This window comes from Schistocerca cancellata, chromosome 9, assembly GCF_023864275.1.
Source record: "Schistocerca cancellata isolate TAMUIC-IGC-003103 chromosome 9, iqSchCanc2.1, whole genome shotgun sequence".
NCBI lineage: Eukaryota > Metazoa > Arthropoda > Insecta > Orthoptera > Acrididae > Schistocerca > Schistocerca cancellata.
In genome coordinates, this window is record NC_064634.1 from 494,543,538 (window position 1) to 494,831,895 (window position 288,358).

The window sequence follows — 288,358 nt, forward strand, 5'->3', positions numbered from 1 at the left end:
CAGCTGTGGGAGATGGATGGAGGGCGTGATTTGAGTGGATGGTGTTGTCAATAGGTTTGACAGGAACTGTCAACTCTGGTTTGGGAGGTGGAGGTTTAGTCTTGCACTTGGAAGACTAGGTTAGGTGGAGCAGATTAGAGACATTATATGAGGGAGGGGAAGCAAGGTTAGGATATTATTTGAGGAAATGGTCGGATTCACAATGGGGACAGGTGGGAGGGTTTTTGCAATGAGTGGTTAGGTGGTCATTATACATTAGGTATTGTTGGCAGTGGTAGGATTGAGGAATGGATTTGGATGGCTCAGTAGTGTGTCGTCGTTTCTATATCAGGACTCTTAAGATCGAGATAGTGGTAAATGGTGGATGGTGATTCAGGGAAGATGCGACTTTTGAAGATTGAGCCAGAATCATCAAAGGTACAGAGTGCTTACTGAACTTTGGGAATGCGCTCGGACTACACCTCATCCATTGTGGTCTCTGGGTCGACCCTTTGATCATGATGGTAAGGATAAGGGGATGGCGAGGAGGTTGTGGTTGCTTGGTTCAGGCTATTATGGGAAAGGGTGTGAAATTTGCATAGGGACAGAAGGTGATACAGGGGATCTTCTGGAGAAGTTTAGTGTGGAATTCGGGATCAGAGGATTTGACGCGGATGGAGTCATTTCTAGGGATTATCTGAGTGATGGGTGAGAAAGGGATGTATTTTCTGATTTCTAAGAGGAGGGTCTTCGATTTGAGGAAGTTGGAATCAGGACGGGAGAGGAGGAAAAGTGTGAAGTTCTGTAGTCAGATGAGATGGCCTGGCAATCCATGAAGTCTCGACTTTCCATTTGTTTTGGTCATTTTTCTTTTGGGATCAGGCGTCTGTGCTGTGGTGTTTGGAAGTTTTCCTGAGGGGTGTCAGTGAGGAGGGAGTGGTGGATACAACTGGGAGCACAGGTGATATGATTCTAGAATGAGATTTTCACTCTGCAGCGGAGTGTGCGCTGATATGAAACTTCCTGGAAACTTCCTGGATCGAGAGTCGAACTCGGGACCCGAGTTCGAGTCTCGGTCCGGCACACAGTTTTAATCTGCCAGGAAGTGTCAGATGATATGATTGTTTTGATGGGGGTTTGGGTGAAGAAGGTACCACAATCCAAGAACCTGTTGATGAAACATCCAGCTGAATCGATGATAATGGCACATGTGGGTCGATGTATGGTGGTGTTGCTGTATTTAATGACGCTGGTCCTTGTGCAGGATCTGAAGAAAGTGTTGCAGAGGGTGGCATGCCTGGAGAGGAGGAGACTGGCAGAGGGAGGGAGGTCTGACGAAAGGTGTAAGTGATGGTTGTGGGGGCTGGGAGCGGCAGACATAAACAATTGTGGTGGTTGGAGAAGGCATGGTGGTGGTGAAGTTACCAGTTGATGGATGAGTGACCAAGTCGGGGTGACGACGCCGCAGCCGCCGGCGTCGGTGGAGGAAGAGCAGCGACGAAACGGTAGCAAGACGAAGGCGGCTGCAGTGACAATGACGCTCAACACAGAGTTACGATGAACAGGCACACACACAGAAGTCTCTGAGGCGGAATAAAATGACGATGAACAAGCACACACGTGGAAGAAGTCCCAAATGTATGGTAAAATAAACAGATGTACAGACGCAAAGCATAGGGGAGTTGTCTCTACCAGTCAGTGGTTTAAGGGGAATAGCAGCAAGTGAACTAGAAGTACTATGTACACTAGGCGATAGGTACTAACCGAAGGACGACGCCAGTAATGGCAGAGCACAGCCTTTTAAATAAGCACAAAGTTTTGTTTGAACAAGCGGGAATACTTGCTCATGCATTGAATTATTGCGACTCTGTGATCAGAGAGGCAGCTAAAATTGAGGGTTTTCAGAAAACAACTTCAACAGAGACAATTAGCAATTCATGGAAGTATGTAGTTGACAAGGAAAAAACCTAGAGGAATACTTCTCGTAATTTACGGCCTGATGCGATGAAAGGCGCCGCAAGCAACACTGGACAGAGAGCAGCAAATTTAGGTTGTCACCCCTCTACACGGCATCATCTTGTAATCCAGCTTGGAATTTTATCTGAATTTGACGCGGCAAGTGAACTCAGAACTTTTCATGCAAGTACTCCGACACGAAATATTTCATAGCCACGTTCATAATAGATCATTTATTTCATCTGTTCCATATCTACCAATAACTGAATAACCTCTCTTGTGCGTTCCAACTTTGGCATTAGTATCACCAATTACTAATTTTTGAAAACTCTCTCTCCCATTTTCATTTTTTTTTCAGACGGTTATTGATGGACTCCATTTCACTTGGTCTTCTCATCCTAGTGATTAGAAGTGGGTCCATATGCTTCAACTATTTGGAATTTATACCTTTCTAGTAGTCTTAGGGCGAAACGTGCAATTCTGCTTGAAGTTCCTTCCAGCACTGCTATTTTGTCTGCTATGATTTTGTTCACAAAAAATCCGACTCCATATAGTTTTCCATTCGTTTCACCACAGTGGTAGAAGAGAATTCCTGAAATGAGTCGACGGCGGTTTTCAGCTCTACAACGTAATTCACGCAAGGCAGTAATGTTCCAGTTAAATTTACTTACTTCCTCTTCTACTTCTGTAAATCTGCCGTCTCCCACTAGCGAACGGCAATTGTATGTGTATATTTAAAAGCACTGCGTCCCTTGTTTTTAGACTTAGTATTTTGAGACACTAAAGCAGCCTCACTTCGAGATCCAAATGTGGGGTTGATTTAACTCCAGAACATTTTACCTTACTGTCGTACATCATGACTCACAGGTTTGAACCATAATCTCTATGCTTGCTTTTGAACGAAATGGCGGTCTGATTTTCAGGGCAGCGCCTGATGAGGAGTGCAAACAGCTTTGAGTGGCCACTCCTCTGGAGAACAGGCGCCGCCTGTGTTGCTAGCTTTGGTCCCCCCTGGGAATTTCACTTTCCCAGAGCCACTCATCTCCGGAAGACTTCCACCAATCCAGCACCTATGGAGGCGCCTGATAGGGCACTAGAAGCCCCACATGGGATTAAAATTACTAGAGGCAAGTTCCGGAAACTGGACTCTACCCCTGAAGTAAACCCTCCCGTCTCTCATCTCTGCATTCTCCTGAACACTAGTGGGCCAAGTGTAGAGAGCAGTTCACAGTTCTACCACTCTGTAGTGGAGCGCACACGTTGGCTGCTTCACTTGTTGCTTACCATTTCGCCACTACATGTTTTGACAATAGAAAATGTTTTTACATTGTGCTACATTTTTCGTTACTTTTGCTAGATACCGGCAAGAAAGCTTTTCAACTGTAGTATTGACTGGGGTCATAGAAAAAAAATGGGTAGAAACGACTGAGCCACGTCTACTTTAAAACACTGCATATTTATTAATATTTTACAGTTTCAGCGAGTTTAAACTTGTTATCTGCGCAATAATTCTTAAAATTGTGACACAACCAAAACAGTTACTAAATTAATAAAACTGAACCATGATAATTATAAAGTACACGAATCCAGAAATAACCAATCTTGCAATATTGCTCAAATAACCAAACCTGACAATTACTTACTCTGGAACCTAACATATCTACAGAAATTTAAATTTACTTAAATTACCACAACGGACAAAAAAAATATTCGTCTTACTGTGTACAAACCCGAAACCGGAATGAAAGAAATTTAGAAAAGAATTGCCTAATACTACAAATTCACATACATTTTCCAGACAATTATGCAAGATTGTACTCTCAACTGAAACTAGGATTAAAATAAATAGGATTAAATAAATAAAAAATAAATAAAACAGGATTAAAATAAGTTGTGCAGATCTCTACAGAATTTACTCCTTCGTATGACAAGCTATACTAACCAGAATTGGATAGACGTGGGAGATACTGGCTGATTGACCGTGGGTGTCTGCAGTGTGTCACCGAAAACTACAGAAAGAAAATGGTGGTGGACGAGCAATGAAGACAACTTGACAGAATGATAAGTCTGGAGAGTGAACCAGATCGAGAGCCTAGATGTAGCAATATCAGGAACAAAGCAATGTGCTGAGTACAATAAACAATACCAGAGCACAGTTGGAACACAAGTGACGTCTGGGCCCCTGCACTGCTAGCTTTACAGTGCAGCTGCAGGCGCCTATAGGTTGGCACAGGGGACATGGTCCATGCCTAGCACTGAGGCAGTGACAACAGCACTTGCAAATATAAGGGGCGCTGACAAGTGGCTGTCCTCTAGGTCCATGCATTTTGGCAGGATTTGGAATTTGTCCAGGTCGGATACATGTGGTAGGTTCTTCATTGAAACTACAAAGAGAAGTGTAAATGCACAGTTGAAGGAACATAAAAGTCTTTGCCAACTAGGGAAAACAGGCAAGTCAGCCGTAGCGGAACCTGCTCTTCAGTCGCGTGATCATATAGTGAAATTTTCGGAAACTGAAGTTTTATGTACTATGACGAACTATTATCCACAGCTATATAGAGAAGCCATCGAAATATATAAACATGGGGATAATTTTAACAGAAAAAAAAGAAGCTATGAAACTCATCGGTATATGTACAGTGGCGCTACAGGATCAATGAGAAGTTTTTATCTTTGATGTACTATGATCGATAGATATATTTTATCCTTGACAAGGTTTATCTCTGCTATCACGTGAAATACAGACCACACCCACTTTCCACGGTATCTAGGCCGTTCTTCGACGTCCGACTCGTCAGACGGCAAGACTCAGCACAACCAGGAGCACCTCTGAAGATGTCCAACATAGCTTTGGACGAAACGTCAGGGATAGATGTTCCATGGACCACAGCCATACAACTCAGAAGAATTCTCTGCAGGTGAAACATCTGGCCGTGAAAGCGTTCATTGTATGGACCCCAGATTCCTCCCCCACAAAATGGGCGTGTAGAGCCTGAGGTGCCCTGCTTGGTTTTCCAGAAGGTGAAGAACTAGTGACATGCTTGGTGTCTCAGGGGAGGACCCCACCAGCTGGGAGAAGAAACACGGGTCATCTAGCACTGACAATGCACAGAGGAATAGAATGTGGGAGATGCCTGTTGAGCAGATGGATGCTGAGGTCAGGCCTCAACTTCCACACACATGTTGTTGAGGGATTTCGAAGGGTGGCTGCTCCATCTCTGACCAACCCACTGATGGTGGTGCAATCAGTATGCAGTGACAAAGTTGGTTGGTGTGCCGATTCTCCAAACCCTTTGGAGTATCAACTGTCGCAAGGTGCTGCCCATGCATGGCCACCACCATAGCCAGCATCCACGAAGATTTTGCTCCATATGAACGTGCCCAGACCGCTGAACCTGAGGGTTATCATCCAGCATGTCAGATCCAGTGTACTGGGGGCTGTAGGTGCAGGACGTGGAGGAGAGTACTGGCTGTCACCCATGAAGGAGCTCTGCCAGTGTGTGGTCATGGACAGTGGTGGTCCTGTAGTTCAGGAACATTGTGACTGCCGTTGAAGTGGTGGTGGTGGATGTGTCCACTGCTTTCAACAATTTTATAAACATTTGCACCATCTGCTCCACTTCACCGTTGGAGGATGGGTGAAGAGCGTACTAAACAGGTGTTTAATGCCACTGGCATTGCAGAACTGTTCAAAGTTCATTGCTTTGAATTGGGAACAATGTTGGGCATAAGGATCTGGGGAAGCCCTTTGAAGGGAAGAATCTGGACTGCATTGAGTGTGGTGGCTATAATGGTGAACGTCATGGGTGGTAGGAAAAAGCATCAACGAGGATGAGCCACATAGAGCCCAGAGAGGGACCAGGAAAGTCCAGATGAATGTAGCCCCAGTGGCAATGAGTAGAGGGCCAGTGGGCAAAAGACTGATGTGGAGCAGACTGATGTTAGTCACAAGCAAAACAGCTGTGCACCATGCCCTCCATGTCTTTATTCAGTCCTGACCAGTAGGCAAGACGCTTGACAAGGCCTTTCATCCTAATACCAACGATGGAAGAGTTCCAAGATGTGAAGGGGTAAGGTAGTCAGGATGACAACACAGTTGGTATCCTCCTTCGCATCCAGCAGGAGAACATTGGAGACAACAGACAAATGATGAGAAAGGTGAGCCCATACCTGGAATTCTGGTTCAGCAGATTTTGAAAAATAAATTGGCAACATATGTAGCACATAGTGCAAAAAAGGCCATAAAAAGGGTCATGGTGCATGTCTGCAGCGATTTGAGTAGCAGTAACGGGAAATCCACCGAAAAGTGCATTTTCTTCTATGACAATGTGGAAACAGGAGATCTTCTGTTTGTCAAATGCTGGGTCTGGTCCTAAGGGTAGACAAAAGAGGACATCCAAGTTTGTGCTTTGCACACTAGTCTTGCACCTGATGGTGAAAGTGTAAGAACTGAGCTGTCCGCCATGGAAGCCAAGAGTGTAGCCCAAAGAGGATCAGTAATGACAGTAAACTTTTTCCCAAAGAGGTACATATGGAATTTCGTAATGGCAAAGATGATCACCAACGCCTATTTCTTGATCTGTAGGTAGTTTCTTTGAGCAGGTGTCAGTTTCTTCAAACCATAGGGCCATACATGATGGGTTGCTCAGCACCATTATCATTATAGTGTGCTAGCACTGCACCAATGACATAGGTGGAAGCTTCATCAGCCAAAACAAGGGGATGGAATGGAGAAAAGGGAGTAAGACAGAGAACTGAGCATAAAACGTGCTTTAGTTGGGTGAAAACATACTCATAAGCAACCAACCACCAGTAGTGAACGCTCCTCTTCCACAACTTGTTGAGTGAGCGCATAATGTGTGCTGCTTGTGGGAAGAACTTAGAACAATAATTCACTTTATCCAAAAACGCCTTCAGATCCTGTAGGTTTTGGGCATGTCAGAGAGAATCAACTGCTACAATGCTGCAGTCAGTGGACTGAAGTCTGCCTTTGATGAGCAAGTATCCAAGACATACCACTTCCACCTGAAAGAACAGGCATTTGTGTGGGCAGCACTTGAGCCCTTCATCACGCGGTGTGGTAAAGAGAGTGCAGAGGTTGCACAGGTGGTCTTGGCATGTAGCATCCACAACTGTCATGTGATATGGGTAATTGGTACAAACTGGAATGGACATGGTTAACTGTTATGGGTATCTCCAAAAGGTTGCCAGAGCAGAAGATCCGAAAGGACAAACGTTTGTATTTGTACAAGTCAAAGGGTTCACTGATGACCATAATGTGTTGCAATTCCTCATGCAGTGGGATCCTTAAATAAGCACTGGACAGGTCTATCTCTGAAAAATATTCACTTCCAACAAGCTCTGTGTGAAGGTTCTCTGCACATGTTATGGGGTAGGTTTCCAAGTGTGCTTTGGCATTGACTGTTGACCCAAAAGATCCACTGAGTCGGATGGAGTCATTTCGTTTCCTAACCACTACTAGGGGTATGGCCCAAACAGTAGTTTTGACAGTTTCAGTTAGCCAGGCTTCGTGAAGAAGATCGGCTCTCAGCTTAACCGCCATCCATAGGGAGACCAGAAGACGATATGCCCAACATAAAAGGGACACAGCATCTGGATGTAGAGAAATATGCACCACGGAATTGGTGGTGCACCACAAGACAGATTCGAACAGAGACGCAAACAAGGCACAAAGGTCGTTAAGTTCCTGGAAGGGAACCATGTATGATGTAACTTCGTCTGTGATGGAGCATCCAAAAAGTGAGAAGGCATTCAGGACGAAAATGTTGCCAGCCAAATGACTACTAACGACAAGTAGCTTTATCGGTCATGTAACCTTCTCATATCTTGCTGTTGTGAACTGACCTCTGAAGGGGACTGAGGTGTCACCATATGCAACCAACCTGCAGGAGAGTGGGGCCAGTGCTGTGTGACTAAGACGAGCTTATATTTGGAGGTTCAGCAGGGAAACCACCACTCCTGTGTCCACTTTGAAACTAATGTCCTCATGTGCAATCGTGCGATCAATAAACAACTTGATGGTGGACGGATTGTCCTGGGGAACAATGGCCTGGACTCTGTGCACCATCCCTGGATGCAATTGGGGAGTGGGGTTCAACTGTCTCACTGTTTGGTGGCAGACAGTTCGGAGATTCCCGTACTTTCCACATTGGATGCAGTGAGCCCACTGATCTGGACCGTCTGCACTATGGTGCACTGTGAAACATTCAAGACATGGTGGTTCACCCTGCTGCTTACAACTACGCGGTGTGACTGGTTGCTCGGAGGCCACTGACGCGTCCGAAAGTAATGAATCACAATGTCACTGTCGGGAAAAGGACTTGAAAACTTTTCGATCCCTTGGTGGTGGTTGAGCCGCTGCTACCTAGGAACGAGGTACAAGACGTTCATTTGCCGCCTACGCTATCTCGAAAGAGCGTGCGATTTTCAAAATATTGTCCAAAGAAGGATTGTCCAGCTTGAGAACTGCAGTAATGGATCAGAGGGCCCATTGGACCACCACATCTCGAATCAAGGAATCGTATATGACGTTTTGCAAAATGGGTTTGCACAAGTGAAAAAAAAACAACGTCGATCCAGTCGATGCAAATCCGTCACCCACGAGTGATGTGACTGACCTGGTTGCTCATGGTGGAACTCAAGGCACGATGCGACCCACATGGAATCGTTGTGAATAATAGTTCGACAGCAATGGTCCACCTCCTTGAATGTGAGTGCAACTAGATTTGAGAGGGAAGCCAATTTCTTTACTAAGAAAAATGTATTTGAGGAAGCCCAAGAAAGGAAGAGTGACCACTTGTTAGCGTCACCAGAAACCTGAAAAGCGGTAAAGTGCTGTTTCAGCCACTGCAAGTATGTAACCCAGTCTTCCTTTGTGGGGATAAACGACGTGAACGTGGACGGGCAGGACTCTGTCTGGGATGTGATCACAGCCTGAACAGGTTGTGAATCCTGAACCTGCAAGTGTTCTGATGAAAGTTCAAATTCTGACATAACAGATCGGTTCGTTGCTGCAACTGCTGTTGGAACTCCTGAAGTGTTGGCAGAAGAGCCAGCACTGTGTTGCTAGAGGAGGCCGAAATGCTCGCGTTTAATTACACGCTGACTGGCGTGAGGTCTGGAACAGTTAAGGGAATTAATGGTAGCAAATAAAGTACGTAGTTGATATAATACTTAACTTTAATCCACAATTGGTGAACATCGCTCTTGACGGTACATGTTATAATCTCAATATCAAATGCTATGGCGCCTTGTTAGGTCGTAGCAAATGACGTAGCTGAAGGCTATACTAACTATCGTCTCGGCAAATGAGAGCGTATTTGTCAATGTAGCTTCGCTAGCAAGTCGGCTGTACAACTGGGACGAGCGCTGGTACGTGTCTCTAGACACGCCGTGTGGCGGCACTCGGTCTGCAATCACTGACAGTGGCGATACGCGGGTCCGTCGTATACTAGCGGACCGCGGCCGATTTAAAAGCTACCACCTAGCAAGTGTGTTGTCTGGCGGTGACACCACAACTTCTGTTGCAATTGCTGCTGCAGTAGCAGCGTTTGCTGTTGCTGTTCCACGAGTTCTGCATCCATAATACACTGTTAACCTTTTTCCTCGTCGCCAGTTATAGTAACAGGAAATAGATACAACCAGGAGACAATGGTGGAGTGGCCGAGGGTGTCGATAGTGAGTTGCTGAAAACTACAGAAAGACAACAACAGTGATGGACAAACGATGAAGACGACTGAGAGTCAGGCCGTTTTTCTTCCTTTATTGTTATTTCATGCCCCTGTCCCAAGTGGGCAGGGGAGGACTGGCGGCAGCACAATTCGCTGCTCTTCATCCAAGTGACTGTAAAAAAATAAAACGTGAAATACGTAAGATATGGGGATAAAAGGTGAAATTTACACATGATAAGGGAAAAAAATGGAAGTTAAAATATACAAAATAGGGGTATGTTCATGAGGCAGATTTACATACAATTCACATATAATTAAAATGACACTCGATGAAGACGTAGCACATAAACACTGGCGGCACAAAGAGCACAATTAAAAATGGCGTTCACAGTAACGAGAGCCACAAGGGACAACAACACTGAACACACTCTGCATTTATGGTACTTACGTGCCGGGCACCAAAACACGAGAAAGTAACTCGATTAAAATTGAAAGTACCTGCCAAGGAAGGGGAGGTCAGAGAGGAGAGAGAGGAAAAAGTGAAGGGAGGTCAGAGGAAGAGGGGGGGGGCAGGAAGCGCCGGAAGGGGTGAGCTGGTAGTACACTAAGGGGCAGGAGACAGGGAGGGTGGGAAGGGAGTGCGCCAGGAAGGAGTACAAGGACTGGGAAAGGAGAAGGACAGAGGGATAGGAGGGAGGAAACAGCAGAGTGGGAGCCCTAGGGTGGTGGGGAGGGTAAGGGGGAGGTCAGAGTTGGAAGAAAGGATGAATATCGGGGCAAAGCACATCATCTGAAAAGGGGAGATGCTGGAAGCTTCTTTGAGAGAGGAGGTGGAGGGTGTGAATGTGGAGATGGAGAGAGGGTGCCATGCATCGGTAGAGGTGCAGCAGCAGGCTGCGAGTGGAGGGGAAAGGGGACACCAGGGGGCAGATAGTGTAGAGGATATGGACGTGTTCAAGGAAAAGGAGGATATGTGTTAATGGGATGAGACCATAGGGGACCCTAGTGGGGGATGGGAGATGAATACGAAAAGTGAGGTGGAGTGGATGGCCTTCAAGGACTTGGAGGGCTTTATAGAATTTAGGAGGAGTGGAGATCCAGCCGACACTAGTGTAACAAAGGATGGGACGGATCAAGGATTTGTATTTTTGTAAATTTTTGTGGTAAGGTTTTATGGTACCAAACTGCTGAGGTCATCGGTCCCTAAGCCTACTGAGCCTACACACTACTTAATCTAACTTGCGCTATGGACAACACACACACCCATACCCGAGGGAGGACTCGAACCTCAGATGGGGGAGGCGCATGGGCCGTGCAAGGCGCCCCAGACCGCGCGGCTATCCCGCGCAGCCCAAGGATTTGTAGATATGACGGATGGTGAAGAGACGCAATACCAATGTCCGACCAGACAAGAGTTTCAGAAGTGGAACCTGTTGTGAACTTTGTGTTGGTAGTAAGGAGATGGGGAGTCCAGGATGAGGAAAAGGTATTTCAAGGTGGGAGTAAGTTGGATAGGACTGTCATAGATAGTGAGATAGAAAGGTCTGGCTCCTGTGCCGCTAACTTTCTAACTGGCGAACTTTCTAACTCTTCAGGCTGGGATAACACGTAGAATACAATATCTCATAGTGTATATGAAACAGGCCAGTGTTAGAAACAAGCACTACACAAGTTTCACTGATGCATGCTCCCTGCACTAGCTAAAATGGTTCAAATGGCTCTGAGCACTATGGGACTTAACATCGATGGTCATCAGTCCCCTAGAACTTAGAACTACTTAAACCTAACTAACCTAAGGCCAGCACACAACACCCAGCCATCACACGGCAGAGAAAATCCCTGACCCCGCGGGGAATCGAACCCGGGAACCCGGACGTGGGAAGCGATAACGCTACCGCACGACCACGAGATGCGGGCCTGCACTAGCATGTTATGAACTAAGATATAAGGAAGCATACACTGTACACGTTTTAATGAAATATCTATGATACCACATTAAAAGGTGGATGTCACTGAACAGTTTAAATCGGATAAATGTCTCTGTAATAAAGTACGTACATGTGTCCCATACAACATAACAAACAGTTACGCGAGCAAATAACGGTACACCATAAGAAAGGAAAATCATGAAATGGCGACACATTGACTGAAGGAACTGACGACACGCAATTTCTGTGAGTCCGGCATATTCACATTCCGTAAGTGCTCAGTGCGTTAGTGGCTAGCATACACAATGACAGTTCTCTGTGGGACAGACCATGGTCCCTTCCGATCAGGCACAGCCAAGTAAACATACTGTCTACCCGCGTCTAGCGCTCTTCCGCGCTCAGTGACAATTTCCTGTTTACTCGCAGTCCTCATTCCAACTCCCCGTCGCTGCCATCACCCTCTCCGCACTGCGCTAGCACAGGTAAGTCCTTCTGTCACAGAGGTCGCAAGCAGCAGTGATATTGAATCTGACCAACCTAGAATATCAGTTTGGGTGTTGCCAACCTAGCCCTCACTGTCGAACACGACACGCAACTTATTTGTTTGGACGTTTCGTTAAAAAAATTTCAGTTTAATCAAATGTCTACAGTAGCGTAAAATGGATTCCCTTCAGTTGCTTAAAATTGACCCCTTGCTTTTTCGTGTTCAGTGTCTGCCTGTATTAAATACACATTCTCATTCTGTTGCAGTTGCCTTGCAGGTTCTAAGAGAACAAAGGGGAAGGTTGATGACTAAAGCTATTATTAATACAGTTAGAAAAAAGAAGACTGGTTGGAAGAATGTCAGTATACAGTTTAATTTTCCAAAAACAAAATGTACAGGGTTGTCCAACATGACGTACAGTACACTTGAGGAAGCACCAAAAACAGAAAGAGGTCCACCTATAATTTTGGGGGAAGGTCTTGAAAAAGAGCTTGTTTACTATCGTCTTACTATGGAAGCTTCTTTCTTGGGCGTACTTGTAACTTTCAAAAAAAAAATGGTTCAAATGGCTCTGAGCACTGTGGGACTCAACATCTGAGGTCATAAGTCCCCTCGAACTTAGAACTACTTAAACGTAACTAACCTAAGGACACCACACACATCCATGCCCGAGGCAGGATTCGAACCTGCGACCGGAGCGGTCGCGCGGTTCCGGACTGCAGCGCCTAGAACCGCTCGGCAACACCGGCCGGCTTGTAACTTTCATGCAGTGCTTATGTACAACAACTCATACTGATAATTAGACAATATCAGAGCCCAACGTTGCAATTTTTGCTGTGTGGGACAGGTTTGGGAGGACTGAACAAGGCCGTTAGAGCCCTATGACCTGAAAGCAAATAGAACTTGTGGTACTGCTCCAGGTGATGACCAAATCCGACTCATGCTGCGGAACTTGAAACCAGTGTCCAAGGAAATTCTCTTACAATGTTTTAATCTCTATGGGAGGCAGGCAACTTTCCCAACCGTGGAGGAAGGCAATTTTAATCCCTCTTCTCAAACCGGAAAAGGACCCAACGTGTCCCAATAGTAAGCGGAGCGTCGCCTTAATGAGCTGTGTAGGGAAGACCTTGGAGCGAGTGGTTAATAGTCGTTTGGTCTGGGTGTTGGAGACCAGCCAGCTCCCAAGTAGCTCTCAGTGTAGGTTCAGGAGACTTCGATCCACTGTCGACAATGTGATCGTATTAGAGGCACCTGTTCAGTAGTTTTTCCTACATAAACAGCATTTTGTGGGTATATTTTTTGATGTAGGCGAGGCGTTCGATACTATTTGGAGAGACGTTGTTCTAGGGCACTCCACCAATGGGGCATCCATGGTCATCTTCCCATCTTTATTCGGTCGTTTCTAACAAAGTACTTTTTTTGGTACCGAGTTGGTGACGTGCAGTCACATAGTTTTGAGTAGGAGAATGGTGTTCCTCAAGGAAGTGTTTTAAACGTTACCCTCTTTGCCAAAGCTATAAACAGTGTCACGTCTATGGTAAGGAGTCCTTATTTGTGGACGATTTTGCAGTTTTCTGTTCGTCTTCCAGTACTGCAACTTCAATTTAAGAGGTTGGAGGAGTGGGTTGCAAAAACTGGTTTTACCTCTTCTGCGGAGAAGTGTGAGTCTGTTAATTTTAGCCGGCCGCGGTGGTCTCGCGGTTCTAGGCGCGCAGTCCGGAACCGCGCGACTGCTACGGTCGCAGGTTCGAATTCTGCCTCGGGGCATGGATGTGTGTGATGTCTTTAGGTTAGTTAGGTTTAAGTAGTTCTAAGTTGTAGGGGACTGATGACCTCAGATGTTAAGTCCCATAGTTCTCAGAGCCATTTGAACCATTTTTTTGTTAATTTTAATTGTTCTCGTCGTATTTTTATTTTACCTGAATTGCATATGTGGCTCAGCGTTCTTCCTTTTAAAGACTCTCTGCGGTCCAACGTGTCGTGGTTACGATACCCATAGTACATGAAGGCAAGCGACCAGAAGGCACTGAAAATTTTGAAGTGTCTCAGCCACATGTCTTGGTGAGCGAACAGGGCACGTCTGGTGCTGTTTTATACGGCTTTCCTTTGACCGCGGCTGAACTGTAGGTCCACAGTGTACAGGTCTGCAAGGCCTTCGTATCTGAAAATTATTGATGCTACCTTAAGAACATCCGCACTTGGCTTGGTGTATCCAGTGGCAGAATACTGTGCCCCAGTGTGGCTCAACAGCAAACACACACACATGGTAGATAGGCAACTTAATGCAACAATGCGTATTATATCAGGCACAATCAGGCCAACTCCTACAGTGTGGCTGCCTGTTCTCAGTAACATAGCCCCTCCTAACCTGCGCCGTGAACACGCTCTGGTTAGAGAATTTCAAAAAATCATGGCCAACCCTCAATTACAAATCCATGAAGATACACACGACATCCAAGGAAACCGACTCCGGTCTAGGCATCCTCCACTAAAGACCGCACAGGCTCTGCACCAAACCAACTTTAAAATAAATGACCGATGGAAAGAGGAATGGGAGAGCAGAACAGCAGTAAACTGCCACAGTATGCCATGCATCTTTAGTAAACCAAAAGGATTTGATTGCCCTCGCAAAGTTTGGTCGACTCTTAATCGCATCAGAACCAACTGTGGGAGATGCGCCGACTCCTTACACAGATGGGGTAAACTTCCTTCGGCCGCTTGCGACTGTGGCGCTGAGAGACAGACGGTCAAACACATCGTGCAGGAATGCCCACTAAGGGCATACGAGGGTGACCCGCAGGATTTCCTAATGGCGACCCAAGAGGCAATCGACTATTTACTATCTAAGCTGGACGTCTGCTTGTGATTGCTCTTCTGTGAGTGTAAATTTACAATTGGCGGTGTCCTTATATACAAACTGTTATTTATTGCTCTGTTTATACATATGTGATTTTTTTTAATCGTGTTGTTTCTGTAATTTTTACTGTGATGTTATGAGCCAAGCGCTAAATAATAAAAATAATAATTGATGCTGTACGCCATGAGGGGATGGAGTTGTCCACGGGCGCTTACGGGACCAGTCCCGCAGTGAGTGCTTGTGCTGAGACTGGGGAAATGACACCACCCGACAACGGCTCTGACTGTGCCTCGGGCGTGCCACCTCCTCATCACTCCCACTTCCCCAGGACGCCATACCACTGCTCGTTCAGGTATGGAACGCCTCTTTATGATTTGTTCACAGGCAATGAGGCCGTTTGGGATCCATGCAAAATGTGTGCTGGAGTCCTTTGGTGTGCAGTACGTACAGGCTCAAATCCAGGGTTTTAACGGAGTGACACCCGGGATAATTATAGCTTTAGTGCAGCAGAGCAGAGGTTGCACTCCTGCATCTGTGTTTAATATGGCAGTTTCAGACATTATAAATCAGCACCACTACTATGTTGTTGTCTTCACAGTCAGCTCTAAACATAAGGACTTTGTTGGTTGCTCTGTTATTTTCCCAGATCACGTCCTCGAGATTCGGATGCCTCTTGAATTCACCGTATTTGATGGCGAACCATCCGCGACCTTGAGGGCGCTGGAGCAGATGAGATTTGCTATACTTCTCCATTCCTCGTCTGTTCAGCCTCTCTTACTGCATTTCATCTCTGCAACGCTTGTATCCACCTGCTAATGTAATTCAGGATATCCAGGACGTCCTCCTCCAACTACAACGGCTGGGGAAGGAGGTGTCTTCCTGCTGGTGCCAGGGCAGATGGGTATTGCGGGGAATTAAAGGTAAGATGTAGTAGCCAAGGAGGGGAGCCGCGATCTTCAGTTAGTTTGGCGTGCCATCCAATGGTTCAAATGGCTCTGAGCACTATGGGACTTAACATCTGAGGTCATCAGTCCCCAAGACTTAGAACTACTTAAACCTAACTAACCTAAGGACATCACACACATCCATGCCTGAGGCAGGATTCGAACCTGCGACCATAGCAGCAGCGCGGTTCCGGACGGAAATGCCTAGAACCGCTCGGCCACAACGGCCGGCTGGCGTGCCATTCCCCCGAATGCTATCGCCTCGCTGATGAGATACAGTCTTGAGTCGACAGGAGGATGAGTGGTTGGAAGTAACAGATAATTGGCTGTGCCTAGTAAGGGCCACTAAGCGGCCTTGGCGTGTGTGGATGGATGGATATGGTGTTATGGGCGCTCAACAGTGTAGTCTTTAGCGCCCGAACGGAAACAACAACGGACGAGTGTCACTAAAATGCAGCAAGTGCAAAAATAGGAGTAAAATTATAGGTGAAAGTCTACAGAGGTAGTTGGCTCGTCAACAGTAGCAAAAGGAAAGCAGCACATAATGAGGAGAACTGCAAGAGAACGGAGGGGAAGGGGTTAAAATGAAACACATAGCACATGTTTGGAACTGGCCTATTACAAGAATAAAAAGGAGTGGTAAGCCACTCGGCAACACACTAAAAATTCCAACCTAAAATTTTTGGCTGTAGCCCAGAAACATCACAGTACCTTAAAACTTTCATGACACTCGCCTCGTCATTGGCTAAAATAGAGGGCAGATCCCCACTAATATTAACTTCCGCCCTGACAAAACGATATAAATCACACTCAACTAAAATGTGGCGTACAGTGATTCGTACGCCACAGGCATCACACAGAAGGGGTTCCTCTCGCCGTAGTAAGAAGGCATGCGTAAGAGGACAGTGCCCTATGCGAAGACGTGTAAGGGTCACTTCGTCACGCCTAGGTGACCGGCAGGAGGAACACCACGGCTGGGTGGTGGGTTTCACCCACCGCAGCTTATTTTCCCTCACCGCCAGCCATTCCTCCTCCCACAATTGCATATACTTCCGCCGCAGCACAGAAACGACACCTTGCAAAGGAATAGAACATTGTGTCACCTCCGGTAACCGGCAGGCGTCCTTGGCAGCTCTGTCAGCTTGTTCATTTCCCCGTATGCCCACATGCCCTGGCACCCAGCAAAAGGACACTTGCTTGCCCCGTCGTTGGAGGATGTACAGTTGGTCGTAAATCAGCTGTTCCAACTTCTCCGCTGGGTACAGGTTCTGCAGTGACTGTAATGCGCTCAGTGAGTCAGAGCAAATTAGGAAGTGTTTGCCCTGAGTAAACCGTATCTGCTCCAATGCCTTCAGGATCGCACGAAGTTCTGCGGAAAAAACAGCGTATTCCTGGGGAAGGCGAATCCTGATGACACGGTCGGGGAACACGACTGAGCAGCCAAGAAAATCCCCCTGTTGGGATCCATCACTGTAGACTACTGTAAAATCATGATGCCTGTCTAAAATGTTAAAAAACAAAGACTTGAAAGTAAAATCTGATGTACTGTCTTTCTTAAAATTCGCCAAATCTAAAATCAGTGTGGGTCTCTGGAGGAGCCAAGGTGGATATCTGCTCCAACCTCGACGTGAAACATTAAAACCGGCCACACCCATCTCTAAAAGGCAATCCTTTGCACGAAGCCCATAGGGCCTTGTTGCTCGTTGCCGGTTGCGAAAAAGCCTTTCCAGTGGAGGCCGAGCAACAGTGTGGTATGCAGGTGTGTATGGTGTGGATAATGTTTGATAGGCCTGGCGCACCATTAGTAGACGCCGCCGGAGGTGAAGTGGCGGTTCACCTGCCTCTGCACAGAGGCTCGGTATGGGGCTGGTTCTAAACGCCCCAGTGGCCAACCGAATCCCCTCATGGTGCATCACATCCAACAGCTTCAAATAAGTGGGTCTTGCAGACCCATACAACGTGCATCCACAATCAAGCCGGGACCGCACGAAGGCTCTGTAAAACCGGAGCAGACAAGTCCTGTCTGCTCCCCATGTGTGGTGACTAAGACATTTTAAAATAGACAGCGCCTTAAGAGACCGTTTTTTCAGTTCTTTAATGTGTGGCAGCCACGTAAGCTTAGAATCAAAAGTGAAGCCCAGAAACTTCACCGTGTCTTTAAAATTCAGAACGGTGTCCCTCATCCTCAACTGAGGCAAGTCAAAAATGGAACGAGAACGGTTAAAAAGAACACACACCGACTTATCAGTTGAAAACTTAATACCACTCTTCTGTGCCCATTCATCCAAACGTCGCAGAGTGAGTTGCAACTGACGAGTCGTCGTTGCAAGGCTTGAAGAAGAGCAAAATACAGAGAAATCGTCCACAAACAAGGAACACTGCACAGGACTTTTCACAACAGCCGTAATACTGTTAATAGCAATAGCAAAGACCGTCACACTTAAAACACTACCTTGAGGGACACCGTTCTCTTGTTCAAAGCGACTAGACAGTACGTCTCCGACTCGGTACCGAAAATAACGTGGCGACAGGAAGGACCGAATAAAATTGGGAAGACATCCACGAAAACCCCATTCGTGGAGCTGCCTGATGATAAGATGCCTCCAAGTAGTGTCGTATGCCTTGTCAATGTCAAAAAATATTCCCAACAGGTGATGCTGGCGCAGGAAAGCCTGTTGTATAGCCGCCTCCAGGAGGGCCAGGTTATCGAAGGTGGAGCGATACCTCCTGAACCCACACTGAAAGCGACTAAGGAGTTGTCTGGATTCTAACATCCAGACAAGGCGGCGGTTGACCATCCGCTCCAAGGTCTTTCCCACGCAGCTAGTGAGGGCAACACTACGGTAACTACCCGGGCACGTGCGGTCTTTCCCAGGTTTAAAAAGAGGAATTAAAATTGCTTCACGCCACGACGGCCTTGGCGTACCATCTTCCAGCCACGTCAACGGGGCGAGGTCCTCCTTATTCGTGTTCGTATAGACCACAGCCCTATGACGCGTGGCTTCCTGCTCCGACGAGACGATCCTCCAATGTGCGTCGCTTGTGGCGTACAGATCAATGTGCGCCACATTTTATTACACTGTGTTTTATTTTTCAACCAGCGAGCAGCAGCAGATTTGGCGGCGGACCTGCCCTCTATTTTACGTAACGTTCAAATGAATGTGATCCGAATTTTAAAGTTTTGTAATTTGTCCAGCAAGGTTGGTACACTACAGCTGAACCACAAGTAAACACGTCTCTTCCAGAAGTGACGGCGAATGAGGGATGGTAGCACAGACATGCCCAGAAGGGATTCCATACACCACCCTCATCGGCCCGTTTATTTACGTCTGAGCTCGGTACTACTGGGCCCTAGTCAGTAATCATAGCCGGAGACGACAGCATTGTCTCTCTACCGAACCATCAGCACGATAATTGTGTTAGACACAACTCGGCAAAAAAAATTATAGTCCATTGTACTCTGTGAGAAGAGACTAGTAGCTTGTTCTGTACCAAGTGATACGTCAATGTACAGTGAGGTTAATAAATTCTCGTGGCGTTCTTGTGGACTAAACGACTGCTCAGTTTGTTGTGCAGAAATCTATGAGACTGGAGACATACCATCAGACTTTCGGAAAATATCACCTACACAACCCCAAGATAGCGACGGCAGCTTAGCAGCTCATGCACCGAAGTTGCTGACAAAAATGATTTACAGAAGGATGGAAAAGAAACCTGAGAATCTGTTAAATGACGACCCGTTTGGCTTTAGGAAAGGTGAAGGCACCAGGCAGTCAGTTGTGACGTTGCGCTTGATAATGGAAGCTAATGCTGACCTAGGAAAAAGAGTTCGACAGTGTAAAATGTTGCAAGATGTTCTACATTCTGAGAGTAATAGCAGTAAGCTGTAGGAAAGACGTGTAATATACAATATGTACACAATGCAGGGCGAGAACATTAACAATGGAAGACGAAGAACGAAATGCTCGGATTGAAAATGGTGTGAAACAGTGATACAATATTTCACCTCTACTGTTCAGTCTGTCCGTCGAAGAAGTAATGAGAGAACTAAAAGAGAGGATCAAGATTAGGATTAAAATGCAAGATGAAAATATGTCGGTAATACGATTCGATTACTATCTTATTGAAAATGAAGAAGAATCGCAGGAATGGAATGAGCAGTCTAATGAGCACAGGATGTGGGTTGAGAGTAAACCGAAGAAACACGTTAAGAAATGGGAAGTGGCGGAAGCGAGATTACTGATAAACTTCATATCAGAATTGGTGATCACGAAGTACGCAAAGTGAAGGGATTCTGCTATCTTGAAAGCAACATAGCGTGCTGAGTGATTCAGGAGGAATGTCACATAATTTATGAGGTGATTCTACGTGTGAAAGTAAACCAAAAAAGCTCTACGAACGTGTATCCGATTTTCGATCGTTACGTAGCTGTAGCTAGGTTGTACATTGCACACATCCATTAATGGATATGGAGACGAGTGGGACTATTACTTACCGAAATGCTGTGTAGGTGCTGTAGTGGACAGATGGTGGGGCAGATGACCGATCAACCTGAGGAAAGCAGAAATTGGAATATATCCATCATATAACTGTGGAAGTGGTACTCTGAGATGAAGAGGCTGCCACGAGAGTAGAATTGATGGTGACTGCACCAAACCAATCACAAGACTGGTGACGCGAAGACAGAAGTAATTGCCGCGCGAGAAAACGAGACGGAAGCAGTTTCTCTTTTCAGGCGTCGAACACGGCAAGGGAACAGCTTGCTCCGAGAGTAAATAGGTTTGTTTGGTGTGGAGTTAGAGAGACCGCGCAACGCGCCCCAACGGGAATGCAAATCGCGGCTCCCTCTACGTTGCCCCTCCCCCCCCCCCCCACACCCCCCCGCTCACTTCCTGACGACCCCTGCTGACACGGTCGCCGCCTGCCTGACCCCTGGAGACGCCAACAGCAATATTAAACAGCCGCCCCGCTCTAACAGGTGAATCTGTGAATACGCTGGCGAGGTCGTCTGCGCTCTCCAGACTCTGCTCTCTAACCCCCTTACTCACGACTGTATAGACGAAACTTCTTCTAAGGGCAAGGCCTCAGACACGGCCAACCGGTTCGGCTCACATTTGGCCTCTCGCCTGTGTAAAATATAGGATGGAAGACCAAGATATTTTGACTCACCACAGTCGAAAAAGTTTATCTTGGATTACTAGGAAAGTATGCATTTGCGGACCTCATATACAGGGTTATTACAAATGATTGAAGCGATTTCACAGCTCTACAATAACTTTATTATTTGAGATATTTTCACAATGCTTTTCACACACATACAAAAACTCAAAAAGTTTTTTTAGGCATCCACAAATGTTCGATATGTGCCCCTTTAGTGATTCGGCAGACATCAAGTCGATAATCAAGTTCCTCCCACACTCGGCGCAGCATTTCCCCATCAATGAGTTCGAAAGCTTTGTTGATGCGAGCTCGCAGTTCTGGCACGTTTCTTGGTAGAGGAGGTTTAAACACTGAATCTTTCACATAACCCCACAGAAAGCAATCGCAGGGGGTTATGTCGGGAGAGCGTGGAGGCCATGACATGAATTGCTGATCGTGATCTCCACCACGACCGATCCATCGGTTTTCCAATCTCCTGTTTAAGAAATGCCGAACATCGTGATGGAAGTGCGGTGGAGCACCATCCTGTTGAAAGATGAAGTCGGCGCTGTCAGTCTCCAGTTGTGGCATGAGCCAATATTCCAGCATGTCCAGATACACGCGTGAAACTTGCCCGCACGCGTTCAACCGTTTCTTCGCTCACTGCAGGCCGACCCGTTGATTCCCCCTTACAGAGGCATCCAGAAGCCTTAAACTGCGCATACCATCGCCGAATGGAGTTAGCAGTTGGTGGATCTTTGTTGAACTTCGTCCTGAAGTGTCGTTGCACTGTTATGACTGACTGATGTGAGTGCATTTCAAGCACGACATACGCTTTCTCGGTTCCTGTCGCCATTTTGTCTCACTGCGCTCTCGAGCGCTCTGGTGGCAGAAACCTTAAGTGCGGCTTCAGCCGAACACAACTTTATGAGTTTTTCTACGTATCTGTAGTGTGTCGTGACCATATGTCAATGAATGGAGCTACAGTGAATTTATGAAATCGCTTCAATCATTTGTAATAGCCCTGTACAGGGTGATCCAAGCGTCCATTAAGGGAGAACGACAGAGTGACGGTCGAAAACACTCGAAATTTTTTTTGTTACGGAATTTGAATGTATACACGTTGAAGAATTATTCCCCAAAAATATTATGCGCGACCTGCAAAAAGTATCCATTCTTTGAGCGCTTGAAGTCGAGCGTTAGAGAACCGGTTCCGCGCTTACGCTATCTATTTATACCGATGTGACTAAACCTGATTTGCTGGAGGGTTGTCTGGGCCGCTTTACTCAAAATGTGAACGAAAGTTTCAATTGTCTCATTTGTAGATATGCTCCAAAACTAACGTCCAGCCCAAGCGAAATTGTCAACTTTGCTTCAAATTTGGCAGTATGTCTGTTCAGTGTAGTCCATATTGCATTAATGCACTTCATATCAAAATCGGCGATGAAATGCGCCGGCTCTGTGAAGATAGAGGCGTCAGCGGCGATGCGTCCAGCGACGAAAAGGGCTTTGAGGACGAAAATGTGGTCTTATCAGAACAACAACCTGGAGAGTGTTATTCGGGAACATTTTAGTGGCCTTCCTTTAGACTTCATTGTTACCTAACGAAAAACGGTTGCACAAAGAAGCAGTCCAGGCGATACGGTGAACTAACTAAACAATATGCCCTCACTCTGTATTTCTATCCCCTAGGGCATGTAGAACTGTACACTCTGTGTTTCCTTTGCCCCACCCCAGTATTCTTCGCAGTTGGCTGTCACCAGTATATTTTGAACCAGGGTATCTACAACAGATTTTCAAGTATCTAAAACATAACACCAGTGACAAAAGATATCTTAAACTGCGCACTTATTTTTTTACAGAATGTCTGTTAGGAAGCAACTTGTATGGAACAGCAAAAAAGTGTATGCAGGCTATGTTGATTTGGGCAACATTGTGAATATAGATGCAGAAGAACTGGTAACTGAAGCTTTAATTTTTCAGATAGTATCATGTACTGTAAAGCTTTACCGTCCAACTGCATACTTTTGTGAATAAATTGTCATTAGATCCAATCACTGAAATGGTGAGAGTTTGTACACTTGAAACTGTTTTCCTGTCAGGTCAGTGACGTGTGATTGCGCTGTTGTCAACATTCAGACACTGAAGAATGTTGAGTGCTCACTGAATCCCGAAAATTTTGCCCTGCTCTAGTGAGGTTTATTTCAATTCAATCCATTTTTGTGACAGGATTATTAATTCTGTTTGTTGTTTCTTTGGTGCGCAAGCCAATGTAGTCGGCAAAGCATATAATCTAACTAGTCTCTGCCACTGATTGTGAAGGAATGCATGCATGATACAACCTATTGCTACTGTGTACCTTCAGATCAGATTAAAGGCACACACGAAAAAAGCAACAGCTGCTGCACATGGTAACTGTTCTGGCACGAGGCGGAGGTTGGAGAAGCTAATTACATTTGCCAATGTATGTCATGTGAATATATATTGAATTAAGCAAAACAATACATAAAAATTAAAATGTGATGTTTACATGTTACTAATTTGACCACCTCCTTCCTTTAGCAAAAGTCTTACCTGTAAATTGTTAACATAACGACCTGTAAAGTGATTCACGTTAACATTAAAGACTTTTTCCCCTCTTAGTAGCTGAAATTTGCAACAAAGCGCCGGCCGAAGTGGCCGAGCAGTTCTAGGCGCTTCAGTCTGGAACCGCGCGACTGCGACGGTCGCAGGTTCGAATCCTGCCTCGGGCATGGATGTGTGTGATGTCCTTAGGTTAGTTAGTTTTAAGTAGTTCTACGTTCTAGGGGACTGATGACCTCAGAAGTTAAGACCCATATTGCTCAGAGCCATTTGAACTAGTTACTTTGAAGCTCATGATTTAACACTACTCAGTGATTACCAGGAGATTATTATTTATTATTCAACGCCAAAGAAACTGGTATAGATATGCGTATTCAAATACAGAAATACGAAAACAGTCAGAATACGGCGCTGGGGGCGGCAACGTCTGTATAAGACAAGTGTCTGGCGCAGTTGTTAGATCGGCTACGGCTGTTACAATGACAGGTTATCAAGATTTAAGTGAGTTTGAACGTGGTGTTATAGTCGGTACTCGAGCGATGGGACACAGCATCTCCGAGGTAGCGATGAAGCGGGGACTTTCCCGTATGACCATTTCACGAGTGTACCGTGAATATCAGGAATCTGGTAAAACATTAAGTCTCCGACATCTCTGCGGCCGGAAAAAGATTCTGTAAGAACGAGACAACGACAACTGAAGAGAATCGTTCAACGTTACAGATGTGCAAGCCTGTCACAAATTTCTGCAGATTTCAGTGCTAGCCTATCAACAAGTATGAGCGTGCGAATCATTCAACGAAACATCATCGATATGGACTTTCGGAACCACATGCCCACTCGCGTAGCCTTCATGACTGCACGACACAAAGCTTTACGCCTCGCCTGGACCTGTCAACACCGACGTTTGACAGTTGATGACTGGAAACATGCTGCCTTGTCGGACGAGTCTCCGTTTCAGATCGTATCGAGCGGGTGGACATGTACGGGTATGGAGACAACCTCATTCATCCATGGCCCTTGTATGTCAGCAGGGAACTGTTCAAGCTGGAGGAGGCACTGTAATGGCGCGGAGCGTGTGCAGTTTTGAGTGATATGGGACCCCTCATACGTCTAGTTACGAGTCTGACAGATGACACGTACGTAAGCATCCTGTCTGATCACCTTGTGCATTTCGGCGGACTTGGACGATTCCAGCAGGACAATGCGACACCCCACAAGTCCAGAATTGCTACAGAGTGGCTCCAGGATCACTCTTCTGAATTTGAACAATTCCGCTGGCCACCAAACTCCCCAGACATATTGAGCATATCTGGAAGCCTTGCAATATCTGGAATGCCTTGCAACGTGCTGTTCAGAAGAGATATCCACCTCCCTCGTACTCTTGCGGATTTATGGACAGGTCTGCAGGATTCATGGTGTCAATTCCCTCCAGCACTACTTTAGACGTTAGACGAGTCGATGCTACGTCATGTTGCGGAACGTCTGCGTGCTCGCAGGGGCCATACACGATCTTAGGCAGGTGTCCCACTTTCTTTGGCCCTTCAGTGTGCATCAGGATATGTTGTGACAAAGATTAAGCAAATTTTAAGATGTGCTGAGTGCAAAGAACTAATTGCTGTTCCCTACATGTGCTCAAATGATCACACTTACTGCAAGACTCCTGTAACAAATCCAGTCACCTTTACTATGAAGGTTGACAGACGTGGTTTGCTTCACCCATCAGTGTTTAAAGTAGTGCAGCATACAGAAAAATGCTTTCGTTCTGCTCTAGTGAGATTTATTTAAACTCAATCCATTTTTGTGACAGGATTTTAATTCTGTTTGTTGTTTCTTTGGTGAGCAAGCCAATGTAGTTGGCAAAGTATATACTCTAACTGGTCTCTGCCACTGACTGTGAAGACATGCATGAGTCACAGATGATACAACGTATTGCTACTGTGTACCTTCAGATCAGATTAAAGGCACACACGAAAAAAGCAACAGCTGCTGCACATGGTAATTGTTCTGGCACGAGGTGCAGGTTGGAGAAGCTAATTACATTTGCCAGACTCGTATGACATGTGAATACATATCGAATTAAGCAAAACAATAAATTAAAATTAAAATTTGATGTTTACATGTTACTAATTTGGCCACCTCCTTCCTTTAGCAAAAGTCTTACCTGTAAATTGTTAGCATAACGACCTGTAAAGTGATTCATGTTAACATTAAAGATTTTTTTCCTCTCTTAGTAGCTGAAATTAGCAACAAAGCAATGGTTTAGCAGTTTTGTTGCCTAATGATGTGTACAGAACTTTTCTCATTAGGTGTAGAAAGAGACGCACTTTGCACCAAATGTGTTATTGAGTGCTAATTCACTACGCATCTGACGAGGTAATTATAATAAGATATTTTTCATATCAACGTTTTGGTCCTTTTTTTTTGTCGCTATATAATTCAAGAAATAAAATTCGAAAAGAGAAAGCAAAAAAATTTGTCGCGCAGAGGTAAGATTTTTGAGAAGCATAATTTCTCAGCAGCCTTAGCGACAGTACGGAAATTACATATGCAAACACAGTAGAATAAGTGCGAAATTAATTTTGCAGGGAAGTGTTAGAAGGTGCAAGGCAATAGCTAATAGTGAATCAAACACACACACAGCCTCATATAGTGTATATAAATGGTAGTTATATTTTTCTATGTAGCAGAACAATTTTTTGACACCTTGCCCCAGTTTAACACGCCAAGTGTGACGCCACGCATTGCGGCTTTGCTTCGTAGCGAGCTCACTGCCTGTCAGTAACACGTCCATAAACATCAACTTGGCACTATAGCAACCGACAAATCGATAATCTCGTTCCTGCGCGGTGAAGCTAAACGTTGCAAGTTGTGTTGGCAATGCCCCCCACCCCCCACCCCACCCCCCCAAATTCTATAAGTCCCTCCAGATCCTCGAGCGCCATGCACTCCACCTCACATTCCATATATGTCTCCTGTCCCCCACGCGGAACCTCTATGACCTGATTCCTTTCTCCCATCTGCTCCTTTTCCTCAAACATTCACATCCTCTACACCTCCCACTGATTTTATCCACCTCATCCTCTGGTTGCTCCTCTCAACCCCTGCCCTCTGCTGCGCCTTCACTGTTTGTGTCCCCCTTACCCTCCACCTCTACACACTTCATCTCCTTTCCCAAAGTGGCTTCCATCAACTCCACATCCCAGATGATGACCTCTCTCCCTCCGTTTATCCATCTCTCGGTCCTTTTCCCAGGCTCTCTCTCTGCCCCCTTCCATCCTGTTTTTTCCCCACCTACCCTCTCTCTGATTCCCTTCTCTCCTCCTTTTGCTTTCCCTCCACTGCCTTCCCCACTCCTTCTCACATCTGCCCTGCGCCCCTTTTTTCTATGTCCTCTCCCTCCATTGGCTGCCCCTCTTTTTTCTTTTACTTGCCTCCCCCCCCCCTTTTGTCCTCCTTATCGGTCCGGGTCTTCCCCCACCCCCATCTGCCGCCGTGTCACCTCTAGAGTGCTGTTTAAAGTGAATGTTCTGTGTTGTGCCATCCCTGTCAGTGTTGCGAACAGCTACAGATGCCATACAACACAAATGTGCCAGAAAAATTTTTAGCTGAGTCCAGTGACTTGTCCTTGACGTTTTCCACAAATAAATTAGCAACCAGAGAGGAGAGAGGGCTGCCAGTAGCACTACATCAATTTGCTCATAATGACGACAAAAATGTCAGATCTTCTGGGCTCGAAATTCTTGTAAATGGCTCGTTATCAAAGAGATGATTTTTAAATGAGAGACAAACGCTCTGTGGCTCAAATGGCTCTCTGATTTAAGAAATTCATCGTACATTCTCGCACACAGTTCAACTTGCGCAAAGGAAATTTACTTTGAAAGTAACACTTCAAACCACCATTTGCAATTTTTCCCGCGACCTGTTAGAAATAGGTTCGTTTCAGTAGTTGCCAGAGAGCGTCAGATAGCAGGCGCTACCGCGCTTGCGCAGCTTCGATGAAACAGGAAGCCGGTATGTTCGTACGTGTAAAACATTAAAAGATCTTACATTAAGTCACAAAAGAAACAAGACATCAGAGGGTACTCCAGGAGCATCGTAATTTCGTGAAACATATTAAAATGTGCACATTTAAAGTGCATACTTAAAGTGCACATTCGTGTGTCCAGATTGCCAATGAAGTAGGCCTCGACTTTATATTAAGATTTTAAGTGTGGTTTTCGGGATGTAAATTTTCATGGAGTATCGGTACTGTATTATCTCATGTTTGGTTCTTTATTATGGCATAATGCCATACATGCTAGAAGATAAAAACGTGCACATGAAATGCAGCGACCAGTTGAAACTCGCCAATAGTGTGGAATTAAACACTTCGTTTCAAGTACATTGACTAACTCAGGGGAAAGGTTAATAACAGCCAAATTTCTTTAGCAAACCGACAAAAATAGCTTCATTGTTCTGCAACGCGATTAATGCTTGGCTGTCAGAAAGGTGGAAATTAAATAAAATCTGAAACTAATAACATACTTTGGCCTTCCGTAATTTTCCGTAATTATTTAAATGTATTTTAATTCATTTGATAGCTCCCGGTCACAGAAATCCATTTTGTTTTCATCTGATGTGAGAGCAGTAAACGAAGAGGAAACAGCAAAATCACTAAATATAAACACGGGTCACGTGGGGACTACCACACTTCCCCACTATAACTCGGACTGCTCTTTGTGCATCTGCCCCGGATCTGTCGATATTTCCGAACCGGGGGAACACTAGATAGTGGCATCCCCCCTAACCCTCGAGCGGTTGAGTGAAGACGTCAAAAATTTAAAAAAAAATCTATTAGGTAATAAATTGCTGTTTTGTGTGACATAAAATTAAATATAAGATACATAAAACCAGTAAAGACAAGAGACAAGTAAGACAGCACACATTTCTTCAATCCTTAGCTCCTCTGTAATCTTCTCAGTAATCTTGCTACAGCTTTACATGGCGTGCTTTCCTTTCTGCTAAAGAATCTATTACCTCAATAATGTTCGTCAAACGTTTAGCTACATCAAAACCGCAATGTCGTCGTCTAATACCGCAAAAGTTGTTAATACAAATAGTACCGAAGACTGGTGTGGTTTCTCGATCTGATTATGTCTATTTTGTCACTGTCTGCCACATAAAACAAAATAGGCCTTTCTAATATTGCAGCAATTGTAACACACGTCAAATAAATTAGACTGTTTTGGCACAAATGGTCATTTTTATAAAACGACAGAATATACAGGGTGTCGGAAAAGTCCCTGATTACATAAATTGATAACTCAGGCTAGTAGTAAGATACAAATATGAAACTTGTGTCGAATTGTTTACGACTATCAAAGTTTTTTTTCTGTTTTAGACTCGCAGTACGTAAGTATTGGATGAGGTGCAGTGCCCAAGAAGCCATGTTAACCAATCAGGAGAAGGCACAGTGTGTCCTGTGGTACCATGAGACACGATCACCAACCACAGTGCATAGACACTTCCAGACAACATTTGGAAGAAATCCACCTGATGTCAAGTCGACCAAGAACGTCAGCAGACAGTGTGGAAACTGTAAGGCAGTCTTTTCTGCGAAGTCCGAAGAAATCGTTGCGCAGGGCCTCACGTGAATTACAGATGCCAAAAAGCTCTATCCATGACATTTTACGCAAACGTTTATTGTTTCGTGCATACAAAGTGCAAATCGTTCAGGCCTTGTTGCCCAAAGTACACGTCGATATGACTTTGCGGTCGAAATGCTATCACGTATTGAGGACGATGATGATTGTCTCAGTCGCATTGCCTTTTCCGACGAAGCGACCTTTATTGTCAGTGGAGTAGTAATTCGTCATAATGTGCGCATTTGGGGTTCACAGCCACCTGGCAAGGGCATGGAGTACACCAGAGGCAGTCCAAAGGTGAATGTTTGGTGCGCGCTATTGTACGATCGAATTTTCAGGCTATTCTTCTTCGCTGAAGCTACCATCACATCTGCAGTGTATCTGGACATGTTGCAACTTTATGCAACATGTATCACCCCGATGTCTTGTTTCAGCAAGACACTGCACCGCCTCACTGGGGTTTGGACGTCCGTGCCTATCTCGATATGACCTTTCCTGGGCGATGGATTGGTCGTGATGGGCCAACGGTTTGGCCTCCACGCTCTCCTGACATAACCCCATTAGACTTCCTTTTATGGGGTTATGTCAAGGACGAGGTCTACCGAACACGTGTACCAGATCTTGAAACCCTGCGGCAACGGATAACCACAGACGTTGAATCGATCCCTCCAGTGATGTTGGCTAATTTGTGGACGGAAATTGAATATCGCCTAGATGTCCTACGTGCTACCAAGGGTGCTCATGCGGAAGTTTAATTATGTGTGAAAAAACTTTGATAGTTTGTAAACAATTAGACACCAGTTTCATATTTGTATCTTACTTCTAGCCTGAGTTATCAATTTATGTAATCAGGGAAAGATTTTTCGGACACCCTGTAATTCACGAAGTACCAATATCAAATGTCTATTAGGCCTACTACAAGAAAAAAGCTTTATGTTAGGAAATAGTTTCACATTTCATTCATATGCTCCAGTTTCTCAAGCACGAGATCAAAAAGTAATAGTACAAAATTTTTATATAAATTTGGAATCGTCATATTCTTTCATAATTTGTATGATGTTAGCTATCCCGCGATTATTCTCCGATTAGGCGTTGTTACATGTTCGTACCACGCGTTTTCCGCGCTACTTCCAGAATAGAACTTATGCGGCTCCTAGCCGGGTACTGAACAACTTGTAATATTATTGGTTTTCAGGTAATTTGCAAATGAGATATTTGCCATAATAGAAAGCAACAGCCATCGGGCTGTAGTTCGTAAAAATATTAAGCATCACAACGCATGTGTAAAGAGACGAAATACTTTATAATGTACGGCTAACCTAGACGCGCGTCCAGTGTTAAAATATTTCAAATAAACACTATGACCCGCTGGGCACAGATATTTAAATCATTGCCACAGCGCTCGAAAGCAACAAGCTGCGAAACATTTGAAAGAACAGTCCATCATTTGTTAAGAAATGTTCTAGAGACTTCCTTATCTTTTTACGTTTGGTCTCCGACTTGTTAAGACGTGTTGTGTAGCACCGCTACAAGTTGTATTTTATTTAGTGTCAAAAAACATGTAAATCACCAAGCAAAACGCTTCGGTAAACCGTGTGACGCTAAAAAGTACTTACGCGGACGCCAGGACATTTAATTTTTAAGAAATCTCGGACAGACAAAAGCAGCCATTGGTGGACTGCTCCATGTATGAGAGAAACATAAAAATGTAAGTTTTGTATTCATTGTATATTTGTTAAAGTCTATTAGTGTAACGCCTTTGTTCTATGAGAATATATTGATGTTTCACTTTACAGAAAATCTCTGCTTATTCTTTCAATTAAACTCACCATGATTTTTCAATGTATGTAAGCTTTGTTACGGGTTCATCTTCATCGTGGTATCTCGATTGTATTCGGAAAGAAATTAATGTGTTCAATTTCCAATCTGATAACTTTTTTCAAAATTTCACTGTTTTCCATTCATTTCCATTTTTTTATTATTCAAATAGGTCCCTTAGGTATTTTCATCGATGATTCTGATTGCGTGAAGGTAATCCGCGTCAAAGGTCAGTCACGAAACCATCTTCGCGTAGTCAAACTTTACGTCTCCTGAACACAATCGAGAACTGACACATCGGCGATCATAGATTAATTTTTCTCTTTTTCAAAGTCCTACCAAAAACGGGAAAGCAGAACTGCTGTGAGTACGCAATATAGTGTTATAGGTTGCATTCTTTATCTTGTCGGCAAACACTGGCAGACATTATCATCATTACTGTTATATCTGATTTAATGTGTGTGAATAGCAACATCTATAATGCCAGATGTGGCGCCCGAAAAGGGACTTGACTAAAAACTAATCTGTTCTTTTTATTTTTCACGCAAACAACTGGGGGAGTTTTGAAAGCGAGACGCAGAAAAATCAATAAATGAAAAAAAAAATTCGCAGTACGAAACCACAACAGCCGTAAATTGCTGCGCTCAAGACAACGAAATTGAGTACGACTTTTCATTCCGATTAAAGGTTTTGTGTACCAAGTATTCAATCGGCTAATGAGAATTCATTCTCTACGCTTTATTCCTTTTCCTGTCCCTCTCTAAATTCCAAATTTCCGTTTCCTTTTTCCAGTTAGAACAGTCTCTTTCATACCATTTCGCTTAAAATAGTTAGAAATAATTTTGTAAAAATTTTCATTGTTGTAAACTTTGGTGAATCATAATAGATGCTATCTGCACCAGTTTCAGTAATGAATAAGTGCTATTCATTTATTTTGTCTCTCCGGTTGCCATATTGGCATAATCGTGTGTTACAGGTTCAACTGTTCACTACGTGGAAGCAACATCTTAGAAATCAGGACGCAAAAATAATTGCGCGCCTGACAATTGAAAATCATAATCATAAAATATCTTCTCTGTCTCGTGTGGTGTAACTACGCTAAATCTAAGATGGCAGATGAGTAACACAGACAACTTAGATCGCACACAGGTGTAAACAAACCTGAAACTCGTAGTGAACGACTATTAGACGATGAAGTGGTACGCGATGTGTTGGCGCCATATTCCTCGTCACAATCGCGTGAATGCTTGCTAACAGATGTGCTACAATTGTTCCCTGACATGAAAACGAGTCTAGAAACACACATATCTTGACACTCGAATGGTACAGATAGAGAATAAAAGTGGCAATCTTGAGGCTTACATGGGCAATCTTGGAGTTCAAATAGCGGATGTCGATGCCAGGTTGCAGGAGCAGAACAGAACAGTTGACACCAAATGAAACAATTTAGAATTGAGAACAGAAGATACTCAGTGCGCATGACTATCATAAATTTCGTTGTCACCGACATCCAAGCCCAACTCAAAAGTTCGAATGACACCTTGGAAGAGAAAATTAAAGCCATTACCACTGCGTACGCGAGCGAGCTAAGCCCAAGCGTAAATGCCAAAATTGACAATTTTCTCTCCATGGTGGAATCCGCCGATGCCAATATTGGTAGAAATTTTACGGATTTGCCGGCCCAAGTAGAAGTATGTAAATCAACTGCGAGTGATTCTTTGAAGAATTACACTACTGTTTCAAAGGGAGTAAGTCAATTGATGGAACGTGTCAATAACATTGGCGAACGAGTTGAAAACCTTGACCAGTGTATATTAGAGGTCAATATTGACAAAAGGATCAAAGATGTCACCGCAGGCATAAGCACTAAACTTAATAAGGAATTTGAAGACTGGATACAATCTAAAGAACAGTACAGAGAGAGTAAGGTACAATCCGAAATGGAAGGGGCAGTTAAATCTGCCATAATAGAAATTTTGGCTGCTCCCGGAACTTTTGGTGAAACTCTAACCACTGAACTAGGCGAAATCAGACGAGCATTTAGCCATGATCTTCCGGAATGGAAGAAACGGCTGACCAATGACATCGATCAGCTTAAGAAACAAGTTAACGAATTGCAAGGCGATAATCAAAGCGACTATTCGCTCCCACCAATACCAGATTCTCGGCAATATCCGGAATATCATGTGCAATTCTCACCAACAGCAAATAATATGTTTGAAAAAACTTCAGCGTCACGTAGTCACACTGATCACCTGTCACCTGACACTTGTCGAACTAATGCGATATGAGAGTGTTTTGAAACATAGAATTTTCCAGCCATTTATATCTGATAAACGGAATATACATCCAATGGTATTTCTAAAATCATTCTCAGGTGCCTTTACCGAGAGCGAATACAGTTCACATTATGGTATGTACTCGGAGAAGGATCAATCTGGGGTACAGAAATAATAGACAAATGTCGCAGCAATGCAGATTTCGGAAGATATTTTTTGAATAAATTCTGGAGTTTAGGTACTCAACAAAGACTTCGAAACCTTTCAACGCCAAAGGAGGAGGTCTGAGGCGTTATTTCGAAAAATATCTGCGTGAAATTCAGTATTGGGACACGCCCATTTCAACCAAAGATGTCATATGATCTTAAAGTCATAACTTCCAGTGTCAATATGGAAAAAAATAGTCATTGTAAGCGAAGATGACCAAGAACCTTTCCTTTCCGTTCTTGACAGCTTCGATATGATATATGAGGACGTGTGTGCGAGTGCACGGAATAACTACAATAATGGGCCGCCCACTCCGCGAGTGATTTCCCTAAATCGCTCCAGGCAAATGCTGGGATGGTTCCTTTGAAACGGCACGTCCGACTTCCTTCCCCATCCTTCCCTAATCCGATGAGAGCGATGACCTCGCTGTTTGGTCTCTTCCCCAAACAACCCAACCCGCTCCGCGACAGCACGTAGTAAACAGCGTCAACGGAATGTCATACCAGTATAACATAGGACCACAAAACCTGCAGCCTTACAGTAATCATAACACTTTCAATCGCCGCAACGAGAAACCATATGGCAAATACACAGATCAAAATAGATATAACAAGATTTATCAAAACACACAGCGACAGTACGGTAATTCACCATTAAATCACAACGGTAATTACCAGAATCTGAACAACAGGAAACACAATGGCAATCGCCACGTGTGGAGAAAACGGAACAATTATAACAGGCAACAACAGTTTAATCAGCAAAGTAACTTCACTCCCTCACACCAAATGAATTTTTCACAACCTCAGAATGCGACAATTCCGCACCAACCTAATCAACAGATGAGGAACAATAATCAAAACAATCCGTCACGTGCTTTTCCGAATACCGCCAGTTACAATAACCAAGGAAACCCGACCATTTTCTACACACAGGCAAATCAAGCAACAAACGCGATGCCCAATGACCCGCAAGTAAGTGATTCACAGTTCGTATGGAATACGAACGCAAATTTCCAGCCAAATATGACACAGAACACTAATCAGTTAAAAATAACTGGAAGTTCATTTCCACCCAAGATGGAAAACCAGTAGCACCTGCTTTCTTTGGAATTATAATTATTACATTCTGCTTGAAACTGTGATGTAACAAAATAAAAGTGATGTTGTTATTCAATGGAAAAGTTGGAAATTGAGATTTCGTTTACTGTTTTATCAGTCACAATTGGCGTAAGAATCATGGATTGACCATTGTCACAAAATATTGCATTATGAAGTGTGAATAGTTTTTACTTGCAGTTTCGCATGGCTTGAGGCGGTCGCAACTAGCATGCTATTGATTAAGAAATTGCGTTATCGTCTTTCTAATTACTTCATGATCGTAGATACGATCATACCCGGTCGTGAAGTTATTGTTATGAGAAAACAATTTCGTAAGGGACCAGAAAGTTCTTAAGGGCGCAAAAACAACTGTCACATCACACAAAAGGGAAATTCAATATTAAAGCTGATGCAAGAAGACGATAAAACAGTTTTCTTTAAGTCAATGTAACACGCACATTGGACTACTGATCTTGGTGTCTGTAATTTTAGCAAAATGCATAATTAAAATGAAAATAATACTGAAGAGATGATAGGAATGAGCACTGCTAAATGATTCAGTATTCCCAGAACAAATATTTATTATAACTAAAACATATATCGTACCTTAAGCTTAGTACTACAATGACGGTAGATTTTTATGTCCGTTTCATGTCCATTGAGCGCTCTTTTATATAGCCATTGTCCTCTTTGAGTCGCTCGTGCGTCGTCACGGTAAGTTATAACAGTACTTCTTTTTACACTTCACTCAAACTTAGACATAACACATTTTTATACATTTTGTAAAAATTAGATCACACTGCCACAAATCTGCATCCATCTTACTTAAGGGGCTCCGGAACACCCTATACTTGCAATGTTAAAATAACGCTTATAAATTACATCTTTCCTCACAAAGTATTTGAGGTAGGAAGTTGAACTTTTTACAGATTATTTATTGGAATATGGGCTACAACTTAACACAGGGATTTTACAAAATTTTAGTTCAGTTATTAAAGATGATTTTTTTTCAATTGTAATGAAAATTCACAACATTTTTTTGCAATTTTTTATTTATATATTCAAAAATAGACAGTTTTTTGGAAAAAAGGCTGTGTTAAATTATGCAGAAGGTACTGTGTAACATTTACTGAAAGTTTGAAACAAATATGTTTGGAAGATCCTTAGAAAACATGTAATTAGTATGAGAAAATAAAAGTTTTGGGAATCGAGCGACAAAGATTGGATTAACTTTTTAGTGCATTCCGGGTCCATAGGGTGGATTATCTTCATCCTCTGCAAACTCCTCCTCCAGCTTCCTCTTGTTCCTCCTCCTGTTTACTCTTGCTTGTATTTCTAGACTCTTTACCGCCCTGTCTGCAGCCCGAAGGCGTTCCTTGTCTAAAGCAAGCATTGCTCGTACCATGTTAGAACCTATCTTCATTCCCATATTTCTAAATACCTTGCACCTTACAATGTTGCCATCATTGAAAGTCGCAACAGCATCATACACACCAAAGTGAAGTGTTTCTATTCCAACAAATACAGTCTTGGGGATTCTCGACCATATAACACTATTTACACTTTCATTGGGGTTTTGAGTTTTTCCGTGAATACACTTTTTCAACAGTTCAGGTGCTGCTAAGTCTCTGAAAATAGGTTTTATCACCTCTATTATTGCATGAGGCAGACTATGCTTATGATTGTACACTTCACCAGTTAGCAATCCTTTGTTATATTTACACCAACTGTCTTCTTCTTTGGGACACAAGCTATGTTGGGGATTTTCATCGGTTGAAGAAGTACGAAAAAATAGAGCCCAAACAGCCTTCTTCATTTCGTCGACACTTTGTGTATTTTGCCTAATAGCCATTCCACAATAGTTCTGTATTTTGTCAATTACACTGTTATTTAACCTTCCCTTCCCATCAAACCCTTTACCATCACTGAGTTTTTGTTTTTTGTACGAAGCTTTCAGTCTCCGAAGTCTTGTTCCCATTCGCTTCTGTACGTGTCCAATACACTCAAATTTCTGCACTACAACATCATCACCATAGGGCTTCAGTCCTTGAACATGTTTGAAACTTTTAGAATCACCGTCACCAAGGTAATTAACATATCGCACTTTATCACACGCCTCAGAATGCTGGAATATACTAGCAATACCAGCCACTTCCATTCCTCCACTACTGCCACTATAGTTAGCTTTGTAATTATTTTCATGTGTACCTTTATATTTTTGTGGACATCTACAATACTTTGATATTACTGCTACATCTAAAACTTTCCCTGTATACATACTGGTGGCAGATACTACACCATGAAGAGATGTGTGTCCCCGTTTATGCCAGGTACCATCGAACGCTGCAGTCAAATCTCTGTTACCATTATTTTCCATTACTGCCTCTTCCACAGCGTTCTTCATAGATTCTATACAGACATCTTCTACTTTAGACCCTATTAATTTATTATAGGTCGTAAACTTGGTTGGGGGATTTGGAAGATTCATGATGCCACAGAAAATTGCACCTGCAGTAGCACCCTTACCAACTGAACGCAAGGAATAAACAAATCTAATGTTGTGTTCGTAGATTTTGCTACCATTTTCTTCAGTTGCAGTTACTGCAACACTGTTCCAAAAGGTGGTCATGTATGAACACTTATCACATTTCAGTTGTATTTCACTAGCAAGTCCTATGTGCTTTATTATGGAGAGTTCCAGACCAACTTCACTACAATGAATACATCTTACACAGTTTGAAAAAATTCCTTTGAGAACCGACATATCAAATATTTCATTCACACCCGATTCGCCCATAAAACATTCATAGTTTTCACTCATTGAACCAAGCTTCTTCTGTGAAGTATTTTCTTTCCCACTTTGACTGCTATGGGCAGGTGTACTTGAGAGGTTAGGTTCACTCACTTGGTTATCATCTTTATTTTTTACATTAATAACACATACCTTTGGCTTTCCAACATTTCTCCTTTTCTTAAAAGCCTTCAGAGGATTTCTAATAACTTTACTTTTACTCATTATTATACTTCAACAAAACTGAGACTCAAGAAACAGAATTAATTATGAATATTTTCGAGATAACGACAGAGTAAATAAACATGAAACAATCGACAATCACACCAGCGATATATATTGAACCATCACAGGTTAGCCACAACACATACTTTATCTCACATCACTAAAATGTACCTGATGAACACAGACGTTAATAATAACACCATTTGACAGCAGTTTAACAGCGCCACAGTGGGTCACGCCCATGTAGAACACATTTCAAAAAAAATTTAAAAATAGGTGTAGTCTTCGGAATTCAATAAATTATATATCTATTAAAAGGTAATAGTCTGCAGATTCAGAAAACGCAAAAAAGTAAAAATTGAACTTTTCATGATTTTGAGCCTTTCTGGAGCCCCTTAAGAAAAACAGTGCAAGTGTTTAGCGCTCAAGGCTTCATTTGTTCTCCAGCGAACAAAATAGTGAAGGATCGCATATCTATCCGTATTCTTCTGTTTATGTTGCAGCCCAAAGACAACGAATTACTTTACTTAGGAAATTCCACCGTCGCTATGCGACGCCTTCTTATACATCAATCATTCTTTATAAGCAAGTATTTCCCTTCTGGCTGAAAGTGTTAACTATTTGCTGTGTTCAATGAAGCCAAAAATAGCGAATATCACAAAACCTGAGGGTATTTCACTTGTCTCGTAATTCTTGCACACCAGATGGAATAGTTTTTTCGTGCCTAGCTCTCACAAGGCTATCAGTAGTTCTGATGGAATGTGTAATCCAGGGACCGTGTTTGGACTCACATCTTTCAGTGCTTTGTCAAGTTCTTCTTGCAATATCATATCTCCCATCTCATTTTCGTCTACACCCTCTTCCACTTTTATAATACCACCTTGAAGTTCATCTCCATTGTACAGACCCTCTATATACTGCTTCCACCTTCTCCTTCTTTGCTTAGGACTAGTTTTCTGTCTGAGCTCTTGATATTCATAGTTGCTTCTCTTTTCTCCAAAGGCCTCTTTAATTATCCTGTAGGCAGCATAATCTTTCCCCTAGTGAAATAGGCTTCTAAATGCTTACATTTGCACTCAAGCCATTTGTGCTTAGCCATTTTGCACTTCCTACCAATCTCATTTTTTAGAAGTTTGTTTTCCCTTTCATCTGCTTCATTTGCTGTATCTTTATATTTTCTCGGCGGCAGTGTGGCCGTGCGGTTCTAGGCGCTTCAGTCTGGAACCGAACGACCGCTACAGTCGTAGGTTCGAATCCTGCTTCGGGCATGGATGTGTGTGGCGTCCTTAGGTTAGTTACGTTTAAGTAGTTCTAAGTTCTAGGGGACTGATGACCTCAGAAGTTAAGTCCCATGGTGCTCAGAGCCATTATATTTTCTACATCCACTAATTAAATTCAGGACCTCCTGTGTCATCCAAGGATTTCTACCAGCCCTGGTCTTTTTACCTATTTGATCCTCTACTGCCTTCACTATTTCATCTTTCAAAGCTACCCGTTCTTCTTCTACTGTATATATCTTCTGTTACCCAAGGATTTCTACCAGCCCTTGTCTTTTTACCTATATGATCCTCTGCTGCCTTCTCTAATTCAGCTCTCAAAGCTACCCATTTGTCTTCTTCTGTATTCCTCTCCCCTGTTCTTGTCAATTGTTGTCTAATGCTTCCTCTGGAACAGAGGTTCTGGTTCTTTGGTTTTATCCACATCCCATCTCCTCAGTTTCCTGCCTTTTTGGCAGTTTCAGTGGTTTTAATCTACAGTTGATAACCAATAAACTATGGGCTGAGTCCACTTCTGCCCGTCTTATACGTGGGTCGTCCACACAGTAAGCTGCGTTTCTCTTTCTGTCCGCGGCAGCGCTACGATTGCAATTCCGAGCATGCGCGGTAGTTGTTCCGACTCAACGAGAAGACATGTACGCCATTTTCAGATCGCTGCTGCCAACGTGTGCTTTGTAGTGCTTCTTTATAATGTCAACCGTAATTGAAAATGCCGCCACGATGAAATCAGATCTGTGATTCGTTTTCTAAATGCAAAGAAAGTTAAACCAAAGGAAATTCATCAGCAAATCTGCGAAGTTTACGGCCAAAACGTTATGAGTGATTCAATGGTTAGATGATGGGTCAGACTGTTCAAATGAAGGACGTGATCAAGTGCACGATGAAGAACGAAGTGGATGCCCGTCTGTGGTTACTGATGAACTGGTTCAAACAACTGAGGAGAAGATTAAGCACAACCATACATTTACATTTAGTGCCCTTGCTATGGAAGTTCCGCAAATCTCACGATCACTAATTCATGAAATTGTTAGCGGAAAACTGAAATTTCGAAAACTTTGCTCACGTTGGATATCCACAATTATTACTGAACAACACAAAAAACAACGGATGAGTAGTGCAATTCAGTTTTTGACACGCTACAATGAAGAAGGCGATGGTTTTCTTTCTCGTATAGACACGGGGGATGAAACTTGGGTTTGGTACGACACACCTGAAACAAAACGGAAATCAATGGGGCCCACTTCATCCCCAACGAAGGTTAAGCCTAAGCAAATCTCGACACCTTGAAAAGTCATATGCTCCGTTTTTTGGGACACAAAAGGCATTCTTACCACGAGGCCAAACAACCAATACGCATGGTTACTGTGAGACCATTAAGAAATTGCGATGCGCGGCGGCATTTTCAATTACGGCTGACACTATAAAGAAGCACTATGAAGCACACGTCGGCAGCAGCGATCGGAAAATGGCGTTCATGTCATCTCCTTGAGTCAAAGTAACTGCCGCGCAAGCTCGGAACTGCGATCGTAGCACTGCCGCAGATAGAAATAGGAACGGAACTTACTTTGTGGACGATCCCCATAGTTTAAAATCTGGTTCGGAAACCTTCATCTAACCATTACATAATCAGTCTGAAACCTTCCAGTGCTTCCAGGCCTCTGCCATATATACAATCATCTTCCATGTTGGTGATGACTGAATTAGGCTCTGTGCAAAATTTTACCAGGCGGCTTCATCTTTCATTCCTTTTCCCCCAACTTCATATTCACGCACTACTTTCCCGTCTCTTCCGTTTTCTACCACCACATTCCAGCACAATTAAAGTTTCGTTTCCCTTAATTATCTAAATAATTTCATGTATTTCATCGTGCATTTTTTCAATCTCTTCATCATCTGCGTAGCTAGTTGGCATATAAACTTGTACTGTGTGTTGGAAGTCAGTTTAGTGTGTATCTTGGGTGTTCCCAAGATACACACTATGCGTTCACTATGCTGTTCATAGTAGCTTACCCTCATTCCTATTTCTTATTCATTATTGAACATAGTCCTGCATTACGCCATTTTTATTTTGTATTTATGGCGAAATTCCCTCAGACTTCAAGAAGAATATAATAATTCCAATCCCAAAGAAAGCAGGTGTTGACAGATGTGAAAATTACCGAACTATCAGTTTAATAAGTCACAGCTGTAAAATACTAACAGGGATTCTTTACAGACGAATGGAAAAACTGGTAGAAGCCGGCCTCGGGTAAGATCAGTTTGGATCCCGCAGAAATGTTGGAACACGTGAGGCAATACTGACCCAACGACTTATCTTAGAAGAAAGATTAAGGAAAGGCAAACCTATGTTTCTAGAATTTGTAGACTCAGAGAAAGCTTTTGACAATGTTGACTGGAATAATCTCTTTCAAATTCTGAACGTGGCAGGGGTAAAATACAGGGAGCGAAAGGCTATTTACAATTTGTACAGAAACCAGATGGCAGTCATAAGAGTTGAGGGGCATGAAAGGGAAGCAGCGGTTGCCAAGGGAGTGAGACAGGGTTGTAGCCTGTCCCCAATGTTATTCAACCTGTTGAGTGGTACTTAAGTAAATAAATTAGTGAAATCAAAGTGAACTAGAAATTAGAATATAAATGGAAAACTTGGTTTAGTTTGGAGAGTTACATACTGGCACACAGCGGGCCGAACAGCAGAGACAATGACCGTGAAGTCAGCAAGTTCCACATAAGCGGGCGCTGTCGATTCAGCCGTCAGGGCATCGCCCGACCGGCTCACGTGTTTCTCAGTGGTCGCATGTGAGCAAAGGCCCTCGCCTACATCCCAAGAGCCAATGACCGACGTTAAGAAGATTCTTCAACGTGACAGAAGACGCAATGACCGGCTCACGTGTTTCTCAGTTGTCGTGTGTGAGCAAAGGCCCTCGCCTACATTCCAAGAGCCAATGACCGACGTTAAGAAGATTCTTCAACGTGACAGAAGAGGCAATGACCGGCTCACGTGTTTCTCAGTTGTCGTGTGTGAGCAAAGGCCCTCGCCTACATTCCAAGAGCCAATGACCGACGTTAAGAAGAATCTTCGAGAATCTTTTCAACGTGACAGAAGAGGCAATGGCCGTGAAGTCGTTCACCTCCAGTAAACTGAAGTGAATAAATACGCGAGACGCAGTGGGCCCGACAGATGAAGACGAGAGGAAGACGAAGGCGAAGACGGAGACGAAGACGGAGACGAGCGACGAAGAAGACGAAGAAGAAGCGTAGCAGTTGTTTTAAGTTAGTTTCGATGCTGAAGATCGTCAGGCAAGGAGAGACTACATCATGCACAGACGCACCGAGTCCGCCGCTGTAATAGAATAGCAAGCAGCAGCCTCAGTGCCAGAAGAAGAAGTTAAAAGGTATTTTGAAGTCTGATTTTACATACCCGGGTGACTCGTGAGGACGGGAAGGAGACGGCCTCACTTCAGCAGTCACCTGTGAGCTGGGATAAAGACCTGACAGCCGAAGACTGGCAAGCGGGAGTCCGTGGTTCGAGTCCGGGACACTGGCCTTCCCCCGCCGCGCCGCTCTGCTGGACGACGCACAACACACGCGGCCGCTTAGAGAAGAGAAACACTGGGACGCCACATTCAAGGTATCACCACCCGATGCACGACGTCGCTCGCAATAATTAAACAGGCCACCTCGCGCTGCGCGTCTCCGGTCAGCTGGGCGAGACGGCGACACGAGATACACACCGCTACGCGTAATCAGACGCCGCCGCCGCCGCCGCCGCCGCCGCCGCTGCCGCAGCAGAAGGCTACGCAAACGACACGGCTGCCGCTCTCCGAACCAGAACGTCCAGTAAGATAACAGTTGTACGAAACTTTCAATAAAAGTTATCTTATGTGAAAATGATGTTTCATTCGACCTCATACCCGAGCCAAGGAAGAACCCACCCTGCCCACATTTTGTAGGAGAGAAAAGTTTATTTATTTAATATTTTCACCCTGACAGAATCCTTGAGAATGCTCATCCTGACAATTGACAGTATCAAGGAGAAAACCCAGTTACATTGAGTGACAGAAGTGTCACATTTAGTAACACAACTGTTACATTTGATGTCAGAAGCCGTAGTAGTTGTTACATTTGGTGTCAGAGAAAAACCCTTGGCTCAATATGAGGTGTGAATGACAGTCACTAAAGATCCACAGTTAGTATTGTTTAATGTGTGAAAGGATAGAGGTTTGCATAGCAGTCGTAATATTTTTTTTCTTTAGAAGTGTATATTCTCTCATGATTTTAAGAGTTTTTCGAAAATTTTTAAACATCTTTTTAATTCAGTGTGGTAAGATTGTGTAACTAACAGTTTATAAAATGATGACACGAAATCGTACAAAGTCAGAGTCAGCACCACAAGGGGTTTCTACTGATGAAGCTATTCAGAGCTTAGTTAATCAAATAGCACAGCTTAAAAATGATAATAATGCATTATTTAAACAGTTGTGTGAGGTTAGGCAAACCAGTTCAGTCCCTCCTACCCTAGATTCCTCAGCAGCAGCCTTGGTAACTCCTTTTTCAGGTAGACCTGGCGAAGACATAACAGCCTTTTTTGATGATTTTGTAGCAGCTGCAAAGTTAGGATCATGGTCAGATGAACAGCTCTTACAAATGACAAAGTTAAGATTGCTAGGAGAGGCTAAAGCACACGTCTTATACCATGAAGAATTACGGAATGCTCCAACATTTGAGGAATTGAAGAAAGGATTACTTAAACGTTTTCAAAAACAGAACAGCTGTAGATTTTATAGGGAACAGTTAAACACTATCACTCAGAGGCAAAACGAGTCGTTAGAAAGCTTTGTAGATAGGATTAGAAAAGTTAATATTAACACCTATCAGTTGACAACTAGTGATGAAGCAAATAGAGTTATTTTACAAGAGGCAGAAAATAGAGCTCTGGATACATTTTTACGTGGGTTACCTCCTGAAACGTCCCGTCGTGTCAGGGCAGAGTTTCCTAAGAATTTAGCAGTAGCTGTATCTGTGGCTACAGCTTTTGAAGAAATTGACATTGCCACCAGATACAAGGAGAAGCGAAATGTATTTTCAGCAGGAGTACGATGTTTTAGGTGCGATCGACAAGGCCATATAGCAAAAAACTGCAGACAACCTCAATGCACTAATTGTCAAAGAATAGGTCACACATTCAAGGAATGCAGTTCTAAGAAAGTTTTTGGAAATAGAAATCAGTTAAACTCAAACGGGAATGTCGGAACCGCCGCCAGGCGTTCCCAATAAAATTTCATGCCATTAAGGCGAATGTGAAGGCGGAATGCTGGTTATCTGCTACCATACGGGATAAAGAGGCAAGGATACTGGTGGATACAGGCGCAAACGTATCAATAGTGAGTAATGAATGTATTGGAGAAAAGAAAATGACCCTCCAAGGTATAGATTGAGTGGAGTAGAAGGAGGTACAGTGAAGTCATTAGGATGTACATCATTGATCTTCTATATTCACGGTGTACAATTTCAAGAAGATGTAGAAGTGGTAACAAAGGTAACAGACGGTTACGACGCGATCCTAGGGTTGGATTTCCTGAATAAACATCACGCTAAAATTGACCTCAGACAGCAAACTGTAGAACTTAGCGGAATAGTGTTTCAGCTAGGTGACACCGCTGCAAAGGGCCCTCTGCCGCAAGATTTCCCTAACCGGAAGGCGAAATCAACTACACTGCGTGCAACGTCCTTGAAGGTTGATTCGCGGGATCAGATACCATCTGGCTCAGGAAAACTTCTCTGGATGACCGTTGACCCCGAGGTACCTACAGATACAATATGTCTAGTAGAGCCACTAGAGGAAAATGAGGAATTAGATGTATCACATTGTTTTGTACGTAGAAGTGTTGTACGGGTTCAAGACGTTGAGGGAGAAAGAAAAGTACCGGTACATATTGACAATTTCGGAGTGGAGGACAAAGAGTTGCATAAGGGAATATTAGTAGCTACAGTCAGTACTTTTGAAGAAGAAGATTTTATTTGGTCAAATATTAATGATGGTCAGAAACCAGACGCCTATAAAACCGCATTACGCCAGAAGATTGAGCATTTGCAAGGAAAGGATAGAGACACGATAGAAGCAGTTTTAGTTGAGTTCCAAGATTTATTTAATGCAGAAGGTCCACTGCCAGCAACAGATATCACACAGCATAGGATCCCAACAGGAAATAGCCCCCCAGTTTATAGAAAGCCTTATAGAGTTGCGCATCACTTACAGCCAGTACTGGATGAATTTTTAGAACAGCACCTAAAAGATGGAATCATAGAATATTCTGATTCGCCTTATAATTCAAATATTGTAATTATTCCAAAGAAGTCTCCCGACGGTACGAAACGATATAGATTTTGTTGTGACTACAGACACCTTAACAAACAAACTATCTCAGATGTTTATCCTCTTCCAAACATTACAGATATCATTGACAGTTTAGGTAACAGTAAATACTTTTCAACAATCGATTTACGTAGCGGATATCATCAATTGGAAGTTGCACCTGAAGATAGGCATAAAACAGCATTTTCTACCCCTGGAGGCCACTGGCAATTTAAAAGAATGCCTTTCGGTTTGAAAAATGCACCAGCAACTTTTCAAAGACTACTCGATGGAGTATTGCGAGGACTAAAAACTCAGCAATGTTGTGTATATCTAGACGATATTATTGTATTCTCCAAAGACATTAATGAACATGCTGTGCGTCTGCGTAATGTTTTTCAGACACTTAGAAAAGCTAAATTAACATTAAATATGGAAAAATGTAGTTTTGCATTGACAGAGGTTACATACCTAGGGCATGTCATTAGTGAAAAAGGAATTAGAACAGATCCTCAATTAATTTCGGCAGTTAAGGACTTCCCAACACCACAACGCGTTAAGGAGGTACAAAGTTTCATTGGTCTCGCATCGTATTACCGAAAATATGTTCAAAATTTTGCTGAAATTGCCCGACCCTTAACCCAATTATTGAAAAAGGGTGCCAAATTTCATTGGTCTGAAGATTGTGAATCAGCATTTCAAACCCTTAAAGATAAGTTAACACACAGTCCAGTATTAGCCTACCCAGATTATAATAAAGAATTTATTTTATCCTGTGACGCAAGTGGTCATTCAGTAGGAGTTGTTTTGAGTCAGAATATTAATGGCGCGGAACACCCCATAGCCTACGCTTCGAGACAACTAACAACAGCAGAAAGAAATTATTCCACAACAGAGAAAGAATTGTTAAGTGTTATTTATGGTATCAAATACTTTAAATGCTACTTGTATGGTAGGAAATTCAAGGTCATTACAGACCACGCAGCTTTAAAATGGTTGCTTGGGTTAAAGGATCCATCTAGTCGTCTCACGCGTTGGGCCCTATGTCTTTCCGAAATGGATTTCGAAGTTATCCATAAACCAGGCAAAAAACACACGAATGCAGATTGTCTAAGTCGGAAAATAGCACTTTTGGAAGCAACAGGCCGAGATACTGAGGACTGGAGAAAGGCACAAAATGAGGATACAGAATGCAAAAAATACGCATCTCAAAAACAATTTTGCTTTGAAGATGGTGTATTATGCCGTAAAACAAAACTTGGACCGCGAATTGTTGTTCCCCAACACCTTAGACAAGAAATAATGGCAGAGGCCCACGATCATATCCTTGCAGGACACGGTGGACAACGGACAACCGAAAGACGTGTAGCAGAGCGATTTTGGTGGCAAACCAGAAAGCAGGATGTTGCGCAGTACGTTCGTAATTGCATTGCGTGCGCACAACGAGCTGAACTTTCTCGTTCAAAAATACCCTTACAGAGGCTCCCCGAGGCTTCATGTCCATTTCAAATCTGTGGACTGGATCTCTACGGGCCTTTTCATAAAACACCTGCTGGTAATAAATATGTTCTTACGATTATAGATCACTTTTCACGCTATCTAGCTATGGTGAGTCTCCCAGATCAGCAAGCAAATACAGTTGCCCAAGCTTTAGTTAACAACTGGATACTTAAATTTGGCGTACCTGAAGCTATTATCACAGATCAGGGATCTAATTTTATGTCTGAACTAATGAAACAGCTATGCCACTTACTAAAAATACGCAAATTACGCACAACTCCGTTACACCCTCAGTGCAACGGACGCACAGAAAGAGTTCATCGGACAATTGGCAAGATGCTTAGTTATTATATTAACGAACAACATTCTAATTGGGATACGTATTTACCAATAATCGTGTCGGTATACAACGCCAAAACGCATGAAGCAACTGGCATGTCACCTTATGAAGTGGTTTATGGGAGAAAAATGCCGTCCCCTTTTGATGTAATCAGGCAGAAAAACGGAAAAGTCGGAGAAACAGTAAGAGATTTCAGTCGAATGATGAAAGATGTATGGAAAAAGGTTCAAAAATCTAATACAAAGGCTTTGGAACGACAGGAAAGATTAGGTAATACCCAAGCTAAATATCCAAATTACAAAATCGGTCAGTGGGTTATGCTTTTAACTCCATACGTTGCGAAAGGAAAAACAAAGAAATTTGTAACAAACTACAGAGGTCCTTATCAAATTATTGAGATCACGTCACCAGTCAACGTTAAATTGCAACTGCCCACCAGAACTACTGTTGTGCATGTCAGTCGTTTAAAACCTTTTAAGGGCGCTCCAGATGTAATTCCTTCAACAATAGTGTCTGCTTTTCCGAAGGGTGGAGGAAGTTCACGAAGAGGAAAAAGAGTGGCCACGCCAGCACAACATACAGACATGACACCATACAAGTACAATCTTCGACCAAGACTGCGAATGTCCTAGTGGAATCTCAGTAGACTGTGGATAGTATACATATGTAAATAATTAATAAATGATAATGGTTTATTTTTTAAGAAAAAAAAAGTTGAACGTAGAAACACGTAGATCTTGTAGTTAACAGTGTATTCCTTCTTTTTCTTGTTTTTGTTTTTACTAGGTTGGTAGGCCCATAACCATGTTGTTTGCTTTTTTCAGAAAACGCCATGCAAAGCATTTCCTACACAAAACCTATCCTACCTCAATGACTCCCTTGACAGTTCCCTTCTGAAGTCATTAGATACGTTCATAAACTCACAGAAAGGCAAAATTTATGCCAATGTTATGATGCAACATGTCTTAAAATTAAAAGGTGAACACAAAACTAAAATTATAATGCTAGGAACGGGTATATCTGGAACCTTTGTGTTAGTGTGTCTGCTTTGTACAGTTCTCTTTTATTTAAGACGAAAAAATAAGCCAAATAATAATATACCACTTCATCAAATCCCTGTTAACTGGATACCACACTCTTAACTGGTGTACTTCAGTAGTTACTTTTGAGCATTAGTGTATTAATTTTGTTTATTGTACTTCACTCTTCCAAACAGTCTTATGTTAAAGTAAACAATACTGTAGAATAGATATTCTTGCATTAGTATAGGGTAGATTAAATAGCTGTTGCTATGTAATTTTCTAAGTGAAAACTCTATTTCTGTTTATTCATTCTCATTATAACCATTTATGTGTGAACTATGTGATTCATGAGCGCACAGTGCTTTGGTAAAGTGATAAAGTATTTTCAACATACTTAATGTGAAGCGTGTGTAATCTTCTAAGTCGAGAGTTTTCATTACTTGTGTTAGTGCTTTTGCCGTGTGAAGATTGGAGGAATGTTGAGTGGTAAATTCGAGGGCGAATTTCTCCGAAGGGTGGAGGAATGTTGAGTGGTACTTAAGTAAATAAATTAGTGAAATCAAAGTGAACTAGAAATTAGAATATAAATGGAAAACTTGGTTTAGTTTGGAGAGTTACATACTGGCACACAGCGGGCCGAACAGCAGAGACAATGACCGTGAAGTCAGCAAGTTCCACATAAGCGGGCGCTATCGATTCAGCCGTCAGGGCATCGCCCGACCGGCTCACGTGTTTCTCAGTGGTCGCATGTGAGCAAAGGCCCTCGCCTACATCCCAAGAGCCAATGACCGACGTTAAGAAGATTCTTCAACGTGACGGAAGAGGCAATGACCGGCTCACGTGTTTCTCAGTTGTCGTATGTGAGCAAAGGCCTACATTCCAAGAGCCAATGACCGACGTTAAGAAGAATCTTCGAGAATCTTTTCAACGTGACAGAAGAGGCAATGGCCGTGAAGTCGTTCACCTCCAGTAAACTGAAGTGAATAAATACGCGAGACGCAGTGGGCCCGACAGATGAAGACGAGAGGAAGACGAAGGCGAAGACGGAGACGAAGACGGAGACGAGCGACGAAGAAGACGAAGAAGAAGCGTAGCAGTTGTTTTAAGTTAGTTTCGGTGCTGAAGATCGTCAGGCAAGAAGAGACTACATCATGCACAGACGCACCGAGTCCGTCGCTGTAATAGAACAGCAAGCAGCAGCCTCAGTGCCAGAAGAAGAAGTTAAAAGGTATTTTGAAGTCTGATTTTACATACCCGGGTGACTCGTGAGGACGGGAAGGAGACGGCCTCACTTCAGCAGTCACCTGTGAGCTGGGATAAAGACCTGACAGCCGAAGACTGGCAAGCGGGAGTCCGTGGTTCGAGTCCGGGACACTGGCCTTCCCCCGCCGCGCCGCTCTGCTGGACGACGCACAACACACGCGGCCGCTTAGAGAAGAGAAACACTGGGACGCCACATTCAAGGTATCACCACCCGATGCACGACGTCGCTCGCAATAATTAAACAGGCCACCTCGCGCTGCGCGTCTCCGGTCAGCTGGGCGAGACGGCGACACGAGATACACACCGCTACGCGTAATCAGACGCCGCCGCCGCCGCCGCCGCCGCCGCCGCTGCCGCAGCAGAAGGCTACGCAAACGACACGGCTGCCGCTCTCCGAACCAGAACGTCCAGTAAGATAACAGTTGTACGAAACTTTCAATAAAAGTTATCTTATGTGAAAATGATGTTTCATTCGACCTCATACCCGAGCCAAGGAAGAACCCACCCTGCCCACATTTTGTAGGAGAGAAAAGTTTATTTATTTAATATTTTCACCCTGACAGAATCCTTGAGAATGCTCATCCTGACAATTGACAGTATCAAGGAGAAAACCCAGTTACATTGAGTGACAGAAGTGTCACATTTAGTAACACAACTGTTACAAATCTGTATATTGAGCAAGTAGTAAAGGAAACAAAAGAAAAGTTCGGAGTAGGTATTAAGATCCATGGAGAAGAAATAAAAACTTTGAGGTTCGCTGATGACATTGTAATTCTGTCAGAGACAGCAAAGGACTTGGAAGAGCAAGGAAACGGAATGGACAGTGTCTTGAAAGGAGAATACGAGATGAACATCAACAAAAGCAAAACGAGGATAATGGAATTTAGTCGAATTAAGTGGGGATTGCTGAGGGAATTATATTAGGAAATGAGACACTTAAAGTAGTAAAGGAGTTTTGCTATTTGGGGAACAAAATAACTGATGATGGTCAAAGTAGAGAGGATATAAAATGTAGGCTGGTAACGGCAAGGAAAGCGGTTCTGAAGAAGAGAAATTTGTTAACATCGAGTATTGATTTGAGTGTCAGGAAGTCGTTTCTGAAAGTATTTGTATGGAAATGAAACATGGACGATAAATAGTTTAGATAAGAAGAGAATAGAAGCATTCGAAATGTGGTGCTACAGAAGAATGTTGAAGATTAGATGGGTAGATCACATTACTAATGAGGAGGTATTGAACAGAATTGTGGAGAAGAGGAGTTTGTGGCACAACTTGACTAGAAGAAGGGCTCGGTTGGTAGGATATGTTCTGAGGCATCAAGGGATCAGCGTGGAGGGTAAAAGTCGTAGAGGGAGACCAAGAGATGAAAACACTAAGCAGATTCAGAAGGATGTAAGTTGCAGTAGGTACTGGGAGATGAAGAAGCTTGCACAGGATAGAGTAGCATGGAGAGCTGCATCAAACCAGTCTCAGGACTGAAGACCACAACAACAACAACAACAACATTTATAACCCTGTATTCACCTGATCAGAAGTCCTGTTCCTGCTGCCACCTTACTTCACTAATTCCCACTATGTCTAACTGCAACCTATCCATTTCCCTTTTTAACATTTTCTAACCTACCTGCATGATTAAGGGATCTAATATTCCACACTCCAATTTGTAGAATGTCAGTTTTGTTTCTGCTGATAAAGACATCCAGCTGAGTAGCCCCGCTCAGGGATCCAAATGGACAACTTTTTTATCTCCAGAATATTTTACCCAAGAAGACGCCATCATCAAAAAATGGTTCAAATGGCTATGAGCACTATGGGACTTAACATCTGAGGTCATCAGTCCCCTAGAACTTAGAACTACTTAAACCTAACTAAACTAAGCACACCACACACATCCATGCCCGAGGCAGGATTCGAACCTGCGACCGTAGTGGTCGCACGGTTCCAGACTGAAGCACCTGGAACCACTCGGTCACTCTGGCCATCATCATTAACCATACACTAAAGCTGTATGCCATCAGAAAAAAAATCACAGCTGTAGTTTCCCCTTGCTTTCACTGGTTCACAGTATCAGCACTGCAAGGATGTGTTAGTTGAAGTTACAAGGTCAGATCAGTTGATCATCCAGACTGTTGCCCCTGTTTCTTCCAAAATGCCTGCTGCCCCTCCACAGTAACCACACATTTGGTCTCTCAACAGATACTCATGTTGTGGTTGCACCTGCAATATGGCTATCTGTATCACTGAGACACACAAGCCACACCACTGTCAGTAAGGTCCATTGTTCATGGAGGGTGGGGCAACACACTTAAAACATTTAAGATCAAATAGCATGCGTCTGAAGTGATGTAAAATGAAATCTAATGAAGAACGTGTTGAGGAAATGCATGTTTTACTAATTTTTAGCTACGCTTATATGTAACTATTATTGCATATGGGTGCCCATGAGCATAGTGAATGTGCGTGTAAATAAAAAACACTGTAGCAAACACCCAAATCTCCAGATGTCAGACAGTAAGCTCAGTACCAAATGCTGTGTGTCACTAGAGTATCAACCAAAACACTGATATAGTTCATGCTGTGTGCTGTTGTACAGTAGAACGTGTGTAAATGGTAATTAAAAGTAACATCAGAAGTACGGAAGGGGGAAAAACGTATCTGCGACAGAACAGTGTGGAGATCCATGGTAGGTGAGTCGGTAGAGTGTAAGATTGTGGCATTGAAGGTCCTAAGTTCCTAACCTACTGATGTCGAATTTTTTTAACAGTTTACGTATGAAATTGTTGTATGGAAGAACATTTTTCTGACATCTAAAAGGACATTTCGGAGTTTGTAGCACTGTTCTTTTGGAAGTCTGCTTTCACTTGGTTAGTTGAAAGTAGCAAAAAAGCAGCAAACCTATAGAGTACATCTGTATACATAGGTATGGTGTTATCTATACAAATGTACGCTATAGGTTTGCTACTTTCATCTAATGAAGTGAAAGCAAACTGTCAAGAGAACAGTGCTACAAACTCCAAAACATCCTATATAACAATTCCACTTGTATACTGTTAAAAAAATAATTTACCTTTAGGTGGTCTTGAACACGAGATCATTTGTACGGCCGTCTGATGCTTTACCAACCTCTTATTGGTCATTGCATTTGATCAGGGTAGATGTCCCATGACACCTGTTTTCGTTCATCATTGATCGGTTCAATCAGTTTATTACAGAGGGCGGCTAACCAAACACACTGAGCTACTGTGCTGGCAACCAATTCATCTACCAATGATCTTCACATTTGCTGCTCTCAGATAGGTTTTACCTGTACTCAGTAGTTTTGGTGTTACTTTTAATTATCATTTACACATCTACTACTGAATGACAGTTGGGGATTTTTGTACATTCCTCATTTAACATTGGTTCTTGAAACTTTGTAAGTAAGCTTTCACTGTATAACTGTTGCCTGTCTTCAAGAATATCCCAGTTCAGATTTTTCATCCTATCTATGACATTGCCTGTTGGACAAACAAATCTGTTATCATTTGTGCTGTGCTCTCCTCTGTAATGTTAGTCCAATCCGGCACAGGTCTCTCATAACAGAGCAGTATGGTCTACATGAGTTTCTGTAAACAACCTCTTTAGTAGAGTGACTGTGTCTTCCAAGAATCCTATCAATGATCCTACATCTGCCCCTGCTTTACTTACAACAGAGCCCAAGTAATCATTCCATTTAATATTCACACAAATTGTTACAACCAGGTTCTTGATGTTAACTGAAGTATTCAATACCACGTCTTCAACTCTCACTTAGTCACCTTTCAACCTAACATAGACCTTGGGCTACACTACAGGTCAGTATGTCACCACAAACCACTTTCCAAGAAATAATATAGGTGGAAAAGAAATATTGTCAGTGTGCTCTTCTCTACCTGTTTGTGGGTATATGAAATCACACATCATCATCATCATCATCATCATCGTCAAGTTACAGGACAAAGCTGACTTTCGGTATTGGTAGGTTCAGTTGACTTAGTATTTGTACGAGCTGACTGATACCGATAGATTCACTGATATCATAGTCATAGGATATTACATTTTCCCATTTTGTGAAGTGCACAATTTCACAGTTCTGCACATTTAAAGAAATTACCAGTCTTCATTATAAACAACATTTTATTTACTGCTGAAAGCGCGAGGTTGCAATTAGTATGGTGTGCTAGGTCACTGATATACAGTATGAACAGAAAGGCAGCCATTACACTTTCTTCAGACACACAACTAATCACAAATTTAATTTGATAACCTTATGATCATACTTTAATTACTAACACTGGTATGGTATTACTGCAAGCAATATATACTGCTGCTGGAATATTGAGTGAAATGGTTTATGGAAGTCAATAAATACTCATTCTTCCTAACTGTCTAGGTCCATGGCTTCCAGGACATCATGCGAGAAAATCACCAGTTGGGATTTGCACGACACGCTGTAACACCATAGCACTAATACTCTACTGATTTATTTTGCCTTTTTATTTTGGTTTGATGTTATAACATTGAGTATCTGTTAAGATTCTTTGATTGAATAGATAACACAAAATTGTATAATCCTTTCTTTGTTAAAACTTCGATGTTATGGTTTTATTCTATGCAAAGTAGTGTATCTGTCATTTAAATTCTTTGTCCCATTTGGAGGGAACAAAACTTACTGTATATAATTGTAATTTTGTGTGAATAATTTTTGGTAGAAATGTCAATATGTGCAAATGTTCTGTTTATTTATTGTATTTGTTTGCTGTTATGTAAACTGCTGACCTTCACTTAGGATTCTTAGTTATTCTGTGTGTAAAAGGTGTAGTGGTTCCCCTCGGGAACGGAACTGTGTTGCGCGCACAAATTGTGGTTGGCCTAAGTAGAAAAGATGGAACAAGAGTCAGTCGGGGACGAGCTACCAAACTGTGCACTGCCATGTAAAGGCTGTGTATTGTGCTGGTTCCGAGAGAGGCTTTTTCTGCTACTTTCCAATGCCTCGGATGGATGGATAAATAGCTGGAATGATTCTGGAATTGGTATTCATCATCGTCACCAAGAAAGGCCAGAGTCCAGCAATTCTGTCTGCAAATCCGCCTACCAACTTGCAGTTGCCACCACATTGCGCAATCACTGTAAAGGAGCACTATAATGATGTACAGTGAAGGATCAGCTTATTGGGTGATTTAGTGTGCACAAATATAAGGTAAATTATAACTGAATTTATGTACCTACCTTGATTTTTTCCCTATCACAACACCTCTCAGGTTCCTCTCCACTTGAACTATGATTACCGAGTGTCTTATTTTGTGGAAAAAATGAAAGCCTCAAAGTTAGACAATTAATTACATAATGTTGTTTGATCTTTGATGAGAAGGGAATATTCAGATTTACTGTGGATTTAGTGAAATTGTGGGAGGCAGTAAATGTAGTTTTGTGAAGTTTCAGTCACCTATTTAATCATTTACTTGAAAGTGGAAGACTGTGGTAATAAAGACAATTTGCTGTTTCTTTTATAAATTAAAGTTCTTAAAATTGAGGCTTATAAAGTTTTGCTTAGTTAACGATTATAGTGCTACCTGTAATAAATTCTAAAAGGTGAGTCAGTTTCTTGCAATTTTGTCAACATTGTGTTTCACTGTAGTAAAAGTGGAAAACTGCAATAATAGAAAATTATATGTTCATGATTGCTAAGTGTTTGTCTCTCTTGTGTATTGGAAGTGCATATTAATAGTATAACAGGATCCACAGTTTGCCTATTGTGCTAATGCTAGGTAACAAGTAACAGAAAGACCACTATTTATGAAAACCATAATTTCTTTATTCAAAAGATAGTGAGAAGCAACCTGTTCGTGGATTCCAATTAACTTTCATTTTAAATAGTAAAGTATTTAACTGAGAGAGACTTTACCTATGTCCAATTTATGATCCTGCAGTGAATGTTAATAGTAATGTTATAAAGACCATTCAGTTTGAACAAGCTCTGAAAGTAATAGTGTGTTTCAGTATCTGTTATGATTTTGCAAATAGTTTGTGCTGCTCTAGCTGTTAGTTTCAATCTTACCGTAAACATATGTATGTGTCAGAGTTCATTGCACTTGCATGTGACAAAGTATAGGTTGTGTTTATCCGTTAAAGTTACTAATAACTATTTTCTTGAATGAGAATGTTAATCATTCTCTTGCCTAGTTAGGCTGGCGACCATTTTCTTTAGCCGTTAAACAGTGCAGATAGGCAAAATTTTGTTTGTTACTGTTCAAATATTTACATAATTCTGACTTTCATTTCCGATAAGCCACCTCTGTTAGGTTCAACTCGGTCAACACAACAAAATTCCTCTCAGAGGGTAACACTGCTCTGTTGCTTTATACCATAATTGTTTTAACTAGATAGTTATATTTCATGACCTGCCTCCTACTTTAAGGTTATGGTATAGCAGTAGCAGACAGTAGTGTTATAATGTTTATGGACTACATCCTGACTGGCATAGAGGAAGTCATTTTGCTTGATGAATACCAATGATATAGGATGCTAGTTTTGCGGATCACTCCCTTCTAATAGAAAGGTGTGACCTTTGCTTTCTTCCACCCATTGGTCACTTTTCTGCGCAAGGATCTAAGTTACATTACTGCTCAAAATCAGTGAACTCAGCTGCCAAACCTGTATAGAATCTCTCAGGTATTGTCAGACACTGAGGCCTTGTTCAAATTTGGCAATGTTTCTCAATGTCACTGATACTAATATCTTGTCACCTCTTCACTGTTATGGGAAACTGTGGTAGATCATTCATATCTTCCTTTGTAAAGTTACATTTGAAACTGGAGTTCAGCATATTGTCATTTGCTTTTCCACTTTCACATACATATGTGTTTAGACACTAACTTTGGTGCCACTGACAGCCTTTACTTATGACCAGAATTGATTTGGGTTTTGTGAGAAGTCTTCTGATAAGATTCTGGTATGGTAGTCATTTAAGTGTTCATGCATTACTCTTCTGAGAGCCAAACATGTTTCATTAAGCAACTACCTCTAGCCTTATGTTTTGTTTTAAAAATATTGTGGAGCAGCCACTTCCTTTACAGTAAGCACCTACCATGGAGAGGTTTCTCCATCATTAACTGCTCTACTAGAAACATACCATCAAGTGTGCAGTCAACTATTTTGAACACGTTTTTATTAGGTCGCGTTCTTCTCTGTTTGTTTGGTATGATCTTAACAATTCATTTTTACTAACTCCTCAAGGAGCTAGATAGTTTAAACTTTCATCACAGCTCAGAACTTTATGACAATGCATTATTAACTCACTTTTGTGTCTGGTGTCTGTTCTAATTGTGACTGTTTTTTGGCAACAACAATTGCTGGTATCTCTCCATGATGGCTTCATTCTCCCTTTTATGTTTGAGATCTTTTCATGAGATAATTGGAGGAGGAAGCAATGTATTGGTAGACTCAGGAGAAGGGAAACTGAAATAATCTTGTATTTACCGCATGTCTCTATTGTGATCTCATCAAAATTTTTGATATTGATTGAAAAATTTGACACACACAATACTAAAAAGAAAAAAATATTTAAATGAAAAACCTTTTAATATAACATGTTTTTAAAATGGACCTAAAAAGTGTAAAATAATTTCTCCTAGCCCCGTACAAATTCCTAACCCCATGCAGATTGTTCTGAAAATATGTGGTTGTGAATTTTTAATAGCTTTGAAAATATTTGTAGAATTTGAAATGAAAAATGCAAGATGTAGGCACTACATAACTGATGCATGAATAGTTCACCTCATCATTATTATCTACTGCATGCACCCTATGTTTTCAGTTTAAATTTTACAAATATTTTCATAGCTATTAAAAATTCACAAGCATCAATTTTCAGGACTACCTGGATGGGGTTACAAATCTGTATGATGCTAGCAGAAATTATTTTATACATTTCAATATGTTTTAAAAAACATGCTACATTAAAAATGTTTTTTTATTTAATTAATTATTTTAAAGTTGTGCCACACACTTACCCGCTAATCCTAATATGCATAGATGTGTGACAAAAGGTGTCAGAACAAACTTTGTAATTTTTCTGCATGTCTTATGCTGTCTGTATAGGGGAGACTCAGTGTCTGCTATTTTTGATTTTACCTGGTTCACATCAGCACAATATCAATGTAATGGATTAGCATGATGGCCCTCTAATAAATTCGTTTCACAACCTTGTCTACTTCAAAAATATGGTATTGAAGCTCATGGGTGTTTACAAGCAACAGCAATTCCATGCCAGTTTGTTACAATTTGTGGGACAACATTTCCTGGTATTCACAGTAGAGATATTGTTAGTTTAAATTGAGTGGATTCTGGAATTGTCCAACACAACAAACAGATATGATGGAAGTACAGCAATCAGTAGTTTGTAAACCATTGTTTGAGAAAGTATGTACCATTTCACAATGGTATTCCTTTACACATTAATGCCTTAAATATAAGCTTACTTTGAGAAATAGAGCACGTGTCTACTGATGTAGAATCTTATTCTTCATGCATTGCATGAAGAATAAATGGGTGGCTCTCTCTAGGCACCAGAATTTTCAGACCAATAAGGTCATCACTCATTTTGCAGCACATTGTGTATTCTGGTTTACACACATTTCAACATGTACTAAATATAATATCTCTCACTATCTCAGATCTCTTGCAATATACTCCTTTCCTAATGTAATTTCTGTTCATTTGTATTTTTTAAAAGTCTAAGACTGTAAACGGGCACATATCTGATCATCTAGGACAGTTATTAGTAATTGGTTGTCTTAATAAACTTAAACAAAACAAAAAAATATGAGAATAGAAGATTATTTTCTGAATACAACATCACCTTCCTAAAGAAAACTTTGGGTCAAGAATCTTGGGAATCAGTTTATAGAGAAAGGAGAGTTGACAGCAAATGGGAAGTATTTGTAAAAATTTTAACTAGATATATTGACATTACTATACCGGCAAAGAAGATCAATGTAAATAAAAATAAACCTCCAGTAGTGAAACGTGTAAAACTGGATGAAAAAACGAAAAGACTCAAAGAAGGAATGGAGTATATGTATAAGCTACACAGAGAAACCAGTCTTGATTCATATAAAGAGGATTACAAAAAATATAAATATGAGTATCGCAAGGAAGTAAGGAGACGGAAAGTAGAACATATTAGTAAACTGATCAGAAATTCTGACTGTGTCTCAAAGTCGTGCTGGGCAGTAGTTAAGAAAAGGAGGAACACTGATTCAAAAACTAAAATTAATAATATAGAGTTAAGTATACGTAATGATAATTTTTCTGATCCTTATATAGTTAGCAATATATTTAATGATTACTCTATAGATGCTATTGAAAATGATACTTGCATGAAACAGGAGAGGCAGTTGAAATATGATAAGGAAAAGGAACAGGACTCTTGTAAGCTACCTACAGTAACCATCAAGGACATACCACAGCTAATTGACAGCCTAAAAAATAAAAGATCAGCTGGATTAGATGAATTTTCTCCTTTTCTACTGAAAAAATGCAAGGGGGAGTTAGCCAGACCATTAGTCCATCTAATAAATTTTGTACTTGAAGAAGGTGTGTTTCCGAAGAAACTGAAACTTGCTAAACCTTTATATAAAAAAGGGGAAATAAAACAACCACAGAACTACAGACCAGTTGCCTTAACCTCAGTGTTTGGTAAATTAATTGAAAAAATAATGCTTGAAATCTTAATCGAGCACTATAATACGAATAACTTAATAGGAGATTTCCAACATGGCTTTAGAAGTGGTCGGAGCACCATATCTGTAGCAGTACAGTTTGTACACTGTCTGATGGAGAAAATAAATGAGGGTTACGAAGTGGCAGGAGCGTTTTTATATCTTTCCAAAGTGTTTGACAGAGTCCATCATGGCGCTCTTTTAAGTAAACTTGCTTATAATGGTGTCAGTGGAAAACTGTTGCTTTTAATAGAATCTTAGCGTAAAGATAGACAACAATGCACAGAAGTTGTGTATGATAATGGAGAGGTAATCGAAAAAAGAACATCAAAGATAAGAAATATAAATTTTGGCGTGCCACAAGGCTCTATCTTGGGCCCCTTCTTGTTTATTTGATTTGATTTGATTTGCTACGTGAATGATTTCGCAAAAGTGTTAGACACCAGTCATCGTATTACTATGTATGCTGATGACACCTCTGGGGTTTGCTGGGCACGTAGTACTGATGACCTAAATTCAGTGGTACAGAATTTTGTTGAAAAAGCCCAAACACATTTTGAAAAAGAAAACCTGAGGGTCAATATTAACAAAACTAATTTACTTTATTTTAAGACAAGTGGCTCAAATAAAAATACTGTTTTAAATGAGGACATTCAAGAAAATACCTGTTCAGAATGTAAATTTCTGGGGATATATATAGATGACAGACTTTTGTGGAATCAGCAAATAGAACATGTCTGTGGTAAAATAACATCTAGTCTGTATTTACTAAGGAGGTTAGTTCAATATTTAGATATTGAAGCAATAAAAATAGCGTATTTTGGGTGGTGTATCCCCATCTATCTTATGGAATTGTATTGTGGGGCGGGTGTAGCCAATACAATATAAAAAGGGTATTTCTATTGCAGAAAAGAGTAATAAGAACTATGGCAAAAGTAAGACCCACAACTTCATGTAAAAACTTGTTTATTAAGTTTAATATTATGACTATCTATGCAGTATATATGTTTCAATCAATATTATTAGTGAAAAAAGACAAAAAAGTGACAAACAGGAATATGGAAATCCATGATTACAATACAAGACAAAAATCAGACTTTCATATGGTGAGCAGACGATTGAATCTAACAACAAATACCCCATTCATTAAGGGAGCAATATTTTATAATTCTCTGCCAAACAACCTGAAACAGCTTTCTGGTAGAATTTTTAAAAATGAGTTAAAAAAATGGCTTATATTGAAGTGCCCATACAGTATGGTGCTGACATGATTTGACCTCAGGAATGCTATGTTAAATATACTTAAATGATCTTTTACTTAATAGCATGTACTCTATTTATATTGTGTATCAATAATCTAAAAGTAATTATTATAACATTGCCCATGCATGTTAAATACATGTTTCGAGCTGTAAGATAAATAAATCTTTCACAGGGATCTCACAAAGTTCCATCTTAGGTGCAATACTGTTTTGACTTTATGTAAGTAATTTACCTATAAATAATATAACATCCCATTCAGTTTTATTTCATTGAAAGTGAGACCACAGAACAAATTCCTGAAAGATTCATTGACATTCTAAATAGTTTAGAATTTCTTTTGATGGTAATGGATTAAAACTAAACATGAAGAAACCCACCTTACACAATTTCAAACCAAACAATCAAAATCATGTGACTTCTAAATTACCCATAAAAACATAATTCAGAGAAACAGAGCCTATCAAATTCATGAGTATATATTTAGAAAAAATTTATTACGTTCTTCGCGTATAAGCCACTTGGCAAACAAGCTACACAGTTGAAGTGATTTGAGAATTTCTGTGTAGATTCTAGAACCACTCAGCCTTCTAACGTCTCGCACACACAATATTCTGGATATGAGTATGGGATGGTTGAATCCTACCTACTGTGCATCATATGTTTGTGTGTGCAGGTTTAAAATCAGTCGCGGGAAGAAAGTAGACGCAGCGGGTGAATGGCATTGACAAGTACCTGTCAGACAACCCAAAGATGTTTTAGTGAGTGTGTAAGGAAGAACCATGGAGTTTATATGTAGCTCTATGTTTATTGGGTCATTGACTATTGTTATTAAAACAAAGACAGTTGAAAAAGAACTCCTGAAAACTCTTGGCGTAACCTTGCTATAGGCAAGACTTATTTTCTGATTTATGTTAAGAAAAGTTACAGTATCAAAGCCAACTTCCTTTTAATTGTAATTTAATTTGTTTCTGATGTTCAACTGTACGAGGGACTTACCGGAAGTTATATATTTACGTTGAAAGTGAGAGTCTTATTGTGTATGAAAGTCAAATACACTATTAATTGACAAAAAGCAAAGTTTGTATATCTACTTATTTCATAAGTAGAAAGAGTCAAAAATTCCTGTATCTAGCGTTATTCGACAGCAAAGAAGTCAAGACGGTTTCGAGCAGCTGGCTATCCAGTAAAGAAGAGTGGTTAAGTCACCTCGTAAAGAAGTGGTAGGTGGTTTGTGGGAATAAATGGAAATAACCCAGATTCACACTCACCCTTTAAGTCGAGAAACATTAGACAGTCTTGCATTCACAATGACAATGCTGACCTTCACAAGTGACATTGAAACTAGGCAAGTTGTTTACCTCGCTATTTTGAAGCTATTGTAGGATACCAAATAATCTTTTGGAGGAATGCAAGTATAGTAAATAGAATATTATTACTTGAAACAACTATTATTCGACATATGTGCAATATTAAGCCTATACAGTCATGCCAATCTCTACTCAGTACTCTAACTATTCCATGTATTTAATTTATGAACTGTTTGTCTCTATCCACACGAATCCAGAATTATTTATAGAAAACCATATTCACCATATCAAACAATGGAAAATCCAGGATGGAATAATAACAATATTATGAAAAGGGTAGTTGCTACTCACCATTTAGCGGAGATGCTGAGTAACAGGTAGGTACAACTAAAAGATGATCAAACAAAACTTTCGGCCAAACAGCCCTTCATCAGAACAGACAAAAAACAATGTGTGACAGTACTTAAACTAACTTACGTTAAAGACAACACAGACACCCATGCCTGAGGGAGGACTCGAACCTACAGCGGGAGTGGCCACTCGATTTGTTACATGGCGCGGCCACTCTGCCGTATGTGTGTGTGTGTGTGTGTGTGTGTGTGAGAAAGAGAGAGAGAGAGAGAGAGAGAGAGAGAGAGGCCTATTCTGATGAAGGTCTGTTTGGCCAAAAGTTCTTTGTTGTGCCTATCTGCGACTCAGCATCTCCACTCTAAGGTGAGGAGCAACTATTTGTTTCATAATACTGTCATTTTCAACACAAGGATGACACAATAAACAAAGATAATTCCATATTATAGGCTAAAACTCTACTCCCAGACTCCTCAATGCATGGCTGTGAAAATTAAAAACTTTCACAGTACGGTACTAAATTTACTGAAGATTAAACTACACTCCATTCTAGTGCAAAAATGTTTTCATTCACTCACAAAATTTTTAAATGATGATGATTTTTTTTTAGTGGTGAAACAAATTTGTAATGGTGTTGTACACTACAATTGTTTTGACCTTTGTTTGTCACACTGTATGTTATCTCTGGTGCTGTATCTATATTGATGAGTCTGCTGTACTTTAAATCAGTGCTTTATGCATGTACTGTCTGAGACAATAAAATTATCATTCTGATGAAGTTTATGTTCTTCAAAATTTGTAATACTATCCAACTTCTCATACAATTCTGGATTTCCTTTATAGATTGAAAGTATTTTCTATTGGAACATTTAGAGTGCAAGTGAAATCCTGTTACATAAACTGTTTTTGGCACAGTCATCTCTGTTACCTATTCCTTCTTTTTAGTTCCCTGAAGTGCATTCATAGTTTTAATACGTGCACTCACTTGCCCCCATAGCCAATGCAAGCTTCGGTCCTTTATTACACACTACAGCTGCTCCTGCCATGCATCTGCATCCAGTTGTCTTTTGAAGAAATCATGACCACAGAATATAATAGCTACAGTTTATTATTGTAACACTTGCTGTGTTTCTTTCTATCACCTGCAACAGACACTATGAGACAAATATAGGTGTCAACATGTGTACTAATCTAAAAGCACTAAAAGCTCTAAGGACAGTCAGTAATATATGGAGCAGATGGAAATAGTGGAATTATGACATTGGCTGTAATGTCAAGTAGTATACTGTATATTGCTGTCATGCATCTCCCCACCATCGGCCATACTGTCATGCATCTCCCCACCATTGGCCTTCACTGCACAGTGCTCTAGAGTTGGATGCAGTTTTGTCTCTAAATATCTCACATGTACTGTAGATAGAGGTGAAATATGTATTAATTCATTTTGTACATTCTAGTGCACTAAACAATCATGTAATTTGTGATGTCAAGACAGCTCATCATATCAAACACTTTCTTGTAAACACCATACTCTTTTGCAAAATATTCATATCTTACATTAATAAGCAGTATACAATGTGTGTGATGGTGAATCAAATATAAACAGCACTTTTGTTACTGAGCATCAACAGTTGGTAGGACCAGACCCGCACTTCTAGTACTTTCGAGTGGGGCTGTTATGAGTGGGGTGAGCCGGCCATTACATACTTCCAACAGCTCCGTCAATAACACTCATGATGCCAGAGCAACAGCTGCGCAACACACAATTATAAATTTTCTTGCACGTGAAGGAGTTCTAGCAATGAAAATTTTCCAGAGATTGACTGCACAGTTCAGTGATCAAACACTGTCAATGATACGAGTGTTTGTCTGACAAAGAGTTCAAGAAATGACAAGAAAATGTGGAAAATCAGCAACACAATTGCCATCCTCAGACCAGCATAACAGGCGATGATTTTCGAGACATTCTTGAAGATGATCAATAGGGGAGAGTATCGGAAATTGCAGAAGAGGTCACAATAAGTGTGTTTCAGATGAATCCCTCGCCTTTTGACTGAAAATCAGAAATCGAGATGTTTGGAGGCCTGTCACAGGCTTACAGCAAGGTTTACGAAAGAGTTTTGAGTTTGATCATCACCTGTGATAAAACATGGCTCCACCATTACACTTCTGAATCCAAACAAGCCAGTGAGGAGGAAAGGGGAGAGAGTTCCAAACTCAACTGTCAAGATTCTTTCAACTGTTTTTTTGACCAGAAAGGCATTTTGATCATTGATTTTTTGCATGAGCAATGCCCAGTCTATGTTGTGAGCTGCTGAACAAGACAAGGAATGCATATCACTGCAAAAACCGAGATCCACCAATTTGACAGGTTATCCTACTCCACAACAATGCCAGGCCCTCGCTGCAGCTCTAATAGTCTCCAGACCACAGGAAATGCACTGGACTCAACTTTATCATTCTCCTTACAGCCCAGACCTATCACCCTGTGATCTCCATTTGTTTGGACTGCTTAAAGAAGCCCTAGGAAGGAACCACTTTGAAGACGACAAGGGCATGGAGGAATTCATGCACAATTGGCTCCTGGCGCAACCAGCTTCGTACTATGATGCTGTGATAAAAGAATCTTCCTCCTTGCTGGTAATGTGTGCCGCTAAAGAGGGAAACTATGTGGAAAAATAAATTGTAACTGCCTTTTGTTTTATAAAAATCCTGTTTGTGTTTGATGCATTCTCATACTTCAATACAACGGAAATAGCACACCCATCAGAACATGAGCCAGTTCACATTGAAACTGTCAATAACCAATGAACAAGGAAAAGAAAGTGACTGCTTGAGGTTTTCCTACAGTTTATACTGCATCAAATTTTCATATGTCAGAGTACAGAAAATTATTTGGAGATAGATCATGACAACCTGAAATGTAATTGCAAAAATTCAATTTAGTATCCTCTACACGTCCCTCATTGCTGTATCAGCTACATTTCCCTTAATACCAACACTTCTTTGTGCCCAGCAGGTACATCACCCCTCTGCTTTTGCAATATGGATATGGAATGACTGGACATATTTGCAGAAAGTCCTTGACAAAGCCACGGGAATCATCCTTCCTTTATGACTGTCTTCTGGACAACGTGCAGCCTTGCTATGGCTGTAAATTCATTTGGAAGGTAGATCTGTACGACACAACTAGGAGAAGCAACAGAACACCAATGGGAGAACTCTAATATTGGTCCATGCATATAAAAAAATTGTGGAACTGATATAAAATACTGTAAAACAACTGGGTAAAAACTAGGAAGGGGGAAGAGGGAGAAGTCAGAGTTCCTTTCTTTACTAAAATCTACCAAACCAAATTATGATCAGGCTTGTTAAGAAGTGAAACTGCAACCTTGGTGTAAACTGTAAAGAAATGCAGCTCTTTGCATGAATATGAAAGACTTCACTGCTCAAACTTTATTATTAACCCATGTACATCAGCTGAAAAGTGGCTGTTGAAGTGAAAGTACCAAACAATAACTGAACCAGTATTCAAGCAGAAACAAAGAAACAGCAACATAACTACTGAATTGAATTTTGAGCCACAAACACAGCAACAAAGCACTCATTAATGGATTGGACTGTAATAAAATCGAAATTGGAAACATCAACACAGAAGAGGCAGAATCCCACATCCAGTGAACCAACCAGCTAAAAGCCAAATATCAAGAATTTCACATATCAGGATTTTTTCCACTAGAGATACTAGAATAAAAAGTTAATAAGTGGTCAGACAAGAAATATGTATATTCCCTCTGCCTGATTTTAAACTACTACACCAGAATGTTCAACCACTGTCCAATACACTTACTGAAATAGAAATAACATTAAATAATCTGAATGACCAATTATTATTAGTTTCTCCATCTTAAGCTCACTGCAACTAATTAAAGAGAATTTTACATGAGATGCACTTTTCCTTTTATTTACAAAGTATCTTTTGTGCTTGTTCTGGAAATGTGGGTACATATGCTTGAACATTTTTGGTTGTTTCAGATTAAAACCATTAATTCTTTATAAAACTGACATACAATTTATTTATGGCGTTTCTGCCTCTTGCTCATATATTATGTAAACCACTGCTTCTTCCCTCTCTGTTAATGGAAGTTGATGTCGAAAGAAACTTCATTATACACATCCACTTGGCAGTTTTTGCATTTTATCTTATGCGGCATTGGCATTATTTACACTTCACCACACTTTTTGGAATAGTACTGCAGTTATGTATGTTCACACTCAGCACAGTATTACAGAGTTTATGTTTGTTCATTTGTTTTTTGTAGGTTGTGAGGGTTGACAACAAGATGCAGAAACACAATCAGTAAAATACATGCATACTTTAAACAGGAACACTGTTTTTACTTTAAAACAACAAAAGAATGTCACGGCTTTGATTATCTATTACCATTCCCTGAAAAGAGGGGTCTTCTACCCAAGATCATTACCAGCCCTCCGACAATAGTGTTTATTCACCTGCCCAGTCCACATAACATTGTAGTCCATCCCCATGCCACTCCCAGTCCCAAACCTTTGCCACACAGATCATATCCCTATGGAAGACACAGGTGCAAGACGTATCCGATCCACTCATCCAGCACTTCCTATTTGAGTCCTGTCACAGGCTTATCTTACCTCATCAAAGGCCAGGCCACCAGTGAAAGCAGCCATGTCATATTCTAGCTCTGCTGCAACCACTTCACAGCTTTTAATATTGATGTGATTATCAATCAGCTATGAACCAGGATGAATGGCTGCCACCAAACTAACAACATGCAGCCGAACATAACGTGCATGATTTTAATGGCTGCTTCACAACCCAGGCCATCTGGATCGTCCCCTCTACACCAGCTTTTCTGAACTTGCAGATTGGAGTTGTCCTTATAAAACACTCTCTGCCTCCGATATCATCCCAGCCTCTGTCTACTGTAAGCTACCATTCCCACACCCTCCACCCAATAGTTTCCACTCCCCTTGTCTTCTCACCATCTTTGTGCACTGCCCTCTGCCAATGCACCTGTCCCGTCCTTTCCCCTTCCTGCTTCCCTCCTTTTCTGCTCCCCATTTTCATCTCGCACACGGCACCTCCCGATGCTGTGCCTGGCAGTCTCGTCAGGCTACCATCTGGTCCCTACAGACCCCACCAGACAGTGCTATTCTCTCCTGCTACTTATACACTACTATCTATCAAGCTCCCTAGCTCACTCGGTTGCTATGCAACAGTCTCATTCCAGTTGGCAAGGGTAGCGGTCATATGTGCACGAGGTGTACTTGCTTAAGTGAATGTATGCATTTCCTTTGCTGAAGAAGATTTAGACTGAAAGCTATAATGTGTAACCATCTTAATTTTCCCCGTCAGCAACCAATGGGTCATCTTTACAGAGACTATCGAGTCATCCTTCTCGTAATATTGTTGACATTCCAGTCTGGAGTTTCCATTGTTTAAAAATGTGCTAACATATGTACCTATATTTACAGAATTACTACAGAAGATGCTTTGCAAATAAAAATGAAATGTATGGGGCGTAAAAATCTACCAATTAGTTTCAGTAAGCAAGTCAGACAAACCAATAATAATTGATTGTAACAGCTGCTGCAGAAGACGGCCATGCAAACAAACTTATTATATAATCTGAATATAATAGAGGGAAACATTCCAAGGTATATTATATAATCTGAATTATATTTCTGCCCTTTGCTTTACTGAACTCAGGTTTGAACAAGGTATGTTAGAGATGACATGCCTCCCTCAGTTCAAACTTGCAAACATGTTTTTGTAGGAAAATATCAAGTCATGGGAGTACCTGTGTATATGTTAAAGAAAATACTGAATTAAACAGTGTAACTAAATAACACAACCTGTCCATAGAAAATGATATAGAACTGTCTATAGTTGGATTATCAAGGCGCAAAACACAATTATTATTTGTGTGTACAGGTTACCACATAGAGACAAAAAAAGTGTTTTGTAATCACATGGACGAACTATTGGAAGAAATTATTCTCCTAAGAAAAGCATAATTATATGTGATGACTTCAACACTTACTTTCCAAAACCCAAAAAATTTAAAGATGGTGTTATAAATTCATTACAGTTAATAACCATCTTGAAAAATAGCAACTTCTGCATCTATTACTGACCACATTTTAATAAATACATGTAAATATGTTCATAAGACACAAGTGATAAAGAAGGGTTTCACCGATCAGGAAATTCAATGCAAAATAATGTGGAATATTTTTGTTCTCTCCTGAAGGTTGAAAACTGGAATCTTGTATACAACTGTAATGATACCAATGAAAAATGTAAGTCCATGGCCACATTTAAGCATTTTTTAAAAACAAAACAGCTTTTGCCAAGAAAACAACTGCATTAACTCTGTTCAAAAAAACATACAAGTCAAACAAAAGAGGGATAAAGATGCATCATGTAAGAAATAAGAGGAGACTTTATGAGTATTCCAAGTAAAATACTATGTACAATTTTATTACCTACTCTAAGAGAGATAAACGAATACCAACAAAAGCTATTTCAAAAGCAAAAAAAACTAGGCAATGACAAATTCATGTGTAATTCCAAGAATAATATAAAAGCAACCTGGCAAATAGTAAGAACATAAATAGGTGCTAGATCAATTAATCAAAATGATTCATGGAAAATCTCATATAAAGATGTGAAACAAATACTAACAAAGAGATAGAGGGGCTGGCCAGTACTTACCTCAGCTCAGTACAGCCAATAGATACACAGAACAGAACAGAAAAATTACATTCCTAGCTTTCGGAACTTTGTTCCTTCATCAGGGAGGGGAGAGGGGAAAGAAAGGAAAGAAGGGAAAGTGGATTCAGTTACTCACAACCCAGGTTATGAAGCAACAGGGAAAGGTAAACAGGGAGAGTAGCAAGGATGGAGGCATGGTTGTCAGAGATCAATTAATCACACTAATATAGAGCTTCTTATAAATAACAATGAACTACCTGACCTCAGACAAATGGGCAATGCTTTCGACCATTATTTCTCAAACATACCACAGCAGTTGATCAATACCTATCATGACAAACAGCCAAACAATAAGACCAGTCAAATTAAAAACTTCAAGTAAATACATTACTCATGTGAGGGGCAGTCTAAAATTATGAGGGTTGGAACTTTAATAGTAGCAACTATTTATTTACAGTTCGTACAAAATAGATACATGGTTCAAAGTTTTACTGACCTTCGAAGTAGTCACCAGCATTGGGTATAACCCGCTGCCAGTGATACTCTTAGCAGTGCCAGTTGTGTTGACAGTTCATGCAGCGTGGTCTATTGCCCGACGAATTTGTAGCAGTTCTGAAGCGAATGCCGTGAAGTGTTTCTTTCAGATTAGAAATCGAGTTGAACTTACGAGGACTTAAGTCAGGGGAGTGCAGTAGGTGGTATAGTACTTAGCAGCCCCATCAGTCAAACAAATCAGTAACAGCTTGCACTGTACGTGCTTGGGCACTGTCCTACATAATGATGGGCAGGTCCTGCAGAAAGTGCCATCAGTTCTGTCTCTAAGCTGGTCTTAGATTTTGTTCCAAAAATGAACAGCACATAGACAGAAGCAATGACACTTTTTGCAGGACCCGACCTTCAATTTGCAGGACAATGCTCAAGCACGTACAGTGCAAGCTGTTACTGATTTGTTTGACTGATAGGTCTGCTAAGTGCTATACCATCTACTGCACTCCCCTGACTTAAGCCCTTGTAAGTTCAACTCGATTTCTAAACTGAAGGAAACAGTTCATGGCATTTGCTTCAGAACTGCTACAAATTCGTCGTGCAATAGAACGCGCTGCTCGAACTGTCAACACAACTGGCACTGCTCAAAGTACCCTACGACTTTCACATCACTGGCAACGAGTTATACACAAAGCTGGTGACTACTTTGAAGGTCAATTAAACTTTGAAACACATACTATTTTGCACGAGCTGCAAATAAATAGTTGCCACTATTAAAGTTCCAACCTTCGTATGAAGGGAATGCCTAATACATATACAGTGGGTGCTGATGAGATACTAGACGCTATCATCAAAGCTAGTGCAATGTTTATTTTGGAACCACTAGTAGACATAGTAAATTCACCATTTGACAGTGGCATATTTCCACAGACTAAAAACTGCAAAAGTAATGACTCTGCATAAGAAAGATGCAAAACGTGAAATTGCTAATTATAGGCCAGTTTCAGTTTTGTCAGGCTTCAGTAAATTTAGGAAAAAAAGGTTCCTTAGAAGATTAAGAGCCTCATTAAATACAGAAAGGCCGATAAATTACTAACAACGTTGGTTCAGAGCTAGAAAGTCAACACAGTCAGCAATTTTTGCCTTTCTAAATGAAATACTAACAGCTGTGGATGATACACGACATCTATCTGAATATTTCTTGATATTAGCAAAGTCTGTAATGTTACTGATCATGATATTCTCTTGCAAAAGTAATTTTGGAATTAAGAGGCCAGTCTGAAAGGTGGAGCCAATCAAACCTCAGCAATTGTCAATAATTACAGAAACAAGATACAAAGACAGTAAATACAAAAAAAATTATAGTTTCTGCAGTAATGAGCAAAATAAATCACGTACAGAATCCCACAAATGTTTTCTCGGACAAATCCTATTTCTGCTGTGTGTAAAAGATGTAGGTGATAAAATAAATTATGGGACCACAATACTCTTTGCAGGTGACAGTAATATTTTAATTAAATCACACAGAGAGGAAAGTCTGCAGGAAAGTGCAACATCAGTCATGTATAGTTCAGTACAGCAGTTCTAGATCAACACTATCATCATAAATTCTGAAGAAACCTCCATCCTGCAAATTCACTGAAGAAAAAGTGTCTCAAATGTGAGTCACGCAAACTTATTGAGCACAAACGTTTGGAAGTGTTTGAAGTGGGAGATGCACTATAACAATTTAATTAAAGAACTTAATACATAAACTTATGCTGTTAGGATTCTCACTCAAAATGAAAGCTGCTGATTGGTGGTGACAATGTACCATGGTACTCTATACAGCCTCTACTGATGTATGGAATAATTTTTTGGAGGAATTCCGTGATAAAAGAAAGCTACATGCAGGGATTCCTGTAGAGCCCTTTTTGAAAGTCTAAAAACATTACCTCTGCCTTGTTTGAATATACACAGTTTTTCACAATTCCAGTCACACACTTCTAGAAGTTTTACAGGGGACCTAGCTGATCAAGATTCACATAGGAATCTATGCCCTGAAATGGTTTGTTGCCATGTTACAAGGAAAATAAGAGCTACTCAGTCACACAACAGATGTTTCTTATGCAGTTTGCCTGTTATGTAGGCTGCACACACCATGAATGGTATTGATGTCACGTGATTTCCTCTTTTTCCACTGGCACTGTTTTCATGCTTCCTAGTTATGCATCAGTCGACATTCTGGTGACTAGTGCTGCATTAACAGGATGCCTGTGTACAAGTTCGCAGAGTACACTCATATGATGCTAATTTACAGTCAGCCTCGCTGTGATGGAAGAGAAGCTCAACATCTGTACCACAAGTACTTTCCAAATTTTGAGACTCCATCTCATCCCATGTTTGCCAGTGTAGAACGACGGCAGAGGGAAAATGGCAAATTCACCACTGACAGAACAAAGTGTGGTGCTCCAAGAAGGCAGCACACGCTCATATTGGAAGAGGAAATGCGTTATCAAGTTGAAGAGCACCCACTGACGAGTCCTCAAGCCATTGCACGTGACTTGAATGTGTCTCACTCGTCTGTCTGGCGTGTTCTGCATGAACAGCAGCTCTACCCATACACCCCTCAGAAGGTACACACCATGCTCCTGGCAGATTCTGTGCCACATTTCAATTTCTGTACTTGGTTTTTACATCACTGTGTGGCTTTTCCTCAGTTTCCGAGGCAAATATTGCTAACTGACAAACAGCATTTCAACAGGGAAGGCTTTTTGAATGCTCAAAGTACTCACATTTGGGATCAGAAAGCCCCACAGTCACATATACATGAAGATTTCAGCACACATCAATGTCCGTGCAGCTATCTGCGATGGTAGTGGGATTTGACCATACATCCTTCCTTCCCAACTAACAAGTGACAAGTACTTTATATTCCTGCAACAACTACTGGTGGAGTTTTTAGAAGATTTGCCATTTGACATTTGGCAGAAATTGAAGTTCCAACATGATGGTGCAGAAGTACGTATTGCAGTTTGCATCCAAAATCATCTGAACAGTCTATGGGGACTGGTGGATTGATTGAGGTGGATAACATGCTTAGCTACTAAGATCCCCAGATTTAACCCTATGGATTTTTCCTGTGGGGCCACATGAAGAGCCTTGTTTACAAGACCCCTGTCCAATCGGAGGAAGATATGGTTGCATGGATCATGGCTGCAGCAGAAATGATGAAACAATACACTATGATTGTTGGACTGAGTTTATGCTAACTTACTGCACGGGTACACTATGTGCACCGAACTTTGTAATCATCACGTCAAACAACTGTTGCAATGTCAAAGTAAATAGGAGTGAAATCTGTAAATCTTGTTTTCCTTGTGACATGGGAACAAACAATTTCTGGAAATGGATTCCTTGATCTACTAAGCCCCCCCCCCCCCCCAACAACCTCCAGAAGTGTGTAACATGAAGTGTGAAACACCCTGTATATGAAACACAATTTTTTTTACAAAATGGAATACCCAACACTTAATACCAAAGAGACTTTAGTCCCTAGCTTCCAGTAACATAACATTCGTGTTTACCGGCAAAACAGTCATAGTCCAGGACCTAAGTGGTTTTGCTTGTCAGGTAGTGATAGTTGTTAACAGGTTCATATACAGCTTTAAGTTGGTAAAATGTCTATATTACTTTTGTTTGTATGGTAGACCTACGTTACGTTAGTTGAAAATGGTATCTAACAGCAGTTCTTTATGTATTGGTATTGTTAAAAATGAAGAAAATAATGACCAAAAAAGGAGGAAAGGAATTAAAAGGGCTGCAGAATACAAGAGAGCAATAATAAGGCGTGCTAAGGTTAAAGGTTTGGAGCATGTAAATCATGTTGGTAAGTTAGTTTCAGCTAGACAAACAGGACCCGCTTGTGGGTAAGCAATTTGGATTTAATTTTGTTTCACAATACTGCTGTACACAATATTCTTGTACACATCATTGTAGCTTACTGACACTGGTAATTACTAGTAATGTGGACTCTTGTTTATAAAAAGGTTGTCATATATTTCAGATGCAGGAAACAATGTCTCAACTTGATTTCCGAAAATGCATTGTTACATGAAAGATTTTGGCACTAAGAACGAACAAGATGTGTTCTTACAGGGACAAACTGAAAGTATTGCCATAAAAAGATGAAGAGGAAGGAAAGACGAGCCTGGTACTTGGGCAGCTATGTTCAAATATTATATTAAAGATTCAGATTAACAGATAGAGTTATGTATGAAAGCCTTCATTGGTGTTTATTGTGTTACCAAATCCAGGATGGTTCAAATGGTTCTGAGCACTATGCGACTTAACTTCGGAGGTCATCAGTCGCCTAGAACTTAGAGCTAATTAAACCTAACCAACCTAAGGACATCACACACATCCATGCCCGAGGCAGGATTCGAACCTGCGACTGTAGCGGTCGCTCGGCTCCAGACTGTAGCGCCTGGAACCGCACGGCCATACCGGCCGGCCAAATCCAGGATGAAGAGATTGTGTAAGCTGCTGCTTCGTGGCAAGTCTCCTAAACACCGAAGATGGAAAACACAAACCAGGAAACTCAAAAGAGGCTGATATACTTGCTTGTATTCATGTCCATATTGTGTCATTTCCAACTAAACAAACCCACTATGGAAACACAGGTGTTTTCTACTTAAACAGTGAACTAACTGTGAAAACTATGCATGAAATGTTTCTTGTCAAATATCCTGATAGTAATGTGTCTTACCACTATTATCACACATATTTCAATAACCATTTCCGTTTGAGATTTGGTAGGCCCAGTGTAGACACATGAATTATGTGTGAAGAACTGAATGTTAATCTGAAAAGCAGTGCACATAATGATTGTGCTAAATGTGTAGTTGCAGCAGAACTCCTAGTTCACGAACGTCACAGTAAAAAGTTCTACAAAACACTAGATGACGCAACCAGGTTATGCACTGAGGGAGAGGATTTTCGTGCTTTAACATTTGACTACATGCAAAATGTATGCTTGCCTAAGATACCAGTTCAGGACATGTATTATTATAGTCACCTGACAATTACAGTTTTCTCTGTGCATGATATGCAAACTAATTCAGTACCCTTCTACATCTGTCACAAGGAGCTAGCTAAGAAAAGTCCAAATGAGAGATGCAGTTTTCTCCTCCATTATTTCAATACCTGTGTCTCATCTAGTGTTAAAGAACTCTGGTTGTTTGGTGATGACTGTCAAGGCCAAAATAAGAACAACAATCTCATCAGGTTTTTAATGGCTATAAGAGCTTAAACGTGTTTTTTGAAGATCAGACTTCTTTTCTCTATCAGAGGACACTTCTTTCTGTCAAATGATAGGGACTTTGCAGTAGTGAAAAGACGACTGAGGCGTGTGGACAGACTCTACACAATGAACGACCTGTGTGAACACATAATCAGCTCTACCACTAAACGAAATTTTATAGTTACAATCATTGAAAGTGAGGATGTTTATGATTACAACAACTTGTGGCCAAATTATTACCAAAGAAATGCCAATTCCATAGAGACGTCTGTTAAGGACATTCCGGGAGATAAAATGGTATCTTTCACTGCTTCAACTTTTATGGAATTCTGCTTTTCTGCTGAAGAGATCGGCATAGTTGTGGCAAAACCATTCATAGCAGAAATAATTCAACATTCTTTCATCCTTGGGTCAACATATCCTCACATCCCAGAACTATCACACAGAACATGCTTATCCAAATAGTGAGTGTCCAATCAATGAAAATAAAATTAAAGATATACGCAAAATGCTCAAGTACATTCCCGACTGTAATGAATCCAAAGCATTTTATGAGAAAATTAGAGCTTGGGAAACAAAGACAAATGAGTAAAATTGCAATTTCGTTTTGGAAATTTTGTCCTGTATATTTATTTCCCTGGCTGATTTACTGTTCTATGTATTCTGAATGTCTTTTTCAATAAAGAAAATACATTATTATGTGTTTATATGAAAGAATTTTATTACATAAAAATAGCTGAAGTTAATTTGAAAAAAGACTTAAGTTCTTCTTTGTTAAACCAAAATTTGAACAAAAAGAAAGTAGAAGATCTTGCCTTTGTAATGACAGTCTCATGTAGTTTCGATGTATGTAACACATAACAGAATAATTTTGTTCAATATTCACTTCAGTAACATAATAGACAGTTTTTTGTTGTTTCTAAAAATGTACCTCTAGGAACTTAAAGTCATTTTGCAAATTCTCGAATTTAATACACTGGATGTAAAGTTGAAACAGTTCTTGCTTGACCACTGCTTCTACTCTGCTTGTGAATTTCTGGAACACCATAATAAGTAACCTTCATTTACATGTTATAATTTACTTTGATTGCGTTGATCATGTGGTCTCATTTGATAACTACTTCTAAAATATGTACAAGAAACGTAGTACATCAGTTTATACTATTATGTACTTTGATTGTGTCTATCATGTGGTCACAATGAGTACTGTATTCATAAATTAATTATCGTGATCCCTTGACCTAAATAATAAGAACAAACAATGTACTAAAAATTATTTCCGGACAAAATAAATAAATAGCCAGTAGAAGTATCACAGGAGTAAAATTTAAGTGGGTGCTCAGCCGACAAAAATTGAATGCACACACATGATCCCCCCAAACCGTTTAAAATTCATAAAATTGCAAGCTGTTCCTGATCCTGCATTGCTGTGGCTCAGTTAGGTTTACTGGGTAAAGAAAAAAAAAAGAGAGAGCACACTTTCTAATATAAATATGTATGGGAATTGTATATATGTCCTAACCTCCTCTTCCCCTCCCTTCGTCCATCTCCTCTCTCTCTCTCTCTCTCTCTCTCTCTCTCTCTCTCTCTCTCTCTCTCTCTCTGCCCCCCCCCCCTCCACCTCCCTCCCATGCCCCCATCCCCCAACCCACTCTCCTCCTTTCCACATTTCATCCCATCCCTCTGCCCATCTCCTATTCCCTCCCCCCTTCAGACCCTGAGACTTTTGTATTGTTACTGCAATCTCCTGTTTCAATGTGTGTGTGTGTGTGTGTGTGTGTGTGTGTGTGTGTGTGTGTGTGTGTGGGCACACAGATTTGAGAGGGGGGAAGACATCCATATGTTTATTACAGTAATGTGAAAAAACCTGGAGTAAAGTGGCCAAGTATTTTTTGAGATTTTTGGTAATAACATTTCCCCTTTCACGTATTACATATCTATTTATATATAGGGTGTCCCACTCCAACCTCCCTGATTTCAAGGACCCGGGAGAGAAAAACCACAGTAAATAAGAGAATGAAAAATGCACCACATTGTAGAGTATCTCAAAGAATTTATATTCCCACATCGGGACTGCCAAGTATCGTCGCCAGAGTGCAGCATGGTTGCATGAAGTGAATATGGCGACTCCACAGCAGCGCACAAAAGCAGAAACAAAATCGCCGATTACTGTGCAAAGAAATTATCGCAGTGTGTATGAATGTGATCCACCTGACATGAAAACAATTAAGGAATGGGATAGGAAGTTTCTGGCAACAGGAAGTTTTCTGAAACATTCTGGCGGTGCACATTATGGAGTTTCAGAAGCGACAGTGGAGGGCATCAGACAAACATTTCTCAGAAGTCCATGTAAGTCAATTCGTCACACATCTACGCAACTTGAAGTACCGCGATCAACACTGCATCACGTAGTTCACCAGCGTCTTCGTATGTGTGCTTACAAAGCGCAAATTCTGCAATATCTGATGTCGTATGGCAAACCACGCCGACAACAATTTGTTGCGGATATGCTGCAGTGTATTGATTTGGATGCCAGCTTCCTGGAAAAGTGTTTATTCTTAGATGAGGCAACCTTTCATTTATCAGGAAGGATTAATAGGCATAATGTTCAGATTTGGGGTTTGCAAAAGCTGCACATTGTCATTGAACATATTCATGACAGCCCTAAACTAAACATTTGGTGCAGGCTACTGCACGACAGGATTGTTGGACCGTTCTTCTTTGTGGAACAAACAGTGAATGGGTCAGCGTATCTGAACATGTTGGAGTAGATACAAGACTTGCAACCCAACATCATTTTTCAACAAGATGGAGCTCTGCCCCATTGGTCAACGGCTGTTCGCAAGTTCCTGGATAGGAAATTTCCCAATCATTGGATCGGACTCATTGCCTCGCTACCACGTTCACCTGAAATTACATTGCTTGATTTCTTCATGCGGAGACTCGTGAAGGACCACATGTGTGCGACCAAAGTGGACGATATTCCTACACTGTGACATCATAACACTAATGCGATTGCAACAATAACAGAGGAAATGTTGCAAAGAACTTGGCAAGAAATTAAATATAGACTCGATATTCTTCGTGCTACAAATAGTTCACATGTAGAGAGGTATTGATGATAAATAAATAAATTCTTTGAGATGCTCTACAATGTGGTTCATTTTTCACTGTTGTATCTACTGTGTTTTTTCCCTGGGTCTTTGAAATCAGGGAGGTTTGTGTGGGACACCCTGTATTATGCATATTTTAAAAATTTGTATTAAAAAAATGCAATGTTGCATCAAAATTTGGAAATGATTGGTGAAGATCTTTCGGAGATTTAAGATTCTGAACACAAACATGCTTACATTTTTATTTATATAGAAGACTAAGCATCTGGAATGTGTATTTTAGAAACTTTGTGTTACTATGTAGGTTCTGAAATTTGTATTGGTGTGGTACAGTTTGAAAGTTTCTGGTAAAAACAGAGTGACACTTTTTCACTGTTTTTCCTCTGATAAACACTATACAACATTTTAAAGGATTCTTCCCTCTAAATTCCTTTAGATATTCAGCAGTACAATAGCCTGGCTTGGCAAAGAAATCTTTAAAAATTTTCTTCAATTCATCATTTTGTGTTGTCTGTGAACTGTGTAAACCATGAAATCAATGTTGTTCTTTCACTAACTGTTGTTTCACAAAATGATTGATGCTCGAATACAGCTGCTCTTGCTCCAGTGCAACTGTAGCAAATCTTGTTTTATTATTTGCAACGTCAAAATAACCACAGCGACATAAGATTTGCGTCACATTCTGTAGCTTCAGTGTATTCTTGTCAGTTTCGTGACACACATGTGCATCACAGTAATTTTATGGAACAAAGTCTACATTTTTTGGAATATGTGGAGCTGAATCAGAAGTTTTATCTGATTTGTACTAATGTTCTTTTGTGATATGTTTGCAGCCAATTTTGTTGGTCATGGTGCATCTACACCACTTGTTGAACTTTGCTCTATATTTCCATCACCAGAAACTTTGTCTCATAAAATTTAGGATAAAAATTGCTGTTAATGCCTGAATCATAAATAAATTTATCAACTACTATTCAAATTAAAAGATTTTAAATGCCACTTATTCACAAAGCTAATACTATCAAGAAATCATTTCACAACTGATGAATGCAAATTTCAGACTACTGTATCACAAAACAGACAACACACAAAGGGAAAAATAGCACGGCAGAAAGCCATGTATTTGTAACGTGCTGAAGTGCATAATCGCACTACACTGTCTTGTATGAGTTTCTCTAACTATCAAAGGAGCAAGGGCCCGACGGCAGCGTGACAAGCCAGACTCTTCAAATAATAATAATAATAATAATAATAATAATAATAATGTGGTTTTTTTTGTCATATCATGTTTGAGTGACCAGCAGTATGCCATACTGGTGCATAATGAACACATTTCATACACCTGCAACAAACTAAGGAACCACCAACTAATGGCAACTGGTGACTTTTAGACTCAACACAAAGATGATAACTGAAAGGCCTAATTCCTTATGGTGGACTGCATTCGACATCTTTAGATATGATGGACTAACAAATCCAAACAGTAAGTATCCATAATTGAGGTAAGATGATACAAAGGCTTCATAATAGTTTTGAAGGTATGTCTTACTTAAATGCAATGACATGTTACTAATACTTTCAAAATTTCAAAAGTTGGAGCATCTACTAACCACAGCACACACTCTTCACACAACACCTTCTACAGACCTTCATGTTACCACTTCACATTTCTCTCCTTGCAGATCTTCATTTTGTTGTATGTGAAGTGCAGAGAACAACATTCCTATCAAGTGAAAAATATAACAGACCTTCCTAGAACTATCACACACAGTACGTCATTCTCTTCAAATATACTATTCCCAGCTTTTCTTCATCCTCATAGTTCACACAACTAAATTAAATGACGTTCCTGTTCATTATTTAAAATCAGTAACTGATAATTCATGTTTAAAGAATAAGTGATAATTTAATTTATTATAGCCAAATTTTTGATTTTGTAATGGCATGTGGACAATCCAGTAACAAAATCCACAGATCAACAGTTTTATATAACTCTGGTCATTACATTACTCCCCTGATAGTGAACCATAAGTAGAATATAAAAAAGCTTCTGACCAATTCAGTTTTGTAGTACAATATCTGATACAAATTTTATAATAATCACAATATATTACATTCAAACTCTTCTTAAAACATGTCAAACATGAAAGAATAACTAAAAAACATCCCAACCATGCAAAAAATGAAAATCTTTTGTGAGGAATTATATAACAAACACAATCTTTTGAAGAGGTGATAAAATTCTGGACCCTAAACAGTCTACCACGGTATTCAATACAGATAATACAACCCAGAGTGATTCAAAAAATGCCACTGTACAACACATTAAAAAAATTTCAACACAGTATACTGTAAAAGGTTTGCAGCCAGTGGACACACAGGACTTCACACCAATAAAAGGTAGTAAATTAGTCTATAGGTGACTAGAATAAAAAAAATTGATCTTTTCTTCCTTTAAAAACTATATCCTCTGTTAAGATGTATGAGCTCCACAGAAATATGGGACATACGAACTGGGAGATTAACCGGACGTTGCTTCCAGATTTGACATGAAACTTTCTATCCATTTTCATTTCTACCATTTACACAACAATTCTTTAACAAAGTACAAACAGCAAAAACATCTACATTTAACAAAATTATATATATTCTACAGTTAAACAAAGTTTGTCCCTGCCCTAAAAGTATCATTCTTTACAGACAAACACATTCATAAATATTCACCACATTGTACACTATAGTCTTTTCCTTCACTCAGCAAAAACAAGAATCAGACTACATAAACTCTTTGGGCAAAAGAGAATCTCAGGCATCACAACACCATAGTCATTTAAGTTTTTAAAGCTGAAGAATTTTTTTCCATTTGCTTCTGAAATGTTCCCTAGTTAGCTGATGATATCTTCACTGAGTCAAGAACAGCTCAAGAATATTCACTTTTTTAACTATCAGATATGAAGAAACAGAATGGCAAAAATGTTGCAACAATGTTGTCACTGTATGTGCACTCTGCTATCAAGTGGTTTAATAGAGCACAAACAACAGAAAAAGCCAAGATGGCCCACAACTTAAAGAAACTGCAGCAAATTCCTATACTGTAATCATGTCTCATCTGTATCCGAACGAGTGCCCAGCACGAGTAATTGTCCATGAACTCAAAAGCTTTAATGCACAACACATTATACACAATGCATAAATCTGATGTTTAGAGCCTTGCTAACAAGTGTCAGCTGTTTAATGTTGTGAATGTGCTGTGTTCTGTATAAGATCACTTTATGTTTGACTTCAGGTGTTGCAGGAACTCGTAGTAAGATAATGCCGATTCTGTACGGTCCTCTATGAGTCGTTCTAGAAACTTCCCACGGCGAGGGCTGTCATCCCTGTAACACACAACATGACAAAATATTAACTGTGTAAGAAAATACTACTACATCTAGACTAGTGTAGAAAGACTAAAACTAGTGACAGAAAGGGGAAAATGTGTGGGATGTGTGGAGAAGGACATGGGTCTTTTATCTACTTCCTCTCAGAAATGAATGCTGTGCTCTGGTATGCAAAACACAATTACCTTGAAGATCACAATATGTTTCATTGGATGGCTCTGATTTTACCACTGTCCTTGCAGACCAACATTTTCAGCCTCTTAAACATATCCCAGACATCCAAATCTAAAACCCGAATAACTTTCCCTAAAATTTCTCCACTGTTTCTGTACATGATCACTTTATGATCCACATGTCTACTAATAACACCTTCCAACATGTTAATGTTTTCCCAAACATGGCTTTATTGCCATCAAACTCAAGTTACAAGCAATTGCTTCTCATTTAAAGGACAGAAAACCCATACGCCAGTAGCACAGTCATGGGCACTCCTGTGCCACAGTAGTCATAGTATATCTACAACAATCTTTCCTATCCATCAAAATCCAAATTTGATTATGTTGTACGAATTTATTGATGACACCTTCATGATCTCAACCAACACTGACATGATGCTTCCTTAATTCTTTCAGAAATCATTACAGATCAAAATAATCCCACCCCCTTCCACATCCACCCCTCTTGCAATCTCAAAACCTATGAATGCCTTTCTTTTTCTCATTTTTCCTTTAAGCAAGCTGAACCCCCCCCCCCCTCTCTCTCTCTCTCTCTCTCTCTCTCTCTCTCTCTCTCTCTCTCGCCCCCACCCACCCACCCACCCACACACACACACACACACACACACACACACACACACACACACACACTTTATTTTCATCTGGGACAATTGGAACCCCTCTCCCCATTACCACATTACCAGCTAGCCCACTCATATGCTGAAAAGACCCCAACTCTACATAATGGACCAGATCTCAAACAGCCAGCTTTACTGCTTGGAGCAGAGACTCAGAAGTACAACATATTTCACATGACAAAACATACGTAACATGATTTCCTCACTTTATTACCTTATAACTTCTAAAGTTGCAGGTACCGGCTTCTCCGACTGAAGATGGTTAATAAATCTACGTAACCTTCCAGATTCTATCGTTTCAAGCTCTGGTAGCTCATACTGTAACATTAAAACAATAACAATGAAAATAATGCAAATATATTAATTACAGCCATTCAGAAAATAAAAATTGTGAGTTTATATGTAAAACAAATGTTAACAAAGTAAAACTTTAAAACACAGATCTTATTTTTTACACAGCCTACACTATTACAGAGACACATATCACAAGTAAGTTCCTCAGTTCCATTGTTGTACTCATTAGCCCATTAGTTAATTCCAGTATTATACCCATCTGAACCCAATGGCTGTATCACAAAATTATGTTAAGAGCAGTGCTCTGTAGTGAAGCATGCAGGGAACAACTCTCTGGGTAAATTGCGTAGTAGTAGTTAGAATAGTAGGCATAAAAATTTCTTTTGTAGCTATCTCACTTATCAATAACAATGTTTCGTAATGCATTGGGTAAAAAAACTGCTTTTATGAGTGTATGAGGCTTTAGCTATTTATCACTGTGACCAGAAACGAGGAACAATCTAACTGCCCTTCCCAAAGTGGTATTGACCATCATGCATAGAGGTCCATTTTTATGCCACAAAGATCAATGTACAGAACTTGTCTGGTACAGCCACCCAAGCACATCTCAATCCAGTCCTGTCACAAGCTTATCCTATCCCACTATAGGTGGGGCCACCTCTGAAAGTAGCCATGCCATGTACTAGCTCTGCTGCAATTTCTGAAAAGTATTTTGTATGTGCCTGACCACCTGTCAACTGCCCTCCTGAATCCATGGCCACCACTAAACTGTGGTGGAGAGTAGAGTTAACCATCCAGTGGTGGAACACAGTGCCGAGCACAACATGATGATTTCAATGGCTACTTCACAACCTACACCACCTGGATACTCAACCCCCCCCTCCCCCCCAAAAAAAAACAACACCAGCTTCTTTAAATTACACAGATGGGAGTTATCCCTTGCAACACATCATTCAATACTGCAATCCTCCTGGCCTCAATCTCTGCTAGTCCCTGATCTACTCCCATCCCTACCCTTGTCCTAGGTCCTCAATTCACTCATCCTAGAATGACACCCTCTACCACGAACTTTTCCTTTCCTCTGTTCTGTTCTGCCTCCTCCTTCTCAATTCACTCCTCCACATCCATTGCCTTTGTGCACTACACTAATTCAATGGTTCCAGTGTCCGTATGTTCGTTTCCTATCTTGTGCATCTGCCGCCTACCCATTCCACATCACGCATCTGCTGTATCTAATTTCTAGCCATCAGACACACTTTCCTAATTCTCCCCCCCCCCCCCCTCCACTATCTGACAAGACTTCACCCCAGTTAAACTCCAGAGCTATAGCACTGGCACTAAGTACGAGGTGTCATCAAAAAGTATCTGGAATTTTTGTTTCTCTTGAAGGTTCTTTATTCATCAACATCAACTTTGTCACCTTCAAAATAATCCCCCTCAGTTATAATACACTTAAGCCAGCTCTTTTTCCAATCTCAGAAGCACTTCTGGAACTAATTTTTTGTCACGGTGTTCAGCTCCCTCAACGAATCTCTATCTCACCAATGGTGACAAAATAATGTCCTTTCATGGTTCTCTTCAGCCTCAGGAATAGAAAGAAGCAGCAGGGGCCCCATATCCAGCGAATATGGTTGCCGAGGCAAAATGACAGTTTTGATTTTTGCCAAAAACTCAAAAAATCATGAACAAGCATTAAGGTGTGAGCAGGAGCATTATTGTGATGCAAGTTCCACGAGTGGTTTGGCCACAATTCTGGTTGTTTTCTTCGGATTGCTTCAAGCAAATGGTGCTAACTTCCAGGTAGTATTCCTTATTGACCATATGACCATAAGGCAGGAACTCATGATGCACTATCGCATTGTAATTGAGGAAAACAGTGAGAAGAACCTTCACATGTGACCAGATTCGCTGACAGTTTCCACTGGGAAGATTGCACCCTGGTTTTGATGTCATACCTACATACCTATGTTTCATCAACTATTGTAACCTTCTTTAGAAGTTCTGGATCATTGTCAACTTCATTCAGCAATTTCTGAGTGCTGTCTACATGATATCATTTTTGGTCAAAATTCAACAATTTTGGAATGAACTTTGCTGCTATAAGTTCCATGCCCAAAACATCAACAAAAATGGGTTGACGCAAGCCAAAAGACAATGCCGACATCATTAACAACCTTTCTCATAGTGATTTGGTGATTTTCCAGAACCATTTTCATTGTCTTCAAGTGTTTTATGTTCTAATGCATCCAGGGAAGTTGGTACCTCCAATATCTTCTCGGCTCTCTTTGAAATGTTTATACCACTTGTTAACTCCTATCTTACTCATAGTGGATATACCAAAAGCCACAGTCAACATTTTACATGTGGTGCTGCATTTTACTAAATTTTTCAAGTAAAATTTAATGCACATTCTTCGATCAATCTTTTTTAAAAGTCAAAATGCTCTGAGCACTCTAAACCATGAGTAACCTTTTCAACCGTCAACAGTAAAGTCAACCGAGCTGAAAATACCAACACACATCACGAAAAAGTGTACCAACAAGATTTCACAAAAATGTGTGTCAACAGGATTTTAAAAAATTGAAAATCAGGTGTATAAGACACACAAAATTAAAAATTTCCTGTTACATTTTCATCACACCTTGTAGTCTGCTGGCACAATGTAGTCATGTAGGTGTGCATATGTGGAGAGGGGGGCACACCCTCGCTCAGAAAAGGAGTCGGCTGAAAGCTAGCCGAGTTTCCAGTCTTGTTTGTGTGTCTTTCAATTAATCAAACCCTCTAGTATTTGATTAAGGGACTTCTAACTGGCTTTGCAGTAAGTCTTCAAGGTTATTCACAAAACTATTTCAAAATGTCCATAATAAGTTCTGTGCAATGCACTAAATGTCTCTAATATACCCTTACATTTTCAGCTTATCCAAATATTATTCCTATATGGCTAGGCCCCTCAAGGTGGAGTCAGAAGAGAAACAATTAAACATGCTGCTCTGGTTGAGCAGCATGCATGCTAAGTGGGGATTGATGTATCACTCCCACATTTTAGGATGATTTAACAAGTAGCCCATTTGTTGTGGAAACTTTTTTACCCAATTTCTTCAATAGAAATCCAACACTGTTGTTGCCATTTTAGTTAAACAGAAAAAAGGAGAGTTATTCAATTTATTACAAATGGAAAGCAGAAAACTGAATGTTCTACAGTATTAATTTGCATCTGAGTAACTCTTTCCAATAATTACCTATATTTAAGATAATTGAGGAAATACATAGAGAAAACTAAGTTTTAAACAATCCACCAAAAAAGTAAAGTTACGCAATTAACTTTTCATATCTGTTGCTTGAGGCTTTTCCGACAGACTAGTCATATAAATGGTTCTCGGTTGAGATGTTTGACATCATTCCTAAAGTCGCACAATATTTCATCAGCGCAACTGACTAACACCCTCTGATGAGACGAACATGTTTGTCGCACATTGTGTTGATCAGTTTCATCAAAGAAATATGGTGGTAACTTCACGATAACATCCAACATCTCCCCTGAGGACCATTTGTTCAGTTTTCTGTTTGTTTGCTGTACACACTGACATCCCTGTGCAACACTACCACAGCATGCCACTAAAGGAGCCAGGACAAAATGGTGCTACCCATCTCCATCTTATCAATGGACAGCAACATTTTGTTGTGGCAGCACACCACGGTACTGTGATGTGGCAGTGTGAATGTGTACTATTACTGCTGATGAGCCCCTACAAAACAAACAAACAAACAAACAAACAAACAACTATGTAACTTTATTGTTATACTTGGAAGAGCCTGACATGACAAAATTATTCCACCTCATAGCTAAGATATATGACACAGGCAAAATATCCGCGGACTTTGAGAACAATATAATAATTCTGATTCAAAAGAATGCAAGTGCTGACGGGTGTAAACACTACCGACTGTCAGTTTCGTAAGTTATTCTTGACAGGAAAGAATATCCCACCACATATGCATCTCATCAGCTTAATAAGGCTGAGCAAAATTATTCTACCTCTGCAAAAGAGATGTTTGCACAAATACGTAGTGTTTCTTATTTCAGATGGTATCCATAAGGATTTAAGTTCACAATGATTACTGATCATGCAGCTTTAAAACAGCTACTAGCGCTGTAAGATCCTTTGAATCTAAATGACTTTCAGTATGATGTAATCCACGAACCATGTGTTAAACACATAAATGCTGACACAGTTAGTAGGAAGACTGGGTCACTGCAAGTCTCTGGGTTTGATGTTAAAGATCTAAATAAAATCATTAAGAGTGCCTGGTGTATCACAAATAGCCACAGTCTGTCATATAACATGGGATATTGTGTACATCAACCAAGTGTGGACCACTTGTCATACTTTAAGCAGCTTTGGGGACGGAAGTATTAAGGCAAGTAAATGATTATATATTATTGGACAATAGGAGTAAGAGAATAATGGATAGAAGAGTACCAGAAAGGTTCTGGTGGAGGACACAACGCGCTGATGTTCAGCAGTATGTCAAGAACAGTATTCCATGTGTACAATGTGCTGATTTATGTCACCAACAGATACAATTACAAAGACCACTAGAGTCCAACTAAGCATCTCAAATGATAGGAGCCAATACTTTGGGACTGCTTCACATCAGTCAATCAGGTAACATGTATGTATTAACAATTATTGATCATTTCTCAACGTATTTAAAAACGGTAGCAATACCAGATCAGAAAGTGAGTACAGTAGCTCACGCTATGGTAAATCATTGGATGCTGAAATTTGGGGTACTGCAAATGATTATTACAGAATAAGGGGCAAATTTCATGTCTGATGTCATTAAGCAGTTGTGTCGGTTACTGAAAGTTAAGAAATTATGTATGAGTGCACTCTACCCACATTCAACACGGTATGGAAAGAGTTCATAGGACTGTATCAAATATGCTAAGCCATTATGTGACTGCTGAACGCCTCGACTGGGACAAATATTTAGATTTTGTAGTTATTGCCTACAATTCAAAAACTCATACAGGAAAAGGGTTATCAGCTTACAAGAAAGAAGGTGAACACATCAAGGTATTTGCAAAAACTGAAGAGTGTCTGGCAAAAGATAAAACGGGCCAACACGAAAGTTATGATTACCAAGATGAACTTCAGTAGTTCACATCTGTAATATTAAATCTTTTTGAGGGGATTTAGATTCCTTTCCTCAAGTACCAGGCAAAATGCCAAGTACTAGAATTAAGAAGCAAAAGAGTAAATAAATATCACAAATAGGCTGTACAGGTTGGGACAAAGGTAAACATAGTCTGATACGTAAAAACACATAAGTAATGGTAGGATTTTTTCTTTGTATTCATTGATCCATGTAATGTACTTAGGAATGTAGGTATTTTTTGTTGTATTCCCATTTTTTTTAAGGAGAGAAGTAGTATATGTAAAATATTTTCTGTAGGTGATTGTGAGGATAATGCTTAGATGGAGTTTAGCGAGTGTTACAATCTTGCTCATCTTCAGAGCAGAAGAAATTGTCAACCAGCCTTCGCTGGATGGGGTTTTGTTCCACAGCAGCTGGATGTAGTCCTCACGAAATACAGCTGGTCATTGAGACTGACTTTCGACATCTGGGAGGTAAGGAATGTAGTGAAAAGGTTGCAAGATATGTTCTTAGGAGTGCTACAGGAAGCAAAACGTGGCAGTATGATAGGGGATAGAGAGAGAGCAGCTGCAGCAAGTAAATGGTACAACCCCATATTCTCTAGTACAGCGGAAGAGAGGACGGCTGAATGTGGGTGGTAAACTGCGAAAAACTGTGTTTGGCACAGCAGTTGACAATATTTCAAGTTTGAATAGTGCAATAGGTCAAGTGCAATAGATCAAGAGCAAGAAGTAGTAGGAGGTACAGAAACAACAGTGATTTGGACCACTCATCATAAATTACAAGTTGAAAGTAAGGATTGTTAAATGTAACCAAAATATAACAACTAAATTACAGCCATATCCTAATGATAGAATGATTACCATGAAGAAGGACTTAGGTATAATATAGAATCAACCGAAAATATTAAATAGCAAAGTTGGGATAGCCAAGCTAATGAGAGAATTATCAAACAGTTACAGTAATATTAGAACAGAACTGGAAAAAATTCAAGAAGCTGTCCACCATGTTACGCATAAATAGTTAAGCACTGCGCTGTTGTCACCAAAAAGATTTTTGCAAGGTTTACTGCAAGCAGTAAAGGAATTTCCTACAGGTCTGCAGCACATCAAGCACATCATTACACACACACACACACACACACACACACACACACACACACACACACACACACACAATCAATCTCTCACACAAAATCAATCACGCAATTCCCAGTAACTAGCTTTAAGTCACAATTTGGATGTTATATGATTCAAACATATTCAGTTGGATGGAGTTTTACTGGCAGCTGGATTAAATTCTTGGTTAATGCAGGATTACTTGCGTCTAAACAATGGGAAATGCACGTAGTTCTATCAGTAGAAGACCCTGGTAAGTGTATTATTGAAATTATTACTATTGATCCTGCACGTGTAGTTCAAACAGATAACCGGTTGTGAGAAGTACACCTATTTTTGGGGAATCCGACAGCTCCCGAGTGTTCTACAGGAACGACCATCACGGGTATTACGGTAATTACTATGGTAGAACCAACACCGTATTGGCAAGAAAATCCCTTCAGAATATTTCCTTTCTAAATTATGTGGGAAGAGGAGGGGAGCAAATCCAGGATTTTTCCCGGGTTTCCCAGTTACTAACACTCTTATTTCCCAGGTGAAAATACACTTTTTCCATGTTAAATAACAACATACTTTCCTTTGGAGCTGTAAAAGTTACCAATCCTTTGAATGGCAAAGGTTTTATGCACCACTGTTAACTTCTTGGCACTTTAGGATACAAAACCCAGAAAAAACAATGTGTTTTGGAAAGCTCTTCGATGTGTGGTAACATGTACTCTGCACATTTTCATATTGTGGAAGTATAAATACAAATTCCACAAAAATACAACACAGTAGCTTCCAAGAAACCAAAATTGAGATAGCCTCGGTCAGCCAATCATAGCTCATGTCACATGATCTCACTAGCCAATGCCAGCAAATATTCACAGCATAGGACATCTGATAGAGTCAGGCAATAGCAATATCACTGTTAAGTAGTGAAACACACACATGGAAAAAGTTAATGGTTTAAATTGATATACATACAGTATATCGACACAAAAAGCTAAGCTTTCACAGATAATATTGGTCTCTCTTAATGTGTGTCAACCCTTTAAGATACAACAAAAACAAATGTGCCAGTAACATTTTAATAATGGCACAAATGGTTGGTCCCCTGGGTCTGAAATTTTTCTATGTGGTTGGTGCTCAAAGGGTTAAGTTCTGAATGTTATTTAAGAAATTCTCCATACATTCCTATGCACAACATTTGCCTAGACACCCCACACACATGTGATTTGCCAAGCAATTTTTATCAGTATTATGAATGTCACTGTGTTCTGCTATGGAAAATGAACTGCTATGTTTAGCAGCAGCTGCAACTTATTACCTTAGCCCCAGGAATACTTGCAAAACATATATTCAAAATAAATAAGAATTATAATTTATTACATTTGCTTCAAAACACTTTTCTTCGGAACTGTAAGTTACTTTACTGAACATATTACGTTTCTCACTGATACCAAATAAGTTGTGAACGTCTTTCCTGTGTACCAATACAATTCATTTTATGTTTATTACTGCTCAATTCCTTTTAATTCATTGTCTCATAATTTAACTGCAAGTATTTACATAATTTACTCGATGTGTCTATAGATAGACTGTCAACAGCAGCACTACTAATTACAGTATGTATATTATAAACTGTATGAAGGACAGTTGATTATATGAAATGACAAGGGATTTGAGTATAACTATATAATAGATCTGCCCCAAACATTTTAATTTACCGTATTTACTCGAATCTAAGCCGCACTTTTTTTCCGGTTTTCGTAATCCAAAAAACCGCCTGCGGCTTAGAATCGAGTGCAAAGCAAGCGGAAGTTATGAAAAATGTTCGTACGTGCCGCCACAACTAACTTCTGCCGTCGAATATATGTAGAGCTATGCAGGCATGCTTTGTAGGCACAAAGATAAATACTGGCGCCAAAACCTCTGCGTCAGTAAATAAATTTTTTTAAAAAAGTGGAAGACGAGCTTTTTTTCTCCGCCGCGAGTTTCGACCACTGCATTTTCATACATTATCCAACGAAGTAAATACACATTCCGTATTGTTCATCTTCGAATGTAGCACAATTTCAGTGTACTACGAAAATCTGACTGGCAAGACTGTTTGGGATGTTTGTCAATATGGCCAACTCTACGTTCTGAATTTTTTCCCGCGACAACTGGGAAATATGGGAATTTTTTTCATCTGGGAAAAATCCAGGAAAATATGGGAATTTTCCATTGTTTTAGTTTTCAATTAAATTTATTATACATTAAATGCCATGGTACTACAGGGCACAGAGAAGTTAACTGATGCATAAAATAGGCAAATTGCTGTTGATAAAATGTTAAGACATGTTTACAGTTGTCACAGTGAACAAAAGCAGAACACGATTACCACCAGTGTAACAGCCAGTAGTATAATCATAGTACTATATCTTATACCTTTTCCTAAGATGTAAAACAACACAAGCAGAGTTAAAAACCACACAAGTTCCCTCTGAAATGGCTTGTACCATGAAGAAAAACAGAAATTGTAACATAGATCAAGTTGGTAAAGAATATTTTAAGTAGAGCAAGATTTCATATTAAAGGTTCAGATTTTTTTGTTTTTCCTAGAAATTCAAGACAAGTTTTTTAGAGGAGGGGATTATGTTGTATGTTGCATGCCAACCTTGTACAAAGCAGCAACCTGTTAAAATTTTCTAAGTCCCAAAGAAAACTATCTCGCTTACATTACGGCACTGTCAATATTTCTCAGGTGCAAAAAATAACATTTGACCACCTATAGCGAATCAGGAAAAAACATAACACGGACCCTCCTGGCGAGCCAGACAGCAGACCTTAGCAGAAATGTACCAGATTAGAGCAGCTGGACAAGCTCATGTCACCTTTGCTATGCAATGAAAAAAACATTGTTAGTGCAACAACGTATACCAAGAGCTTTTATGAACAAGTTCTCAAACTTATTAAACAAGCATGGCAGAGAGAACCAGTGATATCTGCATAATAGGAAGACCTATGGATTCCCTGATTACAGTAAAGTGATGTCTGGCACAAGTCTGTTGTAGATTTCCTGCACACTATTGGGTAATGATAGCTGCTACTGGAAGAGATGACTACTCTGCCATAATCACTCGTTGCGTACACCACAGCCTGCCAGTGTCAGAGATGGGCAGGTCAGGGTGTCTTCCCTATCATCCCGGGTCAGGACATCAGCATTCTTGATAGTTTGGTGGACTGACCAGAGCTACCTGAACAGCAGGCCAAGAGTATCATACTACATGACAACCATCATCACAGTTCAACTGGTGAACAAGAACGCCAGTGAGCGGCAAGGGCCATAGCAGCTCCCAAATTGGTGTGCGTCAGCCCAACACACGCATCGCCTTCACTCACTCACTGCTGCAGCATCGCGATATGGCCAGTGCTGGAGCCACTGCAGGTGGTGAACTGTCATAACAGCAGCCGGCCAGGAATGGAGAATGTGGTGTCAGCTACAATGAGTGGGCTGAAAGCCGTTTAAGATGCTCATCCGACAGCGACGTCAACAGCGAGTCGTGACTTAGATTGTAACTTACGGAAATAAATACCGGTAACAACAGGTCACCACCATCCTTCTGAGGAAAACTGGCAGGGAGCAAACTAGGAGAGTGCCTTCTGACACACAGAATCATCTCTACTTCTACCCTACCAGTCGTTACCTTCTTGCTGTGTATTTCACTAGCATGAAACCAAAATATAACATTAGTATTGCTAGGTGCAGAGGCTAGGTATCTGCAAATATCTTTCCTCACAACCATACATTTCTTGCTGTTTAAAGCACTAACTTAATTAACTAGAAGTGGAACCAGAGTCTCTCAGTTTATAGAACATGGTGACAACAAACATTAAGTACCCTGGGAGATGAAACATAACAGACAGGGAAGAATGTGCAGACATTAGGTAGTCAAAAATGGGTATAAACTGCAACATTATATAAAGCTTTGTCAATGGATAAGAATCTATATGGTTTTTGACTGAAGTTAACATCAGCATGCTCCGGAAATGTTGTCTGATAGGCTGACAGCTGAGAATTCCAGAGAATTAAATCTACAGAAATCAATTTCCAGAATCTTAATGTCTGAATAATTAAATTCGCCATTTGATTATTTCCAGTTATCTTTTCTTATATGAAAATATTTATCACGATAAATCAAAAACTGTACTATACTTACCATGTCTTCAGGTATCATTGAAAAACTTGTAACACCAAGAGCGTTTATACAAAATTCAGGAGCAACATTGCGCCCAACATATATAATCATATGGTCACCGGTGTCCATTAGGAATGCTCCTCTAAAATCCAATTTTTCTGCACTGAGATGTAGTCTGGGAGGTTGAGGTATGATTTCACCATTCTCCTGTGGAATGCCCTACAAACAAACAATAAAACTGAATGTGGTATGCCCTACAAACAAACAATAAAACTGAATAACTTCCCTTGTGCATGAAGTGACAGAAGTTTTGAGAATATTTGCATCACTGTAAAACATTCCTTAGAACTATATTTCCAAACAGTGATATTCATATAAATAACATTTTTATTATCATTGTGATGAAGGAAGTAGTAAATTCATGAACAATGAAATATTTGTAATTAAGAATATTAGCTTTAATAAGTTGCTGGAATATCTGAGCATGTATCCCCAAGATTAAGCAATGCTGTACTTTACTAATAGCAATTCACGGGGCAAACCCTAGCAATAGAACCGACAGGAAAGGAACTGGAAATAGAAGTTAGAAATTATTATGGAATGAAATACATGCGATTGAAATACTTCATATATGGTATGTCCTACACCCAATGTTAATATGTCTCCACAAAACCAATGCAATTCATTTATGAGTCATTACAGCTAAATGTTTAGATTTATTACTTTCTTTGGTGGCTGTCACACTTCTGGAACTAAGTCCATCCAATTCAATCTAAAGTTAAGTAGTTCAGTTCAGTTCCTCACTTAAATCAATAAGCAATTTCAGCAGAGTGCATTCTTAGTCAATCTCAGCTCAACAAGTGTGTAAATGGAATAGTTTGAAGTAATGCTTTGACGATGTAAGTGTACCTCGGTCCACCTGTATGGCCTTATGCAAGAAACAGTTTGTAGCACAGGACATGAATGAACAACAATAACATCTGTGCTTAAACTGAGCTAGTGGAAAAGTAAGAAACAGTGTCAGCAGCAAAAGTTTCGTGTCAAGTGGGCACTCGGGCATGTATATGTGCGCATTAATTTTATTACGTGGAAAAACATCAGTGGCTTCACTTATGAGGCCCGTATCATTTCTTCTTTCATAGTAGTGAAAGGTGAATACCTCTAAAACTAAAACACAAAAATACCACATTTATGGTGACATTAAATTTTTCTTCAAAGCACTGAGTTGTGAGCTGACTAGCCCATGAACCACAAAAGTATATCAGACTTACTGAAAGAGTGCTTTGTTTCAAGCATTGCACTGTCTTCATTATCTCATACACTGTCAGTATGTTGCTAGAGAGTGTAGTTTATACATGTAACTAAATTTTAGCAAATAAGATACTTCCTAATATTTTCCTTATTAAGGATTGGAGCAGTAGTTGTGCTGCATGCTAAATACTAATGAAAAATTATACTGCTGGCATGTGAGTGGCTGCCGAGTTTTCTGAGTCTTGAAGTTGCACTCAGCTGTGTATGAGTCTTACTGCCAGCAGTTTGAATAATGGGGAACCATCAAAAGCATTTGGGTGCAGCCATTGTTGGTTCACACTGGTCTGAAGCACTTCTGATATCCGGAATCCAACTTCTTCCTCCATTCTTTTTGGTGACACACAAAAGACAAAAATACTGAATATCCCTTCAGCTTGCTTGAACAGATTTTTTGATCTGCAGTATCATTCTCACAGCAGATGGAGGTCCTCTGTTCTGGCCAAAAGAGGGACAATTAAACTATGTTCTCCATTAATCTCTCTCTCTCTCTCTCTCTCTCTCTCTCTCTCTCTACCTATGCTATAGAACGGATCATCCTATGGTTACTCTGCATAAACCAACTTCTTCGGTGTGGGCAATAAAGCTCAAACAAAATTCAAAGAACGATTCATTTCCACCGAGCTGTTGGTTTAAATGAGTAATTTATTTCTGACGTGTTCAGAAATGGCCATTAGTGCTTAATAAAGTACTTGTGTAAACTATTAACTTAGTGGAAATAATAATGATGTTACGCTATACATGTCAGCATACACTCCTATAACATGTGGGCACTATTTCCTAAAAATGTTATCATTTATTGGTAGTACACAACTGGTGAGTTGGGATTCATTTGGTTAATTCTACGTGTGTATCTTAACTGGACTCATAAAAAATCTACTCACTATGAGGAGGCAGGAGAACACACACGTAAAAGTAACGAAATGTGCAAATTTTTCAGAGCCAGTGTCTCCTCCCCCCAGCAGAAGGTTAGAAGGTGAACGAAGAGGGATGAAGGAAAAACTCTGGTGAGATTTAGGAAATGGGGAGATTTACAGAAAAGTTGCCCAGAACACGAGAACAAGGAGACTTGCCAGACAGGATGAGAAGGAAAGACTGCCTGCTAGGGGCTGCACTGGATGAGATTTGAAAACCTGAGAGCTCTAACATGGAAGGATAGTTTAATAAGCAAGACAGGGATTACCAACAAAACATCATGACACACTTAACAAGAGTGTAAAACTAACTGCATTATACATGGTAAACAGGCAAAGGGGAGAGGGGTGGGGAGATAAGAGAGAGGTCAGAAAATAAGATATAGAAACCCAAAGAGGAGTGGAAAAAGGAACAGTTACTGAAAACAAATCCTATGACTGAAGAAATTAAGATAAATTTAGGCCAGGTGGGTGGTGAGAGCCAAGGCTATTTGTAACACCAGTTCCCACTTGTGGAATTCTGAGAAATGATACTGAAGAGCATGCTCTACAAGATACTGTGCGCTGCCAATATACACCCTCTGTCTATGCCCATCCTCCTAACATAACTATGTGGTAGCCAAACCAGTGTAGAAGGCCAAGCAGTACATTACAGCTGGGACACTATGCATCATTTCACAGGTGGGTCTCCCTTTGATAGCATATGTACTGTTCACTACAGGGCTGTTATAGATGGTAAAAGAGTGTATACGACAAGTATTGCAGTGGGGACAGTCAGATGGTTGGAACCACTGGTAGATAAATAGGTGTAGAAGGAGCACAGGGTCTGACCAGGATATTGCACAGATTTGGGGGTGACAGAAAGCTATTCTATTTGTGGCAGTCACAATATCAGACAGAATGGTTCTCATTTCAGGGTATGTTGTCTGATATCTTGCCCGTCACAGCTAGAACAGCTTATGGTGCCCATCCCCTCCACCAATATGGAGCAATGGAAGGTAATAGATTAACGTGGTGTTCAAATTAAAGATATCAGGGGTTTTCAAAATAAAATGATGAAACAAGTATGTGCAATAACAGAGATTAACATTGAGCAAGTATTATGTTTGAAACATCCTGTGAGTTTAAAACAAACTGTGTGTGTGTCTGGGACTCAAATCTGTGACCTTGGCCTTTGGCAGCCAGCTACTCCTATCAGCTGAGCATCCAAGAATGACCAAGGCCCACCCTCACAGCTTTATTTCTCTCCTATGATTACCATAGTTATACTTTCCTACACCTGCAAGAAGGTAATTGTTTTATACTACCTTTTACCATTTCAGTTGACTCTTCACCTCCCAGGTGAAACATTCATCACAAATAAAACTTTTCAAGTGGCACAGAAATGGAAAAGAATAGTACGTATATCTTTTACTATACCAGCAACTTCTTTGTACACATTATAAGTGCCATTTAGTATACAGTCCGAAACACTGAAAATAGTGCACCAAGAGGGGAGCAATGGTTAGAAATGAAATTTACTAGACATAATTGATCTCAAAATTAAGACATACAAACAAATACAGTGAGTACAAGTAAACAGATACAGTGCAAAATCAGAAATGTGTTGGGCCCCTTTTACTGCAATACATGCCTCAACACAGTCTGGCATAGATTTGTTTAGATGTCTGACATTGTCCCGAGGCAGAATGGCTCGCAAATCTTTAACAGCGACTTCCAAATCGAGTACAGAGCAACATGGCGGAATCTGGCGTTTCAGCATATCCCACACATCATCAAAAGGGGACACGTCTGGGCAGCAGGCTGGCCGTGCAACAGTTGGAACATGACGTAGGAAGTCTCCAAGAAATCTAGTTGTATGTGGACATGCATTATCTCGCTGTTAAAATGCCCCTGGCAGACAATGGTGCCAAAGAATGTCATCAATATAACACTGGCCTGTTAAATTTTCATACACCAAATGTAAAGGGGACTGGCCATCTGAGGCTATCGCCCCCACAGACCGTTACACCAGCTTTGTATGTGGTATGGTGCACAGCAGCATGGAACTGTACTGTTCACTAGGCTGCCTCCACAACTGTATATGGTTATCATCCACCTGAGAACAAATCAGGATTCAACACTAAACACCATATTTTGCTGGTCTGTGGCAGTCCACATCATTCTGGCTAGGCACCACTGTAGACAGGGTCACTGATGTCTTGGTGTTAATGGTAGGGCACAATGAGGGCCATATGAGGTACTTCCATGCCCTAAATGTGAATAAGTTTTAGTATTTAAAATTTACAAAGAGCTCATCTATTTTGTCTGTCACTTTTCACCTGATGTGACGACAATCGACCAGTTCACACCAGAATAGGCCAAATCATCATCAGCAAGGCCGTCCTGCCAGTCAAATCATGTCGCCAGATCACATAGCTGGTGAAACTGACAGCTCTTGGAGCTCCTACTGAAAAACGTCTCTTTTGTTCTGTGTTACTGCTTCTTCTCCTTCAAGACAGGTCTGGGTAACTGCAGTTAGCTTCTCTCATCCTCCTGGCAATCCTTGCCATGTAATCCTCATGAACAAACAAACTAATACAGTTTCTTTTTCTAAACCAGAGCACCATGTATTCCAGTCTCGCATAACTTTTAAATCCTGACTACACCCACGAGGGGGTGAACATGGCACCTAATTTGCAAATTCACATCTGCAAGGCCTTCGGAAATGGCTTGTGGAACAACTGGCACCCACACATCACCTGTATCGTGGAGTGGGTCACTGCAGGATCCCTGATCACTTGCAGCACAATCATTCAAACCTCTCACCTCATCTTCCTGGTCGCTCCAAACCCAGTATATCGCATGCAGGTGCCATGTAGTGTCCACTGTTCCCAACATATCTGACAGATCACATTGAATGATTGACCTGGCAAGTCACATAGCGTGTCGCCCATCCTGTGATTTTCATGTCAATGATTAGGACCCACTCAAAATGTGATCCTTGTGTGTATTACTCTCCCACTATGTGCTGTATAAATAGGGTCATCTCCCTGATTGTAGGGCCACTGTAGGGTCTGTGGGCATGCACATTGGCACCAAACTTGAGCAATTTCATATCAGATGTCAATATATTATTTGCAAAGTTTCACCATTTGTTTGTACCTTTCTTTCCTATGGGAGCACTATTTTGGATGTTCATGAGTGTTTATCCAATACACATTTCACTTGCGCATGCAGAATGTTTTACAGCACATCTCAACAGTACTAAACACAACGAACATTCCAGAACCTCTTTCCAGAATGCATTGTAATGTTAATTATTTTAAAAACTATAATGAATCACAGCAGCCAGCACATTTATAATGTGATGATCATTAAAATTAAATGTTTTAACACACAGAAATACAATTCAAAGTAGGAAAAATTAAAGTTACCTGATCACTGAGGGAATGAACAGGATACATATCTGGGTAAATGCTTTGTATAAGTAATGCCAAAGGCAAGTTTTTCATCTGGCACATGGCAAATAAACGATCATCAAGTCTCGTGCTCTGCCCAGTGCGAAATGCAGTCTGAAACAAAAAACCATCAGTCACTGCATTAATCACACTAAAGAATTTAAACTGAGCACAGAAGGCACAGTGAAACACACATTCAAAGGAACACTAACAACTTAGAACTGAGTACTCAATATGATCTCAGAAAATCCTGCATGATAAACAAACAAAGAAATGAGTAAAGATAACCATTTATCATAGAATGCGTTGCTTAATTTGCACTGACTTCCAATGCAAATTCTAGAACGAGCAGCATGTGCAACAGATGTCCTGTTCAATATGCCACAGTTTAAATTTTCTTCACTATCAACAATTTTCAAGTGGCTAATCAGAGTTTCACTTTCCAATTCGTTCTTTTGGGTCTGAATTAACTGCACCAATAAAAGACCATGAGGAAGTAAAGTCCCACCAGAAGCAGAAACTTTGGGGATGTGTAATGAGGCAAGGTTAATGTTAACATGAGACAAAGTATCATGGACACTGAATCTGTATACTACATTGACAGCAGAACAACGACTATGCTGATTAATGCTATTCACACTTATGCCATCTACATTTAATCTAGTAAGCTAGTAAGCACAAGATGCTACTTTGAAATGTGCTGGTGGTGGTACTGCTGCTGCTGCTGCTGCCACTGCTGCCACCTCACTTTTACTTAGAAGCCGATATTTATCTGCTGTTAGTAACTTGACATCTACTTTATTACAATTGTGGTATTCATAGGAATTTTTTTTTTACTCTTATCAACACTAAGTTCCCTTCAGAATACATTATTATTTGTCATAAATCTTCATGGTAAACACTGCTATACTCTGAAACTTCCTGGCAGATTAAAACTGTGCGCCCGGCCGAGACTCGAACTCGGGACCTTTGACTTTCGCGGGCAAGTGCTCTACCATCTGAGCTACCGAAGCACGACTCACGCCCGGTACTCACAGCTTTACTTCTGACAGTATCTCGTCTCCTACCTTCCAAACTTTACAGAAGCTCTCCTGCGAACCTTGCAGAACTAGCACTCCTGAAAGAAAGGATATAGCAGAGACATGGCTTAGCCACAGCCTGGGGGATGTTTCTCATTCTGGAAACATCCCCCAGGCTGTGGCTAAGCCATGTCTCTGCTATATCCTTTCTTTCAGGAGTGCTAGTTCTGCAAGGTTCGCAGGAGAGCTTCTGTAAAGTTTGGAAGGTAGGAGACGAGATACTGGCAGAAGTAAAGCTGTGAGTACTGGGCGTGAGTCATGCTTCGGTAGCTCAGATGGTAGAGCACTTGCCCGCGAAAGGCAAAGGTCCCGAGTTCGAGTCTCGGCCGGGCACACAGTTTTAATCTGCCAGGAAGTTTCATATCAGCGCACACTCCGCTGCAGAGTGAAAATCTCATTCTGGACTGCTATACTCTGATTAAAATTACTTTGCAACTGACATTTCCAATGAGTAGAGCGATAGGGGCCAGGCGTCAGTCAATTGCAGCTCTCTTTCTCTGGCTAGAAGTGCTCGCTGCAGTGTCTGTTCTGCAAGCACGAGCCTTACCTGGTGACGAGGCCTGCAGGATATAGTAGGGGATCAGGGGAAGCCGTACCACATATGCAATGATTTTTGCACATTCAGTTGCAACACTATAAAGATATTTTTCACGCAAATAGGGCAAGGCTGTATCTTCTGCTGTGTTAGTTTTTTAGGACAATATCAAAAGAAATATTTGATGATATTATTTGGCTTGACAAAGTAAGAGTAACTGCAAGCTGTTCAATGAGCACAGGCTGGACATATGTATCAGTAACTGGCACCACGCCACAACCCATGAGAAAAGTTTACAGACTGATTCTTCTGCATGCAAGTACATCAGTAGGGACTGTGGAAAACTGCACAATGTTTACATTGAAGAAAAGTACTCATTATCATGAACAAATGTGTGTGACATCTTATGGGACTTAACTGCTAAGGTCATCAGTCCCTAAGCTTACACACTACTTAACCTAAATTATCCTAAGGACAAACATATATATCCATGCCCGAGGGATGACTTGAACCTCTGCCGGGACCAGCCGCACAGTTCCTGACTGCAGCGCCTTAGACTGCTCGGCTAATCCCGCGCGTCATGAACACATGAGTGAAGACATATTTCAGGGGTGGTTTAAGGACTCTATGTTTACAAACTTCAGCAAACTTCAAAATAGGCATGAAGAATGTCTCTTCATTTGACTATCCTCAATAAGGTGTCTACATTAGCTTCCAGAAAACAAGAATTTATTGACTGGTGACAATGAAAACACATTCCCATCCCATATGAATGTTGAAAGGGTGAATTACTGGATCTTGTAGTTGAGAATAAACTACGTTTACCTCTATGGTTATACATGAAATGGAAAATAAATAAATGAATACATTTTATGGCTATAGGATCCTCAGACTGCAATCAGCTCATGGCCACTTCAATTCGACCGAAATCTTATGGGCTCAAATTAAGGGCTGTGAGGCAAACACCAACAACAAAAAATTGAGGTGGAAAGACTGACAAAGACTGCTACAACAGAACTTCGTCTTCAGATTGGCGTGATGTTGTAAGGCATATGAAGGAAGTAATAATGAAAGCATGGGAGAATGAACATGTAACTGAAACTGACACTGAATAACTTATGGTTTCACTAAATTTTGACAGCATTTCTAATGGCCATACAGATGATAGTGAAGACTTAAGCGGTGTTCATCAGTGGTATAGTGTGTTAACTCTAAAATTTAGGTGTGTTCACAGCTTAAAATTTTCTCCACATAATTAGATAATTTGTTATTTAACAAGATTCATGCAATTCCTGATCTTATTGTCGTTATTCGCCTATAGCATGCGATTACGGTATCTTGTGCTTCGACATCTGTACAGTAGTAGCAGCCCCCACAACTGCTTTCCCCCACTACTTTCCAAGATGTTGGCAACAGACAGTAACCAGAAGATTCATTTCTTTTTTGTTGTGCACACAAATCACTATCACACGAGCATGTGGCATGTTCTGTACGAGGTGGCCACTCCATTCCCCACCACTGCCATCTGTCAATCCCAAAGTAATTTTACCCTGAGTATACTTGCTGTGAAGCTAACAGAATCTTTCAGTCCTTGACTGTAGCTACTCAATTTTTAGAAAGAGCTACTAATGAAGTACATTTTTTCTAACTTTCTTTTGAATCACTATGGATTCCCTATTTCTTGCTTTAGATGGGAGCTTGCTGAATATATCACCAGCAGGGTATGCAACCGTGGATGAGGCGGCAAAATCTGCATGAAAGTTATTTCTTTGTCTTGTAAAAAACTGTAATGAAATACACGTACTGGGGAGCGAGCATAAGGATTCTTGCATTCTTAAAAAGGCTTCTGCAAGATGTACCATTATCCACTTTACCCAATATCCTTACTGTTTGCTTCTGCTAAACAAATACTTTATTTATTTGAGGTGCACTGCCCCAACAGTGTAATTCCATAAAACAACATGGAGTGAAAATACGACAGGGTTGCCACAAGTTTCCTCAAGTGAAATTCCTTGATATTACCCTGATGTAAGGACAAGTTTCAGCCTTTTTCCCCAACTAATTTTACATTTCAAGGGTAAGTTAAGACATAAGCAAACAATCTGTCTTTGCAGCTACAGTGCAAGAAACATCACTGCAAATGAGGACATATCTAAAAAAAACTTGCAAGCATATGGCATTTCCTGATGTGAGCAAAGACCTTAAGTACTAAGATCAACATTTATTTTTAATGAACTATTTTTAGATGGAGAAAACAAGGCAAATGGCATATTGTTTCATTAAGACCACTGATATACTATTTCAATAAAACAAAACACATTAGGTGATAGAAATACATACTTCTTTGGAGTCGCAAGACAGATTAAAAATACCTTCAATGATTTTAGAAATAATCACAGAAAAAAGTAGGCCTCCTGAAAGAAGTGTATAAGGTGGGGAAGAATTGTGTAAAGCAACACTGTAGGTGATCGCGAACAAAATGTTGGTTCTACTATGTTCATTATTCTCAGTTTTACCCATTGTGTTATATCTATTTTTTTACAGGTACTATGCGATTTTTCTTTTGATAAATATATGAGTACATTGTGTACAAACCGCCAGTGATTGACACAATTTTCTTCTTCCTTACTGTCCATACTTTCTAATACATAAACTACTTTTGAAGTCCCAAAATGTACTAGAATAAATAAAATGTCTATAAAACACCACATTGTACAAAGTACTTGTGGTGAGACAGTCGCAATTCCTGAAATCCATCACCCATGGCATTTGGCCTGCTGACGAGCACCACAGTCCTGGATCATGGATAAAATATAAAGGTCTGCTGCATAGTGCCACACAGAACAGACTGATGATGGTGATGATGATGATGATGATGATGATGATGATGATGATGATGATGATGATGATGATGATGATGATCTGCAGACAAATCAATGAGACTAGCTCCGACATGTAGGGCCTGCACATTAGTGGGAATTTAAGGGCTTCTGATCGGCAGGCCCAATCTGTTAGAGATACCCGCAGAAATGGCCTGCAGTTTTGGCCCCTTGATGGAAATCCACTCATGTGGCCAGTTATTCATGAGTCACAGACAGCATGTTAATGAAATGAGAACATGGTAATCAATCCATGCAACAGATAACTTGTTCAAATACTCTGAATATCAATAATAATGAAGATGGGTAACAATTCGCCGTAAAGATGATCTCTGAACTGCAGACAACCATGTAGAAAAGACAATCACACTCTCATAAGTAAATTTTCTGCCATAGCTTTTGTCAGAAAATGAGAGAACACACACATTCACACAATCATTGAGACAACTCATGCACACATGACTGCTGCGTCTACAGGCTCTGAGAATCGGATCCAAACAAACCACTCTTCATGCCTCTCTACATCTTGTCAGCAACTGCTAGGCTAGGGGGGCAAGAACTGGGGGCAGTACTGACTGCAAGCTTAAGGGAGTGGTAAGAAGGGGAGAAGCAGCAGGAATGAGGGAGTACAAAAGCAGCACTCCTACTCAGCTGTGTCCAGCCAGCAACGATGCACAACATCTCATTAAAAGAAACCATTTCATCTGTTGAAACAAAAATTAAATTTTTCCAGTGTTTTTTTCAAATTTCCCTGATATTTGCATGACTTGTTTGAAATTCCCTGATCTCCAGAACATATGGTAACCTCGTATGAAAAATAAACCAACTGTCTTGTCTTTACATCAACACACAGAGTTAAAAAAGCTTCATTAGTTCATCCACATGTTGACTCCATTTTAACTTGTTACCCAGATACACACCTAAATATTTTACACACTTTTACCCTTTTGCCACATGTTGTTCCTCAATACACAATCTCATTCACAAAAAAATAAATAAATAAATAAATAAATAAATAAAATAAAAAAATTATCTGTGTGTAAATTTTACCATTTACCATTACATGAGAACATTTCACCACTTCTAAAAGTTCACACATTGTTGTAACTTACAACCGTAGGTTAGACTGACTGCTGCTGTTATATGTCTTTCTTTGGAGTGTAACAGCAGAATAAAACTATCAGAATTCCATTCAGATCTACCTAATGGATAACCTTAGAAGCTGGGATACCGGCAATCCGAATTAAGTAAAATGTTCATACTGAAGGTGGCACTCCACATATTCCTCCACATCACGTCACACCTGTGGACAACACTAGGTGCCTATATACTGAGGGTCTATGCAAAACAATAGTCAGCAGCTTCACAGCAGATTACATACAAACACAAAAGCCTGGGACCTCTGGCTTGGCATATAATTTTCATCAGCATGCCAATTTTCTCAGTATATGTGCAAAATAAATAGTCATTACCTACAGAAACATATTCAATTAAGGACATACAGAGGTGAACAGTTGTTTTGTAAAGATTAGTGAGCTGCTTTGCATGAAATTAAAAATCCAGTTATAGTATATATAAGTAACTGATACATTCAAAAACTTAGAAGCAGCAGCACACTGAAGATTATGACGACCACCTAGAACCTTTACAGATGTAATGACTGCACAGACTAATTCTTTCATTTTATTGTACTATGCATGACACTTTTTGAGAATCTGTTCCCCTTTTGTGGTGGTTTTGCTTTTATATTTGCTAGGTGAAATGCATTTCTTGCAAATGAGGTACAGAACTTTATGCTTTGCTTCATGTGTGTTACACGAATATTAAATTCTGACAAGTAATGAATACAAAAAAATCAGAAACAAAACGCAGAGAAAAGCAAAATGTATTTTGCTCAAGGTGGGCACATAAAGTTTCTGGATAAATAAGACAGTTATTTATAAGCAAATGTAATACTTGTGAATGAGACCAAAGTCTCCAAACATATCACACTTAACACAACTCATTTAAGAAGTGACTGATGACAGAAAATGTTTTTTCTCTGTGAGAAATAACATTACATTTGCACAGTAGAAGAATTCCAAATACCCATTACGTTACACACAAAATAGCACACAAACAAACAAATACACAAAATTTTACATGTAGTAGCAATAATGCCATAAAGAAGTGAAACAACAAGGCACAATTTCACTTTCTCTCCCCCATTATATACATGCCAGACAAATGTATATATAAAATCAACAGGCCGAAAATTAAAATACTTATTCAAATACTGATTCACAGCACAGCAGACATTAATGGACAGAAAGCAGAAAGATGGAAAACTGATCAGAATCAAATGCTCCTCCTCCAGGCAGAAGAGGATTTTTCTTTTCTTTTTTTTTTTTTTTTTTTTTTTTTTCTTTTTTTTTTTTTTTTTTTTGGGGGGGGGGGGGGGGCGGCAGGAGGATCTCAGCTCCAAAGAGACATACAGGACAGATTAAGAGTGCCAAAATGGATTGATGAGGCTTGACAATATTTGAAAAACTGAAAACGTGAAATGGAAAGTGAGAATAATTGGAAAGGCAAAGATTTATAGAGAGAAGAAAAAAATAAATTAAATGAAAAGGAAAGATTCTACTTCCTCTTTTTTTATATTCATTGCATTCCTGTTACATTCATTTACTTTACGCTCTCAAATTTTTCTTGTTCTCAGTTGCCTCCCTATTTTTAATTTGTTCATGACTTATATACAGTCATCTGCTATTCGCCAACTTTTTTTGCGTTGCCATTGCATGCAACTTTTTGGACAGATTTTGTTTATTTTTGTAGTGTTAACAAACATAAAATCTACATTATGCATCACTGCACTGAACTCTGGGCAATTTTTGGTTGGAATTATTACAAAACACACAGGTCATAACCACTTACTAGTCAACAAAGAATTTTCTACTCACATATTTTAGAAGTGCAAGAATGTAGAGAGGCAACAATCTTAAGCTGAATGGTGCAACAAGTCCTCCACTAGCTGCTGCTGAACCCTGTGCCAATCTGTACGCAGACAGCACATCAATAGCAACATTGATGAAGGCATCACGAGCATCAGAAAGTGACGATTCATGGGAACGGTCCACAGCTGTAAAACCACAGATGAGGTTTAAATAAAGTACACTCCTTCCTCACATCTGTACATTAAAAATAAATATTTTAACACACACTGCAGTGTACACTTTAGTTAACATACCAACAACAACAAATTTAAATCTCGAAAAAAGTCTATGTAAGCTCAATACAAGCAGAAATGTCACACACATGTTGAAAATTTACTCTAGCACAACCATAAATTATGTAACGTTCATAATCAGGAAACATTACATTCCTTATGTGCAAGTAAAATGCATAGTTGAACAGCATTCGGTATACATGTTATTTTGTAGCCAACACCAGATAGCATCTGGAAGTATTACAACCAGCTACACAGCTGACACCCAATAAATACTACTTTCCTCCCCTGCATTTCAATTTATTGAATACGAAAATACTTGTTTAAGTCACTCCAGCGACAACATGGAAGCATTACACAAACATGTCCCTACCGGAAACTGTTCAAAGAGCATTGCATAGTCATCCGAACATTCAAAGTACATATCAAACAATGGAAAATCCAGGATGGAATTAACTATATTATGAAAAGGGAAGTTGCCACTCACCATATGCTGAGTCGCAGAAAGGTGCAAGAAAAAGCCTGTCACAAATAAAGCTTCTGGCCTGTAAGGCCTTTGTCAAAAATGGACAAAAACACACACACACACACACACACACACACACACACACACACACACACACTCACTCACTCATTCACTCACTCTCTCTCTCCCCCACCCCCCTCTCCCTGAGACTGCAGTTTTGTGTGTGTGGGGGGGGGGGGGGAGGGGGGGGGGCGGGAGATCTACTTTTGACAAAGGCCTTATGGGCCAAAAGCTATTTGTGGCACTCTCTTTGTTGTGCCTATCTGCAACTCGACATCTCCGCTATATGGTGAGTGGCAACTTTCCTTTTCGTTCAAAGTATGTAGAATGACAAATCTTTCCTGTGGACTTTTAGTGTCTAGCTACGTGCCTTTCTTCCTAGGTTTAATATTGTTACATTGTAATATCCCTACATATGTATGTGCCAATATGAATCAAAAACCAAACTCCTCCCAAACAGGCCATGCAAGCCCAACAGTACCGACCTGCCACCGTGTCATCCTCACCCCACAGGCGTCACCGGGTGTGGATATTGAGGGGCATGTGGTCAGCACACCGCTCTCCCGGCCGTATCAAGTTTCAGTAAAACACGTAAGATGATGATGGTGTTGTAGGCATCGATGAAAATTCTTTGAAGGGACTCACCCATATAACTTTCTATTCACTGATGTAATTTTCGTTTTAGTGTGATGTTTTATGCCTAATTCTGATCGATGCCAACAGGTTCTAAAAGTGTATGTATCTTTCTCATTATTTTAATTAGATATAACTTTCAGACATTCTTTTGCGTCATTTCTCTTGTGTGTTACTGAGAGCCAAACTGCAGAAAATTTGAAAGAAGACAATATTTGTTAAAAATATTTTTAGGCCGAAATTCAGCTTCTGTGTCAAATACATGAAACTATGATGTACTGCACTCACATTTCATCATGTATGCAGATCAAGCGAAAACATTACAACCGTCTACCTAATAGCCGGTATGTCCACCTTTGGCACGGATAACAGCGGTGATGCATAGTGGCAAGGAAACAATGAGGCCTTGATAGGTCACTGGAGAGAGATGGCACCACATCAGCACACAATAGTCACCTAATTCCTGTAGATTCTGTGGAGGGTGGTGATGAGCTGCTCAATCACTGCCCAGATGTGTTCGATCAGTTCAGATTCTGTGAGATGGGGGACCAGCACATCAATTGGAACTCGCCACTTTGTTCCTCAAACCAATCCATCGTACACCTGGCCTTGTGACACGGCCCGTTATTTTGTTCAAAAATGCCACTGCTGTCGAGAAATGTGATTGTCATGAAGGGGTGTACGTGATCTGCAACCAGTGCACGATACTCCTTGGCCATCATGGTGCCTTGCACGAGCTCCACTGTACCCAAGAATGCCCAAGTGAATCTTCACTGGAGCATAATGGAGCTGTCATCAGCTTGTCTCCATCCCGCAGTACAGGTGTCAAGGAACTGTTCCCCGGGGAGATGACTGACTTGTGCCCTCCCATCTGCACGGCAATGAAGGTATTGGGATTCATCAGACCTTGCAATGCTCTGCCACAGCACTAATGCCCAGTGCTGATGGTCACATGCCATTTTCAGTTTTAGTTGCTGATACCATGGCATTAAGATTGGCAAACGCATCAGCCGTCAGCTGCAATGGCCCATCGTTAGGAGTGTTCGGTGCACTGTGTGTTCACACACACACACACACACACACACACACACACACACACACACACACACACACACACACACACACTTGTAAACCACCCGGCATTAAAGTCTGATGTTAGTTCCACCACAGTTCACCGCATGTCCTGTTTTAACAGTCTGTCCAGCTTACATCTGTCATGATGTCTGGACATAGTTACACCTCAGTTTTGCCATACATTGAAGACACTCTCCACAGCACTCGTCAAACACACGACAAGTCATGGAGTTTCCTAAGCCTCTGGGTCATCACAATCTGCCCTTGGTCAAATTCAGATAGATCACATGCCTTCCTCATTCTACACAAGGACAGCATGCTCATGGATACTACGTGAACCCCACAAGTGTCTGACTAACAGTCATTCCTTGCCAGGTGCCAATGATATCACTTTGACAGGTTTATATTGACAGTAGGTCAGTGGCCATAATGTTCTGGTTGATCAGTGTACTTTAGTCAGAAGTTGTGGCTATTATATGTTTAGAGCCTACAGGAAAGAGGAGCATGGCACCGAAAGCAAGCCAATCTTTTAAAAGAATGATCACTTCATGGTTCACAATCCACATTAAACTGAGGGTCACTTAGTAATTGGCTGGGTAAGACAGTCCAAAGGTCAGAGGAAGGTAACAGCATACCACCCCAAATAAGACCCAAGTCTAGTAAACCACTGTGGTATTCAAATCAACCTTCAGGTCAATGACTTTATGTGAAAACGTGTATACACTTGTTATTACAGTGGTTATCATTCAAATTTTATTGTGCGATACTAACAATAACATCAGATCTGAATTGGTAATAACTATGAGACCAATAATGTGGAAGCAATGGATGAGCACATAATAAACATATCAAAGTCCGTACATGTTGTCATGCAGTACTTGTTTCACCAGAGATGTAATCATACCAGTGTAGGTGCGTACACACAATTTTTATGAAATATTTTTGTGTAAAGTTACAAATTGGTGTAGCACAGAAAAGGATTTAGCTAGTACATCGATTTGGGTGTCACTGAGAGCAACTTTTGAGCACTACTGGGACATTAAGTGCGACAATAAAAATTGAAATGCATGTGAAAATTGGTATTAAACTGAAAATAACAAAATAATGAAAGATGTCGCCCGATACATCCATTAAATATGCTCAAAATTATAGAAAATGCAAGTTAGAGGAAATTTCACATTCAAAGGAATCCTAAAAAGTCTTGTGTCAATCAAACCCAAGAGCTACAGCAGCAACAGAAAGAAAATATAAAAATGTTGCAAAGCAATTATGTAGCTAGCCCGTTTGACACACAGTGGCCAATGGCAGTCCAGATGTCTAGAGGTTACTTGCAAATGTTACTGGAAGGCGATACAGAAACAGCAGTAATACAGGTATAGACGACACAGTGACAGAGCCAGATTAGTATGTACGGTGACGACCAAATATCTGTGTGGTGTTAATTGACACTACATGTGATACACTTGTTATTTATATATTCTGCGACCATTATTCTGTGTAATCATGACATCAAAGAGATTGATAATTAAATTACATATTAATACAAAATACTCCTTATGACTTTACCCCACAGTTTTCACAAAAAAAGTTATAATGGGAACCTGAACTTCACACACAGAAAATTTTTAACATCTACTTTACAGTTCATTGCACCCTTACCACATTAATAAATTAGAAAGGATTTTGCTCATCACTGAATATCTGTCTAGCACTAGCTAATAATAAAGATTGTGCTTCTTCATGCCAAGACTACAAATTTTTAATATTTTATGTGCAGCAACAGGCTGCTGGTGCTGTACGGATTAACGTAAAGATGCTGGGACTTAAAAAGTAAAAGCTCAAAAGCAAGTGAAATTAACTGATCTGTAAGTGTGCTTATATACTATCTACAATAGGCTTGCTAGATCCATTTTTGTTTTGGTAAATTAATTACTTGGTACTCTAAAGTAATATTTTCCACTTTTGTAAATAAAGAGCTGAGTAACTGGAAGAATGATTTTTCTACAGTTTTAGCTGTGAAGTGACACAGTAATGCTTTGCAGAAAACTTTCTGTCTGACAAAATATTGATATTGGGGTAATACATAAAATAAAGGCAACCACTCACTTATAGTTGAAAGATATGTGGCGTACAGAAACATGCAACAGAAAATTATTCATATTACCTTTTGAGCTTTTGATATTTCTCCAGTGGAAGTACACACATTCACACAAACACACAACCCCACACACCTAAATAAACACACCTGTGAGACTCGCTTTGGCTACGGGCATGTGCATTTGGGTGGTGTGTGCGAATGTCTGTATTTCCACTTGAGAAAGTGCAAAACATCAGATGCTAGTATCAATAGTTTCCTGTTGCTTGTTTCTAGGCACACCCATCAGTCAGCTACAGGTCAATGGTTGAGTTTCCTACATTTTATGTATTATTCCATCCAGGAATTTCCATTCTTGGTATAGGTGTAATTCTTCTCGGTGTTCCCTAAGGTGCGAAGTATTATCTGATGTAGTTTTACAACAGACCTCAGTGTAAGAAGATGTGATAATGAGTGCACTCATTGCAACTCCTACTGGCTGAACCTTTCACTGTTGTGGGCATGTATACACATCCTGCGATGCCATTCCCCAGATGCTGTGGATGTGTATGCCACCTGGGTTTTCCTACAGTGCTAGGGATATCTGCAAGCATCCTGAGCTGCAGACCTCTCACTATTGCGGACGAGTTATTTCCATTTTTTGGTGTATAAAAAAGTTTTGAGTATTTATCACACAACATACTCATCTCATTGCATGCTATCATCTGGGAAAAACTTCATTTCAGTAACTTGAATCATTTATGTGATACGACGATTGTTACGAACGATTTGCGAGGGCGTGAAAGGGCACGTCGCTCGGGACCACCAGTTGGATATAAAACCCAGTAAGTTGAGAATGAAGTGATATATTACTCTACTCTGAATTTTAAATAAAATTTTGGTGTCTTATCTACATTTCATTCACTGCAATGTATGAGCTAAAAATCAACCACAACCAAAGTTTATGCAATGCGTTTTTACCTCTGCAAACTCTCTTAAAATTTCGTGCTAAGTTCTTAATTTGGTGCAGCACAGAAAGTACAATGGATAACGTAAAGAAATTCAATTCTTTATTGAGTGAAGACACCAGTATTTGGTGACCAGTACTACCGTAACAAAGCTCACCCTCAGCACGGAATGCAAAGAGCACATGTGTACCAGTGAAAGGGCTAAGACCCCTATTACAAATTCCATCTCTGAGGAAAGAAACTTTTCACTCCTGTGGAAGAATCTAGTTTCAATACTTTTATCAAGTTTGTTGACATTTTCAAGCAGGAGACATATGATCTGTTTTGTAAACTTTTTTTTTTTGTTACGTACTGAAACCCTATGAAGTCAAGATGGGCTCATGAAATCATCCTTATTGGGATTGATTACTAGTTTTGGCTAACAATCTAGTCATCTTCAGATCTAAGACATAAAACAGATGTTTTCATGTTAGCAACATACAGCATTTGCCTGCGAAAGGCAAAGGTCTCGAGTTCGAGTCTCAGTGCGGCACACAGTTTTAATTTGCCAGGAAGTTTCATATCAGTGCACACACTGCTGCAGAGTGAAAATCTCATTCAGGATACAGCAGCTTACAAAACTGCACATTATACTCTAGCAGGGAGCAAGAGTATATATATATATATATGAATTAATTACAGAGCACATATGATAAAACATTCCTGATTAGTGTTGGTGTCATTTGGCTTCACAAATTAGTAAAATCTTTCTTAAAATGACAACATCCATACATGGCATAATCAAAAACAGCCTTTCATTGTTTGTAGACAGTGTAATTGAATGATTGTCATAAAACTGAAATATACATTAATGTTGAAAAGAGGCAGTGAAAATAAAACAATTTTTGGATATGGAACTTCCACTAAAATGATTAAATCTTACCGACAGTGTTATGCTGTTACAGCTTAATATCTGACACAATCAGTATTTACATTTTTTAGTAACACAGATCATCATATATATATGTTGCTGTGAATAGTATGGCAGTTTACGCAGATTACAACATCCAAGAAATACAATATTTGGCAAATACATAGTATAAAAATGAGGTCAGTACTGTAGTGAAATAGGGACAATGGTCACTAGGTTTTGATACCGTGGGTTTAGAACCGTAACAATGTATAAACAAAATTTGCCATTTTGACATATCTGCTTCACCACTGTTTTAATGTAAATCTGGGACAATGTTAAATGAATGTAAACACATCAACTACCATGAGGCACATTGATTATCAGAGATGAGAACTTAGCTGGTAACAGTGAGAGTACTTATATTGTTGCAAAACTTCTTTTTCTTTAACCCTAAACACACATTTTGTAGATACATCATTATGATTCTAAACCACCACCACGTTTCTTGAGGCGAAGACTTCTAGGTGCCATTAGCAGCTAGCTATAAAACTTACGTAAAATCTACATGTTGTAATAACAATTTAAGAAACAAGACATAAATGTAATTAAAATTTAAATAATTGACATCAATACTACTAACAACTAGCACTTGTAAAAATAAAATCAATTATTTATGGTCACAGTAGAAAGTTGCCCCAGGCCTGTGTCGTACCAGGATGTACTCTGAACTTCCGCAGGTATATACAGCTTATTGATAAGTGATATATATTATCAGCAACCCGCTCACATAAAGATCATATTTATCATCCAAGGCAAAAGTATAAAGTCACCCACAGTTACGTTATACATCTACAGCTACATCCATACTCCGCAAGCCACCTGACGGTGTGTGGCGGAGGGTACTTTGAGTACCTCTATCGGTTCTCCCTTCTATTCCAGTCTCGTATTGTTCGTAGAAAGAAAGATTGTCGGTATGCCTCTGTGTGGGCTCTAATCGCTCTGATTTTATCCTCATGGTCTCTTCGCGAGATATACATAGGAGGGAGCAATACACTGCTTGACTCCTCGGTGAAGGTACGTTCTCGAAACTTCAACAAAAGCCCATACCGAGCTACTCCTGAGCGTCTCTCCTGCAAAGTCTAACACCAGAGTTTATCTATCATCTCCGTAACACTTCCGCGATTATTAAATGATCCTGTAACAAAGCACGCTGCTCTCCATTGGCTCTTCTCTATCTCTTCTATCAATCCTATCTGGTACGGATCCCACACTGGTGAGCAATATTCAAGAAGTGGGCGAACAAGTGTACTGTAATCTACTTCCTTTGTTTTCGGATTGCATTTCCTTAGGATTCTTCCAAGGAATCTCAGTCTGGCATCTGTTGGTAGAGCATTTGCCCGTGAAAGGCAAAGGTCCCGAGTTCGAGTCTCGGTCGGGCACACAGTTTTAATCTGCCAGGAAGTTTCATGTACTTTGCTGATGATCAACTTTATATGATCATTCCATTTTAAATCACTCATAATGACCACTCCCAGATAATTTATGGAATTAACTGCTTCCAGTTGCTGACCTGCTATATTGTAGCTAAATGATAAAGGATCTTTCTTTCTATGTATTCACAGCACATTACACTTGTCTACATTGAGATTCAACTGCCATTCCCTGCACCATGCGTCAATTCGTTGCAGATCCTCCTGCATTTCAGTACTATTTTCCATTGTTACTACCTCTCAATATACCACAGTATCATCCGCAAAAAGCCTCAGAGAACTTCTGATGTTATCCACAAGGTCATTTATGTATATTGTGAATACCAACGGTCCTACAACACTCCCCTGCGGCAGACCTGAAATCACTCTTACTTCAGAAGGCTTCTCTCATTGAGAATGACATGATGCATTCTGCGACCTAGGAACTCTTCAATCCAATCACACAATTGGTCTGATAGTCCATATGCTCTTACTTTGTTCATTAAACGACTGTGGGGAACAGGACATAACAGGGAAAAAACTGATTGCTTGAGATATAGGTTGTATCAGGACACAATAGGAAAAACAATATGACTTAAGTATTCTCCAGAACAAAATATAATATGTAATATATACTACCGCCAACTAGTGCTAGCAAAAAATGAAATCAATATTCACGGCCAAAGTAGAAAGGTGTCTGAGGCCTCAAAAAATAGGGTGTAACATGAGAAACAATATGACTGAACAATTCCCCTGGATGATGTATAATGATGGAAGTCTGTAGTAAGGTAAGAGAGTAATTATTGAAATATAAACTTTTACATTATGCTTTGAGACCAAGATGATGATGTGTTTAAAATCAAACAATGGAAAATCCAGGATGAAATAATGACAATATCATGAAAAGAATAGACTGCTACTCACCATATAGCAGATATGTTGAGTCGCAAATATGCACACCCTTTTTGCTGTTCCTATCTGCGACTCAACATCTCCACTATATGGTGAGTTGTAAGCTTCACATGATATGGAAGTCCAGAAATGTAAGCAAGTGCACTAGCAATGTAATTATCGAATGTATTACAGTTTACTAATTACCAATAGCCTTTGAATATTAAAAGGATTCCAAATCCACTATATGTACTGCATGTACAATGCAGAGATATATAAATATTATTAGTATGCCTTGCCTTATGAAGACAATTAAGTTGCAATGGCTTCCTTCTACCGATATGGACTCAGACACCTTTCTACTTTGGCCCTGAATGTTGATTTCATTTTTTGCTAGCACTTCGGGCAATGCTACCACCTACATGTGGATGACTACTGTGACTAAATTTCACCAACGCATCCACGAAATTGTGTAAAGCCAGATTATGTAAAGTTTTTCTACTAAGAGTGGGAGCACCAACCATTTGATAGAGTATGATACAAAGTTAGTTAAGATGCATACACTTCTGTAAGTGGATGTCAAGCAATGGTACATTGAATGTATAAGAGTATGATAAATGCCGAAAACTTACATATTGCACTTTTATGTGTGCAGTTGGTTAGCAACTGACTACAGAGCTAAATGCAATTATTATTTTTTTTCCTTTTATAATATATCTTTATGTCACTCATGTTGTCATGCATTTTGTACTTTTCATTTTAATAAAATGAATCCCTTGTTGTTACCTAGTATTGCTGTTACACCATAAAAATTACCCGACATTGTTTTGACCTCCGTTGTACACTGACGTGCCAAAGAAACTCATATAGGCATATGTCTTCAAATACAAAGATATGTAAACAGGCAGAATATGGCACTGTAGTCAGCAATGCTAATATACAACAACAAGTGTCTGGCACACTTGTTAGGTCTGTTACTGCTACTACAATGGCAGGCTGTCAAGATTTAAGTGAGTTTGAATGTAGTGCTATACTCGGGACACAGCATCTCCGAGGTAGCGATGAAGTGGGAATTTTCCCGTATGACCATTTCAAGAATGTACCATGAATATCAGGAATCCAGTAAAACATCAAATCTCTGACATCACTGCAACCGGACAAAGATCCCGCAAGAACAGGACAAACAACAACTGAAGAGAATTGTTCAACATGACAGAAGTGCAACCCTTCTGCCAATTGTCCAAGTTTCAGTGCTGGGCCATGAACACGTGTCAACGTCTGAACCAATATGGCCTTTTGGAGCCAAAGGCCCACTCGTGTACCCTTGATGACTGCACAATACAAAGCTTTACGCCTCACCTGGGCCTGTCAACATCGACATTGGACTGTTGATGATTGGAAACACGTTCCCTGGTCAGACGAGTCTCATTTCAAATTGTATCGAGCGGATGGATGTGTACGGGTATGGAGACAACCTCATGACTTCATGGACCATGCATGTCAGAAGGGGACTGTTCAAGCTGGTGGAGGCTCTGTAACAGTGTGGGACGTGTGCAGTTGGAGTGATATGGGATCCCCGACATGTCTAGATATAACTGACAGGTGACATGTACGTAAGCATCCTGTCTGATCACCTGCACATCCACTCCTGTCTATTGTGCATTTTGATGAACTTTGACAATTCCAGCACAACATTGTGACTCTCCAGTGGTCCAGAATTGCTACAGAGAGGCTCCAGGAACACTCTTCAGAGTTTAAACACATCCGCTGGCCACCAAACTTCCCAGACATGAACATTATTGAGCATATCTGAGATGCCTTGCAACGCGCTGGTGAGAAGAGATCTCCATCCCCTGATACTCTTCTGGATTTATGGATAGCCTTGCAGGATTCATGGTGTTAATTCCCTCCAGCACTACTTCTGACATTAGCCAAGTCCATGCCATGTCATGTTGCGGCATTTGTGTGCTCGCAGGAGCCCGACATGATATTAGGCAGGTGTATATCAGTTCCTTTGGCTCTTCAGTGTAACTCTGCGAAACTAGCTGCTGCGATGTTCTGTGACTACAAGAAACCCACAGAGATGATCAAATGTGTTGCCCCAAAATACCTGGAATGAGACTTGTTGCTACAAACCACCTAATGCGAAGTTCTCTTTTGTAACCCCTGAGAACTTCAACAAACACCAAAGCAAGTTTGTCGTTGGAGACTTCAACAGCCACAGTACAGTTTGGGGCTACTCACAAGATGATGACAACGGGGAAGAAGTGCTGAAATGGTCTGGTACCTTCCAACTAACTTTCATCCACAATAGTAAACTCCTCGCATCTTTCAACAGTGGACGGTGGAAATGTGTATCTAACCCTGACCTAATCTTCGGAAGTGAGCACATAGGCCAACAGAGTGTTAAGTCAGTTTGCCACCCTGTACCCAATTCTCAACACTGCCCTGCGATGTGCTAAGTTACTACAGTATCCCAACTGAGAACCATTCCATTCCCCAGAAGATACAACTTCCGTAAGGCTAACTGGGAGCTTTTTAGTTCCAACCTGGATAAAGTTGTAACAGATCTCCAGGCAACACCAGAAAACTACGATAAATTTGTGGATGGAGTGAAGAAGGTATCACGGTCATCTATGCCACGGGGCTGCAGAACACAACACCTCTACAGATTAACAACCCAGTCGACAACCCTAATGAATAAATACCTGTCACTGTTTGAACAAGACCCTTTCAATAAGCAAACCATCTTGGCTGGTCAAGAAGTAATTACTTCCAAAACAGAAAACAAAAGAGAAAGATGGATTAAACTTATGGAGGAAACAGATCTTTCAATCAGTAGCCAGAAGGTCTGGAAACTGCTGAGAAAACTAAAAATACAATTCAACAAAACATGCCAATCATGCTAACATCACTCCAAATGAAATTGCTACACAAATTCTTGAGAATGCTAAACCAAGATCTCCTATCAAAAAATTGGACTTCAAATTAGAGTTTAAGGAACAATCTCAGAATAATAACCTGACTAGACCATTCAACCTAGTTGAATTAAAAGCCATTCACGAATGCAAAAATGGCAAGGCAGCAGGATTAGATGACATTTGTTTAGAGCAAATTAAACATTTTGACACCACAACCAAAGACTGTCTCTGAAACCTGTAAAACCACTGTCTGGCTTTTTTCAAGATCCCAAAATTATGGCACAAGGCACACGTGATTGCGATACTAAAATCTGGAAAGTCACCAACAGATTTGAAGAACTTCAGGCCAATATCTCTCCTTTGCCATCTCTGTAAGATCCTAGAGAGAATGATTCTTCACCACTTAACTGTGGTAGTTGATCCACTTCTTATCTCGCAGCAAGCTGGCTTTAGACCAGGCAAGAATTGCACCTCACAAATCCTTTATCTTTCTCAGTTCATAGAAGATGGCTTTGAGCAGAGAAAAATAACAGGTGTAGCTTCTGTTGACCTTTCGGCAGCCTTTGACACCGTAAACTACAGAGTGTTACAGCACAAAATCTACAATCGTGGATTTCCGACGGAGAACTCATAAGAACGGTCTCCCACAAGGCAGTGTACTGTCACTTATATTATTTAATGTGTACACTAATAATCAACCACATCCTCAAGGATGCAAAAGTTTCATATACGCTGATGACCTTGCTCTTGCTGCCCAGCGCAATTGGTTTGAAGATGTAAAGACAATGCTTACACACGGTCTACAACTGCTTGGTACTTACTATGAAAAGAATCAACTATCACCCAATCTTAAGAAAACGCAAGTGTGTTCATTCCATCTGAAATATAAACAAACCGACAGGAAACTTGAAATATTCTGGAATGGAGTTGCACTAGAGTATTGTTCCCAACCCAGGTATTTGGTGCCACTCTCAACCATACACTGACTTACAAGGAACATTGTCTGTAGCTGAAGCAGAAAGTATCATCCAGAAACTGGTGGGATCAAACTGGGGTACACAGCCACAAACATTAAGAACAGCCGCTCTTGTCTTGTGCTAGTCTGCAGGAGAGTATGCTAGCCCAGAGCGGTGCAATTCAGTACATGCAAAGCAGGTTGATGTAGGATTGCTACAGGCTGCCTATGGTCAACCCGCATGGACAAAGTTCAATGTCTTGCTGGGATTGCTCCATGTGACATCAGAAGAGAGGTCGCCGCTAACATCGAGAAGCACAAATCAAATACAGTGACTTCACATCCACTCTTTGGACATCAACCTACCAAGCCAAAACTGAAGTCCAGGAAGAGTTTCCTAAGAACTGCACAGCTGTTAGAAGGATCAGCTGTGGTTACCCGACTCACCAAGTGGAAAGAAAGATGCCAACACCTGTCAAACTGGATGACACCACAAAAATCACTGCTGCCTGGACACATGGAGAAGGGGGTCATCTGGAAGTCCTTGAAGAGACTACGGACCAAAGTTGCAAGATCGAGGGACAATCTCCTTAAATGGAACTTCCAACTGCCAACACAACACTGTGCGAATGCAGTGAATTGCATACAATCCGGCATTTCTTCAAATGTAACTCATCCCAACCAGTTGTAGCATGAAGGACTTAAAATCTGCAGCACCCAAAGCTATCAAAGTTGCCCACTTCTGGGTGAATACTCTATAGTTAACTTGTATGTATTGTATACATGTTCATTTTAGTGAACCTCTGACATGAATGAAGAAGTGTAATTCATAATGTTGCATAAGAGTGAAGCTCCTTAAACCACAGTTCATCATTAAGACATGTAGCATATGAAGTCTGTTCAAAAAATTCCTGAACTTTATAGTCTACAAAATTTCTCTATGCTTACCTTTTATTTATTGTGCATAGTCTCCTTCGAAATACTCTCCTCCACAATACACTGCTCCCAATGCAACTTCTACTTCCGGAAGCAGTGCCTGTACGCCTCTTTCTGGATCGCACATGGCGCCATCTGTGAATTTTCTTTTATCTCATCTATCATTGCAAATCTTCATCCTTTCAACATGGTTCTCAACTTTGGAAATAAAAAAATTTTTGCAGGGGCTAGGCCCGGAACGTACGGATGAAGAGGCAGCACAGTCATTTCGTTTTTTGTGCAATAGTCATGCACCAACAAAGATGAATGTGTGGGTGCGTTATGTCATGCAAGAACCACGAACTAACTTGTCACATTTCAGGATGTTACCTTCTCACATTTTCTTGCAAGTGTCGCAACGCATCCCAATAGTCCCATCGATTAACAGTTTGTCCCTGTGGCACGAATTCATGATGAACTAATCCTTCAAAGTCAAAGAAAACTACCAGCATAGCTTTGACATTTGACCCGACCTGAGCTGACAAGCTTTTTTTGGTCTGTGAGAACCTTTCCCAACCCGTATGAAGATTAACACTGGCCTCAACATCATAAATGTAGACCCCTGTCTCATCGCCAGTTACGATTCTCTTAAGAAACATCTCATTCTTATTCTCATTTGCACCATCTGGAAGCTTTCCACAGATTGCAAGGCGAAGGTATTTGTTGTCTTGACTGATGAGCTGTGGAATGAACTTGGCAGCAAGCAGCAACACGATGCAAACATGATGCATACCAAGATTCTGTATCTGAAATGTTACATTCTTCCTTAAATACTCGCAGAGTCAGTCTTCGACTGGCATGCACAATTTCGTTGACATTCCTGACATGAGCGTCGCTGGTAGACTTCAAAGGGCATCCTGAACGAGGGTCATCTAACTTCTGTCCTATCATTTTTAAACCATGTGAACCATTCGTAATACTGAGTACGGTTTCAGCACTCATTGCCGCAGGCTTTCTGCATCATTTGGTGTATTTCTGTTAAGGTTTTCCTGAGTTTCACGCAAAATTTCATGCAGATGTGTTGCTACTCTATCTCTGCCAAACTGTGCAACACAACATTCTACTCAATATAGCTCTAAACAATAATTAACAGACATAAGTATGAAACTTCCAGCAGCTACACATTAAACGCAGACATGCAGGGATGCCAACTGCATTTCACTCCAACACACCATTGGCGCAAAATTATGAATACTCTGGAATTTTTTGAACAGACATGTGCTTTGTCATAAATTTTACATCCTTTTCAGTTTAATAATTGTATAATCTATTGTTATAAGTGTTATCCTCACATCATCATCATCATCATCATCATCATCATTTACGACTGATTATGCCTTTCAGCGTTCAGTCTGGAGCATAGCCCCCTTATAAAATTCCTCCATGATCCCCTATTCAGTGCTAACATTGGTGCCTCTTCTGATGTTAAACCTATTACTTCAAAATCATTCTTAACCGAATCCAGGTACCTTCTCCTTGGTCTGCCCCGACTCCTCCTACCTTCTACTGCTGAACCCACGAGTCTCTTGGGTAACCTTGCTTCTCCCATGCGTGTAACACGACCCCACCATCTAAGCCTGTTCACCCTGACTGCTACATCTATAGAGTTCATTCCCAATTTTTCTTTGATTTCCTCATTGTGCACACCCTCCTGCCATTGTTCCCATCTACTAGTACCTGCAATCATCCTAGCTACTTTCATATCTGTAACCTCAACCTTATTGATAAGGCAACCTGAATCCACCCAGCTTTCGCTCCCATACAACAAAGTTGGTCGAAAGATTGAACGGTGCACAGATAACTTAGTCTTGGTACTGACTTCCTTCTTGCAGAAGAGAGTAGATCGTAGCTGAGCGCTCACTGCATTAGCTCTGCTACACCTCGCTTCCAGTTCTATCACTATGTTGCCATCCTGTGAGAATATGCATCCTAAGTACTTGAAATCGTCCACCTGTTCTAACTTTGTTCCTCCTATTTGGCACTCAATCCATTTATATTTCTTTCCTCCTAGGTACCTGGTCAAATGCCTTTTCTAGATCTATAGAGCATAGATACAATTCCCTGTTCCACTCATAACACTTCTCCATTATTTGCCGTAAGCTAAAGATCTGGTCCTGACAACCTCTAAGAGGCCTAAACCCACACTGATTTTCATCCAATTGGTCCTCAACTAATACTCGCACTTTCTTTTCAACAATACCTGAGAAGATTTTAACCACAATGCTGATTGAAGAGATACCTCTGTAGTTGTTACAATCTTTTCTGTTTCCATGTTTAAAGATTGGTGTGATGACTGCTTTTGTCCAGTCTGATGGAACCTGTCCCGACTCCCAGGCCATTTCAATTATCCTGTGTAGCCATTTAACACCTGACATTCCACCGTATTTGATGAGTTCCGACTTAATTTCATCCACCTCAACTGCTTTATTGCACTGCAATCTATTGACCATTTTCTCCACTTCCTCAAATGTGATCCTATTTCCATCATCATTCCTATCCCATTCTACCTCGAAATCTGAAATATTACTGATCGTATTTTCACCTACATTGAGCAACTCTTCAAAATATTCCCTCCATCTGCCCAAGGCATCCACAGGATTCACCAGCAGTTTTCCTGACCTGTCCAAAATACTTGTCATTTCCTTCTTACCTCCCTTTTGAAGACTGCTAATTACACTCCAGAATGGTTTTCCAGCAGCTTGACCCATAGTCTCCAACCTGTTTCCAAAGTCTTCCCACGATTTCTTCTTGGATGCTGCAATTATCTGTTTGGCTTTGTTTCTTTCTTCAACATAACTTTCTCTGTCTACCTGGGTTATGGTATGCAGCCATTCTTGATACGCCTTCTTTTTCCTTTTACAGGCTGCCTTGACTGTGTCATTCCACCAAGCTGTTTGCTTCATCCTACTTTTACACATTACTGTTCCAAGACATTCTTTAGCCACTTCTAGTACTGTGTCCCTGTACCTTGTCCATTCCTTTTCCAATGACTGTAATTGACTACATTCAACTAATGGGTAACTTTCTGAGACGGCTGTTATGTACTTGTGCCTGATTTCCTTATCCTGAAGTTTCTCCACTCTTATCCTCCTACATATGGACCTGACCTCCTGCAGCCTCACAATCCCAATTTTACTGCAGATTAAATAATGATCAGTGTCATCAAAGAATCCCCTGAATACATGCGTGTCCCTCAAAGCCTTCCTGAATTCCTGATCTGTTGTTATATAGTCAATGACAGATCTGGTTCCCCTGCCTTCCCAAGTATACTGGTGAATGTTCTTATGTTTAAAAAAGTAGTATGGATGTTCTTATGTTTAAAAAAGTAGTTTGTGATTACTAAGTCTATACTGGCACAGAAATCCAAGAGTTGGCGTTAAAATCACCCATGAGCAGAACACTGTCCTTGTCCTTTACTCTAACAACTACATCACTGAGTGCCTCATAACAACTATCCATCTTATCTTGATCTGTCCCTTCACAATGCGAATATACTGACACAATCCTAATTTTCTTGCTAGACACTGTCAAATCTATCCACATCAGTCGTTCGTTCACATACCTTATTGCAACTACATTGGGTTCCATTTATTTCCTGATGTAAAGCCCTACACCCCATTGTGCTATTCCTGCTTTGACTTCTGACAGGTAGACCTTGTATTCTCCCTCTTCTTTCTCACCCCTTACCCGAACGTCACTAACAGCTAAAACGTCCAGCCCCATCTTACTTGCAGCCTCTGCCAGCTCCACCTTCTTTCCAGAGTAGCCCCCATTGATATTAATAGCTCCCCATCTCATTACCATTTGTTTGCCAAGTCTTATCTTAGGAGTCCCTGGTTTGTCAGTTAGAGGTGGGACTCCGTCACCTCCAAAGGTCCAAGGCATTTTGCTCTGATTGTTGCCAGCATCATATGTAAAGTACCAGGGAAGCAGGTTTCCAGCCTTACTTGCCCCGAGTCCCATTGGGTTTTACCCCTAACGGTTGAGGGACTAACCGGTGGATTTGGTAGTCTTTGTCGTATGAGCACAAAGGTGACCAAGCCTCAGAATATGTCCGAGATGCCCAGCCTTATTCCAAAGTAACTGGTATCCCGACTGTCGGGACCACTTACTTGTCCACTCATACATTGCCCGTGGTTCATGAGCTAGGACATGACTACAGGAACCCACACCATTAACCACAAACCCACACCATGAACCACGTTATCCTAACAATAACAGAAAAATTGTCTGTCATTAGTTCCACCTTAATTGTGGCCCACGGTGTTGCTTGATGGCAATGTTCATTATACTTTCATTCATTGTCTAGACGTGTTAAAAATATTTTAACACAATGGCTAAGTAACTTGGTTTATATAATGATTTCTATCATGTTAGTTATTATCATTAAGTCCTGTCTGTTTAATTATAACATGAGCTATACTGATGTTTGACTGATATTTAATTTTTTTCACATTTACATATTGTTCCTTAAATTGTTGTCAGAATATGAAGATTTTATGTAAGTTATATAGTTAGCTGCTAATGCCAACTAGCGGTCTTCGCATCAAGAAACGTGTCAAATGCTTGTGGCTGTCAGTCCCTTTTTCACCACAGTACTGGTCACATATGCGTATACTATGAATAAGCTGAATGAAGCAGTTCACGAACACTGTAATGAGCATCAACAGTCATACTATTCACATGTAGCACGTCACAGCAACATAGACATGATCTGTGTTATGAAATGATGCCAGTATTGACTGTGTCACATTCAGCTCAACAGCATAATGCCTTTGGTAAGGAAATATATTTTATATTCAGTCATTTTAACAGATAGTTCCTTATGTAAATATTGTTCTATTTTCATTGCCTCTTTGACATTAATGTATGTTTTTAATTTTATGACCACTGTTCAATTACACTGCCCATGAATGATGAAAAGCTTTTTTTAATTAAGTCATGTATGGATGTTGTCATTATAAGAAAGGTTTTAATGATGAGTGAGGCCATATGGCACCAACACTAATCAAGACTGTTTTAATGTATATATTCTGTAATTAATTTGTGTATATATTCTTGATCTCTGCTACAGTATTACGTGTAGTTCTGTAAGCTGTTATATGTTGCTAACATGAAAACATCTATTTTATTTCTTACATCTGAAGAGGACTAGATTGTTAGCCAAAACTAGTAATCAGTACAAATAAAGATGATTTCATGTGCCATCTTGACTTCATGGGTTTTCAGTTCCTAATGTAAATAAAAAAATCAATACTTTTAACCACAAAATGAAATACCAATATCACATTTTAGGGTTGTAATTCACCATAATTTTTTGAATGTGCTCCCCAGAATACTTAGATCCAAAATATCACCCACAAATGTGTCAAGAACTTTACAAACCTAACACATCATATAAAATCACATACCCATCTTTGCAAGCAATCCCACAATACACTGTTGATCCGCAGAATGAAGGATGTCCGCCAGGCCAGTCGCAACTGGTAAACAAAGTGTATGTACTCTAATTCGACGTTCTCCTGTAAAAATTAAACAGTATGAAAATTAGACATAGCACAAATAATTGCAAGCCTTGTACCAAATTACAATTACTAAACCTGCACAAATATCAACATTACAAACTACATTACCATCACTGTAAATAAATACCTTTACTTGATGTGTAAAGCAAAGCTGCCTGAAAACATACATTCTGAAGGTCTGTAAGGCTCTCCTCAATAGAAATTTGCATCCCAAAGCCTGCATCTGGGTTCACATTTGGCAGTGACAACAGATCAGTTGATCGTACAAAAAAGTTGCCGTGGAATGTGTGTATTGCCAGTCCTCTGTAAGGAAAAGTGACATTCACATTTTCTGTTTATCTTTTATTTCACAAAAATATCTTAACATTGGCACAACCATACATATCTGAACATACGAGGGTAAATCATAAAATAAGTTACACTAGCTCACCGTGAGAGCACACTGAGTATTGTAACTTGGACAATGTATAGCACGAGACAGTAACTGCTGACACATCTGATAGGATGGGCAGTGTGGTATCCTGTTCTGTGTACAGAGTAGGCTAGGCTCAATGGCGTGTCAACTGGATGTTCACTCCAAATTGGAGTGAACATCCTACAGACCTTCATGCAACAATCATATTTCTATGGGCTAAATGGCTCAACTGCATTGACATTCATAGTGAAATCACTGCTGTATAATGCGAGCATGCAATCTCTCACCAAGGTATTGTAAAGTGGTGTACGTAATTTGACACTGGACACACTGATCTCGCTAACAAATATCGCCAAGGTAGGTCTGCGACATCCAGAACCATTGCAAATGTTGCCAGTCTGGATGTGATCATTAGGGAGGATATGCACATAATGCAGCACGAAACTGTCAGCATGTTGAACATTTCATATGGCAATGTGTCCTCCATTGCTAGCACCTTGGATATTGTGAACTGTGTGCAAGATGGATCCCACAGTTGTTCACTGATGTTCAGAAGGGACAACATTTGCAATTGTCACTGGCATTTTTGGAACAGTAGACTGTGGAAGGTAAAGAGTTTCTGCAGTGAGCTATCACAGGGCTTGAAACTTTCGGAGTTTGATGAAGATCATTTAAATGCATTAATCCACAATAATCAAATAAGTGTATTCAAGAATTGGCAAATGCAATGAACTATGGTCATTCCACCATGTGTAATATTTGCATGCAACAGGGAAGGTTCAAAAATCTGGTGTACGGGTACAGCATGCTCTAAGCAAAAATCACAAAACTCAGTGGGTGGTCATATGTATTGGTGCTTGCTCATGATCAGTTGGCTGGTGAACAACACTGACCATTCTTACCCAGTAGCGTTACAAGTGACAAGAAATGGTGTCTTTATGGTCGGTTGGTCGATTTTGCAGAGGAGACTAAACAATGAGGTCAACGGTCCCATTGGATTAGGGAAGGAAGTCAGTCATCCCCTTTCAGAGGAACTATTCCAGCACTTGCCTAAAGTGATTTAGGGAAATCACGGAAAACATATCAGAATGGCCAGACGTGGGTTTCAACCATTGTCCTCACGAATGGGAGTCCAGTGTGCTAACCACTGTGCCACCTCGCTCAGTCATGTCTTTATGCTGAAAGGAACAGTTGAGCCCAAACAATGCAGCAACTCCCCATACAAAGATCTGTGCACATCCAAAAAAGGTAATGTCATGCATCTGGTGGAACAGCGACAATGTGTGCACTATGAATTGCTTCCCTAAGGTGTAACCATCACTGCTAACATTTACTCTCAACATCTGAGATGTCTTGCAGGCCCAATCCAAGAACAACAACCACGAAGACTAGGTGCAGTGATGCTACACCACGATAATGCTCGCCTGCATTCTCCTAGAGTGACAAAAAACACTGTAGGGGAGTTGGGTTGGGAAGTCATTCTGCACCCACCTTATTCACTTAATCTTGCACCCTCAGACTTTAAATTTTTTCACTCTCTATTGAACAACCTTTAAAGAACTTCCTTTCCAGATGAAAATATGCTCCAAACAAGACTCAACAAATTCTTTGCCTGAAAACCACAAAATTTTTACATTTGTGAAATTGAAAAGTTACCCCAATCTTGCCAGAATGATGTAAATAGTGAATTATTGTTAACTAATGTCTCTGTTACGTCTACCTGCTGGTTTATTAAAGTTACGGAAAAATTTTGCAAACTTATGCACCAACATAACAATTATGAGCAAAAGTGAAAGGAAACACAGGGCAAATATCAACACAGGAACACAAGCCATGTTCTCATGTGCACACAGTCTTATCACAAACAAAAAGGATGCTTTAATAGTGAAAGAAAGTAAATAACTACAAAGTCTGTAATAAAGAATATATCAGACTGAAAGAAAATATATATGAAACTTCTAATGTTAACTCTTCAGGAATTTAATGAGAAAAACACCAAGCAGGAAAAATGTCCTACACAGGAGAATTGTAAGCCACCAAGTTCTTGGAGTAGACAAAGAGTTAGTTACACACTCCATAAATCATTTGAATTATTTTCTATTATCGAAATAATGTAGAAAGAGTTAGTTTACAGAATATTTATACATCATTAGACTTAACATTACTGAACATATTACTTTTAGTCCTACTCACACAACTACACTTAAAATTAGTTTTTAAGGGTTCCATGCCTCAATAGGTAAAAACAGGATCTCCCTCATTTTCTTAGGAATGGGTAATTATTTTTATCCAAGTTGAAATTTAGATTAACAATGACAATCATAATCTACACACATAACTAAATTTACTCATATTTGTTCAGTATTTAAAAAAAAAAAAAAAAAGACGCGCTACCAGTATTTAAACTAAAATTTGTCTATGGAATAAAAGAGTTGTCCAAGAGCAATGATTTTAGGTCAGATTTAAATATTGCTTTGCTCGTTGTTAGACATTTTATGTTGTTGAGAAAATGATCAGAAATTTTTGATGATGCACATTTATTGCCTTCTGAGCCACTGACAGCTTTAGTGATGGTTAGTAAATGCCATTTTGTTGTTCTTAAATTGCAATGGGTTATTTACAACCCATTTCATTAGTGGTGTAGGAAACCACACACTGCTACTTATCATAAAGAAGACACAGCAAGTTGCAGGCAGGCACAATTAAAAGACACTTACACAAAGCTTTCAGCCATAGCCTTCATAAGTAAAAGAGCATCTCAAGCTGAAATGAGTGATGCTGGAGTTGGCGGTCATGTGTACATGAGGTGTGCTTGCTCGTGTGTCTCTCTTTCACCAATGAAGGCTGTGGCCAAAAGCTTCAGGTAAGTGTCTTAATTGTGCCTGTCTACAACTTGACGTGCCTTTTTTACAGTAAGTAGCAACCTGTCTTTTCCTACATTGTTGATATTCCTACCTGGAGTTCCCATTGTTTGTTTATTTTCATTAGTGAATAAAGATACTGTGAAGGTGCACTTAGTATATCTTACTCTTTGAAGAGCAACCTAATAGAGGACTGTGGGTGAACACCACTTCTTATAATACAGGAGAACAAACACAATGGCACTGCTCTCTGTTTACTCAAGTGTAAGACATCTATGAGGACATATCTGGGCAAGAACTGTCAAAAACTAACTTTTAATGCATACAAAAATGTGTTAACTGATGAATCTCCTTACCAGCACTAAATGAAGCAATAGTCCAACAATTACAAAAACTTTAATGAAAGTGTGGAAAAGCTGCCACCTTTCACATAAGTTTGTAAATCACTCTGCTATCTACTTTTTGTTTGTTCAACTACAGCAGAAACAGCAAACTGCAAGGAGCAGTCAAATGAAAATAAGACAGATGGATAAGATTTTATAATGAAAAGTCAGATGAAGACAAGACAGATCTAAACAACCTTGGCACCAAGTAGGCGAGCAATGAGGTGCTGTGTATAATCATGGTACTGTAGGCAACCACAAACATTTTCCATGAAGGCATTCACCATCTTGTATTAACAGTTACAGCAATTACTTCTGAAGTAATAAACAGTTTACCTACTTTTTTCCATCTGTCTTGTCTTTAGAATGAAATTTTCACTCTACAGCGGAGTGTGCGCTGATATGAAACTTCCTGGCAGATTAAAACTGTGTGCCGGACCGGGACTCGAACTCGAGACCTTTGCCTTTTGCGGGCAAGTGCTCTACCAACTGAGCTACCCAAGCACGACTCACGCCCCGTCCTCACAGCTTTCATCCGCCAGTACCTCGTCTTGTCTTCATTTGACTGTCCACTATAAAATCTTATCGCCATTCCTTGCTACCTTATACACAAAAATTTTGAAGCACATTGTTAGTTACTGTTAAAAAAATGCTTCTATTTTTAACTTTGTTTCTTTTTCAATGCTTAAATTTTTCTCAATAAAAATGTTGTTTTTTTTAAATATTTATGGATTAACTTAGCTTTGACTTCAGGTTTTTTTTCTCCTTTTTTCCTTTTGGCAATTTCAGCACTTATTCTACAGTTTCAGTGCAGGGAAAGAGTACATGGTGGCTGCATAATTTGATGTAAGAAAATAACATGGACAATTTGATGCAGTATACTGAGTTACCTGCTGCATCGGATTCTCATCACCGCTTCAAACCCAATCTTGCGTGTTAGGTACCTCTTCAGTGACCTCTGAAAATATTCTGCTTGAAGAACATTTGAGGCTTTGAAAAGAGGGAAATGATGAATACAGCCCCCAGAAAACCTCGAAATTCCAGCTGAAAGAAAAATAATTTTGGTCAGAAATGTATGTTATTTTTAATCACAGAAATGGAGGAAGGAAGACTTACACATGTGCATCAAATAATATTTAGTTTTGATTTAAATGCATCCCTCTGCACCAGTCTTTAATTTCAGTCAGTACCAATCATATAGCCAGTGCAGAGATGTTACATAAAATTGTATATTTGTGAAAACTGGAACACAATGAAGGAAAAAAGAATAATTAAAATTGGAAGCCATTTAGGACTCTGAATTAGGAAGAGGAAGCAGAACCAGATGAAGGGGAAAATCAAAAATGAAACACAAATAACAAGCAAACCTAAAAGCTTATGATTTTGTTAGTGACTGTGACTGACAGACTGTTCCTGCTTCCATTTTGGAAGCAGAAATTTTTTCCTATCAATTTAATTGCAACGCAGTTCTGATGATTACTTTACTCACATACAAATAAAAGTGAAACAAAATATTATTGAACTATAATCTCTAAAATGGTTCAAATGGCTCTGAGCACTATGCGACTTAACTTCTGAGGTCATCAGTCACCTAGCACTTAGAACTAATTAAACCTACCTAACCTAAGGACATCAAACACATCCATGCCCGAGGCAGGATTCGAACCTGTGACCGTAGCGGTCTCTCGGTTCCAGACTGTAGCGCCTAGAACCGCACGGCCACTGCGGCCAGCTTATAATCTGTAATCTGCAGGGCAATCAAGTCATAACAAAACTGTCAAAACGACAAAGTGTTACTGCTGTACTACCAGGGAAGATATGTACCTTCACACCTATTGTCAAATTAGAGCAAGCTTCCAACTATACAAGGTTAGTGTGGACCTAAGAAACCACAGGTAACAAAAAACACACAGATAGCCCAAAGTATGTGTGTTGGAAACCGCTTTTTTGTGTATTTACATAACTTAAGGGCAGTGTTGGGCAGTGACTCTGTTCTAAAGAGCATGTTCTCAAGGTACCGTAAGAAAAGTGGTACATTACATCATGAAGCAAATAAACATTATAGTACATAGATTATGTGCTCAAGTGTTTTTGTTAGTAATATAGTACTATTTGTGCACTGACTTCCAAGTGTACAACAGTTTTCTTGAAGTGTGGGTCCACAACATCTGCAGAATGTAAAGCAGTAGTTATTGTCCATACATTGCTAATCAATATACAAGTGGTAAGTTCATAATGATTACATTTTATAGAGAGTGTGACTTTGAACAGCTCTACTACAAGGATATCACCATCACCTGCATGTGGAGCTAACAGGAGCAGTATCTGCCAATGATATCCTGCAGCATCACACACCATCACATTCCCTACTTATGGTAATCTGATGACATAAATAATGCATAGGCACAATCCCAAAATTTTGCTTCTTGGAAAGTCTCAGCTGGAATACTGTGGCAGCCTCTGTTACGAGTATGAACAGTGAAGTATCTATTAAATTGCTGCAAGTTAAAACAAATTAGTAATGGAAGCTCCCATCAGTGTAAAAACTTTTTTTTTCTCTAAGTCCATCAAGATTCTTGATATTATCAGCACATTTTACAATCTGCTGAACACCTCCTCTTTAATCCAATATGCTGACTCCAAACTTGCACAATCATTCTGGCATTATGTTTATACCAGCAATGATTATGCAAAACTAATTATCTTTTTCCAAAGGCACTAAGTTTTCACTTATGTGAATTCTGCAGTTTGTTTTTACACTGCCCTTTTATTTCAATCCTCTACCGAGACTACTGATGGATATTTCACATTAAAATAAAAATTACATCGATTGCTTCTCAATAATTTATTTACGTGCCATACACACTCAACCAGAAGATTTAACAGACAATTCACACCTCAACTGTAAATAACTGGCATTCGTCCCCAAATCTTCATGGCCGTTTCTTCCATTTTATTTTTATGTTCCTTCTCTGGTTTTGAAATGCAATTTCCACAAAGATGACAACCCTTTAACAGTAACCTGGATGTACTTAGTTATTTGAGAAAACAATTGTACAGCAGCAAATAAACAAACTGGTGCTACTCACATATTGTGGCCAAGTCACAGTATTGGCTGTTGACAATAAACAGATCAACTGCAACTTGATGCCCTGAACAGTCGAGAGCCAGCCTTTTATAAAAGTCAGTGGCAGGGTTAAGATGTGGAGCATCTTTCCCCGCTCGCTGACTGGGATCCTCTCGTGGAGTGAGTGCACCAGGCCCCTGATTTGGCAAGCAAGACTGGAAAACTGTCACTCTTCCTCCAGTTGGTGACTGATGAAACAGAAAATATAGAAAAATTAGTTCACAAAACCAATACAGTTAACCTCTAGAGCTAATTTGCTATCAGAAGGAGCAATAGATAATTTCTGTGTTCTAAGTAATGCACTTAATCTTATTAACAAATAATTGGTATAAAATTAATTGCTGCAACTCCGTCACACATTAGCTTTGCAAAAGGAAGTGCTGCTACAATGGCAATAAAGATTTAAGACTGAATGGGAATTGTTTAGCATGATAATGTTTGTATGTAAAGCAAATGGATTCAACAATTTTGTCTTTTCCCTCACAAAAATGTAACAAAAATATCAAGATAATCCATGTGAGTCGTTTTCTGCTGATGAAAAACTGCAAAATTATCTGTCAACTATCATAACAATCACTTAAGATATTATATTTAAAAACAAATATCACTGTTACAATATGAATCAAAGCTACAATGTTCTCACTGGAGACCATACACTTATTTGTGGAAAGCACACACATCAGTTAAGGTCCACCATACCGATGGCATTAGCAATTACATTATCAGACGGTAGACTCTAGAGCCCATGTCCTATCCACTTTTCCAATTTAAAAGAGAAAGGATTATCCTGTAAATACTGTTTTGTGGAATACAAACTGTCACCTTCCAAAAATATGGTAAATCATATCAAAAAGTGTTTCAGGTGCCCCCAGAATACGAAAAAAGTGCTTTAGTTAGGTATAGTTATTGAGATCAACTATTATTATTTCTTTACTTTCTCAGACGTTAAGTCTGGTTAAAAATGGAAAGTGACGCGGACCTTGATCAAGCGTCACTTCCTTTTAACTGTATGGCATATATTATATTGCATTTAGGAACTTTCGGGTAATTGAACATGTATCAATAATTACAGATTTTTGTAGTTGTATATATATGTTTGGATGTAGCTGTATTGCATTGATGTACTGGTGGATATTGTGAGGTATGACTCCTGTAGTTGATAGTATAATTGGTATGTCAACTTTATCCTGATGCCACATGTCCTTGACTTCCTCAGCCAGTTGGATGTATTTTTCAATTTTTTCTCCTGTTTTCTTCTGTATATTTGTTGTGTTGGGTATGGATATTTCAATTAGTTGTGTTAATTTCTTCTTTTTATTGGTGAGTATGATGTCAGGTTTGTTATGTGGTGGTGTTTTATCTGTTATAATCGTTCTGTTCCAGTATAATTTGTATTCATCATTCTCCAGTACATTTTGTGGTGTGTACTTGTATGTGGGAACGTGTTGTTTTATTAGTTTATGTTTTATGGCAAGTTGTTGATGTATTATTTTTGCTACATTGTCATGTCTTCTGGGGTATTCTGTATTTGCTAGTATTGTACATCCGCTTGTGATGTGATCTACTGTTTCTATTTGTTGTTTGCAAAGTCTGCATTTATCTGTTGTGGTATTGGGATCTTTAATAATATGCTTGCTGTAATATCTGGTGTTTATTGTTTGATCCTGTATTGCAATCATGAATCCTTCCATCTCACTGTATATATTGCCTTTTCTTAGCCATGTGTTGGATGCGTCTTGATCTATGTGTGGCTGTGTTAGATGATACGGGTGCTTGCCATGTAATGTTTTCTTTTTCCAATTTACTTTCTTTGTATCTGTTGATGTTATGTGATCTAAAGGGTTGTAGAAGTGGTTATGAAATTGCAATGGTGTAGCTGATGTATTTATATGAGTGATTGCTTTGTGTATTTTGCTAGTTTCTGCTCGTTCTAGAAAGAATTTTCTTAAATTGTCTACCTGTCCATAATGTAGGTTTTTTATATCTATAAATCCCCTTCCACCTTCCTTTCTGCTTAATGTGAATCTTTCTGTTGCTGAATATATGTGATGTATTCTATATTTGTGGCATTGTGATCGTGTAAGTGTATTGAGTGCTTCTAGGTCTGTGTCACTCCAGTTCACTACTCCAAATGAGTACTGGTATAGCATAAGTATTTATAGCTTTTGTCTTGTTTCTTGCTGTCAATTCTGTTTTCAGTATTTTTGTTAGTCTTTGTCTATATTTTTCTTTTAGTTCTTCTTTAATATTTGTATTATCTATTCCTATTTTTTGTCTGTATCCTAGATATTTATAGGTATCTGTTTTTTCCATCGCTTCTATGCAGTCGCTGTTGTTATCCAATATGTAATCTTCTTGTTTAGTGTGTTTTCCCTTGACTATGCTATTTTTCTTACATTTGTCTGTTCCAAAAGCCATATTTATATCATTGCTGAATACTTCTGTTACCTTTAGTAATTGGTTGAGTTGTTGATTTGTTGCTGCCAGTAGTTTTAGATCATCCATGTATAGCAAATGTGTGATTTTGTGTGGGTATGTTCCAGTAATATTGTATCCATAATTTGTATTATTTAGCATGTTGGATAGTGGGTTCAAAGCAAGACAGAACCAGAAAGGGCTTAATGAGTCTCCTTGGTATATTCCACGCTTAATCTGTATTGGCTGTGATGTGATGTTATCTGAATTTGTTTGGATATTAAGTGTGGTTTTCCAGTTTTTCATTACTATGTTTAGAAACTGTATCAATTTAGGATCTACTTTGTATATTTCCAAAATCTGTAGTAACCATGAGTGGGGTACATTATCAAAGGCTTTTTGGTAATCAATGTATGCGTAGTGTAGGGACCTTTGTTTAGTTTTAGCTTGATATGTCACCTCTGTATCTATTATCAGTTGCTCTTTACATCCTCGTGCTACTTTGCAGCAGCCTTTTTGTTCTTCATTTATAATTTTGTTCTGTGTTGTATGTGTCATTAATTTCTGTGTAATGACTGAAGTTAATATTTTGTAGATTGTTGGTAGGCATGTTATGGGGCGATATTTAGCTGGGTTTGCTGTGTCTGCTTGATCTTTAGGTTTCAGATAGGTTATTCCATGTGCAAGTGTATCAGGGAATGTGTATGGGTCTGCAATGTAACTGTTAAATAATTTAGTGAGATGTGAATGTGTTGAGGTGAACTTCTTTAGCCAGTAATTTGCTATTTTATCATTTCCAGGGGCTTTCTAATTGTGTGTAGAATTAATTGCTCGGGTGACTTCATGTTGCAAAATTATCACTTCAGGCATTTGTGGTATCATCTTGTATGAGTCTGTTTCTGCTTGTATCCACTGTGCATGCCTGTTATGTTGTACCGGGTTTGACCATATGCTGCTCCAGAAGTGTTCCATGTCTGTTATGTTTGGTGGATTGTCTATTTTAATGTGTGTGTTATCCATTGTTTGGTAAAATCTCTTTTGGTTTGTGTTGAATGTTTGGTTTTGTTTCCTTCTATTTTCACTTTTTTTGTATCTTCTAAGTCGTTTGGCCAATGCTTGTAATTTCTGCTTCTTTTCATCTAATTGCTCTATTGCTTCTTGTTGTGAGATTTTACCTAACCTTTTTCGTTTTTTGTCTGATATTTCATTTCTTATAAATTGTGTTAGCTGTCCAATGTCTTTTCTCAGTTTTTCTATTCTGATCTGTAGCCTGTGTTGCCATGCTGGTTTTGTGGGCTTCTTCTGTGTGTTGGTTTGTTCTGATCTCTGCCTAGTGTGTATACATAGTGTAGTGAGTGCTCCTATATAAACCAGTAGTTGTAACTCTTCCATAGTTGTATTTTCATTTATTTTGTTGTGTATAATTGTGTTGATAGTTTTTATTGTTGTTTCGACTTGTGGGTTATTTGGCGGTCTATGCAAGAATGGTCTAATGTCTGTATATGTGTCTTTGTGTTCTATATATGTCAGCTGAAATTTCTCTTCTATATCTAACACGTGTGTCTCTTCGTGTTATATTTGTGCTTGTTCTAGTGGCTGTCTTAAGATTTCGTTTTCCTCTGATTGTTTAATTGATGCATGTTGTTCTTTGTGTGTTTGCTCTGGGATGTTTGAGTCCATTACTGTATTTTCTTCTTCTTCTGATTGCACATTATTTTGTTCCAGTATATGTTGTACTTGTTGTTTGATGTTTTCTAATTCTGACTGGGGTATCCAGTTATTTTTTATTATTACACGGATCTGATCAGCTAGTCGTTGTTCTGTTAAAAATTTTAATTCCGGGTATCTGGTAATAAATGTTGTATATACTTGTGATCTGTATCCAGTTGTGTTGGTTCCTAGGTTTGTTGCTTGGTAATAGCAGAACATGAGGTGTCGATTAACTTCATCTGACCATCTCATCCTCTGTCTTTGTTTTCCTTCTACCGTGGTTGCAGGAAGCATATCCTGCAAAACACCTCTATTTGGATTTAAATCGTTTTCCAGTTGGCTAGCAGTGTCGTTACCATTGTGGGTGGGCATAGGGTTCAAGCGTCGTCCCCGACCATGACGGCGCTTGTCCGAGGTTTCTTTAGTTCTGTCCTGAACCAAGCAATCACACTAAAAGGGGGGTTAGCCCTTCTAGTGGTTTGTTCTTTTCGTCGCCTTTTATGACTGGCAGAACATTATTATTATTATTGACTTTTTTCCTCAGACTTAAGTCTGGTTAAAAATGGAATGTGACGCGGACCTCGGTCAAGCGTGACTTCCTTGTAACTGTATGGTATATGTTATATTGCATTTAGGAACTTTCGGGTAATTGAACAAGTATCAATAATTACAGATTTTTGTAATTGTATATATATGTTTGGATGTAGCTGTATTGCATTGATGTACTGGTGAATATTGTGAGGTATGACTCCTGTAGTTGATAGTATAATTGGGATAATGTCGACTTTATCCTGATGCCACATGTCCTTGACTTCCTCAGCCAGTTGGATGTATTTTTCAATTTTTTCCCCTGTTTTCTTCTGTATATTTGTTGTGTTGGGTATGGATATTTCAATTAGTTGTGTTAATTTCTTCTTTTTATTGGTGAGTATGATGGCAGGTTTGTTATGTGGTGTTGTTTTATCTGTTATAATCGTTCTGTTCCAGTATAATTTGTATTCATCATTCTCCAGTACATTTTGTGGTGTGTACTTGTATGTGGGAACGTGTTGTTTTATTAGTTTATGTTTTATGGCAAGTTGTTGATGTATTATTTTTGCTACATTGTCATGTCTTCTGGGGTATTCTGTATTTGCTAGTATTGTACATCCGCTTGTGATGTGATCTACTGTTTCTATTTGTTGTTTGCAAAGTCTGCATTTATCTGTTGTGGTGTTGGGATCTTTAATAATATGCTTGCTGTAATATCTGGTGTTTATTGTTTGATCCTGTATTGCGATCATGAATCCTTCCGTCTCACTGTATATATTGCCTTTCCTTAGCCATGTGTTGGATGCGTCTTGATCGATGTGTGGCTGTGTCAGATGATACGGGTGCTTGCCGTGTAGTGTTTTCTTTTTCCAATTTACTTTCTTTGTATCTGTTGATATTATGTGATCTAAAGGGTTGTAGAAGTGGTTATGAAATTGCAATGGTGTAGCTGATGTATTTATATGAGTGATTGCTTTGTGTATTTTGCTAGTTTCTGCTCGTTCTAGAAAGAATTTTCTTAAATTGTCTACCTGTCCATAATGTAGGTTTTTTATATCTATAAATCCCCTTCCACCTTCCTTTCTGCTTAATGTGAATCTTTCTGTTGCTGAATGTATGTGATGTATTCTATATTTGTGGCATTGTGATCGTGTAAGTGTATTGAGTGCTTCTAGGTCTGTGTCACTCCATTTCACTACTCCAAATGAGTAGGTCAATACTGGTATAGCATAAGTATTTATAGCTTTTGTCTTGTTTCTTGCTGTCAATTCTGTTTTCAGTATTTTTGTTAGTCTTTGTCTATATTTTTCTTTTAGTTCTTCTTTAATATTTGTATTATCTATTCCTATTTTTTGTCTGTATCCTAGGTATTTATAGGCATCTGTTTTTTCCATCGCTTCTATGCAGTCGCTGTGGTTCTCCAATATGTAATCTTCTTGTTTAGTGTGTTTGCCCTTGACTATGCTATTTTTCTTACATTTGTCTGTTCCAAAAGCCATATTTATATCATTGCTGAATACTTCTGTTATCTTTAGTAATTGGTTGAGTTGTTGATTTGTTGCTGCCAGTAGTTTTAGATCATCCATGTATAGCAAATGTGTGATTTTGTGTGGATATGTTCCAGTAATATTGTATCCATAATTTGTATTATTTAGCATGTTGGATAGTGGGTTCAGAGCAAGACAGAACCAGAAAGGACTTAATGAGTCTCCTTGGTATATTCCACGCTTAATCTGTATTGGCTGTGATGTGATGCTATCTGAATTTGTTTGGATATTAAGTGTGGTTTTCCAGTTTTTCATTACTGTGTTTAGAAAGTGTATCAATTTAGGATCTACTTTGTATATTTCCAAAATCTGTAGTAACCATGAGTGGGGTACACTATCAAAGGCTTTTTGGTAATCAATGTATGCGTAGTGTAGGGACCTTTGTTTAGTTTTAGCTTGATATGTCACCTCTGTATCAATTATCAGTTGCTCTTTACATCCTCGTGCTCCTTTGCAGCAGCCTTTTTGTTCTTCATTTATAATTTTGTTCTGTGTTGTATGTGTCATTAATTTCTGTGTGATGACTGAAGTTAATATTTTGTATATTGTTGGTAGGCATGTTATGGGGCGATATTTAGCTGGGTTTGCTGTGTCTGCTTGATCTTTAGGTTTCAGATAGGTTATTCCATGTGCAAGTGTATCAGGGAATGTGTATGGGTCTGCAATGTAACTGTTAAATAACTTAGTTAGATGTGAATGTGTTGAGGTGAACTTCTTTAGCCAGTAATTTGCTATTTTATCATTTCCAGGGGCTTTCCAATTGTGTGTAGAATTAATTGCTCGGGTGACTTCATGTTGCAAAATTATCACTTCAGGCATTTGTGGTATCATCTTGTATGTGTCTGTTTCTGCTTGTATCCACCGTGCATGCCTGTTATGTTGTACCGGGTTTGACCATATGCTGCTCCAGAAGTGTTCCATGTCTGTTATGTTTGGTGGATTGTCTATTTTAATGTGTGTGTTATCCATTGTTTGGTAAAATCTCTTTTGGTTTGTGTTGAATGTTTGGTTTTGTTTCCTTCTATTTTCACTTTTTTTGTATCTTCTAAGTCGTTTGGCCAATGCTTGCAATTTCTGCTTTTTTTCATCTAATTGCTCTATTGCTTCTTGTTGTGAGATTTTACCTAACCTTTTTCGTTTTTTGTCTGATATTTCATTTCTTATAAATTGTGTTAGCTGTCCGATGTCTTTTCTCAGTTTTTCTATTCTGATCTGTAACCTGTGTTGCCATGCTGGTTTTGTGCGTTTCTTCTGTGTGTTGGTTTGTTCTGATCTCTGCCTAGTGTGTATATTTAGTGTAGTGAGTGCTCCTATATAAACCAGTAGTTGTAACTCTTCCATAGTTGTGTTTTCATTTATTTTGTTGTGTATGATTGTGTTGATAGTTTTTATTGTTGTTTCGACTTGGGGGTTATTTGGCGGTCTATGCAAGAATGGTCTAATGTCTGTATTTGTGTCTTTGTATTCTATATATGTCAGCTGAAATTTCTCTTCTATATCTAACACGTGTGTCTCTTCGTGTTCTATTTGTGCTTGTTCTGGTGGCTGTCTTAAGATTTCGTTTTCCTCTGATTGTTTAATTGATGCGTGTTGGTCTTTGTTTGTTTGCTCTGGGATGTTTGAGTCCATTACTGTGTTTTCTTCTTCTTCTGATTGCACATTATTTTGTTCCAGTATTTGTTGTACTTGTTGTTTGATGTTTTCTAATTCTGACTGGGGTATCCTGTTATTTTTGATTATTACACGGATCTGATCAGCTAGTCGTTGTTCTGTTAAAAATTTTAATTCCGGGTATCTGGTAATAAATGTTGTGTATACTTGTGATCTGTATCCAGTTGTGTTGGTTCCTAGGTTTGTTGCTTGGTAATAACAGAACATGAGGTGTCGATTTACTTCATCTGACCATCTCATCCTCTGTCTTTGTTTTCCTTCTAGGGTGGTTGCAGGAAGCATATCCTGCAAAACACCTCTATTCGGATTTAAATCATTTTCCATGTGGCTAGCAGTGTCGTTACCATTGTGGGCGGGCATAGGGTTCAAGCGTCGTCCCCGACCATGACGGCGCTTGTCCGAGGCTTCTTTAGTTCTGTCCTGAACCAAGTAATCACACTAAAAGGGGGGTTAGCCCTATTAGTGGTTTGTTCTTTTCGTCGCCTTTTACGACTGGCAGAACATACCGGAGGCCTATTATTATTATTATTATTATTATTATTATTATTGACTTTTTTTTCTCAGACTTAAGTCTGGTTAAAAAATGGAACGTGACGCGGACCTCGGTCAAGCGTGACTTCCTTGTAACTGTATGGTATATGTTATATTGCATTTAGGAACTTTCGGGTAATTGAACATGTATCAATAATTACAGATTTTTGTAGTTGTATATATATGTTTGGATGTAGCTGTATTGCATTGATGTACTGGTGAATATTGTGAGGTATGACTCCTGTAGTTGATAGTATAATTGGGATAATGTCGACTTTATCCTGATGCCACATGTCCTTGACTTCCTCAGCCAGTTGGATGTATTTTTCAATTTTTTCTCCTGTTTTCTTCTGTATATTTGTTGTGTTGGGTATGGATATTTCAATTAGTTGTGTTAATTTCTTCTTTTTATTGGTGAGTATGATGTCAGGTTTGTTATGTGGTGTTGTTTTATCTGTTATAATCGTTCTGTTATTATTATTATTATTATTATTATTGTTATTATTATTATTATTATTATTATTAAAATAAAATAAAAATATTAAAAATTATTATTATTATTATATGTAAAAATACTACCTACAGGCTAGCTATTTAATATTAACTATACCTCATTTCAAAAATTATTATTAAACTTAAGTGCCACTTTTTTTATTATGCATTACCCCGAGAATCGACCTCATTAAAGATGTAAAAAGTTATGTTTACTGTTCAATTTAGTCCACTAATAACTCTCCCCTAACTCTCAAGCAACTTTTTCAACTTGGTTACCCAATCACTGAAGACGCAGTACTGCAAAACACCTTTTCCAATACAAAATATCAGCTTAATCTTTTTTATAAGTGGTGCTTGTCAATCTTTAAATTGTATAAGTGCCTGGGAATTGAATTTTGGGCATTTGCCCCAGCATTTATCCTGCGCATTTGCCCCAACTTGTAAATGCCCAGGCATTTTACATAACTATGCTTGACTAAAAGTGATGCCCTGTCATAAGAAAACCAGAATAGCAACTACAAGTAATCATCGCTGGGACCCTTCCAGTATCTCGTCTTCCACTACTGCCGACACCAAGGCCTACTCCATACCGCTCGACAGCCCCATGTCTATGAGCTTAGTCTATATCTTGTCGCTTCACCTGTTACTGCTGGTCTCTGAGCCAATGCTACACCTGCTGCATCTGAGGCTCGAGCGAGGGCCATCGAGAAGAGTCACCTCCAGAGTGACATCATTTGGTCTCTACGTGTCTACCAGGAGTCCCGGATACAGAGCCTTGGCACTTGCACACTGCACACCTGACCAACAACGGTAGTGGCTGGCTGTTCTAGACTAATGCACTAGCAAGGCCACTGGCACTGCTACTGCCAAGAAAGCACACCTGACCAACAACGGTAGTGGCTGGCTGTTCTAGACTAATGCACTAGCAAGGCCACTGGCAGTGAAGACTCATAACAACATTTCCTTTGAGAGCGCAGACATGAAATGAGGTGTTTCGATGATTTGTTTAAATGGGTTCAGACAAACTGTAGTTTGAATGTGGTGTACGTTCATAAAAAGCCAAAGTGTGTGATACAGAGTCCCTTGGTTGCCAACAGGACAAAATTTGCTTTCGTCACTTCTCCCTACTCCCTGCTTCTCAGCTGAGCTGATGTCACTGTTCCCCTCCAACACCTGTGCAGTGCTGAGCTTGAGCAACTGAAAAATACTGACTGCAATAGCTTCTATGGTGCCAATCATGTGTGAAAATGCCAACTAACACAAATAAGAGATCACAATCACAATTCAGTTCAGTTCTCAAACTTCTGCTCATCCTGTGATGTAGTGATGTCTTTCAGCATCATCTCCACGACTGGTCTTGCAGCTGTAATTTCTTCTGGTGTTAACAATTACAGTCAGTTTAATACAATTTATTTAATTATTTAGACATTTAATTCTGGATTAATGTTGTTTCTTGCTTCACCTGAATGTCATCACCTTGTTATATAGCTGATTAAAAGGTCACCCTGTTTTAACCCGGTACTATAATACTTTAACAGTGACCAATTTCTCATTTGCAAACCAACTGGTAAATCATTACAGTTTCCCGATAACCAAATAAAATACTGACCTGCATTCAATCAAAAAATGTTTACTTCAGAAGCACCATAAATGTTTGTATATGGTATTCATACATGTGTGAGAACTGTTATTGCAAACAATAGTTTACAAGATGATAGAACTTAATGTTACATCCTCGTGTTTCACTAAATTGTCAAATTTTAAGCACAGCAGCAGATTGTTGTGGTTGCTAGTTTATAGTTTCCCGGCCAATCATGCACCTCTTGCACAAGCACCGCATGAGTCAAATGTCATGTGATTGATGTAGTGATTTGAGAATTTCTGTGCAAATTCTAGTACCACTCAGCCTTCTACCGTTTCGAACACACGATATTCTAGATATGAGTGTGGGATGGTAAAATCCTACCTACTGCGCATCACAAGTTTGTGTGTGTGTGTGCAGGTTTAAAATAAGTTGCGGGAAAAAACTAGACGCGGCAGTCGAACAGCACCAACAAGTACCTGTCGGGCAATCCACAGATGTGGTAGTGAGTGTGTATGGAAGAATCATGGAATCTATCTGCAGCTTTGTGCTTATTGTGTCACTGACTATTGTTATGTGAAACAAGAACAGTTGAAAATTTACTCATATAGACTCTTGACTCAGCCTTGTTAGAGGCAAGACATTTTTTCAATCTCTTTTTCTGAAAGTCATGGTGTCTAAGCGGACTTTCTTTTGAATGTAAATCAATTTGTTTCCAACATACTACTGTTTGAGAGAATTACTGAAGTTACATATTATGATGAAACTGATAAATTTTATTGTGCCTGAAAGTCAAATACATTGTCGATTGACGAAATGTAAAGTTTGTATGGCTACTTATTTCACTAGTAGAAAGAGGCTTCGAAGTTCCTGTACCTAGCGTTATTCGACGGAGAAGAAATCAAGAGAATTTCCAGCAGCTGGCTACCCAGTAAAGAAGAGTGGCTGCAAACCACAAGTAAGTCATCTTGTAAACAAGTGGAATGTCATTTGAGGAAATAAATCAGTATAACCCAGACCCACACTCACACACTCACTTTAACTCATCAAAACATTAGAACTTGGCAACGTGTGTGTGTGTGTGTGTGTGTGTGTGTGTGTGGGGGGGGGGGGGGGGGGGGGGGGGGACAGGAATTTTCAGTCAAAAACAAGAAAAGCTGCTGTTGCATGTTGCCCTAGCAACCAAACATAATACAAAAAGGGATTTACTCTGAGACATTGGAATATGTTCAAGTATCTAATGGAGCAAATTTGAATGAAAAATGGTGAAGACATGAAAAATTCACAATGATTAAACAGCAAAGAAGATTTCGACTTATTTGTCTATGAGAATAGAATGCTTCAACCAAGAAGATCCAGTGCGGGGAATTACTGCTCTCACACATGTCGCGGGGACGCAGACGCGGAAACCAATGTTCTAAATCCGATGCCGCTGGCACCAACTACTGTTCACCCATGCTGACCTGCCTCCAAATCCGCTCACCTACACTATGAGAATTCTACGCCTGGTGAGTGTGATACAAAACTTTATTACTTTAGTACGAAGTGGTATAAGATACTGTTGAGTGAACTTACTTTGTGTAGTTATCATATTTAAAGATGGCTTTAAATGCTTACAAGAGCTAAAGCATACACGAGCATGGAGAATATATAACAGGCTGGGAAAACTCAAGACCCAGCTATGATCATGAAAATTAGCAAAGAAGTGCTTGACTGGGCTGAGTTGGTAAATTTAATCAAAGCTCAAAGTGTGACTCTAAGGAAAGAACTACACTTAATAAATTCTCAATTAAATACCCAGAATGAAGCTTTAAATGCTCAGAGGGAAACTCTAAATATTCAAATGACGAATTTAGGTTTCTTAAGACCAAGGTCGACTCTCAAAGTGAAGAATTTAGTAATCTGCGTGAAGGCATAGGCGCTTCGATGACTGAGTTCGACACTATAAGTACTAAAATAGAGGATTTAAAAGGTAGATCTAAAGAATGAGTTGACAAACTCTTCGACTACTCACATAAATCATATGTTTACCGACCTTAGTCAGAAACAAAATGATACCTTTCAGGATTTGTAAAAAAGTTTAGAACTTAACATTGAGAACAAATGTAATAGTGTAGGATCGGAACTTATCCAAAAGTTAAGATCCTTTGCAAGAGTGTACAGTATTAAGGATAATGATGTAAGGCACAGGTTGTATACTTTGTAAGAGAGTAGATAAACAGAATGAGTTAATGCCAGTCATTCAATCACAACTTGAAGGTGTCAAGAAACGGGTAAATAATAAAGGGAGAAAGAAATTTCAAAGAAAAAGTAGCTAACTCTGATATTGTAAATGTAATTAGTTTGGAGGAACAATTTGAGGAAATTATGGATCAAAAAGTTACTGATAGAATAACATCTGGGAATTTATCGCCAATTCCTTTATTCCTTCTTCTGAACTTAACGATACCAGGAAGGATATGGATGACCTGTGGAAAGAGATTGAGCTTATCCAAGATAAAGTAGAGAAAAGGGTATCTTCACCTAACATTGTATTAACTAGCGAAGCTGTGACTGATTTACAATGGGGAGCTAATTCAGGGTTATCTAGACAATTGCCTTAATTTAAGCCAGACGGAGATGTACATCCAACCCATTTCTTAAAAAGGTTTAACCAAACATTACCAAAAAATTGGGAAGATACTAAGAAGATCGAATTTGCTGTGGGGTACCTTCTAGGGGAATTCTCAGAATAGGGTACAGTAAATACTGAGAATTTTTCGTCTTGGGAGGACTTTCAAAATTAATTTAAAGAGAAATTCTGGTCTGCCAGTGCTCAAGAAAAGTTGATATCAGATATATATGAGACACAAAATATTACAATAATACTTGGGGTACTGTGAGGAAATATTTCGATTGGCATTTAACACAAGCAAAGTATTTAAATAAGCCAATGGAAGAACAGGGTTTGGTACATATTTTAATTACACGATTGCCCATCTATTCGAGAAAAGACATCTTATAATAGTGGTTGGAAAATGGTAGAAGAGTTGCTGTCTTTTGTTGATGCAATAACTAATGACTGCAACGAAACTTTATTCCAAAGTGAAAGAATAGCAGGAATAATTTTAAAAGGCATAAGGCAAACTTAGCAAAAGTACACCAGTGTAATAAGAAAAGTTGTAATGGTAATTATCAAAAGAAGCATCCACATTCAAATTTAGATCCAGTAACTTCTCAAGAATTTGTACCAAGTAACCAAAAAACACAAAGTAGAATGTAGTACCTTGTTGCGGTAACCAACCCGTAATTAGTAGTAATGAGGAAAACGTCGTTCGACCTGGATCCACGACCGGGGCCCAGGTCATGGAAATACATTAGGAGGCCGTAATCCATATAAGTATGTTAACTTTATGCACAAAATACCCACAAAGGAGGTTGTTATTTGAAGATCCAAGCTTAGCTACTAATAACCCACAACATGTAATAGCAGGGACAGTAAAAAATTCCAAGGTTAACATATTTATAGATTTGGGAAGTGAGGTATCACTCATCTCAAACGCATTTTTTAACTCTATACAGAATAAACAGCACTTACTGTTATTGCCAGTGACTGGAGTATACATAATCGAGATAACTGGAACAAAAAGTAAACTTCTAAAATACAAAACTCAAGTGAACTGCAGTATTGAAAATATGTTATTTTGTCAAATTCTGATGATAGTAGAGAATATTAATAGAGGCGTACTGTTTGGTTTAGGTTGGTTGTTAGAGTTTAAAGTCATCTTAAGCTTTGACGATCATCATCTTTGTTTTGGTAAAGGGGACAGTAGATGCTGGACACTTTTTGTGACAAATAGTCACTTTGAGGAACAAACAACAGAGCGTCAGTGTCTGCGATTAACAGCTGCAACACAATTATTGCTAAAAATTGATAATGTTGATCAAGGAACACATTGAACTGATACACAAGACATAGTTACTAACTCTCTAATATTAACCGATCAACAAAGACGAGATTTGTATAAAATTTTAATGGAGTATGAAGTGGTATTTTCCGATTGTCCACGGAATATCAGCAACTATATTTTTAAGCTCAAAATCAAAGATGACACTCCATTCTTTTGCAAAACTTATCCAAAACCAGTGAGTTTGAAGGAAGCAGTTCGGGATGAGATTAACAAAATGATTGATGATAATTTTATAGAATGAAATTCCAGTGTAATGAATAATCCTCTGGTAGTGGTGAAGAAAGCTTCAGGCTACGATTAGTCTTAGATGCTCGTACATTGAATTGACATATAGAGATGGAGAGGGACCGGCCGATTAATATCGACAAACTGTTAACCAAATTTGAAAAGGCAAGATTCTTTAGCACGATGTATTTGACTGCTGGATGTTGGCAGATAAAATTACATCCAGAATCCAAAAAGTATACAGCCTTTTTGTTTGATGGAAAATCATATCATTTCAATGTATTGCCATTTGGATTTAATATCTCTGTGTCCGTATTTATACGTGTGTTAGATGAAGCACTAGGGAGAAACTTATTGAGGGATTTGATAATATATGTAGACAATATTCTAATAATATCAGCTACTTGGGAGGAACACTAACTTTGTGCAATACTCTGAAAAAATTTAAAGAGAACGGTATTACGGGGAAGCTGTCAAAATCGTTTTTTGCGTGCCTAGAACTTAAGTTCTTAGGACACACTGTAGGGGCAGAGGGAATTAAATCAGACCCTGAATGCATAAAAGCTATCAAAGAATGTCCGCACCCCAGAAATGTAAGACAATTAAAAGGATTTATAGGTATGGCCGGATACTATCGACAGTACGTACAAGGGCAGGAGTTAAATGACCCAAGAACTATACGTTTATCAAAAAATGGAGTACCGTGGACTTGGCCTCAAGGTGCAAATGATGCATTTGAAAACGTTACAAGAGCGCTTCTTGAGGCACCCATATTACATCATCCAGTTATGGGCGAACCGTTTAAAATTTTGACACATGCATCTGATTACAGTATTACTGCCGAACTTTTCCAAGGAGAATAATGGGATCCGAGTAATGTAGAACACAGAACCATAGCTTTTGCTAGCCGAAGCCTAAATAAGCACGAACTAAATTACACAGCTACCTAAAAAGAACTATTGGTGACTGTGTGGAGTATTCAAAAGTTTCCTCCAAAACAGTTTTCCTGCACCGAATTCCCTTAAAATCTAAACTATCCTATAATCATACTGCTAACAGAAAGTGATGTCTAGACAAAATAAATTGAATAGAGTATTACTTTTGTGGAAGATATAATATGATGTGATTGACTGAACAATTGTACCGAAGTGTATAACTTTTCTATTTTGTATAGAGAATTTTATACCTTTTATGAGATGTGAAACAGATGGGAGGGTTTGCATAAATTTTGAAAGAGGTGGGTATTGTAGCTAAAAGCTTGATTTAAAAGAACAGATAAATCATGACTAACACAAAACACACATCACACCTTTCAAACAATCCTCACAAACAAGTGTGCCTGATTCTTCTTCATTTGCCGTTTCCATAGGGCTGCTAGGATTTCCTTCAGGGACCTCAAAGGGTGATGGTGGGATAAGTCCATTCTGTAGGAGATGATTTAACACCAAAACTGCTCTAGCTTCTTACTCAAGTACCTGAGAGGTAGGGATCCTAGGGAAAGGGGGTGGGAAGGGTTTTTCTGTCTTTGGGGCTATCTTCTCTCTCTTCTTCAATACTAACAACCACATCTATTTTTTCTAATCATATTACACAAACACACACCCACATATACACAAATATACACTTCTACACAAACGTTAAATTATATAAGACATAGCCTGTCATGATGTGAGAACCACCAGGTGGTGTAGGGGAAAATCTGTGTACATAGGATATTATGCGCACACATATGGGGAGTTATGACGGTCCCACATTGAATATACATAAGAAGAGGTGCACATACATAATGAACGATTATAAAGTAGTAATGAATATAATAGAGGGAAACATTCCACGTGGGAAAAATATATCTAAAAACGAAGATGATGTAAATTACCAAACGAAAGTGCTGGCATGTTGATAGACCCACAAACAAACACAAACATACACACAAAATTCAAGCTTTCGCAACCAACGGTTGCTTCATCAGGAAAGAGGGGAGGAGAGGGAAAGACGAAAGGATGTGGGTTTTAAGGGAGAGGGTAAGAAATCATTCCAATCCCGGAAGCAGAAAGACTTACCTTAGGGGGAAAAAAAAGGACAGGTATACACATGAGAACAGCGAGAAACTTAACATCGGGATTGATGGTCACGAAGTCAATGAAGTTAAGGAATTCTGCTACCTGGGCAGTAAAATAACCAACGACAGTCGGAGCAAAGAGGACATCAAAAGCAGACTTGCTATGGCAAAAAAGGCATTTCTGGCCAAGAGAAGTCTACTAATACCAAATACCGGCCTTAATTTGAGGAAGAAATTTCTGAGGATGTACGTCTGGAGTACAGCATTGTATGGTAGTGAAACATGGACTGTGGGAAAACCGGAACAGAAGACAATCAAAGCATTTGAGATGTGGTGCTATAGACGAATGTTGAAAATTAGGTGGACTGATAAGGTAAGGAATGAGGAGGTTCTACGCAGAATCGGAGAGGAAAGGAATATGTGGAAAACACTGATAAGGAGAAGGGACAGGATGATAGGACATCTGCTAAGACATGAGGGAATGACTTCCATGGTACTAGAGGGAGCTGTAGAGGGCAAAAACTGTAGAGGAAGACAGAGATTGGAATACGTCAAGCAAATAATTGAGGACGTAGGTTGCAAGTGCTACTCTGAGATGAAGGTGTGTGTGTGTGTGTGTGTGTGTGTGTGTGTGCGCGCGCGCACGCGCATGCGAGCGAGTGTATACCTGTTCTTTTTTCCCCCTAAGGTAAGTCTTTCCGCTCCCGGGATTGGAATGACTCCTTACCCTCTCCCTTAAAACCCACATCCTTTCGTCTTTCCCTCTCCTTCCCTCTTTCCTGATGAAGCAACCGTTGGTTGCGAAAGCTTGAATTTTGTGTGTATGTTTGTGTGTCTATCAACAAGCCAGCACTTTCGTTTGGTAAGTTACATCATCTTCGTTTTTAGATATAAAGTAGTAATGAGTAATGGATAAGTAAAAGAGAGGCATGAGCAAAGAAAGAAAACTAAAGTAGAATTAGTCAGGTTGATCATTAAGCAACGTCAGTGCAATAAAGTCTCTGATGAATTTAAGGATAGTGGGATGTAAGTAGTATATATAGACGTAATATCTATTGAAAGTATAGAAGTTGATAAGTAGAGGAGGACTCTAGGGAGTGAATGATATATTGAAGAATGAATGTGAAGTTTAAAATAGATTTATAGCTTTGCCGGAAGATACTTAATTATGGTATACATAGAAATGTGTATTAGAGTAATGAACCATGAGGCCTACTCAGAAAGGATAAGGGGGGCGTACTGAAACTAATTCTAGACGCAGAGGTAATAACTTTCAGTTCATGGTGCTCGCAGTGTTCTACACGTGCAGTCACGATGTCTCGTTCTCAGTGCTTCTTATTGTATGATACATAAGCTTCACCTTGCCATGATGCACAATGTTTCCAGTCTGGTAGGCAATGTCATATTCATATATTGTGTCAGGTGGATGGCAATACCAAAGCTACCAACAAGTGCATGTCATGTCAACATTATCATTACAGCCTGCACGAGTGAAGGTTCGCATTTCCGTGTCGCAGAAATCTGCTGCTGTGGAACACAGGCAGCAGAACAATTTTTTAATCCAATTAAAAGGTCTCAAAATCAATTAAATTCTAGTTAGACACAGGTGTGTCTGCTTTCCTTAACAATAAAGATGCATGGGAAAGCACTGGCAGTTCACTGCTAGAGAAGCCTACTCCTACACTATGTGATCAAAGGTATCCAGACACCTGGCTGAAAATGATTTACAAGTTTGTGGCGCCCTCCATCGGTAATGCTGGAATTCAATATGGTATTGGCCCACCCTTAGCATTGATGACAACTCCCACTCTCACAGGCATACATTCAATCAGATGCTGGAAGGTTTCTTGTGCAATAGCAGCCCATTCTTCACGGAGTGCTGCACTGAGGAGAGGTATTGATGTCAGTCAGTGAGGCCTGGCACAAAGTCAGCATTCTAAAACATTCCAAAGATGTTCTATAGAATTTAGGTCAGCACTCTGTGCAGACTAGTCCATTACAGAGATGTTATTGTCGTGTAACCACTCCGCCACAAGCCATGCATTATGAACAGGTGCTCAATCATGTTGAAAGATGCAATCACCAACCCCAAATTGCTCTTCAACAGTTGGAAACAAGAAGCTTAAATCATCAATGTAGGCCTGTCCTGTGATAGTGCCATGCAAAACAACAAGGTGTGCAAGCTTCCTCCATGAAAAACACAACCACACCGTAACACCATTGCCTCCGAATTTTACTGTTGGCACTACATATGCTGGCAGACTACGTTCACCAGGCATTCACCATACCCACACCCTGCCATCAGATCGCCACATTTGCCACTCCACACAATGTTTTTCACTGTTCAATCATCCAATGTTTAGACTCCTTACACCAAGTGGGGCGTCGTTTGGCATTTACCAGCATGATATGTGGCTTATGAGCAGCTGCTTGACCATGAAATCCAAGTTTTCTCACCTCCTGCCTAAGTGTCATAGTACCTGCAGTGGATCCTGATGCAGTTTGGAATTCCTGTGTGCTGGTCTGGATATATGGCTGCCTATTACACATTACTACCCTTTTCAACTGTCGGCGGTCTCTGTCAATCAACAGATGAGGTTGGCCTGTACGCTTTTGTGCTGTACGTGTCCCTTCACATTTCCACTTCACTATCACATCAGAAACACTGGACCTAGGGATGTTTAGGAGTTTGGAAATCTTGCGTACACACATGATATAAGTGACACCCAATCACCTGACCACGTTCGAAGTACGTGAGTTCCGTGGAGTGACCTATTCTGCTCTTTCACGATGTCTAATGACTACTGAGGTCGCTGTTATGGAGTACCTGGCAGTAGGTGGCAGCACAATGCATCTAATAGTAAAAACATAAGTTTTTGGGGGTGTCCAGATACTTTAATCACAGGGTGTAGTGCTAAAATTTACACCACAGTGAAGTCCATATGTTTCCATCACTTGTACATAACAAAATAAGTAAAGAAATCTACACATCATCAGAATTCTTCATAGTCAAAACCATCTACTTTCATTTCTTAGTAGAAGCATTAGCAAAGAATCTAAACTAAACACACTGTGCAAAATTAAGAGCTGCAACTGCTCCAGTGGCAATGTTGATAGAAAACTGGTTACTGCTCGAGAGGTATTTTACTACTTTCTGATCTATTTGTAAAGAGCATACTCCACTGATTAATGGCAGCATACAAAGCAAGTGATTTTCATAAAAACAAGGCCTTGTCCCTGCATCAGCACACCTGCCATTCTATAGAAGTTGGAAATTACTCTATGGAATGTGCTTGTCTTAACTTCTGCTAAACTTTACTTCAGTCACTTTTTTAAAAATAGCTAATACCCAATAGAAAATAATGTGTGGTTTTTGTACTCCAATTGTTTGGCTAAAACAAATACCAAAGGTTACACACTTCACCACCACAAACTTGTGGAATCAATTCCAGAGCATCTAAACAATACTCTGACAACAAAATTGAATATTTTATCAGCCACCAAGTATCAAACATACACTAATTGACAGTTATATACATGACAGCACAAACACTTTTGCAGAGAACTACACCCAGAAGAAAGACTAACTTGTATGTGTTTCTTACAATTAACTTGTGGGCAGCCTGCAGGGCAGCACCCAGCACTGATTGGCTGTCATGAGACACCGAGAATTTCTGAGGCAGCTGCTGCAACAGGTCTCTCACGAGCTCTCGACATTCGGCAAGGTTGACGAGCAGATTGTCAGGACATGGCAGGAAAACATCTGCAACCATAAATTTCATGCAGATTACATACTTAAGAACACAAACATATCATGAAAAAGAAGATGAATTGCTTTGAGACAGCCTCTGTATCCAACTGTAATTAATAATCCCTCCAAAACCTCCAATCATGTCGGTTGTTACAAGTGTGACACACTCAGGAGTGAAAAATTGATGTCATAAAAATCTTAACAAAAATTGGTTGACCAAAAACAAAGTAAAGTATGCTTTGAAGGCATATCAATAATACCTGCCACAACAGCTGAGAACACAAACAAACTCTACTCTGATGAAAGCAGTTTGAATCTAGATGATTAAAGGAATTTTCATCATCAGCATTTGACCAAAAAGGACTGTAAGTAACATACACTGCTGGATCACTATTTGACACCAGCGTTTTGCATTCAGTAATGTCTCCAGCACTGAGAAGTGTGGCACTGTTTGTGGCAAATCCATCCACAGGATCAGAACATTATTTGAGAGGAGATATGTTATATGTAGGAACAAGGCAAAATTGGTTTACTTTACGGCCAATTTGAATTTTGTTTTCCACTAATTTTTGTGTTAATTGCTGTCCATTTATTTCTGAAACACATAAGTCATCCATTTTTGTCTTATTTATTTATTTACTGATTGTCTAAGTATTTAAAGGCATTACTGCCTCATTTTTCAGTTTTATGTTGAATGTCAAAAACTTACCTATCAGTGGTACATCACATTTATGTACAGAAACATTTCAGAAAAGAAGAACAAGAAGAAGAAGAAGAATGGAAAAAAGAAACATTTACATATCAAATCTATTAAATGAACCCAATTAAAGAAAAAATTTCTATAACCACACATTTGAAAGGTTTTCAAAAGGAAAGATTGCCGTAACTACAAAGTTTTCTTCTGGAATATTATGCTGACCATCTGGCAACAGTTTTTTATTGTCTGAAAACACACTATATTTGAAAACTGAGGACAAACTGCATTCAGTACAACTGTAGACATTTGACAATGTCCACATTTACTGCTTGCATGAAAGTTGCTTTACCACTAAGTTCTAAAGGGAATTTGTATCCCTTAAGCAAATCTACACTCTGATCAGTGAATCAAGTTCATCATTATCATCCTGTCTGAAATAAGAAATTTGGACTGTGAACAGAATTGTACAGATCTGTTGTCATCCAAGCTGTTAGTGCAGTATGAAGGTACAACACATGGTGTTTCATTGTTCTGACAAAGTATTTGTCCCATCATACTTCTCAAAACCTTGCTGGTTTCAACACCAAAAATTCCTTTTCTCACAATAATGCAATCTTGAAACTCTTAATTACAAAAGAATCGTTTAGCCCATTAGGGAAAATTGAAACCTGCATGCTCAATTTGAAATATGTTACATGCCAAAGCATGATTGAGCTGTCCAGTAAATCGAGTACAATAGTTGCAAATGCATTTGGACTTAATGCACGAAGTTAGAAATTAATTTTGAGGGAAGTGCTGATTTTGATTTAAAAAAATTAACCGAAAGTTCATTCAAAATATCGAGGTCTAGTTTTAATTGAGACATTTATCACCTTGTTGATCACATTGCCTAGCAACACTGTAAAGCAGCTTAATTCATTAGAACGATTTATGACGTAGTAAGGCCCATCACATACACAAAATGTTACACGAAGTTTGCTGACCGCATGAGAGTGTTTTTCTTTCCATATATGCCTTTCTGTTCATACATGCCAATAACCTGGTAGTTTCAAAAGCTAAACTATTAACAGTTGTGCAACTTAATTGATTGTCCAACACCACTACAGAACTTCTTGTATTGTGTCTCTTCACAAGAAATCTCAAGAAGCCAGGATAAACAAGAAGAAGAAAAAGACTATTTTCGTGGTATGTAAGTAAGTAAGTGTGTGTGTGTGTGTGTGTGTGTGTGTGTGTGTGTGTGTGTGTGTGAACACCAAATATGACACTTTCAAAGTCCAGTTATATTCATCTTTTTATTCCTCAGCACAGCATTCACTCAAAATATAAAACTAAAGTAAAACATTAAAAATTTTTATTGAGCGATTGAAGAAGAGTGGCTAGTAGGCAGCATCACAACACAACAGAAAGAGTACGCAGAAAAGCGTAAAATGAATATGTTTTACAACAAAAAATTTTAAGACCTGAAGATGACAGCATAGTCTGTTGAAACCAGATGGCTTGATTAAAAAATAAATATTTTACGTGATTTTGGATGTTGAATGGTTTTTAACAATTAAAACAGATCACCCTTCAGTTCTCCCAAAATTAAATCAAATCCAACATAGATGGAATGAAACAGCACAATAATGGGTAAGGAACAAGAGGCACAGTGATGAAAACCAGCCAGTGATGAACGAAGAATAAAAATTTAATTGTATTCAGTCTGCCTTTTATTCTTTTTCAACAGACATCTATTTTCTTTGGGCCAGCCCAGGATTACTGAATTATTTCTATATAAAAAATATTAGCAAGCTCTTACTATGAGGCATAGTGATTGTATTGTTTTTGCAGAACAAATGCAGATTTTTAGTTCAACTTTCAATCTTTGACAATCAGAAATGAGTAGCTATGTGATATGCGGAGTTTTCTTTTCATTACCAAGTGTTGAAGTTGGGAGAACTGTTTATTCTTAGATTTGTGTCTAAGTCTTCTTTGCTTTATTAGTCACAGATAGCAGCAGTATTTGATTGTAGCAGTGAATTAAATTGGGCAGATACCAAATTCTAAGCCTTAATCATGACTTTTGCACTGGAACATTGACTGCATCAGGGGATTTTTATATTAGATTTCTAATACAGTTGGTTTACAAAAAAGAGAGAGAGAGAGTAATTTTTTTTTTTAAATACATGAGCGAACTTATGAATGAAATTTCTTCCATTAACTCCAGAGGAGAACAAGGCAAGTGGCATAACCCAATTTCCCAGAAACTTCGCTCAGTGGAAAAGGAGCCAAAATAAGTTAACGTGTTCCAGCTTATCTGTAGATACTCTACCGTTTCTAAGGACAGGAGCATCAAAGTTTTAGACGTAATTCAGATGCCTTTCAGCATGTGATAAGCTCAGCCAAACTGGTGGCACAGTGACTAGCGTCACGGCCTCCAAATTTTGCATTCTGTTTTTGAAACCCAATTATTGTCTACTATTTTATTTTTTGTTTACCTACCCATGCCCATAGAAGGTTACTACATGAATGCTTCTTAACAACTTAGGGCATTATATTTATTGTAAAATTACAACTAGGTTTCACAGTTTGTGTCATACATTTATAATAAACGTGTGTGTGCGCACTATTTTCAGGTTGTTTTTTTTTTATCAGTTCTTAACTCTTATATTTTATTTTTATGCTTATACTTCAGGGAGATTTGTTGCATTCCCTTGGATGATACAAATCATATAAACATTCTTAACATAGAAATTCTGTACACCAGAAGCACCACACGAAGGCAGGTTTGCCATGGTGACATTGCTTTGTGCGGTCTTACTCGGGAAAGAAATATTAACATTGATGACTATTTCACACGTCTGCAATAATTTCACAGCAAACCACATGTAATGGGTCACTTTTTTTAAAACTGGCACTTGCAACTGATTATCAATCAAGATTCACTACAGTAATTTAACAAAAAAAAAAAATTATTCCATTTTTTTTTTAATTCATCCACCGAACACACAATTAGTAGATGAAGGAGGACACCATTATTCTGATATACAATGGGAAATATTCATGCAGTAATCTACAGGCACAGGTAGATAAATAAAAAACAAAAATAAAGATAATAACCAGGTTTCAAACATGGGGTGTGAAAGTGTAATGCTGCAATACTAACCACCATGCCACTGCTTCAACTGAACTATTTACTCAAAAACTTTATTTGTTGTTATTTCAGAAATCCTCCCCTCCATGAAAAATGAACCTTGCCATTGGTGGGGAGGCTTGCGTGCCTCAGCCATACAGATAGCCGTACCGTAGGTGCAACCACAACGGAGGGGTATCTGTTGAGAGGCCAGACAAACATGTGGTTCCTGAATAGGGGCAGCAGCCTTTTCAGTAGTCTGGATGATTGATCTGGCCTTGTAACAGTAACCAAAATGGCCTTGCTGTGATGGTATTGCGAACAGCTGAAAGCAAGGGGAAACTACAGCTGTGATTTTTCCCCGAGGGCATGCAGCTTTACTGTATGGTTAAATGGTGGTGGCGTCCTCTTGGGTAGAATATTCCGGAGGTAAAATAGTTCCCCTTTCGGATCTCCGGGTGGGGACTACTCAGGAGGATGTCATTATTAGGAGAAAGAAAACTGGCATTCTACGGATCGGAGCATGCAATGTCAAATCCCTTAATTGGGCAGGTAGGTTAGAAAACTTAAAAAGGGAAATGGATATGTGAAAGTTAGATATAGTGGAAATTAGTGAATTTCAGTGGCAGGAGGAACACTACTTTTGGCAGGTGAATATACACAAAATCAAATAGGGGTAGCTTTAATAATGAAAAAAAAAAATAGGAATGTGGATAAGCTACTATGAACAGCATAGTGAACACATTATTGTAGCCAAGATGGACACTAAGCCCACGCCTACCACAGCAGTAAAAGTTCATATGCCAACTAGCTCCGCAGAAGACAAAGAGATTGAAGAATTGTACAATGAGATAAAAGAAATTATTCAAATACTGAAGTGAGGTGAAAATTTAATAGTCATGGGGGATTGGAAATCGACAATAGGAAAAGGGAGAGAACGAAAAGTAGTGGGTGAATATGGAATGGGGGTAAGGAATGAAAGAGGAAGCCACCTGGTAGAATTTTGCACAGAGCATAACTTAATCATAGCTAACACTTTGTTTAATAATCCTGAAACAAGGTTAAATACATGGAAGAGGTCTGGAGACACTGGAAGTTTTCAGATAGATTATATAATGGTAAGACAGATTTAGGAACCATGTTTTAAATTTTAAGACATTGTAAGACAGGGGCAAATGTGGTCTCTGACCACAATCTGTTGATCATGAGCTGTAGATTAAAACTGAACAAACTGCAAAAAGGTGGAAATTTAAGGAGATGGGTCCTGGATAAATTGAAAGAACCAGAGGTTGTAGAGAGTTTCAGAGAGAGCATTAGGAAACAATTGAAGGCAGCAGACGACTAGTAGAAATCCTTGGGTAACTGAAGAGAGATTGAATTTAATTGATGACACGAGAAAATATAAAAATGCAGTAAATGAAGTAGGCAAAAAGGAATACAAACGTCTCAAAAAAGATATCTACAAGAAGTGCAAAATGGCTAAGCAGTGATTGCTAGAGGACAAATTTAAGGATGTAGAGGCATGTATCACTAGGGGTAAGACAGATACTGCCTACAGGAAAATTAAAGAGACCTTTCGAGAAAAAAGAACCACTTGTATGAATATCAAGAGCTCAGATGGTAACCAGTTCTAAGCAAAGAAGGGAAAGCAGAAAGGTGGAAGAAGTATATAGACGGTTTATACAAGGGCAATGTACTTGAGGGCAATATTATGGAAATGGAAGAGGATGTAGATGAAGATTAAATGGGAGATGTGTTATTGCATGAAGAGTTTGAGAGAGCACTGAAAGACCTAAGTTGAAACAAGGCCCCGGGAGTAGACAACATTCCATTAGACCTACTGAAAGCCTTGGCAGAGCCAACCATGACAAAACTCTTCCATCTAGTGAGCAAGAGATATGAGACAGGCGAAATACCCTCAGACTTCAAGAAGAATATAATAATTCGAATAGCAAAGAAAGCAGGTGTTGACAGGTGTGATAATTACCCAACTATTAGTTTAATAAGTCACAGCTGCAGAATACTAACATGAATTCTTTACAGATGAATGGAAAACCAGGGAGAAGCTGACCTTGGGGAAGATCAGTTTGGATTCTGTAGAAATGTTGGAACACGTGAGGCAATACTGACAATGTTGACTGGAATACTCTTTTTCAAATTCTGAAGGTGGCAGAGGTGAAATACAGGGAGCGAAAGGCTATTTACAATTTGTACAGAAACCAGATGGCAGTTATAAGAGTCAAGGATTATGAAAGACAAGCAGTGGTTGGGGGGGGGGGGGGGGGGGGATCCCTAGGGTTATTCAATCTGTATATTGAGCAAGCAGTAAAGGAAACTAAAGAAAAATTTGGAGTAGGAATTAAAATCCATTGAGAAGAAATAAAAACTTTGAGGTCTGCCGATGAGATTGTAATTCTGTCAAAGACGGCAAATGACTTGGAAAAGCAGCTGAACGGAATAAACAGTGTCTTGAAAGGAGGATATAAGATGAACACCAATAAAAGGAAAACGAGGATAATGGAATGTAGTTGAATTAAATCAGGTGATGCTGTGGGAATTAGATTAGGAAATGAGACACTTGAAGTAGTAGATTTTTTGCTATTTGGGGAGCAAAATAAATGACGATGGTCGAAGTAGAGAGGATATAAAATGTAGACTGACAATGGCAAGGAAGTTGTTTCTGAAGAAGAGAAATTTAACACTGAATGTAGATTTAAGCGTCAGGAAGTCCTTTCTGAAAGTATTTGTATGGAGTGTAGCCATGTATGGAAGTGAAACATGGATGATAAATAGTTTAGAGAAGAAGAGAACAGAAGATTTCAAATGTGGTACTACAGAAGAATGCTGAAGATTAGATGGGTAGATCACATAACTAATGAGGAGGTGCTGAATAGAATTGGGGAGAAGAGAAATTTGTGGCACAACATGACTAGAAGAAGGTGTCGGTAGGTAGGACATGTTCTGAGGCATCAAGTGATCACCAATTTAGTATTGTAGGGCAGTGCGGAAGGTAAAAATTGTAGAGGGAGACCAAGAGATTAATACTGTAAGCAGATTCACAGATTCAGAAGGATGTAGGTTGCAGTAGGTACTTGGAGATAAAGAAGCTTGCACAGGATAGAGTAGCATGGAGAGCTGCATCAAAGCAGTCTCTGGACTGAAGACAACAATAATACAGAAACAATTTAATATATACAGATAAGCAAAGATACGTGTGCTTATTCTCGCCCCTCTTCCAATGAGCAAAGTTTTGGGAGATCGGGTTATGGCATGTGCCATATTTCCCTATCAGTCATACAGTAAAATAGCAGAAATGCCACAAATTTGAGCTCCGCAAGCACATAAATCAACATACCACAAATTGAGGCACTTCTATCAGCCAGTCACAGCACAGGGTATTCAAACACCATGCAGTTTTTATGGTGAAAAAACTTAACAATGAATACATTTGTTCCACATCATTTTGTGAGTGAAGTTTGTGGAGAGCCTGATCTGTTGCACAGCCATGCGCCCAGTTAGGAGCAAAGGTCATAATTGGGTTGAGATTTTTTGAAAACAATTAACTTGGTTCCATAAGAATTGTCATACTCCTTGTGCAATGTGATTTAGAATCTTCTAATCTCTGTGCAGTGAGAATGATGTCTGCATGACATCACATACAATGTGTTTTGATGGGCTGATAGAAGAAAACAAAGCAGATGCCATTCTGATTTACATGTTTGCTAAGCTGAAGTGCCTTATTTGGTGGTTTTCTTATTTAGAAGTGTGCTTTACTTGATACACTGCATTAAATATCTCTCAAAAATGTTTCTTCTTGGTATACTTTGTTGAGCAGAAGTATCTCCAAATCTGATGTCAGAGACTACACTACATCATTTACTCATCAATGTCACATCTAAAGAAACCTGATATTCAAGCTGACAAAGGGGCATCTACTGTCACACTTACGAAGAAATGATCTTTGCATTTACCGTTAGTGACAGAGCATTGTTGAGTGTGTTGTACGGTTGCTGAAGTCCTGTCTGTAGTTCAACTTAACAGAATGAAGAACTTTCTCAATAGCTGACCACAAACTTGGTGAATCAAAGTTAAAAAGGTGGGAAATGATTAGATACCATGAAGGGAAAACTGTTACATGTAGTTGCAACTGGATGAAAGTGCACACACACACTTCCAAAAACCTAAAAAATTTCTGAGATTTGAACTGCAACTTTTTTTAGGGATCCATTAAAAAAAATTACTCAAGCAAAAAAGTAGCAATTAAGGTAATATATATTACTACAAAACTACTGTTTATCAAGTTTCACGGAGAAATTTGATAAACTAAAAAACCCGAGAATTTCTCGCAAGCAGAGGCAATAAAATGTGCAACTTGGCTACAAGTTTATATTTGGCTGCGTTACTGACCATCAGTGTCCACAACAATCATCTGGTGTGGCTGACTGAGGCCCTCTGCGAGACTGTAGAAGTGAATGGTGCTGTCGAACGTGATGAAGCCCACAGTGGTTCTCGCATCACCTGGCAGTTTATCCAGTTCCTCCAGCAGAGTCTCACAAAATATCTGAAGGTATCCAGACTCAACAGCTAAAGCACTTACATCCAGCACAAAGAGGTACACAGCCGGCTGCGGTGGCCGTAGCTAAAAAATGCAATCAAAGTTTAAAACAATGTTGTAACAGTCCAGTACTGTGAATATTACATAAATAGGCAAATGAGACAATCATCATCATCAAGTTACTCATTTCAGCAGATCATCAACTTTCCACTCACCATATACTCCGATGGAGCAATAAATTCTATGGTTGAAGACTTTATCTCAGGCCTCCTTGACGGATCCCCGAAGGATTTGCTGACAGGATCAAACTGGAACTCCTCTGGTACTGAAAAAAGAAATGAATGAGACTGGTCATGGCAACAAATTTCATATAATGGGCTTTTATTTAAGTTTAATATTTACTGTCTTAAGAAATGAAGAGCAAGAAATGACTTACATTCATTTGCCCTGAAGCAGAGATTGCATTTCCATCGTTTGTGGTCCACAAAATACACAAATGGATTAATGTAAGTTCGACACGAACGGCAGCGGACAATGGTGTTGCACTGTATAACAGGCAAGTGCTGCAACAAAAGGCATGCATAATGAAAGGAACAGGACTTTATGTAGTACTTAGTGAACTAACCAACTGTAATACATTATGTAGATCCAGAAACCTGTGTCATTCAAAAGCTAAACTACAATGTTTAACAACTACTTTATTTACACAGCACACAGTACCTCTTCTGTAAAGTGTTATCTTCAGTCATTCTATTATTTGTATTTCAGGTTGCATTTGGCATTGTCACATTAAATTACACACACACACACACACACACACACACACACACACACACACACACACACCCAAGCAGGGGCAGATGAACACACATATAAGAAAACGTATTAAGTATGTAAGTTTTCACAGCCAGCGGCTTCTTCTCTTGGCAAACGGTTGCAGGGGAAGGAAGAGAGGTAAAGGGAAAGAACAGGAAGAAGTTTATGGAAAGGGGTAGACTTTGGAAAAGTCAACCAGAACCCCAGGTCCAGGAAGACTTACTGGATGGGATAAGAAGAAAAGACTAAAATAAGATCAGATAGAGCAATCTGAACTTACATTAAGATCCTTGAAGGGATGAATAAGTATTCCTAAAGGTAATCTTGATTTCTGCAGAAGAGAACTCGTTTCAGGTATTTTGGTAAGTGTGCACCTAAAAATGCTGAAATGTAGATTTACAACAGAGTTAGCCTTCAAGAACTTTTTGCCTAACATGAAATCACACACAAGAGTAAACACAAAAGCAAGTCACTACAATAAAACTTTACTTACTCTGGGCTACAATTAACACTATCCAAAAATTCTTGGTGTAATCTAATTTTTGGTGGTTCAATTTTCTCAGGAGGTAGTATGTTTCGGTTCTGTAGAAGATCACAGCTTTCATGCCCCTGCAACAAATCAGACTTAGCATAAGTTGTTTGTTATTACTCCACCCATTCATGTAGTTTTCCACGAAGTATGTATCAGTTGTCGTAACACATTATTTTGAAAAAGCAACACACAATGCACAGAAGAGTCTACTTTCTGTCTACTTTAGTAAAAGTTCCACCAAGCTTCCCTAGCTTTTCATTCAGCTTGGCAAGTGGTGGTGAATTTGAGAGATTTCACACTTTCAAAGAGTGATTATTTTGAATTACGCTCAAATGTTCGTCAGATGGCAATGAAAGACAGTCCCAGAATGTATTCACCTGTTCCTGGCATTCCAAAAGGAACTGGTGGAACCTCAGCTACACAATTTGATTATAAAGAAAGAGTAAAGCGTATTTTATAATATACAGTTAAGATTTCAATTATGTCGCACATGCTTTCCTATTTACTAGTATTGTCCAGTAGATATCTCTTTAGTTTCTGTTATGGAAACAGAACAGCACATATTAGAAATTAAACAATTACATAAAATACACACGAATATAAAACATAACATACAAATTCAGTGTTATCTTTGTATCAAAGTATCTTGTCATGACCATGATGCAGGTATCAAATACATGTGCTAATGCCTTGTTAATATCATTACCCTTTTATACAGATGTGTTGCTGCTGCTGGATAGTGTTATTGTCACATATGTGATAAAATACTCTCTTATACACTATGGTGTTATGTATTACATTAAACACCAGTCACAGTAATTATCCCATATAAAAATGGGAAATTCACAAACAAAAATTACTTACCAATTAGTATTTAAAAAGCCACTAAATCTAAATACATATGGCTATGACTGAGGAGGCCAAAGACAAAAATCATGCATTGTGAAATAATACCAGTGAATCAGTCCTCAAGGAAAGGCTCTTTGTATGGCAACAGTATTACCTGCAGAAACTGGAAACTGACTGGGAAAACCACAAAATCCAATGGGCTCAAATTGCTACAATGGTAAAAAAAATCACTTATCGAAATGTTACACCAAAACGTTATGAGAAATGAAACCCGATTGTATCACAGAATCTTTAAAAGGAACTCCTGGCCTATAAGCGACTATCACTATGCTTGGCAATTTCAAATGAAGAAAGTTGTAACATTCTAGCATATTACTTAAAGAAACTATTAAATTGTGAAAAATTCATAAGCCCAATCAAAGCCAATAAAGACCTTCTCCAGTGCTCCGGGTACAGACGAAATGACAAAAACTAATCAAGTGCTGTCTCCAAAACAACAAAGTACCTACAGAAGATTCAGTAATTTCAACAACACTGTTGAAGTGTGCACCTGAGTACTCAGTTAAAATCTTGTAACAGTAAATTTTAAAAAAATTAGAAAGAGGGCATGTAATGGATCTGGGAGATGTTATTTTTTTTACCGTATTTGTTGATACCAAATTGTAAATGTTTTCTTATATTTTTTGTCAGAATATTTTTTATTGTAATTTGCCTTATTATATGTTAATTTACTTATGTTTTTGAGAGTGAAAGCATATTGATTACTATTAGTAAATGTATTGAAGAATAGCAAAGAGGCTGATTACAAGTGGAAACTTGTGTGTTGTGTAAAACATCTTTGACGCTGGAGTCGTCTTTGACTGTAGTCAGTCGGCAGTTAACTCTTGGTGTGTGTTGACGGTAGAACAATGTGAAGGTCGCCGTCATAAATAATTTTGAATTATGTTACTGGTTTTTTTTGTATTAACTATAAGAAGAAACTACATTTGAAGAATTGGTATTTGAAACACCAAAATGAGGGAAACACGTTGAACCACGTCAATTCTGCAACCGACAAAGATGCATTGTGGAATCATACTTAGACAACTGAAGCCAAGACTAATATCGCTGTGTAAACGTCTAACGGAAAAGGTACTGTCACGAAATATGGCAAATTTAAGTAAATAAAAAATAGTGAGCATATTTTCAACTTGTGTTGTAGCCGGGATGACAATATTTCAACATTGTGTCTCAGCCGGGATACAATATTTCAGGCACCTACCTGAAGGCTGGAAAACAGCCCTAATCCATCCACTGCCCGAGAAAGGCAGCACAAAAAATGACAATTACAAAGAAATATCCCTGCTACTGGTAACCTACAAAATTCTATCACTTTCCATACTGGAGCATTCAGAAACCCAAACTGAACATCAAGTACGGGAGTACCAAGAGGGCTTCAGTAAAGGTTGTTCAGCTGAACAGACCTGTAACCTCAAAAGCATCATCAAATGACACTCTAAACTCACAACAATATGTGTCAGTCTTTTTTAACTTCAAGAATGCCTGTGGTTCAATAGATGGCAAAATCCTGTTCAACATCCTTAATGAATTTGGGGTTGACAAACTGCTGGCGTTAATTAGAGTTACACTGACATGTATATACCACAAGATAAAGTACGCAGAATTCTTATCAGATTCCTCCAATATCAAAACATGACTATCTCCAATGATTTTCAGTCATGTTTTTGAAAAAAAAAAAAAAATAAATAAAATAAAAAAACAGAATCTGGTAACCAAGACTGATGGAACCCGACAACAGCCTAATGAGAATGGGAAGTAAATCCAAGGTAATCATGTCAGTCTGTAACTTCTGCCAGTGATATAGCCATACTGTCAAATGACACAGAAACTGCTACAATTCAACTCTGCTAACATAACTGTGAATCAAACTGGACTGTACATATAATTTGACAACACAGAAGCGATGATCAACATCAAAGATGGCCTTCACAAGAACTCCGAATGAAATACAGACACATCAGCAGAGTAGAAAAATTTAAATACCTAGGCAAGTTCATTAAGAAGAAACTGACCAGGTGCGAGTGGGAGTTCACTCTGAGGGTTCCATACAAATTTAATTGTGCATATAAACATTTCATCCATCCCAGGAATCAGAAATCTTGACGATTTTTGCCTGTTATCAACATCATCAATATTGGCAACATGTTGATCCTGGGAATTCCAAGAGTTTTGAGAATATTTGAAGTTTGAATAGCAAACAAATACTGAAGTTCTTTTTTTTTCACATGATCACAAATTAACAACTTTCTGATTCCCCCTCCCCCCCCCCCCCTTCATTGTTCGGTGAAACCTTGTTTATTCCAAATTTCATTAACAGAATGGAGGGTCCTGTTAATGGCTAGCAGCTCTGCTGTGAACACACTACACGATTCTGGCAGTATATGGCGTTCCATGCCAGTAGGAGACAAAGTGCATCCCACCTTATCGATTTTCTTAGAACCATCAGTGTAGAAGATGGTGGCATCCTGTAACTCTGCAAGGATGGCACATACAAGACACCAGAAAACCATAGGGGCAACAGAGATCTTAGGACCCCGGAACAGTTCAGTCCTAATCTGTGGTCTAGGCGCCATCCAAAAGGGGGGGGGGGGGGGGGGTTATACGAGGGAAGACATGGGGTGCATTTCAATGAGTGGAGGTGGAGATCCTGACAGAGGGAAGTGAGACACATGCCAGCTGGCAATCCCACCCATGGGCAAGTGTCAGGAGGGAGACATCCCTCATTGCAAAGAAGACAGGGTACATTGGATGATCGGGGAATTGGCGAATGGAGATTGCCTAAGAAACCAGGAGGTGGCTCCATCATATTTGAGAGAGAGAATCCCCACTTCTGTGAGGAGGACGTCAATGGAACTAGTGTGAAAGGCACCAATAGCCAGACACACCCCACAATGATGAACAGGAGTCAAGCAGTTTCAAAGTGGAAGGTGCCGCTGAGCCATAAACCTGGCTACCGTATCTAGTCTGGACAAGTCCAGAGCACAGTAATGATGGAGAAGAGTGGTACTGTCTGCACTCCAAGATGTGTGAGCCAGGAGGCAGAGAGCATTAAGCCCCAGCATGCAGGTAGTCTTCAGGTGGTGAATATGGGGCATTCATGTTAGTTTTTTTTATCAAAAATAAGGCCCAAGAAACAGGACTGTGCTACAACATCTAGGCAGTGGTTGCCTAAATAAAGTTCTGGATCGGGATGTACTGTGGGTTGACAGCAAAAATGCATGACCCGAGTTTTGGAGGGAGAAAACTGGAAGCCATGGGAGAGGGCTCACGTAAAGGCCTGTCGAATGGTGCCTTGGAGCAAGCGTTCAGCAGATGCTACGAAGTAGGAGCTGCACCAGCTGCAAAAATCGACATACAATGCCGGAGTAACCAGAACCCCAACACAAGTTACAAGCCTGTCGATGGCATCGAGAGAGTGTGACACTTCATACAAGAACACCATGAGATCCGTTCTCCTGGATCGAGGGGTGCTGAGTGAAATGCCAACTCTAGCCTGCAAGGCCAGTGGGATAAAAACTCGCAGATAAAAATCTGAAGGGGGTCGTGAAATACCAAGTCATGGAAGGTAACTAAAATTTATGCCCTATGTAGGTCAAAGAAGACTGCAACAAGGTGTCTGCATTTAGCAAAAGCCTGTCATATTGTTGTTTCCAATCTGAGTAAATTGTCAGTTTTAGATCACCCTTCCCAGAAGCCACACTGATACGGGTACAAAATGCTCCAAGATTCAAGCACCCAACATAATCAGAAACTACCCATCCTCTTGATCAATTTATAAAGTAAGCTGGTCTGGCTAATCAATCGGTAACTGTTGAGAGACCTTGGGTTATTCCCTGATTTAAGGACAATTGTGGGTGGAATCTGGGCCGGAGGCCACGTCATGTGAAGAGGTAAGAGCCTACAAGGATTCCCACTCAGTGAAAGGTTCATTACAAGAGTCAGCTTTGTGGGGTTGAAACAGAGATGGGTTCTACAACTCATCATTTCTGTCAGAGAAAGGTAGCGGGCTAGGTTGAGGACACTGATGCTGTCGCGAGGTGTTCTACAAAGATCAATGGATCAATACACAAAACACCCTGCGGGATAAGACCCTGGACAGTTGAAAGTCGCTGGCTGCCGAGAAGGCTATGGACCTTGGACCAAACCTGCAATGAAGAGGGTTACATCCCCCAGGAAGAAACAAGTGTTCTTTTATACTCTGCTTAATAATGTAGCAACCCTTAGCACAGAGACACTTAAAAGCGATAAGGTTAGTCTGTGAGGGTGTCATTTAATTTGTTGCAGTGCCCGTTGGTGGTCCTGGATAGTGGCTGCTACACCCTCGGTCCATCATGGTACCGCTCGACGATGAAGGGGATGTGTGGATAGGAGAATAGCAGTGCCAGTGGCATGAAGAATAGTGTCAGAGACGTCTTGCACAACCACATCAATGCAATCTAAGAGAGAGTTGACAAAGTGCACAGCAAATGTATATATGGGCCAATTGGCTCTACAGAATGCCCAACATGGGGGACAGTCTGCATGGCAGTGTTAGGGGAACAACAGAATCACAGGAAAGTGGACACTAGCACAAAGATCATCATGAGGTGAGACCTATGTAGTGAAGCCATGAGAGCACGGGAGGAGATCGTGAGATCAATGGCAGAAAAGGTGCCATGAGCAACACTGAAGTGTGTAGGAGAGTCATCGTTGAGGAGAGATATCAAAGTCTGTAATAAGTTGGCCAATTAGAAGATCTCTAGTCACAGGGGGTGGTGTACACTGAAGTTCCCATGGGGGGATATGGGGCAGGAGTTGCTGTATTAAGGTAGGCACTTCAACATTAGGAAATAGCCTACCTGGAGGGAGGTCGACACTGCAAATAGTGATTGCTGGGGATCATTTGCGCTCATACCACTATTGCTTCCAGTTTTTTAAAAAGGGGACTCCAGTCATTAATGATATCAGTGCAAACAAAAGTGCAGACCCCTCTAGATGCTATCTTGGTATCGGCACAGTTCTGACAGAACGTCCGATAACCATCAAACATTTCAGAGTGGGCGTCACGGAAGTGCATATCTTGAAGAGCAAGACAGAATGGAGAAAAAAGGAAACTAGTTGTATTTCCAGTAGGTGACAGTAATAGCCATTGCAATTCCACTGGATTATCGAGTGGTGAGAGTCCAGGTTAGACACAAAGAAGCCAAGCGGACATCATGTCATCGGGTCAGTGGTCATCACACACACGAGGATAGGGTGACATCCATAAAAACTGGATCTGATTTGGAGTGAGGAGGGGGTGGAGCTCCTCTGGGATGCCAGAGAAGCCTCATCCTTGGACTTGCACTGCTACTGCTACTGCTACTGCTTCTCCTCCTCCTCCTCCTCCTCCTCCCCCCCCCCCCCTCCCTTAAAGGGTGGGAGGAGGTGTTATCATTAAGGGAACAGGTGGCAGCAATGTTCAGATTGGACAGACAGTGACATGCTTTGGGACCTTTGAGTGTGGTTCCCTTGTCTGACCCGACGTTGCAGGCTTTCTATCTTGAGAATGCCAGGGAGGGGTGTTCCAAGAGGGAGCCCGGTCCCAAACAAGAGCCAGAGAAGAGGATTTCTTCTCTGGCTGAGGAGGAGCAGCAGTTCCTTGAGGGGAAGAGACGAGATCCACTGGGGAGGAGGAAAGGGAAGGGAGAACCACAGGAGAGGGGGACAGGACCAAGTATAGGAGGGAGAAAGGATGCAACAGAGGCAAAGGTAGAAGACACTGACACAGGGTGGAGTCAGTCATACTGCTGACGAGTCTCACTATAAGATACACGATCCACGGACTTACAGTCTTGGATCTTCTTTTCTTTCTTGTAAGCTGGGCAGTTTGATGAGCATGGAGAGTGGTGGTAATGACAATTTGCACACACACAGGTGGCACAACACAGCGACTTCTCTCATGGAATGGGTGTCCAGTCACCACACAGTGGGTCTGCCTTACAGCAGGAAGACATATATCCACAATGCAAGCACAAAAGTACCTCGTGGGTAGCAGGGCATATGGCTTCACACCTCATTGGTAACACACAACTTTGACCCTCTCTAGGAGGATACCCCCTCAAAAGCCAAAACAAAGGCACCAGTATTGATGCAGTAGTCTTTATGATCCTTCTGCACACATCTAATGAACTGAATACCGTGTCGTTTCAGATTAGCCCAGAGTTACTCATCAATTTGAAGTATGAGGTCCCTATTAAAAATCACTCCCTGGACCATATTCAGAGGCTGATGAGGGGCAATAAACACCAGGAGATCGCCAAGATGATAACAAGCATGAAGAGCTGCAGACTGTGTGGCTGAAGCAGCTTTGATTAACAGGAGATCCAACCGCATCATACCGAGAGACTCCACTTCACCAAACTTGTCCTTGATATTCTCCACAAAAAAACTATGGCTTTGTGGTGGTGAATGTATCTTCACCCATCCCAGTACAGACCAGGTAGTGTGGACAGTGTTTCATCCTAAGATGGCGAACCTGTCTCTTCTCCACGGGTGTGGCCAGGGAAGGGAAGGTTGCAGGGTCATACAAAGCAGTAGTCAATGATCCGGTACCATTCCCAAGACAGCCGTTTGAGAACAGCCAGATTTTTGCTGCTTGATCCACTTCATGCACCAAGCATCTACCCTGATACCACCCAGTCCGAGCAGAGGCTCTCCCCATGGCCGCTACCCAGCCACAGTACGGGTCGGCTGGCATGGCGGCTGTTGACAGGGATTCTGATGCTCCAGGATGACAAGCAACAACTCCTTGGCATACATGGGGAAGCAGGTATCAGTAGTGTGATACCTCTGTTGTCAAGGGGCTCAGCCCGACGGATATATAACAGCTTCACCACACAGACTTTTAACACATGCTGGTGACCTATCAGGGCGGAAGGGGGGCTATGGCAAGGGTGGAAGAGGGCGGGGAGGGGGGGCGCAAGGGTCAGAAAGAGCTCCACACCTTGGATATTAGGGAGGGAATTCTTCCTCAAATGGCTCACACTGAAGACAGAAGATCTAGAAGTGGAGATCAAATAGGCAAAAGGAATGAAACCGCAAGGAATACAGGGAACCACATGGATATTGACATAAATAAGAATGCCAAGAGAAGGGAAGGAAGGGTCAGCAGAGTAGGAGTGAGGATGAGGAGGGAGGGTCCCAGTGAAGGAAATGCAGCCTGGGAATGAAGAATGGGCTGCAATAGCTCAGGGCTCAATGTGTGCTGCGCAATAACTCATGAAAGAACAGTGAGCCCCTTGGGGAACCCATTGCTGACAAAAAGGGATTTGAACAGTCTGACAGACAGACGTAGACAACAAAACAATGCTATTGGTGGTTCCATTTTTACCAACTGACTAAAGAACCCTAAAAACAGACTGGACAAGGAAGCATAAAGTTGAAATAGCCTATCAAACATCACACACGATCTACAACAAGAAATGCTTTTCACAAAACACTAAGATACATCACTATGAAACACTTCAGAAGCCAATAGCTATGTATGGAGCCACAACCCGATCCCTAAAGGCACACAAAAGGCTTGTCAAAGAACTGGAGAAAAAGAGCACAGAATCATTAGACCACCATCCATGGCATCCAATTACATGAGTAACATCCAGCAAACTTGATCCAATAAGGAATCCATCACAAAACAGAGAAAATTACAGACAACCTGAAAAAAAAGTGTAACAATTTTAAGGTACCTCAAAAGAACAGGCAGGAACAGGTTAACCAAGAAGATCTTCCACTTTTTTATTCAACTCTGAAATCCACAATTCTCTAGTTTAGAAATAAAAAAATCCTCGAACTCCAACAAATAAAACCCAAAGTCACTTGCTACAGGAATCTCTTCCAGAAGTCGATGTTGAGGAATGGCTAAACCAAGCTGAAGGAAATAAAAAGATGTGCTGAATGATGGAGAGCAATGATGCCCATTCACAAAGCATGAAGGATATCTAGGCTTCAAAGAAAGCTTAGTTCTTTGCCAAATGTAACAAGACTTAACATGGTCCTAGATATCTCCAGCAAAATAAATGATGATGATGATGATGTAGTTATTAAAAGACTAATTATTGATTAAAATGTTCTTTACCAAACAGGAAGACAATATCATGGAACACTGTCTATACTTACTACAATGGTCCACAATAAATATGTCAAAATGCAAAAAAATGGCTAACAAATCAATATGTAGATACTCCCATTGGCTTTCAATGGTAGCAGACACTAGTCTTCATAATATGTTCACAGGGCAAAACTAGTAATTTTCGAAATTGGTGAAATACAGTTGTGATCTTGACTGTAGATCATAATAATGTGCTATTTAATATAACTGAATAGTCATATTCAAACTGTGTCTTCACTGTTAAAAGTATGGCATATGCCACACCAACTGAGGTGCTGGAATGACACCACACACGTTTTCAGCAGTCTCTCACAAACCACAGGTCATGTTCCAGGGGCAGATTTCCCATCCTTTTCAGCAAGTCTGGCCACTGTTTGTTCCTCAATAACATGGAGAGGATTTACAAGTTGGCACTCACAGAAAGATATTCAGGCATCGTGATGGCCTGACGATGCCTACAATGCCTTGGCAAAGTATCACACAATTTGGATGACGCAACCTGGCAACCTGGCTGAATACCTGGTGCTGATCTTTCGAATACCCAACCAACAGACCGAATAAAAAAAAAAAAAGACTGAAAATTTCGGATGCCTTCCATGTTAATACAGGTAATTCAGAACAATTATTTAGTGTTTTCCTTATTTCACCAGTCTGGTGGTCTTCTTCTGGACCTTCATCTGCTTCCTGAACTCAACTGCATCACCAGTTTTGCCCACCTCTCATGTTTGCCTCTAGAAATGTGGCCAGCCCATTGCCAGTTCAGGTAGGCTGCCCTTTGCAAGATGCCCTTGATCTTTGGGAACGATCTTACATTACCCGACTTCAACATTTCCTTTTTTATTGCTTATTACATCTTGTACAGATCTTTATATATCTCTTGTGGTAGGAGTTTGCTAGACACCAACATTCTTAGCTTATTTAATGAAAGAACACAGCTGATCACAACATAATAAAATGCTTTGCCTCCTGTGACTGGAAACCGGTAGCCCTCAGAATTGAGAAAAATCTGATAAAACACACCAGATGTAGTGCACTGTTTGTTGACAAATCAATGCCACCTCTAACACACTATTTGGAGATAAATTTACTCTAGAACAGTTATAAAATTTTCTTTACACCAAAAAGAGACCACCACTCACTAACAATTATATTCCACAAATTTTTACGTCGTCGTTTCAGACAGAAAAATTAGGGTATAGCAGAAGAAAGCAAGAACTTCTCTTACAGGCAAGAGACTCAATTACATTGTAAGATATACTTACCCACAATTTGTTGAAACCTTGCTGAGAAACTGACAATCCAGACATCATCTGACTGAGATTATCTGGGCTGGTAGGCTGATAATCAGGCTGCAAAAAAATTTAGTCAACAATGTAGAATTACTGTAGCAGTGTTATAACAAATTGTTATATAAAAATCAGTGATAGTAAATTAAATTACTTACATGTTTAAAATGAATTCTCGTACCAAAGGGACACAGAAGATTAACTTCTTAATGGCATATAATGCTGTTTGAAACTTGACAAAGATAGTGTCACAGTTATATAGTTTCAGAAACAACAGTTCCTCTGACAAAAGCTGGACAGAAACGTAGGCAGCAAAAGCTGTAGAAATTATATGGGGACAACCACATAGCAGACGTTGCCAAATATAGGTAAAGTTGTCAAAAATTTCATCCAAATTTGACATCTGCCTCACATGTCCTAAGACATTTTAAATTACACAAAATCGTTGAAGTATGCATGAGATGATATGTCCATCAGACGAGAAAATAATCTTGAATAGTCTCATGGACACTATTCAAGATTCTCCCATGTAGCAACATCACAATTTTGGTTCTCCATATCCCACTTTGAAACTCATCCATAACTACCCATAAAATACTATGCTTCACAAGCAATTTACAAATACATTTATATCTATACTCTGCAAAACACTGAAGTGCATGGCAAAGGCCATGTACAACTGTACCAGTAATTAGGGTTTTTTTCCATTCCATTCACATATGGAGAGCAGCTGTGTGCATGCTGTAATTATTCTAATCTCATCCTCACAATCAATAGGGGCTTGTTGTATATTCCTAGAGCCATCACTTCAAAACTGTACTTGAAACTTTGTTACCAGACTTTTTGGGATAGTTTACATCTATCGTCAAGATTCTTCCAGTTCAGTTTCTTCAGCATCTCTGCGGGACACCCCCATGGGTCAAACAAGACTGTGAGCATTCGTATTGCCTTTCTCTGTACACATTCAATATACTCTGTTAGCCCTATTTTGTATGGGTTCCACACACTTGATTAATACTCTAGAACCACTAGAATGAGCAATTTATAAGCAATCTCCTTTCTAGATTGATTGCAGGTCCTCAGTATTCTACCAATAAACCAAAGTCTGTCACCTGCTTCACCCACGACTGAGCCTATGTGATCATCCGATTTCATATCTCTACAAAGTGTTACATCCAGGTATATGTACGAGTTGGCCGATTCCAATTGTGACTCACTGATGTTATAGTCATAGAATACCATGTTTTTTTGTTTTGTGAATTGCGCAATTTTACATTTCTGAACATTTGTTAATATAATATTGTCTGCAAGGTCATTAATATACAACATGAACAGCAGGAGTCCCCACACCCTTCCCTGAGGCACACCCGAAGTTATTTCCACATCTGATTATGACTCTCTAGCAAAGATAACATGCTGCCTCCTCCTGACTAAAAAGCCCTCAATCCATTCACAAATTTCACTTCATACCCCATATGATTGTACTTTTGAGAATAAGTGTGTGTGCAGTACAGAGTCAAATGCTGTTCGGAAATCAAGGAAAACTGCATCCTACCTGGTTGCATTGATCCAAAGCTTTCCGTATGTCATGCGAGAAAAGTGCGAGTTGGGTTTCACATGATTGACGTTTTTGAAATCCATGCTGGTTGGCTTTGAGGACGACATTCTGTTTCAAGATACCTCATTATGTTTGAGCTCAGAACATGTTCTAAGATTCTGCAACAAATCGATCTCAAGGATATTGGACTGCAGTTTTGTGGATCACTTCTACTACCCTTCCTGTAGACAGGTGTGACCTGCCTTTTTCCAAGAACTTGGCAGTTTTTTGTTTGAGGAAACAGCAAAAGATTATAGTTAGAAGAGGGGCTAAATCAGCCACAAATTCAGTATATAATCTGACAGGGATTCCACCAGAGCCTTGAGCTTTATTCTATTTTAACTATTTCAGCTGTTTCTCAACACCACTGACACAGACTTATTTCACTCATCTCTTCAATGGTACAGTGGCTAAATTGGGGCTATTTTCCTGGGTTTTACTTTGTAAAGGAACATTTGAAAATAGAGTTAAGCATTTCAGCTTCCTTTTTGGTACCCCCAATTTCAGTTCCTGTCTCTTTCATTAGGGACTGGACACCAACTTTGCTGCCACTAACAGCCTTTACATGCGACCAGAATTTCTTTAGGTTTTGTGAAAGATCATTTGACAGTATCCTGAGACGATAGTCACTGAAGGATTTATGCATTTCTCACTTGTCAGCCAAATTCATTGCATTTAGTTTCTCTCTATTAACAGCCCTATGCTACCAGTTATGCATTAATCTCCGTTTCTTTAGAAGTTTCTTCAAAGTGACGGTATATCATGGAGGTTCCCTCCCATTATGAAGTGTTCTACTGGGTACATATCTATCCACTGCATCATCAACTATACTTTTAAACTTGAGCTGCAGTTCCTCTACATACTCTTGTCCTGTGGTGAAAGTTTCTAGTTCCTCACTGAGATATGACACTACTGATTTTTTATCTAGTGTGCTGAACATATATATGCTTCTGCTTGTTTGAGCTGTCCTTTGTACTTTGGTAATCATTGTTGCCACAACAGTGTCACAGACATTGTTATCAGTTTTGATGTGGACATCCTCAAAGACATCAGGTCTATTTGTTGACATTAGATCCAATATATTTCCATCATGAGTGGGGACTCCTAACTATCTGTTCTAGATAGTTTTCAGAGAAGGCATTTGGTAACATTTCACAGGATGGCTTAACAAAACTCTTAATTTTCCCAATTGATTGGCAGACGATTAGAATCTCCACTGACAATTACTATATCATTGCAGAACTTACGCATAGTTACCTGAGGTTTTCTCTGAAGTTCTCAGTCACATCAATAGACCATTTTATGCCCACACCTGATACTGGGTCTTACCCTATCAATCTCCCATGCAGCTTCAATTTCTGTCTTCATGGATTTGACTTTCTTGTCTACAGCGACAAATTCACCACCTCCATTTCCCATTTGCCCAACCTTTCAATATCCACTGAAATTCTCCCCAAAAATCTCACTGCTATCAATTTCAGGTTTCAACCAGCTTTCTGCACCTCATATTATGTGTGCTTCACTGCTTTTCAGGAGCAAGAACTCTGGCATTTTGTTGCAAATGCTTCGTCAGTTAAACATAATTATCTGTGGGAGACATTACTTTCGATCTTACATTGATATTTCCGGGTTTTCTACAGCTATTGTTTTCTGCCCCCCCATGAACCATGGACCTTGCTGTTGGTGGGGAGGCTTGTGTGCCTCAACGATACAGATAGCCGTACAGTAGGTGCAACCACAACGGAGGGGTATCTGTTGAGAGGCCAGACAAACGTGTGGTTCCTGAATAGGGGCAGCAGCCTTTTCAGTACTTGCAGGGGCAACAGTCTGGATGATTGACTGATCTGGCCTTGTAACATTAACCAAAACGGCCTTGCTGTTGTGGTACTGTGAACGGCTGAAAGCAAGGGGAAACTACAGCCGTAATTTTTCCCGAGGGCATGCAGCTTTACTGTATGGTCAAATGATGATGGCATCCTCTTGGGTAAAATATTCCGGAGGTAAAATAGTCCCCCATTCGGATCTCCGGGCAGGGACTACTCAAGAGGATGTCATTATCAGGAGAAAGAAAACGGGCATTCTACGGATCGGAGCGTGGAATGTCAGATCCCTTAATCGGGCAGGTAGGTTAGAAAATTTAAAAAAGGAAATGGATAGGTTAAAGTTAGATATAGTGGGAATTAGTGAAGTTCAGTGGCAGGAGGAACAAGACTTTTGGTCAGGTGAATACAGGGTTATAAATACAAAATCAAATGGGGTAATGCAGGAGTAGGTTTAATAATGAATAAAAAAAATAGGAGTGTGGGTAAGCTACTACAAACAGCATAGTGAACGTATTACAGTGGCCAAGATAGACACGAAGCCCATGCCTACTACAGTAGTACAAGTTTATATGCCAACTAGCTCTGCATATGACGAAGAAATTGAAGAAATGTATGATGTGATAAAAGAAATTATTCAGGTAGTGAAGGGAGACGAAAATTTAATAGTCATGGGTGACTGGAATTCAACAGTAGGAAAAGGGAGAGAAGGAAACATAGTAGGTGAATATGGATTGAGGCTAAGAAATGAAAGAGGAAGCCGTCTGTTAGAATTTTGCACAGAGCATAACTTAATCATAGCTAACACTTGGTTCAAGAATCATAAAAGAAGGTTGTATACATGGAAGAATCCTGGAGATACTAGTAGGTATCAGATAGATTATATAATGGTAAGACAGAGATTTAGGAACCAGGTTTTAAATTGTAAAACATTTCCATGGGGAAATGTGGACTCTGACCACAATCTACTGGTTATGAACTGTAGATTAAAACTGAAGAAACTGCAAAAAGGTGGGAATTTAAGGAGATGGGACCTGGATAAACTGAAAGAACCAGAGGTAGTACAGAGTTTCAGGGAGAGCATAAGGGAACGATTGACAGGAATGGGGGAAAGAAATACTGTAGAAGAAGAATGGGTAGCTCTGAGGGATGAAGTAGTGAAGGCAGCATAGGATCAAGGAGGTAAAAAGACGAGGGCTAGTAGAAATCCTTGGGTAACAGAAAAAATATTGAATTTAATTGATGAAAGGAGAAAATATAAAAATGCAATAAATGAAGCAGGCAAAAAGGAATACAAACGTCTCAAAAATGAGATCGACAGAAAGTGCAAAATGGCTAAGCAGGGATGGCTAGAGGACAAATGTAAGGATGTAGAGGCTTATCTCACTAGGTGTAAGATAGATACAGCCTACAGGAAAATTAAAGAGACCTGTCGTGAAAAGAGAGCCACTTGTATGAATATCAAGAGCTCAGATGGAAACCCAGTTCTAAGCAAAGAGGGGAAAGCAGAAAGGTGGAAGGAGTGAGTATATATAGGGTCTATACAAGGGCGATGTACTTGAGGACAATATTATGGAAATGGAAGAGGATGTAGATGATTGAAATGGGAGATACAATACTGCGTGAAGAGTTTGACAGAGCACTGAAAGACCTGAGTCGAAAAAAGGCCCTGGGAGTAGACAACATTCCATTGGAACTACTGACGGCCTTGGGAGAGCCAGTCCTGACAAAACTCTTACCATCTGATGAGCAAGATGTATGAGACAGCCAAAATACCCTCAGACATCAAGAACAATATAATAATTCCAATCCCAAAGAAAGCAGGTGTTGACAGAGGTGAAAATTACCGAACTATTAGTTTAATAAGTCACAGCTGCAAAATACTAACGCGAATTATTTACAGACGAATGGAAAAACTGGTAGAAGCCGACCTCTGGGAAGATCAGTTTGGATTCCGTAGAAACATTGGAACACGTGAGGCAATACTGACCTTACGACTTATCTTAGAAGAAAGATTAAGGAAAGGCAAATCTATGTTTCTAGCATTTGTAGACTTAGAGACAGCTTTTGATAATGTTGACTGGAATACTCTCTTTCAAATTCTAAAGGTGGCAGGGGTAAAATACAGGGAGCGAAAGGCTATTTACAATTTGTACAGAAACCAGATGGCAGTATAAGAGTTGAGGGGCATGAAAGGGAAGCAGTAGTTGGGAAGGGAGTGAGACAGGGTTGTAGCCTCTCCCCGATGTTATTCAATCTGTATATTGAGCAAGCAGTAAAGGAAACAAAAGAAAAATTTGAAGTAGGTATTTAAATCCATGGAGAAGAAATAAAAACTTTGAGGTTCGCCAATGACATTGTAATTCTGTCAGAGACAGCAAAGGATTTGGAAGAGCAGTTGAACGGAATGGACAGTGTCTTGAAGTGTCTTGAAAGGAGGATATAAGATGAACATCAACAAAAGCAAAACGGGATAATGGAATGTAGTCGAATTAAGTCGGGTGATGCTGAGGGAATTAGATTAGGAAATGAGACACTTAAAGTAGTAAAGGAGTTTTGCTATTTGGGGAGCAAAATAACTGATGATGGTCGAAGTAGAGAGGATATAAAATGTAGACTGGCAATGGCAAGGAAAGCGTTTCTGAGGAAGAGAAATTTGTTAACATCGAGTAGAGATTTAAGTGTCAGGAAGTCATTTCTGAAAGTATTTGTGTGGAGTGTAGCCATGTATGGAAGTGAAACATGGACAATAAATAGTTTGGACAAGAAGAGAATAGAAGCTTTCGAAATGGGGTGCAACAGAAGAATATTGAAGATTAGGTGGGTAGATCACGTAACTAATGAGGAGGTATTGAATAGGATTGGGGAGAAGAGAATTTTGTGGCACAACTTGACTAGAAGAAGGGATCGGTTGGTAGGACATGTCCTGAGGCATCAAGGGATCACAAATTTAGCACTGGAGGGCAGCGTGGAGGGTAAAAATCGTAGAGGGAGACCAAGAGATGAATACACTAAGCAGATTCAGAAGGATGTAGGTTGCAGTAGGTACTGGGAGATGAAGAAGCTTGCACAGGATAGATTAGCATGGAGAGCTGCATCAAACCAGTCTCAGGACTGAAGACCACAACAACAACAACAACAACAACAACAACATTGTTTTCTGGATTGGATGGAGAGTTGCCTAACCTAAAAAAAAGCCTTCGATGTACCCCGAAACCTGGGTAGGCCTGATTAGGGAGAAAAAGTTCTCAACACTATGGCAAAAGTCCAGGAAGTTGAAGCCTAGCTTGTCACTGAACCTTCAAAGATTCTGGTTCCATCCTTCCACTCAGTACAGAAGTGAAGGGGCATGACAGGTCTGGGGGCAATACCGCAAAATGTGAGCTTCATTGAATTTTTATGCATGAGGCTGGTCTTCTCAACTTTCTCTGCTAGTCGATGGAATGCTCCAAGTACGACTTCTGAACCAAGATGACAGCACCGTTTGTTCCAATGTGTGCCACAACATGCAGTTGATTGCACACTAATTCCTTAACAGCTGCTGCAATAGCCTCTTCAACATGTGGAATGAGACCCCAGGCATACACAAAGAGTGCACCTGGTGTCCTTTCCTGTACCTTACTGCCATTTCCCTACGGGGTTCAATCATTCACCGTACGTTTGAACTGTCAACGATGAATAGACTCCTTCCCTTTTGTGTTTGCCTCCCCTTGACACCAGACAAAACAGGTTTCCCCAAAACAGGTGAATTGAATCCCACTGGCTCAGTTTCAGTTAGAGTGAAAGACAACACCTCAGAATTTTTTATTAGGGGGTTGGTGTAACAATCCCAAGTCCTCCCTAGTCCCCGTGAACCCTCTATAGGGTGCCTATCTCTACCATTGAAACACCACTCGGAGTCAAGTGGACAAGAAATAATTGATCCCATACTTCCTACCAGAGGAGATACGACCCATATGAGAGGACAGTACTTGAGGTGTACCACAGGTACATGACTCTTGGGAGCTCTTCCAGCACAGCAATTCACAGTAGCTGCCAATCATTTGACATTAGTCAGTGTGATTTCCAGTTGCCTACAAATGTCACCCAACTCATTCCATGTTCAAGAACAGCATTTAGAGTGGGGCTGCATTTTGGCTGGTGCAATGCATAAAAGGATAGTGAATAAATAATTTTAAACTAAGCCTGCTGATTGTCTTTTAACAAGTTGGGCTAGAAACTGCCTAATTTTCTCTAAGAACTGAAGCAAATACACAAAACAAAGATTACAATCAAGGCAACTGAAAAACCCATGGTAAAAATTACTAGTTTCCTAAAACTTTTTGAGGTTAATTGCAGTTGTTAGCAAACCCTAAAATAGAATTAAGCTACAGTATATGTAGCAAATATGCAGTTCTCTTTAAAAGAAAACAAGTTTTAACATAATGTGTTAGTTACAATATCTGCTACAGGAACTAAATCATAAATGTCAATTTATTACAAATTAGATTAGGCACAGGACAATGTAACCTTCTGAAAATTCTCAAAAACGCTCATTTATTTGCACTGACATACAATGAAATATGTGATGATCTATTATTTGGCAGTAACTGTGAATCACAAATGTTGATTTGCTATGAAATGAATTATCCAAAACACTCTTAACAATAATTTACAAAAATAGTTTTTTTAAGTGTCCAAAAATTCTCAAAAATGATCTGCTTCTCACATAGGTGTACAATGGAATTAGAGAAAGATTGTTTTGAATGAAGGTAGGCCTACCAATCTCAAAAATTTTGAAAGAGCACTAAATTTGTGGCTACAATTGACAATAACAGTACAAGTTTACCATGGCAGTAGGAGTGTTAGAAATTTCACAAAATAGCACAATACAAATATGTATTGATACAATCAATGAAAGAGTATACAGAAGCAACGCCAATAGTAAATGTGTGAATCTAGAATTTCAAATTGGCACACACATCTCACACAAATTATCTCACATGAACTCCAAAGTTGTTTTGAATTATAAATAAATGTATGAACTGCACCGATTTTTTACTCAGCTGTTTCTGTGCCAACTTCTACAGTGGTATGCTGAAGATGAACACTGCTGCATGAGTATCTCTCAGTCAAAATTGCATTTTCTACCTGTTACAGCTAACAATGCAATCAATCATTGCAAACAGTTAGGAAGTAACAATATACACATGGCAGAAGCATGTAACAGCAAGATACCAACAAAACAATCTTGCTATGTGAGCAACACTTTACTCATGCATCACAAATTAAAAAACCATCCAATACACTAACTTTTAAAAAGTATCCAAGTAATATCATCCTCTGTTGCAATCAGACAGGGACAAATGAGAAAGGAACAAAAAATAGCATGCATTCCTTAGCATCTGAAATTTATCTCAAAGCTACATTTCTCCACATCTCCCCTCTCCTTCCCCCTTCAAATGACACCATTTTCTACTACACCATTTATTATGAACAAAACTGACCATTTCTCACTGAATATCTACAAGCCGGCATCCACCTGAAAGCAAACTCATCACTTTTTTTCCACCACCATCTTAATCACCAGCAGGCACAGTTGAGGACGATGGTGCAAGATTCATAATAAGACTATGGTAACACTGTCAGAAAAGGCATTAAGCTATTGTAAATAACAAAAAGAAGCACAACAAGAAAAAACTAATGTTCAAAATGAGTCAATCTGACAATGCAACTATGTTAGTTGGTTGACATACGTAAGAAGCGGGAAATCGCCCTGACTACTGTCAAACAATAGGCATCTGCTGCAAATCAGTGTGTTGGAAGAGCTTCTGCGAACCAACACCAGAGGTATCTCAAGTACTATTCTCTCCTATGGATCCTATCTCCTCTGCAGAAAGTATAGAATCTGTCATTGCTCATCCACTTTACTGCAAATGGCATGTCAATGGTAGATCTTGGCATCCTGTACAGGATGGATGGGGATGAGGAAAGACTAAAGTGTTGTATCGATCCCCCTAAGCAACAAGTTTGAGCTGCTGTCTTTCACTGAAACTGAGCCAGTGGGACTCACTTCACCTTTCTGGGGAAACCTGTTTTGTTGCTGTCAAGCATAGGCAAACACAAAAGAATAGGAGATCTATTAACATTGGCAGTTCAAACGTTTGGTGAATGATAGCACCCCTTAGGGAAATGGCTGCAAGGAACAGGATAGGATACAATGTGTACTCCGTGTGTATGCCTGGGGGTCCAATTCAACATGTTGAAGAGGCTAGTCAGCAGCCTCGAGCGAACAGGATGCAACCAACTGCAGACTGTGGCACATGCTGGAACAAATGATGCCTGTTGTTTGGGCTCCGGGGTCATACTTGTCATTCCAAGACTGACAAAGTAGATTGAGAAGACCAGCCTTGCACATAGAGTTTAAACGAATCTCACAATCTGCAGGATTGTCCCCAATTGTAGCCCTTTGGTTCAGAGTGAAGTGGAAAGACTTCGAAGGTTCCGTGACAAGGTAGCCCGTGACTTCCTGAACTTGTGCCATACGGTTGAGAACTGTACACTCTTCATCCAATCCAGATACTGACAGCTGTAGGAAACCAAGAAGAATCAGTGTAAGATTGATAGAAATGATTCCCCCACAGGTAAAAGTATCAAAATCCTAATGGTTAACTGCCAAAGCTTTCTCAACAAAGAACCAGAGTTTGAAGCACTGCTGAAAAGCAGTGAAGTACAAATAAAAATAGGTAGAGAAAGGTGGTTGAAACCTCAAACTGATAGCTGTGAGATTTTTGGGGAAAATCTGAGTGTGTATTGAAAGGATAGGAAAACGAGAAATGTAGGTGCTGTATTTGTTGCAGTAGTCAAGAAACTCAAATCCACCAAGGCAGATATTGAAGCTGCATGTGAGACTTTGGGCAAGACTCAGTATTAGGAGTGGGCATAAAATGATACCTGGATCCTTCTATTGTCCACCAGACTCATCTCCAGATGTAACCGAAAACTTTAGAGAAAACCTCCGTTCACTTGTATGTAAGTTCCCCAATCATTAGTGCAGACTTTAATCAACCAACAATTAATTTGGAAAGTAAAAGTGTTATTAGTTGTGGGTGTGATAAAGAAATCTTGTGAAACATTACTAAAACCCTTTTCTGGAAACTACCAAGAACATCTAGTTAGGAACTCTACTCATGACGAAAAAAAACCTCTTTGAGAACGTCCACACCAAAACTGGTACGAGTGATCATGACGCAATTGTGGCAACAATGATTACCAAAGTAGAAAGGACAATTAAAACAAACAGAAACACATATACGAGGGTTGGAACTTTAATAGCGGCAACTATTTATTTACAGCTCGTACAATATTGAAACACATATCTAAGTTTTACTGACCTTCAAAGTAGTCACCAGCATTGTGATAACTCGTTGCCAGTGATTTTGAACTCGTAGGATACTCTTAGCAGTGCCAGTTGTGTTGAAGGTTTCAGCGGCGCAGTCTATTGCCCGACGAATTTGTAGCAGTTCTGAAGCGAATGCTGTGAAGTGTTTCCTTCAGTTTATAAATCGAGTTGAACTCACGAGGGCTTAAGTCAGGGGAGTGCAGTAGGTGGTATAGCACTTAGCAGCCCCATCAGTCAAACAAATCAGTAACATCTTGCACTGTACGTGCTTGAGCATTGTCCAGCAAAATGATGGTCAGGTCCTGCAGAAAATGTCATCACTTCTGTGTCTAAGATGGTCGTAGATTGTGTTCCAAAAATGAACAGCACAGAGACAGAAGTGATGACACTTTTTGCAGGACATAACCATCATTTTGCAGGACAATGCTCAAGATCATACAGTGCAAGCTGTTACTGATTTGTTTCACTGACGGGGCTGCTAAGTGCACTCCCCTGACTTAAGCCCTCGGGAGAGTTCAACTCGATTTATAAACTGAAGGAAACACTTCACGGCATTCGCTTCAGAACTGCTACAAATCTGTCAGGCAATAGACCGTGCCGCTCGAACTGTCAATACAACTGGCACTGTTAAGAGTAATCTACGACTTCCACATCATTGGCAATGTGTTATACACAATGCTGGTGACTGCTCTGAAGGTCAGTAAAACTTTGAAACACGTATCTATTTTGTACGAGCTGTAAATAAATAGTTGTCACTATTAAAGTTCCAACTCTCATATGTTTAGTAAACTACATAAAAATTCAGCAGTGTCCTATCTCAATGAGGAACTTCAAACTTTCGGGACATGTAGAGGAACTATAGCTAAAATTTAAAAGAATAGTTGACCATGCACTGGATATATAGGTACCCAGTAGACAGTTCATAATAGGAGGGAACCTTCATGGTATACAGCCACTGTAAAGAAACTTCTAAAGAAAAAACAGACTATTGCATAATAGGTGCAAAACAAAGCGTAGGTTTATAGACAGAGAGGTGCTGAATGCAACACATTTGCCTGTCAAGAGAGTAAGGCATGATGCCTTCAATGACTACCATAGCAAGATGTTGTTGAATGATATTTCAGAAAACCCACAGAAATTCTGGTCATATGTAAAGGCAGTTAGTGGCACCAAGTCAGTGTCTAGTCCCTAGTGAATGAGACAGGAGCTGAAATCGAGGGTAGCAAAGCACCTGCTGAAATTATTAACTCTTCTTTTCAAATGTTCCTTTACAATGTAAAACCCAAGAGACTAGTCCCAATGTAACGCTCGTACCACTGACGAGATGGGTGAAAGAAGTATTAGTGTCAGTGGCATTGAGAAACAGCTAAAACCGTTACAATTTAACAAAGCTACAGGGCCTAATGGTATCCTTATCAGTTACTATACTGAACCAGCCCCTCTCTAACTATAATCTATTGTAGATCCCTCAAACAAGAAATCGTGCCCAGTAGTTGGAGGAAAGCACAGGTCAAGCATGTGCACAAGAACAGTAATAGAAGTGATCCACAAAACTACCATCCAATATCCCTGACATCAATTTGTTGTACAATCTTAGAACATATTATCTTGAGGTATCTCCAACAGAATGACCCATTCCATGCCAACCAGCATACATCCCGATAACCTCCATCATACAAAATCCTACTCAAACTTTCCTCACGTGCCAACTGAAAGCTTTTGATCAAGGCAGTCAGGCAGATGCAGTATTTATTTATTTCCAAAAAGCATTTGACTCTGTACCACACCTACATATATTGTTGGAAGTATGATCTTAAGGGGTATCAAGGGAAATTTGTTACTGGACTGGGAATTTTTTGGTAGGAAGGATGCAGCCTGCTATCTTGGATGGAGAGTCATTGTCAGATGTAGCAGTAACTTTGTGTGCGCCTCAAAAGAGAGTGTTGGGACACTTGCTGTTCATGTTGTAAGTATATTAATGACCATGAAGACAATATTATTAGTAACTTCAGAGTTTTTGCAGCTAAAGCAGTTATCTATAATGGAGTACTGTCTGAAAGAAGCTGCATAAATACTCAGTCAGATCTTGATCAAAGTGGTGCAAAGATTGACAAGTTGCTTTAAATGTTCAGCCATTTAAATATGGTAAGGACAGAAGCCAAAGGAATGAAATAAAATTTGTACCATGACTGGAACTTGAATCCACGTTTCCTGCTTACTAGACAGATGTGCCAGCCATTATGCCACTGTATCGTTGGAGCTAATACAGATGCATAGACTACGTACATCCAATGTCCACCCTACCACAAACTTCAATTAAAACCTTACTCAAGTGTGTGGGACCCATATAAAATAGGACTAACATGGGATATTCACATATACAGACAAGTGAAGCACGAATGGTCACATGTTTGTTTGATTTGTGGGAGTATGTCACAGAGCTATTTAAGGAACTGAACTGGAAGGCTCCTGACAGATGATGTAAACTATCCCGAGAAAGTCTATTAACAAAGTTCCACAAACCAGCTTTAAATGACTCTAGAAATATACTAAAACCCCTATGTATTGCACATATAGGGGTCATAAGGACACGATTAGAATAGTTACAGCACACACAGAGGCCTTCAAACTATCATTCTTCCCACAATCCATGTGAATGGAATGGGAAGGAATACTAGAAACTGGTAAAACGGGGCATACCCTCTGACATGCACCTCATTGTGGTTTGTAAAGTATAGATTTAGATATGTTCACACGTGTGTGAAATTGTATGGGACTTACCTGCTAAGGTCATCAGTCCCTAAACTTACACACTACATAACCTAAATTATCCTAAGGACACACACACACACACACACACACACACACACACACACACACACACACACACACACACACACACACACGCCCGAGGGAGGACTCAAACCTCCGCCGGCACCAGCCACACAGTCCACGACTGCAGTGCCTTAGACCGCATTTAGATATATAGGGCTATTACAAATGATTGAAGCGATTTCATAAATTCACTGTAGCTCCATTCATTGACATATGGTCACAACACACTACAGATACGTAGAAAAACTCTAAGTTTTGTTCAGCTGAAGCCGCACTTCAGGTTTCTGCCGCCAGAGTGCTCGAGAGCGCAGTGAGACAAAATGGCGACAGGAGCCGAGAAAGCGTATGTCGTACTTGAAATGCACTCACATCAGTCAGTCATAACAGTGCAACGACACTTCAGGTCGAAGTTCAACAAAGATCCACCAACTGCTAACCCCATTCGGCGATGGTATGCGCAGTTTAAAGCTTCTGGAAGCCTCTGCAAGGGGAAATCAACGGGTCGGCCTGCAGTGAGCAAAGAAACGGTTGAATGCGTGCGGGCAAGTTTCACGCGTAGCCCGCGGAAGTCGACGAATAAAGCAAGTAGGGACAGCCGACAGTTTGGAAAATCTTACGGAAAAGGCTAAAGCAGAAGCCTTACCGTTTACAATTGCTACAAGCCCTGACACCCGATGACAAAGTCAAACGCTTTGATTTTTCGGCGCGGTTGCAACAGCTCATGGAAGAGGATGCGTTCAGTGCGAAACTTGTTTTCAGTGATGAAGCAACATTTTTTCTTAATGGTGAAGTGAACAGACACAATGTGCGAATCTGGGCGGTAGAGAATCCTCACGCATTCGTGCAGCAAATTCGCAATTCACCAAAAGTTAACGTGTTTTGTGCAATCTCACAGTTTAAAGTTTACGGACCCTTTTTCTTCTGCGAAAAAAACGTTACAAGACACGTGTATCTGGACATGCTGGAAAATTGGCTCATGCCACAACTGGAGACCGACAGCGCCGACTTCATCTTTCAACAGGATGGTGCTCCACCGCACTTCCATCATGATGTTCGGCATTTCTTAAACAGGAGATTGGAAAACCGATGGATCGGTCGGGTGGAGATCATGATCAGCAATTCATGTCATGGCCTCCACGCTCTCCCGACTTAACCCCATGCGATTTCTTTCTGTGGGGTTATGTGAAAGATTCAGTGTTTAAACCTCCTCTACCAAGAAACGTGCCAGAACTGCGAGCTCGCATCAACGATGCTTTCGAACTCATTGATGGGGACATGCTGCGCCGAGTGTGGGAGGAACTTGATTATTGGCTTGATGTCTGCCGAATGAAAGGGGCACATATTGCGCATTTGTGAATGCCTAAAAAACTTTGAGTTTTTGTATGTGTGTGCATAGCATTGTGAAAATATCTCAAATAATAAAGTTATTGTAGAGCTGTGAAATCGCTTCAATCATTTGTAATAACCCTGTAGACGTAGAATTATATCACTCATATATAAAACCCGATTACAACACTAACTGCAGAGATTAGAATACCATGGGTACCTTGACACACACAGTAAGGTCATCCTGACAGTGCTAACATTTTGGTCAGATTCAAATTCAGGAGCTACTATCTCCTATAAAAGCTCACAGAAGTCTCGTTGCCTAATTTCTTCCACCTGCTTCGTGCCTTTGCCAGAGCATCCTCATGTTTTCCGTAGTTATTTAGTTGGCCAATCAGCAATTATGCAATGGATCTCCAAGTTTTCTACATTCTGCAATTTACTGATGAATGTGGTATGCAAATAATGTGCCGAACCAACCATCTGTCTACACAAATAAACGGCAGCTGCCAAACTGCAGCCAATAATTAACCACCCACTACCTAGCAGTAAAACAAGCTGCTGGACACAACTCCACACCCTGTGTCAGCTGTTATGACACGCTACTATTTGTGAACATTTACTAACTCTGTTACAACTTATACCCGTAGGCTGCTCTGACTGAAAGCAAACCATTTACATCAACTGTGATCCATATTCTAGCAGCATTCTGCTGCCTTTATCTACATAATCCATCTGCTGTACATCATTGTTATGTTTCATTCCACTCAATTTCCATCTATTCTCTCCAACACCAGAATATGGAACTTTGAATCCAAGATATTGAAAATCTGCAGCCTAAAAAGTGCTTATATAATTGCAGTCAGCTTTTATTCTCTCAAAGTTAACATTTTTTACATTCTTGTACTTTTTACATACCTGCTGTGGATACCTTTTGACCAATGGGTGATGCTGCTGCTGCTGCTGCTGCTGAATGGGTGTCACTTGTGTGTTGAGCCATGGAGCTACCGGATGCTGCTGCTGTTGTTGAAGCAGTTGTTGCTGCGGCTGCGGCTGCGGCTGCTGCTGCTGCTGCTGTTGCTGTTGTTGCTGTTGTTGTTGTTGTTGTTGACGTTGTTGAAGCAACTGTTGCTGGTGTTGCTGCTGCTGTAGTTGTTGAGGCACCTGTTGCTGTGGTTGCTGCTGCTGCTGTAGCTGTGGAGGATATGTCATTTGTGGTGGTCCCTGTGAGGTTGGCAAATAAGGGCCCTGATCTTGACTCCTTGGAATAGATGGTGGGAACTGTGTTAACGTTGGTGCAGATGCTCCAGATTTATAAGGTACTGGTTGTGGCTGTGGCTGCTGCTGCTGGTGGTGGTGGTGCTGTTGTTGTTGTGTGCCCATCTGAGTCACATTGTTCTGTCCTGGGTAGCCTGGTGAAGCAGGACCAGTGATTCCAGACTGATAAGAGGCACCAGCTGGCTGCTGTGGAGGGAACTGACCTGGAATGTGCTGCTGCTGCTGCTGCTGCTGCATCTGCCTGGCAGATGAGTTTACATGTGAATCTGAACTCTGTGAATACGGCTGACTCGAAGCGTATGAGAACTGATTCGCGGGTGGATTGTTCCTGGCCTGTCCGTAAGTATTTGGGGTATACGGCTGCTGAGTGGGAGCACCAGTCGAGAGCTGATTTGGAGGCTGTGGAAACTGATTTGTCGGCTGCAACTGCGTACCACTCTTGTGAGGCTCAGAAGTGAAAGCTTGTCCCACAGGTTGATTAAATGGTGGGCGCATTATCTGACTTGGAACCTGGGCTCGAGGCTGAACAAAAGTTTGTTCTGGCAAGTTCACCAGTCGTTGGTTTGACGTAGAAGAGGAAAACTGATTCTGTCCTTGCAAACGATTCACTGGTGTTTGTGTTAAGTTTGTCCTCGCTAGCTGCGGTGCCTGCTGTACCTGTGGATTCGCTCCCTGGTTTTCGTAGACACTCACGCTCTGTTGATACTGGTTGCCTGCAGGGGTCTGTGACTGAAGCCCTTGGGGCTGAGGTCTATCGACTGGCTTCCTCTGATTTAAAAGTTGCTGAGAGGGAGAACTTTGATCCATGTGCTGCTGACCAGTCACCTGTGGCTTAAAAATTGGATTCAAAGTCTGGAAAGCAGTCTGGACTGGTGATGCCTGTTGAACATTAGACATTCCTTGACTCTTCTGAGGACTGACACCACCGTACAAAGTGGGGGGGCCTTGTAACTGATGCTGACCAGGCTGCATGAACTGAGCTGACGCCTGGTGGTCCCCTTGCATTCTCTGGCCTTGTTGCTGAGGGTACGAAGGCACCTGTCCACTGCTTTGCTGCTGTGTTACAGCAGGTGGTGCATAAGGCATCTGTCTCTGCAGTTCTTGATTTTTTGGTGACTGGTCGAGATGCTCCGAGCCATCCTGCACATCACTCCTTGCAACAGTTCCTTCCATATTAGTTCGCACAATCCTCGAAGTGGGAGGAATCCCCACATTTGGGCCATTTATATGTGGAGATGAGAAGCCCATCTGCTGAACAGCTGGACTGTACCTGTAAATAAAACGTATGTGGAATTATACGTAAAACAGACAGCACATTTGTTTTCACAATGCCTTAACAGAAGAGAGATTACTATAGTGTGCCCTAGAGTTTCAAAGCAGTTATTAGGGCCACCATTTGAAGTGCGAGCAAGAACATGCTTCCCAAAAATGTATCATTGCTACACAGATTCATGCAGGTGGTACAGGACTACAGAAAATTAGTAGCATTGGAAACTGCTTTATTAAAAGTTTTACAGGGTGTATACATGGACAAGAAAAAAGAAAAATTCTGGGGCTCTTGGTTAAAAACGAATTTTTCCCCACGTGAAAATACTCTTCTTCCGAGGTGAAAATACACTTTTTCCATGATACACAACAGTGTAGTTTCCCTCTGAGCAGTAAGAACAACAATCCTTTGAATGGTAAAGGTTTTATACATCAGCATAGAACTTCCCAGCACAACATCACTGTTAAGTAGAGTGAACACAAAAACAGGAAAAGTTAATGGCTTAAATTAATGTATGTAGTGTAGCAACATGAAAACCTAAGCTTTCACAAATAATACTGATCTTGAGGATTAGTAAACTACAAGAAAAGCTAAGCTTTCACATGTAACACTAGTCTTTTTAGCGAGAGTTATACTTTAAGATACAACACACAAATGTGCCAGTAAAATTTCAAACAATGACATTAATGTCTGGTCTTCTGAACTCTAAATTATTCCAAGTGGTTTGGTACTCAAATTGTTAAGTTTTAAATGAGAGTCAAATCCTCTGTGATTTTAAAAAATTCATTGCTCATTCTCACATATAACATAATTCATCTTGCATAAAAGGTAATTTCCTTTGAAAATAACGCTTTTCAAAGAACCATTTGCAATATTCTCCTGTGACCTCCTTGAAATGGGTTGTTTCAGCAGCTGCCAGAGAGCACCAGAAAACAGACGTAACTGCACGTGGGCAGCTACGGTGATATAGGTAGCCCATATGTTTAAACACATATGGCAGTGAGTCCTTACACATCATCATAAAGGAAATAGGACATCAGATGATACTTCAAAATATAGGAATTTTGTAAACCACACTAAAATGCATAATTCAGCTTAAAGGACACATTCTTATGTCCAGATTTACAACGAAGTAGGCCACAACCTGACACTGAGCTTTTTATTGTGCTTTTCGGGATGCAAATTTTCTTGGAGTACCAGTACTGTGTTGTCTCATGTTTGATTCTTTATTATCACAAAATGTCATACGTGCCAGAAGATAAAAACGTGCACTTTAAATTCAGTGAACACTTGAAACTAGCCAATAGTGTGGAATGAAACATTTTGTTTCTTATAAATTGACTGCGTGTGTGGCAAAGATTAATAAAACCCACAATTATGTAGAAAATCGACAAAAATAACTTTGTTGTTGTGCAAGGCGATTAATGCTTGACTGGCAAAAACATGGAAATAAAATAAAATCAGAAAATTGAAACTAGTGACATTTTAGCCTTCTGTAATTATGTGACTATATTTTAATTCCCTTGATAGCTTCCAGCCACAGAAATCCATTTTGCTTTCATTTGTCATATGAAATGTAAATGAAGAGAAAGCATCAAAATCACTAATGTAAACACTGGTCACTATCCCCCTCCCCAATACAACCCAGACTGCTCTGTACATGCGCAAATCTGGCAGCTTAGGTGCACCAGAAAAATTTTTCTGCGTCCCATAACTTCCCCGTGTCATGCTGCAGCCACTCTTCAAGTAGCCAGAAGCAGAAGGTACTGCTCATACACAACTCAACTGTACATGCGCATGAGCCTGCTGGCTCAAACCGAACTTAATGTAAACAGTTATGACGTCACGCTCATTGGAAGTATTCTGCTGTTATCAAGTATTCCACTGTCTTTGTCTCAAGGCCTTTGGCACATTTTGCTTTTGACAGGCACTTGTGTGTGCACAGTGTGGTGTTGTTGTAAATGGTGCATTACCTTTTGCAACTTAAGTTTTATTATTGTAAGTTTTATTTTGGTTTTATTCTCTCATTTACATTTTATTGCTGCAGTACTATTCCACAGTAGTGGGTACAGTAAAATTCTTTGTTAGACTATCAGTTCTTACCAGTCAAAATTACAAAAATTTATCTCAAGATTAAAACAATGAAAAATTCCTGAATTTTTCGTGGTTTTTTTCCTGGACAAAAAAAAATTGTCTACTGTTTAAGTGGTCAAATTGTGTTGCGACACAAGTAACATTACCTTTGTAGAATGTGAATGGCTTAATATTCTTCAGGGCTTATCCATTCTCCAAATGTTACATCTTGGTAGCTAATAAGCAGAGCCATCCCTTTTCTCTCAAATATTATTTAAATAAGCAATAAAGGAAACCCACCATCGAATAGATGTCATATGAGAGGACAGAATTATGTTTTACTAAACATATGATATCTTTAACAGTAAACAAGCACATAAAGAAAAGGACATGCAAACTTTTTAAACAGCCAGGCTACAATATCGGGAGACAACACACACATAAATAGAGAGAGAGAGAGAGAGAGAGAGAGAGAAGAGAGAAGAGAGAAGAGAGAGGGGGGGGGGGGGGCGCTAGAGTTCACACACCACTAAAGGGCACTGGACAAAAGACTAAGTGATCTTGCTCCTATTTTGATATTGTACGCTCTCTTAAATGTCTAGTGAATCCAACAATGCTTTACAATTGCTAAGTACACTGAAGTAACACAGAAATTGGTATAGGCAAGCATATTCAAAAACAGAGATATGCAAACAGGTAGAATACATTGCTGTGGTCGGCAACACCTATAAGACAACAAGTGTCTGGCGCAGTTGTTGGATCAGTTACTGCTGCTACAACGGCAGGTTATCAAGATTTGAGCAAGTTTGAATGTGGTGTTATAGTCAGCGCATGAGCAATGGGACACAGCATCACCAAGCTAGTGATGAAGTGAGGATTTTCCCATATGGCTATTTCACGAGTGTACCGTGAATATCAGGCATCTGGGAAAACAGCAAATCTCCAACATCGTTGCGGCCGGGAAATGATCCTGCAAGAATGGGACCGACAACGACTAAAGAGAATTGTTCAACATGACAGGAGTGCAACCCATCAGCAAATTGCTGCAGATTTCAATGCTGGGTCATCGGCAAGTGTCAGCGTATGAACCATTCAACAAAACATCATCAATATGGGCTTTTGGAGTTGGTGGCCCACTCCTGTACCCTTGATGACTGCACAACATGCAGCTTTATGCCTTGTCTCTCAAAGCTTTACAACTTGTCTGGGCCCGTCAACACTGACACTGGATTGTTGATGACTGGAAACATGTTGCCTGGTTGGACAAGTCTCATTTCAAATTATATCAAGCCGATGGATGTGTATGGGTATGGAGACAACCTCATGAAGCCATGAACCCCGCTTGTCAGCAGGGCACTGTGCAAACTAGTGGATGCTCTGTAATGGTGTGGGGCGTGTGCAATTGGAGTGATATTGGACCCTTGATGTGTCTAGCTATGCCTCTGACAGGTAACACTTATGTAAGCATCCTGTCTGATCACCTGCATCCATTCATGTCCATTGTGCATTCCAACAGATTTGGGCAATTCCAGTACAGAGTGGCTCCAGGGGCACACTTCTGCTGGTCACCAATCTCCCCAGACATGAACATTATTGAGCATATCTGGGATGCCTTGCAACATGCTGTTCAGAAGAGATCTTCACCCCCTTGTACTCTTACAAAATTATGGCCAGCTCTGCAGGATTCATTGTTTCAATTACCTCCAGCACAACTTCAGACATCACTAGCGTCCATGCCATGGCGTGCTGTGGCACTTCTGCAAGCTTGCAGCAGCCCTACACGATATTAGGCGAGTGTACCAGTTTCTTTGACTCTTCGGTGTATATTTATATGGGAACTGGATACATGTCCGAATCTCCTTCTCCCTCCTTTCTGTCCAAGAAAATGAAACTGTACACTTTTGCAGCGCAGCATAGCGCAGAATTTTCTTTCTCAGAATCAGTTAAAAAATATATACAGCCTACGTCTGTCTGAATGTTTATTAGAGTGTCGTGTAAAAATCTGAAGTAAATCGGTCAACAACTTTGAGATTTTTGGTAACAATGTTAAAAAATAACTTGCACTATAGTAGCATATCTTATTGCGAAAATTAGGATAACTGGATTAAGTACATCTTAGAAAGTAATGACTATGTGCAACACAATAGAAATAGTTTGCTTATTGCTTGTAACAAACCTCTGTTCTGGCTGCACTTGCTGGACAGATGAAGCACCTGCTGAGAGATGTGGATGGCTGCTACCGTGTGGTGCTATTCTCAGTGGTGACCCCGATCCAGTCTGCAAAGGGGTGTACGGGTTAGAAGGCAATACAGGCACTCTTCCAGGTTGCCGCCCAGTGTTATCGAGGGACGCGAGGTTTGGAGTAGAAGACGATAGGGTAGATGCACTTGACGGTGCCGGCGAAGGATCCCTCGACGATTGTGAAGACAGACTACCTACAACAAAACAGTACAAATATAACAATTTTCTGTTAATCTAAAATCAAAGTGCACTATCTGAGCAGTGAGGTTAGACAAAGAATATTCTTATGCTCTTTCTCCGGTATCAAATACAAAATTATGAAACAGTGCTTGGTTTTCACATTTCCACTGTCGATCTTTAACAGATCCCAAAGAATCTCCTCATTGCACTTCTTTCAAAAATGTTAAGATGCTTTCTATCCAACTCTACAGAAGCTGTACATCAGAACTGAGTAAGTGGTTATATAGATATTAATTTTCCTCCTTATGTCAAGACTTTCGATCTCCGTGAGTTATATAGTGTACCTGTACCATCTCCTTGCAGCTGACATCTAACTGCATGCCTGTGGGAGATACTGTGCTTCAGAATACTAGTATCTGAATTTCAGCATTGTCTTGCTCCATCCTTGATAGTGGCATGTTTTATGTCATATTTTCACCAGTTCTACATCCAGACATGTATTCTGCAAAACACTAATGTGCATAGCAAAGGGTACTTAGTACTATATCACATTTTAGGGTTTCTTCCATGCTTCAATGGCTCTTTGTGCACTGTAGTTACTCTATCTAGTCTTGCCATCCATATGGTGGCAATACAAAAGTGGCTGAAGTATATCTTCATATGCCTCACTTAATACTGGTTCTCTAAACTTTGTAAATAGGTTTTTGCAAAATAATTGTCACTTATCTTTAAGCATCAGCCAATTCAGGTTTCTCAACATTTCCATAACACTCTCCTGTGGGTCAAACTGACTGTCACCAATTGTGTGCCTGTTAGTCCTATTCGGAATGGGTCCCCCACATCTGACCAATACTTTAACATTGGATGCATGCATTTTGTAAGCAATTTCCTTTGTAGACTAATTACATTTCCCCCAAATACTGCCAACAAATCATCTGCACCCATTTTGCCTACAACTAAGCATATGCGGTCATCCCATTTCGTATCCCTACAAACCATTCTATTCGAGTTGACCAATTCCAAGCGTGACACAGTGAAACGTGTAGCCATACGATAAATTTTATTGCATTTTGTGAAGCTCATAATTTTAAATTGCATACATTTAAAGCAACTTACCAATCTTAATACCACTTTGAAATCTTAAAGATATTTGTGAATATTTTCTTTAGTACAGATAACTGCATTAACTGCAAAAAGTCTGCAGTTAGTAGTAATATTATCTACCACGAAACGAACAGCACCCAGCACCCTCTGGGTATAACTACTGGACAAGATCCTCCAACATGGCAGTCTCAGGTAGCACCTGAAGAAGGCAACAAGTTACGTGGCCAAAATGTTGTGCCAGAGCAACACAAACATCCGGCAGTAGACCCGTTTATTCCACATGTCGAGATCTCGCCGGGAAAGCCTGAAGAGTTACAAACAGCAAGCAGCTCAACACACTTCCCTCTGGCACACCTCAAGCTACTTCTACTTCTTTTGATGGCTCTACATCTGTGATTACGTGCTACGTCTTCCCTACCACAAAATCCTCAAGGCTCTGTAAGCTCCTCTTTATACAGGACGGCTGGGGGACTTAGGATATTCAATATAAAATGTCAAATCAAAATGATCTTCACGTGTCTATATTTCCAATTTTACTTTATTTGTGTAACCTGTTTTAGCGTTTCACTATGCCATCTTCAGGCCCCGTGTACGAAAAATCGGGCCTCGGGCACGATCGTAAAGGGGCCAGCATTCAGTAACGGGTATCCGTAGACTTCTTTTTAACAACACAATCTCGCTATCCATCAACTGCACACTGGAATCAATAAAGGGAACACACTGTTAAAAAGACCTCTAAAGATATCACTTACTGAATGCTGACTCTTACTGCAATAGCACATGAGGTTGGATTTTTCCTACAAATCAGTTGAGGGGTCATAAGCTGATGCAGTGAAACAATAAAGTTGGTCACAAAAATAAAGTAAAAGTGGAAATATAGACTGCTGAATGCATATTTCATTTGACATTTTATAAAATCCTCAATCTCATCACAAATTTTGTTTCATACCCTAGCACAACTACAATGGTCATTAGCGCCCAGGCTAAGTTAGGAATGCACCGCGAGGCACAAGGTTAAAACAGCAACTAAAAGGGACAACACTATAAAAGACATTAACAGGCATACAATTAAAAAAAAAGCATAATCAAATGTCCTTAGACACATTTGTCAAGTGGATAAAACGAAGAACGCGAGCAGCTGCTCCTGGGTCATCTGCTAAAATGGCATCCAGAGTACATAGCAGGCCAAGATCAAAGCGCAGTGTATTAAAATTCGGACAGGACGTTAAAATGTGGTGTACCGACAGCAATTGCCCACATCGGCAGAACAGTGCCGGCGCAGCCGTCAGCAGATGGAGATGGCTGAACCGGCAGTGTCCAATTCGTAACCTGGCCAAAACGACCTCCTCCCGCCGAGAAGGGTGTGAAGAGGTCGTCCGAGCCGTGGGGAGAGGTTTCAAGGCCCGAAGCTCGTTTCCAGTAAGTGTAGACCAATCGGCATGCCACAGCGATAAAATGCGCTGACAAATGATCCTGCTACAATATGGAGAAGGGACACAACAAGAAGCTGTCTGAGGCTGGAGGACCACAGCCTTGGCCGCGGCATCTGCAGCTTCGTTCCCAGGGATACCGACATGGCCAGGAACCCGCATAAAGGTAACCGGAGAACTGTCGTCTGCCAGCTGCTGAAGAGAGCGTTGGATCCGGTGCACGAAAGGGTGAATCGGATACGGATCACTGAGGCTCTGGATAGCACTCAGGGAATCGGAGCAGATAACATAAGCAGAATGTCGGTGGCGGCAGATGTAAAGAACAGCCTGGTAGAGGGCAAATAGCTCAGCTGTGAAGACCGAACAATAGCCATGGAGCCGGTATTTGAAACTGTGTGCCCCAACAATAAAAGAACACTCAGCACTGTCATTGGTCTTAGAGCCATCTGTATAAATGAAGATCATATTAATGAATTTCAAACAAAGTTCGACAAAATGGGAGCGGTATACCAAAGCTGGGGTAACCTCCTTTGGGAGCGAGCTGAGGTCAAGGTGAACGCAAACCTGAGCCTGGAGCCAAGGTGGTGTTTGGCTCTTGCCCACTGAAAGGCTGCAGGGAGTGAAAAATCAAGGTGCTGAAGGAGGCGACGAAAGCGAACTCCAGGGGGTAGTAGGGCAGAGACATACAACCCGTATTGACGGTTGAGAGGGTCGTCAAAAAAGGAACGATAAGATGGGTGGTCAGGCATTGACAATAGCCGATAGGCATACCGCCAAAGCAGTATATCGCGCCAGTAGGTTAGTGGCAAGTCACTGGCTTCAGCATGAAGACTCAACGGGACTAGTATAGAACGCTCCGATCGCAAGACGTAAACCCCAATGTTGTATAGAGTTGAGGCGGCGCTAGATGGACGGCCGTGCAAAGGAGTATACGAAGCTCCCATACTCCAGCTTCGAGCGGACGATCGACTGACATAGGCGAAGCAGGACGGTTCGATCCGCTCCCCATGACATGAGACCGCTGAGAACACAGAGGACATTTAGAGAACGGGTACAACGGGCAGCCAAATATGACACATGTGGAGACCAGCTAAGTTTCCTGTCAAATGTAAGACCTAAAAATTTTGTTGTCTCCACGAATGGGAGAGCAACGGGACCGAGTCGTAAGGACGGTGGCAGAAACTCTTTGTAGAGCCAGAAGTTAATACAGACCGTCTACTCGGCAGAAAAACGGAAGCCATTGGCGACACTCCAGGAGTAAAGACGGTCAAGACAATGGTGAAGACAGCACTCCAGGAAACATGTACGCTGCACGCTAAAATAGATGGTAAAATCGTCCACGAAAAGGGAGCCTGATACATCAGCTGGGAGGCAATCCATTATTGGATTGATCGCTATGGTGAAGAGAGCGACACTCAAAACTGAGCCCTGTGGCACCCCACTCTCCTGGCGAAAGGCGTCTGACAGGACAGAACCCACACATACCCTGAACTGTCGATCCATTAAAAAGGCACAAATAAAAAGAGGGAGGTGACCGCGAAGGCCCCATGTATGCATGGTGCGGAGAATGCCCGCCCTCCAACAGGTGTCGTAAACCTTCTCCAAATCAAAGAACACAGCCACGGTCGGGCGCTTCCGCAAGAAGTTATTCATAATGAAGGTCGACATGGTAACCAGATGGTCAACAGCAGAGCAGCGCCTACGAAATCCACATTGTACATTGGTAAGTAGGCGTCGAGATTCGAGCAGCCAAACCAAACGAGAGTTAACCATTCGCTCCATCACCTTACAGTCACAGCTGGTAAGGGAGATGGGTCGATAACTGGAAGGCAAGTGCTTGTCCTTCCCCGGCTTAGGAACTGGGACAACAATAGACTCGCGCCAGCATGCGGGAACATGTCCCTCAATCCAGATGCGATTGTATGTACGAAGAAGAAAACCTTTACCCGCAGGAGAAAGGTTCTTCAGCATCTGAATATGAATAGAATCAGGCCCCGGAGCAGAGAACCGTGACCGGGCAAGTGCATTTTCGAGTTCCCACATGGTGAATGTGGCATTATAACTTTCACGATTCGAGGAGCGGAAGTTAGGTGGCCTTGCCTCCTCTGCCTGTTTTTGGGGGAGGAAGGCAGGGTGGTAATGAGCAGAGCTCGAAACCTCTGCAAAAAAGCAGCCGAAGGCATTGGAGACATCCTCAGGGGCCACAAGGACATCATTCACGACCGTCAAGCCAGAAACTGGTGAGTGGACCTTAGTGCCAGATAGCCGGCGCAGGCTACCCCAGACAACAGAAGGAGTAAAACTGTTGAAGGTGCTTGTGAAAGCAGCCCAGCTGGCTTTCTTGTTTTCTTTAATAACACGACGACACTGCGCACGTAATCATTTATAATTGATACAATTTGTCATCGTAGGGTGGCATTTAAAGGTGCGTAAAGTACGTCAACGAGCACGTAAAGCGTCTCTAAATGCTGCGGTCCACCATGGGACCGGTACGCGACGTGGAGAAGAAGTAGTGTGAGGGATGGAATATTCAGCAGCAGTGAGAATGACTTCCATGAGGTGTGCGACCTGACCATTGCAGCTTGTGAAGGTTTGATCCTGAAAGGTCGCCCTGGAAGAGAAGAGCCCCCAGTCTGCTTTGGAGATGTTCCAACTAGTTGAGCATGGAGAGGGGGTATGAGGCAGGAGATGGATAACACAAGGGAAGTGGTCGCTCGAATACATATCAGAAAGTGCGTACCACTCAAACCAGCGTGCAAGTTGGGTAGTACATGTAGAAAGGTCTACATGGGAATAGGCGTGAGTTGTGTCCGTAAGAAAAGTAGGGGCGCCAGTATAGAGGCAGACAAGATTGAGGTGGTTGAAAAGGTCTGCTAACAGGGAGCCTCTCGGGCCGGATGCTGGAGAGAGCCCCAAAGGGGATGGTGGGCATTGAAGTCTCCAGTTAACAAAAATGGTGCAGGTAGCTGAGCAATAATTTGCATCATGTCTGCCCTGGTAACGGCAGATGACGATGGAGTGTAAACGGTACAAATGGAAAATGTAAAAGTGGGGATAGTAATACGGATGGCAACTGCCTGCAGGCTGGTGTGTAATGTGATGGGATCGTAGTAAATATCATCCCGGACCAGCAACATAACCCCTCCATGAGCCGGAATACCTGCCACAGGGTGTAGGTCAAAACGCACAGAGGCACAGTGTGCCAAATCAATTTGATCGCATGGGCATAGCTTCGTTTCCTGGAGAGCTACAACGAGCGGACAGTGCAAGTGTAGCAGCAACTTCAAGTCCTCTCGGTTGGAGCGAATGCTGCGAATATTCCAGTGAATAAGTGCCATTGTGAGAAGAAAAAGAAAAAGGAGAATCAAGAAGGGGTCACCTCGAAGGCTGCTGAGGGCCTGGCTTCGAGCGAGCACTGCCGCCACTATCAATAGGCGGAGAGTCATCGTCCATTGGTTCAATAGGTTCGTCGGCCATCTTGTTAAGATGGCCAGGAGGGGGAGCTTCCTCCGCCGGTGAACGGCCAGATGTTCGGCTACCAGCAATGCGGTCAGTCAAAACGGATGACGGCCTGGGGCGGCAACCACTGGGTGCCGCAGGAGAAGAAACGCGCCGTGGCGGAGAAGGAGAACTTTGCTTCCTATGAGCCTTCTTGGAAGGTCGTTTAGTGGAAGTACTGGTCGATGGCTGGGAGTTCGAGGTACGTAGGAAGTCTGCATGGGATGGTTCCTTCTTGAAGGCCCGTGCATCTGACTTCTGGGTCTTATTCTCGGCAGAAGCTGATGAAGGTGCTTGTGTCTTAGGGGTGACGGGAGAAAGAGGAGACGCTGACCGGGCGATCTTAGCACTGGCCGAATGGACGACCGTGGTGCTGAAGGTCAGATAGCATGTCTGTGTCGCCACCTCCCTGGTAGTCCGAGGAGAGGCGAGGACAGTACTGTATTTCCCCACTGGGAGCAACGTGAGATTCCTACTAGCAAATAGCTTGTGAGCAGCCAAGGTGGACACTTTCTCTTTGACCCGAATATCCTGTATGCAGCGTTAATCCTTGTAGATGGGACAGTCGCGGGAGGACGCTGCATGGTCACCCTGACCGTTCACGCAAAGAGGTGGACAGTCACCCTCATGAGTGTGTCTGTCACAAGTGACACATTTAGCCACATTAGAACAAGACTGGAAAGTGTAATTAAAACGCTGACACTGGTAGCAGCGTGTAGGTGTCGGGACATATGGGCGAACAGAAATAACCTCGTAGCCCGCTTTGATGCGCGACGGCGGCTGAACACTATCAAAGGTCAAGAAAAGTGTCCGGATCGGTACAAGGTCATTGTTGACCTTTTTCATGACCCTATGGACAGCTGTCACACCCTGCTCAGCGAGGAAAGACTGAATCTCCTTGTCAGTCAATCCGTCGAGTGATGTAGTATATACCACACCACGCGACGAATTCAAAGTGCGGTGAACCTCCACCCGGACAGGGAACGTGTACAGGAGTGTGGCCCAAAGCAGTTTTTGAGCCTGAAAGGTGCTCTCAGTTTCTAACAACAAGGTACCGTTATGCATCCTGGTACAAGACTTGACAGATCCGGCTATGGCATCTACGCCCTTCTGGATAACGAAAGGGTTGACAGATGAAAAATCCTTTCCGTCCTCAGATCGAGAAACTACGAGGAACTTTGGGGCAGGCGGTAGTACTTTTGTCACTGGTGGCTGGTCAAGTTTCCGTTTTTGGGCAGAAGTCGACAGAAAAGAAGAAGAGAAAGCCATTGCGGATGAATCCCCCATGACTGCCAGCATCTCCGATGACGCGCTCCTTCCTTGTGGGGACCCTCTCAGAGGGCACTCCCACCTTATGTTTACAACTCAGGTCACACCTCCCGAGAAACGGATGGAGGGACCAATCAGCATGGTTGGAAGGTGTCAGCTCAGGCAATCACCCCTCCCTTGGCCTGGTCTTTACCAGGGGGTACATGTGTGCCTTACTTGTCTACCCAGGGCGGGGAATTACGCGATACCCCGTCACCGGCTTCGCGCGCGAACGCGTGGGTCGGCCTTCAGACACACACAGGGAGGAAAGAAGAGGAAAAAAAAAGGGAGAGAGGGAGAAAAAGGACAGACTGTCTCAAACGCCGAGGCGGAGACCAGAGAGTGGACAAGAAGGCAAGGAGAAGAAGGCAAGGGAAAATGTAAGGAAGACAATGAGATGGAGAAGGACAAAGAAAGGAACCAAACAAAGGAAGGAAGAAACCAGAATAAGCGAAAAACCAAAATGACCACAAATATAAGTTGTGGAACCGTCCGTCTCCGGATGCAGGCGCAAACTACCCCCTTGAAGGGGAGGGACTCCTTTTCATCGCCTCTTACGACAGGCAGGAATACCTCGGGCCTATTCTAACCCCCGGACCCGCAGGGGGGACTGAGTCAAATGCATTCCTTACATCAAGAAATACAAAGCACAAAAGATTTCTTTGAGTTATACATTTCATAATGTCACAAGAAATGTCATGTGACTAATGTTTTTGGAATCTTTGGCCAATGTTGTGGAGGAGGTCATTCCGTTCAAGATACCTCACTATGTTTGACTTCAAAATACATTCAAAGATTCTATAGATGGATGTCAATGAGCTTGGGTGATAGTTTTGGGGATGGCATCTACTACCCTTTTTCTAAATGATGATTACTTTTGGTTTTCCCATCAGTGGCAAATTCTGTATAAAATATGGCAGGGTGCCCATCTTGTCCTGGAGCTTTGTTCAATTTTAGCAGTTTCTTAGTGCCACTGACAGAAATATCTACCCGGTTTGAATGAAAAGTAATGCCTCCACCTCTGTTAACCCCACAAAAGATAGCATCACTGATATGTGACATACTGGAATGTTAGGTAGGCTCACCTACAATTCAAAATGGCACGAAGTCTTAGCAGAGAACTTTTGTGTTGTTATAGTGTACAGAACGGAATCCTGCACAGATGGTTGGTCAATGTGATTAAAGCAGTGTGCTGTCACTGAATTCTTGATGGCAAGTGTCACTTCATAGGAAATTCATGAAAGAATGCAAGCTGTTTATGGTGATTGTGTTGATGTGAGCATTGTGTGTCAACAATCCAGAAAGTTTAACATCGGTGAGATGATAAACATAAGACTTGCATGACAAAGAGTTGATCATCTTCTGGCAGCAACTACTGAGTTGTACATGCAAAATGTTGAAGCTAAATAGGAAATGATTACAACACCTTAATCTTCTTGGTTACTGGAAGATTTGTGCACAATGGGTACTAGAGATGTTGATGGCTGAAATTAAAGAACATAGACTTGAAATTTGATAGGAACTCCTCTCGTGTTTCTGAATTCCAATTGTGACAGGAGACAAAATGTGGGTACACCACTATGAAATAGACACTAAACATCAGTCAAAGGAATACTGACACAAAGGTTTCCTGCACAAAAAGAAAATGAACGTTAATTTCCTTGAACGTGGAATAACAATCAACTCAGGGCGTTAAATCACAATGCCAATGACTGTGATATGACATGCAACAAGAGTACTAAAGGAAAAAAGAAATATTCTCGTGTGCCACGACAATGCCAGACCACACACTTCACACGCAACGACAGCAGAAATTCAGATCCTGAAGCTCACCACGATACGGCATCCTCCAAGTAATCCTCCACCTGACTTTCATCCATTCTTGATAATGAAACGAGAGATGTGGGGGCACCACTATGCATCTGATGACATGGAGAGAACTGGGAGAGGCTGGTTGCAGAACAACCTTCTGTTTTGTAGGGAGCACATTGTGCTCATGTGGGAGCGATCTAGACGCTTGTAAAACAAGCATCTGCTAGGCAAGATCGCAGGAATTCTTTTTATTCCATGATTACCGGTTTCGGCGAAACTAAATCCCCCATCATCGGATCTAGGGAGGACAGAAAACATTATAAAAGTGGGCTTGGATTCCACTTATATAATATGTATCCATATAAATTTAGTTATAATAGAAGGAAACATTCCACGAAGGAAAAATATACCTAAAAACAAAGATGATGTGACTTACCAAATGAAAGTGCTGGCAGGTCTACAGACACACAAACGAACACAAACATACACACAAAATTCAAGCTTTCGCAACAAACTGTTGCCTCATCAGGAAAGAGGGAAGGAGAGGGAAAGACGAAAGGATGTGGGTTTTAAGGGAGAGGGTAAGGAGTCATTCCAGTCCCGGGAGCGGAAAGACTTACCTTAGGGGGAAAAAAGGACGGGTATACACTCGCACACACACACATATCCATCCACACATATACAGACACAAGCAGACATCTGTCTGCTTGTGTCTGTATATGTGTGGATGGATATGTGTGTGTGTGCGAGTGTATACCCGTCCTTTTTTCCCCCTAAGGTAAGTCTTTCCGCTCCCGGGACTGGAATGACTCCTTACCCTCTCCCTTAAAACCCACATCCTTTCGTCTTTCCCTCTCCTTCCCTCTTTCCTGATGAGGCAACAGTTTGTTGCGAAAGCTTGAATTTTGTGTGTATGTTTGTGTTCGTTTGTGTGTCTGTCGACCTGCCAGCACTTTCATTTGGTAAGTTACATCATCTTTGTTTTTAGGTATATAAATTTAGTTACATACAGGTTACAGCATCAAGGCAAACAATGGTGATATTGATTGTTGCCTATAACACACAGGCCTTACAAAATTGTCGTAAGTAGCACATAGGCATCCAAGAGAGATGACATAAATGGTAAGTGTCTCCATCACATAGAAGCGCACGCTAGGTACTACCACAACTCCGTCTCTGTTCTTACACTACAGGCCGCATCGCGAGATGGCACTAGCAGAAGAGGCGCCAATGAATGTCACAGCTTGAGTCATAACAGGCTATGCGTGTGTGGTAACACTACGTCATTAGGGCTTGTACATAATTCTAGAGATTACTGTAACACAAATATATACAAAACTTATGAAAGCTGCAGACCTACACAATTGTACATCTGCCTGATCACATACATGACATATCGAGAGGCAAATGCAAATTTCATGAGAAGTGCAGAATTACAAAAATTTACATCTGTCCTGTTAAGAGCAAAACCCATAGGCTCATACGCAATGTGTATTTTATCGTATGTTTTTTAATATAAGACCAGACAGATATGCATTTGTGTAACGCTGCAGTGTTCTTAAATTTATATATGACTTTTGGTAGGTTTTATATATGACTAGACAGATGTGCACTTGTGTAACTCCGTAGTCCCAGAAAATTTGCATTTCTTTTTGGTATGTTTTGTATATGTAACCAGGCAGATGTGCATTTGATATGACTGGAAAAATCTGTGCCCATGTGCAAGGTGTGTTTTATTGGCATTTTTATATATGACCAGACGGGTACGAACTGTGTAAGCCTGTAATGTTTTTAAAATTTTGTATATACTCTTGGTAGATTTCATATATCACCAGACTGATGTGCAGTGTATAACGCTGCAGATCCCATAAAGTATCTGTGTATGATCGCATCTTATTACGTATAGGACCAGATAGATGTACATTTTTGTAATTCCGCACTTCTCATGAAATTTGCATTTGCTTCTCGATATGTCGTATATGTGAGCAGGCAGATGTGCAATTGTGTAGGTCTGCTGCTTTCGTAAGTTTTGTATATGATTATGTGATACAGTAATATCTAGAATTATGTACAAGCCCTAATGGCGTAGTGTTACCACACACGCAGAGCCTGTTATGACGCAAGCTGTGACATTCATTGGCGCCTCTTCTGCTAGCACCATCTCGCGACACAGCCTATAGTGAAACACAGAGCCGGAGTTGTGGTAGTACCTAGCGTGCACTTCTCTGTGATGGAGACACTTAACATTTATGTCATCTCTCTTGGACGCCTATGTGTTACGTACAACAATTTTTTAAGGCCTGCATGTTATAGGCAACTATTAATATCACCACTTTATGTTGTAACCTGTATATGTCATAAGGTACGTAACTAAATTTATATGTATACATGTAATATAAGTGGAATCCAAGCCCACTTTTATAGTGTTTTCTGTCCTCCCTAGATACAATGATGGCAGCTTTAGTTTCGTCATAACCGGTAATCGTGGAATAATAAGAATTCCTGCGATCTTGGCTACCAGATTACTGTTTTACAAACAACATTCTGTGATGACTTCAGAAAACTCACTGCCGACAGAAGTGTATTCAGTAGTCCACTGATAATGTGCTGAAGTGAGTATCGAATATTAAAGAGAACATCCTATAGGTTATTTCTGTGTCTGATTTATTAACATATTCTCATCAAAACACAAGAAACGAAGGTTGAGCATAACTTTTCACTGAACCCTCATATATCACTAAACTTTGCAGTAGTATGAGAATTAAACTGGGGCAGTACCTAAGTACCTTCCTTTGCAAAGGGACATATCAAAACAGATTTAGCTATTTCTGGCTTTGCTTTTCTACTCTCAGTTTCAGTTCCTCTGTCATCCCCAAATGCCGAGACACTAACTTTGGGGCCAGTAACTGCTCTTGCATCTGACAGGATTCCTTTGGGTTTTGTGCCACGTATCTCAATAATATTCTGCTAGTGTAGTCTTTGATGGCTTCACATATTCCCCTCTTGACAGCCAAACCCATTCCCTTCAGCATCTTCCTGTGTACAGCCCTATGTTTAGTTTTACATGAAGTAGTATCTGTTTATTCAAAGTGACTGTGTACAATGAATGGTCCCTCCCATCATAAATTGCTCTACTACATACATGTCTACCCAGTGCTTAGTCAACTATTAGTTCTACTTGTGCCATGGTTCCTCTATGCCATCCTGCATTTGAACTGTATGATAGAATAAAAAATAAAGAAAGCACCAATACCAGTAAACTGAGTATCCTAACACATTTTCCAGCATTTTCACACTCATTGCACTTGCAGACTTGACTTTTTAAGTAGTAACAAACAAGTGTTGGTGACTAACTTTCTAAATTACAAGATTTTAAACTAAAATCTATGAAAGAAACAAAACCATACATACTCTATACTAAAAAGATAACCTAAAAGAATAAATTCCAAAATTATGGAAGTAGTGACTTTTGACCAGCTATACTACTTTATACACAATTACTGAAGCAACAGTTGTTGTGTGCAGTTACTTAAAACATTAGTTCATGGAAGTCATACTTAACGATTTATGTAAATGATTTAAACACAATCTTATCTGTCATGTGTGTGGTAACAATACTTCACTGATTGCTACTAATGCCGCTGCCACTAACAATAAACAAAATGCAATAAGAGACAGAATGATTTGGAAGTGCAGTAGTGGATGCACATTTGTTGGCAGAATACACACTGAACCCACAAATATGTAAGGAAGCAATACTGTACCAGATGAAATGAACAAAATACACTCCTGGAAATTGAAATAAGAACACCGTGAATTCATTGTCCCAGGAAGGGGAAACTTTATTGACACATTCCTGGGGTCAGATACATCACATGATCACACTGACACAACCACAGGCACATAGACACAGGCAACAGAGCATGCACAATGTCGGCACTAGTACCTTGTATATCCACCTTTCGCAGCAATGCAGGCTGCTAGTCTCCCATGGAGATGATCGTAGAGATGCTGGATGTAGTCCTGTGGAACGGCTTGCCATGCCATTTCCACCTGGCGCCTCAGTTGGACCAGCGTTCGTGCTGGACGTGCAGACCGCGTGAGACGACGCTTCATCCAGTCCCAAACATGCTCAATGGGGGACAGATCCGGAGATCTTGCTGGCCAGGGTAGTTGACTTACACCTTCTAGACCACGTTGGGTGGCACGGGATACATGCGGACGTGCATTGTCCTGTTGGAACAGCAAGTTCCCTTGCCGGTCTAGGAATGGTAGAACGATGGGTTCGATGACGGTTTGGATGTACCATGCACTATTCAGTGTCCCCTCGACGATCACCAGTGGTGTACGGCCAGTGTAGGAGATTGCTCCCCACACCATGATGCCGGGTGTTGGCCCTGTGTGCCTCGGTCGTATGCAGTCCTGATTGTGGCGCTCACCTGCACGGCGCCAAACACGCATACGACCATCATTGGCACCAAGGCAGAAGCGACTCTCATCGCTGAAGACGACACGTCTCCATTCGTCCCTCCATTCACGCCTGTCGCGACACCACTGGAGGCGGGCTGCACGATGTTGGGGCGTGAGCGGAAGACGGCCTAACGGTGTGCGGGACCGTAGCCCAGCTTCATGGAGACGGTTGCGAATGGTCCTCGCCGATACCCCAGGAGCAACAGTGTCCCTAATTTGCTGGGAAGTGGCGGTGCGGTCCCCTACGGCACTGCGTAGGATCCTACGGTCTTGGCGTGCATCCGTGCATCGCTGCGGTCCGGTCCCAGGTCGATGGGCACGTGCACCTTCCGCCGACCACTGGCGACAACATCGATGTACTGTGGAGACCTCACGCCCCACGTGTTGAGCAATTCGGCGGTACGTCCACCCGTCCTCCCGCATGCCCACTATACGCCCTCGCTCAAAGTCCGTCAACTGCACATACGGTTCACGTCCACGCTGTCGCGGCATGCTACCAGTGTTAAAGACTGCGATGGAGCTCCATATGCCACGGCAAACTGGCTGACACTGACGGCGGCGGTGCACAAATGCTGCGCAGCTAGCGCCATTCGACGGCCAACACCGCGGTTCCTGGTGTGTCCGCTGTGCCGTGCGTGTGATCATTGCTTGTACAGCCCTCTCGCAGTGTCCGGAGCAAGGATGGTGGGTGTGACACACCGGTGTCAATGTGTTCTTTTTTCCATTTCCTGGAGTGTATTTCCAAATGTTGACTCTCAATGTGTCAGCCAAACACAAAGCCAATATGAAGTCAGATTATTCTTTGATGGAAAAAGCAAAGATGAAGATAAAAATTTCCAATCATAATAATTACTGCTGTTGCCTTCAGTCTGAAAATTGATCAGATGGAGCTCACCACACTACTCTATCCCACGCGAGCCTCTTCATCTCTGCGCAACAACTGCAACGCACGTCTATTTGAACCTACTTACTATATTCATCCCATGGTCTCTCTCTACAATTTATACCCAACACACTTCCCTCCACTACCAAATTGACAATTCCTTCGTGCCTTGGCAAAGGTTCTATGAAATAATCCCTTCTTTTAGTCAAGCTGTGTCATAATTTTCTTTTCTACCCAACTAGATTCAAATAAATTCTTATTAGTTCGATAACAATGGAAGATCAAAGCAAACAATAGAAACTCCAGGCACAAATATCAACACTGTAGGAAAAGAGAGTTGTTACTTACTGTAAAGAAGACACGTCAAGCTACAGGTAGGCATAATAAACACACTCCTATAGCTTTCGCCCACAACCTTCATCAGGAGAGAGAGAGTGAGTGAGTGTGAGTGTGAGTGTGAGTGTGTGTGTGTGTGTGTGTGTGTGTGTGTGTGTGTGTGTGTGTGTGTTTTTAATACTGATGAAGGCTGTGGCCAAAATCTATATGGGAGTCTTTCAATTGTACCTGTCTGCAACTTGAAGTATCTTCTTTATGGTAAGTAACAATCTGTCCTTTCCTACATTGTTAATATTATGAAAAGGACAGACTGCTACTCACCGTACAGCGGGAATATTGAGTCACACATACGCGCAAGAAAAAGACTACTAAACATGCAAGTTTTTGGTAACACACACACACACACACGACGACACGAGTGGTCATGTATAAAATTAGTGATAATGCTCACCAATAAAATCATTTCATGTACAACGAAAAACATTTATCAACAACACTTCAATAATTCAGTTTGCCTTTATAACCAACAATGAGAACAAAGAGGGAGACTGAAAACAATATAATGCCAATGAATGACTAAATAAATGTCAAATTGGCCTACTTAACTTTCAAGTGGGCACGTCTCTTTTTTTTTTTTTGTAACACGAGCAAGCAAGGACTGTACTTTGTACACACATAAAGAATAGCTTCTGTATGTTACCAAGATAAATATTTATGAGCTAAATCACAGTTCAAATCCTAGTTTAATTAAACAGCAATAAAATAAACTTAAATTGTATCACTCTGGTTCCTGAGAATCCTAAATCTGAGGAGGAAGAGGATGTCAAGAAGCTACAGGAAAATTAACGGGACACGGGTGGAGGAAATGATGATTTATATGGGATAATATTCATATTATTAACAAACATTGAAATATTAAGTATTTTAAAACTAGTGATTTACAAAACACAATAAAATTAAATTTCAGTGCTACATTAGAAATACAGAATTCCCTAAGGTTTTATGAAATTCTCTGATTTTTCATGATAAAATATAACTCCACAAGAATTTCAAGTTTTCCAGATGGGTCACCACCCTGCTAATTATTTTGAAGGCATCTCATTGTGGGATTGCGCTGCTAGCTCAGAATCTGGGGCATTTTCTTGCACGAATCTGAATTTTTTTTCTCTCTTGACTCATTGTTTATTTTATACACTGAGGTGCCAAATAAACTGGTACAGGCCTGCATATTCAAATACAGAGATACATAAACAGACAGAATACTGCGCTGCGATCGGCAGTGCTCATATAAAACAAAATTATTTGGTGCAGTTATTAGATTGGTTACTGCAGCTAAAATGACAGATTATCAAGATTTAAGTGAGTTTGAACGTGGTGTTATAGTCGGTGCACAAGCAATGAGACACAGTCTCTCCGAGGTAGTGGTGAAATGGGGATTTTCCCTTATGAACATTTCACAAGTGTACTGTGAATATCTGGAATCCGGTACTCATGTACGCTTGATGACTGCATGACACAAAGCTTTATGCCTCGCCTGGGCCTGTCAACACCTAATTTCCCAAACATGAACATTACTGAGCATATCTGGGATGTCTTGCAAATGTGCTGTTCAGAAGAGATCTCCATCCTTGCATGATTCATGGTTTGAATTCCCTCTGGCACTACTTTAGGCATTAGTCAAGTCCATGCCATGACTCAACACTTCTGGGTGATTGCGGGGGCCCTACATGATATTAGGCAGGTGTATCAGTTTCTTTGGCTCTTCAATGTATTACTGCTGTATGACAATACCACTTATCACTGTGTTAGCCATTCGACTGGCAACATATTTTAAAATGAACTACGGTACACTACTCAAGTTATGGGCTGAAGTCAAAAATTACACACACACACACACACACACACAAGACACACACACGCACACAGAGTTTTTAATGTAAAGTGCAATTAAATACAGCAGAAACAAATTTTAAGCTACACTAAAGGTCACAATAGCCTTTATTTGGCATTCATTTTCATTGATTCCCCAACTCCCAACCAAATTATTACTTTTCAACCAAACAAAGACCTCAGGCTATGCCACAGAACTGTGTCACCACAACCAACATTTCATTTCATGTGGGTGGAAGAGGGGGGGAGGTGGTTGTCCAGTATCACACCTTACCCTAAATATTTACAGATTCAAAACACAAAAGGGTCAATCCATGATAGTTCTCCCAATAATTCTAGAATTTGTAACCCTCACTCTCCGATTTTCATGAAACTTTGTGTATTTGTTTATACCTATAACATAAAAACATCTGGATTTTCTTTGTCTCAGACTAAAACTTTTTTATACTGAATTTTCAACATAACAATGTCCTGATGATTTGGTCCTGTGAGAATGTCCATGCAATGTAGTACTTATCTATGTTGTTGTTGTTGTTTTCGTCGTCTTCAGTCCTGAGACTAGTTTGATGCAGCTCTCCATGCTACTCTATCCTGTGCAAGCTTCTTCATCTCCCAGTACTTACTGCAACCTACATCCTTCTGAATCTGGTTAGAATATTCATCTCTTGGCCTCCCTCTACGATTTTTACCCTCCATGCTGCCCTCCAATGCTAAATTTGTGATCCCTTGATGCCTCAGAAGATGTCCTACCAACCGGTCCCTTCTTCTTGTCAAGCTGTGCCACGAACTCCTCTTCTCCCCAATTCTATTCAATACCTCCTCATTAGTTATGTGATCTACCCCTGTAGCACCACATTTCAAAAGCTTCTATTCTCTTCTTGTACAAACTATTTATCGTCCATGTTTCACTTCCATACATGGCTACACTCCATACAAATACTTTCAGAAACGACTTTCTAATACTTAATTCTATGCTCGATGTTAACAAATTTCTCTTCCTCAGAAACGCTTTCCTTGCCATTGCCAGTCTACATTTTATATCCTCTCTTCTTCGACCATCATCAGTTATTTTACTCCCCAAATAGCAAAACTCCTTTACTACTTTAAGTGTGTCATTTCCTAATCTAATTCCCTCAGTATCACCCGACTTAATTCGACAACATTCCATTATCCTCGTTTTGCTTTTGTTGATGTTCATCTTATATCCTCCTTTCAAGACACTGTCCATTCCATTCAACTGCTCTTCCAAGTCCTTTGCTGTCTCTGACAGAATTACAATGTCATCGGCGAACCTCAACGTTTTTATTTCTTCACCATGGACTTTAATACCTACTCCGAATTTTTCTTTTGTTTCCTTTACTGCTTGCTCAATATACAGACTGAATAACATCAGGGACAGGCTACAACCCTGTCTCACTCCCTTCCCAACTACTGCTTCCCTTTCATGCCCCTCGACTCTTATAACTGCCATCTGGTTTCTGTACAAATTGTAAATAGCCTTTCGCTCCCTGTATTTTACCCCTGCCACCTTTAGAATTTGAAAGAGAGTATTCCAGTCAACATTGTCAAAAGCTTTCTCTAAGTCTACAAATGCTAGAAATGTAGGTTTTCATTTCCTTAATCTATTTTCTAAGGTAAGTCGTACGGTCAGTATTGCCTCACGTGTTCCAACATTTCTGCGGAATCCAAACTGATCCTCGCCAAGGCCGGCTTCTACCAGTTTTTCCATTCATCTGTAAAGAATTTGCGCTAGTATTTTGCAGCTGTGACTTATTAAACTGATAGTTCGGTAATTTTCACCTCTGTCAACACCTGCTTTCTTTGGGATTGGAATTATTATATTCTTCTTGAAATCTGAGGGTATTTCACCTGTCTCATACATCTTGCTCATCAGATGGTAGAGTTTTGCCAGGACTGGCTCTCTCAAGGCCGTCAGTAGTTCCAATGGAATGTTGTCTACTCCTGGGGCCTTGTTTCGACTCATGTCTTTCAGTGCTCTGTCAAACTCTTCACGCAGTTTCGTATCTCCCATTTCATCTTCATCTACATCCTCTTCCATTTCCACTTATCTATAGAAGTACTCATAACTTATATGTATATGAAGCTTTTGATTTGGATTCTTTCTTTTTCAGAGGTTAAGAGAGGCTGCATTTATTTCAGCTGTAAAGTTACAAAGAAAATTATAAAAAATGTTAACATCAGACACTTTCTTATATCTGGAAAAATTACAAGGCCACAGGAAAAAACATGTTTATCCAACCTGCTTGGAATCTGGTACTGGCCTTAATATTTCCTAAGTTTGTAAGCTTTCTAATAAAATAAAAATATTAATGGGTGTTCTGTGAATGAACAAATAAATCTGAAATCAAAAAACTTGACTGTGACAAAAAACTAGTCATTACAATTAAGTTCAGCCCGGTCTGACAACCAATGACTCAGATGCAGGGGTCTCAAATTAGCAATTTAAATATCAATTATTACAGGCAGACTAATTGTTCGTAAGTGTGAAGAATTTATTTCATTATATTAACTAAGTGATTCTTGAAAGCATATAATCTATCGCATTTATCTATGCAGCTAACCACAGCTCACAGTGATAAAGTGTTCTATGTGTTTGCAGTAGCTTGCTTGAAACCTGCACATAAATGAAAACACTGCAACAATCATTGTCATATTGTTGAACATCACTGACATGCAACAATCAGTCCATTTGGCCCCTGCTGCTTCATCTTCCTTTGGGGCGGGTCATATTTGTTCATTGTGCAGTAAAGTAGCGCATTTTTAACTGATGCAGTGCTCAGTTACTTACAACGGAAAATATGAATTTGAGTAATGCAGGAAAATTAATTACAATACCATGTAATTTGACAACCTACACCTCGGTAAAAAAGTCTTCAAACAGTGAAGACCACGAATATTTGGCAGAGTTATGGTCCAATATAAACTTTCCAGATGATCAAGGAAGAACTATATGTGGACATCACAGTTACTATTACTTAAAGGTTTTTGAAACCCAGCAAATAATTTGTTCTCATCATTTCCAAATATACAGACGGACAGTTAAAAAGTCCTTGAGGTAAATAAGTTTGCCTTTGCTAAGAGAATCGATGTCAAACCAAGCAAAAATCTGTACACCATGTTTCAGTATTTGTGAACAAAAAAATTAGATCAGTGATGGAAATGACAGTGATGCCAGTGACCCAGAGGTGACAACTCATGAGTCAGTGCTAGAAAGTCAAAGTATCAATGATGCAAATAAAACTTGGGATGATATGGGGTGCTTTCCAACTTCATTCCATTCCAAATTCACCCCAATGCCCCATATTGCAAACTGAAACTACAAAAAGTGAAGCATATTTTAAAGAAAAAGTGCAACCGGCATTGTATTGCAGTACAGAAATTCTTGACAGGTAGAGGAAAAAATTGATGATGAAATTGTTAAGAAAAACAAAGATTTTGATGCCACGGCATTGTTAATGAAAGAAAAAGCAGCTGGCGTAGGGAGATCTGGAAAACTCAAGTTTTATCTTTAGCTCCTTCCCCTTGATCAAAAGGGGAAAATGTCAGAATTACTTGTTACAAAGTATGTAGTTCAACAGGCAAGGAAACTGAAAACAGAACAGGTATTTTACCAATTCCTTAGCCAAAAAGCGGTAAAATTATCACTGATGAAGTTGCAAAATTTGTCACCGATTTTTAGCAAAATGATTAATGTACTCAAACATAACCAGGAGCAAAAAACAAAGTTAGCATTCAGAAGAATGTCTATATATAACAAAGATTTATCCACTGCAGACGAAAGGAGCTATATTATTGTTTTAAATGCAAGAACCCAAACATTAACGTTGTTTTTTTCTAAATTTTGTTCACTAAGACCAGAGTAGTGTATTTGAGCTGGCACAGCAGGCACTCATTTAGTGTGTGTCTGTGGTGTCCACCAAAATGTAAAACTTCTTTTTCGAAGAAGAACACATTCAAGAAACTACAGGGCAACAAGTGTTGAATTACATGGGGGAAAAAAAAGAAAAACATAAATTAGTTACAGACTACAGCATGGACACACTTTGTTCAATATGTAAACGTCACTACAGATATTCAGATTTAGGTTATGAGATGTTCAATATGCCTACCATCATTGGCGATGATGTGGTGTAGATGAATAGCAAAATTCTGCATGATCTGCTGACGTGTCATAACCTCAATGCTGTCGATGACCTCCTGAATGGTTGTTTTCAGCTCAACCATGATTTTGGGATCATTGCTGTACACCTTGTCTTTAATACAGCCCCACAAAAAGGAATTCACGTGTGTTCAAATCCGGAGAATAAGATGACCAATCAAGGTCCATGCCAGTGGCCTCTCTGTAACCCATAGCCAGAATGTACTTCCCAAAGTGCTCCTCAAGGGCATTAAACACACTTCTGCTTTGATGGAATCGAGCTCCATCTTGCATGGACCACATCTTGCTGAAATCAGGCACTTTGGATAATGAGGATGAAATCATCTTCAAAAATGTTCACGTATCATTCAGTAGTCACCATGCCATCAAGGAATATCGCACCAATTATTCTGTGATTGGACATTGCACACCACATAGTCATACTGAATGTGAAGAGACTTCTCAGTTGTGAAACATGGATTCTCAGTCCCCCAAATGCGCGAATTTTGCTTATTGACGAAAACATCCAAATGAATGTGTGCTTCATTGCTAATCCAACCCATACCCACATCAAAGTCCTGTCAATTCTGTGAACAATAGTGTTGGTGAAACACAACAACTGTTCTATGGCTCTGCAACTTAATAGATGACGGGTTTGAATTTTGTATGGGAAGAGATGCAGGTCTTCAACGACAATTTGTCACAGTGTCTCCCAACTGATTCCCACCAGCTGTGCAGCTTGTCTGATCAATTTCCTGGGGCTGATTTGAAACACGATGCATGTCTTCTCAATGTTTTCAGACTTTTCACCCTTTTAGATGAAAGACATGGCCAACACTGTCATGGTGAACACTACCTGTTCTCTCAAACTTGCGGATCAAATTCTTGATTGTTAGCACACTTGGACCAGTTGCCTTCAGCTTGAACTTAGTCACAAACTTCTTTTGAGCCACAGTTGGGCTGTTGGTGCTCGCAAAGAGGCCTTCACAAGCACTATACACTCAGGCACACTGTACCATGACATTTTCATGTGTGAATGGCCAACAAAAACAAAGTGTGCGTGTGCATGCCAATTCCCATCATTCTCTGCGACCAACAGTGCAGTTTGAACGTCCTGACGCTAACTGTTCAGAAGTTACGATGATTTTATTTCATATAGTTCAATGATTGTTATTTGGACTGTCAGTGTCATTCTTTTTGGTCTGAGAAGGAAGATTCTTGTTTTGTGCCTTTGGAAACACTGAATGTACTGTTGGTGCACCTGAATTCAGCACATTAGTAAGAGTGTATTATTTTAATGAAAATGATATTAAGTCAACAGAATCTAATTTCTCACAGTGTATTCAAAACAGACACGTTATTACAACTTTCACCTGAGAACTCCAAGGATCTTCACTGAACATGTAAGTTTTAAATTTAAACATTTGTCTGCATAGAATAATTGTGATTTAAACATGCCATTTGCTACCCTTAATAATGTTAATATCGGTAACGAAAATATTAGATCTACAACTTTGCTTCTGCCGTTTTACAATAGACGGTAGTAGTGGCAAGTGGGGTTCGGGTGGTTGGTCATAGGCGTAATACAATAAGTTTAGGCATCTGTCAACATAAGGCCATAAAAATATTAGTCAATTTGTGATTGCATGATAGTGTTATTCTCGGTTAAGTACGTCAACTTAAGTACCCATTTTTCGCCGTTTGTGGGAAGTTTAATTTTCTGCTTTAATACGAAGAAATCTGTGGCTGTGGCTCTTAAAATGCTGGGTAAGAACAATGGTGAGGGAACTATCAGTGGAAAACATGCAGAGAATGTTTTCAATGCCTTAAGAACGCTGATTTTGATGTCAAACACTGGCATGGACGTGGAAGACAGAACATTTTCGTAGCTACTGAAACAGATGAAAACAGTCACAGGACATCATTATCGAAAGCAACTGATGCATTCGAGCCCAGCATTGATACATAAACAGCCACAATACAGTGATACCTTTTTCGATGAGTGGCATACAGTCTGTCTGACCAGTACTTCCGATCATATGAATAAGTGCAAAATTGACCGTATTTACTCGAATGTAAGCCGCACTTTTTTTCTGGTTTTTGTAAGCCAAAAATCCGCCTGCGGCTTAGAATTGAGTGCAAAGTAAGCGGAAGTTCTGAAAATGTTGGTAGGTGCCGGCACAGCTAACTTCTGCCGTCGAATATATGTGACACTAAAAAGGCATGCTTTGGAGGCACAAAGATAAATACTGGCGCCAAAACCTCTGTATCAGTAAGTAAATTAATAGAAAAGGTAGAAGAATGTAAACATTATGCCATGTATTCTTTCGTGTTTGCTGCTACCTCATTTAAATCCTGTCTGCCTAATAAACTACGAAACTAGAGTGAGACAACAGCAAATGCGGAAGAATATATATATCATGTCATGTTTATATTCATACTAAACTTATGCTGAATAGTGATACAGTCAGAAATGAAGCACAGCAACTAACTAGATTTTTAAATCTAAGATGACTAATTTCTGTGCAGAATATAATGTACTGAAAAGATGTCTGCAAAGATTTTCAAACGGAGAAAAATTTTTGGTAAACTCTCATCCAGAACATCATCTATCATACGCAATCTATCATTTGGTTCTTGTTGATCATTATCAAAAAAAAGCACCAGTGTAAGTAACAACAAATAGCAGTCTCTTGCCATTGTTTCGCTAATGAGACAATTCCTCTCTTTTTTTTAATTGTAAGCGGCGGTAGCGCGCACAAAAGCAAGCCATGCCGCGAGCGGCGACAAGACGTAAACACTTATTGTCAGAATGCGACAAACAATGCATGTCACAGTACAATAATGCATTTTCAGCTTAGAGTGACGTAAACACCTATAACAAAGAGAACGGCACTTACCAGATCAAAGCAAAATAAGCAATCAATTCAAACCAGATGAAGCACGTGAAAAAGAAAGGGTACCCGTATAAATGTCGACGGAGCGCCTGACACATAGAAATAGCTACTTGGTAAAGCTTAACTGTTAAGCTTACGACTCGAACCAAACTACTGTTGCTTTATCTTCATCAATTCAACCTAAATTGTGTCTCATGTTACAATGGAACAACTTTGTTTTGATTTGGAGGTGCAGTCTAAAACTTCTCTCTCCCGTTGAATTTCAAGTCTCAAATTTCAGGTGTGGCTTAGATTCGGTAAAAAATTTTTCCTTGATTTCGAGTCTCATTTTTCAGGTGCGGCTTAAGATTCGAGTGCGGCTTAGATTAGAGTACATACGGTGAATTGATTCATGGATCCCCCCAAAAGACGCCCAGTTCTCCCGCCACGGGATTTGTATGCTATCCAATATATGGGAGAATGTAGTGGCCAGCGATGGGCAATACTATGAATCTTAATTTTTTTATAAGTTTTTCACAATAAAGCCCCGAACTTCCAGAAAAAAAGGTGGAAGCGAAGTTGTAGACCTAGTATTTCAATTAAAATTATAACTTTTGCCTCTCTACTTTTATTATTTTAACAAAATGAGAGACATATACTAAAGTTTTGCAGTCTACATAATATGCTTTAAAAGACATTCTGAACAATGTTACAAATATTTTAATATATAAAGGAGCACAGGTACAACATGGCGGCCAACACAAAAGTTCGACACGTTTCTCTGCGGAAAGAGTTAATTTTGCTGTTAAAAAGAAGGCGTGTACAAATTGCAAAGACAAAATCACAAAGTTACAGGAACCTGTGTTGAGCTTACATTTTACAATCAGTACTCTGAAAGTGGATATCTTGAATTTTCAGCTTGGAACAAGTGAGCTGAATATCTGACAAGTTCCACAAAGCATCATGCCTGCTAGCAAAAAGTGGACTAAAATCATTTACAAAAATAGTATGCAAGGCCTGCAAAATCGTGTAAAACAGCAAACATACCAGTGACACACTCATTGTGCACGAAAACCCATTTGAAGTGCTTTCAAACTGTAAACTGGTATATCAACGAGCTGCGTCGAGCCACGTGGGAAGAAAAAGGAGATCAAAAACAAAGAACGACAGAGCTGCTTTCAACCAAAGGAAAAAAAAAATTCAACTGTGAATGTAGTCACTGACAGTGAACCAAAATCAAATGTCCCTCAAGATGGATTATCAGCTACTGTGGACAAAAACGACAAAACAAACAGTGCCACCACACAACACCCAAGTACTGGCAGGCCTAAAAATAGTTATCATCAACCAGCAAAAATGTGTAAAACAAACTTATTTGCAGATAATCATGCATGGAACATAGCAGCCGAATTTCAGTCTAGATGCAATCACAAAATAACTAACATAGTGAAACCAGGTGCAAAATTTCAAGCAGTGACTTCCATGAACCATGATATGAAAACAGCAACAACAAATAATGACTTTTTCAAGTTCTTAGTGGAACCAAATGATGTAGCAAGAAATGAAATGACCTAGTGATCTCTCTCAAAAGAACGCAACATGAGCAGAGAAGCTCAAACGTATCATCTTCTCTGTTCTACATCAACACGACTTGCCAATCTGGTTGTGTGTAAATAAAAAAGTGCGAAGAGCAAATAGACAGATCTTAAATATATGCACGAAATTTAAAAATGCTACATTTGTCAACATAAGCTACGCAGGAAGAAGGTTCCACACATCCCATGGCTTACATCTCAATAGACTAGGGAAGGACTTAGTTATAACAGGGATCCAAGAAGTAGTAAACGGCAAACTGAATATACCAAGTTGTGCTACAGAGGCCATCCCTCTCAAGGGCAAAAATAACGAATTCTTGGGAGAATAAATGACGATATGCCAGGTCAGTGAAACAATAATTTTGCATTATGTACAGGGTTTAGTAAACAAAATAGATGCTTTTGAATCATTTATCACAAGACTATCTCCACATGCAGTAATAGTTACAGAACATCTGAAAACAGTGAACACCGTTCAATGTTGCAAATTAGAAGGCTACAACCTAGGTACGTTCTGCTGTAGAACACACAATAAAGGTGGTGGTGTTGCACTGTACTCAAGAAAATGTAAGTTCATAATCACCACAGAAAAAGTGCTATGGGGGAACAATTTCTGTGTTGACAAAGATTTCAAAACTGCAATTCTTAAACTCACATTTTGCACTGTTCCTTTCTATGTCATAGGTACGTATAGATCCCCCTGTGCAAATTTTGATGCTTTTCTGAAATCACTTGGTGGAGTTTTAAGTAAATTAATGTCAGATTGTAGAAGTGTAAATTTTGTCATAATGGGAGATCTGAATATCAACACTTTACATGATGGTCAGGCAGGGGGTTACCTTCATGGTCTTGGATGTTATTGGATTTAGCATATGTTAAAATTCAGGAGTAAATAAGAAACACGTATTTTTTGTTTGCTCCAAAAAAATTCCTGCCCCGAGATACAGGCTTCCAAAGATGACACTGAACACCATTTTGAAGATGCAAATTTAAGAAAATTTTTTAAAGTGCTGTATCTCTGTAACAGTTCTAGGTATTTTGTTACACGTTTTTTATTTCAAAGATAATTGCTTTATGATTACAATGGTCTCCTCCGTTTGGACATACCTGTCAAAGTTTACTGTCGCCTTTTGAATTTTTTATTTTTTTATAATTTATGGATTTTATTTATTTATTTATTTTTCAAATGCCGATCCAGAAAAGTTAGATTTTTTCTGTTGGTTAGTACCATGTAGTACTATATTCTCTGTAAAGGAGAGCTTCCACTTTTAAGTTGGACAAGTTTTATTTTAAAAAATCTTTTTTTAACATTCAAGAGTAATGTATGTCTTCACTGAAGTTGTTTCTTGGTAATTTCTGTGTTACTTCTAATCTCTTTGTTACTTCGATTGTCTTTCTTGCAGTTATTTCTTTTCACTTTCATTGTTGCAGACATTTCTTACAATTTGTTGTAGTTTCTTGTCAGTTTCTTTGTCGTGATTCTTCATTGCAGGTTTCTTTATTGTAGTTGCTCAGTGCTAATTTGTTTACAGAAGGAGTTTCTAAGAAATCTGAGACTATCTAGAGAGTTTTGTGTTTTTGTGAGGAATTTACGAGTCTACAAAGTTGCAGTGTGTTTTGTGAAAAGGACTGTCTGAAATGACTTCTGAATGGGGTCATATTTGCATATCCATAAAAGAGTGATACATAAGACAAACAAAAAAACAAACTTTGTTCAGGTTGGGAATAAGAGTTCTCATTTGAAGACTCTGTTTCAAAGTGAAGAAGTTTCCAGTGATGACTTTTTGTGTTCTAAATGTTTTAAAAGAATAACAACCATGATAGTATCTGACCAAGGTGAAGCCTCCCATGGTGCAGATGATGCAGACTTTGCATCAATAGAGGAAGAATTAACTACAGTCAACTACAGAGGTATGTGCTAGTCCTGTTAAGAAACCGTGGTCAGTGAAGTCGAGTCATACGCTTTATGCATCAAGAAAGCGCAGAAACATTACTAAAGCTACGGGTGAATACACTGCAGCAAAACTCACCACACTTTTCAAAGTAGAAATTCCATCTTCAGAGGAAAATGAACCAAAGCACTCTTGCACCTCTTGGCAGGAATTTTTCACAAATATCAATTCAGCTATTGAACATTGTGCATCCTACAGTGAAAAGGTGCAAGTTTTAACTATTTTTCCAGAGAGATTTTCCAAAGAAAACAATTTTGAACCACGTTCCATCAGTACTGAAGAACATGGTAGACAAATCAAGAAATGTGAGGTCTCTAAAAGGAGACTTTGGAAGACCAGATACTTATTATGGTCATCCTGTAGAAGGAGCTCAAGTTTAAATAGTGCAGTCATTGTATCTGGAAGATTAATGGGACTGCTCTCAATAGTGTGCCAACAAAAATGAAAATATAACTAACAGTTAAAGGACAGAAAGTTGTGAAAGTGAGGAGGTACACGACTGCCGTATTAAAGAAACTTTTGCAATTTATAAGAGCAACTATACAACTTCATATATAGGAAGATCAAAATTTTATGCTCTACGACCTAAGTGGGTAGTTCCACACCCACCTAGAGATGTCCGTTTATGTGCGTACTGTGCAAATTTTGATGTTCGTGCAGCAACTTTGAAGAACTTGCTGGAGCACATAACATGAACCCTCGGTTGGGCGTGTGAAGTCATTAGTAGTCTGTGATGTAAAGCGAGAGACTTGTTTGTTTCAAGAATGTGGTGAATGCCCTGGAAAAGGAGGACCATCTTTACAGGTACTTGGCCTGGAAGACATAGCAGATAACTCTGCAGAAATTACACATGTAACATGGGAGGAAAATATACTAGGCCTAATTAAGAAAACTGTTGCATTTGACAGTTTCATTGATGAACTTAGTAAATGGTCAGTGAAAGCAGTGACACACCAGCATCTGAAGAAATTGCAACAACACATTGCAGAAGTGAAATCGTGTGTACAGCTAAATAACTATGTTCAGTGCTTCACTGTGATTTTGCTGAGAACTGGTCTGTAATTCTCCCACGAGAAGTATCATTGGAGTAATGACCAGGTTTCAATTTTTACAGGAGTGACATTTTCAATACAATACCACAAGTGTTGTAGTTATAAGTGATGACACAGGACATGACTCAACACATGCTTTGCTAGCAATGCGCGAAATTCTTCAACTGCAAACGGGGGTAGAGAAGATCATCATTATTTCTGATGGTACTCCTCGTCATTTTAAAAATTGTTATCAACTTTTTGAATGGAGTAAGTAACTTGTGCCAAACGACTGGGTATACAGTCCTACTGGTCACAGGAACAGGCCTTGTGATCGTGTAGGTCTGCTGAAGCACCATGCCACAAAGCAATCTTTCCAGAGCAAATACAGCTGTGATTCAGAATGCTGAGGATTTTACAAGTCGTGAAATCTTACACATCCACAGCCCTCATTCTTTTGTCCAAAGAGGAAATCGGAGAATTTCGTGAGCAGGAAAAAGAAGAATGGTCCAAACAAACTACTCCTGTGAAAGGAATTCAGAAGACACATTTTTGGACTGAAAGTGATGGATGAACTCATATTTCACGCATTTTAAAGAGCAAGAAAGAAGAAATTTCATTTGTTTGGCCAACTCCTCAGAAACAGCAGGATAATATTCAGATTCACAACCTGAGAAGGGGGATGTTTGTGGCATGTGTGTACGACTGTGACTGGCGGATTGCAGAGATTATAGACACCAGTTACGAGTTAAACGAAATTGTAGTGAACTTTACGTTACCACATGCACCAGCTGCTAGATATAGGTTTCCAGCTGAAGGACAGCAACAACGCCATCAGTGCTCACTTCCTGTTCACAATGTTTTGAAGATTGTAAGTGCTCCGGTTCCTACTGGTTCAACAGGAAGGCATAACTCTATATTAACGGAAGGTACTGAAGCAGTGAAACACTTAGTTCATTGACTGGTTAATTTCAGTACAAAACAAAATGCGCAGAAGTTGTATAAATTGAAACCTTTAAGTCTTTGGACCTTTCACATACATTTTGGAACCATTTAAAATGCTTGAAAAACGAGTCTCTTATTCATCTTTCAAAACTAAGATTATTCTAAATAAGGCTAGGTTTTGATTTTTATGAGCCTGTTATGTGATAATGTGGTAATAAAACAGGTTTTATGTATGGCAAAAATTCCAATTGTTTATAAAACCTGTTCAACCTAAAAGTGGAAGCTCTCCTTTTCATGGAATGTAGAACTATAAGGTACTAATCAACAGAAAAATAATATCAAAATTTATCGATTGTCATTTCTGAAAAAAAAAAAAACATTTTTTCCATGAATTATAAAAAAATTTCAGAATACTATAGTACAAGAACTTTGACAGGTAAGTCCAAATCATAAAGCAATTATCTTCAAAATAAATAAAAAAACAACAAAATGTCTAGAACTGTTATAGAGATACAACATTTTAAAATTTTTTCAAAATTTGCACCTTCAAAATTATATGTGCAGTGTCATCTTTGGAGGGCTGTTAAGCAGAAACTTCTTGGGAGAAAACAAAAAAAAAAAAAAAAAAAAGTATGTTCCTTACTTAGTCCTTCATTCTAACATATGCTAAATTCAATAACATCCAAGACTATGAAGGTAAGATTCTCTTCCTAGCCTGCTTGAATTGATATGGGCTATGTATCCTTTCTTATGGGGCTAAAAATCTTCTTGGACTAGTATCGCTAACACACACAGTAGTTCAAATGATCATGCTATCACAAATTATGGCCACATCATCTCAACAGACTTAAATTGTCACCTCTCAAACCATTTAGGCCAAACACTAGTGCTAAAATGTAATATTAAATTCAAACCAACAAAAATATATGAGCACAGGTGAATACTATTTGTAGACAACACTGCAACACTAAGACATCGTGTGTATTGTGTATGCAAAGTGGGGGCCTAGAAACGATGAAGACACTTCATCCCGCCTTGGCCCTCAGTGGTTCACAACCCCAAAACAGGTCACACCTGTCACTGTTGCACACCAAACCCAGGGTTATTGTGTGGCTCAGCCCCCAGCTGACAACCCCCCTACCCCGGGAACGTCTCATACCAGATGAATGTAACCCCAAATGTTTGCATGGTAGAGTAATTATGGTGTACGTGTATGTGGTGACAGAGTTTGTGCAGCAATCACCGACATAGTGTAACTGAGACAGAAGAAGGGGAACCAGCCTGCATTCACCGAGGCAGATTGAAAACTGCCTTAAAAACCATCTGCGAACTGGCTGGCACCGGATCTCGACATTAATCCACCGAGCGGATTTGAGCTGGGGACCAACATGCCTTCCCACTCAGGAAGCAGCACGTTAGACCGTGCAGCTAGCCTGGCGGGCACACTAAGACATAGTTTAAGCCAGGAATTATGGGAATCAGTTATTACTACCATTGGGGTCAACAACAAATGGAACATGTTCGCAGAAATTTTGACAGAGCACTTAAATAGAGCCATGCCATTTATAAAAGTGAGTTTCCACAAAAAAAAAAAAAAAAAAAAAAAATCAACCTTTAAAATCAAAACCTGTGCCATTACATTTTAAAACAAAACATCTGAAAGAAAAAATGGAAAACATGTATAGCCTACACAGACTGACTAACTCAGAGTTACATAAAGAACTCTACAAGCAGTACAAATATAAGTAGAACAAAGAAGACAGGAGATTTAAAAGCAGAAAGAATCAGCCAACAGATAGGAGGTTCAGATAATATTTCAAAGCCCTACCGTTCAGTTTTAAATAAAATCAGAAACAATGAAACAGAAACTAAAATTGTACATTATTAATTAACTGTGAATAATGATATCTCTGATCCCCTTATACTTAGGAATATTTTTAATAATTATATCATACATTCTGTCGAAAATAATGTATCTATGAAACATGATATACAGCACACATTTGAGTCCAGTAACAAACAGAACTGCAGTAAACTACTTGCAATAAGCACATAGGACATTCTGCAGCTTATTGATAGCTGCCAAAACGAAAAATCAGCAGGATTAGATGAAATTTTTCCATACCTATTGAAGAAATGCAAACACGAACTAATGAAACCACTAATTCATCTAATAAAATGTGTTCTCAAGGACACTGTGTTCCCCGACAAGTTGAAACTAGCTGTAGTTAAACCAATACACAAAAAGGGTGAAATGAAACACATACAGAACTAAAGACCCATTGCCCTAATCTCAACTTTCAACAAACTGATATAGAAAATAATATTAAAAAAATCCTGAAACATTAAGACAATGCTGACATATTAGATGATTTCCAGCATGGTTTCAGAAGAGATCGAAGTACTGCGTCAGCAGCAGTACAATTTGTCCATCAAGTACTTGAAATGATAAATGAAAAATCCCAAGCAACAGGAGTATTCCTGGACCTCTCAACGGCTTACGATGGAGTACATCATGACATTCTCCTATCAAAAATTGAGAAAAATTGGAAAACTCATGCAATTGCTAAAAAACATATTTAAAGGGTAGGCAACAGTGCACGAAAATTATATCCTCTGATGGAGAAATATTGGAGAGGAGAAGGTCAAGTATAAGAAATATACACTTTGGTGTCCCTCAGAGTTCCATTTATGCCTATGCCTATTCATATGCTATGTAAATGATTCCCCAAGATCTCTTAACGATAAGTAATTGATCACTATGTATGCAGACAATACATCTGGTGTCTGCTGTGCAGACAGTGAGCCCACCCTAGTTGAAGAGATACGTAACTTTATTGAAAAGGCAAGAGCTCACTTTGAAAGAGAAACCTAAAAGTAAACATAGAAAAAACTAATATTATCCATTTTAAACCATGTGGTCCAAACAGACAAAATACTGTGATTGGTGAAATTCTACCAAAAATCTGTACAGACTGTAAATTCTTGGGTTTATGCAATGATGATCAACTTTCATGGAAGCAGCAAGATGATTACGTCTGTTAAAAAAAAAAAAAAAAAAAAAAAAAAAAAAAAAAAAAAAAAAAAAAAAAAAAAAAAAACACCGGTCTATATGTTTTATGAAGATTATCTCCATATCTTAGTTCTGAATCCTTAAGGACTGCATATTATGGATTAGTGTATCATTTCTCGTCTAATGGAATAGTACTGTGGGGTAGAACATGCCAAACTAATATGAAAAAGTTTTCATATTTCAGAAGTGAGGCTTGAGGATCATAGCAAATGGAAAACCAGATAATCTTGCAAAACCCTATTCATTAGACACAGTATTCTCACAGATTATGCCATGTATATACTAGAAACTATAATGCTGGTGAGTATGGTTATTCACAACTATGAAACAAGACATAGGAAAGACTTTCATATGGTTAACATGAGAATAACTTCAACAGCAAAAAGCACTTATGTCAAAGAAGCTGTTCTTAATAACTTACCACCAAACAAAGTTAAGATATTGACAAGGGATACTTTTAAAAAGCAATTCAAGCAATGGCCTATCCAAAAATGCTCTTATAACTTGAATTTATCATGAATTATAATGTAATAAGAAAAATGTAAACTAAAAAATTTTAACTGTAAAAACTTTACACTTAGCTGAAAATGCACATGCATGTAAAATTACACATTATGCACAATAAATTGAAAGTGAAAAGGAAAATCCTATGTTTGTCAGAATCCATGCTGTTTTTTAGTTTTTTAAACACATCATATTTGAACTTCAGTTAAAAGAACTGGTCTATTATTTGAGCCATAAGAATTTACGTTGATTTTCTTTATTACCAGAAGTCGAGACAGTTAACTATTTTTTCCCATAAAGATAATTTTTTTCTGGTATGTGGAAAAATATTGGTGATTTGTTGAAAATTAGCTAAGCTCTGTTTCTTTTCCAAAGTAAGGCAATCCAAAATGGAAGCTTCTGACACAATGTAAGCTTTTCGAAAACTTTGCCACATTTCCTTCAAAAACTATGTGAAATATATGGAAGAAATTTTTTATTGCCATTACGAAAGTAACAAGTAAAAATATTTCATGAAAATTTGAGGCAGTGGGCATCGGACCCACATGCACTCATTAGGAATGACCCATTTTTCATCAAAATAAAGTCTTGATTTATCTGTGTTGCCATTCAGAAAAAACATTAATATTTTCATTTTATTAGAAAGCCTACAACCTTGAGAATTATTTAAGATCAAAACTAGATCACCAGCAGCTTGGAGAACCGTGACGTAAATGTTTTTCAACATCCTTGTAATTCTTCTAGAAATTTGAAAGTGACCTATGTTAATATGTTTTTGTAATTTTCTTTGTAACTTTACGGTTTAAATAGGTGTGTTTCTGTTAACAATGTGGCTCTTTTAACTTCTGAAAAAAAAATCCAAATCAAAAGCTTAATATGTGCCTGAGTTATGAGAGTTTCTATAAATAAGTAAAACTTTGCATGGACATTCTCGCACAGCAAAATTACCGGATCATCACTACACTGAAAAATCAATACTTCAAAAAATAGTTTTAGTCTGAGACCAAAAAGGAAGTTCCAGAAGTTCTTAGGTTAGAAGTGTATGCAAACAAATGAAATTTCATGTAAATCTGAGATGGTGGGTGACATGACCTGGGTGATTTGACATGGAATGATCCAACATTGAAATTAGTAGCTGTGTCTCCAACTTACACAATTACCTAGGTGCAAACTACTGAAAATTTCTACTAATAATTTCACAGGTAATGATAATCAATACAAATACATTTAAATATTAGGCTAGCAACAATTCATAATTATTTATTTGGTATAACTGCAAATATTTAAGTATATGTGAGGTATTATTGGCAACATTTCTCCTAAAGTCATAGTCTTTTTGCTAGCTTATGTAAGCACAAATAGTTGACGGACTCGAGTAGTTTACTGATATTAATCACTGGGAAAAGAATTTGTTTCAAACAGCTGTCTTTTTATTAGTATATAGCTTTACTAGTTACACATCTGTGTATGTTCACCTTCGTGTTAGGAACTACATAACACAGAAATTTAATAAAAATGAACGAACAAAATTTGTGCATTCCAAGTTGGTTCCTTCCATTCCATTTGTTAAATCTCCTCTGACCTTGGGTTCTCGGCAACTTTCCCATGACTCTGCCCATTCTCTAAACCTCACAATTCATTTTCCTTCATCCCTCTTTCTTGCACTGGCTTTGAAACACTGTATATGCACATAACCACATCAATCACACTCTATTGCAGTAAACTAAGAACTGTGATGCATACTGTACATAATTAAAATGTCAGATGTAGAAAGAAATAGAATTTTTAAAAAAATCAGGCTGATGAAATTACTCTTTTGATTTCTAGCTCTGTGACAGTCACGAAAGCACCCCAACAAAAACAACTAAGCAGAACATAATATGTAATATCTAGTATAGTAATAACATACCAGGGTTTTGAGGCGTTTGTGTTCCATTAGCTGCAAATGGATTACTTGAACTTTGAGGCCGCTGCCCATTCACTGGTGGTCTCTGCTGTTTCGCAGAATACGAAATTGGTGGCTTTGTCCATTGAGGAGGTTGACCATTTGGTATTAGCGTAGGTACTGGTGAAGCACCAAGTCCTGTAATTACTGTTTACATTACTCAAAAATACACGCCCTAAAGTGAATCGACGAGAACGTTACGAGACAAACACTGACCTGAAATGACAGGTGTAGTATCCGTATACCCTGTTTGTTGAGACATTGTTATTTTGCTACTTGAACTTGTTCAACTGCAGTACTGAAAAGGGAATTACATAAGCTGATACTACAATAGCTTTAAAGCCAATAATTACACTACTACACAGCGCATGAAACACACTTAGCTCAAAGTTTACATAGTGAAAATGTGTTTAACTCTGATAAACAATAATAATCCTCCTGTAAGTAGCAGAAACGCTAAATCACTATATACGAAACACTACATTACCAATGAAAAAAATAACCTTGAATAAGTATGTCATGTCATGAAACTAAATCACAGTATTAGGAACAACAGCAAGCAATCCTACGCAACGAATAATGTGTTATCTTGTGTTTTCTGCTACAGTAATACACAGCAGTAAGACTACAAGTCCTACACTGACAGACGAAACGAAAGCTACCACGATCTGCAATCTCATCAAACCGGCCAACTCCTACAACATGCGGATTAAATGTAAGAATAGGACCGACTTCTATCGAAATCGCTACACAACGGGCAGAAAATATACACACCGACCACCTCTGCAATCACAATTTTAATCTTAACGCCAATTTGAAAGTCATGTTTTATCACATAGCTTCACATATGATCTTGACTTGTTATCAACGGAAGTAACTACACGTCACAAATTACGTGGCAGCACTACCAGAATGCATTTCGGCACGATATCTTTGATCGAGGGTAGCATTTGTTTCTGAAAGATGACAGGGAATGCATGAATGTGTCCGGAAGTTTGACAGGTGTACAATATTTTTCTTGTCGTGAAGTAGTTCCAATTTAGTAGTCTATGTAAACGTGGCAGACTACAAATTTTCAGAGTAGTCTGTAGTAATCTAACTCTGTGTACGAGAAGAAGTAGGCCGTGCACTACTTCTGGTTAACCCATTAAGTACGATTTGATATTACTACCTCATTCTATTTGGTCGCGAGTTCAGTCATAAACTTCCATCAAGGTTTTACGTTCGTTTTTTGATTCTGTCATTTAATTCCACGTTGCGGAAATCATATTCACAATAAACGTTAAGAAGTGGATCGCCTGTTGAATAAAAAGATTGCAGAGACAATTATGGTAGCCTCTAAACATATACGTAGGCCTCAATACATAGCGCTAACAGAGTTAATTTAAACATGAGGTTGTCGGATCAAGGAACAGTAAACATAAAAACAATGCTGAAGGTTAAAGAGTTGTGAATAGTCGTTCCAACCCTTGGTTATTATGCCTCAGCCCATGTTATGTACAACTCTGACTCGGACGTGCAGGAAGGGTAATAAAGATTCAGTTGTATTTGCTGAATTGGTTGATATGGATGTTCATGTTGAGATACAACAGCAAAGTGTTTGAAACCTTTGTCTTGTGCATTGTGAAGCCTTTCATTGATATTTGTACCTGAATTTTTATAAATTGAATTTTAAACAAATGTACAGACTTTCAAAATTAGGCCCTCAAGATTTAATTCAGTTCTTTTCGTATTGGAAGGTTAATTGTGCATGTTGCCTGTTGTAATTACCCCAGATCATAAGACTTTTGTGGCTGCTGGAGGATTGTATTTATTTATCATTATTTGTCCCATGGATAAAATCAGTACCATAGATTCTACAATTGATATGGGATAAGTGAAAACAAAAATACATATTACATGGGATAAGTCAGTATAAAAATACATATTAAACATATATAACACAAATATCAAACAAAATTTTCACCGAGTTTTGTTAAAGGCCCTTTATGAACAGCAGACAGGAACATCATAATATTGGTATTTTACATATATAGCACATGTTCTAACAGCTACAACTTCATGTGGTTCATTATCTTGTTTTCCTGTGTGACGCACAATTGGGTTACAAGACGTGTATGCTGAAACAGTAACATTTTCATTTCATTTACTTTTATTTCTATAGATAGCATAAGCAGCACATGAAAATGTCTTATATGATGACTATTTTGGTATACTTTTGTTAGGGCAGGTCAGAGTCAAAAAATTTCCTGGATCATGGAATAACAGTATTTTATTTAGAGAGATTTTACATTCATTTTAAATTTATTTATGCTGTCTCGACTACTGTGGAATTCAGCACTGACACACAAAGGAGGAGAGCAGGAAACCAAAATGATCTGTACATTAAACTTAAATTATCGCAATACTTCATTTCTGAAACGGAAATAAATGTAACTTTTCTTTATGAAGTGGCTCCTGTGCCTCCTGCTTGCAAGTACTTTAGCTACTATTACTGCTGACAGATTGTAGACTAAGTATCAGCTTCCTATTACTCCATACGGATGTTCTCAACGGATATGGATTTACCAGCAATGGGTGGCTGGTTAAATCATCATTGTTGGGGGCGCTGAACATGGCACACCCCCTGTGGGTCCGGGAATTAGAATAGGCCCGAGGTATTCCTGCCTGTCGTAAGAGGCGACTAAAAGGAGTCCATCCCCCTCACGGGGGTAGTTAGCGCCTGCTTCCGGAGACGGACGGTTCCACGACCTATAATTGTGGTCTTTTTGGTTTTTCACTTCTCGTTTCTTCCTTCCTTTTCTTGGTTCCTTTCTTTGCTCTTCTCCACCTCACTGTCTTCCTTACTCTTTCCCTTGACTTCTCCTTGCCTTCTCATTGCCTTCTTCTCCTTGCTTTCTCATTGCCTTCTTCTCCTTGCCTTCTCCGGTCTCCGCCTCGGCGTTTGAGACAGTCTGTCCTCTTTCTCCCTCTCTCTCTTGTTTTTCCTCTTCTTCCTTCCTCCCTGTGCGTGCCTGAAGGCCGACCCACGCGTTCGCACGCGTAGCCGGTGACGGGGTAACGCGTAAGTCCCCGCCCTGGGTAGACATGTAAGGCACGCGCGTACCGCCTGGTAAAGGCCAGGCCCGGGGAGGGGTGATTGCCTGAGCTGATACCTTCTGACCATGCCAATTGGTCCCTCCGTCTGTTTCTCGGGAGGTGTGACCTGAGGTGTAAACATTCACCTAAGGCGGGAGTGCCCTCTGAGAGGGTCCCCACAAGGAAGGAGCGCGCCATCGGAGACGCTGGCAATCATGGGGGATTCCTCCGCAATGGATTCTACTCCATCTCTTTCGACTTCTGCCCAAAAACGGAAACGTGACCAGCCACCAGTGACAAAAGTACTACCGCCTGCCCCACAGTTCCTCGTCGTTTCTCGATCTGAGGACGGAAAGGATTTTTCCTCTGTCAACCCTTTCGTGATCCAGAAGGGCGTAGATGCCATAGCCGGATCTGTCAAATCTTGTACCAGGTTGCGTAACGGTACCTTATTACTAGAAACTGAGAATGCCTTTCAGGCACAAAAACTGCTTCGGGCCACACTCCTGTACACGTTCCCTGTCCGGGTGGAGGCCCACCGAACTTTGAATTCGTCTCGTGGTGTAGTCTATACTAGCTCCCTCGACGGATTGACTGATGAGGAGATTCAATCTTTCCTCGCTGAGCAGGGTGTGACAGCTGTCCATAGGGTCCTGAAAAAGGTCAACAATGACCTTGTACCGACCCGGTCACTTTTCTTGACCTTTGATAGTGTTAAGCTGCCATCGCGCATCAAGGCGGGCTACGAGGTTATTTCTGTTCGCCCCTATGTCCCGACACCTACGCGCTGCTACCAGTGTCAGCGTTTCAATCACACTCGACAGTCTTGTTCCAATGCGGCTAAATGTGTCACTTGTGGCAGGGATGCCCATGAGGGTGACTGTCCACCTCCGTCTCCTCGTTGTGTGAACTGTCAGGGTGACCATGCCGCATCCTCCCGCGACTGTCCTGTCTATAAGGAAGAACGCTGTATCCAAGAAATTCGGGTCAAAGAGAAAGTGTCCACCTTGGCTGCTCGCAAGCTATTGGCTAGTAGGAAGCCCGCGCTGCTCCCAGCGGGGACATACAGTACTGTCCTCGCCTCTCCTCAGACTACCAGGGAGGTGGCAACCCAGACATGCGATCTGACCTTCAGCACCACGGTCGTCCGTTCGGCCAGTGCTAAGATCGCGCGGTCGATGTCTCCTCTTCCTCCCATCACCCCACAGACACCAGCCCCTTCATCAGCTTCTGCTAAGACGAAGACCCCGAAGTCAGATGCACGGGCCTTCAAGAAGGAACCATCCCGTGCAGACTTCCTACGTCCCTCGACCTCCCAGCCTTCGACCGGTACTTCCACCAAACGTCCTTCCAAAAGGGCTCATAGGAAGCACAGTTCTCCTTCTCCGCCACGGCGCATTTCTTCTCCTGCGCCACCCAGCGGTTGCCGCCCCACGCCGTCATCCGTTTCGCCTGGCCGCACCGCTGGTAGCCGTACATCTGGCCGTTCACCGGCGGAGGAAGCTCCCCCTCCCGGCCATCCTCCCGAGATGGCCGGGAGGAAGCTCCCCCTCCCGGCCATCCTCCCGAGATGGCCGATGAACCTATAGACCCAATGGACGATGACTGTCCACCTACTGATAGCGGCGGCAGTGCTCGCTCGAAGCCAGGCCCTCAGCGGCCTTCGAGGTGACCCCTTCTTTCATCTTCCTTTTCTTACGATGGCACTTATTCACTGGAATATTCACAGCATTCGCTCCAACCGAGAGGACTTGAAGTTGCTGCTCCGCTTGCACCGTCCGCTCGTCGCAGCCCTCCAGGAAACGAAGCTACGCCCATGCGATCAAATTGCCTTGGCACACTACACCTCTGTGCGTTTTGACCTACCCCCTGTGGTAGGTATCTGAGCTCATGGAGGGGTTATGTTGCTGGTCCGGGATGATATTTACTACGATCCCATCACGTTGCACACCGGCCTGCAGGCAGTTGCCATCCGCATTACTCTCCCCACTTTTACGTTTTCCTTTTGTACCGTTTACACTCCATCGTCATCTGCCGTTACCAGGGCAGACATGATGCAACTTATTGCTCAGCTACCTGCACCATTTTTGTTAACTGGAGACTTCAATGCCCACCATCCCCTTTGGGGCTCTCCAGCATCCTGCCCGAGGGGCTCCTTGTTAGCAGACCTTTTCAACCAGCTCAATCTTGTCTGCCTCAATACTGGCGCCCCTACTTTTCTTTCGGACACATCTCACACCTATTCCCATTTAGACCTCTCTATATGTACTCCCCAACTTGCACGCCGGTTTGAGTGGTATGCACTTTCTGATGCATATTCGAGCGACCACTTCCCGTGTGTTATCCATCTCCTGCAGCATACCCCCTCTCCGTGCTCCTCTAGTTGGACCATCTCCAAGGCAGACTGGGGGCTCTTCTCTTCCAGGGCGACCTTTCAGGATCAAACCTTCACAACCTGCGATCGTCAGGTCGCACACCTCACGGAAGTCATTCTCGCTGCTGCTGAATATTCCATCCCTCACCCTACTTCTTCTCCACGTCGCGTACCGGTCCCCTGGTGGACCGCAGCATGTAGAGACGTTTTACGTGCTCGTCGACGTGCTTTACGCACATTTAAACGCCACCCTACAGTGGCGAATTGTATCAATTATAAACGATTACGTGCTCAGTGTCGTCGTATTATCAAAGAAAGCAAGAAAGCCAGCTGGGCTGCTTTCACAAGCACCTTCAACAGTTTTACTCCTTCTTCTGTTGTCTGGGGTAGCCTGCGCCGGCTATCTGGCACTAAGGTCCACTCACCAGTTTCTGGCTTGAAGGTCGCGAATGACGTCCTTGTGGCCCCTGAGGCTGTCTCCAATGCCTTCGGCCGCTTTTTCGCAGAGGTTTCGAGCTCCGCTCATTACCACCCTGCCTTCCTCCCCCGCAAACAGGCAGAGGAGGCTAGGCCACCTAACTTCTGCTCCTTGAATTGTGAAAGTTATAATGCCCCAGTCACCATGTGGGAACTCGAAAACGCACTTGGCCGATCACGGTCCTCCGCTCCAGGGCCTGATTCTATTCATATTCAGATGCTGAAGAACCTTTCTCCTGCGGGTGAAGGTTTTCTTCTTCGTACATACAATCGCATCTGGATTGAGGGACATGTTCCCGCATGCTGGCGCGAATCTATTGTTGTCCCGATTCCTAAGCCGGGGAAGGACAAGCACTTGCCTTCCAGTTATCGACCTATCTCGCTTACCAGCTGTGTCTGTAAAGTGATGGAGCGAATGGTTAACTCTCGATTGGTTTGGCTGCTCGAGTCTCGACACCTACTTACCAATGTACAATGTGGATTTCGTAGGCGCCGCTCTGCTGTTGACCATCTGGTTACCTTGTCGACCTTCATTATGAATAACTTCTTGCGGAAGCGCCCGACCGCGGCTGTGTTCTTTGATTTGGAGAAGGCTTACGACACCTGTTGGAGGGCGGGCATTCTCCGCACCATGCATACATGGGGCCTTCGCGGTCGCCTCCCTCTTTTTATTCGTCCCTTTTTAATGGATCGACAGTTCAGGGTACGTGTGGGTTCTGTCCTGTCCGAAACCTTTCGCCAGGAGAATGGGGTGCCACAGGGCTCAGTTTTGAGCGTCGCTCTCTTCGCCATCGCGATCAATCCAATAATGGATTGCCTCCCAGCTGATGTATCAGGCTCCCTTTTCGTGGACGATTTTACCATCTATTGCAGCGCACAGTGTACACGTGTCCTGGAGCGCTGTCTTCAGCGTTCTCTTGACCGTCATTACTCCTGGAGTGTCGCCAATGGCTTCCGTTTTTCTGCCGAGAAGATGGTCTGTATTAACTTCTGGCGCTACAAAGAGGTTCTCCCACCGTCCTTACGACTTGGTCCCGTTGCTCTCCCAATCGTGGAGACAACCAAATTTTTAGGCCTTACATTAGACAGGAAACTTAGCTGGTCTCCACATGTGTCATATTTGGCCGCCCGTTGTACCCGTTCTTTAAATGTCCTCCGTGTTCTCAGTGGTATGTCGTGGGGAGCGGATCGAACCGTCCTACTTCGTCTATATCAGTCGATCGTCCGCTCCAAGCTGGATTATGGGAGCTTCGTATACTCCTCTGCACGGCCATCCATCTTCCGCCACCTCAACTCCATACAACATCGGAGTTTACGACTTGCGATCGGAGCATTTTATACTAGTCCCGTAGAGTGTCTTCATGCTGACGCTGGCGAATTGCCACTCACCTACCGGCGCGATATACTGCTTTGTCGGTATGCCTGTCGGCTACTGTCAATGCCCGACCATCCGTCTTATTGTTCCTTTTTTGACAACTCTCTCGACCATCAATACGGGTTGTATGTCTCTGCCCTGCTACCCCCTGGAGATCGCTTTCGTCGCCTCCTTCAACACCTTAATTTTTCACTCCCTGCAACCTTTCAAGTGGGCGAGAGCCACACGCCACCTTGGCTCCAGGCTCAGTTCCGCGTTCACCTTGACCTCAGCTCGCTCCCAAAAGAGGTTACCCCCGGCTCGGTCTACCACTCCCGTTTTTTGGAACTTCGTTCGAAGTTCATCAACATGACTTTCATTTATACAGATGGCTCTAAGACCAATGACGGGGTCGGGTGTTCCTTTATTGTCGGGGCACAAAGTTTCAAATACCGGCTCCATGGCAATTGTTCGGTCTTCACAGCTGAGCTCTTTGCCCTCTACCAGGCTGTTCTTTACATCTGCCGCCACCGACATTCTGCTTATGTCATCTGCTCCGACTCCCTGAGCGCCATCCAGAGCCTCAGTGATCTGAACCCGGTTCACCCTTTCGTACACCGGATCCAACGCTCTCTTCAGCAGCTGGTGGACATCGGTTCTCCGGTTAGCTTTATGTGGGTTCCTGGCCATGTCGGTATCCCTGGGAACGAAGCTGCATATGCCGCGGCCAAGGCTGCGGTCCTCCAGCCTCGGACAGCTTCTTGTTGTGTCCCTTCGTCCGATTTTAGCAGGGTCATTTGTCGGCGCATTTTATCACTGTGGCATGCCGATTGGGCTGCACTTACAGACAACAAGCTTCGAGCCTTAAAACCTCTTCCCGTGGCTTGGACGTCCTCCTCACGCCCTTCTCGGCGGGAGGAGGTAGTTTTGGCCCGGTTAAGAATTGGGCACTGCCGGTTCAGCCATCGCCATCTGCTGACGGCTGCGCCGGCGCCGTTCTGCCTATGTGGGCACTTGCTGACGGTTCGACACATTTTAATGTCCTGTCCAGATTTTAACACACTGCGTCTAGATCTTAACTTGCCAAGTACTTTCGATGCCATTTTAGCGGATGACCCACGAGCAGCTGCTCGTGTTCTTCGTTTTATCAATTTGACAAACCTCTCTAAGGACATTTGATGATGCTGTTTTTTAATCCTATGCCTGTCAGTCTGTCTTTTATCGTGTTTTCCCTTTTAGTTGTTGTTGTCAACTTGTGCCTCGCGGTGCATCCTTAGAGTAGTCAGGGCGCTAATGACCATTGAAGTTGTGTGCCCTAAAACCACAAAAAAAAAAAAAATAATGAACATGGCGTGCGAGTTGGTGCCTTCTTGCTGCTGTTTCACGGCACTGCTTTAGTTGGTGTGCAGTCGATGCTTTAGGATTGCACAATTTATTTCCTGAATTTTGTTTATTGATACTGGAAGGTGATTGCATAATTTTATTACCATACATTTAACACCATTGCTATACATGTTTGTTGAGTGGGGAATTAGTCATAAATAAGCTTTATGATCTTGTCATGATGGTGACAGTCCATATTTCTGTCAAGTTTGTTAATGCTTGTCCTAGTGGAACGTAATATTGCTAGTATGTATTGGCACGAAAGTTTGAATAAAATTATTCTGGTTATTTTCTTTTGAAGTAAAAATAATTCAACTGACTCAGAACTTTGACCTAAAAAACAATTTCCTTACTAGGGCAGTGTGAGAAAAGAGCATAATACATTATTATCAGTGTACTCGTGTCTGTAACATTCCTAATTGATCTGACCATAATATATACTTTGCTGAATTTTGTGCTAGTTGAATCAATGTGCTTCTTCCAAGTGAGTGCGTCAGTTATGGAAAACCCAAGAATTTAGTTTCATTGCCAGATTCAACATTATTGTTGTCCACTGACATTGTTGGTACCAGTTGCCCCTCAAGGTTCTGTCTTGGGTCCATTGCTTTTTCTAGTGTACATTAATGACACCTTGTCTGTTACATTGGCAGATGCTAAGTTTGTTCTGTTCATTCTGTTAGCAGATGAAACAAACATTCCAATAAATAGCAAGTCAAGTACAGATTTAGAAATGGTTGCAAATAAAAGTTTCATTGACATTAGTAAATGGTGTAAAGATGATCACTGTCATTCGACAAGACCCACTATATGCAGTTCAGAATCTGTAAGAGATTTCTGTCCATCATGTGTATAATATCTGAAGACATGCAGATAAGATTTTGGCAGCGTTAAATTTCAGGGATTACAACTTGATAATAAATTCAGTTGGGAGGGCAAACCAAAGAATTGCTGAAGTGCCTAAACAATTCTGTATTTGAGGGAGGGGGGGGGGGGGGGGGGGACAACACAACCTTGCGTACTTTGCTTACTTTCCTTCTATTACGTCAAATGGGATCATATTTTGAGATAACCTGTCAAAGTGAGCAAGAGCATGTAACAAGACTCATTTGGGGTGTAAATTCAAGAACATCACGTGGAAGCTTTTTCAAGAAACTCAGTATTCTAACCACTGCTCATCAGTATTTTATTCCTTAATGAAATTTTTTGCAAATTATATGTCTGTTTCCATCCAATAGCTCATACATAGTATCAATACTGGGAATAAGACAAAGTCACTAACCTTGGTCCTAAAAGGGGTCCAATATTCAGGAACTCATATTTTCAATAAATTGTCAGTAACTATTAAAAACTTGTCTATTAAACACTTGGTTTCAGATAAAGCTCAGTTTAAATAGGGCTTGAAAGACGTTTTGGTAACCAACACCTCATACTATGTACACCTACTCTACAGGGAAGTACGATATGCGGCCAATAGTCAGATAGATGAAAAAGCTGGAAACTGAACTCGGTACATGACAGTGAACCCAGGAAGCAAAATGTCACTATGAGAATATTAGAAATTGAGAGTGATGTCAGCGGGAGGGGGGGGGGGGCAGAAAAGGGGGAAGGAAAAGGGATGTTGGGGGGCGAAGCTCAGGCATACAGGAGTTCGTGATCCAGGGGTTGGCGGATATAACAACGGTATTGGTGGTAGAGGGAGAGAGTATAAACTAAACACCATTTTTGGAACAGAGCAAAAAACTGACTAAACTGAAAATGGACTTGTTCATTCAATGCTTTATCCAGCTCCTTTATTTTGCTCTTAAAAATCTCAAGTTCTTCCAGATTTTCCAACATACACTATTTGATGTGCGATGCAAAACCTTAAGTGTAGTACCAACCCAATGACCCTCATTTTTTAAATGCTGTCCAAATGTGGTTCTATTAGAAGGACCTACACGTTCTTTAAAACAAGTGACAAAATTTCTACCTGTTTGACCAATATAATGGTTACAGGACTGGCATTGCAACTTACATACACTGCATGAATTACATTTGCCACCTCCATGACCCACTCCCTTATTGCCAAGCCTGTGTGTCAACTTATAGCCTTAGTTGGCCACTTGTATGGAATCCTACCCTAAAATCTTTTCGGGAAGGAGCAGGCCAACGTTTTGGAGGTTGGTCCCCTATATTTCAACATTAGGTTCTTTTTTTATAACATCTGTCCTTAGTGGCTTCATCCGCTTGTGCTTACTGTACAAACCGGATACCAGCAATTGGTTATAGCCATTAGCCACAGCAACCTACTTCAAAATTTTTAACTCTTTATTAATTACATCCTCATTTAGAGGCAAACTCAACAGTCATGCTACCATAGTACGAAATCAGGCTATCTTGTGTCTGATGGGATGATTGGAATCGTTGCATATTATGGCATCAGATTGCGTAGACTTCTGAAAAACTGAGAAGCTGATGCTCTCATAATTTCTTGCAATAATTAAATCCAGGAAACTCAATTTCCAATCCACTTCAACTTCCAACATGTACTTCATCTTCGGATGGTGCTCATTGAATAAATTAAAAATGTATACCACCTTGTCCTAAGTGCCCTTCATAATCACGAAATCATCATCAACATATCTTTCATATAAAATAAAAAAAAAATAAATAAATAAATAAAAAAAAATAATTTCATCACTGAGATCCTGATTCAGTTAAAAATTCTAGTCTCCAAATTATTAATAAAAATTTCAGCCAATGAGCCTGAGAGGCAGTTGCCCATAGCAAGGCCATCTGGCTGTTGGTAGACCATATTATGAAAACCAAAGTAATTATATGATAGACTGAACCAGAGTAGATGGAGAAACTCAATTAGCTCCTCACTACTCATAGTAGCATTATGCAAAATGTTATTCTTTATAAGGGAAAGGGTTTCTTTGATTGGGGTATTGTTGTACAAATTCAGAATATCAGAAGAAGCCATTACCTTATCATCTGTCATTTTAAGTTTCTGGCATTCAGCCGTGAAAACTGCACTATTTGGTACACTATAATTACTGGAGAATTTATACAGGCAAATTTGGATTCATACATATCAGACTCCCATTTTTTCCCTTGGTGTCATCAAGAACTGCAAATCATCAATTTTCTTTTTTAAAGCTACATTCACATTGTTGGATCCTATCAATTGTTGCATACCATTATTTATCAAAAAATCCAGGACTTTATCCTGTTACATTACCTCTGATAAGACAACTAATGTATTTCCTTTGTTGGTTTTTATTGTTAACATCTTCTCCCTATTTAATTTACAATTGATGCCAGCCAAACCTTTTACTCACTATCCCTGGCCCTATTGCCCTTAGCAGTGAGACATTCCTTAGCTAGCCTGTGTTTGACGGCAACTAACATCTCCTCAAGGCAATCCAATTTTCCTTATGTGCATGCTACCTTAACTTCAGAAATCAAATTTGCAACATCGCTCTCAGACATAGGTAGCCGAAGTGAACAACCTGACCCCTTGCTACAAAGTAAGAATTGTAATATTCAATACATGCTACCAATCTCAAATACAAAAGGAAGGTCTTCGTTAAGTTTGTCTTTTGAACCATGGGCTATCCTAATCTCACTCCTAACCCACACATGGTTTCCGCCTTCCTTTACACCATCACTGCACTTCCTAACTTGTTGACAATTACCCTTGCATACTTCAGAACATTACCATTCTGGAGACATCTTTGATTAAACCGTATCTTCGCACATGCCTTTGCCAATTTCAACCTTCTGTACACATACACATATGCATCCCTTAATTCCTGACATGGCACATATTTAAGAACCTCCAGCATGCTGGAGTAGCTGTCAGCAACTTCTGTTAATCAGAACAATGAAAAACCAGTTCAGAGTTGCAAATTTTACTTTTTTATTCACTTGATAGCTAGTTTTGTGCCAAGACCTATTTTCAAATCATTTTACAGGGCATAAAACCAAATTTACACTGATGTACAGAACAGGTATTAGCAAATTTTTTCAAGCGTGTGCCAGAAACACTGAAAATATCATTCCAAGACTTATGTAACATAGTCAAAAATGGTATTTCCGAGGATGTGAAAACCGTGTCAAAAACGTGCAATGAACAGTTACAGTGCATACAGATAACAGGCAGTTTACTCCTTCCACTGCCTTAAGGAAACCTCGGGAAGGATGGTTATAGGAAACCTTTTTTGTGTGTTAAAATGTTCTCAATCCATTAAGAATACAGTAGTTAATACAATAACCATACACATCAACAATAAATTAATACTTTTAAAACCTTTACCAAAAAACTAAATTCATTGAATAGCAAAACACAGCAACGCCACATACTGTGTGTATTACAAAGTTGTATGTCATGTTGGCACATAAAAATCATTTAATGAGAACAACAGTGTTAGCATTAAAAGAAACCAAACCAATAGGAAATTAAAAATGTTCATCACTTCTGACCCTCTACAAGCATAAAAAACTTCATCGTAACAATTTTTTACAAATTACGTGAAGATCAAACAACTTTTTCTAACATTTCTAAGATGTCCCAGGTAAAAGACATCATACCACAAAGTTGTCTTTTACAAAGCACCAAAAATGTATGTCCCCCCAGGGGGTCCACAACTCTTTTGTGGATACGTGCGTAGCGAGCACGGGACCCCGAGCTAATGTGGCCTTCCTTTTTTTCCGGGCTGCATACCTTCCCTTTCCGCATCCTTCCCCATCCCTATCTTCGCCCCTCCTCCCCTCACCTCTGGCTCTTTCCTTCCCTTTCTCCCCATCTGGGAGTATGGTTTGTGCCTACGTCCGGAGACGGACGCTCGTAAATGTACTGCATTCTTCGCCTTCCTTGCTTTTGTCTTCTTCCTTCCTTTGTCCTTCTCTTTTCCTTACCTCTTCTCTTTCCCTTTTCTCCGCTGCGGCGTTTGAGACCTCTCTTCCTTCCTTTCCCTTTCTCTTTCTTCCTCCCTGTGCGTGTCTGAAGGCCGACCCACGCCCTTCGTGCGTAGCCGGTGACGGGGTAACGCGTAATTCCCCGCCCCGGGTAGACAGGTAGGACACGTACGTACCCCCTGGTAACGGCCAGGCCCAGGGAGGGGTGATTACCCGAGCTGATACCTTCCGAAAATGCCGATTGGTCCCTCCGTCCGTTTGTCGGGAGGTGTGACCTGAGGTGTGAACAATCACCTAAGGCGGGAGTGCCCTCAGAGAGGGCCCCCACAAGGGAGGAGCGCGCCATCGGAGACGCCGGTAATCATGGGGGATTCTTCCGCAATGGTTTCCTCACCTTCCACTAAGTCTGCTCACAAACGTAAGTATACTGAGTCTCAGCCACAGACGATTCTTCCATCGTTGCCACAGTTCCTTGTTGTTTCTCGGTCTGATGAAGGTCACGACTTCTCCACGGTCAACCCTTTCATTATTCAGAAAGGTGTCGACGCAATAGCAGGTCCTGTAAAGTCTTGTTCCAGATTACGGAATGGCACCCTGTTGTTAGAAACACACAGTGCCCTCCAGGCACAAAAATTGCTGCGTACTTCTCTGCTCCACACCTTCCCTGTCCGGGTGTAACCGCACCGTACCTTAAATTCGTCGCGTGGAGTCGTTTATACATGCTCCCTCGATGGATTGTCTGACGAAGAAATTCAGCACTATCTGTCTGACCAGGGCGTAACGGCAGTTCATAGAGTAATGAAACGGGTTGACACGAACATCATTCCAACCCGCACTGTCTTCTTGACATTTGACACAGTTCAACTCCCATCGCAAATCAAAGCAGGCTATGAGATAATTTCCGTTCGCCCTTACGTCCCAAACCCTACGCGTTGCTATCGATGTCAGCGGTTCAATCACACCAGCCAGTCCTGTTCCAATCCAGCCAAATGTGTTACGTGTGGCAAGGATGCCCATGAGGGTGCTTGTCCACCTCCATCCCCTCGCTGCATCAACTGTATGGGTGACCACGCTGCTTCCTCTCGAGATTGCCCCGTTTTTAAGGACGAGAAGCTCATCCAGGAAATAAGGGTGAAGGAAAAGGTGTCGACCTTTGCTGCTCGAAAATTATTCGCCAGTCGCAAGCCCACCGTGCCTCAGACAGGAAAATACAGCACTGTCCTTGCTTCTCCTCGGCCAACAAAGGAGGCGGCCACGCAGACTTGCGACCTCACCTTTAGTACCACGGTCGTCAGATCGGCCAGCGCAAATATCGCTCGTTCAACCTCACCACTTTCGCCTGCCCACTCTGTGGCTCACCCTTTGTCGGGTTCTGCTACATCTCGAGCCCAAAAGTCGGACGCCAAGTCTTCGAAAAAAGAGCATACTCGTGAAGAGTTTTTACGTACCGCAACTTCACAACCATCGGTTCCTTCTTCATCTAAACCACATTCTTCCAAGAAGGCTACAAAGAAACCCAGTTCCTCTCCTTCTCCGCCAAGGCGTGCCCCCTCTACAGCACCACCTGGCGGACATCGCCCTCGGCCATCTTCTGTGTCGCCGAGGCGCACTGCTGGTGGCCTGTCAACCGGCCGATCGCTGGTGGCAGGGACTGCTCCTGACCAACCTATGGATCAGGATCTTCTGCCTTCGGCTGAATGCCATTCCATGCTGTCGGTTGCTAGCTCCGAGCAGTCTTTGACTTGACAGCAACTTTGGTCACATTCCTCCATTTTCTGTTCACCCCATGTCCATTATCCACTGGAATATCCGCGGCATTCGAGCCAATCGAGATGAATTGTCGGTCCTCTTACGCTCCTACTCGCCGGTCATCTTCTGTCTTCAGGAAACAAAGCTGCGTCCCCATGACCGCTTTGTTCTCCCTCACTTTCAGTCCGTCCGATATGACCTCCCCTCTGTTGAAGGCACTCCAGCCCATGGAGGACTCATGATTCTTCTCCATGATACTCTCCATTATCACCCAATCCCCTTAAACAGTTCCTTCCAAGCTGTTGCCGTCCGTCTTTCCCTTTCTGGATACACGTTCTCTCTTTGTACTATATACATTCCATCATCCACACCAATGGCACGAGCTGATCTCCTTCATCTTCTTGGTCAGCTTCCACCCCCCTATTTGCTGGTTGGGGACTTCAATGCCCACCACCCGCTTTGGGGATCTCCTCATCCTTGTCCACGTGGCTCCATATTGCTAGACGTCTTCCACCAAGCGGATCTAGTTTGCCTCAACACTGGGGTCCCCACATTTTTGTCTGCCTCCACGACAACCTTATCTCATTTGGACCTTGCGGTCGGTACTGTTCCGCTAGCTCGGCGCTTCGAATGGTTCGCCCTTGATGATACACACTCGAGTGACCACTTTCCATGTGTCCTTAGATTGCAGCCTCAACTGCCATATATGCGCCCGCGACGCTGGAAGTTTGCCCAAGCCGATTGGACACTTTTTTCGTCTCTCGCGACATTCGATGACCGTCGCTTTCCCAGCGTCGACGATGAGGTCACACATATTACCGACGTTATCCTTACAGCTGCGGAACGTTCAATACCACGCACCTCCGAATTGCCCCGGCGCCCCCCAGTTCCTTGGTGGAACGAGGCATGCCGTGATGCAATACGTGAGCGGCGACGTGCTCTTCGCATTTTCCGTCACCATCCTACTTTGGCCAACTGTATCCGCTATAAGCAGCTCCATGCGCGATGCCGTCGCGTCATCCGCGATAGCAAGAAGGCAAGCTGGAAATTCTTTATTAGCTCATTTCACACCTTCACTCCCTCCTCGGAAGTTTGGAGTCGGCTTCGACGGTTCTCAGGCGCGCCTAGTTTCTCCCCGGTCTCTGGGCTCACTGTCGCGCATGATACCTTAGTGGACCCCGTCGCAATTTGTAACTCATTGGGTCAGCACTTTGCTGAGATTTCGAGCTCTTCAAATTACCCGCCAGCGTTTCTCCCGAAGAAACGTGCAGCGGAAGTGCGACCTCTTGCTTTCTCCTCTCAAAATCACGAAAGCTACAATACTGTTTTCTCCATGCGGGAACTCCAACATGCCCTCTCATCTTCTCGCTCCTCCGCCCCGGGACCGGATGGTATCCATGTCCAAATGTTGCTGCATTTATCAACCCCTAGTCTGCGTTACCTCCTTCGCCTTTATAATCGAATTTGGACCGACAGTACCTTTCCCAAACGGTGGCGGGAAGCTATTGTCGTTCCCGTTCCGAAACCTGGAAAGGACAAACATCTCCCCTCTAGCTATCGCCCCATTTCTCTCACGAGTAGTGTCTGTAAGGTTTTGGAGCGTATGGTGAATTACCGTTTAGCTTGGTGGCTAGAATCCCGCAGTCTTTTAACACCAGCCCAATGCGGATTTCGGAAGCATCGTTCTGCCGTTGACCATCTTGTTGCTCTCTCCACTTATATCATGAACAATTTTCTCCGGAAACGCCAAACGGTAGCAATATTTTTTGATCTGGAGAGAGCATACGATACCTGTTGGAGGACAGGCATCCTCCGCACACTGTTCTCTTGGGGCTTTCGAGGCCGGCTGCCCCTTTTTCTTCGCGAATTTATGGCAGAGCGCACTTTTAGGGTGCGGGTGAACACTACTCTCTCCCGTACTTTCTCCCAAGAAAACGGGGTACCCCAGGGATCTGTGCTGAGTGTTGTACTATTTGCCATCGCCATAAATCCAATTATGGATTGTCTCCCTCCTGATGTCTCGGGCTCCCTCTTTGTGGACGATTTTGCGATCTACTACAGCTCTCAACGGACCAGCCTTCTTGAACGACGTCTTCAAGGATGTCTCGATCGCCTCCACTCGTGGAGCATCGAAACTGGCTTCCGTTTCTCACCCAGTAAGACCGTTTGTGTCAATTTTTGGCGACGTAAGGAGTTTCTTCCGCCCTCCTTACATCTAGGTCCTGTCAACCTTCCGTTTTCAGACGTCGCTAAATTCTTGGGTCTTATGTTTGACAGAAAACTAAGCTGGTCCTCCCACGTTTCCTATCTTTCGGCTCGCTGTCTGCGATCGCTTAACACCCTCCGTGTCCTGAATGGTACCTCCTGGGGAGCGGACCGAGTGGTCCTTCTCCGCCTCTATCGCGCCTTAGTGCGCTCGAAATTGGATTATGGAAGCATAGTCTACTCCTCTGCTCGGCCGTCTATTCTTCGGCGTCTCGACTCTATCCACCACCGTGGATTACGTTTAGTGTCAGGAGCTTTTTACACTAGCCCTGTGGAAAGCCTTTATGCTGAGACTGCTGAACCTCCGCTGTCCAATCGGCGGGCAGTACTCCTGAGTCGTTATGCTAGCCATCTGTCTTCCATGCCTACTAATCCAGCCCATGACCTTTTTTTCGACGCCTCCTTTGATGTAGGGTATGCAGGCCGCTCCTCTTCCCTACTACCCCCGGGAGTCCGCTTCCGTCAACTGCTCCATTCTCTTTCCTTCCGCTTTCCTAAAACCTTCTGGACAACTTGGGGTACAGCACCGCCTTGGCTCCGTCCCCGGATCTGCCTGCTCCGTGACCTTTGTCAATTTCCCAAGGATGGTACCCCTACACTTGTTTATCGTCGGGCATTTGCTGCTCTATGTGCAGCAATGACGGAGGCCACATTTATTTACACCGACGGCTCGAAAACATCGTTAGGTGTAGGGAGTGCTTATATTGTTGGCGACACCCCAAATCAATTTCGGCTTCCCGACCAGTGTTCGGTTTATACTGCGGAGCTTTACGCTGTTCTCCAGGCTGTCCACTACGTCCGCCGCCATCAGCGGATACAGTACGTAATCTGCTCAGATTCTCTCAGCTCTCTCCTCAGTCTCCAAGCTCTTTACCCTGTGCATCCCCTGGTCCACCGGATTCAGGACTGTCTGCGCTTGCTCCACCTGAGGGGCGTCTCGGTGGCGTTCCTCTGGCTCCCGGGACACGCTGGTATCTGTGGGAATGAGGCGGCTGATATAGCGGCCAAGGCCGCAGTCTCTCTTCCTCGGCCAGCTATTCGGTCGCTTCCCTTCACCGATCTACGGAGCGGTTTATGTCGCCAAGTTGCTCATTTATGGCATGCGCATTGGTCGGCACTTCCCTGTAATAAATTGCGGGAAGTGAAAGCCCTTCCTTGCGCTTGGACCTCTTCCTCCCGAACGCGTCGTCGGGAGGAGGTAATTTTAGCTAGACTCCGGATAGGGCACTGTCGTTTTAGCCATCGACATCTTTTAAGCGGCGATCCTCCCCCACTCTGTCCCCACTGCTCTCAGCTGTGGACGGTAAGACACCTTTTAATTGAATGCCCCTATTTTAATCCGTTACGCTCCCGTCTACAGCTATCGCCTGATCTATCGTCGATTTTAGCAGATGACACGCGCTCCGCCGACCGCGTTCTCCAGTTTATTAGTGACAGTGAAATGGCGTCAGTCATTTGAACCTTTTTTTGGGGACAATCACCCCCTTTCTGTAGTGGATTTTTAAGCATTCTTCTATTTTTAGTTTCTCAAATTTTCTGACTTTGTTCCCATTGCTGCTGGTTTTAAAATTCGGTTTTTTACTGTCTTAAGTCACGGGCTGGGCGCTAATGACCTTAGCAGTTTTGCGCCCTAAAACCACAAAAAAAAAAAAAAAAAAAAAAATGTATGTGCCATCCTGGGGAAGACATAGCGTAACCACACTCATGGGTGTGTAGGGTGGTAGCGTGGTTGTAGTGGGAGGGGGTGGGGGGATGGGAGACAATGAAGGGCTGGGAAATGGGGGGGAGGGGGGGGGGCTGCACGAAGACGAAGGAGAAATAAAATGGGTATCAAGTGAACAACATGGCAAAAATGTAAATATATTATTAGTAGAAAATGACTGAAATAGGACTGCAAATGGCTGTTTGTTATTTTTTTTTTTTCTAATCAAGTAAATTAGAACTACCACATTCAACAGAGAAACCGTATGTTATTCAGGAATAATCGTGCAGATAATCTGTGCTAAAAAAAAGGGAACCCAACAGATTTTTAAAATAATTTATTGGTGAAGACCACATAATCAACCAGTATACCAAGTGGTGTTATCTGCCATACCCGTCATACCATATATGCAGCATAATGGTTAAAAAAAAAAAGAAAAAACCACACAAATAAAAAATAATGCATACTGAAATCAAAAGTTGTACTCTTCAGTATATTAGTAAAGGAACATAATAATGATGGGAGCATATGACAAACCAATGATAATTGCAAGAACCAAACTACATATGGTGAAATATGCAATGTATTTTTATGAAATGAGGAAGGGAGTTGGAAGGGGCAGAGGGAAGTACAAGTTGCAGGCAGAAGTCAGGTAGGTAAAAATAACTGCAAACTGAACTCAGTATGATGATGAACCTAGGGAGCAAAACATCACTACAAGAATATTAGGAAATGAGTGGATGGCGTGGAGGGGGGGGGGTAAAGCCCAGGTGTATGGCCTGAAACTAGTCATCAAGTGATGAGTGAATAAAAAAAGTAAAATTTGAGACTTTGGACTGGTTTTTCGTTGTACTGATTAATAGAAGCTGGTGACCCACAACTACTGCTGCATGCTAGAGGTTTGTTAAGTAAAAATGTCTGTTACATTTCAGTTTTGACATCACTTGATGACCACAGTCAAGATTAGTATAACAGCTCCATCATTATCCTCACAGCAGACAAAGGATCTACCACTGCACTACTTTACCGAAAGGAGTATGTCAGTGAAGGTCTACGCCAGCTGTCTGACACCTCTACATACAGTGGCTGCGATCAAGATCCTGTCCCTGTGATTCAAACTGACCTGCACTCCCTCCTTAAAACCTCAGGTCCTTCCCAAGGACTAACACCTAAATCCATAGAACTTCTCACCTCACCCAAACCATGCACCACCACCTCTTACCTTCTTCCTAAGATCCACAAACCAAATCATCCTGCCTGCCCTATAGTTGCTGGCTTCAAATCACCCGCTGAACATATATCTCACTTAGTTGATCAACACCTGCAACCATAGTACAAAGACCCCCCCCCCTACATCAAAGATACCAACCATTTTCTAGATCATCTGAAATCCATGCCCATCCCACTCCCACCACATACCTTGCTTGTCATCATTGATGCCACCTCCCTGTATACCAACATCCCCCACGTACATGGTGTGTCTGCTGCTGAACATTTCCTCAGTCAGCATCCACCTGATTCCAAACCTATGACATCCTTTCTACTCACCTTTATACTTACCAACAACTACTTCACCTCTGACGGGCAGACATACAAACAGATCAGGGTGTATCCGTGGAAACGAGGGTGGCTGCTTCCTATACCAACCTTTTCATGGGTTTCTTGGAGGGGGCTTTCCTGGGATCCATAAGTCTTCAGCCCCTGGTTTGGTTTAGATACATTGATGACATCTTTACCATATGGACTCATGGTGAGGCTGGCCTGCTTAAATTCCTGGAATCTCTTAATACTTTCTCCCAGTTAAATTTCACATGAACCTATTCTGAATCCCATGCCACTTCCTAGATGTTGATCTTGTCTTCACCGACGGCCAGCTACACACTTCTGTCCACGTTAAACCTACCAACAAACAACAGTACTTACATATTGACAGTTGCTATCCTTTCCATGTCAAACATTCCCTCCCATTCAGCCTTGGCATCTGAGGCAAACATATTTATTCAGATGCAGACTCTTTACAGCAATACACCACCATTCTCACCTCAGCTTTCACTGCATGTAATTACCCCACCAGCCTAGCTAAAAAACAAATTCCCAGGCCATTACATCCAATCCTGGCACTACTTATCCCTCCACAAAACAGCTTTGGAGCACACCATGGGTGACTCAGTAATCCTGGTCTGGAATATGTTGATCAGCTACTTCGACAGGGCCATGACTTCCTAAAATCATGCCGTGAAATGAGATCCATTCTGTCTGAAATTTTGCCCACCACACCTAGAATAGCTTTGCATTGCCTTCCCAATCTCTGCAATATTCTTGTCAGACCCTATGTTCCTCCTGCACCCATCTCGCTACCCTATGGCTCCTAGCTGTGTGACATCCCTGCTGCAAGACTTGCCCTATGCACCCTCCTACTACCACCTATAATAGCCCTGTAACTGACAAAACATATACTATCAAAGGGAGGGCCACCTGCAAAATGGCGTGTCGTATACATGACATTTGTGACCTCGGCACCTGTTTCACCACATGTGCCATCTGGATTCTGTCCTCAGACATCAGTTTCTCAGAACTCCGCAGGTGGTAAATAGCACTAGAATATGTCAGTTCTCGCCACCCACCTGGCCTTAATTTACGTTAATTTCTGCCATCTCAGCATTTCTTCACTGCTACTTGCTTCACTCCGTTTTAATTTTCTACATCTTTCATTGTCCTTTCCATCTATTTTTCACCTCCCCCCCATACCTCTGTTACGTAGAATGCACTGATCTTTTCAGTCTTATTAACTCATGCATGATGTTTAGGCAGCAATCTCTGTCTGCATATTACCCTGTCCAATCCTTTTACTTCACCCTTCTTCCTTCCGCTTCAACCCTTTTGCCTGAAGAAGGAGCCACTGGTTCCTAAAGCTTGCCAATTACAACAGTCTTTTATGTGTGTGTTCTGTCACTGCTTTGTGAGTTGATTAAATAACAGTCAAGATTAGGTATTTTGTGTACGATAAATTTATTAAAAGTGCAAAATATTAGCAGTTCCAGTTTATTGTAATATATTTACATATTTTGACAATCTCCTGACAAATGATCAGGGAAGTGAGTATTATTTCTGGGTCTGTGGAAGGAGAACTGAATCTAATTTAGTCTAGTGGATCTCTTCTTTGAGAAATGTGAAAAGTTGCTCCAACTGCCTTGTATGTATTAAGGAGCATCCTGTTTCCCTAGGCCATGACTTTAATTGGCCTGTGGTTCTATCTACAGAGACTGAAGCATTTCTTCTGTAGCAGATATGAGCAGATATGGTGTATTTGGCAAAAAGAAGGTTTTTGGCATCTGATAGACTATATGGAAGATCATTTATGTAAAGTGAAAATGAGGGGCCTAAGACTGAACCTTGGATTGCTTTATGGATTGTGTGAAAAAATGTGCAGTGCTGGCTGTTTCTGAGGTCATGATTTCATGTAATTCAACATATTGCTGTCAATGTTGTAGATAGTTTTTAAACCATTCATGTGCAGTCTCTTATTCCAAAGGAATCTATTGGTTTTGGAATGGGGTAATTAGAATTTGTAATTATTAGAAAAATTAGTTATACAGTTTGTCCATCCCAGAGCATGAAATAAATAAGTGAAATTTCTTTTCAATGAATTTTTTCAGAAGAGTGTCAGCCATTGGCTCTAACTAGGTATAATCAAATGTGTTGAGTGCACCCACAATTTGTTCTCTATCTATTTCTGACAGTCCTGTAGCACCAGTTTCTTGCATGTCTCTAGAGACTTTTCTGCAACAGATGCCATATCTGTTGAATCGAACATAACCACAGTTCCTATCCCTCTATCCCTCCTACTCAAAGCTCTCAAATTGTAGTGGCATGCCTTGAAGTGAAATTCTCCTAGCAGTGCCTCTTTAGACAAGTACTCTTACCTTTTCATTAGAGATCCTTTGAGATCACAAGAAAGTATGACCAGTAATAACAACAAAAAGTTTTATTGAGCAACAAATATGGAGACATTCTTAATAAAGAAAGGGTCTGCAAGAGGATAGAAAAGCAAGTGATAATAAAGAGTGTAGGTTCATTTTGTTGGTCCTGTTGCATACAAAAGCAGCTTTTGCATAAGACATTGTACGAGTTGACTTCAAAGTATACAGGGAAAGTGATTTCTATGCATACATATTTAAAATTACAACAATACTCTTTATACACTAACTATTTATACAACACACTTCACAAATTCAGATGTTCTTCCTTTTTAGTAAAAACATTGATGATTCCATGTCAAGTGGTCTGGAGTTTCTTGCATGACCATCATGTATTTTGATGAAATTTTGTGTGATCATTCTCACGTGTTCCTAATGAACATAGGTAAATGCTGCAATAATATAGTAATTTGTTTCACCCATAATGCAGGTTTCAACAGTGCCCCCCCCCCCCCCCCCGAATGGTCGCCAACTTTGATACATAGTATCTCCGGCCTCCTTGTACACCTTTTTGTGTTGTCTGAACTGAAATAATAATAATAAACAGTTTTCATGAGCAATTTTCTTTGAAACAATTTTTGAGGCAGTCAGTCAAAAAAATACATACTTGAAAAAGATGTGAAGTTTAGCTTTTTATCTCTTCAGACATAAATTTGTGACAAAGCTGTAGTTTTACATGTGATTACTTACCAGAAAAAGGTCTTCAAATGTAATCTTTCATTCTCCTACTGCCTTTCATTATTTTACAAATTGAGGGAAAATTTGATGATCGTTGTAAAAATGCAAAAGATGGGTATTTTCGGCACACTTTTACAAAAACATACCTTCTGAAATTATTTTTTTCATTAGAAGGTCATGTTCTAAGCTACACATAAAAGAAATGTTTTGTAGTGTGAGCATATAAGGCTTCAAAAAATAATGACAAGGTGAAGGTGCAATGAAAATATGCTCATATTCCATTGGTCCTCAAACGTGAAATTTTATATTATGTTTTACAGTTGTTTAATACTCCCTGGGAAGGTAATATTAAAAAATACTGGTGATCAGGAAGTGTGCTCGAGTCAGAAGAACTCGAGATACTACAAAAATGGTGACATCTTTTGTCATGACTCATCATGGCATACTTCAGCCAGTTTTTTTTTTTTTTTTTCCTAAACTTCAAAATTTTACTGTGGTTTACAGAAAACTTTTCAAATGAGAAAACCAACATCTCCACCTCCATGGAGGCAATGTCAAGAGCTGTGCAACGGCAGCCATGGGTCAGTTTCCTTACCATAGGATCCGAAGCCTAACGAGAGTTTGTTTCCACACAGGTTCAAGCCTGATGATACATTTCTTTGAATGTTCCAGGCCAAAGCTAGAAGAGGTTTCTTTTAGGATATTAACCTTATTTTTACTCCATGCTACTCAAATTTTTAGAGGTTTGATTAATTTGCTGTTGAATATCACAAGAAAAAGTATACTGTCAGTCAGACACTGCCAGTGACGAAGCTGGACTCACATGCTGTTCCAAAATTCAGCATTTTTCACTCCTTGATGGCCAGTAACGCAGATTTGCTGGGCTATGTGGCTGCATAAGTCTTACAAAGGTGTCCTTTCACTCAGTGGAAGTATTGTCTTTCCTATCCACTACTCTTTTTCATAAATGTGTGCTTAATACTGTCCTGACTGGAGGTCCAATTTTAATATACGTCCTTCACTCTCATTGCTCTCATGCAGAAAAAATCTATCATTTCAAACTCTACTGACCTGAATTATTATTTCACTGGTCAACAAAAAAATATGATTTTCCATTTTCCTGCTAGAGTATGGCCATGTTTAAACATCCCTTCTTGTGATTCTTTATTTTCTTGACTTTTTCTTTTGCCGATGACAGCTAATTTGATGCTACTAATGCTTTCAGTGCAAAAGTGAAACAGATTTATAGATGTAAGAATCTGCCTATGAACTGGATGGGCCTTGCAAGCTTGCTTTCGCTGCTAATCACTTTGTTGTACTTCCAGTCCAATTGAATGTGAGTTTACAGTACTCGCAGCAAAAGAAAGAAAACTCTGTTCTGTTGTCATACTAAAGTTTCTTCTATGATAGCATAAAATGAGAAAATTTTCGAAAGTTTTGAACTGTGTTTTTACATAATCAGTCGGCTGCTTCATAAAAACACAAATAGCAATTGTGTCATGTCACAGTCACTGGCAACACAAAAACTCGTAGATTCCAGGCTGAATTAGGGGAAAATAGACAAAAAATGGATTGATGCTTGACCATTTTCTATGTGGAAACCTTACACTGTATCCTGAAATAAAAAAAAATAAATAACTTTTAGAAAAATCCATTAGGATAATAAGCTCTTCTTCCTGTACATCAAATTTAAGGGCTTTAAAGCAAAGCTTCGATGTTTGATGATGGCATGACACTCCAAATTTTTGTCCCTCCTCCTTCAACAAATTCACCCACTGCCATTTGCTTTTGTCCATAGTGTCCCATCAGTATGGAAATTTGTGGTAAGTTTCTATGGGACCAAATTGCTGATATCAACGGTCCCTAGGCTTACACTCAACTTAATCTAACTTATGCTAAGGACAACACACACTCCCATGCCCGAGGGAGGACTTGAACCTCTGACAGGGGAGCCACACAAACCATGGCAAGGTGCCTTAGACCATGCAGCTGCCTCGCATGGCCCCATGCATTCTTTAACTTGCAAACTGGAAACTGCCATGCTGAGAAGCTCAGGTGATTACTTAAAATTATTACACATGCAAAAAGAGAACACCATCTTTATCATTGGATTTTTTATGCTCTTGCACCTTTCATAAAAAGAAATTTTGCACAGTTGAAAACTTCAGAGATGTTTAAAAAACAGAAAGATTACTTTTTGTACATTTTCGAGTTCTTATGGCTTGACCTCACCTTCTGTTCCTGAGGATTTTTCATATTGCCTACCCAGAGAGTAATAAACAGCTGCAAAACATGTAAAAATACAGATTTATTTTGGGTACCAGTGGAATAGGGTTACATTTTCACTGCACATTCACATTGTCATTGTTTTTAGAGCCTTATATGCTCATATTGCAAAACCAAATATTTTTATAGTAGCTTAGAATTATTTAAAAGAGTCTGCAGAAAGCACATTGTTAAAAAAGTGGACTCAGAATACTCAGTTTTGACATTTTCACAAAAATCTTGAATTTTGCCCTTAATTTGTAAACTATTCAAAAGCAGTAGGAGAATGAAATTATATATTCAGATACCTTGTTTCAGTAAGTTATCACATGAGAAGTTTCAGGCTTATCATGCACTTACTTAGATTGTAAAAAGGTTAAACTTCACATTTTTTTCAACTGTATTTTTTTGTCTGACTTTGTCTCAAATTGTCTATATGTTTTACACGAGGGCTATCCACAAAGTACATTACGTTTTGGAATTAAAAATAAATAAGATATTGGAAATTTTTTTATTATATACAGATGAAAGCCACACTTAAATACTACTTTTCTACATAGTTGCCATTTAAATTAAGGCACTTATCATAGCGATGGACGAGCTTGGAAATTTCTTCGTCGTAAAATTTGGTTGCCTGCGCCTTAAACCACGTGGTTACCTCTTCTTTTGGGACAGAAAAGGTGTGATTTTTGTGGATTTCCTGGAAAGAGGCACTACAATAAACTCTCAAAGGTATTGCCAAACTCTGCACAACCTCAGAAGAGCAATACAAAACAAGCGCAGGGGAAAGTTGGGCTCAAAGATCTTGCTGATTCACGACAACGCCCGGGCCCACACTGCAAATGCCACTCATGAAGTTCTCGAATCTTTTAAGTGGGAGTTGTTTCCTCACCCGCCGTACAGTCCCAACCTGGCACCGATCGACTTCCACTTATTCCCAGCAATGAAGAAGTGTTGGCTATGCAGCGTTTTGATGACGACGCACAGCTTCAAGAAGAACAGCGCGGAACATCATCTCTTTGCTGTTTACCGTTTCGAATTAGTTCAGTGTTGCGCCTGTTGTTGGTAGTATTATACTTCTTGTGTAAAGCGTTGTTCTGGTTACGATGCCACATTTTAGTAACCGTGTATATAAGAAGAGGAAGAACATAGGGAAAAGAAAATTAACACTGATACCAAGTTGCGATACTGCAATTACTGAAACAGTGCATCCTTCTGCTAAGCAACACATGGTCGGCCATAGCCCTGTGACATCTTCTAGCAAGAAGCTGACTGGTGGAAGTGACAGATTTCGTGAATATGTTATGATATTAACGAAGTACTGAATATTGGATTATTATCTTCTGTGCTGAAAGAAAGTGTTCTGTGCAAAATGTGTTCAAGTGTAGGAGTGGGACTAGAGATAACAAAGCACTTTGGTTTAGCTTGTGAGATGAAGATAATCTGTGCATGTCGCAAGTATCAAGTGACTTTCTACAATTCACATGCCAGTCTCTTTGGTGAAAATGGACGATCTAGAGTGTTTGATGTGAATGTTCGACTTGTGTATGGTCTTCGATCCATTGGAAAAGGGTCTGCTGCTGGTAAACTGTTTTGTGGTATTATGAACTTGCCATCGCCTCCAAGCAAATTTGGGTACTACTGTGAACTGGTAGGATCCTCTGTTGAAGATGTGGCTTTGAAAACCATGAAGGAAGCAGTGGAGGAATCTGTAGAAATGAACGGTGGTTCTAGGGATTTGGTAGTGGCATTAGATGGTTCCTGGCAAAAGAGGGGTCATAAATCCCTGAATGGGGTTGTAACTTCTACTTGTGATGATAGTGCAAAAGTGATAGATGTTGCAATATTATCAAAACATTGTAGGTGCAAAAATAAAATCAAAGGAGAGCACAGTGGAACCTGTGAGGCAAATTTTAGTGGATCAAGTGGAGCAATGGAAGTGGATGGAGTGAAACAAGTTTTTGAACGAACGTTAGGTACAAATACTACCTTGGGGACGGTGACTCCAAAGGTTTCAAGACTATAGAGGAACTAAAACCATAGGAAATGAATTTGTAGTTGAAAAGTTGGAATGCATTGGGCATGTGCAAAAGCGTATGGGTGCACGGCTTCGAAGGCTCAAACAAACTTTGGGTTCAAGTAAGCTCAGCGATGGAAAGACAATAGGAGGGAGAGGCAGGGTTACTGATGAGGTGATTGAACATCTACAGAGATACTATGGGTATGCTATAATGCAAAATAATAGTAATGTTAGTGACATGCGAAAAGCAGTGTGGGCATTGTTCCTTCATACTGCCTCTTCCAATGAATACCCTCAACACAGCCTGTGCCCAAAAGATTCCTGGTGCAAATATAATGCAAAAAAGGACTATGATCACAAACATGGTTTGCCAGCAGCTGTGATAAATGCAATAAAACCAATTTTTCATGACTTAGCACAGCCAGAATTGTTACACAAATGTCTACACAGAAAGACGCAGAATCCTAATGAGAGTGTAAACAATTTGATTTGGGAAGTGACTCCTAAAAGGGTGTTTGTAAGCCTAAACACTGCACTTCGGCATTTATGATGCAATAGCAATCTACAACGAAGGGAACAGTGTGAAGTTCTGAAGGCATTAGGATTTACAGCTGGGGTGAACACTGTACGAGCACTAAGAAATATTGACAGAGAAAGGATAAGAGGAGCAGAAAGAAGAGAAAAGGCATATGAAGTATGATGGAACAACAGGCCAGAAAAGAAGACAGAAGAGGAAGCTTTTGGAGGATGAAGAAGAAGACCCTGGTAATCCATCCTATAGTGCAGGAATGTATTGAGAAACTTTGATAGCCATTTCCCGTAAATTAGAATTTTTCGAATATAAGGAACATTTTCTCAAAATCCACTCAAGCTAGAGAGATGAAATTTTTATACAGCACTCCTAGTGGTCAAACTTACATTGTAACACAGCCATTTGGCAATATGTTCAGTAGTTTCATTTCAGTTTAATTATAAAGCAATTATTTGTAAAAAAAATTTGGGTCATTAATAAAAAAAAATAATTGGAAGGAAACTAGAAAAGATACTCCAAAATCTCTCTGTCATAACTGCAATACTAAACCACTCTTCTTCTTCTTCTTCTTCTTCTTCTTCTTCTTCTTCTGCTTTTACAGCCTCATTGGACCACTTCAGTCAATCATTTCTGGTTCTCTTCTTTGGTATTTTCCCCTTCCGAGTGGCCCAGTATCTCTTCATTCGTTCCGATGCTTTTCGTCGTTCCTCATCTGTAAATACCCTTTTCATTGTATGTCGTTTGTCAATTTTTGGTTTAAATCTTATTTCTGTGTCCCTCAACTTCTTTAAATTTGGCGTTTTGTTCTGCAAATCTTCCAGAGTTATTTCCAGTTCTTCCATATCCTCTCTTATTTCCTTAAGCCATCCTCCTTGTTGTTTCAAATTCCAGAGTTTCTCAATAATTTTCCTTGATAATCTGGTTTCTGGTGTCCTCAGAATGTGACCACAAAAAGAGATCCTTTTCTTTCGTATAGTATCGGTGATGGGCTCCAGTTCTCTGTATACCACTTCATTTGGAACTATCCGCCATTGCCCAGCTTTTTGATATTTCTTATTTATGCATGTTCTAGCAATTCTTCTCTCTACTTTTAAAATTTTGTCAATTCTGTTTTTCTGGGTGACTTTAAAAAGAGTTTCACTTCCGTATGTAACCTCTGGTTGAACCACCGTCTTGTAATGTTTTAATTTTGTTTTAATTGATAGACATTTTTTATTGTACGTAGACCATGTTAGTTTTTGAGCTTTTATCATTTTATTAGTTCTTGCTCGCCATGCAGGTTTCTCGTCCAATTTATGTGTTATTGTTTCACCCCCCCATGAACCATGGACCTTGCCGTTGGTGGGGAGGCTTGCGTGCCTCAGCGATACAGATGGCCGTACCGTAGGTGCAACCACAACGGAGGGGTATCTGTTGAGAGGCCAGACAAACATGTGGTTCCTGAAGAGGGGCAGCAGCCTTTTCAGTACTTGCAGGGGCAACAGTCTGGATGATTGACTGATCTGGCCTTGTAACATTATCCAAAACGGCCTTGCTGTGCTGGTACTGCGAACGGCTGAAAGCAAGGGGAAACTACAGCCGTAATTTTTCCCGAGGACATGCAGCTCTACTGTATGATTAAATGATGATGGTGTCCTCTTGGGTAAAATATTCCGGAGGTAAAATAGTCCCCCATTCGGATCTCCGGGCGGGGACTACTCAAAGGGACGTCGTTATCAGGAGAAAGAAAACTGGCGTTCTACGGATCGGAGCGTGGAATGTCAGATCACTTAATCGGGCAGGTAGGTTAGAAAATTTAAAAAGGGAGATGGATAGGTTAAAGTTAGATATAGTGGGAATTAGTGAAGTTCAGTGGCAGGAGGAACAAGACTTTTGGTCAGGTGATTACAGGGTTATAAATACAAAATCAAATAGGGGTAATGCAGGAGTAGGTTTAATAATGAATAAAAAAATAGGAGTGCGGGTAAGCTACTACAAACAGCATAGTGAACGCATTATTGTGGCCAAGCTAGACACAAAGCCCATGCCTACTACAGTAGTACAAGTTTATATGCCAACTAGCTCTGCAGATGATGAAGAAATAGATGAAATGTATGACGAGATAAAAGAAATTATTCAGGTAGTGAAGGGAGACGAAAATTTAATAGTCATGGGTGACTGGAATTCGTCAGTAGGAAAAGGGAGAGAAGGAAACATAGTAGGTGAATATGGATTGGGGGGAAGGAATGAAAGAGGAAGCCGCCTTGTAGAATTTTGCACAGAGCATAACTTAATCATAGCTAACACTTGGTTCAAGAATCATGAAAGAAGGCTGTATACATGGAAGAAGCCTGGAGATACTGACAGGTTTCAGATAGATTATATAATGGTAAGACAGAGATTTAGGAACCAGGTTTTAAATTGTAAGACATTTCCTGGGGCAGATGTAGATTCTGACCACAATCTATTGGTTATGAACTGCAGATTGAAACTGAAGAAACAGCAAAAAGGTGGGAATTTAAGGAGATGGGACCTGGATAAACTGAAAGAACCAGAGGTTGTAGAGAGTTTCAGGGAGAGCATTAGGGAACAATTGACAGGAATGGGGGAAAGAAATAGAGTAGAAGAAGAATGGGTAGCTCTGAGGGATGAAGTGGTGAAGGCAGCAGAATCAAGCAGGTAAAAAGACGCGGGCTAATAGAAATCCTTGGGTAACAGAAGAAATATTGAATTTAATTGATGAAAGGAGAAAATATAAAAATGCAGTAAATGAAGCAGGCAAAAAGGAATACAAACGTCTCAAAAATGAAATCGTCAGGAAGTGCAAAATGGCTAAGCAGGGATGGCTAGAGGACAAATGTAAGGATGTAGAGGCTTGTCTCACTAGGGGTAAGATAGATACAGCCTACAGGAAAATTAAAGAGACCTTTGGAGAGAAGAGAACCACTTGTATGAATATCAAGAGCTCAGATGGCAACCCAGTTCTAAGCAAAGAAGGGAAAGCAGAAAGGTGGAAGGAGTATATAGAGGGTTTATACAAGGGCGATGTACTTGAGGACAATATTATGGAAATGGAAGAGGATGTAGATGAAGATGAAATGGGAGATAAGATACTGCGTGAAGAGTTTGACAGAGCACTGAAAGACCTGAGTCAAAACAAGGCCCCGGGAGTAGACAACATTCCATTAGAACTACTGATGGCCTCGGGAGAGCCAGTCCTGACAAAACTCTACCATCTGGTGAGCACGATGTATGAGACAGGCGAAATACCCTCAGACTTTAAGAAGAATATAATAATTCCAATCCCAAAGAAAGCAGGTGTTGACAAATGTGAAAATTACCGAACTATCAGTTTAATAAGTCACAGCTGCAAAATACTAACGCGAATTATTTACAGATGAATGGAAAAACTGGTAGAAGCCGACCTCGGGGAAGATCAGTTTGGATTCCGTAGAAATGTTGGAACACGTGAGGCAATACTGGCCTTACGACTTATTTTGGAAGAAAGATTAAGAAAAGGCAAACCTACGCTTCTAGCATTTGTAGACTTAGAGAAAGCTTTTGACAATGTTGACTGGAATACTCTCTTTCAAATTCTGAAGGTGGCAGGGGTAAAATACAGGGAGCGAAAGGCTATTTACAATTTGTACAGAAACCAGATGGCAGTTATAAGAGTCGAGGGGCATGAAAGGGAAGCAGTGGTTGGGAAAGGAGTGAGACAGGGTTGTAGCCTCTCCCCGATGTTATTCAATCTGTATATTGAGCAAGCAGTAAAGGAAACAAAAGAAAAATTCGGAGTAGGTATTAAAATTCATGGAGAAGAAGTAAAAACTTTGAGGTTCGCCGATGACATTGTAATTCTGTCGGAGACAGCAAAGGACTTGGAAGAGCAGTTGAACGGAATGGACAGTGTCTTGAAAGGAGGATATAAGATGAACACCAACAAAAGCAAAACGAGGATAATGGAATGTAGTCAAATTAAGTTGGGTGATGCTGAGGGAATTAGATTAGGAAATGAGACACTTAAAGTAGTAAAGGAGTTTTGCTATTTAGGGAGTAAAATAACTGATGATGGTCGAATTAGAGAGGATATAAAATGTAGACTGGCAATGGCAAGGAAAGCGTTTCTCAAGAAGAGAAATTTGTTAACATCGAATATAGGTTTAGGTGTCAGGAAGTCGTTTCTGAAAGTATTTGTATGGAGTGTAGCCATGTATGGAAGTGAGACATGGACAATAACTAGTTTGGACAAGAAGAGAATAGAAGCTTTCGAAATGTGGTGCTACAGAAGAATGCTGAAGATAAGGTGGGTAGATCACGTAACTAATGAGGAGGTATTGAATAGTATTGGGGAGAAGAGAAGTTTGTGGCACAACTTGACTAGAAGAAGGGAGTGGTTGGTAGGACATGTTCTGAGGCATCGAGGGATCACAAATTTAGCATTGGAGGGCAGCGTGGAGGGTAAAAACCGTAGAGGGAGACCAAGAGATCAATACACTAAGCAGATTCAGAAGGATGTAGGTTGCAGTAGGTACTGGGAGATGAAGAAGCTTGCACAGGATAGAGTAGCATGGAGAGCTGCATCAAACCAGTCTCTGGACTGAAGACCACAACAACAACAATTTAAATTGTTTCACTATTTTAATTTCCCTATTGTTCACTGTGATGTGATCTATTACAAGTGGATCCGTTACCATTATTTCAGTCTTTTCAAATGATATCTGGAGTCCTAATTTTTGTGCTATATTTTGTAAGCTTGTTATTTGTTTCGTGGCTTCCTGAATATTATTAGCTAGTAATGCTAGGTCATCAGCAAATCCCAAGCAATTTAGGTTTATTTTATCTTTCTTAGTTCCAATTTTAATACTCATAGGATTTTCCTTGTATCATTCTCTCATTACATATTCAAGAGCACAATTGAATAGCAATGGTGATAAACAATCTCCCTGTCTCAACCCTGTTTTAATCGTAAATGGTTCAGATATTTCTCCTCTAAATTTTACTTTGGATTTGGTGTTTGTTAAGGTTAACTGTATCATTTTTATTAATTTAGGATGAAGTCCAAAATTCCTTAATATTTTCATCATTGAAGATCTATGGATGCAATCATATGCCTTCTTGAAATCTACAAAGGTTATGACTAGTTGTTTTTGCCTTCTTTTGTAGATATCCATAACTAACTTCAAGGTGATTATCTGTTCTGGGCAGCTTCTCCAGGATCTAAATCCTCCTTGATATTCTCCCAGTTCCAGTTCTAGTTGATCTTTACAGTGGTTGTATAGTATTCTTGCCATGATCTTATACGTGCAGTCCAAAAGGGAAATTCCTCTATAGTTGTCTGGATTTGATTTTCCTCCTTTCTTATGTAATGGATGTATTATAGCAGTAGTCCAATTTTCTGGTAATTTCTCTTCATTCCAGATTTTTACTATGCATTGGTGTAATGCTATCTTTACTGGTTCTGCTGCATATTTCCAAAGTTCAGCAAACGTTTGATCTTCTCCACTTGCTTTGTAGTTTTTAAGTTCTTTCAAAGCTCTGTAGACCTCATTAATTGTAGGTGGATTTATATTTTCTGCTGGTGTTTTAATTGGGGTTTCTGTGTTTATCTGAAGAAATTCTGGGGGATCTTCACAATTTAGTAACTTGTTAAATGTTTCTGCTAGAATTTCTGTATTTTTACTATTGCTATGGGCTAGGTTATTATCTTTATCTTTTAACATTAATGTTGGAGGATCATATCTTTGTAATTGTCTGCCAAATATTTTGTAATAGTCTCTTGAGTTTGTTTTTTCACTATTTGTTTCTATCATTAATAGTATATCTTTTTGGTACTGACGTTTAACTCTCCTTATTATTTTTTGTGTTGTCTTCCTTTGTTTTGTGAGTTCCAAATATGATTTTTCTGTTTTTTCATTTTGATGCCTTAACCAGGCTTGGTGTCGATCCAACACTGCTTCATCACATTCATCGTTCCACCACTGGTGTTTTTTCCTTGGATTTATAGGGGCAACTTGTTCAGCTATTTGTTTCAATTTGGGAATTATTTCTTCCAGATCATCTGTTATTTTTATATCCCTGGTTTGTGCTTCATAATCCTCATTTTGTATCAGTTTATGAGGGTCATAGGTTCTCTTCTTCTTCTGGTGGGATTTTTCTTTGCTAATGGGGTTAATTTAATTTTAATTTTTATCATGTAATGATCTGATCCGGTATCTGTCCCTCTCAGTACTTTCACATTGTAAATTTCCTTGTGGTAATTCTTGTCCATGCAGACATGGTCCAGTTGCCATTCTCCTTTTTTCCAGTCTGGATGTTTCCAAGTTTTTAGTTTACTTGGTCTTCTCTTAAAATACGTCGACTTTGAGATCATGTCATGGTTTCTGCAGAATTCCACTAGTCTTATGCCATTTTTGTTTGTTCTTCTTTGTGCTGTCCATTTCTCTATTATGTCTCTATATCTCTTTTCCCTTCCTAACTGGGCATTGAAGTCTCCAATTAAAATTTTGATGTGATTTTTATTAATGTTATTCGTCGTTTGATCTAAGAGCTCCCAAAATTTTTCTACCTCTTCTCTGTGTTCTTTTTTATTATTTTTATCATTTGTCGGGGCATGGGCATTTATTATTGTGTACATTTTATTTGCAGCTTTTAGAGTTAATGTTGAGAGCCTGGGAGATTGTGCTTTAAATTCTATTATGGACTCTATTATTTTCAGACTCACCACGAATCCTGTTCCAAATTGTAGACACTGTTTCATGACGCTTTTCCCTGGTATTCCCTTATAGATCCTATATCCTTGTGATTCTATTGGCTCCTGATCAGTATTTCTCATTTCTTGAAGTCCGGTTATGAGAATCCCCTTGCGATCCATTTCATCCGTCAGAATTTTGAGTTTGCCTGGTTGTATGAGGGAATTTGTATTGTGTGTCGCAATGTAGTTTATTTGTCCTGTCTTGAGTTTTGGTCGTCTGTCCGTTTTGGGTATTTTCAGATGCTCCGACTCATCCAAGTTATCTTTCAGGTGACTGCCCACCGTATCCGAGTGCAGTCTTCCTTGGTTATTGCCAAGCGGTGGATTTTTCCTTGAAAGATTTCCTTCCATGTTTGACTTTCAAAGGTAGTCAACATTGTATGGAGCAAGCTCCGAGTTACAACTACGGTTGTTAGCCGTAGAGGTTGTTTAGTGTTTGGTCCGCGAGAGCTATTTTATTTTGCTCAAGTCCGCCGGTGAACAGGTGAGGACCCCTCTATCCGCCACCTGGGACGCGCCACGTCGGAGTATCACCTCTCCGCCTGCTACGACACCGTAGTAGTAAACCACTCTATATGTAAAAAAAAATTCAAATTTTTCTATTTGGTAGTTTATTCATAAATGTTCCTCAAACTTAGTGATTTTGACATGGGCAGCATAGGCACCTCCAGCTCCCCTTAATGTAATTTCACACCAGAGGACACAAAAAATTGTACAAGATAGCCTAGTTTTGTTTCTTTCATGAAAATATTGTCAAAGAAATAAAGTCTTGAAAGTTGCCAAAAACTGAAGGGCGCACTCTTGAAAACTGCACGTTGGTGTTAAATATATCTTTCAAATATTAAATTGGTAAAAGTCAAACTTTGCTGATGTTGATTGTGGGAACATGTGTGACTATTCATATCAAGTTTAATCAAAATCTGTTATGGTCATGTTGGAGCTTTTCCCGAAATTGCTAAAACAAATGCCACTGTGAATATTTTGTTGGATATGTGCTATACCGCATGTAGTGAAGAACAGCAGTATGAAGGAAGAGCTTTAAGTGTAAATCTGAGATATTCTTGTGCAGTTGTAAAATTTCCATAGCAAAATAAAATCAAAAACTTATAATTGCCCAAAGAAATATGAGATCACTAAAGTGAATGTGAATGTTATGGCATTATTGTGATCTTTCATACATGGATGGAATTCTACGTTCACATTAGTACCAACAATTGAGGTAGCACATGAGCAGGAGCCATTAAATGGGGTAGAATGCTCCAATTTTTTGTTTGTTCATATTGATGGAAACTTAAACTGGAAAAGGCATAATACTGAGCTTGTCAAACAGTTAGCTACCTTTGTACATTGTATTATTTCTAATCTTGGAAATAAATGAATTAAATTCCTGACATATCTGCATATTTCTACTAAATAATATCTTATGCAATAATTTTCTGTGGTAGCTCACCATTGAGAAAGAAAGTGCTGAATGCATAAAAGTGAGCAATAAGAATAATATGTAGCAGGTAGTTGCACGAGCAGGACTAACAAAATAATGTGTTTATTAATGTCAACACTAATTGTGTATACATATCCTTTAAACTGACTCATTCCACATCATTTTGATAAAAGAATTGTTCAAATGGTCTATGGAACAAACATAACAGAACACAGAGGATCTCATTGACAAACTGTCTCTGGCATTAAACAAATGTTAGAATGGGGGAACATAACATGTGAAATGCCAAAGGCATTGGCACTTGGCACAATCTTATGTCTATGTTACATAAATGATGTTACAATGACTAAATGGTGTTCAAAAACTAATGTTTGCTGGTAATGCTGACATACTAATAACGGGGCCCAAACCAACCTCAGCAGACAGAGCTCCAGTGATAGCTGAAGACACATAGAAGTCTTAACATGACAAAAATTCATATTATCAAATTTAAAATAGTCATTACTGAGCTGTTAGCACTATAAGGCGACATCAGTAGTCATGTATTAAATAAAATGCACTGTAAAATTTCTTGGGATCCAGATGGTTAACAAGTTAAAATGGAGTTGACAGGTAGATAAATTGATCATGAAGCTCAGTTTAGTGTTATATGTGAATAGAAGTATTTCTCATTGTGTTGACATATAGACAAGTGTGTTGGCTAGTTTTGCATATTTTCACTCCATTGTTATGGAATTATCTTCTGAGGCTCTGCACATAAAGTAAATAAAATGTTTATACAGCAGAAGCAGTGAGAATACTGTTAAAGTGTATAATTGTATATCTTTATGTCCTACTCTGGGATGGGATCAGGGTTGTAGATAACACATCCTGGTATGAGACAGTACTCTCTTTATTACACAAATAACCACAGAACGAGATAACATCCATACAAGAGCCAGCGATAGAACCAGCTCCAGCAGAATCTCAGTTCAAAAGGTCACCTGCTTGAGAGCACAGCCATTAGTCAGTGAGGTTGATATGTTGCACTGCAATGTCCCTCTCCCACATGCCCTCTCCTCCACATCCTCGTAGTGTGGAACTTCAGTGGGAGGTGACTGCCATGAACCAACAATGCTGAAACAGTATGACATCCATACAGCAGGAGAGGTATGGTGGGTAGAAAACTATTGGCCACTATCCCTCTTTCCAGCAGTTTCCAAAATAACAGAAAAATTAATGAAGCACAGAATCAACAAATATCTAAATGAACATAAGCTACTAAATAGAAATGAGCGTGGCTTCCAGGCACGTAAAATACAGAAACAGTGCTAATGTGCTACACTGAACAAATAATCAAAAATCTAGAATAAGACAACTGTGTAATAGGAATAAATTTAGATATCTCCAAAGCATTTGATACTAGCAATCAAGGCATTCTTATAGAAAAACTGGAAGCATTAGGTATTCATGGGACAGGGGAAAAGTGGTTTGAATCATAACTACAAAGCAGAACACAGGTTGTAGGACTGATGTCAGATTACTCCAACCACAAAATAAATTTAATACTAGAGGCAAAAAAAGTGGAAACAGGAGTGCCACAGGGCAGTATTCTAGATCCCTTATTGTTCCTTGTCTACATAAATGACATACACACCTCAGATGCAGCAGCAAAGGCCATACTATTCACAGATGAAACTAGTGTGATAATAGGTGCACCAAAGCAAATGCTGCAAACAACTACTGATCAAATAATAAAGAATGACTACACTTGGTTCAATGCAAACCAGTTGATATTAGATGCAAATAAAACAAATTATATGCAGTTTGGGAAAATATGACAAAATGTAAATCTTGATCTGCTGGTGGGTGACAAGGCCATAGACAGAGTGGCAGCAACAAAATTGCTGGGGATTCATGTAGATGAAAATCTTAATTTTAATAACCATGTAATGAAACTTGTGAAGAAACTTAACTCAGCCTGTTTTGCTCTTAGAATTAGTGCAAATGTTTATACTGCACAGGGTGCCAGGCTGGCATATTTTGACTATTTTCAGTCTCTTGCAACATATGGAATAATATTTTGGGGTTCCACCACATGCCATCTAAAATAAATCTTTCTGTTACAGAAGAGGGCTATTTGAGTAATAACACACAGTCATCCGCAGACACAATGCAAACACTTGATTGATTTGATTGATTTTAACAGGGAAGCTAAAACAGCTTAGGTGACCTGCCACTGCCCGCAGGGAAACTAGATTTATTGTGCGGTATCGCTCCCTGTATATCTAGTAAAGCCAACCAGTGCCCTTAAATAGTGCAAGGAGACCCTCTACTAGTTTTTTAATAGACACAATTTCTTCAGGTCTAGTTGTCCCAAAGATTCAGTATCTTTTACTCTCCAGTGCCATGCATTCGAAGATTAGGTGTGATGCAGTTTCTTCACCTTTATCACAGATCCTACATTTAGGGTCCTTTTCTGTTATACCCATTGTGTGTAGATGTTTTTTGAAATTTCCATGGCTGGTCATCAGTCCAGTCATGCAAACCCTTATTCGACAAGCTTAAAGTTCTAACAATACCTTCTTCATATACACTATGTGATCAAAAGTATTCAGACACCCCCAAAAACATACATTTTTCACATTAGGTGCATTGTGTTGCCACCTACTGCCAGGTACTCCATAACAGCGACCTCAGTAGTCATTAGACAACATGAGAGAGCAGAACAGGACACTGCAGAACTCACGGACTTTGAACATGGTCAGGTGATTGGGTGTCACTTGTGTCATATGTCTGTATGTGAGATTTCCACACTCCTAAACATCCCTAGGTCCACTGTTTCCGATGCGACAGTGAAGTGGAAACATGAAGGGACACGTACAGCACAAAAGCTTACAGGGCAACCTCATCTGTTGACTGACAGAGACCATTGACAGTTGAAGAGGGCCATAATGTATTATAGCCAAACATCTACCCACACCATCACACAGGAATTCTAAACTGCATTAGGATCCACTGCAAGTACTATGACAGTTAGGCAGGGGGAACTTGGATTTCATGGTCGAGCGGATACTCATAAACCACACATCATGCCAGTAAATGCCAAATGACACCTTGCTTGGTGTAAGTAGCATAAACATTGGACGATTGAACAGTGGAAAAATGTTGTGTGGAGTGACGAATCACGGTACACAATGTGGCAATCCGATGTCAGTGTGTGGTTGTGGTGAATGCCTGGGGAACGTCATCTCGCAGCGACTGTAGTGCCAACAATAAAATTCGGAGGGGTTGGTGTTATGGTGTGGTCGTGTTTTTCATGGAGGGGGCTCGCGCCCCTTGTTGTTTTGCATGGCACTATCACAGCACTACAGAAGAATGTTGAAGAGATTAGATGGGTAGATCACATAACTAATGAGGAAGTATTGAATAGGATTGGGGAGAAGAGAAGTTTGTGGCACAACTTGACCAGAAGAAGGGATCGGTTGGTAGGACATGTTCTGAGGCATCAAGGGATCACCAATTTAGTATTGGAGGGCAGCGTGGAGGGTAAAAATCGTAGGGGGAGACCAAGAGATGAATACACTAAGCAGATTCAGAAGGATGTAGGTTGCAGTAGGTACTGGGAGATGAAGAAGCTTGCACAGGATAGAGTAGCATGGAGAGCTGCATCAAACCAGTCTCAGGACTGAAGACCACAACAACAACACATCACAGCACAGGCCTACATGGATTTTTTAAGCACCTTCTTGCTTCCCACTGTTGAAGAGCAGTTCGGGGATGGTGATTGCATCTTTCAACATGATTGAGCACCTGTTTATAATGCATGGCCAGTGGCGGAGTGGTTACATGACAATAACATCCCTGGAATGGACTGTCCTGCACAGGGTCCTGACCTGAATCCTATAGAACACCTCTGGGATATTTTGGAATGCCGACTTCATGCTAGGTCTCACTGACTGACATTGATACCTCTCCTCAGTGCAGCATTCCATGAAGAATGGGCTGACATTCCCCAAGAAACCCTCAAGCACCTGAATGAGATTTTCACTCTGCAGCGGAGTGTGCGCTGATATGAAACTTCCTGGCAGATTAAAACTGTGTGCCCGACCGAGACTCGAACTCGGGACCTTTGCCTTTCGCGGGCAAGTGCTCTACCAACTGAGCCACCGAAGCACGACTCACGCCCGGTACTCACAGCTTTACTTCTGCCAGTACCTCGTCTCCTACCTTCCAAACTTTACAGAAGCTTCTGTAAAGTTTGGAAGGTAGGAGACGAGGTACTGGCAGAAGTAAAGCTGTGAGTACCGGGCGTGAGTCGTGCTTCGGTGGCTCAGTTGGTAGAGCACTAGCCCGCGAAAGGCAAAGGTACCGAGTTCGAGTCTCGGTCGGGCACACAGTTTTAATCTGCCAGGAAGTTTCCTCAAGCACCTGATTGAACATATGTCTGTGAGAATGGAAGCTGTCATTAAGGCTAAGGGTGGGCCAACACCATATTGAATTCCAGCATTACCGACAGAGGGTGCCACAAACTTGTAAGTCATTTTCAGTCAGGTGTCCAGATACTTTTGATCACATAGTGTACATACAAATGTGTTTTATATGTTTGGGCCCACCTTGCAGATTTTCAGACAAATGCCGACTTGCATAACAACACCCAAAATAGAACAGCACTCCATACCCAATGAACAAAAAGAACATGCACACAAAGGCATGTGAGCCATATTGGTACAAAACTCTACAACATACTGCCAGCCAACATCAGAAAGTTAGATGATGAAAACAGATTTAAAGTAGTATTAAAAGAATTTCTACTTAAACAATGGTTTTACTTGGTAAATGACTATTTAGGCCAATAAATAATTCTGATAATGTTTATACTGAGGCAAAACTGAAAACACTGTCTTTCATCCCCTAAAGTTTCCATTAATTTTGTAGATCTGATGGACAGCTGTTAAGTTTGGTAATATCTTTATTGAATTATTGCAGTGATTATAAGGGCTTCCTGTTTAGGGAAGACGAAAGTAAAGCCTTAGGACAAATGGACTATGCAATTGCAATACTGTCAGCATACATGTATAAAAGTTGTATTAATGTGTCTTGTATGACTAAGCATTATTCTTTGTACGTTTTTTGTACAATTTTGTATGTTCTATTCTTTGTACTACTTAACGTAAAGTTTTGTATGTTCCTTTTCCATAAATTGTTTCCCATAAATTTACATGAACTTTTGGACAACAACCATACAATATTTATTGTCTACGGATGGAAGAATAAATAAATAGTTTTAAGGCAGCAGTACTTTGTTTTTTATGTTAACTTTCATTTTTCAGATGTTTTTGTTGTTTTATCATTTGTGTGTGTTATTGCCATCCACCATTGAGTGTAAACCATTACATATTAACTGTGACTTATAATAAATCTTCTTTTACTGTTTCTGATTACATATATTCTCTCTACTTCAGCCATCATGAGTTAGTTTTATGGCCAAAAAGAAAAACTCTTTTACTGCTTTTTTGTGTCTCATTTCCCTCTGCATCATTTATTTAATTTAACCACATTCTATTACCCTTGTTTTGCTTTTGTTGATGTTCATATAATAGCTTTTTTTTCTTCAAAGACACAGTCCCTTTCATTGTACTTCTCTTCTAAGCCCTTTGCTGTCCATGACAGAATCAAAATGCCACCAGTAAACCTTAATGTTTCTGTTTCTGCTCCCTGAATTTTAATTCAACTTTCAAATTTCCCCTTGGCTTTCTTTACTGCTTATCCAATGTACAAATTGAACATCATCTGGGACAGGATACAATGATGTGTGACTCCCATTTCAACTATTGCTTCCTTTTCATGTTGTTCTTATAACTGCAGTCAGGTTTCTGTAGAAGTTGTAAATACTGTTTGCTTCCTGCTCTTACATTAATAATTTCAAAGAAAGTATTCCTGTTAATACTGTCAAAATTTCTCTCTAAACCTACCAATGCTATAAATGTAGATTTGCCATTGTTTAATTTATAATCTAAGGTAAGTCTGCTGCTTTGTACTCCCAGTCAGTCTCAGTTTTTTGACCGCAATATCCCCATTTGCTTGCTTCATTTTTATATTTTCTCCTTCCATCAGTTACATTCAATAACTCATGTATAATTGAAGAGATCCTACTGGATTTTTTTTAATTCTCTGCTGCATTCACTTTTTCGTCTTTTAAAGCTACCCACTCATCTACTATCGTATTGCTTTCCCATTTCAGTCAATCATCTAATGCTCCTTCTGAAACTCTCAACTAACTTAAACAGTCATAACAATATTTCCAGGTACATTCTCCTACCTTATTTCAGTTCCTTCAGTTTTAATATGCATATCTCTCTCTCTCTCTCTCTCTCTCTCTCTCTCTCTATTATCATGTATTGATTCCAGAGATTTTGACTGTATATTGTAACTTCTGCATCGGTTCCTATGGGACAGCTCCAGACTGAAAATCTCAAGATGGCACAGGTAGGTCAGTGCTGTGCTACTTCAGCCTCATTTAAAAAGCAATTTTATAATAACTCTTCATGTAAAGAATGTAAAAAACATATGATGAAGGATGTCCAGTATATGAAGTGCAACTTCTGATTACACAAAAGTTGTGCAGACATGAATCTGAAATTCATAAATGATATTAGTTGGTCATGTAGTGATTGTGTGTGATGAATCTGATCTTAAGTGCTACATTTTAGACGGAGGGCAGAAGAGATGTGTGGGGAGGAGGATGGGGGGAGGGGGGGGGACAGGGAGGAAGTAGTGGAAAGGAGAGAAATTAAAAGAGCAGGTGCGGCGGTGAAATGATGGCTGTGTAGTGCTGGAATGGGAACAGGGATTAGGCTGGATGGGTGAGGACAGTGACTAACGAAGGTTGAGACCAGGAGGGTTATGGGAACATAGGATGTATTGCAGGGAAAGTTCCCACCTGCGCAATTCAGAAAAGCTGGTGTTGGTGGGAAGGATCCATATGGCACAGGCTGTGAAGCAGTCATTGAGATGAGGAATATCATGTTTGGCATGTTCAGCAACAGGTTATTCCACTTCTTTTTTGGCCACAGTTTGTCGGTGGCCATTCATGCGGACAGACAGCTTGTTGTTTGTCATGCCTACATAGAATGCAGCACAATGGTTGCAGCTTAACTTGAAAATCACATGACTGGTTTCACAGGTGGCCCTGCCTCTGATGGGATAGGTGATGTTACTGACCGGACTGGAGTAGGTGGTGGTAAGAGGATGTATGGGACAGGTCTTGCATCTAGGTCTATTACAGGGGTATGAGCCATGAGGTAAGGGATTGGGAGCAAGGGTTGTGTAAGGATGGATGAGTATTTTGTGAAAGTTCAGTGGACGGCGGAATACCACTGTCTGGAGGGGTGGAAAGGATAGTGGGCAGGACATTTCTCATTTCAGGGCACGACGAGAGGTAATAAAAACCCTGGCAGAGAATGTAACTCAGTTGCTCCAGTCCTGGGTGATACTGAGTTAGGAGCGGAATGCTCCTCTGTGGCTGGACGGTGGGACTTTGGGAGGTGGTGGGAGACTGGAAAGGTAAGGCATGGGAGATATGTTTTCGTACAAGATTGGGAGGGTAATTATGGTCAGTGAAGGCTTCAGTAAGATCCTCGGTATATTTTGAAAGGGACTGCTCGTCACTGCAGATGCGATGGCCACGGGTGGCTAGGCTTTATGGAAGGGACTTCTTGGTATGGAATGGGTGGCAGCTGTCGAAGTGGAGGTAGTACTGGCGGTTAGTAGGTTTGATATGGATGGAGGTACTGATGTAGCCATCTCTGAGATGGAGGTCAACATCTAGGAAGGTGGCTTGTTGCGTTGAGTAGGACCAGGTGAAGCAAATGGGGGAGAAGTTGTTGAGGTTCTGGAGGAATGTGGATAGGGTGTCATCAGCTTCAATCCAAATAGCAAAGATGTCATCAATGAGTCTGAACCAGGTGAGGGAGGATTCTGGGTTTTTAGGAAGGATTCCTCTAGATGGCCCATGAATAGGTTGGCATAGGATGGTGGCATGTAGGTGCCCATAGCCACCATACCCCGGATTTGTTTGTAGGTAATGCCTTCAAAGGAGAAGTAATTGTGGGTGAGGATACAGTTGGGCATTGTAACTAGGAAGAGGTTGTTGGTTTTGAATCTATAAGGCATCTGGAAAGGTAGTGTTCAATAGCAGTCAGGCTGTGGGCATTAGGAATGTTAGTGTACAGGGAGGTGGCATCAACAGTGATGAGCAGGGTACTGTGTGATAAAGGGACAGGAACTGTGGAGAGTCGGTGGAGGAAATGGTTGGTATCTTTTATATAGGAGGATAGGTTCCGGATAATTGATTGATGGTGTTGGTCTACGAGAGCAGAGATTCTCTAATTTGGGGGCACAGTAACCCGCCACAATGGGTCGTCCTGGATCGTTGGGTTTATGGACTTTAGGAAGCATGTAGAAGGTGGGGGTGCGGGGAGTGTTAGGGGTAAGTAGAGAGATGGACTCTGGGGAGAGGTTGTGAGATGGGCCTAAGGATTTGAGTAGTGACTGGAGATCCTGCTGGATTACTGGATGGGGTCACTGTGGCGAGGTTTGTAGGTGGAAGTATCTGACAGCTGATGGAGTCCTTCCTCCAAGTAATCTTTGCGGTTCAAAACAACGGTGGTGGAGCCTTTGTCTGCAGGTAGTATTATTAAATTGGGATCCATTTCTAGAGGGTGGACTGCGGTTCTTTTATGTGGATGTAAGGTTAGTTTGCATGTCGAGGGATTTGGGGAATGATGGTGAGGCAAGGTTCGATGTTAAGAAACTCTGGAAAGTTAACAGGGGGTGGTTTGGAGGCAGTGGGGAAGGATCACAGTTGGATAGAGGAGTGAACTGAGTTAGGCAAGGTTCAGTATTGGTCTTTGGTTGAGTCTGGCTGGTCGGGTTGGTGGCGAAAAAGTGTTTCCACTGTAGAGACCAGGAGAAGGAGAGAAGATCTTTAACAAGTTCTGCGTGATTGAATTTGGGAGTGGGGCAAAAGGTGAGGCCTTTGGAAAGGACTGATATTTCTGTGGGACTAAGGCTTCTAGAGGAAAGGTTCATCCTTTTCTGTTCATCATTGCAATTAATGACTTACCTTGCCATGTAGGAGCAAATTCAATTGTGTGTTATGCAGATGACACAACACTGCTTAATACACACCATGACACAACAGAGCTGCATCAGGCAACAAAGGAAAAACTAGAACTAGTAATGAATTGGTTTCCTTCTAATGAACTCCTATGTAATCCTGATAAAACACAATAACTAATTCTGGGTTTAACTACAGCCGTTGAAAGCAAATCAGTAAAATTGTTAGGATTCCACATTGATTCAAAATTAAACTGGGAGGAACATATTAGCCATATCTGCAAGAGAATAGCAAGAGTGTGTTATCCCATCTGGAGACTGACAGATGTAGTCACTGATGAGTATCTAAAAGTGGTATATTTTGGCCTGTTTCAATCACACATTTCCTACGGCATATTGGAATGGGGACATTCTTGCTTTGTCGGTGAAATTAAAAAAAAAAATCAGAATAATGAGCAAAGTTAAGCCCAAGGAACACTGCTGCCCCCTCTTTATCAAGCACATGATATTAACTGTTGTGAATCTATATATCTACACAGCACTGCTTTATGTCAAAAGCAACTTAAATGAGTTTGAGACCAGAGAGAACATACATCGCCACAACACCAGAGGCAAACTGGACTTCAACATACCAAGACACAGACTCACAAAGACTGCAAACTCACACTAAATAATGAGTTTAAAACTCTTCAATAAACTTCCAGCATCTGCTCTGTCACTGACCAGTAATATTTTCATACGTAAGATTTATGACTGGTTACTCAAACACCCATTTAATAAGATAACAGAATATTTTGAAATAATCATTGACATTAGTATACAGGGTGAGTCACCTAACGTTACCACTGGATATATTTTGTAAACCACATCAAATACTGACGAACTGATTCCACAGACTGAACGTGAGGAGAGGGGCTAGTGTAATTGTTTAATACAAACCATACAAAAATGCACGGAAGTATGTTTTTTAACACAAACCTACGTTTTTTTAAATGGAACCATGTTAGTTTTGTTAGCACATCTGAACATATAAGCAAATACGTAATCAGTGCCGTTTGTTGCATTGTAAAATGTTAATTACATCCGGAGATATTGTAACCTAAAATTGACGCTTGAAACCTCCGACGTTCAGTTACGTGTTGTAACAAACACGGGCCACGGTCGGCGAGCAGCATCTGCAGGGACATGTTTACGATGACGACCGTGTTTACGAGTGTGGCTGTAGTGTACTGTTGTGGTTTGGTCCAGCTGTCGCAGTGTCCGCATGTAGCGCTTGCTGCTATTGTTATTCTGCACTCATCTCTGCACGCAGACCAACTGTAGTGCACCGTGTTACCAGACGTCTGTGATAGTGTAGTGTTGTAGGAACTGTGACCATGGTGTATTCGAACTCTGAAAAGGCGGAGATGATACTCATCTATGGCGAGTGTCGACAAAATGCAGCTGAAGCCTGCAGGGTGTATGCAGAACGGTACCCAGACAGAGAGCATCCAACGTGCCGCACATTGCAAAACATCTACCGCCAACTGTATGCAACAGGTATGGTCGTAGCACGCAAATGGGTCCGTAACAGGCCCATCACAGGAGAAGCGGGTGCAGTTGGTGTGTTAGCTTGCTGTTGCCATGAACCCACACATGAGTACATGGGACATTGCGAGAGCCAGTGGACTGAGTCAAAGTAGTGTCATGCGCATACTGCATCGTCACCGCTTTGACCCGTTTCATGTGTCGCTACATCAGCAATTACATGGTGATGACTTTAATCATCGAGTGCAATTCTGTCAATGGGCATAAACAGAGAATGTGTTGCAGTTCTACCTGTTTACTGATGAAGCAGGTTTCACAAACCCAGGGGCAGTGAATCTACGGAACATGCATTACTGGTCCGTGGACAATCCTTGCTGGCTCAGACAGGTAGAGCGACAGCGACCGTGGACTGTAAATGTATGGTGCGGAATCATTGGCGACCACCTCATTGGTCCTCACTTCATTGCAGGGGCCCAAACAGCTGCAACATACATCGCGTTTCTGCAGAATGATCTGGCAACGTTGCTCGAAAATGTCCCACTGGAAACACGTTGACGTATGTGGTATCAGCATGATGGTGCACCTGCACATTCCGCATTTAACACTAGGCTGACCCTTGACAGGATGTTCGATGGGCGTTTCATAGGATGTGGAGGACGCATAAATTGGCCAGCCCGTTCTCCTGATCTTACACCTCTGGACTTCTTTCTGTGGGGTACGTTAAAGGAGAATGTGTACCGTGATGTGCCTACAACCCTAGAGGATATGAAACAACATATTGTGGCAGCCTGCGGCGACATTACACCAGATGTACTGCAGCTTGTACGACATTCATTACGCCAGAGATTGCAATTGTGTGCAGCAAACGATGGCCACCACATTGAACATCTATTGGCCTGACATGTCGGGACACACTCTATTCTACTCTGTAATTGAAAACGGAAACCACGTGTGTACGTGTACCTGACCCCTCATGGTAATGTACATGTGCGTCAGTGAAAAAGACCAGTAAAAATGTGTTAGCATGTGGACTTAATGTGCTGTTCCAGTCTCTTCTGTACCTAAGGTCCATCACCGTTCCCTTTGGATCCCTACGTAATTCGGTGCTCTCCGATACACACAATCGAACAGCGGAGGAGTGCTACTCAAGTGTCAACTTTGGGTTACAATATCTCCGGATGTAATTAACATTTTACAATGCAACAAACGGAACTGATTACGTATTTGTTTATATGTTCAGATGTGCTAACAAAACTAACGGGGGTCCATTTAAAAAAAACGTAGGTTTGTGTTAAAAAACATGCTTCCATGCATTTTTTTATGGTTTGTACTAACCAATTACACTAGCCCCTCTCCCCACGTTTGGTCTGTGGAATCGATTCGTCAGTATTTGATGTGGTTTACGAAATATATCCAGCGGTAATGTTAGGTGACTCACCCTGTATAAATGATCTAGTGGAAAGCGTCGGATGTTCTTTAAGGCTAATCGCAGATGATGCAGTTGTCTGTACCAAAGCAGCAATGCCAGAAGATGGCAAGACTTTGCAGAACGACCTGCAGAGAACTGATGATTGGTGCATGCTCTGGCAGTTGACCCCGGACCGAAAATAAATGTAATATATTGCGCATACATAGGAAAAGAAATCCACTACTGCACAGCTACACTACTGATGAGAAACAGCTGCAGACAGCGTCTGCCGTAAAATATCTAGGCGTAACTATCCAGAGCGACCTTAGTGGAATGCATTGTGCACTTCTGTTGGTGTCGTACCATTCATCCAGAACCAGAACTCTACCTTGATGATGATTCACTCATGGTAGTGGAGACGTATCTACTCTTGGGACTGGTTTTCAACACCTGCTTAACTTTGCTTCCTCATATTTGTCAGCTTACGTGGAAATACTGGCAGCACCTCAATGCCTTCCACTGCCTGAGCAACACCACCTGGGTTGCAGATTGCTCTACACTGCTGCAGCTCTGCAGAGCCCTTGTTCAATCCCGTCTTGACTAAGGGAGTCTGCTTTATGGTTCGGTAGTGCCCTCAGCATTGCAGTTACTCAACCCAGTGCACCACTGTGGAGTTCGACTATGATGGGAGCTTTTAGGACGAGTCCGGTGACCAGCATACTGGTGGAGACTGGAATCCCTTCATTGCAGATTAGACACACACAAATGTTTGCTAGTTATAAAGCTCTCATGAGCATCTGAATTACTGTCTCCTTTTCCCAACTACAGCAGTTCGTCTCCAGCATTCACGGCTCAGATCAGTGCTTGTGATTGTGGTTTCTGTCCGATCCCTTCTGTCTGAAATGGAGTCCTTCGCTTTACCATCTCTACTTGAGGTCCATTCATGTACACCTCCATGGTGTAAACCTTGGCCGAAACTCCATCTGGACGTTTTGCTTGGCCCTAAGGACTCAGTTAACCCCACGGCTCTCCGCTGCCACTTCCCCTTGATTCTTGAAATATCGCGGGGATCTGAAGTGGTTTACACTGACGGCTCGACAGCTGATGGTCACGTTGGCTTCGCCTATGTTCACAGAGCACATATTGAACACCACCCCTTTCCAGAGCTGGCAGCTATATCTCGTGCTCTTGAGCACATCCATTCATGCCCTGGTGAGTCGTTTCTTCGCTGCACTGACTCCTTGAGCAGCCTATAAGCTATCGACCAGCGCTACTCTTGCCATCCATTGGTAGTGACCATCCAGAAGTCCGTCTATGCCCTGGAACAGTCCAGTCATTCAATGGTGTTTGTCTGGACCCCAGGACACATTGGCATCCCAGGCAATGAACTTGCTCACAGGCTGGCCAAACAGGCTACATGGGAACCACTTATGGAGATCAGCATCCCTGTAACTGACCTGTGTTCATTATTACACCACATGGTTTTTCGGCTTTGGGAGATGGAATGGCATAACCTCAGTATGCACAACAAACTGTGTGTCATTAAGGAGACTATGACTGTATGGAAGTCTTCTATGTGGGCCTCTCACAGCGACTCTGTGGTGCCCTGCTGGCTCCACATTGGCCATGCTTGGGTGACCCACAGCTATCTCCTGCACCTGAAGACCCACCTAAGTGTCAGTGTGGTGCCCAGTTAACAGTGGCCCATATTCTGTTGTGCTGTCCTACATTGGCTGCCCTACGACATGATATTTGGTTACCAGATTTGTTACCATTAATTTTGGCTGACGATAGCTCATTGACTGATTTGGTTTTATGTTTTATACATGAGGGTGGATTTTATCATTCTATATAAGTTTTAGCACATGTCCTTTGTCCCTTTGTGTCCTCGAACTTAGTGCTTTTAGGCTGGAGGTTTTAATGTGCTGTAGAGTGGCTGGCTTATCCTTTTTATTTTTGTGATCAGCCAGCCATGGTCATCTGCTCTCTTGTTTTAATCTCTCCTACCTATTTATTGCATGTCTCTGTGGTTTTCTTGTCCTATTTTGTCCATAATAGTGTGTCTTGCCCTTCTGTCATTCTTATGGTTTTTCTCTTTCTCCTAGTTTTGTGTTGTAGGTCTTGTTTGTTTTATCCTCACCCTTGTGGAATTGTTTTAATAGGAACAAGGGACCAATGACTTAGCAGTTTGATCCCTTCCCCCCTCTTTAAGTGAAACAACGAACCATTGGCGTGAGTTGATTTGGATGTTGTAGTAAACATGCGGAATAATGTTCCACTAGATAACATGTATCCAATGAAAACATTTTGCAACAAAGAATATTGATCCATCTGTGATATGTAGTTTATTCATCTCATTACATACAATTTTCAAATCATTTGATTTGATGTACAGGAGACATGTCAAGGTTTAAAAAAGAAACTTTTTTCACTTTTTTAAGAGAAATACAAAAGTTTACATTATATTTTACATGTACATAAAATAATAAATGTAATACAATCCCTGTGTTCAGATTGTGAAGCTGTCCTCAATGAATTCATCGACGGAATAACAACACTTTTCCACCAGAAGAGTAAAGAGCAATCTTTTCAGTGAACCAATCTCCATTTTAAATATATTACTGCCTTTTATTTTATTGAAAATTTTTAACCCCATATTCTCTGGCATTTGGACATAAAGTTTTAAACAATGTGTTGGAAGTTTGAAGTTATCTCTGTGGCGAGTGCTGTAGTTGTGGTCAAAACGGAAAGTGTCTATTGTATGTTGATTTCTATATAGGAACACCACCATCTCATATATGTAAAGTGAGGAAATAGATAGTATTTTTAAATTTTTTGACAGTGGTCGACAGGATTCCCATTTTTTTGCAACACACATGTTTCTAATTACTTTCTTTTGTAATACTAGGAGCCTAGTGACATTTGCTGAATTTCACCAGAAGATTATGCCATAACGAATAACTGATTCAAAGTAGCAGTGATAAACTATCTGTCTGGTATCCATGTTTGTGGCACCTTACAAAATACACATTGCAAATGCTAAGTTGTTCAGTTTATTTGCTAAGTAATCTATGTGTACCTTCCAATTTAAATTTTTGTCAAGATTTAGGCCTAAGAACTTCATGTGGTTTGCTTCTGTGATATCCTGATCATTGCAAGTTATCTTTATTTCACTCCTTTCTACTGATTTAGCTTCGAATTGCATCATTTTGGTTTTAGTTACATTTAGTTTTAGTCCATTTTGATAGAACCAAGATTCAAGTTTTTCTAAAGTATTTTTGGCTTTTTCTGGAATATTTTCAGATACCTCATTTTCAATTAGAACTGATGTATCATCCGCAAATAAGACTGAATGAACATAAATAGCAAGTGGTAGGTCATTTACGTAAGAAAGAAACAGATAGGGACCCAATATCAAACCTTGTGGGACTCCTTGGGGAACTGTTTTCCAGTCTGATGAATAATTGGTTCCATTTGAAGTTAAAATTACTCTTTGTTTCCTACCTGACAGGTAAGAGCTAAACCATTTTAAAGCAGTGTCTCTGATTCCATACATCTGTAATTTGTGGAGGAGTAATGCATGGTTCACTGAATCAAAAGGTTTGGTCAGATCACAGAATATACCTGTGACCTTTCTACCTTTATCTAATGTGGAGCATATTCTTTGGATAAACTCATTTATAGCATTCACAGTGCTTTTACCCTATTGGTATCCGAACTGGTTTTCAAAAATTATATCATTTACAGTAAGAAAGTTATTAATTTGTTTTGCTGCAATCTTTTCAAACACTTTAGAGAAGACCTGCAAGAGAGAGAGAGATAGGGCGGCAATTCCCCTTATCTTCTGTCGATCCTTTCTTGAATAGAGGTTTGATCTCACCATATTTCAATACCTCTGGAAAGCATCCCTGTTCAAAAGATTGAGTTATAATAGTTGACAGTGGTTGGGAAATAATATCGTACACATACTTGATTACAGATGTTGTTATTTCATCCCACCCATGTAAGGTTTTGTTTTTTAGAGACAATATTTCCTTTTCCACATCCCTTTGGGTGATTTTTTCAAATTGTTTAAAAGATGTGTTCTAGCTGTTTTCCAAAATTGTGATGCCCTGATAGAATGTCATATCCACATCCAATCTTACTACATTTAGGAAGAATTCATTGAAACAACTTGACATCTGAACAGGGTTTACTATAATTTCATTTTCATGTCTAATTTTCAAAATCTCATGAATTTTTACTTTGGCTCCTAGTTCAGACTGAACAACTGACCACACTGCTTTTGTCTTATTTCTGTGTTCTCGTATGAATTTATTATTTGCCAGTTTTTTAGCTGCCACTACAACTTTCCTAAATACAGCCTTATACTGTTTGACATAAATAACAAAATCTGGATTTATGTTTGATTTTAACTCATTGTGGAGCCCTCTCTCTTTCTGGCACTAGAGATTTTTATTCCTGTTGTAATCCATTTGAGTTTACCATTAACTTTCTTTTGTTTATATCTATGAGGAAATGATTAATTAAATACCTCTAAGAAACAATTTAAGAATTTGTCATAGTTTATCAAGCTTGAACTATTGTAGTCTACAGGCCAGCTTATTATACTTAATTTACTGTGGAATAAATCCATTTTACTTTTACTGAGATCCCTTTTTATACACACTTCTGGAGGCTTTAGGTTATTTGCTTTTGGGAGCTCAATAAACAGAGCTGAGTGATCTGAAATACCCACGTCTAAGCAGTATTTGTGCTTATTTCCACTGTCAAATTTGTAGTTAGTAATAATATTATCAATGCAGGTCACTGATCTGCTGTTTTCCTAGTGCCTTTAGAAAAATTTAGCTTGAACCAGATTTCTGAATTAAGTCACAAAATTTTGTGGAATCATTGTTTTCAAGTAAGACATTTAAGTTGAAGTCTGCTGCTATAACAACTTTTTTCTTACTTTCTTTCTGGAGTTTTTCCAGGAGGCATTCGAATTTGGCTAAAAACACTTTTGTTACCGCACATCCAGGAATTCTGTAGATTGTTATAACCAGTGTATTAAGATCACTTAGTTCTACAGAGCAACTTTCAAACACGCTCTCTTCATTTAAATAATTAAAACTATCTCTCACTGTATAACTTACGGAAGAATTGACAAGAATGCAGGAGGCTCCACGAGATTTGCTTATTCTGCAAAAGACAGCAGCTACCTTAAAATTATTAATACTATTTAGTACTTTTATACTATCTTCTGTTAACCAGTGTTCATTTAGGCAGATTATTTTAATATTTACGTATTCTGAAAGCAGAATTTTTAGTTTGTCGATTTTTGAGAATTTACGATTTGGTAGTTCTGCCCCTAAGCCATTTATATTCCAGTGCATCAATAGATCATTTTTGCTTTTAGTTATTTCACATGCATCCTTTGTTTGGTACCTAAACTTTTTATTTTCAGTTTGAATTTTTTCTTTGTCACCCCTGTCAGAATGAATTAGTTTCCCTTGCTTCATAGGACTTTACACACATCTATGAACATTTTACTAAGGTTCACAGAGCCTAATCTATTCAAGTGCAGGCCGTCTTTTCCCAGACACTTGCAGTTTAAGAATTTGTTTGGGTCAATGAATACTGCACCAAGTCTGTTGCACTGTTCCCTAATGCCAGTATTTATCCTGTTGATGTAAGTATCACTTACCGATCTTCGATGAATAATTCCACTAATTACCAGCCTGGATGTTGGGTATACAGTTTTTGCCGATCTAATCAGATTCCGTGTTTCATTCACGATTTCTTCCTCACTGTTACTGCGGATGGAGTTTGTGCCCACGTGGATTAAGACACCTCTGTAATCGTCAGTACTTAAAGTTTTGTTACCAGTTTCGCCCATGTTTCTTTTCGTGGACAATACATTATTAAAATGTTTGTTGAGTTGATGCGATCAGATTCCAGGTCAGACATCGACCTTGCAGTCCGGCACAATAACATTTTTTAATATAGAATCACCTATTAACAGAAAATTGTTTTTGTCATCTTCTTTATTCGTTGCACTTTTACGTAATAGTGAATGGTGCTTTTGAGCCTTCATATGCTTGCAGTGTATAGGGTGTCCCATTTATCTTGACCACCCTAATAACTGTTTGTCCAGATGTAAATTACAAAATGTTTCAAGCAAATGTTCTTTAGCCATCAGGGGGACATCAATCAGCATGATTACCTTCATCGTAGCTTTGTTTTTTAGAAAGATATGAACGGCAGTACAACTTTTTTAAATGGCACCCTAAATTTTTTTGTTTGGTAATTCATTTCCTCTCCTACAGACCTATTCAAAATTATATCACAGTGTACCAATCACTGAAACACAACATTATTAATTACATAACACAACATTTACTTTGAGCCTGGGATCAAAAACTCATCCACCTGCTGGAGTTGTCAGGAAACAAATGAAAACCAAGTAAAAACATAACACAAAACTGACTTTGAGTCTCCTGTAGCATTGACCAGGAGTAGAACATTCAAAGTTGCTCAAAGTGGTGACCATGGACACTGATACATTGGTACACTCATTGAATGAAAGAATTATGTACTGCTTCCAGCGTTGCCTGCTGAAGAGAATTACAAGCAAGCATGATATGTTCCTGCATGTACTCTGGAGTTGTTGGAATATCATGATAGACAATGTCTTTAACACATCCCCAAAGAAAAAAGTCCAGAGGATTTAAATCAGGAAACTTTGAAAGCCAAGTAACTGTTCCTCCTTGACCAATCCATCTGGCAGGATACCTTTGGTTCAGAACATAGCGTGCACGCAAGGCATTATGTGCTGGACATCCATCGTGTTGATACCATTCTGGTTCTTAGCGGCACTTCATCCAGAAGAGGAGGGAGAATTTGTCTGAGGAGTTGGCATACACTGTGCCGTTTAGACTACCATTGATGAAATAAGGGCCAATAATTGTAGTACCAAGCATCCCACACCAGGCGTTAACTCTCTATTGACGCCAATGTTTCACCTGTCTAAGCCATCGTGGGTTGTCGCTGGACCAATAATGCATGTCCCTTATATTTACCTGTCCTTTATTTGAGAAGGGACATTGGAGAAGAAGTTCGGGTTGGTGAGGATTTGCTGCTGTGCCCACTGACAGATGTAGCTGTACATGATAAGGATGGAACCAGTGACGTGTAAGAATATGATGTACACTAGTTTTAGGAATGCTAATCTCATGTTCAAGCTGCCGTGTTCTCACAAGTGGATTCATAGCAATGGAAGCGAGAACAGTAACTTCGGCAGCTTCATGTGTGCGAATGCTATGACAATTGCATTGTCATGGATTGAAACTTCCCATTTCCTGAAGCGTCACAACAAAATGAGAAAATATCCATTGGGAAGGTGGGTTCTTGTGAGGATATCGCTCTCTGTACAGTTCCGATGCCTGCGTAGCATTTCACCTACCTCCAGCAACACCAACAACAACAATAATAAAAGAAACATTATATTGATGCAGTTTGTAGGAAGGATAGCCTTTACTGTATGCTTACTGTAAACAGCAGTATTTAAAAGGACTAAACTACTGTACTAAATGTACCTGTACATAAGAAAACAGTATTGCAATTACTATTCTGCTAACTTACATTCCCCGTAGATGAGAAGCATTTCTACCTTCTCTTCGTTGGTGTACATTCTACTCACACAACTCTTCAACTGAAGATGGTTGACAGAACAATGGGTGTGCATTCTTGTTATGTTTGCATTTGTCCTCTGTCAACATCAGCACATGGATGTGTTCCATTACCCTGAGTACTGCACTAAGCGCTGGGAGGGAGCATCAACGTCAATGTTGCGTTATGTTATTAATAATGTTGTGTTTCAGTGAATGGTACACTGTGATACATTTTTGAGTATGTCTTTAAGAGAGGAAATGAATTACCAAATAAAAACTACAGAGTTCCATTTTAAATAGTCATACCACTGTTCATATCTTTGTAAAAAAACAAAGCTACAACAAAGGCGATCATGCTGATTGATGTCCCCCTGATGGCTAAAGAATATTTGCTTGAAACATTTTGTAATTTGCATCTGGACAAACAGTTTTTAAGGTGGTCAAGATAAATGGGACACCCTGTATTGAAATATAAACCTGATAATGCCATTAAGTGCTAATGAAGCACTAGTGACACCTTAGGACTGTTGCTTAAAGTATTATTAGGTTTTACTATAGAACAAGTTTATGAAAGATGCACATATACACTCAAAAAAAAACCAGCTACTGTTATTACTGGTAATGAGTACTGAATACACTTTAAGCATTCCCATAGAGAAAAGTCAGATGTGAATTCAGGGGAATGCATGTGAGGAACTTGGCACTACATCTATTTACTCACCAACTGGAAGCAATGTAGTATTTGAATTGGAGGCTGTGACTGAACAAACATCCTGCATAAAGTGTCTACATTTATGATTACATAGTCATTTAGGATGGGAAAAACATGTACTGTTAAATTATCTGTTGAGTAAATGTTTCATATAAAGAATGTTTCAGAACTACTGAATCATTTAAAAAGCAGTGTTTGCTACACAGAGCATGTTATTATTTGAACTGCTCGGGGGAACAAAATGGTAAGCGCCAAAATCACAGTTTCGAGATATAGCGCATCTAAAGTTTCAATTGATCTGCAAATCTGAATAATTTTTTTTGAACAGTCCTTTTATTCTGTAGTGATTCTAACATCTGTCTTCTACTATACAAACATAAATGAAACTCAGAACTGACTAAAACAAATTAAATATACAAAAATTATTACATTACCCTACACCATTAACAACACGTAGTGATAGAACATTACGTATTAAAAAACTAATGAGGAGGTATTGAATAGAATTGGGGAGAAGAGGAGTTTGTGGCACAACTTGACAAGAAGAAGGGACCGGTTGGTAGGACATCTTCTGAGGCATCAAGGGATCACAAATTTAGCATTGGAGGGTAGCGTGGAGGGTAAAAATCGTAGGGGGAGACCAAGAGATGAATACACTAAGCAGATTCAGAAGGATGTAGGTTGCAGTAAGTACTGGTAGATGAAGAAGCTTGCACAGGATAGAGTAGCATGGAGAGCTGCATCAAGCCAGTCTTGGGACCGAGGACAACAACAACAACAACAACATCAGGAACGAATGAATACGGAATCACATACAAATCAAGAGGAAAGAGCACAACTCTGGAATGCTACAGTGATGCAGATTTTGGAGGCTGCTCAAAAACTGCATGAGGGGCGATATGATGGCTAAGTCAGTGACAAACCATGGTAGCAACATCTACAACTGAAGCTGAACTAGTTGCCACAAATGCAGCTGTCAAGGAAATTATTTGGTTCACCCGTCTATTCGTAGAAACAACATGACCATCTGAAATTCCAGTTCTCCGAATCGACAATTCAGCAGTAGTGAAATCGGCAGAGAATCCAAAATTTCATCACCAAACCAAACATATAGCCATCAAGCATTTCTTTACTCATGAAAAACTTTATGAAGGAAGAATTAGAGTTCATCAAATCCCATCTGAAGAGCAGGTAGTGGACATCACGACCAAAGCTCTACCAAAGACCTGATCTTTATTGAGAATAAATAATGTTTTTTTCTCAACAAAATACAATTAAAAAATTTAAACAACATGGAGGAAACGTTTTTGGAATTTAGAATGGAAATTACTGAAGCGATTTTCCAAAATATATACAATCATTACATCAATACATACAAGAGGATCCAAATACAATAATACTGATAGAAAAGCTCTTCACATGCCACATATTTCCGAACCCAATAAAAATGGAACCTTTTAGTAAGTGTGCTTGATGCTTTTCCAGAAGAAATTCTGATGGTAAAAGAAATGTGGAAAGAAACAAGAATCTGATGTGAAGAGTTTATAGAAGATTGTGTCAAGATATGCCACAGAAAGAAAAATTTTCAATAAGTTTCTCCTGTGTTTATACTACTGAATGTAATTGCATTTCCCACATCATGTAAATGAAATGTCAATTAAAAAAATCACTTCCAAATTAAGTTTTTGGTATTCTTGTTACATTCTTTTCATAAAATCCTTTGAACTATTCTAATTATTGAATAAAATTGGTTTGTGATTTTATACAGAAAATGGAAAGATCTGTCACAGTTATCTGAATATCTGGATTCAGGGACTGAAAGGTTCTATTTGCCTTGGTTGTCATTCGTTTTGATCCATCAGGACCCTCACCACTATGGACCTTCCAGTTCCAACATCCCGACAAGACTCAGTTTTGTCCAATTTTGCAAAATACTGTTACGAGCTTGGCTCAGGTATTGAAGTAATGCCATCTTTTAGCACAACATGTAAATAAAGCCTCAGTTAGTGTTATTTATGTCAACAAGTTTCTGCTGACAAGGTTGT

At 40.4% G+C, this 288,358-nt stretch overlaps 1 protein-coding gene across 1 annotated transcript; it reads right to left on the reverse strand.

Annotated features, from left to right (window-relative positions):
- Positions 1-78,948: 78,948 nt before the first annotated feature.
- Positions 78,949-229,877, reverse strand: LOC126100202 (protein transport protein Sec24A). The gene is made up of 21 exons (XM_049910762.1): positions 229,760-229,877; positions 229,202-229,283; positions 228,950-229,123; positions 193,930-194,188; positions 188,054-189,683; positions 172,153-172,239; positions 161,815-161,930; positions 161,602-161,704; positions 160,942-161,068; positions 160,721-160,830; positions 160,358-160,589; positions 151,996-152,153; positions 131,637-131,862; positions 129,438-129,591; positions 125,016-125,191; positions 124,775-124,885; positions 105,720-105,898; positions 98,264-98,401; positions 92,647-92,844; positions 82,102-82,205; positions 78,949-81,031 (listed from the first exon to the last, which is right to left on the reverse strand). Exons 2-21 carry the CDS (start codon positions 229,245-229,247, stop codon positions 80,920-80,922), a joined length of 4,440 nt encoding a protein of 1,479 aa, XP_049766719.1. The 5' UTR covers positions 229,248-229,283; positions 229,760-229,877; the 3' UTR covers positions 78,949-80,919.
- Between the last annotated feature and the right edge of the window lie 58,481 nt (positions 229,878-288,358).

What these genes read in the sequence shown, in the direction of transcription:
- LOC126100202 (XM_049910762.1), bottom strand. Translation starts at nt 229,247, where the DNA reads ATGTCTCAACAAACAGGGTATACGGATACTACACCTGTCATTTCAG. An exon ending in ACAAACGCCTCAAAACCCTG is followed by an intron (nt 194,189 to 228,949) that starts GTATGTTATTAC and finishes GTTTTGTTGTAG; the next exon opens with GTAGTCTGTCTTCACAATCG. An exon ending in GCTTTACACATCAAGTAAAG is followed by an intron (nt 124,886 to 125,015) that starts GTATTTATTTAC and finishes TAATTTTTACAG; the next exon opens with GAGAACGTCGAATTAGAGTA.